This window comes from Tyto alba, unplaced genomic scaffold (assembly GCF_018691265.1).
Source record: "Tyto alba isolate M040663 unplaced genomic scaffold, T.alba_DEE_v4.0 Super-Scaffold_41, whole genome shotgun sequence".
Taxonomy (NCBI): domain Eukaryota; kingdom Metazoa; phylum Chordata; class Aves; order Strigiformes; family Tytonidae; genus Tyto; species Tyto alba.
Window position 1 is genome coordinate 8530674 of NW_024881317.1, and position 288358 is coordinate 8819031.

The 288358-nt window shown below is 47.3% G+C and overlaps 1 protein-coding gene across 4 annotated transcripts; it reads right to left on the reverse strand.

Moving 5' to 3' along the window:
* Positions 1-9865: 9865 nt before the first annotated feature.
* Positions 9866-240773, reverse strand: NTRK3 (neurotrophic receptor tyrosine kinase 3). Of its 4 annotated transcripts, XM_032994217.2 has the most exons (18): positions 239693-240773; positions 206061-206135; positions 204622-204693; positions 185493-185561; positions 177927-178084; positions 175503-175645; positions 174763-174904; positions 172235-172531; positions 168665-168688; positions 167737-167807; positions 165804-165906; positions 121678-121866; positions 65957-66087; positions 61742-61914; positions 55945-56188; positions 44132-44206; positions 27129-27287; positions 9866-24237 (listed from the first exon to the last, which is right to left on the reverse strand). In XM_032994217.2, the coding sequence occupies exons 1-18, from the start codon at positions 239938-239940 to the stop codon at positions 24052-24054; spliced, it is 2559 nt and encodes an 852-aa protein (XP_032850108.2). In that variant the 5' UTR covers positions 239941-240773; the 3' UTR covers positions 9866-24051. The 4 variants fall into 4 exon arrangements, with proteins under 4 accessions (XP_032850108.2, XP_032850109.2, XP_042659923.1 ...); XM_032994218.2 differs by lacking the exon at positions 44132-44206; XM_042803989.1 differs by lacking the exons at positions 9866-24237; positions 44132-44206; positions 55945-56188 and having other exon boundaries at positions 27133-27287.
* Positions 240774-288358: the final 47585 nt, after the last annotated feature.

Sequence of the window (288358 nt, forward strand, 5' to 3'; positions counted from 1 at the left end):
TTCAAATTAATTAAAAGCGAAGATGAGATTCCCAAACTCATTTAACTTCCTAAGCTTTGTTCTCCAGGGATTGATAGTGGAAAAACAGCTGGGGACCCAACGTGTCCTTTAGAAGGGAATGAAATGCAGTTAATCCAGGTTATATCAAAAGGAGCGGAAATTAAAAGTAAATTCCCATTTGAAAAGAGTTTTTTTTTTCCCTTGTGCATTTTCCACACTCTGTTTTTCCAGACAAGAACTTTCTTGTCCAGGAAGGCTGGAAGATATTTGTAGCCCTGACTTTAAATATTAATCTGTGCTTTAAGAGTCATTTGTGTGTGTGAAAGAGAGAGACAAGTGTAATGGAAATCTTACAAATGTACTTTCTGTCCACTGGATAGAGCTGTTTCAGAATGTGCAGTGATGTTAGTCAAAGGCAGAGATGTTATATGCTTTGACAGGAGTAGTCTATTACAGGTTTCAGAAGTACTAACCTGCAGCAGCCCCACAATATTAAACAGGGTGTGTAGGACATGAGTTTGCCTAAAATCCATTCATTACTGTTCCTAACCTGGAAAAATTCCCTTCCAAGCTGAAAGTCTTTGCAGAAGTGATATCTGTGTTACATAAGGGATGGTGTTTCATCTGTAAAGAGAGGAAGCAGAGGTCAGGCTGAGAGGGTGGGCTCCCGAGGTGCTGGCTCTGAAGAAAGAGGTGTAGGCACACTTTACTCTGCAAGGGAAATGTCTGAGTTGAGAGTTATGTAAATCTAGCGTAAAACTCTGCTCTTTCCCTCTCCAAATAACACTCCACATAGCTGGTTATTATTTTGAAGCAATTTTGCTCTCTGATGATTCAGTGAGGGAAGCTGCTGAAACAAAACAGAAGCGAATTACAGAATAGTTAATATCGCAGAACAGCATAGGAGGCACACATCATCTTTAGTTTTTGGGTCTCAGTCCTTGCTCAAGGCAGTTAACCCTCATCCAGCCAGGGATGAGTTGCAGTATCTGTGAGCTAGCTGTTCACTTATGCTTTGGCGCTGAATATGGAGGACAGGTATTAAACTATTTTCAGACAAGCTCCAGTTCAAGAAGGTAAAAATTCATAAACAGGATGGTGAAAACATTTGAATAATGAATAGGTAGGAGAGAGGTGACAATTTATGTCAGCGAGGAACAGGCAAATTTTTTCACTACACTTTTCATCTTCCATTAATTGGCATTTTCCACTAAGGTAGAATGTGAGGCTGGAGAACCAAAAACCATGGAATTGAGATTTGAGATGTCCCAGTAGCAGTGGTTTGGGGGGCAGGCAGTTGAACTAAATCCAGCAGAGCAAGAGGGTGTTGTGCTGGCAACATTGGTCTGGTGCCGTAGGATGCGATGGAGCTGCATTAAAGTGCTGTATGAGGAAGTTTTCATAGCACCTGCCCACGGTCTGCTTGGCTGCATCCCACAGAAATCTCAGGCTTTCACACATAGCTTTTGCAGGTCTGCAGTTCTTCTAAGTAGACATGAATGATGGAGGGAATGAGCATTTCCTCAGAGAGCAGCGAGTTAATTAATGGCTCCAAAGCACATTACTATAGCAATGAGCTGATGTATTAGAAATCACTTCCAACCAGTGACTGAAGGTCATATTCATGTGCCATGGACCTTGCATGTGTGCAGACAGTTTTTCCCATCTTCAGTGGACACTGTATGTACTTAGGTGAAATTGGAATTCAGGCCTTTAAAACAAGTGGGCATGGAAACGGCACTCCTGAAGTGTTTGAAATAAACCCTGCAGCTACTGCATGTCTGAGCTCTGCATCTAAATAGGTTTTGGTGAGGCCTCTAGGGCTTTGGAGAAGCCTTTCCAAATGGATATGAGTCATATACCACTTAATCATTTAGATACTGATGCAGATTGTTTGTTTGTGAATTCTACTCCTTTTCTGTAAATTGAGTTGGCTTTTTTGGGAAAGGCAAGTGTTGGCTTTGCTATGAGATGTAACTGGTCTGCAGCTGCTTGTCAAAACCAAGCTGTTCTTCCTTGTATCTGTATCCCTGAGAATCACCAGTAAGCATTGCTTCCTGCAATGGAAGTGCCTTCCATTTAAGACAAGAAGTCGTGAGGTGTAGGGAGACTACAAGGAGAGAAGAAAGGGAAAAGTAGAGAGGAAGAGTGTCCTGATTTTGGATGGTAAATGGTTTTATGCATCTGTTTGAATGAGAGAGAGCATAAATTTGCTGATCAGACTCACTATTTCACTAGTTTAACTGCATTATCCTCCTGCTCAGCTGTTGTGTGTTGGGGAGTTTCACAGGCATTACATCTCCTTTCAATATTTGTGTTTCATTCTGCCCCATTTACGATATTTTCATTGGAAATAAAGTTATTTCCACCATGGAGGCTTTTGATTTTGCTTTCTCTGTTTAATAAACATTCATTTTATACTCTTTTTGAATCCTGTGGAGAATGGCAGTCCACCTAAAATCTGAGGTGGCTTCAAAATTGCGTTAATGAGCAGTTGCCTGCCTTTTATCTATGCATCTAGAACTTCCAGACAATTTATTGAGACCAAATACATCACGGTGCATGATTCTACTTAATCCAAATAAAAGTAGACTCCTTTTGCAAAGCTAAAGGGGGTTTGGAAGTATTCCTGAAATATAAGAAGGGATAGTTCAAACTAAAATCTGGATTTCTGAATGGAGTAAACAATTTATGAAATACTGAAGGGGAGGGCAAAGAAACAGTGCCAAAAGGCAGTGAGGTCAGCTCCAAAACTGGAAGCTGGTCTCCTTCCAAAGCCTTCTCCAGAAGGCAGGACTTCAGGAGAATAAGAAATGCAGTAATCACACTTCAATTAGAAGGAACCCTGCAAACCTGCTCAAGGCTCTAATGGACGATGTATATCACGTGTCTTAGCTTTCATCTCTTGTGTTTGAGGTTTGCCATATTTAGGTTTTCATGGGATGAAGCAGTCTGCACTTTTAGACCTTCAGGACCTTCTGTACCTTTTATCTTTGATTTGATTCTATCTCATCTTTCTAACAGCCTTTGATTTCCCAAGTGAATTAAAGTTCCAAATGTCATATATCTGAGGATTGGCATAAAAGGAGGTTTAAAAGGACTTATTTTGGAGCAGTAGGAACCACACGCATCCAGCATTGAACAGCTCCCAGATGTTGCAGCTTCATTTAATTGCTGAAATCAGAGATGTTGGGAATGGATTTCATCTGAAAGTCTGATCTACTAAACCAAAAGGCATAGGACAACATTTTCTCATCCCCTGGAGATGCTGCCAGAAGTCTGTGTCTGATTAGCAATGTTAATGGAGTATTAACATAAGCCACGCCAGCAAGGGAAACTGTAGAACACATTATCATCAGGAGAGCCAGCTGTGTAAAGGCGTGTAAAGATGATGATAAATGTAAGTTGTGGCTTGGGGAGCCGGCTGCTAAACTGCTCCATCCCCTAATCTGGAAGGAGTGGAGCAGGGGTGGACATGCCAGCCTGCTGTTCTCCATGCCATCGTACCAAAGAGGGATGGAGCAGGGAAAGAGTAGAACAGATGTTACCTTCATAGGAACAGGGAGATGAAGGGGACTTCCCAGCTGAGTCAAGACTTTTGTTGTCACAGGCTGAATACTTCTGGCTCAGCTCCATCTTTCAGCTGCTTGGGATCTTGCCTTTTGCAACCTCTGTGGAAGATTGATCCGGGGTCTAAATATCATGATGGTTCTGATTTCCACTCTAAACATCTCCAGAGATACTTTGTACTATTTGTTCTTGGTTTGTAGGGTTTTTTTTTTTCCCTTGACTCAGAGTCTGTGAATAGTCTGAGAGTGAGGCTCAGAAATATTGTAAAGCTACTCATTTCCTTTATTGTCTTGGATCCTCCACAGTTAAATATTGTCCATACAAGTCCTACAAATCCTCACACACTTGCCCCACCACATCCCTCATGGTATCAATATTGCTTGCTGAAAGAACTTTGTTTCTATGTGTTTGTGCTTGAAATCCAGGACCTTCAAGTGGGAAAACTCTGTACATCAGCTCCTTCATCTATAAATTGTGGTTCTTTCTGCTTTGCCATGTGAAGAGAGCAGAGAGCTCTAGATCAGTAATACACAGAGCTCTCGAGTAAAATGCTTGTGCTTTAATGTGACAGGACCAACAGGCACTTTGCAAGACAGTGCTAAATCCTACTGACACAAGCTTGTTTGCATAGTTCCCTGATGGAGCTACACATTTCACCCATTGACCTTTTTGACATTTTCCTGGTTTCCCTCCTGCAGGAGCACTTCAGCAGTAAAGTGCCATACACTGCTGAACAAACTTGGCATCTTATCAAACTGACTTATTTGGTATGTATTTACACTTGTAGACTTTAGTACTCTCCTGGCAATTGAGCTTCCTTCCTGCCTACATAAATATGATTTCATTATTAGCTTTGTTTAGTTGTTGTTCTGCATCTGCGTGCCTTCCTTTCCAAAGCTGCCAGAGAGAATTGCAGGTGTTGATCTTGATTTGTGCCCAAAGCATCCTGAACTCTCTACCCCACCTGCCAACTCTAATGATGAGCAGCACTCTTGACCTCCTACCTAAAACAAACCATAAAAAACTCACCTCAATAATTTTTTACATTGAGGAGCCTCTAACTTCTGTTAGAGGTATGGCCTGTGTTTTTGTTTGTTTATACTTAGAAAAAAGTCTTCAGTTTCTCTCAAAGGTACTTTTCTGCCTTTCCATCTTGTATTTAGACCTGTAATGTTTACTTAATACACAATCTAAGCCAGAGAAGTTGCCTTTGCACAAAGGGTCCCAAAGTACATGGGCTTCATCTTGTTTAAGTTCTTGTGAAGTGTAGGGGAAGGTTCTATATGCATGGTCTGGACAGGAAATAAAGATACTATTCCCACTATAAATGCTGTCTATTTGAGCAGGTGAGATGAAAGATCTCATACAATTGCTCATTACATTGTATTAGCCCTCCAAGGGTGTCAGCAGTCTCAGCTCTCACTGATAGTAGTGGGTGCCCATGTTGATCAGGCTTTGTGGGTGCAGGTGATGGCTTCCAAAATGCCTCCTAGGAAGACAGGATAACTTCCACTTAGAGGAAAATTAAGAGGCAATGGTTGAATCTCCACTTTCTTTTGCACTCTAGGCAGTTTGGCTGTTTCTGGGTCAGGCACTGCCAGGGTCTGACAGCAACTGGTTTTCGTGCTTCAATAAAGAGGCAGATGAACTGAAAGCACACAACTTTCCACAATTCTGGGTTAAACCAGCTGCTGTGCCTTTAGAAAGGAAGGAGGCAGTTTCTGCATAAATTCTGGACAATTCCTGTTTACTGGAAACTAACCATAAGGCTCCTCTAAACCTCTACAGCATGTTTTCATTCATGAAACCTTTTCTGGTTGGAAAAAGATGTGTTTATATGTACTGGACTGAGGATGCACTGAAGACATGCTAATGCTAGTGGTCTGTACATGCATTGTCTTCTGTGCAATCTCACAGCCCATGTACCTGTACTTCTCTCAAGGGAATCTAAGAGTCAAAGGACAGTTGTAGGATGGGTGGCATTCACTGTGCGTTCAGCCTTTCATGGGCAAAAAAAACAGCATGGGACTGACACTTTGAATGACTATTCTAGATCTCCTTGCAAGCTTTTGCAATTTTCCTACAGAGGAAAAATCTTCCTGCACATTTATTGGCATTAATTTCTACTCTGAGTCCCAGAACTAAGTTTGAATCAAAGCATTTCTTCTAGAAAAAAACATAAATCTCACTTAATAAGGCTGGGACCTGGCTCTGTAGTGGATGGAGAAGCTGCTGGAATAAGGGTAGATTTGTTTTTCTCCTGGGTGGGGGCCAACAGGAAAGATTTCATGAGATGGAGGAGAGCTGAAGAAAGTGAAACCAAGCAGGCAATTTGCTAGCTGCAATCTCTGATCTGTGGCAGTCTGCAAACAGAATCACAGCTCTGTGATTAGATGTACATGCTCATTATGTGTTGTACTCTCCAAGCAGGCATTGTACATACAGTACAATGTATTCCACTTCCTTCTGCCCAAATATCTTTTTTCATCTATATTGCATTAAGACCTTGAGGCCTATCATCGGGGAGAGAAAAAATACAATTTTCTTATTGTACAATGCATTTCATTCCCAGCTGCTGTATTAAATTTATTCCTATTTGAAGTGGTGTCTGAGAGTATAAATCATTTAAGTTTATATGTTTTTGTTGCTGTGGCAACTGTTTGACTAATTGAATTCCAAAGTGTCTCTCTCTATTTCAAAGCTATGATAAAGGGCACACATATTCTTAGCAGCAGGAGTCTGAAATGAGAAGGGGGGACAGGCAGCCCTGTCAAAATGACATGTCTTCCATCTCCTGTGCACAGGCTTAGCAGCAGCACCTTTGGCAATTGGTAGGGAGGAGGGCAAGGGCGATGGAGGAGCCACAGCTACCTGTAAGTTCTCCCTGTAAGTACCATACTCAGAAATGTTGTTCATGCCCTTAGTAGGATGGAGGCAGCATGGAAAGCCTGTGACTGAGGCATTGGGAAGGTCATGTTTTACCTCTGTCTCTGTTTCCCCATCATTCATCAGTTCTCAATGGACCTGAGTGCTGGAGTACTTCATGGTTATAAACAAACCCAAGTTATAATAAGCCCATAGCCTCATTTGTAGAGTCCAAAATCTACTTTATCATGTCTCATCTTCTTTCAATGGGGACTTCTTTTGTCCCCCCCCCATCTTCTTTCCATGGGGACTTTGTATGAGCTCCTGAGGCTTGTCTACTAGCTGGGATCATGCATGTATTCCTAAGGGATTTCTTTCCCTGTCGGCTTTTAGCTGGAAAAGGCTCCTCAGAGCTATGGCAGAGGACTAGGGAATACTGAGGTGTCCAGAATCTCCCCCAGGGAACATGCTATTTCTACCCTGCTCTGTAAAATTTTTTTCCAGCTGCAGAGTAGACATAGGTGTCCTCCTAGACTGAGCCACGAGGGCAGAAACATTAAAACTTAGCTCTTTGCAAGGAAATTTGTCCCAGGAGGATAGAAGGAACAATTCCTTTGCAGGCAGAAATTTCCAGGCAGGAACTGGCCTGCCTGTGCTATTCCCAACTTGTTCTGGCCACTTCTGTTAGCCCGTAGAGGGCTCCTTTTTTGTGCTAATTATGTAGGTGTTTATTACAACCACAAAATGTTAATAGACAACCTAATGGAAATCATGCTGGCTAATGAGAAGCTCCTGAATACCTTCTGCTTTTCTCTGGGAATAACAGCAGTCACAATTCAACAGGAAATAATTTCGCCCTCTCCTGCTCCATACTTTCACCTTGTGATTACATCACACCCTTAACCTTTAGTCTGGCTCTCTCTGCAACTTGGGGGAGGGCCAGGACCTCTCCCTTCCCTCCATCTACAGGGTATGCAGGAGTCTGCTTGCCTTTCCTGCTTTTTAAAAGGTAATCTGTGAAGGGTTCTGTGGAACTTGAAAAGGTTGCTCTGTGCTCCTGAGCCGATTCAAGGTGGCTGTGGCAGGAATGAATTACAGAGAGCCTTGAGTGGACCCGGTTGCTCTTTCACCCACCCTCCCACAAGGAATGCTCTCCAGTCTAGGACATGTGCCTGTAGACTGATAGCCCAGTTGTTAGCAGCATCAGCTGCTGTTTATTTTGGTGTGTTTTTATTCCCAGCCCATTAGGTGCTCCACCAGCCGCTGCATGCTCATGTAATCACTTCATCTTGGATAGGCAAAGACAAATTGCAACAGGTACCGAGAAGAGGCAGAACCAAGTGACTCCTAGGGAATTTGGTCAAATTGTGAAGGTGTTGGTTGGTTGGTTGGTTGGTTGGTTTGTTTTTCTGTATTGTATTTTTGATGAATTTCCAAAGGTCTCTATCACATAAATGCCTTAAATCAGTAATGAAAGGGAAACCTGTCCATCAGGCTGCCTGGCCAGAGCTAATGTGGCTAAAATGCAAATTTTCAACTTCTGGTTTATTATTCTGATGTAGAGAATGGAAAGGGAGGAGTGTTTGATGAGGGATGAGAGTGTAGCCTGGTTTGGGGGCTCAGAAAGCAGCAGGAACTAATAGCTAGTGCTGCATTTATGGTGAGAAAAGCAGGCTCCTGTTGAACAAGAGGAGTAGGTGGAAGAGTGGTGGGTTTGAGTAGTGGGGTATAGATGTGTGCACTGGGTTGGGAGATGTGTCATACTGGGAGGCTGTTGGTGAGGAGGTGGGTGTATGCTGGATTGGGGATGGGATGTGTAGAATTCTGGGGAAAGGGTGGGTTTAACTCTGACCAAGGTATGCTTGTATGTGCACTTAACTGGAGGAGAACACACACCTCTTTTCCAGAGGGAAGCAAAGGTCTCCCTTAGAAAAAAGAAACTCAACACAAAACAACCAACCAAAAAAAAAAAAAAATAAAACAAAAAAACAAAACAAAACAAAACCAAAACAAAAAAAAAATCCAAATTCAGGAGGCAAAATCTATTGAAGATACTGGTAATCCACATAGTTGAAGCTGTGAATGAAATAAGAGACTCTGTTCACCGGGCAATATGGAAACTCCCAGCTGGGACCAAGTTTCACAATTTTTTCACCTGTGGGCAGAAATTTTATGCTTCTGTCTTTGCCTGCCAAAAATAATAATTAAAAAAAAAAAAAAAGTGGTCTTACTGCTGCATAAAGAGCCAAACATTTCAGTAAGACAGCCCACCAGGGAACAGTTGTGAAAACACCAGATTTCATTGTAAAGGTGGGATTTCTCAACGGTGAGGAGCTGCAAATGAAGCATGTTGTAGGGTCCATATGGAGTTGCTTGTAGGAGCTCAACACCAGGCTCTTGGAAGTATTTCAGAAGAGGCTTTCAGGAAACAGCAGAAAAACAGTTCTAAAGGTTGGCTCTCAGTAATACATAACGCTGTAAAAATAGCATCTGAGTATCTCCTGTTACCTGGGCACTGGTACCCAGATCCTGTCAAATGATTTCTCTGGCATCCGTTCTCCCTGCTTGGACTTTAATGGGTTGTGCAGATTATTTTATGATCAATAAATATCCAGGCAGACACTGTGAAATTCCAATCAGAAAAATTTACAACATTAAGGCAGATATTGTATAGCAGGATATAAATAAATAGAAATTGTCAGTCAAATTCGTGGCAGCTAGAGTCTGGTGTCAGTTGCAGTAAATTAAGTGTTACTTCACAAATCACCTTTATGGTTTTGCCCAGTAAGTGTATCTGTGCAGAGGCTTTTTTCAACTGGCAGTGGTAAATACCCTCTGGTCGCTGTGATTTCAGCATGAAGCCAGTGTCAGGATTCTAGAGGAAGCGATTGACAGCAGTGAATTTTGTCATAACCCTGAGTCTTATTCCTAGCCTCAAGATTTACTAGGGGGAGTTAAGTTTAGGTGCTGAGCAATCCAGGCAACAACAAACCAACAACATGATGGGGAAGGGACTGGATTCTTTTAAGTCCAGGAGAGCTTTCTGCACTGTGGGAGGGTTGCTTGATGTAATGATGTGGAGACCCACTGACAGAGGGGAGGAGCAGCATGAACTCCTGTCATCTCTACTAGGATGAAGTGAACTATGGTTGGTGTAGGGTTGTACCTAGGGCTAAGTGGGAAGAATGAATCAGGTCGATAGTGAGACCTCCATTTACTGTAGTTGGAACAACACTTCACCTACAGATTATTACATTTCATTAAGAACAGCTATACTTGCTGGATTGACTAACAATACACGAGTCCTAAAGCATCATCTGGATGTTCCTGCACTGTTGGCATAGCTGGAAACTGCACTGATTTTCAGCATAGACTATTATGAATTAAAGCTGAATGTTTAGCATGGAACAAAAAGGAAAGGAAGACGTGCTAGTGGTAGTTTTGTACTTTATTTGAGAAGAGAGCGCTACATAAACTATGTCAGGAGGGTACAGGTCTACACACAGTTTCATCAATCAATAAATGGAGTTGTTAAAGTAACACTGAGGATATGATACTTTGAAGAAGACATAGACACATGACCAAGGAATATTTACAGCTCTAACATACAATATATTTATATTTGAGAGAGAGAGATTCGTGTGCCTCTGTGCACACAGATACCACTGTGTACACGTGGTGCACGCACACGTAAATAGGTATAAAAGGCTTTAAAAAAAAAACGTACATAATTCAAGAAATGAGTCTGCCTTTCATTTGCAGCAACTGACTATTTTCAAGGTGGAAATGATTCCAGTTTGTGGTGGTCTGGAGTGGAGGTTTCGATTTGAAATCTCTGTTCTCCAACGGTTGTCGACTGAACCTGAAGCAGGTTTCTGGTGTGTGGTACGCTGTGGTGGGGTGGTGATGGGGAGATGTGTGAAGTGAATGAAGGAGAGGGCAGTAGAGTTATGGGGAAGAGGGGATGCACAGCCTCTGGGGCTGGGGCAGTAACACGGAGATGAAAAAAATGACCTTTGGTGATGCCATTAAATCATCCTTTATACTAAACATAAATTATCGACACAGTTTTAAAAAAATAATTTTCTGTTTCATTTCAAGGCTGGGGAGAGAGGAAGGGACAAAGCAGGGCAGGAAGGAAGGGAAGGTCTGGGGACAGTAAATACCTCAGCACTTTAAAAGGTCCCTTGACCTCACTGCAAATCCTTAATTTAAAAAGTCTTCTTGTAAGTCTTACTAACACTGTATCAGTCATCCCCTTCCAGGGTAGCAGTGTGCTCAGTGCACATGATGTGGCAGGTAGGGGAGAAGTGGGACCCTACCTTGACCAATACTCAGATCAGGGTTCCTTATCCTCTGAGCGGGAGCCAGTGGAATTGGGATGGGCAGGCAGAGATCACAAACACCTTGCTCTCACCAGGTTCTCCCTTGAGGGGTAACCTGGGTTGTTCCCAGCAGGGGAAAATGGTGAGTTTTGATTTAGAGAAGGGGAGACTTCAGGATGGAAAAAGTTGAGAACCGACAATTCAGTTGCAAAGTGGCAAATATGATTCAAATGATGAAAAAGAAGCCTCAAACTAAGCAAACATGGATTGATGTATGGGGTAAAAAAAGTCTGCCAAAAAAAATCAATTCAGCAAACATCACCAGAGGATTTGTTTTCTGCTCATGCAGACTTTCAGCGACATTAACTGAGATTAAAATAAGCTGGTTTAAATAAAAGTAACAACAAAAATGCCATCAAAATGTCTTTCCTCTGAGATGTAGCCCCATCCTTCTCTCAGTATCTGCTCACCTGCCAGAGTGAGCTGTGAAGCAGCATCTTATGGGGCCAAACCTGTCCGTGTTGTTGAAGGGCTGTTCAGCTGGGAGTAGGAGTAGTTTCCTGGAAGTCTACCCTTGCATTTTTCTTGAGGCTGGGTGTTTCTCCTTGTGGCAGGAGTGCCAGCACAGAAAACCACAGTGATTTCTCTGCCTAGGCCATCACACTGCCACGCAAGCCACTGATGGACAATAATGCTTCAAAACAGATGTCTTGCAGTAATTACTAGAGGCCAGTGCACAATGCAGCCCCTAAACACCATCTCAAACAGCCTGACAGACCCAAGAAAGCCTTCACCCAAGAAGGTTGTGTATCCTCAACCTTTACCTGGGGAAACCTTGCCTCCTTGCCTGACCCAGAAGAGGCAGAGGGAGCTGTAACCCTCACGGAAAGCTAAATCAGTGCCAATCATTTGTCTGCACAAAAATCCTTTATTTCTGTTGAAATAACTTATGTAAAATAGCACTTTATTAAGACAAGGTGGGGGAGGGGGGAGTAATTTAGTGTATTTATTTATTTATTTTTATTCTGCTTTAAGCCTATGTATAAGAAGCTCTCATGCAAAAAAATGCCTCCCAATTTAGCTGAAAATTTAAAAGACACTTCTGAAAAAAAGAAAAAAAAAAAAAAAAGAAAAAAATAGGCAATTCTCCTTCACACAGAGAATTGGCTGGGTATGGGGCTGAGCAGGGGGAGTGAAGGGAACTAAAACAATCTAGCCTGCTTGTACTAAAACCAGAGCCATCAGAGAGCAGAATAAATGCAGTGAAAATTATGGTATTTTTAAATGTTTGAAGCAAAGAAGGTGGGCCTGGGAGAAGCCCAGCAAGGCTGAAGGTTTGGAGAAACTATCAGTACTCATTTAGATGATCACACATCATTTTGTAGTGACTGTTTCCTCACATCCATAGTTCTTCTCCAACCAGAGCCCTTTTGTGCTTTGCCACAGTTCACATCTGACTTTCACTATCCTAGTCCTTGACTATTTCTTTCCTATCCCTGTGTCCCAGTAGGCTTCCTTGCTCCCTTGCCTTAGCACCATTTGTTCTCTGAACTCCTTATTAAACCATCTTTGCCATCCCCTGCAAGCTCATCCTTTCTGACTTGCAAATGGCCCAAAGCATCAGATGTCTGGCCTCAATTCCTCATTTTTGGTATTGTTACTCACAATTTTGAGGTCTTGTGTCTCAGGCACTTTCCAGTCATCACTGTCTCTGAGTGTCCATCCAGATGTCCCGTTGTAGTAACTGCCAATCACAGCTGGGGAGTATGTGGGAGATGGGACACAGAACAAATGCTTCTAGGAAGCAGCATGTACTGGGCAGGAGGGAATAGTCCAACTTTCTGGACCACCTTTCTGGATTTTCTTCCTCACACAAAACTTTAAAGATGGAGTGCGCTTGCATGTTTCTTCCCAGTAGCTTCTCACCATGATGATGAGGTTCAGGAGATCTTCAACCCTGACTTGAGGGTTTATTTTCCTTAGTGTGATCCAGGAAAGCAAGTGGGTTGAAATCCCAAGTATGCAGGCTGAGCAAGTTGGATACTGAAGTACCTGCCTTTTTTGTATGTGAGATATGACTGCTTCTCCATTTGGAGCCTTTCCTGTTGATGTCTGATCTTCCCTGCATGGCTCTTCATCTTTGGTTGACTCTTCTGACATTTCTCCACTACATAGTAAAGTGGTTTTTTTATGGATTTATGTCCAAATAACTTTCAGGGGCCACAGTGTCATTTATATGCCCCTTTGAATTTTCCAAGAGATTTGTCTGTTTACCCTCTACCAACAGTAAATTTAGTTGATGGCCAAAGCTGAATCACATGATGCTGACAATAAAATAAATACTGTTTCTAAAGGGCTAGTAGTGTAGTATCTCTCCATTTGTCAAACTGTCCCAATAGACAAGAAGATAGGAACCTTTCACAATCCAAATTAGTGTCAGAGCCTTCATAGGTGAAACACCAGTGCAGGAAGAAGTGGGGCAGAGAGTTTAATTCTGAAGGACGAGTGGTTTTCCCCTGGACTGGATTGATTGTTTTGTGCTTTAAACCATCCTGACTCCATCATCTGGAAACAAGATACTGGCTAATGATTTTACACGAAAGAAAAAAAAAGGATGGGAGAAAAGAATAAAGGACGAGACAGTCGTGCCCTGACTGGTGTGGTCATGAGGTCTCCAGTTCCTCCAGAAGGGGAGCTTCCCCTCCAGAAGCGGGGTTCCCCCCGCAGAAGCGGAGCTCCCGCCGGAGGAGGCGGCGCCGCTGTCCGCGGTGCTGATCCGCAGGGACGCGGCTCCCGACTTTGTCGCTGCGATAAAACCTTCACCTTACTGGGAGCTTTTTTATTATTGTTCTTGAGGACTGAACTGGTTTATCCTCATCGTGAACACTATTTGCACCAAACAGGGGTTGTATAAAAAAAAAAAAAAAAAAAGGGGGGGGGGGGGGGGGGGGCACACCAGACACTTGCTACTGAAAAGGTGCTGGACTATGAAGTTGTTATATCATCCAGCAGGGTCTGGCCACTCTCTTCCTCTCCCAAATCTGTCCCTTACCTTAATTTCAGTTTTCAAGAAAGCCATAAGCCAGTATTTGTTCTGTATTAGCAGAAGAAGGAGAAAAAGGAAATTAAAAGTGGGAGGAGGTTTGTAGGATAGAGAGCTGCTCCTGTCCTGATGACAGATGTTCTTGGTTGCCAGGGTGAATATTCTGAGTCTTTTCTCATGTACAGCAGTGGATTTTCTTGTATTATAAAACAACCAATGTCTTCTCTGATATAATGTTTGGGTTTTTTTCTTGTAGCACTTCTCTTCCTCTCTCCTGCTGTTCTGTTCCTAACATCATAGTGATCTTCAGTGCCTCTCAGTATCCACAGCCTTTACTGACTTCAGACAAAGTTGTGGGTGTTCAACCCCTTCAAGGCTTAGCCTGGTGTTGCACAAGAAGGTTTAGTTACACAGGAACAATTCAGGCCCTTGATGATTATTTCTATTGTCTCAATCTAGCTATGTAAGAATGAGGCTGGACTTGAACAGATCACAGCCAGAATCAATCCCAACCATCTCTCCAGCAATCAGAACAACCTGCTGGGAGCTGAGTAACTGCCGAATACTTGGTGAGAGAAATTACAGACATAAAAACAAAATCAAATAGACTCCTTGTGCTCATTCAACATTTCAAGGCATATTTATAGGTACTGCTGCATGGCATCTTAAATATCTGAGTTTTAAAAGAAACAGGATCACTTCTGTCTGAAAAAATATTTTTTCTGTTCTGTCACTTTCACTGTCTTTGCCCCTGATGAAAAAGGGGGAGAAAGACACTGAATTACACATCCATTCAGCCCCTGTCACTTCTTCTTCAGGCTGTTTGGATACCCTTGAGATGGATCTGTGAAGATAAGGAGATCTGAAGGCCATCTGAAGGTCATTCCTCAGAACTAGAGTTGGAACAAGAAAGCTGGGAAGAAAGCTGCTCATGAAAAGCTGGGAGGTTCTTGTGGTATGAAGCTGGAAAGGGCCTAGCAGGTGAACAAGTGACCTTGCAGTCTAGGTCCTAGCTGAGTCCCTTCCTTAGACTGCTCCACTGTATCCCTGCCCCCCTGCTCCCAAGTCTTGCTGTCACTGGAAGGAAAAGCTGAAAAAAAAATCTTAGTACTGATGAAAATCTCTACGTAAGGGAGATAATTCCACTTTATCTTTTCATTTTACTTTCAAGAAGTCAGAAGACTTGGGAAGAGAATTTTTTGGATTTTAAGGGGGAGAATATTCTTCCAAAAGGTTCACAGGAAAATTGAACAATTCATTATAGAGAGATGAGGCAGAAAGCCTACAGCTGCCAAGGCCAGTGCTCCTTAATGGTCTGGGAGAAAAAGCACTGAGCAACTAATAGCATTTTCCTTGGGAACAGTAGTCAGTGAGCCTCGGGTGGGGAACAGAGTAGGAACAAAGCTAAATCAGCAAACTCACCATTGGTCCAAGACCAGAAGCTGAAACTTCTCTACCACATGCCTGAGACTCAAGTGCTGTGTAATCTCTGTGACACAGACATCTAGGAACTATTGTGGATAGCAGATGGCCACTGAATGGTGAAAGAAGATGATGGATTCTGGGCAGTGAAAAATCAGAAGACCTCAAATCCTGATCACAAAAGTCAGTCCTTGAGATTAAATCAAACTAGCCACCTGAGCAGAAGGGAGGCACACAGCGTTGAACAAAGCCAACATACTACCAGGCATGGGAGGGCTCCTGTAAAAAGCTCCAGTTCCCTTCCACGTCCAAACACACATACACACACACTGCCACATACAGCAAAAAATATCATTATGTGTTTCCTGAAATATGGTTGGCTGAATAAATACACTTACAGAGAACTCTTTGTAAAGCAATAGCAGAATGAGTAACAGTGCATCGCTACCATGGGAAATAAAAAGAAAAGTAACCCAACTGCAATTCAGCCAGAATCGTTCCAAACCCCAAAGGTTAGCCTCTTTTTTTTTTCTTTAATGTGTCTGACATTTTATGGCATCAATAATGCAAACAAAGAGGAAATCATATTTGCAGAACACTAATGCACGGATGTCTAAAGCGAAATACAATACTGATTACTTTTTAAATGAAGCCACCAGGTTTTGATGTGCTGTGGTGGTTAAATTGGTCCATCAAATTCCTTCCAAAGCAAATTCCAGTCCAAAGCAACAGCTTGACTTTCTCTATAACCTTGGGTAGCCTTTTCAGCTATATTCTGATTGGGGGTAGTAAATGTTAGTTTGAAGCAATCTTCCTGATGGGCCTGATTGCAGAAATTTTAGGGTCACATAACTCCATCTGAAGATGAAGGGGAAACTACAAGCCTGTTTCCTCTTCATAGGCTATCCAAAGCCTTTGACAAATCGAACAGTACACCTACTATGAAGAGCTGTGGGTGAGAGGATAGGTGGGTTCTGAAAGAGATTTCTAGAAGTACTGTTGAGATTTTGTCCCTAGGGTTAGTGGATAATCTGTTCAGCACCTGATAGCTTGTCTCTTGCCTAGAACCTCCTGCACATGATTGCAGAGCAATGTCTGAGTATGAAAATAAGTGTATAAGAAGGTGTGGCAAAAACACAAAGCCAAAAAAACCTTCCCCTTCCTCTTCCATTTTTTTTTAGATGCTAGTGTCTTTTTCACAAAGAAGTGCATCTCAGAGATGCATCTTGAGAACCACAGACAGGATTGTCTCTACCCACACAAGAGTGAAGAAGCTGTTGTGCTCCTGCCTGGGAAGTCTTGCTGCTCATCCTACTCTTTCAGCAAAAGACAAAAGGGCTTGGGGTCCAGCCTATGCTTTCAAATTAACAGTGGGAGCATTCAGTTCAGGAGTCAAGAGACTTCTTTTGCAATGCCCTCTGACTTGACTGAAGGAACTGTGTGAACTTCTTTAATGCATGCAGTTTTGGTTTAGTAGATAGAGTTAATAGTGTGCCTGTGTGCTGGTGAGTAGGATTGGCTGCCATCATCTCGCATCCTCTGGGAGTTGGTTTGCCATTTAGTCCTGGATCACATCTGATCAGAGCATAGTGTGTGGGGATTGTATGTGTTGGAGTTAATCAGTGCAAACAGCTAATTGCCACTGGTTAACTAGTGCTTTTTAATTAGGACTGTGTTGCTGCATGGATACGTGAAGGGAGCTGTTTGTCACTGGCAAAAAATGTCAGCCTTGTGATGTAAACTTCTTCAGGGAATTAAAAAAAAAAATACAGGCTGGAGCTATTGACACTTTAGAACAGTAGAAAATCAGTTTCAGCAGAACTGGCCTGGATGAGGTTAGAGTCATGCTCTGCTGGGGTCAAAAATGATAGTGGCTGCTCCCCGACCCTTTCTCCTGTGCAGAAGGGTGGGACACTGTGGGCTTCAGCTGGGATTTACAGGAGATACCCCACATGCATTACAATAAGCTTTGCTGTAAAATTCACTGCACAGAGGTTAATCTAGATGTCAACACTGCCTGACAGCAGTGAAATTACTCCGGGGCAGTGCTCCTTCTGAAGTCTTAATATAACAGTCAATTCCATCCTGCCTGCAGGAAATGAAAGTTTTCTGCTTTGTGTGCGGAATCATTCGGCGCCAATTTTCTCACTGTTTGAAGTCCAAACTGTTTGTGGTCTTGGGATTCACCTCACATTAAGACTCTCGCTTCATTTAAAAACTCTGCTAGTCGAGTCCTGAGAACTGCAAGGACAGTAGCCTCACAGGGAGAAAAAGAAGAAGGCAGGGGGAGAAATCTTATCTCACCTACCACATCGAAATCAAACAGCTTCACCAGTTCTCTGTGCTCTAAAAAGTAAGTGAATGCAGAAACTCAGATAAGTATCAAGCAGCAAAGACTGGGAAGGTTGGAAGCCAGCAGAGAGCAAGAGAAAACGTGCAAGAAGACATTCAGATCTCCCAGAGCCATAATTTTCTTTAGAGGTATTTTAGTCCTTCCCTGCTAGGACCTTGTCCTAAGCAGCCAGTAGTTCAGCAGTTAAACACACCCTCAGAACATCTGCTCAAGTTTTCAGCTGTAGAATGAGTCGCTTGTGCTGGGCAGGAGATCAGCTCCTATAAAGGACTCCTGACCGTGTGAGGAAACGGTGGGTAGATTTGTTGTGCCTCCTTTCCCCTTGGAGAGATGCTAAAATTGTGAAATTAGCAGAAAGGAGGAGGAACCAATGATCATTCCTTTAGTCTGAAAGACCTGTCATATTGGGTCTGTGAGAAACTCAAGCCATCAGGATGAAACCAACATAACAGCTCAGCTCCTGAAGAAAGCTGTAAGACTGTGTCCTTCTTATCTCTTTTTGCAGTTCAGTTTTTCAAAGTTGCAAGCAATGGGACTCCTATCAGTTCTCTCAGGGAGCCTTTTCATGGCTCAGTATTGTATAGGAAAGAAATAAGAGTCACGGGAGAGACAGAATGCTCCTGCATTCCTCTTGGAGCAGTGACGTCTCTGCCTGCATCATTTATGACACTGCCAGCCAGAACGGATGTTTTGAAAACACCTGATTTCTCCAGACTTAAAACTCAATATCCCTGTTTGCAAGGAGAATGGCAAAGGGAAAAGGTTTTTAAAGACTTGGCAGCTACTTAAAGAAACATTAAATACATACTGATGTAAGAGACACCTTGGGGCATGAGTGGGAAGGCACCTTAGAGTTAAGCAAGTTTGTCCATTCCTGGAAAGCAGTGCTGAGAGGGGAAATTTCTCCTTTTCTATTTTTGGTACTCATTTGGAGACAGCACTGTTGTGCCAAGGCTCCATGACCCTACCATCCTTCTGAAAGTCACTACATCTAAATGGAGAACAAACCTTTTGGGTTGTACCAAAGCATGCCTGTGCCTGCTGCGTCTCATAGCAGAGAAGCCCTGTTGATATCCATAGCTTTCCAGCTATCAGAGGAGTCACTACAGCATGGTATTGCACCCAGGATCCCATTTATTCAGTTTGCTTATCCTCACCATTGCCTTATGACCAGAGAACACATCTACAGCTGTTACAAAAGCATTGAGTACAAGCCATGGCTGTAGTGGTTCAGTTGATTCCTGACCAGATCAGGAAACAAAGATGGACATATGATGCACCAAAATTCAGCTACTTGCATTGACTTTTCATTAACCACTGGAAGTCATAGTTGGGCAAAGGATGTAAATACTCCCTGACGGGTGGGGAAATGAGAAAGATTTTTAAAACCTTCTTAAGATGGCACGCTGAACAAAGTACTGTCTCCATGCCAAATGACACATAAATGCCTGCTGATCAAGTGCTCCGAGCTACTTCTGGTTTCACGGGCTTGCAGTGACCCAGGTCTGCATCCTTCAACCCATATCCTGAGCTCAAAGAAAATCATACATTTGAGTTCTGGGAAATAAGAGCCTTTAACATGAAAGGAAACAGCTCAAGTAGTGTTATACTTCTGTCTATGACCCTTAAAAACCATAACTTTTTCAGGCCTTCTTTTAGTTGTATTTTCTTATAGGAAAAAAAGAAAAAAAAAATCACAAGAAAGCACAAACCCTAGTGATTTTGTTTTCTGCCTGCATAAGTGGTCCCTTGATTTTATTGGTTTCTGTCTCCTTTTAAAACCAGTATTTGCCCAGCATTATAGCTAAGTTTTCCTGGAGCTTCAGTATTTTGTTTTTGCTTGTATCCACTGTGATACTTAAAATTCTATGCCACACTCCCCAAACCAGTCTCAATTTCCCAACCCAACTTACCTTCTAAAACCAGCCTTTCCCTTTCCTTGGCTTTTTTATTTCCCCACATATTTTCTCACCTTGTTCCACCTACTCCTGGGGACAAGCAGACAGCTCAAAGCTAACAATGTCTGTCAAGAAAACAGCCTCTCTAAAGGCATTCCAGATTTTTCACATTTGTCTGTGCAGCACATGTTCCCAGAGTCACCTGTCTCCAACACCCTGTGGACCCAAGGATAGACCTGAAATGAGGCAGCCCAGGCTCTTTTTCACCCCCAACATATATGCACTGAGGGACACTTTAAAAGATCAGATGGGCAATCTTTGTGGGAGACAGGATGGACTTTCAGTCTGGCAAATCATTGTGTGTCTTCCCTTTGCTACATTTCAGCTTTCATCTTGCAGCCTGACAGGCTGGGGTGGAAGGAAAAGTAACATCTGAAAAAGACAAGACAGGCCACTGGTGAGACCCTGAGGCTGGAGCCACATTTACTGCCCACAGTTTGCAGCCCTGGTATACAGTTGCCATCTGTACCATGCACCAAAAGAGTACCTTCCCCCCCAAGAAAGCACCATTTCAATGACACCTTCGGGTGACTGAGTTTGTGCTAACAATTTTAGTTTTTAGGGAGCAGGATGCAGCTGAGACAGGGAAGACCCCATGGTCCCTTCTCAGCAGTGCTCAACCCAGCGTTCCTCCCAGTTCCCTTTCACAAGCCCCTTGAGAAAACTGCAGATGGAAGAGGCTGGGTGGTGGGAACGTCTGCCTGGACATGCTGGGAATTAGGCCTGGCTTGCCCCAGAGCTGGGTGAGACCTGTCAGTGTTCCAAGGCAGCAGGGATAGCTCTGCTCTTAGTAGAGGTAGGGAAATGGGAAGCATCTCTCCTGGAAATTGAGAAGGAGCATGAACTCATTTCTCTTTGCCTCCAAACAGTCCCCACACCCAGAGTTATGGCACCCTGTGAGAGTTTCCCTCCAAATCTGCTCTTCTTCCTCCCCTCACACACAGCGGGGCCACTCCAGAGCCCATCTTCCTACAGAGAAGAGCCCTATGGCCTGTGCTGATGGGCAGCTCCGCTTCTGGTTCAGGGAAGGTGCTTCTTGAAATGAGGTCTTAGAGGGTGCTCACCAGGAACTCAGCACAGCTGCTTTCCCTCTTCCCCTCCAAAACTGTCATGCCAAAAAGGGATGCAGCAGTTTCCATCATGTCTTTGAACACAAAACAACCTCCTCCTCCCCCCCAACAAACCTCCATCCAGTACCAGCAGGCCAAGGGGCATAAAGCAGCAGCAGCAGCCAGGGAGACATCACACTGCAGCTTATCCTGCTCTTCTGAGCAATTGTTCACAATTAACTTTGACAAAAGGACCTTTTTCCAAGGCAGTCACTTCACTTGGTGAGGGTGAGAGTAAAGCAGTCAGGTAGCCTGAACCTTGGTCTCAGCCACTTCACATCTTCTGGGCACCCATCTCCTTGCCTCTCAGACTACTTATTCCTAACCATGCAGCACTAAGGCTTGTAGCATGCTTGGCTCCTGAGCTCACTGTCATGACCGTACAAAGAGGTGGCAAAAGGGACAGAGTGGTGGTGCCAGGGAGGAGAGGAAGGAGGAAAGAGGAAGGAAGGAAAGGAGGCTGTAGCTGCTGTGCTGAATGGTGACAAGAGAATCTCATCGACTATGGGAACACAGTGTCTGTAGGTGATTTGATAGTGTAAAGGCCCATGACATTGGCCAAAAATAGAAATGAGAACATGAGAGCGAGAGAGGGGTGTGGACAAAGTGGTGGCCTTGCACAATCTGGCACAGTACCTGGGAGTCACAAGAGCAAGAAGCCATTTGGGGTAAGGGACAGGCAGCCCCAGGGAAGAGTTTTCTTTTGGAGTCACTAAGCAATTAACAGCCATTGCTTGTTCTCCCATTGTACAGAATCACCAGTCAAAGCAGCCAGGCCAGGGCTAGCAACCCTTCAACAATCTTTTTCAAAGGTGGACCTAAGTAGGCAGATGAGGAAAACTGGATGTCCTCTCCCAAAGGAGCAAGATCCTGCTCTTGAGGGGTGGCATGGTATGCTGTTCCTGTGTGCAGACTCCCAGCGCCGGTCCACACTCTTGTCCCTGACCATGCCATCTTTAGTGTCCATGCTGTGAGCTGCTGGTGGCTGTTCAGTGGCAGTTTGTCCAGCCTCCCTTCATTGGCTCGAGTCTGTCCCACCAGCCCAGCTCTCTCTAACATGCAGAGGAAGGTTACATCCTTACTCCCACATGGTTACTGCCACACATTATCTCTCATCTCAGGCTTGCACTGCTCTTTACACAAGCACAGAATAAATCCACAGCCACTGCTGCCATCACAAACCTTGGTGCAGTGTTCCCTGCCTCTCTCTGAAGCCATAGGCCAAGTCATGCCAGAGCTGTGGGTGAGAGGTAGAGACTGGTGAGAGACGAGGGGCATGAGGAGAGGATGCAAAATCTTCCTTTTTAGTAGCCAGCCATAATCAGAGTCACCTAGCTCCCCTTGCATCCTGGCCATGAACACTACCCTGGCCATGGGGGATGAGCCAAGATCCCTTTTCCACCTCCTCTTCCTCCATCTGCATTCCCTTCCAGACAAACATCACATCCAAGCAGGCAATTTTTGTGCCAGCAGTTGTTGCCTTCTCAAAATTGCCTTGCCAATGCCTGTGCTGCCCGCTCCCTGCCTCCTGAGAGCAGCTGCCAAGCTGAAGTTCCCCCCCCTTCCTCCATTAGCCACATGAAAAAAAGACCCAGAAAGGCTTTGTATTTTCAGCCCAGTCTGGATGGATGGGATTCAGTGTCTGACTCAGCCTTTCCCCAAGTCAGGATTATTTCCTGCTTGAGGGAGATGAGCTATAGGGAGGATGATTCTGTCTCTCCCTCGCTGTCCCCACCACCCTGTCGCTGCCTGTCAGGCCTTTTTCCTCATTGAGATGCAAGGCTGGCCGCTGCGGCCATCCGCTGAGCCGTCTGCTCCTGAAGGCACCTTCCCCTCCTTCCCCCCCTCCTCCGGGGGCTGCCTGTGGAGCTATTCTTCAGCCTCTGCATTTCACAACAGCTCTAAGGCAGATGCATCAATCCTTTCGGGGGATGGGGACGTGAGGAGAATGCCAAGGGGGCTGAGGGCAGGTGTTGGTAGGTTCCCAGACATCTCACAAGCCTTGTCGCCCTCCCTGTCCCCCGCTGTCTTATGCCTGCGGCTTGGAATGAAGCATGGGGCAGGGATGGGGAAGGGAAGAGAATGGGGAGGAAGAGCGCTGGGATATGCTGACCCCACAGGCCTGCCCAGACAAGATGTAGGCATGCTTTCAGCTGTCTGCACACTGCAGCCTTTCCCCCATGAGGGGAGAAGGGATCCAACCCTGTCTGCTGAAGGTTACACCAATTTGGCCCTGGTGTAGACAGCTGACAGAGGGGGAACAACCCCATGACCACTAGCAAATGTGAAGGGTGGGGAGAAAAAGGAGGGGCAGGAATGGGGGCTGGGGGGGTTGCTCCTCCCAAGGTTGCTGCCTGCACTGGGCGCCCTGGACGAATGGCACTCCTATCTCACACACTGAAAGGGGTTGGGGATGATTCGGGAATGGGTCTCCAGGACCCTCCCCTCGACTCCCTCGCGCAGCCGCTTTGGTCCCGCTGCTCTCCCAGCCTTGGCAGCAGCCGGCATGGGGCAGGAGGGGGGTCTGGGTCAGACCGGCTCGCAGTCTGCGGGAAGGCGGCTGGTTCCCGGTGTGTGTTTTACCCGTAGGTACCACAATCCTTTGACTGTGTGGTCGAAAGCCTTGAGTCTATACATTTAAGAATCAGCAAATTAGAAAAATTGTCCTGAAATGTTGGAAGGAGTAAAAAGGCAGGAAGGCAGAGAGGGGGTGGGGAAGGACTGAGAGGGAGGAAGAGAGGGAAGAGGTTGGTAAAAGAGAGTTCATCCAGGGGCACTGCCCTGGCTTTGTGCCCATCACCTGCGGGCTGGGAAGGAGGGAAGAAGGCAAGGACGAAAAGGGAGGACTGATTTCACACATTCAGTGCATATCATACAACCAGGGCAAGGCTTTCCTCCCGGGGCTCCTACCCGGGCCGGCATCACTGCCATAACCAGTCTAGAGCCCTGCCTAGCAGCCCGAACCATACTCACAGCAGGGTTACAATTCACTGCTTCATTGCTCGGGTGAAAGATATCTTCTCCTTTCTTTATCTTTTTTTTTTTTTTTTTTAATTATATATATCTTTTTAAGAACTCTTTTCTCCCTTTTTTGTTTCTTTTTTTTTTTTTTTTTTTTTTTTTAAAGTCTTATAATTTTCTGTAACAGCAGCTTCTTTCTGTATTGGTGTAGAAGTTGTATATAGAGAGATATCTATAAATATATATAAGCCAAACTGCCTTACAGGTTGCTGTTTTGTGGATTTTTTGTTGGTTTGCTTTTTGTTTTGTTTTGTTTTCAGTGTTGTATGTGTAGCAGGCACTTGAGTTTATATGAAGATGTTTGCTTGGGAGCTGAGGGGTAAAGGACTTGGGAGGGGGAGAGGGACGGAAGGAAGGAGCAGGGACTTTTGACAAGTGGCCACTGCTAGCCAAGGATGTCCAGGTAGATTGGTGTGGCCTTCCCCAGAGCATGAAGGATCTTGTAGATCTCCTTGATGTTGAGCCGTTGCTGAGGTTCTCTCTGCCAGCAACCCAACATGATGTCGTACACTTCCTTGGGGCAGACTTGAGGTCTTTCCAAAACTCGCCCTTGGGTAATGCACTCAATGACCTGAAGGAAAGAAAGAAAGAAAGAAAGAAAGAAACAAAAGAGACAGTGAACACCAGATGGGCAGTTCCTGGAGGATGTCCTATCCCAGCTACTTCTTGGCTGATGTGGTACCATCTAGTGAATGGGAGCACTGAGAAGCCAAGAGTTCTGCAGATCCTCAGCACTCACTTTTTTGTGTGTTGTTAATGATAATTTTATAGTGAAAAGTTTGTCTCCAGCCCATTTGACACCTACCTACTTCAATGTACTCTCCAAACAGGACATCACAAGAAAAATAAATGAGGTTTTAATTTATGATGTCAATATTTCCTGCTAATTGAACAAGGAAAAGAAAGCCTTGAAGTCACCAAAGTAAAGTAATATTTTGTGCATCTGAAATTATATTTTTCTTCCCTGAAAATCAAGATGCCTTTCCATTGCAAAGCCCAGGAGGGTTCTACAAGGGAGAGTTCAGAGCATCTTTTCCTACTTCCATCTCCAAGGGCAGCTTTGTCTGATTTTGACATAGAAAAGCAGCTGAAATAATGAAATTTCATCTCAAATCACATCTGTGATGGAGAAAAAAAAAAAAACAACGTATTGGTAACACTCTATTCTGGGTCAGTTTGGTGCTGCTAATGAGAGAAATGTGAGCTTTTGGATAGCATTAAGGTCTCTTCAGAGGATTGCCATTGGAAAGAACTCCCCTAAATGTCTGTATTTTGTTCACTGGGGGAATGGATGCAAAGGGAAAGGAGGTATGATTTGTCAGAAAGCTGCTATTATCTCCTGGCCTCCGTGGTTGGAGTTGAGGAGTCCCAGCACTGCAGTGTGAGAGTGACCTGCCACACTCTGCAGATAAACACAGATCCCTAGCAGTATGTTGAGGGAAGCCACCCAGCAAGGGGTGTTTAGAATTTATCATTTATGAATAGTAATGGTCCTGCCACACAGCTCAATGGATACTTATCGGTTTGCTGTTTGCATATAAATACAGAGGCGAGAGATTAGAACCTGCTGAAAGCAGGGAGGGGAGGAAGATGCAGCGTGCGGAGAGGCTTGTGTTGCCATAAAGCTGCTGGCAGCAGTGGCTGGTGGGAAGAGGTGAGTTATGGTTTCTGAGAGGACATCCTGGACATGCAGAGGAACCCTGTGGTGGGCCCTTTCTCTCCAGGGCAAAGGAAGGGTATAGACAGAAGTTAATAGACTGGCTGAGGCTTTCAGACATGGTGGTGCCCTGCCTCATTCCTCTGCTCAGGCAGGGTCTCTTCCAGCCTTGACAAAACCTCTTAAAAATGCTCTGGGGATATGAGGCCATGCGGTTGCCACAGGATTGCCCAGCAGCAGCAGTGCTCGACCAGCCTGGTGATTGTTCACGGTCCAGCCTTGGGAGCCTGGAGTTGACACAGACTCTGTTAACCGGCCTCTCCGTGGGGCTCTGTAGCTGCGGCCAGGCTGCCTCTGAGATGTGCCTCTGATGCCCTGCCATCCAGGAGCTGGTGGAGGTCAGTCCTCTGCAAGTACCCAGGTTCTGCCCACCGCTCCACAAATTGTGAAAAATGAGCCAGATGAGAGCTAACGTGGCTCCCTCCCACCGAGACAGTGTGGTCTGGGGTGGGAGTTCTCAGCTGTCAGAAAAAAAGTGGGTACAGCAATAGAAAAGGGAAGGACAAGATTTTTTTTTCCAGGGATGGTAACAAAACCAATACAGCTGCAGCTGCGCAGATTTTAACCAGCCCTTGTCCCCCAAGGTTAAGGGTGACTATTCTCAGTCCTACTGCCCTGCAATGGAAACTGAGGCAGAAAACATGGAGGAAGCTGAGCTGTCATATTCCAGCATGCCTATCACCCGCGTAAAAGCTACATGTGCTCATTTCTGTGTGTTTGTATTTACCCTCCCAGGGAAATGCAAGAGCAGCTCATTAAATAGCGTGACAAATAACTTCTGTCGCTGTCAATTCCATTGTTTGTGTCTAAAATGTTTGCGTGTGCTACTTTGGGATATACAGTCAGGCCCCATTGAGCACACGAATGGGCCAGTATTAGAGCTGTAAAACAGCACCTTGGATTTGCCATCTCTGCAACTCACTTAATTAAGGGATCTGTATCCAGAAAGCAGAAAATGCACATTTCTCATTACAAAAGGTGAAATTTCTGAAATCCATTAGATACACAGTAGGATAAAAATGTGCAAGGTTCCCACACACTGCTATGTCAATGCATCTTGTTCCTCTTTTATAATACCCCCTGCTATTCCAAGCAAAAAAAAATCTTCCAATGCATTTCTGCTGATGCGCCTCAAACCTCAGCTCTGACACCCTGCTAATCCCAGCCAGCCTTCCCCCAACATTTTTACAGTTCAGCCTTATACTGATGGACTGCAATTTTTGCTATTCAAATAGATAATAAGGATAAACCAGCTCCTTGGGTTCCACCCTCAATGAACTGGGGTGAACCATATAATAGATATCCCTATGGCAAAAAGCCCCACAGAAATGTGCCACATGCTATGTAACAGACTTCAAACACTTTCTCAAAAACTGGAGACTGAATTAAGAGCCTCAGCTATAAAGGAGAAAGAGAGCAGAGGAAATTTAGGGCATGACAGTAACTTGGATTCCAGCAGTAATTTGGGTATCCCCAGTTCTGATAGCACCTTGAGAGTTTATCACATGGCTGTTATGGAGGTGTGTCAGGAACTTAGAAGGGAAAGAAGGAGGCTGAGCCCTTTGATTCCTTCATGCCTCAGTTTCCCCAGCTCTTAAACAGAGATAATGACACTTCTTCCATGGCTAAGCCATGGGAGTGCCAAGGAGGGGACCACCTATGTGTGAACTGCTTTGCAAGCAATCTGGAAAAGAGAGAGATAGCAAAAAGTAGTTTTCAGCGGAGGTGTCTCAGCACTGTTGTACCTCTGTGTTTGAGAGCTGAAACCAGGGCTGCTTCCCATACGTGAAGATCTCCCAGAGGATCACCCCGAAGCTCCAGACGTCACTCTCCGTTGTGAACTTCCTGTACATGATGCTCTCCGGAGGCATCCAGCGGATAGGCAGCATGGTGTGTCCTCCAACCTGAGTGAGGGCAAAGGCACAAGGAAATCTTAGTGATGAGAGCCCTGAGGAAGGAGTCAGCCCTGACATAATGTGGACAAACTCAGGGCCTCCCTGTGAGCTACATCAACAAGGACATGTTCAAAAAAAGCTGGGATGGCTACTGCGTCCCCGACCGCCCATGGGCTTACCCGCCAATCCCACCTGGTTAATATGATGGATAGAGAGTGAAATGTAGCAAGATAAATGATGCCGTCTCCTCCCAAAATGGGCTTGTAAAGAAATCAGATGACAAAGTGCCAAGAGCATATGCCAACCCTACAGTCTGATGAACCAGGTGGCAAGGCAAGAAACTGTGTTCAGCAAAGTATTGTGCTGAGTTTTGCAGGGCCTCAGTGCTCTGAGGCACCCACCAGAAATACAGAGTGGGGTTTGTTCCTCTTTGGTAAGTTTTTCTAAAAGCCATGCACAGGCATCTGCACATCACCTAATTGCATGAAAGATTTTTGTGCTCATAAAACTGTACTATAGGCCTTTTTAAAGAGTGCTTTGAATATGTAAATGACTGCAGGACCGCACTGCAAAAAGGCGGTCTGTTTGTAAAGAACAAGCTATTACAGGCAGGGATATGCCCAGCATTTACTGGTGGCAGGAAAGCCAGCCCCTTTGGAGAGTCTGGAAAAGGAGGCACCCATGGGTGAAGTCCTATTGGGGTGTGCCAAACCAGAGAAAGGCACTTTTTCAGCCAGGGTCTACCCTTCTCCAGGGGACATAAATCCAGCAGGTATACAGCAGGTTTGCAGAATACACGCAAACAGTTTGAAACCAGATGGATTTACCTTTGGATTCACTAGAGATTTCTAAACAAGTGTCTCTGAGCATGACAAGTTTTTCTCTGTTCTGTCCTTCTACATAAGAAGCACCATCTGTGGGGAAATAGCTAATTGATAAGACCAGCCGGTGCTGGAAGCAGTACGGTTGTAAGTCTCCGGCACTCATTTCTGCTGAGGGTGAAGTGTCTGAGGTTTTAGTGGTGATGAGAAAGAGCACTTTTGTGGCACTGCTTGTCTCATTACGGACGCCAAAAAAGCAAGTGTTACTAACTTTGTAGCACTGCAACTGAATCAAACAGACAGAAATCTCTCTGGTCCTATGAAGGATCAGGTGAGAAGGTAGCTGGTGTCTAGGTTTCCAGCATATGTGTGGCTATTCAAAATAATGAGATTGTTGCACTCGCTTGGATGAAAACGTTTCTTGTACAAACAAAAGCTTTCCTCTGAGCTGCCAGTTTTCCCAAGCTGCCACAGGTTTCTCTGCCTGATTAAAGCAGAACTAGTGTGGGGAAGGGTCAGTACAGAGACACACTGAAGTGCTTGGAAACAAGAGGGATAGTGCTGGGGAGGTGTGTTGGTATAGGGTGTGAAACGAGTATGATGCTTAGCAGGCTTTCTGCATGGAGGATGCGAGTCAGACTTCTCTGGGGTTTGACAGAATTTGGACTCAGGCTTGCAGTGTTGTACTCAAAGGTCTGCAGACCAGTCCTTCCTCAAACTCTGGAATAGACCTTCCCTCAAAAAAAAGAGTTTTTAAAGTGTCAGGAATATCTCTCTTTCCTAAGTGCAGAGGTGCTCAGAACTGCGATGCATGGAGATAAAAAGCTTGTTGCAGTTCTACACCTCCTATTTAGAGATAGCTTGGCTGGTGTGGAGCAGCTTGCTGCTCCAAACTCCCAAAAATATTCTCCCATAGTGGAAATGGAAATATGTTTTTCTTTCTTTGTTCCTTTGAAACCCTGGCTGCAATTTTTAGCTCTTTCCTGCATTCCCAGATATTACAAGTTGCTTTCCCTTCTTGTGAAGGGCTCTGAGGAAATGTTATCATCAAAACAGAACATACATCAAACTTGATTGTTGCAAAAACTGTTTTGTGCTAATGCTTATTTTATTCTCCTTTAAGTAGCACTAACTCTTCAGTTTTCCAGCAATCTCAAAAAGATTACTTATTGCAAAGCTCTCCACATTTGCAATATTCTGAGTCTTGCAGCATCATTTGAGATTATGGGTAGTACAATGTATTGAGCACAGTTAACTCCCTTTTGAACAGGTTTTACAGCAGTTCATAATCTATGAACCAGGTCATCATCTTACACAAACAGTTTTACAGCAGCATTGCTTGAAAGGGAGGCCCCTGATTTACACCACTTGAGGATCCGGCCCTGAAAGCAGAGCAGAGAAGCCAGTAGTCCCATCTCAGTTCTAATAAGCTAAAATAAAGTTGAGGTCTTTGGTCTACTCTAGACACATCCTGGTGAAGAACTGCCAGTAAAGTGACATACACAGCCAACAGTTGTCCCAAGGATGTAACAACACAGTTTTGGCTTAGCCCATATGGTGGAGTCCAGGGACTGCCAAAGCAGTCCTCACAGCCCTGTATGTCCTGTGAGATAGATCTTTTACTAAAAATTAATCCAGTAATAATTACAATCAAATTAATTTGGAGGGAAGAAACCTCTGAGCATTGCCCAGAAATGTATGGATCCCAAAATATGGCTCAGCTATGCTCATAGATAAGGTATTCTTTGAAGAGATATTATTTGCGTCTCAAACAGGGTGCCACATTTTTGAAAGCAAATGTTAAGTAAGGCTTGCATTTACTACCTGGCTATAAGCAGAACAGGCATCAACTAAACTGTACCATAAAAACCACTCCAATGTCTATCCTAGAACACCATTACATTTTAAAGCATCGCCTTTGACTATCCCTTACTGCTTCCTTCGCAAATTGATTAGGATTAAAATTCCCATTTCACAGATGAGAAAACAGATGCAAGAAGGCGAGGAGAGGCCCTGCTCTGAAGCTGTATGGTAAGTGAACGCTAAGTCAAATCTTCCTGGTCTGCAGTCAGATGTACTTTGTTATTTGCTGAGGTAGCAAAATGATTTAGAGCTGAGCACACAGGGATTGTGCTACTGATGCCATAGGAAGCAGAGTGTGTCCAAGGTGACAGAAATCCTTCGCATAACATGTAGTGGCTGTGAATTGTGTTGTGCCACTGTAGACTTGCACGTGAGTCCCACAGCTACATACTTCTTTTACTGGACCAGGCATTGCCAGAAGCATAAAAGTAAAATGATACCATTAAATCAGGCTAAAAAAAAAGGATGCTGTTGTTTTTATTTTATAAATCCAGTTTACACGGCACGTCCTTGGCTTTGGAAAGAATTGTTGTTGTGTCTTTGGTGAAAAGCTGAAGGTTTGTTTCAGTCAAGCCTCTGTTTGCTCTGGGCCTGGCAGGTTTCAGAAATAAGTGACCATCTAGGACTGATGCTTGTCAGAAGTGTGTTACTTCTGAGACTTTTCTAAACCAGTTATATCACCCTCCCACTCCATCTTTCTCCACTTCCCGTGGGAGCCAGTGATGGAGGAGCCCAGCCATCATGCAGGTTCATCTTCTAGAGGCCCTTAAGGGTGGAATGTTCTCAAGCAGTGGCATTGCAACATCTCCCCTGGAGACACTCTACAACCTGAAAGAGGGATTTGCTTTCAAGTAAATAAGGCAAGCAAATCCTCTTCTGTTCTTCTCTTTAAATCCCATGATGCTGCCAAGTTCGCCCTTTCTCCTTGTTATTTTAATGCTTCATAGACCTGCAGACTGGCCTCTTTATCCCATTGCCATGGCTGTCTAGCTTTGCTTGACATTTTTAGCTCTCTAACTTTTTCTTCCTAGATCAACTCCCTGTGCCCACATTGACATATTATTCCCACTGCTTTGCTTTTTCCGTTTGCAGTACTGTCCTGATAATAAATAGAACAACCAGTGCATATCCTCTGAGCAGCCAAAGTTTCCTTCTTCTGTCTCCATTTCAAGATCGCAGTATCACCTACTCATTTCCATCCCTTTCTAATGGATACTCCCAAGTGCATGACCTGGTCTACAGCCACACGTTTCTGATACTCCAGGGCACCTGGCCTCTGCTCTGAAGCCTCATTACACATCCAAGCCCGTAGACTTGCAAGATAACCAGCCACTCCCTTTGAGAAGCTTATTACTGTATTAGATATGGACCTCGGGGAGCTGGGAGAGGTTCATGAAAGGCCAGTGTTAATGGCCATTAGGGAAAGAGATAATTACTTAATGCTAGTACAGCACTTTGACAATGTAAAGCTATATAAGTGTTATGTACAAGTAGTATTAAAAGGCTTGAGGTTTGTCTGCTACCAAGGAAAGCTGGAGTCTGGGGAAAAAAATCTCCTTGTCCCAGATTTCTGAATGACATCCAGCTGATTAGGAAGGGAAAAGATGACATGTTATCCCCCGTGAGCTTGACAGTACAGCAGCAGGTAGTGGAGTAGCAGTGTTCAGCAAAGACTGTGCAAGATATCCACAGTTTGGGCCACTAACAGAGATACCATGGAAATCAAAACCAGAGGAGGGCTGAAAAACCCACATGAGAACTTTGGGCTGGTGGGAATCCAAATACTAACATGTTAAAGGCAGCTCTTTGTGGGCAGCCCTGTTTTCCCCCTCCCAGCTCACATACTAGCTCCAGGGCTGTAGCCCAAAGCAACATTCAGCAGGGAGATACTGGGCTATCCCCTCCATGCTCACAGCTGAAGGTTGCTTCAGGGATCTCAACTAAGAAAGGAATTTGGTCTCTGGCATAATCGAAGGCTGTGGTTTATTTTCCTTCTTGTGCAGTTTCCTTCCCAACTTTGAAATAAAACAGAAAATAAATCAGTGCTTTTGTTTTCCTTGGTCATTTGACGTTTGCTTTCCAAGGTCATCTGACAGCTTTCTTCCTGTTCCTGGCATACTTCAGGGAGGCTCTGCTGCTCCTCCCTTGGGAAAGTCACAAGAACCACTGTAGGTGTCTTCATATGGTGCAGCATTATTTGAACTTCCCTTTTTATGTGCAGAAAGCTGAGACATTTGAGCTTGTACAGAATCACGTAGCCGTAGTGAAGACCTTGGCACCACTTCTCTCCAGGAAAATCCACTCAACACTCAATACACTCGACCTAGTGATAAGACACACATTCTCTGATTGCTGTCTCTGTCCCTGCTGCTGTAGGTAGGGATGACCTGGGATCTTTAATTGCAGACCTGGCTGTCATCCCAGGCTGGGTTGCACCAGAACATATGTCCTTTAGACCTCAGCTCTAGGAGCTGGGTGATCCCTGGAAGATACTTAGCTCTGAACCTTCCCTCAGCAACCAGATGTATGTCCCCATCAGGACACATTGATTCCTGCTGTGGTCAGGATGTGTTATTCAGCAGTTCTGGACAGCCTTGTATGAATAAAAGCCACAGGTGGCTGGGTCACCCAAGAGGACGCAAGGGGAAAAAAAAAAAAAAAATGCAATGCAAGCAAGAAGCAGGAAAAGCTTCTCTGGCTAAATTGAGCTCTTGGAGAAAAACAAACAACAAACAAAACTGCTGTAGATCACGCCTTTGTGAGTCGACGTTTGTCAGATCAGGTTAGGGCATGAGAAGGTGGCTCCTCAGGGGCCAGGTAAAGGGCTGTAAGTGCTCTGCTCAGGGCTTGGGCATCCAGGAGCAGACACTCCCCCCCTGCCTTCAGTGCTGGATCCAGCAGCACTGAGACATTTCCCTATCTGATGTGCCTGTCTTTTGCCTATGTGAGTCCTGAGAGATTCCTGGGCACCCTTTGCAAAGCACGGGGATTAACTCTGGCATGTCAGACAGAGCTGAGCTTTACTGAACATTAGCTGTCCCACACTTCATAGTTTTAACTGCCACCTTAATAGGTTCTTAAGTACTCAAGCAGTTTACATCAGAGGTAGCTTAATTTAACTGCAAGTTGTGACTGGATGTGATTTCCAAGTACTTTACCTGTAATTTCTTTTCAGCTTATCCAGAAAGAAAGGTGCTAGCTATATCTGTGACTGCACCATTGCCAGAATTACTCTGGCCTCAAAAAATCCTCAAGGTGCTCTCCTGACTGAAAGGCATCATGTGTTATGGCCATACCAGCCTCCAGGCTGAGCCTCTTCTAAAGCATTTCCAAAGCCATCACTGCAAACTCTCAGCATAGCCCTGTCCTCACCTTCAGGTTTTGTGCCTTTGCTGTCGCCTCCACCCCTGCTAGTGCTGAACATGAGCTTAAAAACAGTGAGCAAACAACAAAAAGCTTCCACCCAACATTTCAACTTATTTGACTTACTGTGTCCTCGCCATGTAGCACTCTGCACGTGTATGCTCCACTTTCTGGGAACAGCAGGTCTGATCCTCTCCTAATCCTCACTTTCTACACCAACCGTCTCCTCCATTGCAGGCTCAGGCTTGCTGTCTGCTCCCCTGCATGCCAGCGACAGCAATTTGCAAGGGATCACAAGAGGGTTTTTGAGAAATTTACAGAATGCACAAAGCGATCTGTACCTGTTTCTCCTACTTGCATGCAGCTGTGCTGGGTGTCCCAGCCTTCCCCAAAGCAGGGGAGATGCAGGTCACCTGCTATCACAGGGGAGAGGTTGGATTTACCCAAAGAGAGCATGGGGAAAGGAACCAAATTTCCCTGTCGTGAGGTGATGTAAGGATCCAGACGGACTTGCTCAGCAGCAGGAAAGACTGACCAGGCAGGGTTAATGTGAAACTGAGAAGGGGGTGAAACCTTCTTGCTGTCAGTAGGACTGTTTGGCAAGGGACTGTTTGTTCACCCCAGATGCACATACTGTGTTTAAACATGAGTCTAAAAATAAAGCCAGCCATTGACATTGTTTTTCCTTACTTCATTTAACAATCTAGTTGCTTTATGACCTGCAATTCTGAATCACGTTGAATCAAGCGGTGTAATTTGCAAGCAGGGACAGTGGCCTTTCTCCCCCTTCCCCTCATCTCTGCTCCACCAAGTGTATTGTAATCCCACGGTTTTCAGCATTCCTAATGAGCCATTAACAAGCTGCCAATTACTTATGCAAATGAGGGGGGGCAGACATAGAGGGGTGGCTGTAGCTAGAGGTAAATTCTGCTACCTCAAAACGGCCTGAGATAAATCACTGCTGCTCTAAGAGCTGCCTGTACCCAAGAGTCCTCTCAGTTATATTATCTGCCATCTAAAAATGCCAGAGGTAATGCAGAGGATGGTTAAGAAAAGGGAAACAGAGGAGTAATCGCACATATATTTTTAATTATGTTTGCCAATAATCTATTTGGTGTGCTCTTTACCACAGTTCACCCCTCCCCTTTTCTTCCCAGACTCAAAGCAGCAGCACCCACTGCTAGGAAAGGGCTGCACTACCAGCCTAAAGAGGAACAAAGGCCAGTTCTCACTTTCATATAAGTAAATGCTCCAAAAGCCATGATCTCCAACAGCAGGACATAAACTGTGAGAAACCCCAGCCATGTCTCATTCAGCTGGGGAGACATGGGATCAGAGCAGCTGTAGTTTGCAAAGCAGCTACTAAAGAGGTCAGGTCTTAGCAGGTCCTAAACTCCTGTCCTAACAGTTGCTGCTAGAGCCTTCCCAGGTGAAGGAGAGGTGACCAGCCTCCTGATCCCCTGGGCCACCTACTGAAAGCTTCTTGTGGCCCAGAACAACAAGACCCCCCACTATGATCTGAGAGCAGAAGAAAGTGGTAGTACTGGGGAAGGATTCACTGGTGGGAGACCCAGTGGCTTCTCAGGAGTCCCACTGCTTGACTGTGGGTTGGCACTGGGCAGCTGTGCAGAGGGGTGTGTGCAGATGATGGCCTCTGAGGTCTTCTGCACCACAGCCACAACATGGGCACCACATCTGGGCTGTTCAAAAGCTACCAACTAAGCCATTTTTCTTCTGGTCACTGCCCAGATAACAGCAGTGGCTAGGAAGGCCACTAAATCTATTCAAACTACAGCCATCAGATAGTTTGTCAGGCACCGTATGGATTTACCAAATTGTCTCCACCAGGCTGGAGACCCTTGCACCACACCACAATTTTTTAGGACAGGCCTGCTCAGAGACATGCAATACCCATGAAACAGCACAGCTGTCGGCTGGTTCCAGCTTCAGAGGGGATCTATAGCCTGCAAAAACTGCATGTGCCAACAGAAATTGTCCATGACTGATCAGCATTATCATTTTGCTGTGAGCTGGTAATACTACAAGAAGTGTTTAACAGCTCAAAAGCTAATTAGACAGAGGCTATGTTAAACCATCATGATGCAAGAAATGCATCCATCAGGATTCTGCTCCTCTGGAGATGCTGAGAATGAAAATCAGCCCATTTCTGGCTTCAGAAGGTAGGAAGATTTGCCGTATAAATCTTAACCTGGCAATACTAAAACAAGGTCTCAAAATGGCCTGAGAAATGTAGCTTAGGAAACAGGACCAATAAAGCACTTGCATGTATGATCACTCTATGCTAAAACACTTTCAGATTGGTATCTCGTAATCTTCCCTTCCATTGTCCCTCTGTCCTGACAGTGACTCCTCTCTGGGTAACCACTAATGCTCCATCTTTGTCTCCAGGCAGAGCTATTCCTGACTGACAACTATACATGATTTAGATAAGGCTCCATTACTTAACTTCTGGATGCTGGATAATCAGTTCAACTGCCTTGGCATTAATCATAATAATATTCAAAATTCATTAGGCTAGATTGTTTGGAAATCTATTGCTTGTTAATGTCAGAATCACTGGGCATAGGCCTTGCAGCATACAGACAGAAATTTAATACGATGCAGGGTATGGGAACTCCCTATAGAACCAGTCTCTCTTTACGTGCAGCTGGACGGTGATCTGGCAGCTCCTGCCTGGTTCATCATTTGTGAATCTTGTTAAGTAGCAGTGAAGCACTGTGAGCACGGCTGCATGTTGGTTGATCAAGGGGCATCTATAGAAATATATAGCTGAGTATGGAGTTTTTAAGGAGGAAGATTAGATGCTCAGATCTGTGCCCACAAATCTTAATAGTATCTTCTGTATCTAAAAACTGGGCAGGCAACACAGAGACTTTCATGTGCAATCATGGTATGGAGGTACAAAAATCGTAAGGCTTTTTTACATAGAAATCTGCTCCTTGCTTTCCTGTATACTTCCAGTACTTTAGATCAGAGGATGGGGCCTTAGTGCATTAGCAAGATGAAAAACTTTCAGCAATAAAATAGCTGGATTGTTCCTTCTAGCCAGTTTCCTGTTGGCCAATTGAGGATGGTTCCCAATGGCTTCCTAATGGTTTATTTGGCCTGTTTAAGCATTTTAGGTGATGGTGCTTTCTTTCAGATGTGAATTCTCACCCTGTAGTTGAACAGTGGTTTCTCAGCAGGGAAACAACACAGAAATACAGAACAACTTCAGAAGATGCATACGCTGTCTCTCCTAATGCAGGCAGTGCAGGCACAGATGGCATCTCAGGCAAACACATTGCAAGCCGTGTTAAAATAAAGAGCTCATCATCAGAGGCTGCAGTGTCACACCTACTAATGATGTGATTAAATTCATCAGTGCTGGTGGGAAAGCTGTGCCAGATCATGGCCCTGCTGAATGGAGAGCTGCATTTCACGGCAGAGGCGATCTCCACCCCACTGACACCCAGGAGTTAGGTCACTATAGAGACATGTTGAATATATGATGCTAATGGCTAAACTTCCTGAGAGCTAAAACAGGGGAGGTTGCCCAGGACATGCCCTTCCATGGGAAAAGAGCATCCATCTGACCACAGCTGCGATGGGGGAGCAGCAGGAGCAGCACTGGAAAGAGGCAGAACTAAAACCAGCGATAGCCAAACTGGTGGCATGTGCAGAAGGTTAGGCTGGGGTTTGGCTGCAGGATTCTACTGGAAAACAAGCTAAATTTGAAAATTTGAAGGAATTAAACATGACATCTTCTTCTGCTCTATTTTTCCACATGAGACTTTCTGTGCATTGAAGTTTCCTCCGTTCTTTATCAAGTTTTCCAGATGCCCTTGAGTAGGACAGAGTTGCTGGAGTCCCATGCATTTTAACCACTGTGTTAAAATTCTTCCTCCTTACTTTATTTACCCAGGAGCATAAATAAATAAGCAAACCTACAAACACATGAACCTGATTCCCAGATGCCATTAGAGCCCTTGAACTCTAAATGGCCATCGCAGATATCACTAGTTGCCTTCTGCTTCCCTTCCTGCAGCCAGCCAGATGCTTCACCCCAGTGCTGGGACTGTTTCACAAACCCAGCACCCGGTAGGACACATCTGACTGGTTTTGCCATAATATAGGACTGCTTCTAGATGGTCAGCTCTCCAAACTGGGTGAGTTTTCCTAGAGGAGTCTCTAGCCACCAGCTCTCCATTAGGGTTAGCCACAGGAGGAAGGATGGAAGGAGAAAATGAGTCTAAAGAAACCGCTAATGTTCTGCAATGTCTGATAGGATGAATGACCCCTGCAGACATATGCTGAGCAGACAGGACAGTCCACAATTATGTCATTGCTGGAGCATTTACTTCAAGGAGAAACGTGACTACAGATGCTGGGCTTAAAGCCTTGGCTGGTTTCACTGCCTCTGGGTAAACCGCTCTAGTCCAAGAGTGTTAGGTATGTGTATGCAGCATGCACAGGCAGTGACACACATGTCTGTGTAGAAAACAGCTTTACAGCCCAAAGAGAAGAGCTGAAAAAAAAACCCTATTAAATTTCATTCTACCCTCTTTCCTTCATGAGAGAAGGCCCTGAAGGATTTGCTAAGGTATTGATGGGTGCCAATCCATACATCCCAATGGGGAGCCCACAGTCTCTCTCAGGAAATCACAAACAAATCTTGCCTACAAGATAGAAATTTCCTGCTTGCCACACTGATTTTCCCCAGCTTCATCCTCACTGCATTATCCCTGTGCTAACTTCCATATACTTCTCTCAATGTTTTCCAACCTTCAAGCTCACAACTTTGCAAATATTTGCATTCAGGTAGCACATCTCCCCTCTCTGGTCATTCTTTAAACAAACTATTTACATACAGCTCTTTCTATCCTCAGCAATCAATTGTTACACTCTGTCTTTGTTTCTGCTGCACCTCTCCAGAAGCTGTCGACCTTATGGATACTCTTTGTGGGGCTGAGTCAGGGGCATGTGGCTATGTAATAAAAGAGTATTTAAAATAATGATTGCTATAGAGACACACGCTTTGCTTTTTGACTTGTGTTCTTTACATGGATGGCTTCAGAAGATCATTTGTTTCACTAGCACACTGAAAGCTGCAAGCTTGCTGGGGAGCTGCCACCCCACAAGGGTCTGTGCTTGGTTCAAAGAGGACAGGGTTTATAAAGACAAAATACAACGTGGCCTGGGCTGGGCAGAATCTCACTTTACAGCAATGCCTGCTGTATATTGATCAGAACCGGCTCGGTGCTTTATTAGCCACCAGAGAGGTGCAATGAGCTGCTACCGGAATTTGTGCTTGATAATCAAAGGCATTTGTCATTCTTCGAAATGCTCCATGAGTAGGTGTTTGATCTGGGTACATGTGAAAAACAGAGGACAGCAATGCAGAGCAAGAGGCAAGGAGAAAGCAGCCACGGGTAGTTTCCTGCTGTCAACCCCCTGTCCTGGCCCACGGGGCATCCTGACTGTGGCATCCCACCCAGCCCGTGGACACCAGCCCACGGGGCAGGACCCAGCAGCCGTGCAGCTCCGTGGCTTGGCAGAGTCTTCCACCACTGGCAAAACCCACCCTGATGAAGCTTGAAGAGCAGTAACCATTGCTGCCGTTCAGCCCCCAGCAGCCTGGCAGACATAGCTCCCTCAAAGACCTCCTTGCTGTTTTGGCTTTCTCGCATTTCCTAGACAAACTGCTCTGTTTTTTTTTTTTCCCCTCCCTCTCACTGACAGGTACAGGTGGCCTTGCTGCCCTCTCCTTGCACCTTCCCCAGCTTGAATTTTAAACTATTTAACAGCTTTAAATGTACCTAATGAGGTTTCAGTCTGCACTTTGCTGCCATCCCTCTGCTTCTTTGACACCAGGAAGAAGAGTGGTTTGGAAACCTATCGCGGACTTCACTGTGTTGGAGGTCTAATTACATGGTTACTGGTGACCTTGTAAGTACAGGGTAATCTCTGTAATACCAGGGTAAATTATCCCAGTACTTCTGTCTTCTCCATTGCAGCCTTCTGCAGAGATGGAACTGCAGCCGGTTAAACAGTAATTAATCTTTGAACAATTTGACACTTGCCCAAGCTGGTGAGGAATAACCAGCAGAAGTTCACTGGCTCTGCATGGGGCAAGGGACTGGCTCAGGAGCCACTGCTCTGGGAATGTCTGGTGTCACCTGGCCAAAAGCAGGGGCTACTTTGTCACCCAGCCTCTCCAGGGGCTGCTTTCTCAGAGCTAGATGCTGGATCCAAAGCAGCCAGGCATAGCCCCAGGCATTCACCCTACAAAACTTCAGGCAAACCAGCCAAGAGATCAGCTTTCTCCGTCCCAAGATAACAGCCTGTTGCCCCAGGGCTGGGGGCTGCCTGGCTGACCCCTGGTATCTTTATGGCAACAAAATACATTTGCACACATTTTAGACCTGCTGACATCATTTTCTCTGGAGAGCTTCAGGTTTTTATAGTAACCACGGTAATGATTTTCAGATTATAGACTAATAAAATATTTTAATTTGTTAGGAACATTAAGGTAGGCACTGTACAATTCTTATGACATTTAAACAGTGCATGTAAAAAAAAAAAAAAAAAAAAAAAAGGAGGGGGGAGTTTCTGAATGCATTTCTTTTCCAAACAGGAGCCCTGAAATAGAAAGTCAAAATCCCACATGCTGATACCGAGATCAGCTCTGACACCTCCCCTCTGTGCCTCTTTCACTTGAATACCTGACAAGTTAAATAAGCAAACATGGGATTGCAGCGTCCTAGTTGCAAACCTGTTTTTGGCAAATTAGCCCTCCTCCTTAGTCACCCTGAAGCAGTGACCCAATCTAAGCATGTACAACTCCATGTGCCATTGCCCTCTGTGGGCTGGGTCACGACTAACAGGTAACACAGGGGTTTTGCACCTCAGCCTAAACTCATCTATTCCTCCACCCTGCCCATTCTTTGTGCACTCTGATTAACTAACCAGACAAGATTGTAAAGCAAGTCATGGGTCTAGATCATCCCATCATTTCCAAGCACGCAACATACACCTGTGCCGCAAGGCAGATGGCTGCACCAGCCCCTTTCCACTGGCTGGGTAGCAATTGCATCATTTGGAGTGAGTAAGACTGCACTGAATAAAGCAGGGGCATTTTGGAGGAGGAAAGTTGCCCTCACAGGTCTATGGGTTGATACGGCTGATAGCTCAGTGCTTCGTTTCTTAACCTGTAAAATGGGGCAATGCAACTCACTGACTTCTCAGAGATGCTGTGCGGGTAATAGCTTGCACAGTAAAGCAATAAATGGCATGGAAAAGCCTGCCAAGAAAGGGAAAGATAGTCAAATGTTTAGCTCAGCGTTAGTTATACCTGGCAAAAGAGACAAAGGGTTACGCAATTTATATTGTGGAGAATAGCAAAGAAGTTCCTTTGTTCTGTGAGTATTTTTGCCTTGTACCTCAAATGGATCATACAAGATTAACGGCAGGCGATTATGTGAAGTCTGTACTACAAGGCAGAGGCAAGTGTGAGCTCGGGCCTTCCTATTATCATTACCTGACCTTGCACATTCCCTTTTGCAACCTCAGCATTTTTTTTTTTTTTTGTGGATAGGATTTCTGGGTGGTTATTTTAAGAAAACTGTGTTAAATTTCTTGCTTCTATGCCAGGTACCCACTGTTTAACAAATAGACCATGACTAAGCATAGACTGGAAATTAGAAGAATGTACGAGTTAAAGCAATGAGATTCTGGGACTGTCTTCCCTTAGGAGCACATTTAATAGTGCTGCTTGATTATGAAAAGGATAAATCTGATGTGATTGATGCAACAGGGGATTGGATTTGATGATCCAGGGAATCCCTTCCAGCCCTCTCTACTCCTAATGAATTTATTTTTTAAGGGCGGGAGGAGGGGATACAGGGCTCTACTGATGGCAAACAATGGCAAAGCGTGTAGATACCTGCTGATGGTTAGTGTGTCGCTATCCCCAGATTTAACCAATTCCCATCATCAAGAATGTGGAGCAGGTCTCTCTCCTAGTTCTGCCCATCCTGAACATACCAAACAGATCTGGGCGCAAGGATTGTACCTATTCTTCTCATTTTCCAACTACTGAGGGCTTCCAAAACTCACTCTCCTCGAACCAATACCACAAATGCCTCATCTTATAGGTTCCCTATGTATATATAAGGTACTTACCTGTCTCCCAATGCCATAATGACTGTGTCCCTCGCAATGTTTTTTTCATGTGAATATCCTCAGTGAAGATGAACAAGGATCATCTTTTAGCAATGGGAAACTGAGGCACGGAACAAACTGAATTTCCTATGGTGGCAGAGGACAATGGTAGCATGGAAGGGACCTGCAGCCCAGACCAAGGCTGGAATCTCACTGCTAGACTTTTCTTCTCCAGTCATCTAACAAGGCTTTCCCTTTCATAACAGGAAGAGCAGACCAGAAAGTATTTTCCAGCCCTAGTCTGATATTTTCACTAGTCTGGGATTCCCATCCTCTGTCAACCCAAGGGGCCTGAGCTTGGGGTTTCTGAAGGCACGGTGCAAGGTTGTTTCAGAAGAGATGCATAGGAAAAGTGGTTATGTTCCTTTCCCCCCCTGAGTACTTTTAATTCTTTAATTCCTACTTGCTAATAAGATAAAATGCTGCAATTTCTGCAGGATCAAATGGTGCAGGATAAGCTAAGGGAGTTTATTAATTAGCATGCTTCCAGTGCTGGGAAAAAAAAATAATAAAAAGAAGCAACAGGGTTGTAGGTGATAGCTATAAATATGACCCAAACATTACCACCTGCCATGACATTTTAGCCAAGAGGAGGCTGTCATGTTAGTTCTGGGCATGGCACTCTGATAGTGAATAAAAATCATAAATAAGAGGGCAAGTGTTTTTCTTTCCACAATGTGGCATTTCACAGACATGTACTATATTTCTCCAGGGCCTGATCCTGCAAATAATACCAGGTGTAGCACTTCTGTGTGTGAGTGCTCCTCTGGCTTCCCTGGGATTGCTTGGAGCAGTGAGTGCTAAGCCCAGTGGTAAGTGGTTGCAGGATCAGATTCATAGTGTGCCAAGAATTTTGGATGAAAAGAGCTATAAAGAAGTCACATATTATTATGTCACATTGCAAAGGTCAACCCCAGTATTTGTTCTGTCACAAGGACATATTGAAAGGGAAAAAAATAGTGTCAGGGCACAGGGGAAAATAATTTTTTAAAAACTGCCTTCAGGGCTGAGGATACAAAATTACATCAGTGTTTAGAACTAAATTCCCATCCACACCCCGCAATTCAATTTTGGCTCAGAAAGGCATAAACGTAACAAAATCACCTTTCAGTGGCACATCTTCTTATCCGCTGACATATCCCCTGTAAAATCAGCGATATCTAAACTCACACTCCCGTGTCATTCTGGCAACAGTCAGGCACTGCCAGAGCCCTGCTCCATCACAGATCCCAGGAGGGCTTTGTGAGATCCACTCAGCTGCTTAACACCACGTAGGCATTCTCTTAACCACGGTCACTGCCAGGGCAGGAGTGTTGGTGATGCTGGGAAGAGGCTGGACAGTGGAACAGCTAGTCTTTCATCACCTGGCCAGGAGCACACACCTCCCCTAGCAATGTCATGGGGAGGTTTGGGTAATTGGACACCAGTAATTTGTCCCATTCATAGCCACTTTGCAAATATTTATGCCTGTCTCTCAGGGCTTGCTGGCAGAGGGAAGCTATTGAGAAATAAAGTGTGGAAGCCATCACTCTGCTGTCTTAATTTATGAGGGGTCATAACTGCTCTGCAGACAGTGTCTTGGGGTGGATTAGCTCCATCCCCTTCCAAAACAGACTCAAGCAAAGGCTCCCCAACTTTCTGGATCAACAGAGTAATTCCTTGTGTGCCAGCAGCAAAACTGCACAGGAAAATCAAGTTCAGTGTTTGCCCCTCTCACAGGCTTCTGCCTCTCACCTCCAGCAGCCTTTCAGCTCGCTGGTGGTGGCTTTTGGGATGCTGTGGCAGCTGGGGATCCACTGGGCTGAGCATTGAGCACAATGGGATGATGGATCGCCTCCGTGGGAGGGAGGGCAGGGTGAACAGAAGTGTTACCAGCCCTCACTTGGCTCACAGGGCTCCCATCAGCCACCACCCTGGCAAACCCAAACTCCTTTGCACTCTCAGAGCATCAAATTCATACCAATCCCTCACTGCCGCTCCTCCGGGCAAGGGACGGGAGCAGCAGTGGGGCAGTGATGGTGGACATCCACTCAACCGCAGCTGCAAGCACCCAACCGGTCAGGCACCGTGGCTGTGTCTAGACTAGCAAACAAAAGGCATCAGAGCTGGCATGTGACAATTCAACTGCTCAGATGGTCTCATTTTAGTCCACACCAAATTGACAGCGTCCAAACAACTGTTGAGAGGGCAGCGCAAACCAGGGTGGCAGTCCCCGGTGAGCAGTGCAAATGCCACCCTGCTTAGAAGTGCGGAGTGGTTTTGCTGCACAGAGACAAACCATGCTGTGCTCGCTGCCATCAAAGCCAGAGGACAGCCCACGTTGTCCACTAGTGCAGACACAGCCTGAACACCCACAGACAAAGACTGCACTGAGGACTTTTTCATTCATCCCATATTATCTCACCACACAGACAAGCCCCAGAGAGTTGCTATAGCATGTGCAGTTCCCATCACACACGAGACCCGCTTCGCTGCCAAACGCACTAGACCCGACCTAGTCCCCGCTCAACCCCACGTGTCATTTCATGCTCAAGCGGCACCAGTCCCCCGTTTCAGCTGCCCCAGGGGTTGAGATCCACTCACTGTTGCAGCTGCCGGCGGTGCCAGTCTCTGTCGCTGCCACGCTGCGCTGAACTGGCCCTTCGGACGCGGCCCTTCCTGACAGTGAATGGGTGAAAACAAGGGAAGGAGACAAACAAAAGAGAAGGGAAGGGTGAGAGAGGGAGGGAGGGATGGGGGGGAGTGAAGCAAGGGGACAAGAAGGGAAAGGGTGTGTCTTTAACCGAACTGTATGTCTTTCACTGGCTGCAACATCCCAACACTGCACAACCCTTGCTGTGAGGGTATGGGGCAGGTGAGACCCTCTGGCCCTGGTCACCACCACCTTGCACCCCACACCATCACCTGTACCAGTGCAGAGGGAGGGCGAGCTGGGCGACAGTCAAGGGGGTCTTGGCCTCCTGAAACTTCTCCTTGGACTGTGAAGCCACATCCCCTGGGGGACCCAGAGTCTCTCTCCAGACAGAAGTTTTAGGAAGATTGAGCAGTTCCTCTATATCTGGAACTCAAGCATCCTGCTCCTTGACCATCGCCAGCCCTCCTGGGCACAGTGCAGGGACCCATCTGCCTCTGCCAGCAGAACAAGACCCAGGCCTGACGTTTTTACTCAAGCAAGCTTGGGTTAGCCAGAGTTAAGGGCATCACTGGCTAAATGTCCCAGTGAAGCAACTGGTACATCTCCCTGTGCTTCCCCAAACGTCTTTGTCCCCTCTTGCAGGTTGGGGGAGGAATTAAAAACCTCATTCAACAGCTTCTGATCACCCACAAACCTGCCAGCACTTACAAAATTGAACCTTAGGAGGGGACAAGGGAAGCGAAATGATGGAGCAAAAAACACAGCGCTACATTTTCCTGTGTATCGAAGTAGGAAAGATTTGGGGAATGGGAGGGAGGAGAAGGGGTAGAGATCTCAGTGTGCAAATTAAGAGTGAATGACAAGCATAAGGTCCACTGACTTTCTACTAAGGTGTTTGTGTTCCAACTGGGACAAAAAGGAGACAAAATCCCAAGATGAAAGGGCAGTTGGTGAGCGTGGTGGTTTGGGGGGAGGCTTCTGGCCATGCTACTAAAGAGCTCAGGCTGACAGCTGCCCCAGGAATACAAAAAATACAGCCTCAGGGTGTGTCCAGCTAGTCATCACCCTGGGTGCCTTCCTACCCCACACCAGAGGTGAAAATTGAGCTGCTAAATGTAGCTGACAGCTCATTCTGCTTGGGGAATTGCCCCGTGAATGACTGACTCACCTCCCTTCCCAAAAAGTTGAGGTAGGAAATGGGTGGCGGAAAGGCTTAGAAAATTGTTCCATGATGGTAGTTTAAATTGTCTCTGCATTACAGTGTTACAGTTAGGGAAAAAGAAAAAAAAAGAGATCTATCACATAAAGCTGCATCATAAAGCCAGCTGTGGCAGAGGTATGGACATTGGAAAGAAGCAGAGAAAATGAAGTCATCCAGCAGTGGAAAAAAAAAAAAACCAACATCAATATAATATAGTGCAGAACAAAGCAAAGTCTACCTCAAACACAGAGCTAAAAGAGAAACATCTTCCTCTGTCAGATCTATTACCATGCCTTTATTCCAATAACAAATAACTAACACAGAAAGTAACCCAAGCCTGATTTATTCCTCTAAGTAAATATGAAGAGGCAGATGAATCTGACTGGAAAAAAAAAAAAAAAATAAATAAAACAACCTGATCTCATATGTTTTCCTTGTATGTAGTTGAAAAAATGGGAGTGGAGTTTCTGCCTTGCTGCCAGGGGATGCTGGCAAAGCATTGAGCTATAGATATTGTATCTTGTCACTAATGACTGCAGGGAACTAAAAGGGATTTGGATTTTTTAATGCTTCACATTAATTGATAATTTGGTCTCAGAATCCACAGTGGAACACAGGATTTGCTATATTGGATCAGTCTAGTGGACCATAAAATCTGGCGTCTTGCCTCAGTGATGCTCAGAAAAATTATCATTCAGTGTCTTTGCTTATAAGGTTACTGGCCATTTCTGTAAGGCCATACAACTGAAAGAGATGAAAGGTCTTTCTGGCCTGCACAGCAAGTCTCTTTAAAACCCTGAAGTATGGTTTTGGCAGGACTGTATTAATTTTTGTTTTGTTTTTTGTTTTTTCCTCTGATGCAAGGAAGAAACTCTGTAACTCCAAACATATTCAGCAGACAGGCTGCTGTTTTTCCTCTTGGTCACCACAGCCCAAATACTGAGAAGGTGAACTTGTGTTTTCAGAGGGCAAAGGAGAACATGACTGAGTCCAGAGCGGGGAAGATGTCTTGTACTGAGCAGAACAATATTGATTAGGCAGTGTAAAGATTTCCCTTGCTAATTCCTTTATCAATCTTATCATGTGTTGCCCACATAATTGGATGGGGAAGAGAGAGGTGGAATCACTTAAGCGTTCAAAGCTCAACACACACGGAGAAAAGATTCCTATTTTGTGTGTGTGTGCAATTTTGTGCATCGCTGCCCCTTGATTGTACATTGAACATGCTCTCTTTGACAGCCTAGCCCTAAACAGCCTGCTTATTAAAGACAGCTGCTTGCAAATAGGGGCTTTCTCCATCCAGCTGGCGTGGGGAAGGAGTTCGCTGTGGCTGTGAGAGAGGCAGGACTACGAAACAGGAGGGGATCAGGGGGGGAAAGCCTGTGAAAACTCTGACCATGCAGGAATCAGGAGGAAAAAAGAAAGGCAGCGGTTTCTTTCCATGCAAACATCTTAATTAAGGAGGATGATGAAGATATTTGCATCTTAATTTTTCTAGGAGGGTCTTCAGTTTTTCTTGAAGCAAGGCATAATTTATCCATGCTCCCACTAAACTGGCTTAAAATTTCTCTGCCTCCAGTTCTTTTGTTGATCATACTGAGGTTTAGGGATGCTTTTCTGACTGATGTGTGATCTCATGGCTGTCTCCATGGTAAAGGAGAGCTGAGATCATGGTCCTGCAGGTGGGAAGGCAGGAAGAGGCCACTGGCCAGCTGGGGTGCAGTGGGGAAATGGGTCCAACAACATAGATAAGGTGAGAGGGGAGAGTTTTACACATCTAAGCCTCCCTCATTTGTAAGTGGCAGTGCTCCTTCCAAAGTATGAACGATTTGTTTCCATATGCTCAGGAGCACACACACTGTTTCTTAGTCCACGTGGGGCTAGAATAATGAATCTCACTGGCATATGGTTCTCCACCTTCTGCTCTAGCTCCAGTTTAAATCAGGCCACCTTGTTAAAACCCTGGGACCATCAGCTTCTCTGGCCTGCCCTGTACAAAATCGTTCCTTGTTCCTGGTGACACCACAGAGGAACATATTTTGGATGGATCTCTACCATGGGAGAGTCTCTCTGGCTCAAAACTTGGCACTCTACTCTTTTTCAAGCATCTTGCAGCTTTCAGGCTAATGGGATGTTCAGGGTGGGGACAGCAGGATGGGAGCACATTGCATGCAGACAGCCTCAAGCAGGTGGATGGGAATCACACTTGGATGATACAAATTAGAACAGGGGGAAAAAAACAATTTCACAGTCAAGTCAGGGAAAAACTACTCAAGGATGGGTGGGAAACACAAGAATCTTCTCTTGCCTCTCTGGCTCTGTTGACTGCACCCAGGGAACACTGAAAATGTAAAAAAGTCCTGCCCTCCCTAGTTAAGTTTTATGGGAAGGGAATTTCTTTAAAGGAAAGGGCTCCTGAAACCCATTCAGGAAACGTGCTGTCTCGAGTTTTCACAGCAGAGGTGAACAGGCTTGGGTAGTTTGGCTACACTGAGGAAGAATCCCAGTTTTCTGAACTGAACTGAATTTGTGACTTCCTGAGGTTGGTGTCACTACCCCTCATCTGGGTCCAACATTTGACTGATTAATCCCAGTCCCCAGCTCCCAGGAAAGCAGAGGTCAGCCTGGACAGCTTTTAAGAGCAGCCAAAGTCCAGTCTGCTGGGATCCTGACCTCAGTCAGAGATGCATAAAGGGGAGTACAGAAACAGAAGAGCCCACAGCATATATCCCACAGTATCTTCCAGTCCTCAATAATCAGTGGCACAGAGATTTTCTGAAACAGGGCATTTTGTGTCTGATAGCCCCTAATAGATTACTTTGCTTTACAATTCTGTTCAATCACTTTTTCAACCCATCTCAGCTGTTGGCTCCTGCCATCTCCTGAGACAAGAAATACCAAAAAACAAATTCCTCCCTGTTTGGCTACATCTATGACCTCTGCAAACAGAAGGTCTGGAGTTAAAAACTATCCAGAAGCCAAACTGAAAGGCTTTGAAATCCAGCTCTCTGGAGCTCAGTCCAATGGTTGGGAGAAAACAAAAGCCTCAATTCAAATGCCTGGGAATGGGGCTGGGCTGTCACTGAAAGATTGTAAGTTTGGTTAGTTGTCAGTAGGTGTATGAGGGTTTGGGTGGTTTGGGAGGAACATGGACAGGTTAAGTGTGGAGCTCGGTGTCTGTGTGAATATTGAGACTATATTAAACAAAAAATCTGAGCCAAATGACTTGCAATGCAGCAGCAACATATCCTGAGCAGGAGAAGAGGTGAGCATGGAGGTCAAGTACCATAGCAGGGAGGTTTTTATTTCCCAAAACTGAACTGCTCTTTTGTGCCTGTGCTTCAAAGAAGATGTCACCAGATTGTGAGAGCTCTTCACCTGCCACATCCCTCTCATTACTGAAATTAAATAAATGGCAACAGCATGAAAACAGCAACTCAAGCAGGAGAAAGACAGGTAGACAGTGAGGAAAAGGGGAGGGGGGAAACAGGGTGCGGGTGGAGGTCTTGGCAGGGTGGAGGATTAGGGCAATTACCATTTCTGAGAAAATGCCAGAAATACAACACAACCTAATTTCCTCAATTAATTCTTCTGCACTTGAGCTGCTTTGTGTGAAGGGCTCTTAATGTTTCAAATAGGAGGAAGGGGGAAAAAAAAAAAAAAAAGACTCAACATTTGTTTTTCCCTCAGTGTAGAAATGGGGAAGTGTTGAGAAAAAATGTCTGGCTAAAACACAAGATGATGCTGTTACATCTTCCTTTCAGGAGATAAGGAACTGTGCTGCGAATTCAATTTGCAGAGGTTTTTATAGGAGCCACAGAGATATCAAAGACCAGCACGTTCAATATCACACTGACTTTTCCTGCACGCAGAACACACCAGGACAGGCACAGAGACACTTAACCCACACACCCACACTGAGCCGTTCCCTCACCTCCCCTGTTTCCAGCCCTACTGCAAGTTAGGGGTAACTGGTTCTTTTACCCCAAACCCACCAGTCAGGGAAGCTGTGAAGCATCATGGCATGAGCTGTCCATGCCTCATGGGGCATGCAGGTGTCATCTAGGGCAAACGACGGCAACGAAAACAAGGAAAGAAATAACAAATCAGGGGTTGAGGTGATAGGACATGTGGGGTAAACAGTTGCTGAGAAGGGTAATACTTTCAACAGCAGACACAGGCTCTTGCACATACCAAGACTATTGCTCTGCCTGGCTGGCCCATCTATATCAGTACTAGGGGTCTCCAGGTCACATCTCCAGGTCACACGAGACTTTTTTGCCCTTACATATGTAGGTATGACAAAACAAGACATGTTTTCTGGGATCCCACTTAGTACAGGAGAAAATTAATATACTTTTCACTTCTAAGTCCTTTCCTTAGTGGAACATATATTTGCAGATATGAAACCTTCCCAACACCCAAACAGAAAGGATGGAGAAAGAGTGGCAAATTATATTTTTCACCTCAGAGAAGTGGGAGAAGAGACAAAAGGTGATGCTCAACTGCTTAACATCTATACAGCACTTAGGTGCTGAAAATGGTAGTGATGTTGGAAGCTGAACAGGGCACACAGATTGTACCATCTACTCAAGATCTCTTGCAACAGGGATCCACAGGGCCAGGGACCCCTCTTACTTTCCCCCACCCATCGGCACTGAAGCGGAGCCTGAGCACACCGTCTGGGTGCACGGAGCCTGGTTTGCTCTCCGTCCAGAGCTGACTACTCCTGCCAGCGTACATTTGGTCTACTGTAAAGCCTTAGAGTGGCAGCTTTTCTCTCCCCCAGAGTGAGTCAGTACCATATCCCAGATGGGAATTCAAGGGGAGTTTTCCTCCCCTCTGCCAGTTGGCATTCCCCTTTGTAGGTGATGGTGCAGAGCCCTAGCACACTCGTTGCAGGGCTCCTTCCTGCTGCTAACAGGGTTGGGCAGCAGCGTCCCACTGCTAGGATCAATCACCCATGCTTGTAAACACACTGCATGAGATGGACAGCAAAGCAACAAAGAGAGCATCAGGAGACATGAAAGTGGGTGTTGTACAGCTGAAGGATATACATGGACATTAAGGGGCCCTGTCAAGGATGCACAAAAAATGCTTGTGGGACCGTACAGCTAAACCTCTTCAGAGGGTTCAAAGCTAGTGGGAACAGAGCACCATTCAACGACAGTGTGATTGTTTAAGGGCCCTCTATCTAGAAGAGTGTGGGTCAGACTAAATCTACTTTCAATGTAAGGTTTGTCAATTAGTCTTATCTACCATGTTGAATGAGCCTCTGAAGGAGCACAACCCAGGCCGCTGCTAAGCCTCAGTGATCTATTACTTGTATTACTTGCATGGAAACTTCACTGGAAAAATAACTGACTGTACCCATGAGAAAAACAAAACAAAACAAAACAAAAGTTTTGAACTCCAGAGGAGAACCAAACTATGGTCTATTTGGGAGATGGTCATCAGAAAGCAACCTCACAATGGGTCCTGAAAATTATCAAGAATATAGGGGTTTTGCTAGCCATGTTAAAGAAAGAGAAGAAAAAAAATGTTTACACAGTAAACCTTCATGGTTCAGAGGAGGAGGCATCTGCCAGAGGGATCCTAGACTTTTTAAAGAACACTGACCTAAGGCCAAAGTCATAGTAGAAATGTTGTTTTGGTTCTGATGGTCTAAGGATGTGAGAGCCAAGGTTCACAGGAAGAGATATTAATCTTTTATTAAACCAAGTGATACTACTGGGAAACAAAAAAAAAAAAAAAAAAAAAAAAAAGAGCTCAGAGAGGGCTTGTGTGTCTAAAATTCATTCTTTTTTCCCCTTCCAACAATATCATATGTTCTATTAAAAGATATTACTTCTTCCTGCAAGCCTTGTCTCTCCCAAATCCAAACAATGCTCCAGAGTTGTGAGGACACAGAAACAGGGAGCATTTTTTGTTATTATGTTTAGCTCCATGTTGCTAGAAATAGAAGCATATTTTCAGAGCCCTTTGAAAATCCTGCATGTGTCTTTTTTTTTGACAAGCAGATGTCCTCCGAGTGATGAACTGTGACCAGGAGAACACTCAGGACAGACCTCTGGGAAAGCATGGAGCTAAATCCCCAAGAGGTTTCAAGCCCAGCCCAGTACTTGGGGCAGGATGCCAGAAGGGTAGGACATAGAAGATCTGGACAGAGAGATGTCTTAATGAGGTTTAATGCCTACATAAATCTTTCCTCTACTTGACATGTGTCTTCACTGCTGCTGTCCCACCTATATCAGGACATTACCTTGGAAGTTATTAAGGAATGTTGACTACAATTTAAGACACTGTTCAGTTCTAAAGATGATGAAATACCACCTTTTCCCTGGGCAGCTACCACATGATTTTGTTTTGGAATTGAATTATGCATTTTGGGGGATGAAAGGAAAATGATCTGGATTTTACTGGAGCACAGGTGAGCTCAGAGCCACAGAAGGGCTCTGGGAGCAACCAAACCCCAGTCTGTTGGGTGAGAGAGCAGCTGGGGCTCCTAAGCCCAGCCCCAGTGATGCCTCCAGCTCTAGACAACCCCCCCCAGACACCGTGACAGCCTCCAGCTCCCCAGGCAGCCCTGGGCAGTCACCATGTGCCTGACTTGCTGCAGTTTCCATGCCACACTCAGCTTGCCTTGAGGCACAATGTCTCTGACCTGCAGCGTCCCACCACCTGCTGTCACAGTCCTGAGTCATACCTAAAAAAATCACCTACTCACACTTTTTTTAAAAGAAAACAACAAGGAAAATGAAATCCGCCCAAATCTTTTCTCTCCAATATGGATATATTCCATCCTGCCTTCCCACAGAGACCCACATGAAAGATTGTACAGCACATTACACAACACATCACAGAAATGCTTCTTCAGCATCCCCGCCTTTACTCTTCACACAGAAGCTGGGATACTTCTCCCTGTCTCCCCAGTCCCTCCACTTTCCTCCGCTCTCTAATCAGATGCTGTTTCACCTCTCCCCACCACCTACACCTCCACAACCATCTTCTCTCCATCCTGTCTTGTTGAAAGAAGGTTTAAAGGCAACAGCTGACGGGATCCCTCTGTGATGCACAAGGAAAAGGACGCATCTGTCTTCAGGCAGAACATGGAGAGCTTTGCGGAGAGGGGAAACAAGCCTCTCTGCTGCTTTTGTTACACAAATATTTGCTTTCTGTATCCAAATGTGTAACAGGAAGTTAAGCAGTTCACCTTTGTTAAAGCACTTTTTCATCCCACAAATGCAGGAGACAGATGGTGTTCCTTCTTTGTTTTAAAAGATTAAAAATGGGAAATAAAGGAAATGGCTAGGAGCTAATCCTCAGCCTGAAACACACTCACATATCCATATGCCCTGTTATCCTTGCTCGTGGGGCCTGGGCAGGAGCAAACACAGGGACCCAGCGGACCAAAGTGAGTCTGTTTGCAGAGAGCTCCAGACCTGTCACTTTGCGTCAGCTGTGAGGTGGAATTCTTCACTGTGTTCCCAGAAAATTACAAATTACAGTATTCTCCCTGGGCTGCAGCTTGGACATACCAAGTAATATTTTCTAGAAACCACCTGAAGCAGAACTTTGTTCCAAGTCCCACTGGCAGAAATGGAAGGCTGTCGACAGCAGAGAGCTGCTGTGCACAAACACTGAGAATCAGACTTGGGAATTTCACCAGACAGGTTGTAGATGTGACCAGGGAATCACCAAAGAGTTTCAAAGTTCAACTTTCCAGCCACATCTCCACCTCCTATAGATGAGACTCAGGAGCAGTTTGGTTGTCACACTTGAGCTCATTTGCTCTCTCTCTGTTTCCATTCAAAAACCCTCACTTGGGGTGCCGTGGTGAATTTTATGATAGGACTGTGCACTCAAAAGGATTGTCTCAGGCGCCTTGAAGAGCCAGTTTTCATGCAAGGGATATCAGGAAATAGAGTTGTGAGGAAGACAGAGCACAAATGCACAACTGTCGTGAAGCCATATTGGTTTTCTCACCTACATTTTCAGGAGAAAGTTAATGCTTTTTCTTACCAGAGTTAAATTCAAGTCTGATACAGTCAGTTCACACAAGCCCCATGTGGCTTCATTAGTGTTACAAGCAGGTTTCTGTTCAAAGGGTTGACTACTCTTATTCATAGGGAACTTAGAAGTGCAGGTTGCCACATAGAAACCGAATAGATTTCCCAGTCCAGAGACAGCAAGGCTCACATCAGTTCTGGCAGAGAATGAATGCAGCGGTGCTGTGCAAAGGCAGAGGGAGAGGAGAGCACAGGTACACGAGATAGTGGTGGATGGGGAAGGACAGAGGCTCACATAACTGTGAGTGCACCAGAAGGGTGAATAATGAGATCAGCTCCATGTGCTCTCCTGGTAAACATGTCCCACAGGGTAGTGATTAGAGAATGAGACTGAGAGATGAACCTATCTGGGTTCTTCTCATATGCTGGGAGGAGTGTGGTTGGGCTGTAGCTGGAGGAGAGATGAAGGACACTTGGACTCTGGATTTCTGCTCTTTGCTGGGGGCAATATATGGCCTGGATGTGCTTCCTACCTCTGCCACCAAATCCTGCTTTGGCCTTGGGCAAGTCATGTAGACCCTCTTCCCCTCACACCACCAGTGTAAATACAGGCAATCAGAAACTTATTTTGCTAGGGCTCTTTTTTGCACTGTAACAGAGAAAACATCTCCATGCATATAGAGCATGGACTTACTGATCAAGAGTTTTAAAAATACCAAAAGTCAGTGAAAACAGAGAAAGGAAAATCAACTAAGAACAAAAGGCTGGTCTGAAGTTTAGTTCTTGCTCTGGTAAACAGGTGATAACTAGTTACTACTTTTATAATGCATGGCAATTCATGTTGGCAGATAAAAGTCCACTAAAAAGCCTTACAACACTGCACAAGATAGCATGGAGCAATCCTCAGCAAAGCATTTTGCACAGACAGGATGAGGTCTACAGGACACCAGCACAGAGAAGACAAAAAATCCCACAACAACAAAATGGCCTGTGGAGATCATCTCAATTCTCACTTTCTGGGGGTCCTCCCAGACTTCACATGTCAATAGCAGCAAATTCTCCCATTGCATAGAGAGCTCTCGGTGCTGCAGGAACACAAGCTCAGTTGGAATTGTCTCAAGTGGTGTAACGCTGACTGCAGTTGAGGTAGGTCTAATGTGGCTGAAGGACAGGAGCTAGGCAAGAACATGGATAATTGCAAGGGCTGCTTCTCATCCTCCCCTGGGCTCTTCTCTTCCCTACTTGCTCCTTCCTGAAGTTTCAGCAGTGATGGGACCATGGCCACCTCTCTTCCCTCATCACTGACCAGTAACTGCACTGAGACATTTTCCCAGCATGGGGTTTTGTGCTGCACAGTGAAGATTGGTTCCCTCACTGGTAATTAAACTTAGCGATAAACCAATATCCTGGGCCGGTAGAGGTGATATGTCTCAGCAGAAATCTGATCACGTTTTTCCTCCTTCCCAACACAGTACCTCCACTTGGCAACTGCCTATCACATAAAAAAACCATTCTGAATCAGATCAAGACTATAGGTCAACCCCTTCTCGGGTAGCTGATAGGAATCATCCTCAGAGCCAAACATCCATGTTGTAACCAGAAATAAACCAACCTTAGTTCAAACATCAGACTAGAAACAACTGCTCCTTAGCCTGAAAATCCCTCCCCTGCTGGTGGATGGCCCAGCGATAAATGCATACTCCAGCGTGCTTCAAACACTTGGCACATCACAGCTTCTCCTGTAGCTGAGGAGGGGTAAGAAACATGTTGTCCCCCCAGGGAGGCTGCCATCCCGGGCAGATAGGGCAGTGCAGACAGGTACAAAGGGAGTGAGCAAGACAAGGGGACAGTGCGAGCACAAATCACAGAAGAAAAGGCTGGAAAGACATTCCTGATTCATTGAGTCCGTCCCTGGAGACAAGTGCAGGATTAGCCTCTGCACTAAACCCAGGCATTTTTATCTAGTTTCTTTCTGAATTTATTTAATGACAGGCCCTCAGAAGCCTACCTCTGGCAAATTATTCTAGTCTCTAAATTATGACCCTGATGGAAAAAAGTGTTTTGAGGTCAAACCTAAATTGTCTATTATTTCCTCTTTCATATTTTATGCACTTATCAGTCAGTCTTTCAGTTGCCTTTTCTCTAGGTCCCTGTATTAAGTTTCCTTAATCTAACACCAGAGGTCACAGCCTGTGGTCTTTGTCATCTCTTTGGATTACCCTTAATTTATCAATGTCTTCAAAAAAAGAGAAAAAGTAGGAAGAAAGTAAGAATAGGATGACTTCAGAGCCATCCCAAAGCATGCGACTGTGTGCCGGGGTATCACAGATAGCTCTGTGTGTAGGCATCTGCATGGATGTCTGAACTACAAGCATGCTCAGGACTGAAAAGGAGTAAGTACAGTGATTCAGGGATGCCTGCTCAATGTCTGTGTGCATGTTTTGATGAGGGAATAACCGAGTGAGCCCAAGAGCTCCAAAAACTGATTTACTGTAACATTTCCTAGTCTCCCTTTGCTCTGATCATCAGACTGCTGCTGAAGCTGCCTTACCCTGTAGTAATCAGTGCTGTAGACATCTCTTGACATCCCAAAGTCTCCAATCTTCACCAGCAGGTTGGCTCCGACCAAGCAGTTCCTGGTGGCCAGGTCTCTATGGACAAAGTGCTGGGAGGCAAGGTACACCATTCCAGAGGCGATCTGGCTAGCGATGTGGAGCATCTGGGATAGCCCTAGCTCCCCTTTGGCTTGTCGAGGCTGCCCATCCACGAGGATCATAGCATCTGGGCCATGTGCCCTATAGGGAGGAAGAAGCAAAAAGCATAGAGTTGGGTCTCAAAAGTGACCAGGAGATAGGAATCCCACACGGTCGCTGTTCCTGCTGGGGTGAAAACTAGCCCCCAACTCTGCACTGTGAGGATGTACACACAGCTCCAGTGGAAGGAAAAAAAAAAAGAAAAGCTTAAAAGAACAGAAGGCTGGGGGAACATCTGGTGAGTGAGTAGGTGCTGTACATCCTTGTCCTATCCTTACTCTACTGTGAGGAACCTCTTATGGCCACAGATGGAGACAGACTGCCAGGACAGAGGTACCATTGGCTGGATGCAACATAGACATTCTTCTCTGGCAAGACCTATGCAAAACTAATGAGCCTCCAGATATTTGCATGTTTGTTCCAGTTAATGCTTACTCATTGGAAACTTTCCCAGAGGTAGAGATATCACCCCCTTTCTTCCACAGCTGTCATATTCTTGCTTTCTAGTCTCTTTATTAATCCCAAACACCATATCACCAACAACCACCCCCGATCGATATCAATACAGCCAGAGATCACAGAAAAGGTTTCAGAGCAACACCAGCAGCTTCATCCCTGGAAAATACCTTTTATACCCTAAGCTATCCCAGAGGTAACACAGGTACTGTGAACTGTGAAGGCACAAGCACAGGTGCAAAGGTTAGACCTGGATATCAGCAGATGCAGAGAGCATCCTGGGCAACAAAAGGAAATATTTTTCTGAACCAAGTGCATTGTAAATGCAGGACTTAAGGTCAGTCTCATTCCTGTCCTGTCCCCTTTTTAGTCCCCTTCCTCGCTGTGTACCAAGCCTGACTGTGCCATGCTCCCACTGTGATGTCTCTCCCTCCGGTAAAGCTCATCTTGTGGCAGCCTGTGTGAAGGTGGTATAACAAAAGCCCTCATATTTAGGGAAAAGCAAGAGATTTTGCTGTGACCTCAGAGGAAATGCTGTACATTTCACACTGCTCTTGAAATGATTCCTGGCATTTCACCCCTGTCATCAGCAGTAACCCCACAGAGAGACAGCAAGTTGAATTTACATATACAGAGCTTTTCCTCCTTCTTCACATGGGACTGAACAACCCACAACAAGATCCAAACTGTTTCTCTCCTTTGTCTCTGCTCCCTAACTACTCTCTTGGGCTTGAGGGTGCACCAAAGGGAGTAGCATCCAGGCATTTGGGGTTCAACCAATAGTTTTTCAAACACCCTCCTCTTCACCTACCTCCTGCTGCCCTACCACTGGCTCTGAAGGTCCCTTCATGGTAGAAAGGACAGCTGGAAGAGGAGAGGAGCTCAGAAACAAGTGCTCAGGAGCCAGGAGCGTTTTTTGAGAGCCACGAGTGGGTGATGCTGCAGCAAATGTGGGATGAGCTGGCTGGGAGCAGCACCGCGGGCAGCAGGGCTGGGGCTGCCAAAGGCATCTCAGAGGCTCATGGGCATGGAAGAACTTCTATGGGCAAGGGGGAGCTGCAGGAGGGTGTATGCAGAAATGACTGCTTGATGTCTTATTTAAACAGCCCACAGACAGGTTTACCCCAGGAAATTACCTGGTGGTGACAACAGATGTCAGCAGCATGTGAAGCTGAGCCAGGACTGAGAAGGTTAGTTAAAAACAGCAAAGCAGGACAAACAATAGCTTCTAAAACTGTGCTGGACAGTTTGTACCAGTCATGCCTTGCAGTTACACCATATTTAGCTGCAGCTGATACCTGTTGTCATCAAAGGTAAACATTCCTAGGTGAGAAGTGAAGGATATATCACTATCTCATTACTGCCACCTGTTTCAAATATAATAATGGCCCCCCAAATAGATGTTTGTGTTGGAAGGGAACAGGCGACATTTAAAAAATGGTCAGCCAACGCCTTTATTTCACTGGCTCTTTGTACATCCTATTATATAGGACACATCTCCGTATGTCCTATATACCACATACACTTCCCTCCCTCCATCCCACATGGCTATATTCCAGAAGAAAGAAATATCAACACACTTATGAGATTTACAAGAAGGATAGTAATACATTTAGTTGTGTCAGGAAGCCTACAGGGAACACGAGAAGGGTCTGCCCATCTTTTCCTGGGGAAAGGGGCTTAATTCAGCTTTAGAGAAAGGCCGTAAAATTGGGTGGATCCCCTGTTAAAAAACTCTTAGGAATTTTTTCCACTGTGGAGTGATGGAGGCTTTTGTCAACATGGGGAAGAAAATCACCCACTAACTTCCTCTGCTGAAATTTTTCTTTCTGTCCCAAGACAGTCCAACTGTTGGGCTTCTACATGGGAAGGGCTGACACAAAAACCTCAGAAGTTTGCAACTTTTCTAACAAAATCTACTGCCTGTGTGAGTTAACAGTAAATGGAAACAACTTACTATAGACTGCAAAGAAGGTCTGTAATGGTAATGTGCAAATATCCCTACTTCAGATTTGCTGCAGAAAACAAAAGCTGGAAAACGAGTGACAGGGAAAGAGAGGAAGCTACAGAGGTATTCGGTGAGCAGAGAGGGAGGGCAGCTGCTGCAGACCCCCGAGCAGCGGGTCTGCGTGCCAGGGAGCGCCCAGCCTTGCCACGCACACAGCCCGCGGCCAGTCTCCAGCCCCTCCGCACACCAGCTCTAGGGATGCCGTGCTGCCTGGAGAGCAATGCCTGTACTTCACAGCAGGATCTTTTCACTATCCCTCTCCTAATTAGCCAGGACACCATGATTACAGTCTCCCCCGGCGAGGGCAGCAGGGTAAGTTGTTGCACCACCAGCAATGCTCTTACACACAGGGGTCCTGGGAGGCGTGAAGAGCCATCCCAACACATGCCATCTCTGACCCAGCTGGTAGGTGTTGATCCTAGTTCTTCCCCTTGCCACACCAGATAATTTTACAGACCAGTAAAATTCTCTCTTTTCTGGGAAGCACACAGATGTCTAACAACACTTAGGGGAATTTATTTATTGTGCTTTTCTCTAGGAAACTGGGTCTAAAGTGAGCCTCTTCCATTTTACCGCTTTTCCAATTTCTGCAGTTAAGCTGGGAAACGTCCATCTGAGTGTCTCTTACAGACTGCCAGCACCCCTGTCCTCCAACGCCTGGGAGCAACCGTCTCCTGCTGTGGGTTGGGTCAATTATGCCACAATAAAAACTGCTGCTTGCTGAGGTATGTCCCGCACTCCTGCACCACCAACCCTCCCTGAGCCCCTTGCAGCCCCTGTCCCCTAGGGTTTCCCACCAGCACATAGCTGACCTGGCAAACAAATCCCAAGACTCTTTTTCCATACACCCCCTTAAGCATTTTAAGTTCCCGTTTGTGGGGTATAAGTTCCCTTGTCCCAAAAGCCATCTTCCTTTGGGACACAAGAGAATTTCACTGCCTATCACGCACCAACATGCAGAGAAGGGAGCTCGTAGCTGCTTGCTCCGTAGCTTCATGAGAATGAGAAGCTGGCAGCTAAATGCAGCTGGAAGATGAGAGGCTGCAATCCCACAAACCACACATCTGGAAAATTTATTTTCCTTTATAGAGGCCAAAGATAATACAACAATCTTCCTTCTCCAGTGACACCAGGACAGGCCCTGGCCTCCCAGGGCATGAGTGTTTCTCAGACTTGTCCCAAAGTAGGGTTGGGACATGCGGGTGACAGAGTCCATGGCTCCAGCATGGTATCAGCCTTAAGAGCACACTGTTGTGTGAAGCAATTCCACAAGGCATTGGCAATGGGCACAAGACATCGATCTGAGACAGCGAGAGAGCCTGTTTTGGACTATACTGTTTGGGAGGTCAGTTAGAGCAGCGAAGGAGGCTATGCCTCAGCTGCAGTGTCTGCCTCCTCTAAGGAGAACAAGGTTGCTGGTTCTGCCAGGAAAAAAATATGGGTCAATTTTCTGCTCTTCCTTGTGAAGCATTTCAAGAATGCAGTCTCTCATGCTCTTTTTTAGACTGCCTTCCTCCAGTCATGAGGCCAAGGCACTGTTCTTATCACTGCATCTCCAATCTGCGCTAAAACACCATGTCAGCCCAATGCATGGTTTCATGCCAGCAGGCAGAGTTCAAACTGCTGGGAGGTTGCTGAGCCCCTGAAAGACAGGGTACCACAAGAGGGTCCTACGGTAACCAAGCCCGCTCCCCCTTGAATGTGGGTCTGAGGAGCTCTGCAGAGTTAGTGTAACATCAGCCTTCACTCGTCCTACCTTGCCAAGGATGTCATCTATCCAGAGCCTGAGACAGAAACCAAGTTATAAAATCACATTCAATCTACCCACAACTATGCCAAAATGAGGAGGGACACCAATTCAGGGATGTTCTCAGCTCAACCGCTGCCATGTGAACACCCCAAGGGAACTGCAGACAGGTTGGCATTGCTTGGTAGAGGAAAGAAGAAACTTCTGGGGTCCTTCCCCACAGGCCTTCTGGTGTAGGTGATAGTTTAGAAATTAAAACCTCAGGGAAGGACCTGTGCTTCCCCGTCAGAAACTGACTGTGATGGTGGAAAAAATAATCACTGAGGGTATCCCAACCCCAGATCTAGACCTGCTGTGATCAAGCTTCTTGTTCTTGCTGCAATCACGTTCACATTTAGCAGTCAAAACAGGAAAATATCAAGGGTCCAATTTTCTAAATACTGGAAAATAAAACTACTAATTATTTCAAGAGGTAAGTACCACTCCACTTGCACGCAGGTTTCAGAGCATAATTTCTGTATCGTGGGAGAACAGCACCACAAACATCCTCCCAAAGTTGCTCCCTGCCCCTCACCACTGGTGGATTCAGGGCACACAAACGATCTGTCTCACACTGATGAGATGGTTGAATGATGATTGGGGGAGGTGGGGCTCCAGCAGTTTGCATCTCTCTAGAGGTGGGGAAGGCAATTACCACACTTCGTCATGCCTTGCCTAGCTTCTTGAGTAGTGTGGTGTCACAGCTGAGGATATTTTGTATCTCAGTCAGGATCTCTGTCTGATGAGGCTTAGGGGACAAGGACCAGGGATGGACCTCACAGGCAACACCTGAGGCCCCTCCAACATTTCTCATGTCTTGTTTGAATATATGAATGAGAACTGGAGATCAGCCAATGCCCAGGATACCAATCAGACAGGACTCAGCAAGTTTCTCAAAGGAATATTTTGGTTCTTGTGTTATTGAACTAGGAGCTAGGTGACATAGGGAGTGATGACTAGTGGCCTTCCTGCTTTGCTGGGTGTATGGGAGTGGAGGCTGCTGACAGCCACGGCTTCATGTCCTACCACCATGGGACCCAGAGGAATTGTAGTCATGCTTCCTGCAGCTTCAAACTTGCTGGGGTGGGAGAACAGAAGTCTGGTTTCCATAGCTCCATCGCTGGGACTGCCTAAGAGGAAATGTTGGGGTAGGGCTAATAAAGCACCAAATCTGGCGAGGACCATCTTCTCTTACAAGCTGTCCTTGGAACAGCCAGCCCTCATTACTCATCCCACTTGCATCCCTGCAGTAATGGTGTCACTGGTGCACCACAGACCTCTAACAAGCCACACTGAGGCTGTGGAGCAGCTGTACAGCATCTCCCATGCCCTCCTTCACACATACCTCAGGAATTTGTTCAGGTCACCATGCTTCATGTACTCAAAGACCATGATGAGCGGGTCGCCATCACCACACACGCCATAAAACTTGACGATGTGCTCGTGCTGTAGGTTGGTGAGCAGCTCTGCCTCCCTCTGGAAATCCTTGCGGGCTGCCAAGGTGGGGTCTTTCAGTGCCTGAAAGAAGGGACACAGAGACACACAGGGTGGGCTCAGGTGGGGGCAAATCCAGAACAAATGGGTGGCAGCACAGCAGAGAAGCTGATAAAGAAGGGAGGGAAGAGGAACTGCCACCAGCCCAGCTGCACTGGGAGGGCTGGTGGTAGGTGCTGGTGGCACCACCTCGGCATTTTGTTCATGTAGTTACCGGCCCAGCAGTGTCCCCAACTCATTTCCCAGGCAGCAACAAACATGCCTCAGAGGGTAACAGCTTCCAATTATTCCCAGCTTGGGCAGGGTTTGTACTGGTGACCTAGGGGTGAATGGCTTCATATCTCATTATTATTAAATTCCTGAGCCAGCCAGTCCTTGCTATCTGTCTTTTATTTTGAAATAGCTGACTACACTGCCTTTATTCAGAAGATGGATTTGCCTGGCTGTGCAGTTATTGTGCGGATTTTTCAAGCTGCCTCTGAAGAAGGACACTGTCAAGTCTTTTCTCATAATTTTTAAAATCATGTTTTTATTCCCTACTGTTTATAACAGCTTCCCTGGCAGATGGATGCTGAAATCAGTATCCTTATTGGGAATATCTCATCTTCCACGTTGCCATTAGAGGGTAGCTTGCAGGCTCCAGGCTGTGTGGACCAGCCCAACATCACAGGGTTGCTATGAAGCTGTTGCTTTGGGTGCAGCCGGTGACCAAGAAGGGTTCCCCAGGGTTGGAGTCTGGCTTGTCCATGCATTATTGTGCAGTTGCATTGGAGAGCTAGTTTGAAAGCAGCATGTTGTCATCCCAGGGTATCAAGGGAGGGCACTTGGTAAAAAAAGTTGAAGTCCAGAACATTTGACAAGACGGAATGGTCATGAGAATCAGCACAGACTTTGCAAACATTTAAGGAAATGAAGAGGCAATTCTGGTTTTGCATTGCTGAGTCTCATTTATATTTTCCCTTTCCTCTACATGCCAGGACTGTTTAGTACCAGTTCTGGCTGTAACCATGCAGCCTAACAGGAGTCAAAGAGGATTCAAGGCAACTTGTTCCAGCTGTCCCCAGAACCAATCTAGTGTACACTGATTCCCCATCGGTGGTGGGGAATACTAGGAAGATCTACCCTTACCTACACACAAATATACCTGCCCCCCTTTTCCTCATGCCTTGAATCTCCCCATGCGGACAAGAGATGTGGCATCATCAGGTTCAGGCTCCAATTTCTGTGCAAAAAGGGATATTAAGCTTCAGAAAGCTGTGCTTAGAGGAAGGGGCCGAGCACACTGCTGATGCACCTCTGGCTGGTGCATGGCACTGCTGGGTGCAATGCCACACACAGCAAAGTAGTCAGTCCCCCAGAGTAGGTGCTTTTCCTCTGGGAGCAGATTTGCTGCAAGGTTTTTACCCGTCTTAGGACACTGCCTCATCTCCTTCTTCTGCCCCAAAACTGCTAGTCACATGGCATAATCTTATTTTAATTCTGTGTCCTCTGGGATAGCTTGACTAGAGATATTTAGATGGATGCTAGTTACATGGTGCAGATGGCAAAGCATCCATCCTTATCTCAGGCACCCAATTACTTTTAGTCATTTAATATCTTCATAATGTTGATGCTACCCTATTTTTCCCCATGAAAACATTCCCCTCCCCCATCACTGTTTTCTCCCCCTTTTTCCTGTGGTTGCATGTAATATTTCAAGCTGCAGTGCATTTAGCTTTCCTCTCCTTCACACACAATCATTTCTACAAGGTGATAGGGCTATAAGTTTGTAAATATCACACACACACACACAAAAAAATAATAGAAAACCCACATTACTAAGATTGCACAGCCAAGTATTTAGAAAAGATGGAAAGAGGAGCTGGAAGTAGTAGAACAGGGAAAGAAGACCAGGACCAGAGGAAGAGAAGGGATGTCTCAGCAAAACCACTGAAATGCTTCTCCTAGGAAGGTTTGGGGTGGATTGTATTTGTGCCTCCATCACATGATTTCGGCATGACATCTGGCAAGTCACTCATCATCTGCAGGTTGCAGCCATTGTCATGAAGTGTCAGTTGTTCCAATAGTACCTGGGAAATCCCCTCTCACACGGCATCAGGGCCAGGTCTGCACAAGCACCGTGTGTTTATTGCTGCAGCAGGACTCAATGTGAGCTTGGTACCTGCTGCTCACGGGACTGGAAAGGCAGGTCAGTAAGTCCATTCTCTGCCTAAGTGGATACTTTCAGCTCAGTTTCCCTGCTTCTCTATCTGCCCTCTGCAAAATGGGGATGATACAAGGCTGTGAAAATGAGTGCACTCACATCGAGGGAGCTCTTGGACAGAGGAGTGATCATCACAATGGAGCAGTCCATAGAAAAATTAAAAACACATGTTCGGAGGACATACCCTGAATACCAGCCCCTCCAGCATTTCTAGTACCTGACTTTGTGGCCTCAACAGTCTTTGCTGAATACAAGTTTTGTGCTTTTCTTCGGAAGCTTTTAGAAGCAAGCTGACTAAAACAGGAAGTTTGTCCATGCCATCTCATCAAAACTCAGCTTATCTGTGGGGCTGCAACCTTTAGATCTGCTGAATTTAACTGAGTAACACAGCCACTTTCTTCAGCCCTGGGAGGGAGTCCCTGAGAGCAGAGCAGAAGCAGAGTCTGGGCTGTGGACTCAGCTGCCCTAACCATCATGTCCTGTTGCTGCCCTGAGCTGCAGTGACTGGGGAGGTAGTTCTCAGCCTCCCTCAGGAGCAAAAGATCTTGAGCAAATTCAGCCGAATTTCAACTTAATATGTAAAGCTTTTTTTCTTCTCCCTTTTTCTTTTTTTTCCCCCTTAAGACTTTTAATGTGACCCAAATTAGAGGGATTTTCTCCCTGTCCCCCTACCCAAGATCTGGCAAGAAGCCATATTTCAAGGCCATGTTCTGAAGCTGGATCTGTATGATCTCTCAGGATGAAAGGCATTCTGGAGTTGTAAGCTCATAGTAGCAATTAACAGAAATGAATTCAGTTGCTGTTTCTGCCTACATGCAAATAAAACTCAGAAGAGACTTGAGAGACATGATCACATAAGTGATGGCTGAAACCGACAGGAGGGTACCAGCCATATAATCAGGCTATTAATCATATGGGTAGGTGTGCTACCTCAGCTTTAACCAGTCTCAGAGGTGAAAGGTACAATCTTGCAGTTCAGGCCAGAGCATAAGAGGACAAATGAGCTAAAAAAAAGGCTTGAACTGCCAATGATTAAAACAATTCTCAAGTAACTGGATGCCTCCATCATCCTGGAGAGAGTGCTGGAACCTTTCTCCCCACAGAGCATCAGTTCAAATGCAGATCTTCTTCCAAGAAGTTAGAAGGCATCAATTAACTCCTGGGCATTAGACTATGTGTGTCTGCCACTTGAGAGGCAAGCCCATTTCTGCACTGAGTGGTCTCCTCTGCCCAGAGCCACACTGATGAGACACAGCTCATGTAAAGACCCTCACAAGGATACAAATACCACAGCACAAGCCAAGCTGAACTTGTGTTGGCTCAAAATCACCAGAACAGGCGCAATCTGTGGCTACGCAAGCAAGAGCTGAGTGGATCCAAGCTGAGTTGCTTTGCCCATCTTGCAGCAAATTGATCCCAGCAAATTGGTTAGTCGTGCTTAGGTTTTAAATTCTCATATTTTTGCTGAGGCCCTTTTTTGTTTCAGCTTCTGCGTGTTCCACAGAGAGATAAAATCTGGAAAGAGAAGGGCCCTGCTCCCTCGTGGAGGGGAGGTGGACTCCACTCTGCGCTGCTTCAGCTGCACGGGAGCTTACAGCTTCCAGACCAACTTCTCCTCCCCGTCTGTCTCCTGACCACGTCGGCAGGAAGAGAGGTTTTGGCATTGGTGAGAATGGACGACCTTGAAGTGAAACACTGAAACTTTGTGTGACTAAATGGATTTACCGCAATCTCCGGCATCAGATAAATCTCTGCCCCTGGCCCCCAGCCCTCCCCTGCTTCCCTTTCCCACGCAGGCTCAACCGGCCTCACTTCGCCGCCCAGCTCCTGCCCTACTCTCTGCCCTTTGCCCTTGGGATTTACCTTCACTGCCACCAGCATTTTGTCGTTGGTGGGGCTGAGGTTGTAACACTCGGCCAAGAACACCTTCCCAAAGGCACCTTCTCCCAGCTCCCTCTTCAAAACGATGTCTCTCCTCTTAATATGCTGGACATCTGTTGGAGGGAGGGGAGGAAGAGGGAGAGGGTTGAAGGAAGAATGAATCAGGGTTAATTCAGGGAATGGAAAACAACTAATTCAATTTTCTAGCAAGCTGCAAAGGATCTGAAATTGCTTTGCAAAATTATCTACAGGGATCTTTTTACCCACCCACAGAACACAGCCATCTCTGGGATGGAGCTAGTCTCATGCAAAACATCTACAAGGAAAGTAATTGAGGTTTATCACATTCTTACTACAACCTTGCAGCAAGCATGTCCTCAGGTAGAGGAACCTTTGGGGCAAAATCTCTTACAAAGACCTGAATCTCTTTGGAATGATCCTGGAAATAATTCATCTCCTATGAGGCATAGCAAAGGTCACATACTTCCAAAGCCAGGCCAGACGAGATTAGGTCCTGTTGAGTTTTACATTTTGATTGGGATCAGTTTAAACTTAAACTCAGGCTGGTTTTTGAGGTCAAACCTTGGCAAGTCAAAGTGTTCCCAAGGGGAGGAGGACCACCAACCCCAGTGCAACTTAGGGCACGAGCAGGAGCTGGTTGGAAGTGCCAAGCACTGCCCTGCCACAAGACCGTGACCCCACACCCACCTCCTATGCAACTGTTCCCTCAGATACAAGGTCATCCCAGGATAAAGTCACTGGCACAACAGACAAACTGAACCCATTAGTTTTAATGATCCTTCCTACTGATATTTAGGACAGCAAGAACTGACAGAGAATAGCAACCAAGGTTTCAGAAAGAATCAAAAGAGCAATATCTATTAATTTAACAAAGGTACAGAGGTCTATGAAGATTGGTCTGCTCAGCTAACAGTTGTTCATAATCTATCCCCACACTAGGCACCTACAAAGGTAGCTAAGAGACTAGCAGGTTATCAACAAATGCATCATGATTAAATGCCACTGGTTTCTGGGAGAGCTTGGGGGTCTCCATACTCTTTGGGGGACAACACTACAGCACAGCTACTTGCTGTCAAACCTTTAAGCACATTTCTGGCATCATAGCACCCAAATAGCTCCTCTAGCAATACAAAGAGGCTTTTTTTTTTTTAATGCCTGGTATGAACCGTGGAAGCAGCTAAAGATGCGCAGCCACCATAGCATTTTCTGGAGGCACCATATCCAAAACTTCATCTCTCTAAACTGCCCTTCACTGGAGCTTACCGCCTCCCTTGAGAATTGGGGTAGCACAGACCACCCCCAGCTTCAGCCTGATGATCAGGGCAGTGAAAGCTCCACACTCTTCTCCAGTTCTTGGTGAGCAGAAGCTGATGCATTAGAGGTCTCTAAGTGCCCTCTTTCCACTCCTACCCTAGGGCGCTCATAACTTGGCCCTGTATCTGTTTGCTCACAAACTGGACTGCTTTTGAGTCTTTTCCATCTCTTCCATGTGCCACAGGAGCTGTACAGGTACGCAGCCATTAGCTCAGATGCATTTCCCTCGGGGCACTGCAGATGCAGGAGGTGGAGGTGACTAACACCATATTTCAAACTGGTTGCAGGGAAGCACCACCACCAACGATCACAATCTGACACCAGCTCCTACCACCCAGGCGCCTGAGTAGGCACCCGCAACGACCTGAGGGAGAATACACCCCACAACAACATAGCTACCATTTAATGCACCAAAAAGCCAATGGATTGGAAGACTAATATCCTAGTGGCTTTCATACAATTAAGCTTTTTAATTAGGAGCTCACAGGCAGGTTTAAGGAGCTGCCGTTTCTGGCCCTTCTGCTTATTTGGGAAGATGGATGCTGCAAGATGGTATAAGCAATGGGCCTTGTAATGAACGATGCGTCTATAGAGAATTCCCGTTGACCTTTTCATTAATTGTTCAATAGACTGAAAAACTGTTAGCTACCAATATTAATAATATCGGTAACATTAAGGCACAGGATGGTAGGCACATCCAAAATTACTTTGTTTTCAAATGTGAAGTGACAGCCAGGGGTAACAAATCACATGTGGACTTTGCCTTCTCCACCTGGTTTAGTTGAGTGTTTAAGCAGTACCTTGAGAAATCTGAAATATTATGTGTTGAAATGTTAAGTGATGCACTTGGGTGAGGAAAGTCCTAATCTAAGAAAAGCTCAGATGACACCAATTTACTTAATAGAGTAGAGGAAAAGGGTTTTTTCCTCTTTGTCTTGGCAGGCATTTCTAGAGCACTCATCACTACAGTACCTGGGATTTACTGCAATGACAAACCATGTATTTGCATTCTTGGTCTCCTGAATAGCAGCAGTCAAGAAAGCTATGGGGAAATGATCTTGTATTAAAAGGAGCCCAAAAACACTTTAAAGACCTCAGAATTACAACAGAAATGTAGCAAATGCAATCCAGTTGCCCCACTTGGTGTGAGATATAGTTAAAAAGGAAACTGTCTCAGAATAACCAACAACGCTATTTGAGATTATTTACACTTCTGATGAGTAAGTGGTAACACCATGAGAACTGAAGCAAACCTCTCTTTCTGAACTCCCCAGGGTCTTGCCCAAAATTTGCAGCTCCTGATTTTAACTCCCAGTAACATCTTAATAAATGATCAGATGTTTCTGAGAACCAGCATCCAGATTGTGTAATTATGTCTACATTATTTAAATAATATACCATCTGTCTTCAAGACCAGATTTTGCAGCAAGTTGTTAGGGTCACCTGAGAAGCTTCAGGGAAAATTTATATGAAGAATTAAAGGAACTATTGTGGCACACAAAGTTGAACTGGGGAAGGAGAAATCCTTTTGAGGTAGTGGACTCACGTAGCATTGCTGGATTTAAAATAAACTTAGATGGTTATAAAAAAAGGGTTCATGAAGTTAAGCAGTTTGACAGCAACTAGACAATCTTAATGTAGAGTCAGAAAAGCACTTTTGCTGATCACAAATTCTCTCAACCTTGAATGGCCATAAATTTTGTTTCATAGTATTTTAGGCACAAATGGAATAATAAGTGTGTTATAATAAATTGCTTTTTCACATGCTATAGGCCTAAAATACTGAAGTTTACATCAAATTCTTCCATTCACAGTGAGATCAGCAGTATGATTAATTCTACATTACTATTAAATATGGGCTTTAAACATAAAGCAAAGACAAACTGCCCTGGCACTGTGCAAATGGCTGTGTTATTGTGCTAACCTTGCATCTCTTTTCTTGTCTGTCCTGGCTGTAACTCATAAGGAAGGCCGAGTAGCCATGAAAGATGCTGTGCTGCAAGGGCACCTGGGAGGTTCATCTACATAAATCTGTTTACCTCCTCCTGGAGAACGCTGAGCCCTGTCTGATAAACAGCTGGTGTTTATTTGTTTTAGGCAGGCAGTGGTATGCTAATCTGTCTCGGCTGTGTTGCAGTCAGCTCTGCCGACAAGGTGTATGCAAACTGTCTTTCCATAAGTACCACTCTCTTTGTTTTTTTCTCCCCCCTGTACCATTAACTTATAAAAACAAGCCAACAAGACAATTCAAAAGAAGAACCTATGCAGGAGCCACAGCAAGACCTGACAGGAAAATAAGCAGACTTGACAGCATGATGGGAACTCATTCAAGGCTGTGCTGTATCTACAGGAAGGATGTGAGCACACAACACTGAAGTAATTCCAGTTTTAAATGAAACCTCTTGCAGCCCTTGTTTTGGGATTACTACATTGCTGCATGACACAGAAGGAGAGTTGGGCAGATCACTCACTTACTTTTTTGTCCATCAAGATTTAACACACAGAGAACCTGTTTCAAGCTCTTGCCTTCACTGTTGCTCTGAATAACACATGAACCACAGCAGAAAACACGCAATCTACAGCTGGTTGGAAATGCCCCATGACTTCAGCTCGGTGATGGTCACAACAGTGGGTAAACTAGAAGATTAACAAGAGGGTAAGTATGGGACACTGCACTCACCTTTACAAACTGCCTCCAAGAGCAGAAAGCTTTCCTTTTCTCTGCCAGAACCAAGGCAGAAGGGTTGCAGCTTTGGATCCTCAATGGGATCTTACCTAACCTCCTCTGAACCTTTTGCAGGATTGCTGACTTGTTCTGTGCTTAAAGTGCACTCAATCAGAAAAGTGGCTGTCCAAAACCAGCAACTTCTTCCTCCCCGTATTCACTCCCATGTGTCCCTTAGTCATGTCTGCTCCCCTCCTCGACACAAACATATTCTAGTTTGCTAACCCTGCAAACCCAGTACAGCCATGGGATATAGGGGAAGAAAAAGAGGGAACAAGATTAATTCTGCTTTTCTCATACATCAATCTACCGTGTCCTGATGGGTCACTTCTGCACTGGCCCCTGGGATAGCGCCTGGAAAAGCCAGAATTTTTTTGCTTAAATCACTGGTTTAATGACTCTTCACCCAACTTTTAAACTCATATTGCAGAATCTCTCCTGCTGTGACAAGGTCAAGGCAAAAAGACCCTGACTCAACCTCCAAATCCCAGGTAGAGCATATAGAGCTGGTAGACTCTGTGCAACAAAAACACCCTTTTTCTAATAACCACCACATTTCAATCACATGAGCAGAAATCAGGAAATTGCATGGTACATTTCATTGAATCTAATTTTCCAATTATTGTCTCATTTCCAAATCAGTCCTGGGGGTCAGATGAAGAAGAGATGGATTTGGTGACACTGCAAATTCTGCATTTCAGATTCCCATCACAGTCAGTACCCTTAAAACCATGGTTTGATAATACTCTTGAAACCTGGATGCACATGATTGTATTTGGTCACAGATGACTACAGTGGGAGGTAAATGGACAAATCAAACTCCAAGCATAGTAAACCACGAGCAGTACGAGTATTTAAGTTACAGAAAAATGCAAAACTACTTCTTATGCTGGATCATTTACACCAGGTCTGAAATGAATTCCTCACATCTCCTTCTTTCAAACTCCTGAACAGTGGTCTGTCTGGTTGCTGTATTTCTGGTGGGTTTCCTGTCCTTTGACTCTTAATTCATGAACATGTAGCTCACTGGGGAAACAGAGTGAAATTATAGAAATTTCTCTTCTTACTTTTGCCACCCTTTTTATCAACAGCTTTCTCTTCTAGCCTAGAAAAGACCAATTTGAATTTTCTATCTGTTTCTTCTCCTCCACATGTGGCTCTGTTTTCCCCAGAGGTAGGTCCTTTTCTGCACCTTTCCATCACCACCTCCTCCCTCCCTTAGATTTTTCATGTCATGGCATTTCTTCTCTTTTTTTCTTCTTATTTCTCGCCATTCAATCCCTGGTTTAAAACTGACTTTTTTTAGCTGTGTTTCTAGGTTATCCTGATTTGAGTCTGATCCTGGGCTCTTTGTGGTAATGGCCTTGATTTTCATAAGCTTCTAAAGCCTCATTTGCATCAACAGCACTTTATAAATGATAACAACGACATTTTTCAGTAGTGGCTGAGTCATTTGCTGTAACAACTAATTTATGCCAAAGAATTGTCTCTTTTTTCTTTATACATAAGTTGTCCACAAAAAGGTAGCAAAGTTCTCAGTTAGTCAATATGATTCATTCAGTTCTTTCTTGACTCACTGCTAAAATAATTCTTGTTAATAAACCCTACATAGCTTCCCTGATCATGACAATTAAAATCGCATAAACAAAGCTTACAATTTACACTGGAAATCTTGTCGTTAAGACATGTAACTACCAAACAGAGTGCCTTTCATGTCAGGCAGTCAGCTGCAACCTGGATGTCAACCAAACCTGTTGATGAGTTACCCGATGTACCTGATCAGAGCAAAGTGTGCAGATCAGGTAGGACCAGATCAAAAAGCCTTGCTGCTGGAGGGCTGATAAGTCATTCTCTCACAGACTTGTCTCATCGTGAGAGAAGATAATGCATAGGCTAGCTGCACAGAGTCTGAGTCTCCCTCCTGGCCTGGTGCAAATCCATCAAAGCCAATGAAGGATATTGATTTCAATCATGGACTGCTGTGAAGTACACGTAAACAAAGGGAAAATCAGTTCCACATCATTTAAAAAAATGGAGCCATAAACAGGCTCTTTCTTATCTCTGTATGGACTCTGAGTAGGTAGCCCTCCACTTCTGGTGGCTTCTGTCCCAGCTCTGACATGAGCCATCTATGGGAAAAGGCCCAGATACACGCTTCAGCAGTTTGGTGCTGTGCCCAGATGCTGGTTCTTTGCCAAGCTCCTCTGTTAAGGTACCCTTCAAGGACTCAGATTCAAAGAAGTCATGATTATAAGCACCAAGCAGTTCCAACAGTCCCTTCAAAAAGACCCCAAATCATGGAGGTTTATGTAAAGCATATCTGAGTCTCTGCGAACTTGATGGAGCAGGCACAGTCCTTGACTGAGCCGCCTGGGCTCCAACACATGCATGCACGAAGGTCCTTCCCACCCCCTTCTTTGCAGGCCCTGTGGACAAGACCACCTCACTCACATCTTTCTCTTCACTTTGGAGACAGTATTTCAATTGTACTAATTCTGAATAACAGCTTTCAAAGCCATTTCTGTGTGTCCTAACAGCAAAAAAATAGATTTTCTCACATCTTGCATCTGTCTTTCCTTTGGCCTTGATGGAAACAACTTGAAATGCAAAGGATGCTCTCCCTTTTACTGCGCTACCCCTTTCTTTGCATCCCTTCTCAGGCTTTCCAATCTCCAGCAAACTAATATATGTAATTGGCTTCACAGCCTCTCTTCAGGCTGTTTCTCATGTCTTGTATCTTACCAAGATGCTGGCAACTTGTTTTCAGGCAGCTGCTGGTGCTGACTATATATTATGTTATTAAACAGTCCTGATCATACTCCTTCATAAAGACCTTAAAAGACAACTACTTTATGTTTCTGCAGTTCTTTGCATTTTCTTACCATCCCCTTCATTCCTTGGGAGCAGCTGCAAGGCACAAGTGCAGATCCCAGATGTGAAAGAGGCATTATTGCCCAACTGACCCAGCAGACCCCAAGCTAACGCACTACATGATGCTAAATGAACCTTGATAAAAAATAGCGGGCCTTGACACATTAAGCTGGACAATCTGGGCTAAAAAAGAATTATCCAGGAATACCAATTTGCACCAGGAGCTGACGTTCAGTGTAATCAAGCTCAAGCAAACAGAACAGAAGAGCAACCTCTGCAAGCCAGATCTCTGATGCTTTCAAAATACTTTACATCCATCACTTCCAAGCACACCTCTAGCAATCAGGACATCATCAGCTCCTCTGGCTTTTGCAGTTGCAATAGCAGGTGGAGAGGAAGCCCTGACCCAAAGGGCTGCCTTTCAGTCGTCAGCTAACTCCAGCCAGCCTCAATTTGAGGGAGAGCTGTGTTTCTGTAAAACGACCCTCAAGCTCCACAGAGCGATTTGATTAGTGGCACGGAGTGACTGGATTAGCACCCACTGAGCTGCCGTAACTTGAGCTGCTGCCTCTCCACTGCAGCACCAGCTCCAGCTACCAACAATGACAGTCTACATGTAGAGCGCTCTCAGAGCTAAAGGTAAGTGTAAAGGGAGCGTGTGTGTGTGTGCATGTGTGTAAAGGAGCTGACAGGCTAAACACAGGCACATCTCAAACCAACAACTCATCAGAAGCAAGCACAGATCCTGTTCAGATTCTCTCACCATGTCATACTGAAAACTATTTGGAAGGAGGTGACATGGCCTGGTGTGACAAACCTACAAAGCTTAAACCCAAACCAAAGCAAACTCTCATTTTCTTCATTAAAAAATTCTGAAAAATAATAACGTTAGAACATGCCTGGCACCACCTCACAAACACTTTTTAATCAAAAACTTCTGTCCCACCTTAAACCACCTGACACTCCTATAAAAAGAAAACGTAATTTCAAGCTCTTCTCATCCATTTCAGTCCCATAAATCTGAGTGCTAATCACTTAGTTATTATTTTATGAAGAGAGCAATATAAAGTGTCCCATGGTTACTGGGTGCTGAGCAGTCTCAGCTGGGATGCACAACACCACGTGGTCCTGCAGCAGCACAGCCATGCTGGGGAGATCCCCAGGCAAAATTGCTACAGCAAGAGGAAGGCTCCTGTGCATCACCCCCAGAAAATGGGGGTGACTACAGCAACAAAGAAAGGAAGCCTCCAGCACATCTGGGCCTTGCACAGCAGCAGACTCTTGCCTTTAAGACAGCATCTACCTCCTCCTCTTTCTGCAAATTTAGACTTACTGAAATTACTCAAGAAAGAGCTCATCATATCAACAGAACCTTTCCTTGATCCAACAAGGTAAATCCCTTCACCTATCCTGTTGGCAGTGGTTAAATTGTCCTTTAGTATGGAGGCCTGGAAGACTTCGCAAAAGGAATCTAATGCTCACAAGGCTCCTGGCAGCTGCTGGGGTCGGGGCTAGGGAGCAGGCACACAGCTGTAAGCGAGTTCCCAGTTGTGTCCCAACCCAGTCTCTGCCTCTGACCAACCTGCCTGTCCCCCAGGCACGTGACAGACACCCTGGTCCCCCTTGCTGCTGTCACCTCTACAAAGCCTGGGTGCAGGTTCATCCTGTGCCTGTCCATGCCTCAGTATGCATGAACTCCTCCTCAGCCAGCTCCCAGGGGAACATGAAACACTGCTGATGGGACCAAAACCTTACTAACATTCCAGACAAAAGACTTAAAAACTGACCAATAATTCCCATCACCTCCTGCACCTTCTCAAATAATTTCTGGCTGACATTAGGCTGCAAAGCCAAACTGCCTCTCCAGATTTAGCAGTTTGTCTCCTTAGACATCCAGCACCAACTTCACATCCCAAGTAGACACTCAGGCTCTGACTTTTGTATATGAGGCTTAACTAGACAACTGGGATCTTCTGAGAAGGAAGATTAAGCCCAGCAAGAGTCAGGTAGAGGAGGGACTGGAGTGGGCTGCAGAGGCTTTGCAATGGGTGAAATGCTCAAGATCCCCATGGCAACATATCATAAAAGGGACCTTACACAAAACATCATCCTCACTGACTCGCTGGTACAATCCAGCAGCTCTTGGAAATAGGCATTGGAATTCTTGGCAGGGTGGAAGGAAAAGGGAGTCTTTCTAGTGAACGTGTTTTCTTTCCACCAGCCAGGCCCCTAGGTCCCTTGCTGCCAAAGCACTCAGAATAAAACATTAATTCAATACCACACATTTAATTACACATTATTTGAAAGTGAATTTATTTAACGGAGGAAAATAGTCTTCAGAGAGCATCTGCCTCCCTCAGACTCATGCGTCTGCAGGGAGGGGGCTTGGAGAGGAGATAGGAGGAATAATGGTTTGTTTTACACCAGCAGCTATTGCTGTTCAGTTCATCCCTTCAAAAGGAGAGGTTTTAAAGAGATAGAGTTGTGTTTTGCAGGAACTTACCGGCTGATTTGATTTTCCAGCTAGTTTTCACTTGATTGGAAAGCGCTGCTGCAGACAGATATCACTTGTCTTTCTTCTTTATTATTTTTCCAAGGGAAGGGAGGGATTACTGGTGGAGGGATGGAGGAGGATTGGCTGCCCCTTGAGGGACCACGCAGTAGTCAGATTTCAGGTTTAAGGCTTTAACAACGCAGTAATCAGACACTTAACAGCATCCTATTGCCGAGATGGATAATCACAAGAAAGCTGGAAGCGACTGGGTCTCACCAGCAGCCTCGCAGCTTTGAGACAGTCTCCCAGCAGGAATGCAGAGGCTTACCTTCTACCCCAGAGGTCTCAGGCTCTTGGCTGTCAGGTCCCCCAGCCTGCAAGTTTGCTGCCATGGCTCTGCCTGCTGCAGTGGGGCCAGAAGCCCGGCAGTGCCTGCTTTCAGGCAGCGTTGAGCCTCGTATTTCCCCAGTCAAAGCTCCGCCGCAAAGAGATGGGGACTGACTCCAGTACCTGGCACAAGGCAGCAGCCCCCTCCTTGGCTGTGTGTGAATCACACTGAGCTGCTGCAAGGCCAGAAAAATGCTGCCAGGTCCTTTGTAGGAAGGAGTTTGCTCTGGGTAAACTCAGCCTGAGCTTTTGTCTTTGCTGGGTTTTGACATCCCTGCAACATCCCAGCAGGAGGATGTCACTCAGGGATGGTTAACTGGCTTATGCCATGACATGAACCTTTCTCCCAACCCTCATCCCTACGCTGGGTCTTTCTCACACTCCCTAGTTTGGGAGCAGCACCAAAAAACTCTCGTGTCTTTGCAAGAGTCTTGACTAGGCTGCAGTCCCCACCTGGAGTGACAGGCAGACATAAAAGTGTGCTATGCATCACCACTGCTAGCACCCAGTGCTCCCTCCAATGGGTAACAGGAGAGCTCAGCCCAGCTAGCACTTACCCTCATAGCAGGGTGTGTCTCTGACCAACAGACATCCCATGACCCTTTTTGCCCTCACCAGCCAGGTCCTGCTGGTGCCATCCCGGTCCCAGCAGTCAGTCTCAGAGCCATGCTGCAGTTTGTTTACACACCCTGGTAGATACTGCAGCACCAGGTTCAGGTCACAATGTTAAGCTTTTCCTTGTAAATTTGAGGATTTAGGGGGTTATGATACCACTGTTTCAATGTTGTTAAAGTTTCTGGTTTGAGGGATCTAGCATAGATGTATGCTGCTTCCGCATAGTCAGACTCTGCTGTCATTGTCTTTCTAACAGCTTCTGATCTTAATGTGCCACCACTATAAATGCTAAAAAAATTCTAGATATATTGAATATATTCTGGGGACTATGTGACTGTTAGAAGGGTGGCATTAAAGAAAGAGGTATGATTTGGAAGTGGTTTGAACAACAGTCCACAGCTGTGGTCCCTGGTGCAGAATCCACTCTGAACAGAGTAAGAACTGGCTCCAAAATTGGGTGCAAACTGAAAAAGTATTTTTAGAAGAAACACAGTTCCTTCCAGATGTGAAAGTGTTGAAAGGCTTTCAGAAAAATCTGTTGTGACAGAATTTCTGGACAATCTCAAAGCAGGAAATTTGGTGAGAGGGCCTGGTCTTCTGCATTTTCCAGCTAAAGCTCCAGGCAGGTTGGAAACGCTTCTGATTGTTGCCAGCCTCACCATCATCACAAAAGGAAAAGGACAATTTTGGACAAAATATAGAATCTTATATTTTATTTTCTTTTTTTTTCTTCTCTTTTTCTTTTCCTTTTTCTTTCATTTCTTTTTTCTTTTCCTTTCCTTTTCCTTTTCTTTTGCTTCTGGGATCTCTAGGTACCTATGCCTTTTCTTACCCCATGCCTGATCATTCTCCCACTAGCTTCCTTCGGTGGTCATTACATGAGTGGCTAATGAAGCCAAACTCATGGAACAAGAAAATTCCAGAAGTGAAGCCATATGGAGTGAAAACATGAGGTGTTGAAAGACAGATCTCAGGCTCGTGTTATGATTTCATTAGAAAGCTTTTCTCCAGTTTGCCCAATTTCCATCTCTTCCCTTCCTTCCCACCTCCTCCAACTCCCTTTCTTGCAGGGCTGACACAGGAGGTGCATTTACATCTATGGCTTGATGAGGTGTTCCCTCAGACACGTTTTCCTAAGGCCCCAAATGGACACTGCTCCGTCTTTGTTTCTGCCTGAGGTTTCCTCAGCTTTCTCCCTACTTCTTCTGTCTGCCCAACTTCATCCCTTCTTACATCTCGCCAACTTCTCCTGCAGAAGGAAACCCCTGAAGAAGGAGTAATGTGAGAAAGCTCTGCCTGCTGGGCTCTAAAATTACCGTGGTTTGGGTGATTTCAACAATTGTTATGAGGCAGAAAATTATGTGGAGAGGAATAAAGGGAAGAATGGATCATACAGAGGAATTATCTAATCTGATGGGGATGGCAGCTGGTCCTCATTTAGCTCTCCAGGTCTGTGCATACATGGGGCTTCCTGTACTCCTTTGGTCTATGCCTGAGTCACAAGTAGGATACAATGAATATTGAACTGGTGTTCCTGTGATGCTTCACACACAGAGAAATCCCCCTTTTCTCTCAGGTCCCCCTCACTGCTGAAAAATGATCAGGGTAATGGCAGGGTGCCTCTAGACGAGAGAAAGGAACCCACTAGTACCCTGAGTCCACCCTGCAGAAGAGGATCTCTGAAATGCAGCGGCTCAGCCATGCGTCAACTCCAGAGCTGCTCCATGGTGGCACCTGACTCATTTCACAGACACTGCCTGAATGGAAGCACTGTCATGCCAACACCACCTTCCTCTCCTTGTCAGAAACAGAGCACTTTGAGGAGTGAGAAGTGAACCAAAAAAAGTTCTCCTTGGACAAGGCTTTGGAAATCCCTTATCACTAGGTGTTCAGGACTGTTTAAGGAACCACATGTTCTTGTTAGGACACTGCCTTTCCTTTCCTGATGGTATTGCTTTATCATATCCCCACTGTGTCTTGCCCTTATTATGAATATAAATGAGAATCCATCTTGGTTTTTTGTCTCTGACACTCCCAGCATGGGGAGAACATGGGGTAATAAAATACTGCACATTTGTCCATTTGTCTGTCTGTCATCTTTCAGTGATGTCTCACGCTGTTATGAGCCAGATGGTTGGGGTGAATTTTCACAGCAAACCATCGCTAACTTCACTGCATGCAAGAAGGGAAGAAAAAAAATCCTAGACTTTTCTCCTGTGGCAAAACATCAGTGACTGCACCAGGGGAAAAATACCCAGTTAATTCTTCTTAAGGGCCCTGGTGAGACTTGAGAAAACATTCTGCAGTGCTGGTAGCCTCAGAAGACATGATTAATTGCAGATAGTGAAAAGGTGCATGTTCAGCTTTAACCGAACTATGTGTGAGGACTGGATGATTGCTAAGTTGATATTCAAGACGCATGGGGAAGGCAACCTACTAGGATCTTCAGCTACAAAAACAAGATTATATATATATACTTTTATATATATCATATATGGTTTAACAGCTTAAATTTAAATGTGTATACTGAAGTTTTACAGCAAGAACATACTGCTGGTGGAAAGGACGAAAATAAGCAAGATTGCTGAGAAAGGAGGGAAAGGGCAATAATGTTTTGCAGTTAGCTGAGAATGCAGAGGCATAAAAAGGACTTCCCAATGATGGCAATAGCAATTTGTAGATGAATATATGTGGGTGATGCTGCAGAGCACAGAGTGGGGTATAATGATGGAAAAATCTCCTCCAATATGCCATTAGCTGTTTTTCCTCACTAGCCTGGGACAGGTCTCACTTGATCAGAAAATGCCTTGAACAAGAATATATATGTTGCTTTCCCAAACTGTCTTAATTGGAGGGCTAGCATCAGATATTGGGATGGTAACATGGAAGAATCAGAGGCCAATTTCCACTAATCTAATCCATCAGTCTGCCAGCAAATCCTGTTTCATTATTGCAATCTGAGCTTGGAAAGTGACCCCAAATTCAGCTTGTATTATAAAGGTCACCTTGATGTCTTTTCTTTATCAATCAGAGTTTAAATCAAGTCCCTTAACCTTTTCCCAGGGCAGAGATTTTTCAAGCAGGTAATGGGCAAACCTATCCAGATCAATATCTGAGTGCAGATGAGCACCCTAAGTTCAAAACTTCACCCAGACTTCTTGCATTTATGCAGCCAGTCTGCAATTCTCCGTCAAACAGAGCTCACATCAAGTCATCCAAGGTCTCCAGACTAGAAACAGGACTTGTCAAGAAAGCAGACAAAATTAAAAAAAAATAATGAAGGAAAAAATAATTACCAAGCTGTTCAAAATCACATCTTCATGTCTGGAAGGAATTCAATGAAGGAAAATATTCTTATGCTGTCCAGCTTGCTGCATTTATTCTTTCTTCACAGATAGCATTGTGTTGCCATCGCATAAATTGCAGTCTCCCCACTTCATGTCTCCTCCAGTGTGGGTATATTCCAGTGCTGCTCACAGTAATGCAGGAGGGTTGAAGAGGTCCTCTTTCTCTCTCTGGTTCTCTTCTCCCACTTGGGATTCCTCTCTCAAATACCTCCCAAGTCAGAAGAAACACTGGGCACATTTGGGACCTCGGCCATAGTCAGCGCTGGTGAAAAATCACTCACGTCAGTGGTGTTACAGCAGGGACAACTCTGGCTCCTGCTCCCAGTGTTTCCTTGCAGATCATTAGCAGACATTATGAAAAACACAGATGATTAAGACTGACTGAGGACACATCACTTTCAACCTCTTTCCACTTGGAAACACTTTTAGCAATAGCTCCTTTCTGTCTCATGCTTTTAGGGCAGATTTCCACACAGGCTCTTATTTTAAATCCTACACCAGTGTTTCTACTCCCAGTCATTAATCTCTGATGCTGGTCCTTGTCAAATACTTGCTGAAAATCTCAGTGTACTATATCCACTGAATTTCACTTATATATAGTGGCAGTTAGATCCTCAAGGAACACCAGCAGATTAGTTGAGTGTGACCTCCCACTACTTCAAGACACATAAGTTTGGCCTTCACAGAGTGTTGCTTTTCCAGGTGTTCTCCCACAGCATCCCTTAAAGTTTAAGAAGATTTCCAAGAATTTCCCCGAGCAAACATTAAATTTACTGGTCTGTCTTTTGTCCCCGTTATGTCCACTGCCTTCCAACTCTCATCCATATGCCCCATTTTAGACAGGCAGTTTAAAATATCAGTGAATAGCTTGTCGAGTCATATGCATGCCCACAGATGTGTACATTATGGGATGTACTTTCTGTCTGTAGAGGATGCTCACTTTGTCCCATGTCCTTGAACAGCTGGTCACTGATATGGGAAGATCTTTCTCTTCATCCTCTATAAAGTTGGATGCAATTTTAGCACATGAAAAATATTTAATAATCTTTCTCTCCTCTTATCACTGAATTAAGCTGGCTTTTGTTCTCTGTCATCAGTCTAAGTTCTCTATATAACAGTCTCAAGATAAGCACTTTCTCTTCCACATCCCCCATACCAGCTCACTGTTCTCAAAACTCCAAGCCCCTCCCTGCTGTGACACCAGTTTCGATGTCTCTCAGAGATACTTCTGTGCAAAAGAACCTCACAGTCTGAAATACACCCTCAGCATCCCATACGGCTGCTGCTTTCTGTCCCTTTGTTTTCTCCTGTTTTCTTCTTTCTCCCCTCTCCTTTCACTGTGATACTTCAGCAGTGCCCCATCATGGTCTCTATCTCTTGCTTAGACAGCCTGGTGTACATCAGTCCTTTCATCCCATCTTTATTTTTACTAGACAGAATGTTTAGGGCAGCCTTCCCAACTGTATCTCAAAGACCTGCAGTAAAGCCCAGCCAGCTTTCTTCAACTCATTTTGCATTCCCTGTAAGCCTACTCGCCGCGAAGCCTGTGGTTTTGTACAGCTGCCCTTTCTGCAGAACCTCCTCAGCACTTCAGCTCTGCAGGGAATATAATCACTGAATCCTAGATGCTCTTCAATTTCAAGTGTATTTATTACAGCTTCTCAATTTCCTTTAATCTGTCATTTCTCCTACTCCTCCCCCCATGATTGCCTTCTTTTCACTGAACTACAAGTGCATTGAAGGAGGCTTTTACCTCTGACCCTTGCTGCCCACTCCAACCCCATCCCTACACCGACTGACGCTGGGTGCCCTGTGCACTGATTATCGCTCATTACCCGTGTGGTTTAACGAATGTGCTGGGCCCTTACAAACAAGTGCAAATGTTGCAGACAACACGCTCCCACTTGTGACCCCTCGGGACTAACTGAGGGAGAGAAGACAACACTTTCATGCACAAATTGCCTGTATCATCAGCACTGAGATGGAAATAAAGACCAAGAAACTCTCCTAGGTCTGTCTGAGAAAAGGAAACCTGAACAACAGAGAGTGCCCATGTCTGCCAGAGTCTTGTAAAACAACGTACTCCTGGACGGGTAGAACCATGTTTTTATGTAGGGGTTACATGTCCCTTTGGTGACAAGGTTAGACATAAAACCACGAGTATCCCTTCAGAGCTGGAGCTGAAACAGCCAAACAAGCCCCGGTTGATATGAAAGACATCAGCATGCCTTCCTGTATGTTAAGCTGTGTGAGCACACACACACCCTGAGGTTTAATTGGTGTATTAATGTATTAAAGCACTGACACAAACAAACAGGGACTGCTTTCATAAGCTACAAAATCCTTGAGTACATTGCAATTAGCTGGGCTTGTTAAACCATTTAATAAGCAATAGCATAGGTCTGATGCCCCTGCGCCTTGGCTCAGTGGGAAAGACAGGAAAGTGCTTAAATATGAAGTGAGTTCAGTTTTTAAGTGAACCCTTAAGAAATATCATTTCATTCCCTGACATAGGGAACTTCTGACCAAGGCAGACATAGTGAGACCAACGCCAGGGTCACAGGTTTCTCTGGTCACAGTCCCAATTCTTCCCCTGGGGTCCAGTTCCCTGTCTGGCCATGCACACCCATGTGCTTCTGTATGAACTGCAATAGCCTGGGGAAGGCAACACACTTGCCTCAGTTTCTCTTCCTGAAAATGGTCCCCAAACTATACCCTCAACAAGTCTTACTAACTATTGATTGCAAAAGTGCTCTAAAAACCTTCAAATAGGACAGATACAGAAAAAGGGAAGCAACACAACAGGAAAAAACACCTCATGGACAGCATTTCCCAGTAGGTCCCAAAGCTTTACAAACTAACCGTAGATTCATAGGAATCCTTTCTCCTTTGTAATCCTGTCCTTTCAGCTCACTACACAACAATTTCACAGGAGCAATCTCATGCTTCAGCCTTGACTGGAAGGGGTTGGTGTGAAATGCATTTCCCAGCGCTTACTTAGACCCTTTATCTGGGGACCAAACCTGGAACTTGTTGGATTAGAAGCTGTATGAAGCCCCCTGAGGATATGGCTGATCTGGTTAGAGAAGAGGAAATAGCTGCCATGTGCTCACTCCATGACCAGACAGCTCCCAGGGTGCGCCTGGTGGTTTCCAAGGAAAGGTGGGAAGAGCTGGCACTGCGAGAATGGGGGAGAAAGCATCGTGTTGGTCACAGGCAGGGGTGTTATCTTTTAAAATGTTGGGCTTCTTTTCTTGTGATATCTCACCTTTTGGGCATTCTCTGGAGGAAATACCTGGTTTCTGAACCAGATAACTAAGGAGTGTGAAGCATATGGCTATATCTTAGCATCCAGTATGCTGATTTGGATGGGGGAAGGAGAAGGGATTATATTCACATAACTCTGTACAACACAGTGGCACTACCATGACTTTCACAAAGTGGACCGAAGTAGCAAAAGCCAGGAAACCATCCAAAACACAGCCCAAAAGCTTTCTGTCCTGTGAGTCACTACCTGGACTCATGCTGTGATCAACCCTTTTCCCAGTCCCTGAAGGGTCCCAGGAAAGGGGACAACTCAGCACGAACACAACCAGAGCAGGCAAGACATCTCTAAGGTTACTCAACATCCCTGAATGCAGAACAGGCAGGCAGCGCCTTAATTTTATCCCAAGTTCCAGCTTACACCCACGACGATACCACCAAACCACGCGCTCCTGCACAGTCCAGCTGAATAACCAGCACCTGACTTAACTCTCCCCCAGCACAGCACCACGCACAACAGCAGCTTTCAGAGAGCGGGCAGAGAAGCTCCCTTAAACACCGCCTCCACACAAGTCCACCATGGGCACTTGCAGCTCTGCTTTTCATCTTTGCTCTGCCTCCTATTCTAGTGCTGAACCCCAGGCCTGCTGCCTTGGAGCTTCCTCCAAACGCTGCACTCATCCATTTTTAAAGGTGACCTTCCAACTTTAAAGGAAGTTAGCAAGCCTCACTGTCTTCATTTGCCCTCTCTTTCTTTTCAACCTGCTCTTTATTATGAATTAAAAAAGAGGCCTGAAAGGTTACTCTATTAAAAAATAAAAACTTTAGAAGGAGTACACGTTTCCAAATCATTTCTCTCCCAGCTTTTGCAGCAGTCTTTTTGACTGTCATGGCACTTGCTTGCTGCAAACTATCAGCTGCCAGCTCTGATGGTGAAACCTGCTTGGGTGTTTGGCTTCCTCCCATCCCCATGGATGCCTGCCATCCCCACACCACCACTGGCTTCCCCCTCCCTCATGCTGTTGCTGCTGTTTGGCAAAGCAGTGCTCTGAAATAATCTGGGTGAAAAATAACTTTTGAGGGAGCAGGGGTGGAAGTGGGGTTATTTTTAACTTGGATCATACTAGACACCTGGGTTACACTGTGGCCTCATAAGCTCTTCTGCTGGCACAAATGAAGAGCAGCAAATAAATGAAGTTCTCTTTATCTCACCTTACTGACAAAGCTGCCTCTTACGAGCCCTGAGGCCATACAGCGATGGAAAGGGAAGTTGTCTCCAGCCCTTAGCAATAATAATATTACCCTTGCCAATGAATTGGTCACAGTAATTAAAAAGGCAGTAACAAAGCAATGTGATAGTTTCCTGCTGTTGTGGTACAACATTTTGCTATTTAATCAGGACAGGAAGGACCTGAATTTTTACTGCAATAAAACTGAAATTATGAACTGATTTTATAAAATAAAAGCTCAGCTTCCAGCCCTTCTCTTAGATTACAGAATCAAACACAAATTAAAAACAGCCAACCAATCAACTCTCTTACACAAAAGTTTTCACTTGTTTGACTATGAGTTCTGGTGTTATCTGGTTATGTTGAATATTTCTTTTTGTCAAGAGTTCAGGACACCACAAACCAGTGCCATGCAGCCACACTCTCGATTTAGTCATCAACATCAGCCTTCATCCCAGAAACCATAGACATTTTCTGTCTTATGGACATCTGGATGCCAGAGACAAGGCTGACACCCACAAATTAATTTCTTTCTGACCACCAAGTGACCACTAATGAGCAGAAGCCCTTATTCACAGCTGGCTTGTGCCACACCGAGCCTGGAAGTGCCTGGTTCAGTCAGAAAGCAGCCACCCATCTCTTTCCAAAACATTCAATTACATTTTCCCCTGCCTTTGTTTGCCAGACCAAGTGTTAACTCTTCAACCCTGCTTGATCCCAGAGCATATCTAGGACTCTTTCATTGTCTATCCAAGCCAACATGTCCATGCTTTTCCTGGCAGCCCTGCTGTGCTCACACATCTTCACCAGGACGTACACATTACTCCTTTTTAAAGGCCAGCCATCCAACTGCACAAGGGAAGCAGCTGATTAGGTTCTTGCTACAATTATCTACTGAAAGTGGGAGAGTACTTAAGATTTTTTAGGAGAAAAGAGGACTTGACAAAGAAAAGGCAAGATTGCAAGGAGAAGGTGCTACCAAGCCAAGATTTAGTACAATAAATAATGGGAAGTTTCTCGCCTCACACCCTCAGCCTTTCCTTAGCTCTGATGCTCAGTTTCATCTTTGGGCTATGAATGATTCATGGAGCCTTAAAATATATATAATCTATATCTCCTAGAACAAAGAATATTTATTCAGGGGGTTGTGAGGGACCATAGAGCAGCATGTGCGATGCCTGCACTTGGGCTGGGATGTCCCTTGGGAAAGGACCCTTGTGGCTCCCCACTTCTTTCCAAACCCAGAAGTCATTATGAGCTTGAAGCTGAGTTCTGTGGGAGACCCCAGCTCAGTCTCTATGACACAAGGACGTGCTTTCTGCTGAGGGTCTAAAGAACTGCTTTCCTGTATCGTGCCCAGGACCAGCTCAGAGTCAGGCTCTTCTCATCCATCCCTGGCAGCCATAGTGTACAGATACCACCAGTGCACCATAGGGGACTTAAATCATTTATGCAGGATTACAGATGGGGAAGCTGAAGCAAAAACTTACCTTCGTGTCACAGCCTCATCCACTGAACATTTCACCATCCTGGCTTGCAGTTCTCTGCCTCGGGCAGTAGATCACATTTAATGATTGTGTCTGTTCCCTTTCAAATCCAACACCAGTCTCCACCATGAATATTTGACTCCCACTATGCATACAAACATAAATTTATACGTACCCCTGCACCATGATCAGCAAATATCTACTTACTTCTCCAGACAAGAACATCACTTCAGGCAATTCCAAGGGTGTTATGTCAAAGTAACCTCCTTTCCAACCGAAGAGATGGCCATCCTCTGATTTCTTATTGGGGAACCTAAGCATGGACCTGGGTAAAACCTGTGAAAGTTCCAATTCCATGAGGATCCATCCTTACTCAAAAGGGAGCACAGGCAAAAGCACAAGCAAGAGATGGAAAAGTCTCAGACAGGGCAGACTTGGCAGGAAAGTCCTCCATGGCTCATGTCCAGCAACGTATGGGATGCTTCCCTCCCTGTGCTGGCAGGCCAACAGCCCAGGATGAGCTTCAGAATGCTATAAATTAATGGCACAGACATGCCCCAAAAGGATGAACCATCCCTTCAAGGGATCACCCAAATATATTCCTGTGCAGCCCATTTGTCTTTGGTGGTCATTTCAGGATCAGAGAGCTAGATTTCAGTGTATGCTGTACCTACAGCTCGTGATCACCACATTTCCTTGCTCTTTGAAGTCTTAGAGATCTTCTTCTTTAGAAGGCACATTGTTGAACCTGACCCTTTTGGTGTACCTGATGATATCTTTTATGGTCAGGAGTCTTCTTTATTTCCTAAGGGTGACTGGTTTTTTGACAGAAGATGTTCTTCTTCCCTTGTAAGACTGCTATTGATATCAATCTGCCCATTTTCTTTGAGGCTTGGGCCAGTACCACTGAATCCAGGGAAGGAAATTTGGCACAAGATTAGATGCTTCACACATTACAGTCATGCAGAGGAGCTTAAGGACCTACACAGAATAGTACCCAGCTCCCAGGAGTCCCCTTTGAGGTTAAGAGGATTAAAATGAAATTTCAGTCTAGTCACAGGACAGTATTTTCATCCAGGATGCACTGCCAGGGACATTCCTGCCTTCAGAAGCTGTGACTATACAACTCTTCTGCTGGAATCGAATGGCAAGCATTTCATGCGGTTGCAAAAGAGGCGATCCGTCTGTAATGCACACTCTGCTGGCACCAGGCAGAAGGGTTAAGGCACACCAGAGCCTTTTTTGCTTATTGTCGATGAAAATGAGAGACTGGCGCTATCATCAAGTAGCCACCCTTACAGTTCTGTGCTCCTGAGCTTTCTTAAGGAGTGAACAGCCATGCTGAACACCTCCCGCAGCTTGGCCATACCTGCTGGCACCCTGGCTGCATTCTCCAGCTGCCAGTCCTGACCTGGGCAGACAAACAGGAGCAACAGTGGGCATTAACCCCAGTCTCCAACAGTGCTTGGCTCGTCTGTTTTTCTGCTCACACAGAGTGCCAGATCTGCAGCATTTCCAGTCAGAAAAGACCCTGCTAGTTCCTGAGAAGGGACTGTCAGTTTCTCACTGATACTGTCTAATGCAGTCAGTTATCCTTTATGCATTTAGAGCAGATCCATCAAAATAATTCCTGCTAGAGGTCTGAATTCAGCATATTACATATAATAGCTCCCTGTAAGGAAAAAAATGACACTTACCTGTCTCTAAGCAAGTCCCTTCTCAGTTGCCTGCAACATCTGTGCACTGTGAGATGTGATGGCTGTGGGGGACATGTACCTCGAGTTGTTCTAGCAGCACTGAGCGCATGACTGGAGCTTAAACACTCTTAAACTTGCAGCCCCCTCTGGCACCATTTGATGAACAAACGTGTCTCAGGAAACACAAAGCAAACCTGCAGCCACCTTCAGCAGTCTACAGGGGACTGGACCAGGCACTACCAAGGAAGAAGTAACCGTGAACAGCTGCTCCTATCATCCCCAAATATTGCCTGGCATTGATGCAGCAAAAACAAGATGCTCTGTTGATCCAGAATATCTCTAAAATTACCAGGCAACAAGGCCTCATGAGGAAATCTGGGCAGAGGTACAACTCTTTAGCTTGGCAAGACAAGCTCACATTGGCGGTGTTTGAAGTGTGCATGCTACATTATCATGATGCCACCTTACATCCCTGTTATTGGCACCAGGGACCAAATCCCAGCAAGACCAGGCCCTGGACACATACAGAATATCTGCTTGCAAGACCACGAGCTCCTTCTCTGTTGTATCAGATGTTGCAATACACTCCACTGCTTCACCAGTGTAGTCTAAAGACTGCAAACATCCCTCTTTCCCTCTCCCAATTACCTTAATAAACAGCCTGGACACATCTCTGACTCACTTAAGATAATGATGACCTGGCCATGATTAGTTTATTCAGATGTCCTGGCGGTTTACTGAGCCTAATGCGACTCCAGTCTGGCTCTTTCTGAAATGAGCCTCTTTCTCATGAAAGAGGCTGACCTCCAGCAGTGGCTGCACTGCAATCAGCAGATGGAGACCCACATAAAGATAAGACACAGGCTGCTCCCAAAATTCACACTGGAGCCATGAAGGCTACTTGATTTGAAAACAAGCTCTTAAGTACTCCAAAGGCCTGGGGAACAGAAGTTTTTCTTGCCTGCAGGCAGACCTGGTGGGGTGGTACCAGTCGCAAGATATGAAATAGAAACTTTGGGTTAAGGACAACCCCAAATACCAGATTACCAAAGAGCATCTCTTCATATTACATTTCTGGCTGCCTGTCTGAAACATTCACTCACCCAACCTGAGAGCAAAAGCAGCAGCAGTCATCCAGTCACACAACATGAATATCTGAAGCAAACCCTCAGAGAAAAAGGGCCAAATAGTCTGAAATCACAGGCAAATCCTTACAAAAAGCCAACTCATCTGCAGGAATTTGGCACAGGTCACAAATGACTCACTAATAGCAGAGCAAATCATTTAACCAGCGCTTGGAACTAATCTCTCTGCTTTGTAGAGAACAACCCAAATTTATTCCTGCTGATTAGTCACCAGTTACACTCAGAAGTTCAAAATTAATATTAAAGTTCAAATGTAGTTGTCTTGTACATGCACTCTGCTTTACTGCTGGAGAGACCATCATCTTCTCTTAGCAAGGGAATCATCCCTCATTTATTTACCAGGGCTAGGAGTGTGGGTTGAGATTTATTCTAGCTCTTAACTTGACAGGCTTAAAGTCTGAACTTCACCTCAAAGTGCTGTCTGGCAAAAACTCAGTTAACACTCTTGAATTTCTGTACTGATTTCAGTAAAAACAGGCACTTACCACTTCTCTGGAAACCAATTATCAAATCCTAATAAGGAAGACGGACAAACAACCCCCAAAACTTCAATGCTGTATCCAAGGAGGTGATATTCAGAACTGAAGAACAACATCAGGAACTGACACAACCAAACAAAGCTCCCAGCAGAAGCAGAAAGGCATGTCTGCACCCCTGAGCTCTCTGTGTCTTCCACACGTCAGTTTACAAGAAACAGAAATGAAGCCACAATGGGCAAATTAACTTATCTGTATCATTCCTATGTTGTTTTTTAGGGATCAAGAAAGGCACTATCTGTGCAATCCCCTCATGGTGTGGACGCAGGGTAGGATGTCCTACAGCCTGCAGTGCACCCCTGTGGCACAAGCTCAGGCCACCAGAGATGTGGGGCTGGTGGCTGGTGCTCTGTGGCATCAGAGCACATGCTGGTATCACCAAGGAGCCTGCCTGTCATGAGGAAAGTTAGAGGTGGTGGACATCTGAGAAACCACAAAAGGTGCAGGCAAAGCAAAATGCACCACAACAGCAGAGAAAGATACATCATCACTTCCCCGGGTAAAGAACCTTTTCCAGCCATGGGTGTGCACCAGTCTCCTGTCATATTCTTTCCCCTTCAAAGCAGCTGTATGCATTTTACCGGAGCTTGTTAAACTTTTCTGCCAACTGATCAGGGTCTGCAGACACCGGTAAATACACAGTCAGTAAGGACTCTTTGAGTCATTGCATGAACTGCACCACAAACACTTCAAAACGTTAAGCAAAAATTAAGTCACCCAGCATTGATTTCTTGTATGTTCTCTTTCTGCTGCTCCTCCAAACCTGCGGGTTTTATCTTTACTATTGTGATTTTATCTTCTGCTAATCTCCAAGGATCTGCAGCTTGTTCTGGGTACAAATCAGAATGGAGTGGTGACACACTGTTGTAGTTTGCTGAAACAGCAAAAGCACCTTCTTCTGACTGTTCACAGTTCCTGGAACTTCTGCCCCTGCCTCCCTGGACAGCAGGGCAGAGACACATGCTCAAAAGGCCAAAGACCTGGTGGTAAAGAAAACTACCACCTTCAAAAGAAACTCCAGACTCTTAGGAAAGAAGATCTGACTCCTTAAAAACATTTCTAAGTAAACAAAAGAGAAGCAAAGAACATCAAGACTCAGCTGGTGCAACTTGGATACACGGCTGTAAAGATTCAATATACCACAATCTTGGCCTACAGCATCACACACATCAAACACTTGCCTGCAGCAAGTTGAAGCCCAAGGTCCCACTGGGCCATGTGTTGCTTCCATCATGAAGAGAGGTATTGTGCCAGAATCATACCGTGCCCATCACACTCACTCCAGGTATGAACTGAAAGAAATGTGACTCTATCTTTTTAGAGTCAAAACACAAGGAGAAGAACTTTGTTTCTTTGCTTATTCACATGCAAGCTCCATACTCAACAAGAACTGAGAAGACAGGGTTCAGATTTTCAGGAGGAGCTGATACCACTGCTTGCACTCTTCTAAACCAGTACCCCAAGCTCCTTCAGTAATAATCTCTGTAAACAGCTCAAGAGTCATTTGAAGCCAGAGTGGGGAGGGAGAGCAGGACAGCAATATCAACTCATGGTCCAGTGGTCTTGAAGAACACAGAGCCTTCATATTGGTATATCAGGCAACAGAGGCGATCAAGAAGCAAACACAAGGAGAAACAAGTACCCAACCCCTTTACAATGCATGTCAGAGCCTGCAGGCAGAGTTAAGCTAGGTCATTGGGAACTGGCAGCATCAAAAACATTATGAGAACTCCTATGTAAGAACCAGTTGCACTGAAATAGAAAACAAATTGAACTAAGGCTGACCATACCAGCAGCCTAAGTAATTGGATGATCAGCCCTCTGTTTGCGATGCTTCTGGGCTCTGAAACCTGATAACAGACCCTACAGTAGCGGGGAGGAAAAGGCAGAGCTTCCAACACCCAAGTTTGTTTCCCACACCTCAGAAAGGAAAGGGAAATAGGGATAAAATCCCATGCAACTCAGCTACCCATCCCATACGTAAGGCTATATGACAACCACTTGTCTCAGGCATCTCAGTCACCCCTGGAAAGATAAAGATCTCAGCCATCACCTAAACCCGTGAACCACAGCACTCAATCACTTCTAGAGGCATACTTGCTAGAAGGGAATAGCATGTAGAAATTCACTCATATCATCATTTTGAGATATTTACTTCAAAGTCATGCCAGGAAGTTATAGGAACAGAAGGATGCTGGAAAACATGTTTCTATTTTGCTCATCAGAACTCTCACCAGGTTTTCTAAGAGGGTTCCAGCACCATCCACCAATATCAGCTCAAACACACCCCCAGCCTCATGCCCACAGTCACCTGAAGGCTGGCACAGTAGCTTTAAGTCACATAAATGAGACCGTCCAGTAACAATACCAAGTCACAGCCACTAAAACACATCCTCATCCAAGCTCCACATGCTGCAGTGGTTCCTGTCTCTTCCTGGAGCAACCAACCATCCTTACATGAACTCCTGATGAGGAATCCAAGTGCAACACTAGCCTGTACCCCACTGCCTCTACATCAAACACAACCTTGCTAGCTTAATAGAAGGTTAATTGTCCCCAGTGAAGGGACAACAGTCCAACACTGAACAGGAGAGCAATTTGCACAGTCAAGCAGGAAGACCTGCAGCAACACCATGTCCTGAAACAGAAGCACTGCTGTCAGAACAACCTTTTTAGTGTCAAGCTCACTGAGAGGTAAGGCTTCTAATAAAACTCCTTCCACTAAGTATAGAACCTTGTCTTAGTAAATCCTGACACCATCTCCTGGCAGTACTGCCTTGTCCCTGAGAATATGACCATTTTGAGCTACAAAAAAACAACAGGTTGTCAACTGAGATCATCAGCAGTTAAGCTCTCAGGCAAGAAAACATCTTTGTGCCTTATGAGAGTGACAGAAGCAAGAGCTATACCTCAGCAATGTTCCATCACAACTGTAAATCCCACCCTCCGCACCCCCCAAAGAAGCAAACAAACCAGACTCCCCACACATGGATCATCTCATGAAGAAGTAGACTATAGGACGTGTCATTCTGAATGTTTATTTATTTTGTCTTCAAAGAAGAGGCCTGATGCAGCTGTTTCGTTAGAAAATAAAGTGTTTATTAAGAAACTAGACATTGAACACCCCTATAGTCTCTGTGAAAAGGGACCGTCCCATTTCCCATTAGCACAGGATGATAGTTATGGCAAGATAAGAATGCTCAAAGATGGAGGAGTCTCATTGACAGAAAATGAGGTAATGATTTACAATAATTAAAAATAAAATAAAATTAAAAAAAAAAAAAAAACAAGAAAAAAAAAAAAAAAACATCCTTAGACTTACTACTTAAAGCCACCAATTGCAAACGGCCATGACTGGCTTTCGTTTTAAGCAGTGAGGAACCAGAGACTTTAATTGCTGTTAAACAAATTGAGACATTGATCACAGTGGGGAGAACTGCTTTAAATTATGATGTACGGTCCAGAGGATTTCTTCTAAGCAGAGATGGACCTGAGCTGCAAAATTCAATCCTTCCTCTGCTAGGGTGTTTGGGTATAGGCTTCTGGTCCAGGCCCACAGATGTATCTCTACGACAGATACACACAGTTGAGAGCAGAGTCCCTTGAACAGTGCTAGGGAGAGGAGACAGTTCAGACGGACAAGACATCCCCAGGTCAGGTGAGTGACTTCCAGGAGATGGGGAAATTCAGTTCAGACAAGCACCCAGTGATTCACATGCTTGGTGAAGCTCCTCCTCACTCTGTGAATCTGTAGAATTGAGGTGTCAATAACACATGGCCGCAGGTCCTCTCTGGCGGTGCACCTCTTGCATTTCCAGCTCCGATGCGGGCAGGAAACATCGTTGGGAGTTTTGGTCATGGTTTCTGAAGCCATCCAACCTGAGACAGGCCTCCTCATCCTAATGTAGATGCTCCCCTATGCATGTCCATTAACTTAAAGCAATCTGCTACCATTTCTCCTGTACTCTTCTATTGCACTTTACCTTTTTATGCAAATGAACTGGGAGAAGAAGCAAGAGAATGGAATATTCCAGGGACACCCCTATGGAAAGCTGATAACAAAACCCCCTGGCAATCTCTAAGGTGGTTTATGCAGGTCACCTGTAAAGGCAGGATGAAGCAGAACATCCCATTCTGAGGTTTCTGCCCAGTTCTGGTGGAGGGGGACCGTGACTCACTCCAGTGGCAGTGACCCTTCAGGGCTGGTGATTTAGAGATGTCCCTGATGTGATAAGGTCATTTTGGGCCACCAAGAAGGCAAGCAAAGCTGAGTGGCTGGTGAGAAAGCTCCTGGTTGAATACTCCTCTCAGAAAAGTATCTGGCCACACCTGAAGCTTTTGGAAGGTTCTTTTTCCTCTAGAGAAAATCTGCCTCATTTATAGGTTAACACTGATATGTGTAAGCAAATCTATACTTCCCATACACGTGATGTCCAGAGAGTCCAAGGAAAGCCCTGCAAGTTGCCATGAGGGCAGCTGGCTTCTCTTGAGGACAGGATCAATAGGTTTACTTTTCCATCTGAGAGGCTTTGGATGAAGTAAGACAAATGTGGGATGGGAAAGGGAGAGAGAATATGAATATTGGCCAGAAAACAGGATTGATATTCCTGTTTATGCCAGAGAAGAAGCAACAGAATATTTATTTTTCCTCTCCCTCACTCAGTCAGCCTTGAGCTGATGGTTCTGGATGCATGACTGGGTTACAATCAATCTCTAGTTGGGTGGGAATATAGGGGAGAGCTAAAGGGGGCTGGAAAACACTCAGCAACTGAGACCTGCGTGCATCTGATATACTTTTCCACTTTGCTTACTGCCCTAGTCCTGACAAGGACATACACCCTCCTGTGCTATGGATTCTCCATCCATGCAGGAAGTCCAGGCAACTCCTCAGATAAAGCTCATCATTCAAGCAGCAGGGAGAGACCAGAGTATGACAACAATATAGTCAGATCCAACGAGCCGCTCTAACACAGACAGACAGACAGACAAACAAAAAAAGCCTCCTAGAATATGTGCACTTCAAAGATAACCACATTCTCTTCCTGTCAGAGAAGTAAGATTTTTTTTTAGTTTCCATCCTTATTCCTTCCAAAATTATTTTCTGTGCAAGACCTGGGAGCGGGGCTGCCTTTGTTCTTACCAAAAGTCTTCATTCTGCTTTAGTTTCTTCCAGGCTCCCCGCCTTGGCTTGCTCTGGGAGACCTCCCATGGCGGTGCCACATAAGAGGTGATGGCAGCATTCACTGGGTGTTGCGAAGACACAAGCTTACAAGGAAAACTCCAAGCAGGGAGGACATGACTAAAGATGTCAGTTTGGTTGGCTTGGTTGGTTTTGTTTTGTGTTTTATTTTAAAGCAAAAGTACAATTATTTACTGTGTTATTAGGATGACTCCTTTCAACTGGGTTTTAATTCTCTTTATTTGCTCTCATTGCTGCTGTTGTGCCTTGCAGGTATATTTAACGAACACAGCGACCATTGAAGGAAAAGAACAACCCTGTTATCTGGTGACAGAAAACCACAGTTTCAGTTGGCTTTAACGTGTGTACAGGCAGGGCTGTAGAGTCCTATTAGGAGGAGACCTCAATCCATACAGACCACGCTTACTGCTTCCCACCATTTTGAGGGCACAGCCTATAAACTTGACATCAGAACAGGGACTTTTAAGGAGTTTTTAAAAGCCATGACGTCCTTTGCTGAAATAAACACTGACATCCTCAACATAAATGCCTTGGTTAAGAGGTTTGGAATGTCCAGGGAGGCTTATTGGATTCAACATAATTTCTCTGAAACCTAAAGGGGAAAAAAAAACAGAAAAAAGAAAAAAGCAAAATAAAGTAAACGAAAAACAAAAAAGAGCAAAACTAGAAAAAAAGAGAGAGATATCGACACACATGTAATTATTAAAAAAGAACCAAATGAATAACCAGCAAACGGCTGCCATTAAATTAAAGGCAAAATGCCCTCTCCAGGAGAGCTACCTCACTCCGTCTTTCCATTAAGAGCAGGCAATTATTTCATGTGGTGCGTGCAGGCACAAGTGCTCTGAGGACAAGGGGCATGCAAGCAGTCTGGACAGAGAACCAGGAACAACTCTTTTTCTAGTGGTTCCCACTAACCAGGGGTGGAAAAGTCCTAATTCCTACCTGGTCCACCCCCTAAGTAGGGACTGAGGAAAACAGAGAATCTTTCCTATATCTACTTTTCTCTCATGATTTATTTAGTCTGGCTTAACATTTCTGAAGCCAAAGAGTACCATTACAAGGCTGAGGAAACCTGACTCTCATAACCCCATAGACTTCCTTAGCCCCAACTGTCCCATCTACACCAAAACCTGCACACTGGAGGCATCTCCTTACACAACCCCACATCTTTAAAAGTAATTTGAAGGTTTAGGATTTTCCAGAAATACTGGCCAGATGAGAAGGAAAAATAAGTGGATCATAGAACACAGGCATGTTCCTTCCTTCAGTTCCAACAAAGTTACTGGGAAAATATAACATTTTCAAGGGCTATATTAACCTTCTCTTCATAATGCTCCTGCCTTGGGATGCCCCAGCCAAGGAAAATCACTGCTAGCATTTTTCTAACATAGAAATGATTAGACGTTAATTATTATTAGAGATTAACATTATTCTCTGAAGTGACATGCATGTAAATATGCAGGACTTGCCAGAGAATAGTTCTCTGGACCAGAGGGAGCAAACCTGTTGTGGAGCACTGGATGTGAGCACCAGGAGGGAATCCTTCTGCTGAGACATCCAGTCTTACAGCCCTCTCCTCAAGGTCTGACTGAAGGAGGGCATGTTCTGGTTCAGGGCACATCCTGATGATAAGCCTACATTTCCCTTCTTCCTGACTTGAATCCCTGTTTTCTATCATCTTTTGTGCTAAATCTTGCAAGTTATTGCAGAAAGGACCCATGCATTTGTCTTCAGGTATCAGCTCATAATTTTTTACATTATTTTCTCAGATACCTGTTTGTAACTATTTCTACAACTGAGGCCATCCCAGTGGACTGGAAAGAGACATGGCAGGAATAGGCATAGGTCACTGAAGGTAACTGTTAAGACTGCAGTGAAGTTGCTCTAATTTCAGATCAAGTATGTGGACATAAGAGGTTTCTACGCCAGCTTACCAAAATCCCCAGTACAGATCCACTGAGTTGCCATGACCAAGACATGCATGGCAGGACCCTGGGGATTGCCTTAATCTGTCCCAACTTCTCATGGGCCCAAAGGGTTTTTTCAAGAAAATTACTGGGATGTCTTGGCTACACAACTGCTCTAAGGTCTGGAAAATGTTCCTGCTCCTCATACGGTCACAGGATCCTCAAGAAATCAGGTAAGTTAGCCCAAGTCTGGCATCACTAGAGCAGCATGGAGCAGCTTGGATGCCCTTGTGAATTGTCTCATCACAAAAGGTGATTTCCACTAGGCTAGGAAGAGAAAGTTTCTCACACCATATCTACACCATCCAGAAGATTAGTGTTTTTTTCCTATTTCTTCTTTCTACTTTTTCTTCTATAACTATTGATATTTCTTCCTTGCACTATCTTATTCCTTCTGCTTATCAAATGCATGCCTCTTTTGATTAACCTGAGGATGTAGAGAAAGGCTGTTTGTTTGGTTTGGAACTGTTTAAACTTGTTTGGGGAAAACTATCTGTTATTCTCAGTGGCCCTGAAGGGCTGGTCCACATGGGAGAGAGTAAACCAGGCTCAGCTTCGGTTCATGTGTCATAAACAAAATTCACAGGCCTATTCCAAGTGTTGAAATATCATTAGTAGTGAGAAGGAGCCTCACTCAACTCTTAGAGCCAAAGCAGAGTTTAAAGAGCTGGTGCTTGTAAGTATCTATGTATATTAAGTCCATTTCTTATCAGTGTCACTGGGAGACAAATAAACATGGCAGCCTTGAATGTCACTATTTATCATGGGTTTTTTTTCATAATATAGATATATTTTATGGCCACCAAAGGATAGCTGGGAAAGTCTATACTCAACAATACCAAGTATCTCCAAGGAACACTCCTGTCTGCTTTATTTTCTTTGCATTTCTTAGCTCTGCTAAATTAAGGCAATTCCACTTCTGCCGGACAACATCCAACAGACCTAAAAACCCACTGGGGACACACAGCCTCAGAAAAGGGACATGTGAAAGATCAGCAAGACTTAAGGCTGGGGATGACAAGGGCTTTGCTCTTTGTCATCAGCACTAAGCTGTGGATCCCAGCTGCAGGGATCTCCAGCAACAGTGGGGTCTTTGCAGAATAGGACTGCAGTAGGGGTTACCCCATAACTGACATGAAGTTGTAACTGAGGGATGATGAGGAACGTCTAGGACAGCCCACGTTTCTGAAGCTTAGGGGCTGAACACACATACCGCTCACTTGGGAAAGCAATGCAGCATCAGTCATTTTGGCATCCTCTCCTTCTGATTTATTAAAGTTCTCAAAGAATCTGAAAAAAAACATGCTTCTCTCCTGACTGTTTTTCTCCCTTTCCTCACTGCTGTCTCCCATATTGTACTTCTACCTTCAACCCCATTCTCTTGTATGGAGCAGAAACCAACAAGGGTCTTGCTAGGTTTATGTCTGCGCTGTCAGATGTGAGATGGATGATGTTCACTGAGATGTCCAGGGTTAAAATGGGTGAATCTCAACAGGTTCAGAGTTTGGATGCTGCTATGACAAATGTCATTTTTCTACCATCAAAGATATTAGCTCCTGAAAAACTAGCTTGGAAATGTCTTAAAGAATGTGGGTGGTTTTATTTTTTTTTTCCCAAGAAAAAAAAAAAAAAAAAAAAAAAAAAAAGATAAATAAAAGTGTTCACCTTCTTAGAACAAGTTGGGGAAAATTTAAAACCAGTTCTTTTTGTGGAGTTTCGCATTTGTTAGTGCTAGCCAAAAAATGGGAGGAAAAATACTATCTTTGACATTGTTTATAGATTTGGAGGGAAACTCCAATGTACAAGCCTGAAAATAGTAAGAAGGTAAAAAACCCCACCCTGTAGATTCAGATCAAAAGCATCTCCAAAGACTTACAAAATTGGGTGAGGTCTGACAGTTTAAATTTTGTGCTTCTCTCTTCTAGTGAGACCACTTTAATTCAAAAATGTGATAATGTCTCTACTAATAGCCATGATATGGTAGTGGAATAAATGTATGGAGTGTGTTGGAGAATAAGGAAGGAGGAATGAGGTCAGATTGGCTGTGCAGTCTAACAGCTTGAGATGGAGGGGGCAGATAGGACGTTTCTCTAAGCAGGCTGGGAGGATGTGGCAATAAAAGGACAAGAAAATTGAAAGCAACCAAACCATGCAATCAGTTTTTGTCCTCAACCTTGGCCATCCACTTAGTCCTCCAGAGCTCTCTCGAGTTTCCCAACACCCTGGCTAATGGATCTCAGTCACTCTGCCCCATGCACATTCCCAATCCAGCCTACAGACATTGCCCTGCAAGAAACACCCGTCCTCCACTGAGAGCAAGACTAAGGAGACAAACCAGATAATTTTGCCTCCCCTTCACTGTTAGCCTTCTGGTAGAATTGCAACCATTCAAATATATCATGCTTCTAGTGCTTTTGAGATCTGAGGCTTCTCCATGTCACCTGAGAAGATCAGCAGGGAACATGACACAGGAAAACAAGGGAACAACGCAGAAAATGATGCACAGCTCCTCACGGCAGCCCCATCCACCACAGCAGGAGTGGTGTAGCCCAGTTTTGAAACCCAAAGATGGAAACTGTGTCTGAAACAGCAGCATAAATTGCTGTGGGAATGGATAAGAAAAGCAACGTGATGCAATGTAATGACTGACAAAAAAATGGGTTAAACAAAAATAGCAAATTAGGGGCAACAAGCTGGCCAAACATAACACTGCTATCCACACAGCCCACATTAGGCAACGAAGCTTTGATCTCTCTTCTGTGTTACAGCAGAATTTATGATATAAAGGAAAAGCAATAGGAGACTCCAATAACAGTGTACATTTTATCTTTCCCTATGTACAGATATGAAGTATGAAAAACATCAAAGAAGGCATGAAAACCATCAAGCTTGGTCTGCATCCAGAGTGAAGGAAACAGCCATCCGTCTAGTCAAAGCCAGGATTGATATGTCTATATCTGAGGGGAAAGCAACACAGCAATCCAGGTTTCCTGTCATGGATGGGTTCATTTGCAGGGCTATGATATAAAACCCTCTTTTTTTTCTCTCCCCACAACATATAGCAGGGTGAGATTCAAACCAGCCTTAGACCTCACTTGCCACAACAAAGCAGGCCATGGAAGCTCAGAAGCACACCATGAGGTTTTCCCTGACGTTCTCTACTGCAGATAAGCACATCATCTCCTCTACTGTCCAGGGTAAAGTCAAAGAACCTAGATCTCCTCTCATTTACATCAGCCCAAGACTGTTAACCACAATGGAAAAACCACAAGAAAATTCAGCCCACAGATGAATTTTACACTGATACACAGACCTGAAGCAGATCTTCAAGTAGATAACAGCTCTTTTAAGATTCACAAAAAGGCTTTGAGAGCTACAGAAATGCTTATGATCATTTTCATGGAAACAGGGTCCTTATTCCCTTCCACAGCAGCTCACCTTGTATCTTTGTTCATTTTCCATGGTTAAACCTCAGGCATAAGAGTCTCCCACTTTAGTCAATGAGACTTGACGTCACTGGAAACCTCTTGGGGATGTGCTAGATGGAGTTCTAGCTACAGTTTGTGGCATCTTCATCTTCTCCACAACCCAAAATCACGAGCAGGGGATCGCAGCACTGCATGTGTTTTTGAGGGCAGGAAAGGGAAGAGACAGACTGAGAGCAAGAGAAACAGCAGAAGTAAATGGGTCCAAAAGATCCCATTTCTACACAAATTTTTCTCATGCTTAACTAGAGCAGAGGAAGGGGTAGGACAATACCGCAGGCACTCAACAGCTGAACAATATTCTTTGAGAAAAGAGCAGCGTTCACAGCTTTCCATGCAGTGAACTCTTTAAGACTATGTAAGATTCATTAAAACTTTGGTCATAGGAATTCCAGTATCCATTGCATTTCTACTGTTGCCATTGTTATTGTGGGCCATGTCCATATTAGCCGGGATCACAAGTTTGTTTTCTCTGGAACTCTTTCATGGATGGAGTAGTTCCAAGATACTAAATGATGTAGCCTGATAGCTCAGGAGGCAGAGCTCCAAGATTCCCCACCGATCCCCCCTTAGGAAAAGCCCCAAAGTAGGAAAGCACTTACCAGGGTATACAATTAAAAATAAGAAGGGGGGAAAAAAAAAAAAAAAAAAAAAAAAAAGGGGAAAAAAAAAAAAAAAACAAAAAAACAACAAACAACTATTTAAGACCAAAGACAAAATAAAAAGGCCATTTTCAGGTCTGAGATGCCCTGTGATTTAAGTCAAGGCTACTCTCCCTGTCCAGAGGCACAGACAATGCTTTTCTCCAGACTGCACAGAGGTGCAACTATTTAAAGCCTCTCGGAGGCCCACTGCATGATGGAAAGCAGCCAGATCAGTTGGGCCTCATTGGTTTTGTTTTCATTAGATTGAAGCCAGAGTATGTGAAATTACTTGTAAGAGGACCAGGGAAGGGGGAAGGACTGGGCACCCAGCAGTTTCACCCGCAACATGCAGAGCTTAGACTCTGCCTTACTTAAACAGTACTGGGTCAGAGAGAAGGTACCTGAGCAAAGAGGATGGTTGTTTTGTCCCTCATGACACTCATGACCTTGCAAATGTGTGTGGCAAAACTTGGGGTTTATAGGCCAGCCATGAGAATGAGCTGCAGGAAGGTGTTTGCAAAATGCCTGAAGAATATGGTGGTAGCTGACATCCTGGGCATTATCAAGCTGTTACCCTGCCTCTGTCCCTCTGTGCGTTTGCACCTCTATGTCCAGGATCCTTCTCCTCTGCAATTCTCACTGCCTTGAGCAACAACTGTGGCTCCCTGCCTCTGCAAGTCTCTGTTTCTCACCACTGTGCACTTTCTCTGCCTCTGCATTCTACAAAGCCCTTGGGACCTGGCATAAAAGATCTTACCCCAACAAGTAATACATCATTTTCATATATATTCTTTTGTCAATTTTTAATTTTTTTTTTTCTCAAGTCAGCCCCCAGAGTGCTGCCAATTTAAGCACTGTGCACAATGTTACAAGAGCTTCTCATTTCCACTTTGCCTGACAGGTATCTACATCCCTCTGACACCGCCTCTGTTCCCCAGCTGCTTCAGATAGCAATAGTTACCCTAAGCGCTCTACACAGAGTTACTGAAACCACTGACTAATCTGCCCAGAAATTAATATCCACTGGGAAAGAAGCTGTTTGGGCTCGTGTTCCATAATTGCTGATTAATTTCAATTATGGTACAGCTGATCCACCAGTACCACAGATTGCCACATCAAAGAGCCAACCAGCAAAGGAAGCCTCTGAGTTAGAACAGCAACAGCCCTGCTGCAAACTTCCTTTTCAACTGGAGTGCGCTTCATAAACATTAATTTGTTAGGCCTCATTCATTCCCTGGGGAGTCAGGAGCTGTTATATTCACTACACAGATGGCAAAATGCTGGCATGGAGTGGGACCATGGTTTCTCCAAGGTCCCTGCAGGAACTGATGACAGTTGTGGGCACTTCTCCAGGAACTCTGGGGTCTATAAGGGGACAGAAGTACTTGGTAAAGCCAGATGGTTGGGATACGAGAGTAAACACCGAAAGGAAACACACACAGTGGATAGGAAAGCACACAACTGCTTCAGTTTGCATCTGGGACCTTCCTTGCCCAGGTAGCGCCAGTGATGTTCTCCTGCTTTTCAGAGGACAGGAGAAGGCTGGTGAAGGAGCCCCCAGGATAAATCCTTGTTTGCTCAAGTCTCTTTGCTCTGCTATCTGCTCCAGAAATAGCTTAAGTTGTCTAGAAAAGCCAGAGCTGCCCTCCAGGAAACGCAGGAGTCGTACAAGCCCAAGAGCCCAAAGTGTTGGGAGGAGCATCCTGTGGGGAAATGTGATTCCGTGGAGTTTAGAAGCTGAGGATGGAAACTGAGGAGTGAGGGAGATCTCAGTAGGCAAGGATGCATCGAGCACTAGAAGAGTTGTAAATGAGAACAGGAAGAGCTGAGGGCAAAAACACAGTGAGAGCAGCAGGGAGCCTTGAGGAACAAGGTTTTGTTGATTTTTTATCAACATTTTGATGTTTGGATGTTGTGTTGTCCTTTGTGCCTCTCCAGCGCTCCTACTCTGCTGATTGTTTTGGAAATGAAGGCTGCCAGAACAGCTCTTCTTTTGATAATTGCCCCACTAGATGGTTCTCGAAATAAATTGCCTTCTGCACCAAAATATATCAGAGGAGTGTCATTAATATTCCCAGAGGAGAGGTCCCAACTCCAGATTTTGTTTCAAGGCCATGTTTTGGTACCTGCCACTGTGTGGCAAGTTATAAAACACACACCCCAGGGCAGGCAGTGCTTTCCCCAAGGGAAGAGGAGACAGTAAATGGAGAAGCTTAAGTTTGAGCTGGGATCACGCTGCTCCCCAGGAACAATTTGGATAGTTTCAACCAAATGTGTATCAGGCATCTGTGGTGGCCTTCATTCTGCAGGAGAGGAGAAAGAGCTTTGCTCCCACAAAACCCACATGAAACATAGTATGTTTTTTGCAAGAGAAGGTATGAAATGCCTGCAAAGATCCTTGCAGCCAGAAAAGCAGAGATGAGGTGAGTGGCAAGCCCCCTCAGGCAGTGTACCAGGGGGAGATCCTCACTCCACCCTGCTTTGGAGAGCAGGGAAGCTCTGGCATGTAACAGCAGGGCAGCAAATGAAGACTTAAGCCCAAAATGTGTGGCTGCTGTGAATTAGGAGTTTTCTTTCAAAGGAGGGAGGAAGGACCAGGGTTTCTTTCCTACAAGGTTTTTCCAGCAGGTGGTCCAGCTGTGAATTTTTGCTGTGGCAGTCAGCTCCAAGCTTAACAAACTACATGACTGCCAGACCCTTCTCTGACTCAGTTTCATTCTGGTTCTGAAAAGAAGTCTCCCTCTCTCTTTTCTCACTCTCACATCAAGTCACTTAAATGCACAAGGCATTTAAAGCACTTCAGCCCAATCTTATTTCACACCATATAATTCTATACAAGCCTTTGTTTCTGCCCTGCTTGTGTCATTGGCATGTGCTGATCAAATATCAACAGAGATGAGGGACAGGGAAGGGGCCGAGCTCCCAGGCCTCCAAATGGAGAGGCACTACAACATAGAAACTCCCAGGAATGCAACTATCCAAAATCCATCGGATTTCATGCTTGAGAAAAAGGGAAACAGCTTTACTTAAAAAATAAGTTCTTTCTTATTCTCCATTATCTATCATCAGAAGTCCTTCCTGCCACCACAGCCAGGACATGTCTTCCTTGACACTGTTCCACATAACATCCTTGTCTCTAAATTGGAGACACATGGATTTGATAGATCGACCACTTGGTGGATAAGGAATTGTCTGGATGGTCACACTCTAAGGATCAATGTCCAAGTAGAGAGCAATGACGAGTGGCATTCCTCAGTGGTTGGTGTTGGGACTGGTGCTGTTTAACATCTTTGTTGGAGACACAGACAGTGATATTGAGTGCACCCTCAGCAAGTTCGCCGATAGCACCAAGCTGTGTAGTGCAGTTGACATGCTGGAGGGGCATGAACAAGCTTGAGAGTTGGGCCCGTGCAAACCTCATGAAGTTCAACAAAGCCAAGTGCAAGGTCCTGCACACAGGTCAAGACAATCTCAAGCACAAATCCAGGCTGGGCAAAGAGTGGATTGAGTGCAGACCTGCAGAGAAGAACTTGGGGGTATCAGTGGATGGAAAACTTACTGTGAGCCAGAAATGTGCGCGCTCAGCCCAGAAAGCCAACCATGTCCTGGGCTGCATCAAGAGAAGTGTGGCCAGCAGGTCAAGGGAGGGGATTCTCTGCCTCTACGCTGCTCTCGTGAGACCCCCCCTGAAGTGCTGTGTCCAGCTCTGGGGCCCACAACATAAGAACATGGACCTGCTCAAGCAGGTCCAGAGGATGCCACAAAGATGATCAGGGGCTGAGGCACCTCCCTCATGAGGACAGGCTTAGAGAGGTGGGGTTGTTCGGCCTGAAGAAAAGAAGGCTCTAAGGAGACCTCAGAGCTTCCTTCCAGTGCTTAAAGGGGGCTACAGGAAAGGTGGGGAGGGACTCTTTATCAGGGGTGTGGGCATAGGACAAGAGGTAATGGTTTTAAACTGAAAGAGGGTAGGTTTAGATTAGATATAAGGAAGAAATTCTTTCCTGTGAGGGTGGTGAGACACTGACACAGGGTGCCCAGAGCAGCTGTGGCTGCCCCCTCCCTGGAAGGGTTCAAGGCCAGGTTGGACGGGGCTGGGAGCCCCCTGGGCTGGGGGAAGGGGGCCCTGCCCAGGGCCAGGGGGTTGGGACTAGATGATCTTTTAAGGTCTCTTCCAACCCAAACCATTCTATGATTCATCTATGTACACCGATACTTGAAGCAAGAGCTGCCCACACCAGGACAAAAGCATGCAAAAACATAAACTTCTAATGGCACTTTTGTATTTGCACATGCAACTAAATCTAAGAAATCACAGTCCACAACTCTGGATTCAACCTCAGTGTCAAAACCAGCCCATGCACAGAGGAAACCAAGCTGAGCAATACCAGAAGTGCCAGCAGAAATCAGGGAGATTATGCACACAACCTGCTGCATGTGGGACACGTGGGATGGCCAGTGAGGAAGCATGTGAGAGGAAAGCAGAGAGTGATGTTGCATCACAGAGCACGTGGCAGGGAGCAGAGGAGTACTGGAAAGGGGCTGGAGAGAGCACAAGCACACATGTGTGGGGCTGAGAGCATAACGCTGCTGAACATTTACTCTCACTTTACATTACGGATTTAATGGCTTTTAACAGAAGACTTTGTAAGTGATCAGGAATTGGAACAAAAGGAGCTGGGGGAATAATTATTCTAACCAGGGGAGCTAAAGAACATGGCAAAATCGCGTGCTGAGCAATCATGCTAATTAAAGGCACCCAGAAGAATCAGGATAGAAACACCAAATGGTTTTCACTCCGCTGCCCTAATCCACTAACTGCCTCGTCACTTTGACTCCCACCAGCTGTGGGAAGGACAGCTCTAGGTGAGTTGGTTTGTAGCAATAAAGGATGGAGCTAAACAAGTGACACAGAGGGGTTGGTCCCCTCTGCAGCAGGTTGGAGTGATGGTTGGCTTGCCAGCCTGAAGAGCAGCTGCTTTGCACCAGCAGCCTTGCAGGGGGTTGGGGGGCAAATGCCCCCACAAACTTTGGCTGAGCAGCAAGGATCCAAACACACTTCCCAGAAAGCAGAATGGCTGCTGGCAACTACCAGCACAGGGCTAAACACAACCCAAAGACACAGCCCTAGTCCTTTTGGCCCGGTCAGCCCTGCTGTGTGACTGTATCTCTGCAATTAGCTGTGTTATGTGGCTCAGTATGGTGGTCTGTCCTGGGCTGTATCCAGGGAACATGTTTCCAGTGCCACATCAGAGCTCTGGCAGCACTGAGCATGCTGTTTCCCTGTCTCCACAGCTTTGGTCATCACTGGGTTGGGAACCCTCAGTTTGATGCAGGGCCTTCCCAACAAGTAAGGACATCTTCTAAAAATGGGTATCATCCTGATCTTCTAGTGCTTAAAATGCCAGCTAGGGTTCATGCCATTCTAGCATCTGAAAAGCAAGAACTAACACTACAACATGGGCAATTTTACACCCAGAAAAAGTGGGGACTAGGAAAATGTCCATATTGTAGGGAAAGGAAATTAACACAATATTGCTCCAACAGACTAGAGGCTTTACAGACCCAAATAAAAACTCCTATGCACTCAGTCTGGAGTAAAATCCAAGACAGACTCCTCAAGAAGCTGTTGGGGATGTCAGGGGGGATCTTCCTCAGACACTGATGGAGTCTAACAGGGTAGCACATGCCAAGGCAGATGGGTCCAGAAAACACAATTAACAGAACAAGACACACAGTGGTGAAATCACATGCCAAGTACCAAGAAGTCTCTCTCTGTCTTTTCCAAACTTCAGGAGAAGGTCCACCTCTGATAACTGGAAGAGATGCAAGTGCTTTTGCAACAGTCACCTGCATTGGCACCGAGAGAGAGCTGTATGTAGGGGAGGTGGAGCACCAGAAAAGTGAATGCTAACAATTTCCATCAAGTAAGAGCTTTCTATTTAAAAAGCAATGGTTTGTTTGTTAATCAACAGGTCCATTAACACAGAGAAAATGCCTCTCTAATGGACACCCACAGGATCACAGGCTGAACTATCTGTGTGTGGCATTTTTTGATTGATTCACCCTAAAGATCATCAAGTAAATGAGAGAGGATGTAATATTTCTGCAGGAAACATTCCACAGCGGATGCATTGATTGCGACACTCAGCCAGCTGCTGTGTGCCAGTCTCTTCTTAAATAGACTTCATATTTGATTCTCTGATTAAATATTTTGAAACCAAGAACAAATCAGAGACATTGGCTCAACTGTGCCAGGTGCTTGGCCCATGGAGACCTGGTATCCTGCCAAGGAGGATCACATGAGTGGCCAATGTCCAACCTGCTCCCTTTCTTCCTGCCCTCAAGGCTCACAATCCCATTCCCCTGGTCCTTGCTTAGCCACCCAGATCACTGCCATTCCAGTGTCAGGCCTTTTCCTGACACAGTTAAATCCTTCATCCAAGCCAAGGAAGCCTGCTTGGTGACACACCAGGAACACAGATCTGTTGACTCATTTATTCAACTCCTACCTGCAGATAAAGCTGCAAAATCATGGTCTGTTTTGCCTGCCAACAACTCTCTGATTCCTGCTGTGTCACCACAACAAGTCCATTTTTAATCAAACGCCCAATGAACACCCAATGGGACAGGAGGAGGCAAAGCTGAGAATGAGGAATACCCTAAAAACAAATTAAGAAAGTCCAGGGCCCATCAGGAAAATAACAATGAAACCATCAGCTGAATAACTTGCCACACTAGCAATCCCAGCTGGCAGAGATGGCCCACAAGGCAGAGCTAAGCACTTGCTGCAATCTTCAATTTGCAAAAGCAGGTTCTTTTTCCCCACAAACCAAACACTGGGCTGACACTTCCTTTTATGAGCTGCTGAAAAAACACCGTCTTCTTTACAAGCTCTACAAGAACACAGTGACACTTCCAGCTTATGAGCAAGCCCTGTCACCACTCACCAAGCCACAGCCTTGGAGCTGTTGAAGCTGCCCCGAATGAGACCAGCAGGGTCAAGAGACCTGGGCTGCTGCCACCACTTCTGAAATGACATGCTTATTTCACATGTAAATAAGCCACACAAATAGAGAACAAACCCTTATTTTCCCCTCTGAGCTACTCAAATAATAGAGGCATAAGGGAGGTTAAGGGTCTTTGAGGCAGGTGAAACACAGAGGTACCAAGGATTGAGCATCTAATTGGAGACAAAAGCAGAAAACTAAACACCCAGGTCCCACCGGGAGACCCAGTTAACCCTCCCCTCCAGAGATAAGCTCTATCAAGGGGGCATCCAGCCTGTTGGAATGACACCTTGAGGCAAATCAAAGATGCCAGAAGCTACAAATGAGGGTCTTTCTCTGCTGTGGCTTCCATCCTTTCTCTCCTTCAGTACCAGCAGGAAAAAGAAAAAAAATAAAAAGAGCCTGCAGGTCCCATTCAGGCTGAACTATGTGTGTCATCACAGCCTCACAAACAGGCAACAAGGTAAGAGCTACAGGTATGAGCTTGGCCATGGACGCTGGGCTTCTGCCCCCACTTCCTTTCTTTTCAAATAAAATAAAATCAAGTTTGTATTGACTACTGAGAAAATGAGACAACATTATACAGGACACGACCCTCTGCAATCAAATTAGGTCATTACAACACTATAACCAGCATGGAATATGTAGCCCTGATAGCGTATAGGATCATGGAGAATGATTTTAGGCAGCAAACGCTGAAAGACAAAAATGAATCATAGCAGGACATCAAGTGAAACCAGAGCGTAGGATAAGTTTGGAGCGTCAGGAGCGAGCAGCACTCTTGTCTCAGGGCTTCCCTCACAAGTCCTTCCTATGTCCCTATTCCAACTGGCCTGCCACTTCTCAAGAGCTAGTCATTAAAAACATAGAAAGTGATGGGAAATATCTTTGCCACTTCCTGCACAGCTTACTTGCTTCCCCTCCCTGGAGCTCTGGTGGTTTCCAAAAGAGTAAAGCCACTATTCACAGAGCAGGTTTCCAGCCATGGCCCTCATTGTGTCAGCAAAATGCCCAACATCAACACAATCAAGATGTTGATTTCAGGAGTGCTGAGATCTGTTTAGATAGGGGACTTAACGCCCTAATTTTACTTTGCACACAGATCAACAGAATATAAAAAACAATTTCATAGTCCAGCTGTGCGGACTTTTGTCATCATGGATTAGCACACAGGTCTCCTCCCATCTCTGTCCCCCAGATCACATCTCTCAAACATCTCCTGTCCCCTTCCTCAGTGTACCCCTACACAGATCACCCTCCATCCCAGCTCCCTCATACCCTGAGCTGCTGAGCAATTTCCACCAGAGACAATTCCATAGAGTTACCTCAACCCAAACATCCCTCTGAGGAGAGGGAAGTCTCCAGTAGTCCAGGTGCACATTTTGGTAGGTATTTATGGTGATGTGAAGGCCACCACGTCTCTGGAAAGATGAAGGTGGGTTAGCACTAGGCATAGCAGCAGTGCTCTTCATCACTATACCAGGACTGTGAGGATCTAGATGTGGAGCCTGGGCTCTGTGTGATCGGGGAGGTGAGTCTTCCCACCCCAGGCAGGTCAAAACTCAGCTCAGCACAAGTCCCCCAGTGCCTGTTTCACCCCATCAGGCAGAGGAATATGCACCCAATATATTCATCCTACTACACACAGGAAGGAGGACACAAACCTTCCTAAAACCTATGATTTACATAGCAGTCTGTGGCTGTGTATTCCCAACTGCATAATGAGTACATTAACTTTAGCTAAGCTGATTCTCCAGAGATGAAGAGATGGAAAAGAATAATCGAAGCAAACTGTGATAGAGTTTTTGATTAAGCAGCTGATGATCAATAAAAGTTATATGCAGGGCACAGAGTGTTAATGAGGTACCATTCCTGTAGCAAAGAAACACCTGAGCCCATGCTCCCCACTCAACACAGTCCACAGAGGTCAGCAAGACCTGTTCCTCCTGGACTGACAACCTGAGAACACAGGCTACAGAGTCCACAGGTCTCCCCTGCCCTCATTCCTATTAGAAAGGAAGAAGGGTGGAAGAAGAAAAAGAAATAACATTAAAGAGGAACATGGCTAACAACCTGATTCAAGGCTTGAGATGCTATGTTTGGGGGGGAGGGAAAAATAAATTGAAAAAGCATTCATAACCTTCTTGGACAGCTCCATTAATTTAAAGAGGCCTTAGAGCTCTGCAGCTATAACATCAGCATCTAGCACACCTACAGCAGGGAGCCAGAAGGACCAGCCAGTCAGGCTACCAGCTCTCTGCAACCAGCAATGCAAGGCACAAAATGACCCACAGCACAACCTGCAATTACTATCCCATTATCCCTCCCCCCCACAATGATGTCACTGCAAAGAAGTATTAGGTGTTAAATTTTAATACTTATTAATATCTAAAATTCATCCCCAAAAGATTCTAAGATGTTGAAGAGTGGACTTTGCAGAGAGTTTCTCATAATAATGTAGCCACCCGTTTAATAGCACACAGCAGCAAGGCTGCACAAGGGTTTCAGAAAACAAGTGGAAAGGAGAGTTTCATATGAAAGCTACAGAGACGATACAAGGCTCAGATCAGCAGAGACATAGAATATCATTACATCTGACTGAATTTAGCTATCTCACTGTAACTAATCATTTTACTCTTCCAGAGATGTCCAGAGAACTGTCAGTGACCACAGGGAGCTGCTAGGATCTTTGTATTACATTTCCTCCCAAAGTTGCCTCCTCTGACAGCCCAGCCCAGCCTGCCTACAAAAGGGATTTGTTTTCCCAAAACTCACTTAGCCTTCCCATCCTTGGAGGGCCTAAGGAAAGCTGAGAAAAAATCAGCAGACAGGATACTCTTTCTGGAGTGTCCCAAAGGGAACAGAGGGGAAGAACAGCACATTAGGATTTCTCCCCCAATTTCTCAAATTCTCACGGAACTGGGGTTTGCAATTGCCCTCTGTAGAGACCATGTCAAGACAGATCATTAATACTACTTGACGCTGAGGATCTCTTGTATTAAAGAAGCACTGCAATTACTTAGTTCAAATCTCTATATTATTCATAAGATCCATATCTATCATGGATATAGTATTTACACTGCTATGGGGAAATGTAATAAATAAGGCAATAAGCGCTTCCTCCATCCAGGTCAAGATGAAAGTCTGCATCTTGGAGAGCAGCACTTTCCTTGGGCAGCACGGCTCCTATCCCAGGCTCCCCACTTAATTCCTTCAGCCAGAAACTAAAGCCAAGGCAAAAAACAACTGTTCTTCCTCTGAGCCCAGCACTCAGGCTCCAACCAACTCCAACCAAGAGGGCCAGGAGATAATGCTTAGTTGGAATGAGGTCGGCAGAGCTCCTGGGAGATCATCGAGGAAAGGTCTCTTCAGAATTAGTTCAGAGCGTGAAGCAGAAACGTGTTAGACTGTAGCATGACCCCCATGAAAGTGAAAAGGGAGAATTTGATCTACCTGGAAATGAACAGGAAAAGCTTAAATTGCTGTTTTGTGGGACCATAATCTACATCTGACAGCTCCAAAAACTTGTTTGTCCATCTAAACTCCTGATTTCAAAAGACTGGCTGTAGAAGGACTTCAGGTGGCAACTCATAAACACACAACGTGGTCCAGTGGTCTGAACATGGGCCAGACTGATAGCTGTCAGCAATGTGGTGTGACCTTGAGCAAATTGATGTATTTCCAGCTGCCTCCCCTCATCCATAAAGTGGAGATGAAGATGTTTAGCCCCTTGATGGGCTGGAAGGAGAAATGCCTCTTTCCAGGAAATAGTGGAGGTACAAGATGACAGGTTACTTCTCCTCATTAAGAAGAGAATAAAATATAAACCACCCCTCAAATACTCAGCTGCCTGCTATGCTCTCAGTAAGGTTCCCCTGACATTTGGGCTCTGCTGGGATCTGCCATGAGAACAAGACAGTCCCACCCCACTCCATCTATGGAATTTGCCCTGAATTTATTTTTAACACAGTTGTCACTGTGAACATTTGTGGTGGGACTTGTATGGCTTCAGTGCTGATCACTGACTCTGAGATAGCCTCACCCTGTTTGTGCCGATAGCCAGGACCGTCAAGAGAACAGATGGCACAATCTCTCCCATCCTGAACAAGGTGTCTAACAGGGGGCAGACCCAAAGCATCCTATCTCCTTCCATGTGTAGGAAGGAAGCTTTGGACTACCACCTCAGATGGAGCTTCTCCTGCTGTCTGGGGTTAACTAACTTGTCCTAGAACATAAGACACATCAAACAGGCCCCTAAACTGAGCTTAAAATGATCTTTCAAAACTGGAGCCCTTTACCAAGCTCTTTATTTCTTTTTGGTTTTGGACTGTGAGCAATGGGATAGAGCAGAAACTGTGGTTCATCTGAGAGAAGACATGAAGATTGGACTGCAACTTTCTGGTATATCAAGACCTCACGTATGTCTTGAAGCATGAGGTCCTTTTCTTTGGCATACATCTGATGGCCACCATCTCCCCTTGATCAATGCTCCACATCAATTACTGTGCAGAGATGTAAAATGACTGATAATTTTAATACAAAGGGCCTGTCGTTTATTTATTAGCTGGTGACAGGCCCTGCAGTCCGGGATGGATGCATTATAAATCAACTGCATTTCTAACCATTAAAAATTAATTCAATTCATAATGTAGGATGCCCGTAATTTCCTTATTAGTGTTGAATGTGAAGGATTTTTCTTTCTCTTCCCTTGATTTTACTTTGTTTCTTTGATTTCCCAAAGATCTTGCTCATCTGAGGATTAGCTTAACTTAATCATGCAAGAGGAAGGTGAAGGGGTTGGAAGGGGTGGGGGGAGACAAGAGATGAAGTCACTTTGTTCCAGTGTTTTCTTCTAATTACAAATTTGCCATATATACTTAGGAGACCTAGCTTCATTGTCTCCTAGTCACACCAGAGAAACTGCTTATCCTGAATCCAAAAGATGCTTGTAGGGGAAAAAAAAATAGATCCCTTTTCCCTCATAAAGAGAAAAAAAGGAGGTACGGTGGTGGCACAGGGAAGGATGATGTAAAACTTGTTAAAATGTATTAGCAAGACAAGAAGGGGTGTCCAAACATCATAAACCAGTAACATTTCAAATAGATCAAACATATATGTATGATATATATATATAAATAGGTAGGTATAGTAAACTTCAGACTCAGTACTCCAGTTCATTGATGAAAAATAGGTTAGTAGGGCTGAAAGAAAGGCGTGACATTTTTGCAGACCCACAACCATGACAGAGAACCACAGGTACTGCTGCAACATCAGCAGCAAATAGGAACTTAGAACTAACATCATGAAAAGCTGAGTCTACATGAACCTGTAAGTCATTGCCTAGTTTGAGTATTGCATTCTGTAGTGACCACACTTAGATGCAGACAACAGGACAGCCTGATCGTTGATGTGGTACATACAGAAATTTTCATGCTTTCACTGAGTCTCAGTTCATTCCCATCTCTTAAAAGGATCTATCCAGGCAGAGGCAGGGAGAGAGAACTCGAAAAACAGATTCAAGCAGGGTTCAGCATTAGGTAACTTGCAGTCTGTTTAGGAATGAGCGTGCAGGAATCTAAAAATGGATTATGCAATAAACCCTGCCTTAATGGGAGACAAGTCTGGGCATCAAGAGCAATCCTTACATGCTGTGAATTCAATGTACTTTTCACCTTAAGACACTTGCATACAAATCTTACATCAGTTACACGTGGAAATGAGTTTGCTGAATTCTCAGCCAGGTCTGTTCACTTCAGTAAATCACACTGAGTTCAACAAGGCTAGTGCTTTACACTTAAACACGGTGCAAGACAGCTGCCTCAGGTCAGGGCTTCAGGAGCACACCAGCAGAAGTGGTGCCTCCATTAGCAGCACCATTTTCCTCCATCCCATCGACCCCACCGACAGTGAACCCACTCCCTGTCCGCACCCACAACTGACAAGAGCAAGACAGCCAGAGGATGCTGAGGCGGACAGGAAACATTCAGCAATCAAGAATGAGAATTTCTGCATTTTTGTTATATTATACATGAAACAATCAAATTCCACTCTACAGAAAGCCCTGGGAAGAATGAGCCATCTCTGCCTGTGGACACCATCTCCCCAGAGCCAAGCCACCACGCTAGACTAGGAAACAAAAGCTCCCTTTGACATGAGAATCTCTTTAGGCAGAACTTTTTACATGGGTCTTTCCGCAGCTTTCAGGACTGAATGGGGTATCTTGGTCTGTCTAGCCCAAAAGAAGCACTCAAGGCAGGTTTTTATTTTTTAACCTCTACTGACGTACAACTTCTCTGCTAGATCCTGGGCTGTACTTCTTGTCCCACAGGGCAACGCTACTAATAATGTTCCTGCTGTGTGTGCGGTCATGCAAAACTGTTCCAACTCCTAAACAACAGTAGTTATTTTTAATTAGGAATTGTAATTTAACCAGACAATGAACAAACAATGAGAGCCTGCAATCTTCTAACCAGAGAGACAGCTCCTGTCTGGCCACAATGAGTCCCCACGCACTTCTAAGAACTGGATTTTAGACCTGGAAACCAGCCTGGTTAGACTAAAAAGTCACAACACAATGTCCTTCCAAACTCTGGGAGCTCCCAGTGCCTTCAGGGGTACACCATGGCCAGGTACCATGGGCACATCCCCCTTGTCCCAGGAACACAGGGGCACCCTAGTCTCCAGATACTTTCCCAACAGCCAAGCATTATAAACCACAATAAACTCATTAAAAAGCAAGACAAATATTTAACTGATGGCTAAGAGAAATCAGTATCATAACTCTACCCCCACACACATACATACATCAGCTATTTTTAAAGTGACCCACAGCAAAATTCACATAACCAATGAGCCACTAGGAGAATACTCTTGAACCCCCTCCAATACCCCCGACAGCAGGGCTGCCTGAATTTGCAATAACCTCAAATCATTCACTGTGTTGCTACCTCTTCTCTTGCAAGGATGAAGCCACAGACATGAGGAGCATTGGCTGATGAACGGAGCCAGCTCTCCTTCCTCTGGCATAGACACCACTTTCACATTTAAGAGCACCATGGGGTAAAGAACACTACAAGCACAACTGTATAAGGAGAAGCACCAATACCTGGGAACAAAGCCAATGATGTAGGGAATCAAAACTTGTTTTATCCCCATTTCATCTTACTCCTCTCACCCTGTTACAATGAGTCTTGACTCGTGCCAGACCACAGGTGAAAAACACGCCTGTGCTGTCAAGCTCTGAACACCCACTAGAAATTGGAGATGTAACCATCTTTGATGGCTTCAGGCAATCCCTGGTAGGGGATCTGCCTGGTCAGGAGCATCACGGTGTCCCTGGCTTTGCCAAGGAAAAGCAGAGCTGTGAGGGGGCTCAGCAGAAATTCACGTGTGCAGCATCAGTCGTAAGGCGGGGGTGACTGGTGCATAGGTGTCGCTGTGCAGGAAGCTGAGCTATGGGCAATGAAGAAGAGCTGATTCAGCAAGTGCTTGATACCATGTCCATCCCACGGTGCATGGGTGAGCCAGTGGGGAACACATGCACTCAGACTCAGTGACTGATGTGTGAATGGGGGCCAGGCAATGCTGCAAGAGCAGTGAGAGGGTATGTGAGGCCCTTTATGAGATGAGCAGAGGGCTGGATGCAAGACGGAGTATCAAGAGTGCACGTACACATCCTCCATGAGATGGTGCATGTCTTGGGCAGTGCAGTTCAATCCAACTGATTCAGGGGCAGGGTTGCCAGGCAGTGAGAGCAGCATGCTGTGTGAGGGCCACTCCAAATCCAGGAGGAAATCAGCTCAGGGCTTCCCCTCATCTGGTTTGTTAAGTGCTTGACAGTTAACACATCATGAGCTCCCTTTCCAAAATCACCCCAGGTGAGCCAACCATGGATTAAATGGTCCAGAGGAGATACCTTTAGGCCAGAGCAGCAGGCAGTTTTGTATGAGAAATCACTTCACTTTCTGCTCCTTGATGTCTGTATCCAAGAGTATTTCCATCACCAGGGTAAGCCCTCTGGAGACAAGTTAACATTAACAGCCCAAAGCCATATTCTGCTTGATTTAAGAGTTCCTCTTCCTACCGGATTCCCATCACCAGGATCATTCCTGCCCAATGCGTCGACATCCACTGCAGCTGTGCTGCCAGCGCCACTTCCCCATGTTGGCTGGAGACTGCTTGACCCTCTTCAGTCTCAGGTGTTGCTACAAATATCTTCAGAAAACACAAGTTAAAGTAACAGAGATAGGATCTAAATAGCAGCAGCTGCAGGAGGTAATCGGCTTGTGTGCAAACCAAGTCGGGTGCACATCATATTTGGAGCAAGGCAGGGCTGCACTGCTGACTACAGCAGCTCCTAAGGCAGGCAGGGGCCAGGCTGAGCCTCTGCAAACACAGGTTGGGCTTCAGAGTTCTGGAAAATGTGGAGATTTCTTTCACTTGCTCTCTCAGAGCTGGATGAAACGACACAAAGCATAAAATAACCACAGGTAAGAAAAAAACATGAGAAGTCTGGTAAAAGCTGAGCAGGTTAGATCAAGTCCCAGTTGCCATGGGATGTCTCCTGTTAGTCAGATGTTGCAGCCTGGGCAAGAGGATGAGAAAGCGATGCTGGGCACAAAGGAAGTTCAGTTCTGCTCCAGAGGGGAACAGAAGCAGTAAATTTGATTGCTCTCACTGTTCCTTGGATACCTGAAACATCTGCTCTGACAGCAACCAGACAGACCCTGAGGGGTTTCTTCAACATGCAAATCTTTTGCAGGACATTCATGTCAGCATTTGGAGCTCAGAGCAGTTTCTATGAGAGGAAACTGCAAACCAGGAGGAGGGAAATTTGAAGGCAGAAGGTCATTGCAGAGACCTCCAATGCTTTCCACCTACTAGCAGCTGAGCATTGATGTCAAGGTTTTTCCACAGACCCAAGCCACAAGCTTGGACTTCGCTAAGACAAATGTGCAGATGCAGAATAGAGTAGCAAAACACACGTAAATTAGTATACAGCTACTCACAGGTCCTCATTAAATCCCCTAAAAGTGTCTCATACAGGTTGACTGAGAAAGACCAGACCGTTAAGACAGTGAGGAGCCGCAGTGCAGAAGAGTCTCGACCCACAAGCAACTATTTCAGAGAAGTAATAAGCATTGGATTCTTCTGGAGAAAAGCCTGGGGCTTTCATGTTAGAGGAGAGAAGAGGAAAAGAGAAGTTTGGAGAATCAGCAGATACCTGTGAGAGAGACTGAGACCTGTACAGCCTGGCCCCAGGCTAGGCACTGGGCAGCAGAATGCTGCTGTCACTTCACACTGGGCTCCATATTTATACTGCATGAAAATAATATTTGACAAATACTCTTATAGCCAGTGGAGGTGGGAAAAAGGAAAAGTTTCTCTTTTTCACTACCAACAGTTTCAGTTTTCTTTTCTAGCCAAATAAAACTGCAAATATTTATGGCTTTATTTGTATGTTGTTGTTGGTTTGGGCAAAAATGGGAACATGAACTGACCAAAAATAGAAATGCTGCATACTTTATAGCTTCCCATGCCCAGGATGAGCAAAACACAGTAGCCAAACAAAAAGAATTTACAGTGGTAAGGGTAAATATCATTCCTGCTTCTGTTTTCAAGACCTATTAGAAGCAGAGGTAAGGAAATCTATTTGTTTTAAAAATATGATTTTTGAAATGACCACAATGTTCCTTTTAAACTGCACTGAAATACAAGATAAAGACAGGGTATTGAGTGAAAGAGTGCTGATGGCGCTTTTATTGTGTGATTTGCCTTGTTTTTTTCTGAAGTACTTCTTTTTAGCCGATTACCATGTATTTACAGTTAGTGTAATTATATCTAATTACTTAATTAGCATGAATACGTGTAATTACTAACTTCAAATATGTAATTATGTCAGGGCAGCCTGTAATAAATGAGGTTGGAAAAAACCCTCATTAGGACTCTATGGAAGGACGGCTGCTCCACCCATGTGGAGAATGCATCCCAGTCCCCAGACTGCGCCAGTCCTGGAAGAGAAAAACACAGCCAGCTCTGGTTTTGTCTGGCAACAGCCTCCACCAAAATCAAGCCACTTGCCCCAAAAGTCTAGCTTCACAGCATGGTTGGGAACCAAGCATCCACTCATGGGAGACAGACAAGGATCAGCAAAGGATTTTCCCCCAGATTAATTTTCTCTGTTAAGGTTTTCATTTTTTTTCTCTGATTTCTGTCATTCTCAAGAAGACCCCTTTGGTCTGACAAGAAATATCAGAGAATAGAATAATTGCAAAACTCTGCTCTGGCTTTTGAGGAAAGCTTAAGAGATCAGATCCAAGAAGTAATCTCCATCTGATGGATCATGCTATTAATTACTGTTCTTAAAGTAAAACAATCTTCCAAAATGTTTATTCTGAAACATTACCAGTCTTTCACTGCAAAAATCTTCAGTTACTCATAATTACGCATTTTGCAAATTCAAATCCTGAACGTCAGGAGATGAAGCTAAGGTTAAAAGTTGCTGTTACTGCCAAGAAGCATATGTATAAAAATGGTGTCCTTACCAACAGCCTCATAAGCTTATTCTGAGCCGATGCTGACATTTTTTCCAGTCACCAGGAGCTATCCACTGTAATGAGCTGTCTTTTCCTGCCCAGAAGGACAGATAGCCATTTTCTGAACACAGACGAGGGTAGATTGGATCATGTTTTGCATTACCAGAATCCCTGACCATAGGATTGAGTCATGTGGTCCTACACCATATCTCCTCTTCACATATTCTGTCCACAGTGCTTGCTCCACAACAAGTCCCATTCTTCTCTCATCTAATTCCAAATATAGAGAGGTGCAAACTCATCACAACGTGTTGCTCCTCCTGCTGATATCTGCCAAAATGATATGCCACTTGGTTTCTCTTCCATGTGTAAAAGGTCAGGAGAAAAAGATTATTTCAGTTTATTCTTCTGAAATTGATTTTTGGTTGGACTGTTCCCATTGCTAAGCTCTTTGGTTAACCCTCCAGGTAGGGCCAAGGATGGTTGAAACAAGGGTTGGTTGCAAGGGTAGTGCTGCCCAGAATGGCATGGAGTTACAGCGTAACGATGGGGGGAGCATCTTCTCAGACTCAGTGCTCCATCACAAGAAAGGAGAGTGGTGCAGTTTCTTCCACACCCCTGAGAAACTTTCAGCCAGGAAGGGAAAGAGGACCCTGAGCCAAGTTTGTCCTTCCTGCTCCTCTAAATCAGGCAGTAGCAGAAAGGAGGCGAGACAACTGCAGGAATCCCAGAAAGTCAGAAGTGAGAGCTGGCTCCTGTGCCCTTCATCCCATCAATGCAAGGACAGCACATCCCCAGTGAGGAACATGCCTCTTTCTCCTTGAGGGCATGTTAACAAGAGCAGCCCAGAGGACAGCATTGCACAACAGGAGCGAGAGGGGCTGCAGCTCCACGGGCAGGGAGCTGCTCTCCATATTTCAGCTGCAATTCCATTATGCAGAGCTAAGTGGCTGGGAATAAACATCCGTCATCCCTGCGTGATAAGCGATGTTTGCTAGTATAGAGGGTGACAGAAATCTATATCACATCAATGTACTATTAATACTGCATTAAGCATATAGAGTTTGCTCTCCTCATTGCATCACGGCAATGGGTATTGGCATGTCCTCAACCCAGGCAATATCCAAGAACACAGGGATGCTTGCAGGAGGAAGGAAGGAGGAAAGCTTCATGATGAAGAGGGAAACTGCTTGGTGAAGGTGTTGCTCCAGCAAAACCTCAGTGCAAAGGAGAGATGCTGGGTGCCATGGAGCACCTTTGCTCACAGCTGGACAGCAGCTCTGTGGGAGGTGGGTGGCAGGAGAGAGATGACAGCTTGCATCAGTACAAGCTCAGCTGGGCATTGAGGCACTCCCAGCCCAGAGGAGTTCTCCTCTCTACAAGTGACAGCAAATGAAAAACTCTTTGTGTCCAAGCTCTGCACAGGGGGAAAGAAAAACCCTCTGGCGTGAAAACCACAGGGAGAACAGGAGCAACAAATATTCTCCAGCTCAGGTTTTAAGTTGAGCAGAGCACATCAGATCAAACAAACTCCTTACAGTGAAAGTTCCCCAAAGCATGGTTAATTTAAAAGGTGAATTATGAAACTTTCCAGCCTCAAGCAAAGCCACCAGTGAAGTCAGAAGTTTCGTCCAAGTGAAGTCTTGGGGACTAAAATACAGAACAGTCACAAAATTCAACCCTGCCTGAGGTCTCAAAGCCTGTTTTGCCCCATGAATGGCAAACAAATCTAAAAAAAAAAAAAAATATAAGAGCTTTCAGCCTGCCAGCATCTAGCTGTAGCTTGCCTCTTGTTAGCACCCAAAGAGGGTACCTGGTTTCAGCCCCACTGCCTCACAGCCCAGCCCTGGGAGACCTGGATCTCAAAGGTAGCAATTTGATGTGGATTTCCAAGTATGCACAGTTGTCATTAGTGCTGTATTTCACCCCTATGGCACCATCCACAGGAGAAGCAGCTCCAGATGCCACCCCCAAGCATCCCTGTGAACTCTTCAGATCCTAATCAAATAGCCCCGTGAAACTCTGAGGCCAAACCCTGCCGCAAGCAGCTTCCCCTGCAACCCGCCCAGCTCTGACAAAGCCACACGGGGCAAACGCTCAGAGCACAACTTAATCCTTTGAGCTCTGCGACTGCACAGCTGCAGCGGCACCCACGTCTTGCAGTGGTCGGCGCACAGATTAAAGAGATTCAAGAGAGCACAAGAGGGGAAGGTAAAAATAAAGCGGGGGAGCCCCACCTCACAAACCAACAGAGTTTGTAAATCATTTTGAGATGAGGTGCTATAAGAAATGTAAAATATATAATTAACGGCACAGAAGAAACACGCTACATTCAGCTTCTCCGTTCCTGCCTAATCACCACCCTCCTCCTCCCCTCTCTACAAACAGACCAAATTTAGTACATTAAGATGAAAATCAAAGGGTATGCCGTGCGCATTCATTGGGTACACCCCATCGCTCTGGCAAGCAAAGCACAGTGATAACAGCTTGGGCAGTGGCTCACAGCACCCGGGAGGGGCTGCCCCAGGGACACCTCCACAGGAGCAGCAGCTGCAGCTCCCCATCCTCTGACAGGAGGAGTGGTGGCCAGAGAGCTGTGCACTCCTGCCAAGTGCTTAATGCTGAATGAGTTTCCGCAGGTTGGGAGATCGGCCTCCTCCCTGTTTCCAGGGGCTGAGTTATGCCTCCTGCTCTGATGAGTCAGCAGCAGCCAAGGGGAAAGCAGAGGTGACTTCAATGCAACACTCCCTGCTTCTGGCTGGGCCACAGAGATAGCACAAGTTGGGGCGTTTTTCCCCTTTATTTTTTTCAAGCTTTTTATTTTTCCAGTTCTACCTGGAACAAAGACACACCAAAAGGATGAGCAATAACAGGAGAGGAACATTATCCGAACCTCCTGCATTGCTTGGCTTGCATCTCAGAGCTGGTAAGAGGCCTGGGAGAACTCAACTACCATCTCCAAGCTGCGTGCCAGGGAGGCTGCATCTCGCCGCTCGCGTGGGAAGCTCTGTGCGACTCCCAGAAAAGCATCCTTTTACCCAGAGCTTTTCTTTTATGCTCAGAATCTAGGAACACGAAATGGAGAGTACCACTTGATCACCACCTGCTAGTCTAACGAGCTCAGTTCACAACCCAGATTTATACAGGGAAGATGCAAAAGCTTTACAGAAGCCCATGAAAACAAGACATCCACCATCAAAGCCTCCTGCTCCTTATCTCCATGCATCTGCCCCATCTATAGCCACGTGTCCTGAGTTCCTCCCTGGCCCAGTGGGGAGCCAAAGGGGAAGCCCCATGACTGGGAAACTGCTGGAGGAAGGGGAAGCAGGTCCTTTCCCTGGCCAGGCAGGGGTCACGTACATCCCCGTGCTCCCACATGGCTCTTGCTCACACCTGGGACCTCACACTCAGAGCCAACGAGGCAGACCCCAGCTTCAAATGGCACTTTCAAGCAAAGGGGGGAAGGTGACTGGTGGGTGGCGGAGGGAGGGTGAAAGGAGGTGAAGGTGAGGGTGGAAAGTCTTCTCTGGAAGCACCTACATGTATGTTGTGAATTCTGAAACCTGAGATTCACTTTGGTTTCTGGACCATACCAAGACCCACTCTCCTCAAAAACCTCCTTCTCTTCTTCCTCATCCTCTTAACGTCTTCCTCCTCGCCCCTCCTTTCCCCATCCCCCCAACCCATCCCCTGGTCCTTGCAGGGGGCTCCGGCCGGATCGGGCACTCACACGTGTCTGGCTTGTGACAGTTGTGTCCTTGTCGGAAGTACTGGGGGTTCTCGATGACAGGAATGCGGGTCATGCCAATCACCACTGTGTCCGGGCCAGCATCGAGGGATGAGGGCGTCGTGATGCCATGGTTGATGTGGTGAAGGGGACTGGCTGAATCCTCCTCTCCGCTGATCACTGCCACAGGACCTGAAAACACCACACACATCTGTCAGGCACAACAGGGGAAAGGGGACCCATGAGCCCTGCTGACCTTGCAGGTATGGATCACTGTGGGCCAGCAGTGGATCACCAGCAGCCCCTGGACAGGATGTTTGTCCTAGTACAAGTATCCCAATGCAGTTGGCCCATCCCCACACAGCTCACAGGACAGGAAAGACATCTCAAGTTTTCTTTCCTGGTTTTGAAGTACCAGGCTGACAATCCTGCAGGTGACACTACAGCAGAAGTGAGTGCTGCACAAAGTCCTCTCCCAGGGCTGTCACAAGATAGAACAGTCACTGTGGTGCCTGTATACCCTGTCATCATGAGCTTGGCCAAATACATAGCTGAGCTTAGACTGGAGAAACATCACCCCCTAAGAAGATCTATTTCACCACAAGCCCATATTCACTCCATGACTCTTGCCCAATTTGTCACCCATTGTGTGTCCCCTCCTCCAGTTTCACTCAGGCACACACATGGAGACCTTCAGTGAGGCTGATACCTGCAGGGACCCATGATGTACTGGAGCAGATCCTGCTTAGCTCATGCTGTGTACCACCATGACCACAAATGACATGTCCCCCTTATCCTCCTGACCCTGAAAAGCTCACAACACCATCAGACAGGCAAGGAAATTAGACAAAGTAATCAACCCCACAAAATGAAAGTAGTGGGAGTCTTCATGGCTTTTCTAGTGTTCATTGCTCTCACTGGAGCAAGGATACAGAGGGAGTTTCCCATGAGAGGAGTGCTGTTCCACGCTGGCACCTCTTGGAGGCCACAGACACCCAAAGATGGTAGAGAGCAGAGGCCCCAGTAAAATATGGAGAAGTCAACACCACGAATTTTAGAGTGAGCCGCAGCAAATCCAGAAGACTCTCTCCTCCTTGTCTCCTCTAATTCATCTGCCACCATCTCAAATTCTTTTTAACTCCCAATTCCCCATTTGCAGCTTGCTCACAGGACCTGTTATCGATCCCTGCCAGGCTGAGGGGGAGCTGATAGACAGTTCATGGTGGTCCCTCTGCATTGACCTGCAAGCTGCTGCTCCATGAGCAGGGAGTCCTCAGCACCCAACACCTTGGTCAATACACACAAGAGACCTTCCTACTCCCCAAGTGTCTCAGCACCCACCAGCACCGCAGCCAAACGCTGCCCTTCTGGCTGGTCCACATGCCTCCCCCAACTCCCATGACACTCGTGCATCCTTGTCTACCTCTATGGAGCAGGTCCCCAAAATACCAGCATGCCCCAATGCACCCACATTGATCTCTCTCCTACAGAAGACCAGTCAGCAATTGTGCTCCAGCTCCTTCAGCCTCCTGCCCCATCCATGACTCCTTACACCCAAATGCCTACACCCAAGAGCATCACTGCTCTAATCTTGCCCTAATCAACGGCCGTGCTTCTTCCTATAGGTAAAATAAACTGATGAAGTAAAGAACATCCATACTTGAGCGCAAAGACCTGCTTCCCAAATAGAGCTATTTCACAATATTCAGCGGTACCCCAATTTTTGGCTTACGCTTTATTTTCTTTTTAGACCTCCTAACTTCAGCCTTTGCTATCAGCTGTCAAGGCTGGAAACCTTAGGGGACATCAGGCCTTAATACATCATCCCCATCTCCATCTATTCTCACCCATCCTGGGGCCCAACCTGCCAGACAACTTCACAAACACCTCCAACACAAGGTGAAACACTTTAATCCATGCTGCAGCCATTCATGCTGTATAAACACAGGATGCTGAGGACTTGGGTAATTTGGGGACCACATTGCAACCTTCCATGAGGACTGCCCTTATCTACTTACATGGGGGAAAAAAAAAAAAAGCACACTTAACTACAGATGCTCCTTTTCTTCTGTCTAGATGCTACCAGGGGCTACCAGAAGCTCAAGCAAAAACAGAGAAGCTGCATTGAGGCTACAAACCTATTCAGAGAAGCCTGTATTTTACCTACATTGAGTAGAAAATGCCTCTCTCTCCCATCAGTAATCTGCTTCTAATTGCATAATTACTTTATTATGTAGCACTACCAACAAAGAGGGGAGTCTTCAAGCCATTTTACTTTCGGAAGCTTCTGGGAAGACAGAGCAAACACAGGCTCCATGCAGTCATTCTGCCTGCATTTATCTAGTCTAAAGGCTGCTCATTTTTAGAGCTTGAAGTATTGTTTGTTCTTCCAAGTGGGATATAATAAAGTTATTGTGTAATTAGTAGAGTCCTGGCAGCCGTGACAGGTGTTTTAGTCACAAGGCAAAAAAGTCTCTGCCTTTATTGTGAATTCCTTCTGGCAGGTTCTGGCTTTTTTTTTACGTTACTCCCTGGGCCCGCATGACTTCCAGCTTTTGAGACACAAAGGCAAAATTCAGCTCTTGCTGCAAGATGCCTCTGTTGGGACTACACACACTGTATTTCTCCAAATACAAAAAGCAAACAGGCAATTTCAATTTGAATTACTTTTGTTCTTTCACAACGTCAATTCTTTGCATGCAAACCAGGAGAACTGGGGTTTGCATGTTGCGCATGTTTCTTCAGCTGTACCCCGCACTGCTGGTGAGCCCAGCTATGGTGGGGAGACCTCTGCATTTCAAGGTGCTGTTCATAAAACAAGTCATAAAAATATCAGCTGGTATAGACTGGTGTAAATAATTTGAGGACAGACCATAAAGATCTCACTTGAAGCAGAGTGATGGGAGAGGCTATTGAGGGCTTATTGTTTTCCCTAAGCAGCTAAGGTGTTGTTTCAAAGGAAGGTAACTAATCCAGCAGTGGGATGTGAAACACATCTCTAGTGAATGATATGAAGGAAGTATTTGTTGTCCTCTGCTTTCAGAGCAGAAATCACACCTGACACAAGGAGCAAAGAGGATATCTCCTACAGCATTAGTACCAGAGGGATATGGTTGGTTTCATAACCAACCATGGGACACATGCCAGGCTGGCACAGATCCTGCTGGGGACATAGTTTTCAGGGGCTCAGAAAGCCCTGCCAGCACTTAACTCTTGCTGTCTTTGCTTGCACGGGACCTCCTCATTTTTAAGGAACACAGATCATGGCAGTATCTCTCTGTCACAAGCAGGTTAGAAGGTCATGACTACATCTAAAAGAGTAGGGCATGATCAAGGAGGACAGGTACTTGTGAAACTAAGCACAGTCAGCATGTATTAACCAATGTTCTGATGGCAATTTCCTTGCCAATAAACAGATCCTTCTTTAAACTCTGCAGGTTTTTTCTGCAGCTCACTTCCTAGGTCTTTCTACATGTGTTATCCCTAGTCTCATACCCCAAACCTGTCCAAGATCTATGGGATAAGAGGTAACCATGTCTCAGCTGATCCACAGTTGCATTCCCATTCCCCAGCAAACACTGGATCCTGTCAACGGACTCATCCTCTTAGTCATCCAACTCAAGTCAATGCTGTCAAGCTTAGACATCTAAAAGGTTTACAAACCCTCAAAAATCTCAGAGCCAAACTCTAATGCTCCATGACCACCTCAACCCCTTCCCATTTCTGCAGAAGTGGGAAACCCCAAGAACTGCCAAGGCAGTTGTAGTCCTGAGACCACAGGTATAGTACACCACAAAGTATATTCTACCTTTGCAATAATCCCGGGAGTTTACTGCCTCTGACTGTATTACCAGGTCTTGAAAAAAAAAAAAAAAAAAAAAAATCACATTCTTAAGAGTCCTAAGGAACACACCTGGCAGATGCAATGCACTAGATTTCAAGCTTTCAAAAATGTTTCTGATGATAGTAGGCACTGAGCTGGCATGGACATATCATTCAGACGATTCATCCTAATATCCTCCACAGAACGTAATTAGATTAAAGACCTAATTTACAGTTGAGGACTTCTCAAGTTTCTCCTGTTAACTTTTCTTTTTGGAGGGGAGGTGTAGAAATCTGGACAACATTAAGTCCTACAACAGAGTCATGGCTCTTTATCACTTTCATTCTTTCATTCCCACCTCTTCTGGCTGGTCACAGCTGAGATGCAGTTCCCCGTAAGTACATGGCCACTCTGCTGCTCCTCAGACTCAGGCAAGGCTGGAGTCACCACACAAGTGTGAGAAAAACTTTAAAAACATCACTGATATCAAGCAGTCACTGATTACTTTTATAGGTTTGACTAGAGCTCTGACACTCAAAATAGATACTGCCATTAGTAACTCCTGGAAATAAAGCAGCTACCTAGACTTCAACTTTCTTAATCTGTCTTGGCAACAGCATATATTTTTTTGCTGTTAAGTAGGTAAAGAGGTTGAGTTTCTGATGTATAATCTTGATGAATGGCCTTATTTGGAAGAATTCTTACCAGCTTCAACAGTGTATTTTCCAGGTAAGGTTAAAGGAAAAAACGGAGTAAACAGAAAAAGAAACTACAGATTTTAAGATTTAGGTTTACCTTCCACTTGATAGAGAAATGGGCAGAGGGATATAGAAAAGTAGCTAGTTTTGCATTGTAAAATTGCAGAGTAATAGTCAAGGGCAGCCTGGGGTAACCTTTGATATACCATCCTATGATCTTCAAACACAATATAAAGTATTTTGGAGCTCCTCTGAAACTTCAAGTCTAAACAGTGATGCAGTAGCTGTTACTGTGAATAACTCAGCCTGTGTTATGGACAGACATACTGTGGATATTAACTATAATAAGAGTCCATTCATTAATACTTTAAGAAGCCTTTGTACATTCTGAGCATCAAATGTGTCAGGTCTATACTCTGAAAGGCTTTCGATGGCTCTCCTTCCATACAAGAAGGAGTCTCACCAGCCAACAGCACCCACCCTGCCTGCAAGGACAGAGTTTAGCTGTTCTCCATGCTAAGCCTGTGCAGTTTTCCTGCCAGGGAAGCAACGTCAACAGCAGTGATGGAGCCACAGGGCTGCAGGAAAAGGCTGGGGTGATATTAAGGATGCCCCAGGACTACCCCTGGGTGAAGAGGCAGTCAGCCCCTGCACCAGCCCAGCAGTACAGCCACTTCCAACCTGCCCCTTTGCAATGCCAGCAGGAGAGTCAACCATGACAACCAGAAAATTAGGATCAAAATGAATCCGATGTTAACCAAAGAGCAGCAAGGCAGCTTGGAAACGTTGCTTTTGGAAACATCACAAAGAGCTGTGTTGTTCTCCCTTCCCTCCCACATCTCCTCTACAGCCAATTCCACTTTCCCACAAAAGACATCTCATTCAGACATCACCATTCCCAGCCTCATCTCCACCCTCTTTTCTCCCCTCAACCTCCTGGTCAGGCTATGCTCCATTCATCCCAGCAATGTGCCAGCTCTTCTTGCTTTGCATCCATCCTGCTATTATCATCTCTGAAAATACTGAATAAATACTCCTCCAGATTGCCCCAAAATCTCTGCTTTTCAGAAAATCTCCTATTGTTCTCTATTCAGCACTCTTCCCTGTGGCTAAACTGGAGTTTGGCTTGGTGTTTTCCCTCATCTTCTTTATCTGGAAGCTCTACGAAATAGGATATACCTTTTAGTCCATGTCTGTGAATCATCTGGTTCATTCACAGTGTTATATGGACAACTTGTTACTTTAGAAAAATAAAGCAAATAATAATAAATAGCTTAGGGACCCCTTGTTTGCATGATCATATCATAATGTTAAATTATTTATCAAGGCTAAGAGCTATACTTTCTGATAAAACATAGGCTCAGGAATATAGGGTACTTTATAAATAACCACAGATTAGAGAACATAATGGTCACTTCATACACATCCGTAACATAATGAATGCTCCAAGGCAGACAGGTGAAGAAACAACAAAAACTCCAGCTTGCTATCACAGTAACCTCTCCAAAGCAACAAAAATGATTGAAGGCGTAGAAAACACGACCTCCAAGGGAAAACCAAAAGAATTATGCTTTGTGGTGAGAGGAGAAGACTGAAGGGACACGTGGTAACAGCCTTCAAATATGTAAAAGGTTGCAGCAAAGAGAAATATAATAGCTGTTCTCCTTGTCCACTGGGGATAAAACAAGAAATAATAGGTTTAAATTGCACTGAGGGAGATTAGGGTTTGAATGTTTTCCCTAATGCCTAACAGTATGGATGGTTGAGCACTGGAAGAGATAACCCAGGGACGCTGCTGGGGCTCACCCACTGCTGGGCTGGGAAAGGAAAGGTTAAAGAAACTTCTCTCAAGGACTTTTTATCTACAGGGTCTGACACTGCTCAGAGCCCTCCCAGGCTGCAGCACTTTTTACCAGCAACCAAACAGCCCTTAGTAAGGAGTGCTCATCTCCTTTTGGTGCTTCCAAAGAAGCTCCAAGCAAGGACCTTGCTGGTGCTGCAGGCCAGGTTTGGGCAGCATCTGAGGCACCGTGGTTGCAGCACTGGACTGAGATGGGGCCAGGATCTCTCCATGGGGTTTCAGAGAGGACAACTCCATCCACATGCCAGGCCATGTGCTCAGCACAGAAACTGAGTTTGCTGAAGCAGAAAGCGAGCTGGCGAGTGTTCAGAGCTGCAGGGCCATCCCCATCTCATCACCCTTGCCTCCAGGAGCTGTTGCTTAGAACATGTTTTTTTGATCAAAAATGATCACTGCAAAAGCTAATTGTGCCATTCACATCTGCCTGTGTAATATAAAGGAGCCATATAATTAACCTACTTAATTAAGAACTGTATATGACCCATAACTAGAAAAAAAATCGCTCTCCTAGTAAAGTGGGTCACCACACATTGTATAGCAAGCACTGAAGCAGACCTCATTAAACTCCAATATATATTACATATAAAATCCTCTTCTCCTCTGACTTCAAACCTCTGTTGGCACTTCCATATTTCCCTGATCTTAATCTTAAACGCTGTTCTTCAAAAGGCCATATCACTGACTAGCAAGTAGATAATTCCAAGGCAGGATCTCTCAGCCTACCTTTACAACTCTGAGCTATACATATGCACGTACACATTTATTTTTATCACAGATAGAAAACTAACCCCAAACTTCATCTTAGCAGGAAAACAAATTTAAAAAATGTTTAAAAAAATTCCAACCTTTTGCTGAAATCAAACCATCCCCCAGGGCTGATCTCTGCACTAACAAAGAAGGGAACTGAAACTCATAAAACAATAAGCGAAAGCACAACAAATACAATTAAAAATCTAGCCATGCTCAGAGCAAGATTGCATTTACTGTCTCATAAAAAGAGCCTCATCCTGTCAGGCAAACAAAAGAAAATCAATTTCTTAATTTTTATTGGCAGCTGTGGGCATGGGGCCAAGTCAGCACTTGGTGCCTACGCAGGACCTGCTTGGAGCCAGACTGCCATGGGCTCCAGCCCATCCCCTGCGCTCCTGCAATGGGAAGCAGCTGCTTCTCCCCATCCATGGGGTCACCGATCCCAATGACAGGATGGTCCATCATGTGGTGCCTTTTCCCGAGACACATCAGACCCCTCGCTTGTACAAAACACTGGACTTTAACTGGAGAGGCTCCTAATTCCAGTTCTCTGTGCACTTGCTTTGTCACCTCCACCTCATCCAGGTCTAAGCAGCTTTTCCCATGCCCGTACAGCTCAGTTCTGTCTCCCTGCCCCAGATTCACCTCAGGTTATCCCTGCATGCTTGCACAACCCCTGCGACCTGCCATGGGAGCTGGAGAGCATCGCTGCAGAAGCTGGTCCATGCAGCAGAACTCTTGCTTGAACCACACCGTGGCCAGCTGCAGAGCCTGAAAAAGTGCCAACCCCTACTCTGCCATGGCCCATGGTGCCCAGACTCTCACATCAGCTTTCAGAGGAAACAGCATATCTAAGGAGTCTTATCCTTGAGCTTTGCAGGCAGATGAAGACTCTGGGAACATAAATTTGAGCTCTCAAAGGGGTCTACGCCAAATCCTCGGCTTCCAGCTCCTCTGGCAGTAAAGGCAGGAGAAAATAGCCAAGCAGCAATCCATTTTCCCCTCTTCTAAATGAGGTGATGGTTTCAAGGCCCTGACCATCTCGGGGAGGTGAAGATCCCACTGAACTTCAGGGTGAAAGGGAGTGAGGGACAGGTCCAGGGGCCCTGCACCCACCACCACTCGGGTTGGACACATGGCTCTTTCCCCACCCTACTGCCACCTTCCGCCCTCTTCTAAATTGCAGATGCATTATCATATAAAAAGGGGCTGTCAGATCTGTTGTCAGTGGGTAATCCCTACATAGGCAATCCTCAAAGCACTTTCTTTCCTGATGAAGCAGTCTGTCAAAGTACTGCTGTTCACAGAAACCCCTTTCCTTCTTTACATATTGACGTTTCCTTCTTACTGTGATTTTTCCAGGTGTTTGAAGGAGGAGTTGATGGCTCTCACTACAAAAGGGGGTGCATCAGGGTAGAGATGCCACGGCAGACCTGTGCATCCTCCCTTTGCCCATTCCAGCTCCAGCCACCCAGGCAGTGCCGGTATGGAGCATCACCCCAACCCCATCGAGGGTAGAGAATCCCCAAACTTCTCCCACTCCTCCCATGTCCTTTTCTTCCCCACCTTTCTCAACTTTATTTATTGAGCTTAGACATGAATCCTATAAGTACTCACACTCAAGAATGGTGACATTAACATCAAATTGTATAAAATATAAAGTCAATGCATATGATGGCACAAATGCATAAATCCAGCAGAACAAGCAACAGAAAATGCTTACAGTTAAAACGACGAGACAATCTGATAATTAAAAAGGGAGGGATCTGACAAGCCAGGGCCATGCGTGACAGCAAAGCCAGCCAGCACCCGCAGGAAAGCAAAGCAGGAATTTTTACATCTAGTCTTAAAGCTCCGAGCTCAGTAGCACCAAACCTCTTCAACTCAGAAAGTGTATAACCAGGAAGGGGACTGAAAACAGGGAATGGGGATAACCAGGAGAGTATTTTAGATCATACAACAGAAGTATCTGATGACTCTAAGTATCAAAAAGCCAACACCTTCTCCCATGTAATAGGGAATGGATACTGGGAAGCCGCTTCGTTTGCCAACAGGAAAAACTTTTCCCTGTTGATGTCAGATGAAACAACTAGCTAATAGTGCAGACAACAGGAGAGGAAGAAAAGTTTGTTTTATTTGACTGTCGCTGTAGGGAGAAAGATGGTATTTGGTCTGTGATGCCAGTGCTGGCATTCAGACTGTCCCCAGTTACCTTTCACCATTTCCCCCATCTGACTTTCCCCATTTGCTGGTCATATGCCAATTTTTCCCATTACTGGGTGTGCATGCTCCCCATGGGATGTAAGGAGTCAGCCAGGGTCCAACACATCCACCCTTGCAGAGAAACTTTCTGAGCTGGCATCTTGGCATGGCAGAGACAGCACCAATAGCTCCCAGGGCAGAGAATGACACACCTGGATGTGGCATTGCAGTGAACAGGAGCACTCACAGATACAGCATCTATGTGCAACTTAACTCCCTGCCTGGTTCTGCTGCATCCCTCCTGCCCCAGCCCCAAGGTCAAGGCTCAGAGAGGGCTGGTGGGGCAGAAGGAGTGGCCGTTGGGCACTGGATGTACAATGAGACAACAAAACGAGGCCCCTGTTGCCTTATCTCCCATGTACAAGACCATCATTTCCATCCCTCTTTATGGGATCATTTCCATTTGAAGCCAAAATATCATTTTCTTCCCCCAGGTCTCCATCATCCCACTGCACCCAGATCTCAGCTCCAGAGCTGAGCACCATCCTGTCTGCTCCAAATCCTCCGCTTATTTCCATTTACTTTTTTTCCCCCATGTTCTTCCTCTTGACTAAAGGTTTGCCTCTTGTTTTTTTCCAGTCACCAAGCTGTCACCTCAGGGCACCTTGAACTTCAGAGCAGCACAGACTTTATGAGGCGAGAGCCGGGCAGTGGCCAGGTAGAGGCCTCAGCAGCGCCTATTAATCTCTTAGCTCACTCATCCCTATCACAGACACACCGTAAAAATGATATAAGCGTTTCATTCAAACGGCACTGCAGTGGGAGTGGGGAAGAGCACGGGGCCGATTGATTTCCAGTATGTCTGCTCTTTACCTCCAGGTATAAATACAACAGCAAAATCAATCGGAATAACATCATATCAGCTTTCTAATCTCTTCTGTTTGCAAGACGTGCTTTATATACTGCGGTGCTTCCTACAGCTTGTCTACAGGATGGCCCTGCACCTCTGCACCCCCGTAACCTGCCCTTGCGCAGCTGATTCCTCACTTTCAGCCCCTCCGGTGAAAAACTTCAAGATCTGCAGATCCAAACTACAGCTCTTCCCCTGCTCCGTGCGGGAGATGCCGAGAGGTTTCCCAAAGCAACGCACCTCATCTGCATAAAAGCAGCACTAACACACGCTTGCTGAGACCTGGATCACGTTAGCACTTATTAAAAGGAGACGCTCGCCCACTCGCACCCTTTCCCAAGTGGATGGTGGCTTGCTCAGAGTTGATGGGCACCCAGGTGTGCTCAGATCTGCTGCCAAGCACACCGAGTGGGACAGCCCCACCAACACAGGGACACAGGCAAGGCAGCAGTAGCATCAGCTTTCCCCACACCCTCAGGACCCCATGGCTGTATTCATCCACGGGCTCACATGTGGACCTGATGACATTTTCCATCCTCTTGAGCATCCAGCACCCAGAGGCCAAGCGACCCCACAAAAAGACCCAAGTCTGGAGCAGGCTTGCCTGCACAGCACTGAGCAGACACATTTCCTTTCTGCATTTCCCATTTATCATCAGTCCAAGGCTTTTATCATCTCTCCTGCCCCCCCCAGCCACTGTAGAGTGAAACTGTGACAAAGTGATAAACATTCTCCCCGAGCCCTTCCTCAGGTGAGCATGTAAATGCAGTGTGAGGCTGGGGAAAGGCCTGCGTGGCGAGGCATCAACGGGCCATCTTCTGCAAATTCCAGTTCAGCACTGAGGCGATGGTCTCCCCCACCTCAAACCAGACCTTGCCTGAACAGCTACAAGATGGAGAGGAGAGCAGAAGTGGTTTAAGCTACACCTCAGTCTTTATCCTGCAAATCAGCCAGCAAAGAACATGCACGTGGTGTGCATCAGGGCTGCAGCAACTGCATCACCTTCAACACTGTGGCCAGATTTGGGTGAAAGAATTGGGACATGGCCTCTAACCTGCTCAGCACGGAGCTCCCTTAGCACTAGCAGGCCACCAGTCGTGTCTCAGTGATGTCTCCACCAGCAGCACATCCAGCCCATGGCTGGATCACTGACCTGAGCCAAGAGCAAAGTGCTTCAGGAACCTATATCTGTGCCAGGAAATACTTAAAACAGGGAGGACCACTGAAGGTCTTAGAAGCAAAAGCTGGGACCGCTACTGCCCTCCCACCTCAGGTTTTGCTGAGGGCAAGTGTTGAGCATGTTTCTCATTAGCTCCTTGCCTGAGTCCACAAGCTGCCTCCACCCCTCTTCCACCACTCCCCTTCCCATGCCTTGGCCACTGCAAGATCAGTCTTGGGTCATCTTGATCTACTTGGAAAGCTTAGCCACCATTAAAGAAAACCACTTGTCCTCTGGCTCCAATCTCTTACTGAAATTAGTGCCAATGGAAATGTCACTATCAATTTCATAATGTTATTGGATAGATGTAAAACCGGGCCAAGTCCCATATTCCTGATGGGCCATCAAAGGGGTGGGGATTATGGGTAAGGAGACAGGCAGCCCTAGCAGGAAAGGCAAAGGCTCCAGATCAATTAGCCTGACGAGGCTATCTTCCAGCCACATCACTTCACGCTGACACCAGCGCCTTCTCCCCAGAGCCCAGCTGCCCCTGTGCTGTGAAAGTTTATTTTCTCCAGCAGTAATCGGAGCCCTTGGAGCCTGGGGAGCTGTGCGTCCCCTCTCCAAATATCCAATTTATGAGACTCCCAAGACACCGAGGGATTTTGCTGTCATTACAGGACATTAATTTTCAGGCCTCCTTATTTTGGCTTAATATTCTGTCAAGATAAAAAATCACACGCTAAAAAAAATAAATAAATGCCCCACTCTGCATTGCTCAGAGGTTTCAAATGGAAGGAGTGCTCAAAATGTAAAGTACTTGGCACAACACATGGTTTGTCTTTGCACTGTGTTTTTCTTCTTGGTTTTCTTTCAAGATCCTGCTTGGACCATGAAATTAAACTGGTCAGTACCACCATCTGGTTCTCGTGCAGTAATTAATAGTGCTTGTAATTTTTCAAACAAAAAGTTTTCAGTTGTTGCTTTTTTGGTCAACCTTTGACCTTTTAATTTTTAAATAGAATTTTTATAAAAACATCAAGAAGTCACTGAGGCTGCACATATCAGTGGACTGGGTCCACTTCCAGCAGACACCCTGCATGCCCAGTCCTTTCCAGCAAGCAAGTGACTGTATTTGCTCAGGGTGTGAATTTGTAGACCCAAACTTAAATTCAGACCCAGGATGTTTACATTCAACCCAAAAGATGAATCCTTATATGGTCAAAAAATAATAAAAAAATCCTTGCAACCATAGTTTGGTTTTGTTCATGCATGAGGGCAATGAAAATTTAAAACTTCTTCTTCTCAGAAAGTCAATTCATTTTTTTATTTTTTTATTTTTTTTTCCCTCCACAGCCCTCCTTGAGATGATCTCTGGCAGTGATACCAGTCTCAGATTTATTTTATCCCAAGATAAATAGTGTGTTGCTTACAGAATCAAAACGTATTTAACTTGTATAATGGTTTAAATCTTGAATCTGCTCCCACAATATTATGAGACTTTTCCGGAATATGAAGTCAATGTCAGAAATGCCCACAAACAAACAAACAAATAAATCCTTTTTCCTTCATGCTGAGCAATTGGGAGAGGAAGCGAGGCTGGGGTCTGGGCAGCCCTGGTGCTCCCCAGCCCATGATGCTCACATCAATAACAACACGAGGTGTTGAGCTTTGCTACAAGTCCTGGGGTCAACATTTGGTAAAGTGAAAATCACTTAAAGAAATGAGGTTTTGTGGGTTCTCAAGAAACCTTTGTAGACTTACAGGGTAGGGTGGAAGCCCTTGACATTCTCCAGGCAGAACTGATTTGAAAGGGACCGATGGTTTTTGGCTTGACTAATACCAACTGCAGCATCAGTACTCTAGTGTTTTCCAGGATGTCATGCCTTACTCCAAATTTTATAGTCTTTGGTCATAAAGGTGATGGTTTTGTTTATAAGTCACAGAAGTGACCCCTAGAGAAAGGCTCCAAAATTACAGCTTTCTGGGAGCTGATAGCTAATTTGCAAAGAGTATTGCTGGTTTGGGGTTTCCACCTGCCTTGCTGGGACCCTCATCTACTTTGAGAGGGGTCCTGTGAACAGGGAAACAAAACAATCAGGGGATAAAAGGTTGGGAGATGCAGAGGGGGACAGAAAACAACTCCTCACCTGGAGAACTTACTGCATTGCTTATCCACAAGTCCTAACAACCCCTTTAATAAATTAGAGAGCTATTCGTTGAAATGGCTTCCTCTGTCCTCTCGCTGCCAGTTAATCTGTAATTCAGATAGATCAGTCAAAAGGCAAGAGTCCAGCATATAAAGTGATTAATTCCTCCAAGGCCTAGGGAAATTTCCCTTTCTAAACAGTGTAGCAGGCTCCCCTCCTTACCAGCAAGCTACAGGCATGGACTTGGCTCCCATCAGAGGTCAGCAAGGAATTCCATTTGCATTTCAATAGAGGCACTAGCAAATGCATCGCCTGTCACTGTGTCGCTGGGTTGGCAGTCACAGGGTGGGGGCTCTGCCATAGCCCTTGCAAGGAGCTTGCCTCACAGCTCCCAACACCTTCCCTCTCTGAAAGTCCTCCAGTGCCCAGCTAGAAATGCCCGGCCTCTTGCCACCCTGTGGGCCTGACACCAACACTTTTCAAGACAAGAGTTTTTATGCACCAAAATTGTAAATCATCAATTAAAGCAAGCAAGCTGGTCTGTAGAAATGCAGCGTCTACTGATACCAGTTAAGAAAAAATCAGATGGTGCCCAAAACAAGTGTGGATGTTGGGACAGAGCACATCTCATCTGCCAATTTCCTCTCAGTTCCTGACATTGTAGAAGACAAACTGGGATGCTGGGCTCTGACTGGAAGACACCAGTGAAGCAGAGCAGTTTCAGAAAAGAAATGAAGGGTAGGAGTTAACCAGATGGACATGCTGCAGCAGGTGGTTGGGGAATGGGGGACAAGTCATACAAGGTGCCATGTGAGACGAGAGATACCTGAACATGGTGCCAGCCCAGGAGGCAGCAGAATCAAAACAAACAACTTCCCATAGCCAGGAGAGAGATATGAAGGAGAAAAACCTACTAAAATGAACTCTTGGAAGGATGCAAGAGATTGGGCTTCGCAAGAGTCACCCTGGGCATGGTTGGCATGAGCAATGGCTTGACAACGTTAAGGGACATTAAGACAGGATTTTCAGACTCTCTTTTGATTCTGATAGTTCTTGCAACCTCAGTTGCCAGCTTTTAAATTATGAGAGTGTAAGAAACATTCACCATCCAAATCCCTGTCTCTACACATATTCTACATCCTACCAAGCCACTTCATCAACATCCTGAAAGCAGGTGGGAGGGAAGCTGCCTTGCATTAGCCTGCAAGCCACGCCGGCAGAGAAAGATGGGGTGTTCGTCATTTATCTCAGTGACTAAACGCTGCCTCCCTGCTCCACACCCCATGTCCCTAAAACACATCCCTTACTTGACAGCTTTGTAGCTTACAAGAGACTTGACAACACAGCCATGCTGGGAAGCCAGACCTGAAGACATGTAGAGGTCAAGTGACTTCTCCATCTGCACCATTCAGGGAGCAGGAAGGAATGAGTGCAATAAACAGCACCCTCACCCACAGTATGGTGATGAGGAGAACAAAAAAAAAAAAAAAAAATGTGGAGCTTGCACAAGGCTGCTGGCTTTCTAGCTGGGAGTAGCATGTGCCTGCTGAGGATCAGGCCAAGTGTCCCTTGCACCAAATCCACTTCAGGCTGCCAGAGCATGTTGCAGCAGACCCTACCAAACTCCCTCCCAAATTCACCTCCCTGGAGGCACCCACTGGGCTGGCAACACCCTACGGACTACAGCTCGAGTGTGCAGGCAGCACAAGCACACAACAACAAAGCAGCAGGAGGCAGGAAGAGCTGAAGAGCTGCGGTGGTGGAGACACCTGGACCACAACCAAGCCCCTTTCTAGAAGCAGCTATCAAGTCTCTGCAGAAGTAGTGGAATGGAGCCACTTTTCATCCTACCTCTCAAGGAAATCATCACTGCTGTTACTCAGACACAATTATGTCTTCAGAGTCTTTTAACTGCAGCTCTTAAGGGCTGAGTGGGTTGATAGAAATCTATTCAAAGGGCTGACATTGCTTGGATGGGTAGGGACACTGCCACTGAGTCAGTGGCTGGGGAAGGATCAGAAAATGAGACTGGTGATGGGGGAAGTCCTAGACAACATCAAGGCAGTATCTCCTGGGGGACCCGCCTCTACTCCTTTGACAGTATACCACAAAGGCCAGGCCAATTTCTCATCTTACTCTTCTAGAACTTCCTTTTAAAGAAAAACAAAATAATAATATATGGGGGCTGCCTGCTTTCTTTTGGTTTTGCACTCCCCCTCTAGAGGGGACCACCACTCAGAGATGGATGGCTGCACGTGCATGTGAGCCACAGCAGGGCAACGCAGAGCAACATAAGGCTGTCTCGTCTCCAACACCCCCACTCTCCAGGTAGCCCTAAGCAATGCCAGGATCCGAGGACTGGGCCAATGAGAGCACAGGAACACGGCTTGGCCATCAGCCTCTCCAACACCTTGCCAAATCCATGTCCAGAGCAGAGAGATGCAGGAAGCTCTTACTGTGGGACCCTTGAACTGCATTGCAGAGACCTCTCTGAGCTTGGCAGAGCCAGCCGGGGGCTGCTTTGTCATATCTGCCATCTGCTTGTTTGCTTTGCCATCCTCTGCTCCTCCTGGATATGCTCAAAGACTCCTACCTGCTCTCTGAAAGCTTTGCTGGGTCTCAGTAAACAAACCACAGGCACGGATGAGAATGGGGAGGGGAAAGGGAGGAGAGGGAGGAAGATGGGAGAGAATCAAAATTTAATTAAAGACACTTTTGCTCCAGGGCCTCTGAAAATTACAAATTCATAAATCTCTTAGTAAATGCCCTGAGTAGTTGCTATCCAGGCTGCCTACCAGTCCCACCAGGAGGGCCATAAAGCACAAGCACACAGCTCGCTGGCTCCCTCCGTCCCTCCACCTTCACCCTGGAACATCAGGCAACCTTGAGCAGCCTGTCAAGCCCCTGACAAGTGTTTCTGCAATGAGGAACTATCAATCTGCAGCCCCATTAGTGGTGCAGTGCAGGGAGCTACTCATTTAGTTTGCAGCCGTGGCACAACGAGAGGTGGGAGAAAGGAGGAGTGCAGGGAGAGAAAAAGTCATGGCAAGATGGGACCAGAAGACCCCCAGGACTTTTTGCTGGAAGCACCAAGTTCTTCAAAAGCATATTTTCTGATGAGAATGGCCAAAGAACTGGTATGTACCAAGAGGTGGATCCAGAGGGACTTCTGCTGGCCAGTGCCCATCTGAGGGCACTATAGAGAAGACCCATCTTCTGATAACTCCCCATTGAATCAGTCCAGTATTTTCTTCCATGGCTGAGATGAGTCTTCACCAGGGGATGCATGAGCGCTGTCCAGCCCAAATGTATTTCTCACAAGTGCGACACAAAGATAGCGAGCATCTTCCACCTAACAGCAGCAATAACAAGCTGTTTCACCATGTTTGCCATTCAGCACGCAGTGAGGAACAGACTGAACGTCCAGCACACGGGGGTGTTGCACAGCTCTGCTATATTTAACAGAGTTTTCAGTACAGTCTCTGGTAGTGCTACAAAGCAACACATCTTTGCCAGTAGCCTGTCATAGGAAGGTTTGGTGAGGGGGAGCCTGGGGTATTTTTCACCCCTTGCTCACAACCAGTCACAACTTTGAAGGTGGGAGTAGAGTCTGTTCATGGTAGCATGGTCAAGTCTTGGACCTTCTCTGCTAACAAGCAGGTGGTTGGTAAAGTGGTAACGAAATCTGGTGTTTCATAACAAAATGCCTTTCCTTTAAAGTGGGCAGAAGGGGGTAAAAATGGAAATTTTCTTGCACAAGAAGAGACTGATACATAATAAAATCACTTGCTGAGTCATATCCTTGACTAAATTGCAACCAGAAAAATAATAAAGATGTAAAGAGAATCTTTCAGAATCACTCAACCCATCATGGGCTACACTTTGAACCATATCAGCTATTGGCCCATCTAGTAACACTTATTTTTCAAGAGACTGAGTCAAGTGGGATAGACCAGTGTCAGTTATACCAGGAAGCCAGGGCAGATAAAGAGTTACCTGACTGAAAGAAAACAACTGCTATGAAGAAGCATCACCCATACCAACTTTTACCATTTCTAGAACCAAGCTGAGTGCTCGAGACTTTCTAGGAAACCACAAAATTCTCACATCCCTCCATTTAAGCAACTACTGCGCTTCTGTTTCAGGTCATGAGTAGAAGCATAAGAGCTGAAAACTGAAACAGGAGTATCTGTAACAGGAAAACTTTGGGAGCCAGCCAGTTCTCCAGACATTCCCAGTCAAATTCTCCAAAGCATGACTTGAAACACCCAGGACAAATATAGACTATTTGAATCAAATTCTGAACAGCCTACAAAGGAAGAATGTCAACAGTCCACTCTGAGACTGTTTTGCATTTCTAGACCATCTGCTAAAGGATGAAATCCTGCTAGGCAGAGGAGGCAGCACAACAGATGCCACAATTTCCAGTGGGTACCCAAGTACTGGAGGGGCTCAGGCATCCACTGAGGCTGGCTTCCCCACAGCTCACCTCCCCTCATCCTGCTGGATCAGGAACCCACACGAGCAGAACCAGAGGCAGGTCTGAGTCATGCTGTTTTCATAAATGGATTTTCCTGGCTTTATTAAGTGCTCTCTTCCAAGGCTGCTCTCCAAATTGGAGATGCAATACTTGGAAAGCTACAGAGTATGAAGACTAGAAAACAAGCCTTCCCAAGTCAAAGCAGCAGCTCACCATGAAAATGACTGCTCTGGCAGGAGTGAAGGAGACACTGTTCAGAGCAGGATCAGGGCAATTTAACTAGTGAGCGTCTCCTATTCTACAAAAGCATCCTGATGCCATCCATGTCTATAGACCAGTTGTGCACCTATCTGTCTACATAATTATTTACAATATCTAAGTATTTATCCACAGCACTTTTTAACCTAAGCAGTGTCTCCTTATCCTATTTATCTTTCTACAAGGCTATATTTGTCTCTATTTTAAGACAATAGTGCTTTCTTTTTTCCCTTAAATTCCCAAAGTAGGGCAGTTCCCAGGGGACGTGGCTCCTTTCTCCTGTGTGCTTACTGCTGTTCAGGAAGGATCCCATGGAGGTGGTTGGGTGGTATGGAGATAGGACAATTGCCCACAGGGCAGCAGAGCTGTGGGAAGGCGGGTGGGCAGGCAGGAGGACATGTCCCTGCATGCGTGGGAGTGCACATGACAGCAGACATGCAGGCGAGGTCCAAGCTTAGAAATGTGGAATATGCTGCCATGAGGTATTTCTTTTTTGGTGTAAACCAGGATGGCAGGTGACCCAGCTTTCTCCTTCTACCTGCCTAGTCGCATCTCACTCTTTCCATGGCACTCTACACGCAGAAACGCACAAACCTGACAGTGCTCTGTTCTCGTTCACTCTCGGATAACATTGCTGGGGATGACCATGCCTGGTACGTCTCAATGTTGAGGCCCTGTTTTTTCCTACAAGCATGCTCGCAGCTCATATCCTCGCTCCTTGAGTGGGCAGCAAGGGCAGACCCTTATGGAGTCGGCAGCAGAGACCAGTCCCCCACCAGCATGAGAAATGAGCACCCTCAAATCCCACAGACAAGAGAGGTGATGCTCAGCTCTGCATCCCCCACTATCCTTTACTTATGGTACTGCCTTCTACTTTATCCTTCACCTTTTTCTCCTTGAAGAGTGAAAAAGGCAAACAAAGAGCTTATAAATTATCAATTCTTGATTGATTTTGCTGAGAAAAGCACATAAAACAATCGCACAGAGAAGAATAATTTAGCATTTCAAGTGAGGAACAGTGATGCTGCTGAGACAGCTCTATGCAGGAAGAGCACTCCTGAGCCACCCAGCAGGATCTCCCCACTCCAGCCTCTTCCTCCTGTGCTTCAAAAAAGAGACAGTCAAAACCATAACCTTTTTTATCAGCTGCCTTAAGACACAGAACCCCATACTTCCATTAGCAGGACAGTCCCCTTCCAACCCAGTTATCTTTTGGTGCACACACATGAACGCAGCTCCATGCACACAGGCTTCCACCAAGAAGATCCCATGGCTTGATGGTCCAGGACTGACCCACAGCCTGGGACTTACCTGCAGCACAGCAAGACTTGGGCATAAAAGACTATAATTGCCACCCCAAAAGCTGCATTGCAAGTTAGGCAAGGCTGTTAAGATCAGTTAAATCAGTCTGCACCAACAACTTGCTGCTGCGGATGGTTCATGCAACTGCAGTTTTCCTGTTCACACGTAGCTGCATACTAGCGTACAGTTTAGAGATCTTCTCCATCTGTGGACTCTTGGAAAAAAAGAATAAAAAAGAGTTCTGCCAAGCGTTCACAGCTCTAGAATTTCTCCAGCATCACATGGAAACTTTCTTTTCTGAGTCTATATGGGAAATGACAGTTTTTCCCCCCAAATTAATGATAGCAGCATCCCACTGTCTGCTAAAAAGCTGAACGTGTCATGGTTCAACTGTTTCATAGAGACTACAAATGACATCATGCAATATTGTTTAGCCATACATGCAGCTTTTAGTTTCTGTTTATGGATTTAGTATGATATTGTAGCTAAAATGCTTTCCAAGGTAGCTGATAAAAACACCCAGGGATTACATGCAATGTCAGAGGCAGGAAAAGGCAAAACAAACCACCTCACATCCCTCAAAGAGCTGATATCTGGGGACCGAGACATCCATAGCTCTGCAAACCACCGGCTCAACCCAGATGCTAAATGTACCATGGAGAAAGCAAAGTTATTACCTGTGTCTTAAGTCAGCCAGCTGCCACACACTGTTACAGCAGCAACAGTGTTGTTTTTTTTAATATGTTTTGAGGTTCTTTTGATACATTCACTTCTTCCCATCCCTTCTGTTCTGTAGCCTTTGGCCATGAGAGCTCACTGTTCGAAACGGATATACAAGTCCGGTAGCTGGATCCTGGATGTAGGGGAATATTATCTGGTTGACAGCAAAGACGTCTGTCCATGTGTCTATCTCAGCATTGGATTTCAAACCATCTGGGGTCTTTACTTGGGCTTAATTCTGAAAAGAGCGTTTTCCATACTGTCTAAACCTGGCTTACTTCTCCTCCTGTCTTTGTTACAGAGTGGTTTCATTTTTGATCACATAGCAAAAACCCTCAAATATATATATGTATTATTTAGAAATAAATAAAGAAGATGATGAAAGAGGTGGTGGCTTGTGGATGGGAAAGTATATTCCTTCACTGCTGCCATAATGATCTGATCAGAATCCAGTCCTACCACATCCTTTATGCGCTAAGTCATCTCTACAGAGTTGAAGCTGCTTGAGGGCGAGGAATGGAGAGCGCGGGATGTGGGAGGCTCTGGTACAGTGCAGTACTAAAAGGATTGTGCATTCACCCTCTGGTCACCTTACAAAATGAGAAATTTCCTTGGGCACTGAAGCAACTTTTCTGGGGATTTTGACAGCAATGTCTTTTTAAAACTACAGTTTCATCCCTCCAAAATAATTTATGTGCATATTTGGATGCTCTGCAAGAGCTAGAAAGCTCATCCATCCTTTTTGGTCTGTTATTTCCCCCCTCCCTCCCAGACTTACCACCTTCTTTGCAAATGTGCCTTTCATTTCTCTCTCTTGCTCCGGTTTCTAAGCTGCGTAGGAAACCAAAAAAGTATGCCAGCACTGCTCCACCAAGCCCTATTCCAGGTGCTTCTGACTAGATTTTCAGGATTTAGTCAGAATAACCAAGTTTTTCCTTTTTCCCCTTTTCAGAAGTTAATTTCCTCTGATCCAGACAACACTCTCAGCCCAGACAAATTCCTGGGAAACTTCCCACCGTTAGCTGCCCTCCTCCAGGTTTCGCACTTGCCATGATTTAGGACAGGCTCCCTCTAAAGCAGCCTGAAACCCAGCTAAGCTCCTCACGCAATAACACCCACACATGTGTGCCAAGCCTGGAACGAGCCACAGGACAAGGTCCAAAGGTGCGACCTCAGAGCTACTCCATCACCCTCCAGGAATGACCAATGAAGAGAGCATCAGTTCCCTGCCAGCCTGAGGGAACCAGCCCTGTCCTGGGAGGTTCTCACCATGATCAAGGTGCTGCACCGTCAAAGGGCTCAGCAACCCGCTCTAGACCCAGGATGTGACCCATCACATCTGCTGGGGTGATACCAGGGTGACAAATGGGTTCGGAAGAGGCTCCCCATGTTTTCAACAGTAACACGTCCGCAGGCACAACCTGCAATCCTATATTGACCTGTACCCATACAGCTGCCCCACAGATATCTCCCCACACAGTCCAACACACAGCAGACACCACGGGCATTGGGAGAAAACAGTCCCCACTCCTCATGCAAACAGGAACATTTCTCATCCACAGACATGGTGAGCGACTTTTTGATACAACAATGTTATTGCTGGCATGCATGCTTCCTTCCACACTACAAAAATAAATCCTTTTTTTGTTTCCCCTGCCCTCTTACTTTTATATTGACTTTTTTGTGGCCAAGGAAATATAGTCCTAAAAATGATGCAAGAATGCGGTAGGTAGAACATAAGAGATCAAAGATTCTAATTTAGTCTACCCCATTCCTTGTAGGAATTGGAGATCAGTCAGCAGTAAGGCTTTAATAGTAGAAATTAAAAGGCAAATAAAGGGATTTTTTTTTTTCTTAATGAAAGATGTGATTAACCTACGGAAGTGACACATGCGGGACCCTTCCCTGCTGACACCCAAAAGGAGGTTTTTGCAGGTCTCAGAACAAAACACTGCCCATGTCATGGTAGAAGCTCCAGTGTCCAGAAACCAGGGGGCTTTGCAGGGGCTGTAAGTGCCCTTTGCTGCCACTATAAATAGGTGACAAGAGGGACAGGAAGGCTTGAAGCCTGGGTCAGCTGCAGAGCCAGAGGCACAGCCCAGGTCCCCTAATCCCCAAACATCTGCATTTGCTTGGACACAAGACTTCCCTGGCCAGAAGCCTTAGCCATGCACAGCTCTGGTGCTGCTGACTCCCATGGATGTGGGCTACCAGGAGGACTCCATCCCTTCCTCACTTCATGCCAGCAGGGCAGGAATATCAACACACAAGTTCAGAAATAGCCAAAACGGACAATTAAACTGTCCAGGGACAGATACTGGGCCAAAGGATACTCCAGACTGGTTTGTGGACTTAGGTGTGTCCAAGCTAATGTGGCAGAGCACAGCTGCAATTTGTCATACGCCACCTAGAACAGAGCTCGCAGAGCTGAAATTAGTATTTTTTAGAGGCAGTGACATAGAAGAAAACAAGCTTTGGCCCAAGTGACTTCATGGCCAAAGATTACCGGCTGCAGCCTGCCGCAGTCCGTGCGCTGTGCCTTGGTAATCTTGGAGGGTTGCACTTAATGCCTTGTATACGAGAACAGCATATTCTCTCTGTGCAGCTAAATCTCCTTTATCAGAGTCATTTGGTTCCAAAGAATGATTCAAAGACCATCACCACGGTATTACACTGGGGGAGCACAGGGAAGGGCTGCACAAGGCTATCACAGCAAAGGCTCCAGGCTGGGAACAGAATCAGCTCAAAAAAAAACCTCCAAGTGTTGCTTGCGTTGTCCATCAACACAGAAATAAATTATTGCTTGTGCCTTGATCCACACACCATCTTTCTCATTTTCTTCCACTTGGTAGTTCAAACTCAGCCAAATTCATTAGTTTAGGTCACGTTTATGGATGACACATGCTGTACAGCCACAAAACAAAAAGCAAGCTTGGCTCTTGGGTGCAAAATATTCTCACTGTGTCTATTGCAGCCGAGGTCACGAGAAAAACAAATTCACTAGAACTTAGCTGGTGCATACTACAGCTTTGTTTCCAACCACAAAACATTCCTGAAAAACAGTGGCCAAGAAAGTGCTGTTGCTCTTTAAATAAGCATTGGGTTATTGACTGCAGGGAAGATAGGGGGAAAGGTTTTGCTCCTGTTAGGGCATTCATTTGGCTGCATTTCTTCTCTCATCATAAGTTATATTTTTACTTATATTTTATTAAAGAATCTAGAGGACTTGGGGAATGGATGCCCAGGATTTAAAAATAAAATAATTAAAAAAAAAAAAAAAAACAAAACAAAACAAAAAAAAAAAACCAAAAAAAAAAAAAAAAAAAAAACCAAAAAAAACAGAAGGATCAGGATTGCTGCCTTCTGCCTATGGATTTTGTCTAGACTCAAGATAAGGCTCATCTTGATCACCCTGCTCACACTGACTCCATCACCTTCACCTACGCTGCCAGCCATCTGCAAATTGGTGTCCCCCCTCATGTGTTGCCCCTCTCCTCCGAGCTGGTGGCTCCTGCCATCCCCAGGCCTCTCAGACCTGCCCCACTGCATCGGTCTGAGCAGTGAGGCAGCACAAGCCCTGACACATGGCTCAACCCGCCATTCCAGCTGTATCTTGCACTCTTGCATAGATCAAAAGCTTCTTTATGATTTCAGACACTCCCTTTAACGAAGTGATGAGAAAAAACCCCTCATCTCACACTGCTGAACACAGCTGAACACAGCTCCCTCCTCCTTCCCCCTTTGCAAATCACAGGGATATTGTCACTAATTATCAGGCTCAACAAGTGAAATTGCACAATTTGCTACAGACACTCTGGAGAACCAATGTGAAATGTGGGGCTGGGCGCAAGGAGGAGAGGGGAGCATGCAGGAGCCCCTGGGGCAGGGTGCCATGGGGCAGCCCCACAGGTGCCAGGTCTTGCTGCAGGAGGGGGTCCCACCAGCGGTGGTGTTGTGTTTACATTTCAGAGTGTTTGTCTTTTTTTTTTGCCTGATGTTTACTTCAAGCATCGCACTCTGAGGGCTTATAAAGAGGATTAAGTGGTGAGGAGGTCTCACAGAGTTAGGAGGAATTAATCAAGCGGTAATCAGAAAGGAAATTAATCTGAAGAGTTAATTAATCAGCCAAGGCAGGGAGACTGCAGCCAGTCATTCCTATCACGCCTTCCAGGTTGCTATTTCATGCACCAGCACAGCAGCAGGAAAGGGGAAAGGTAGTCCAGGGTTGGGGGGTATGCCCAGCCACCCCCTCTGCACTTTCTAAGGAGAAATCAGAAGCCCAGCAAGGCCAGGAGATTTCCCTACTGCCATCTCACCACACAGGGACCTCGGTGAGGACATCTCCACCCACGCGCCACGGGGTGAGCACTCATCATCTGCCCTTGTCAGCCCAGCTCAAAAGATTCCAAGGGCTGAAGCATCCCTTTCAGAGACTCTTACCCCTTTCCTTTGGAAAATAGATCTAGATATGCAGCCCCCCCACAGGCTTTTGATTGCTTAATTGATTCTTTACACCCCATGTTCTCCTTCCAGCATCCTAAATAGTCTTTTTACTTCTCCATTGTTCAAGTCTTCTAAATATGCACCACTGGGGATCACTTTCCCTTCACTCTGGTCTAGCTACATTTTATGTATTTAGCGCTTTTTTTCTTAATCTTTTCTTACAATACATTCCCTGCAGAACCTTAATCATTTTAGGTGCTCTTCTCTGAATTCCCTCCAAAAGGCATCAGCAGAATGTTTTGCAAATTCGTTCTCGTCCCTTCCAGCCTGAGGTGTGACTAAATGCCTGTTTCCCTTGGGATGAGACATATCCTGCACAGGCCGCTTGATCAAGGATTCTCAACCTTCATTACAGCCTGAAGCACTTGGGGGAAGAAAATTCCCCAGTTCACAGGGGCTGCAACATGACGCATCTTTGAACTTACAAAACCTAGTCCAGTTTGCAAAGACATCTGAAATCTAATTAACTTCACTATTATTATTATTATTAGACTCTTTTTATGCACAGAGTAGACATTTTAATTGCCTGGATGCAGAGAGCAGCTTCTATTGTCTGCTTTTTAGACCGCAAGCAAAGATTCATCTCTACACGCTGCCTACAACCTGCCTCCAGGGAGGTGCAGCTGGTTCAGAGCTGAGACCAGGGTGCAAGGGGTTATCCAGGAGCCCCAAAGCAAAAAAAAAAAAAAAAAAAAAAAAAAAATCCCTTTCTTCAGAGGACAGCAGGGCCCATCGCTCCACATGGCCACCCCATGATCATTGCAGGATGCTAACTGGGGCTGCTGCCTTCTGCAAGATGATAGCTCAAACCCAAGCCAGCTCAGCTCACGCAGGTTCTGTTATCTCACAAAACACAGCATCATCCCCCAGCATCAGCAGCCCAGGCACATGCTACAGTGATTAGTTAAAAAGCAGACAGACCAAGCTTCATATCACAGAACCAGGGCCACCTGTGGTTGAGGGGCAGGAAGAAATATCTGCCACAACTGGCCAGCACAGGAAAAACGACCTGCGTGGTGCAGGTGGCACCGTTGCCAGAGGATTTGGGACATGAAGGAAGCACACACTGCAACAGACCATCAGCATTAAACATCATATTAGATACACAACCTTCTCCCATCCAAAATGTGTCTAACTAAAAGGAAAAAAGCTGCATTTCACAAGAAAGGACCTGTGGAGCTGAAAGCTGCCTTGGGGGGGGGGGGTGTTGTGGTATGCAGAGGTGACAAAAGACTGGTGAGAAACCAGATGCAGTGAGGATGCCGGGTGGGGGGAGCTGGCCACTCTCTAGCAATGTTCTCCATCAGCAGAAGGCCCCATATAGTAGCTACAGCAGCCTCAAAGGAAACCACATCCATTCCACAGCTTCAATAGCCACGTAAGCCCTTAAAGTATTCATTGTCATTGTCATCCCATTCCCTTCACACCAGTTTTATTTCCAAGGAAGACTGGGCAGAGCTGTCTTCTCTTCTTAAGCAAATGTAACCCTCACACAAAAAGTTCCCACATCACCCAAGGCTGTCCCTCCCCCTGAACCATAAACTTTTCTCTTTTTCCTTTTGATACATAAAGGCTATTTTCACACATCCTCTAGAAAAAGAGTGACCTCAAAAAAAAAAAAAGGGGAAAAGGCAAAAATCTACTGCTGTTGCCTAAAACAACACTAAGCTCTGCATAGTCCAGAAGGGACTGGTGAGCTCCCCCTGGCACACACACATTTCTGGTTATCCTGACCCAGAGAAGCAGCTCCCTATGGATGCTTTTGTACAGGGAAAACACCACTCTCCTCCCATCCCCACCCCCCCATAATGCCTGTCTGTAAACTGCTGAATCCATTTAATTATAACTCACTTCTACTGTGACTGCCGATTATAAAAAATTGATTTTAATAATTTATAACTTGCCCAGCACCACAGCACTCTGACCACTGACAGGTATCCAAAATGCTGGTTCTGATCTGAAAACCTCACCATTCAGAGCCAGGATCTTGGATACCTCAGCAACTGATGCGTCTCGGTGTGGTACCCCAAGAGCTGAGATAAAAGAGATGCTGCTGCTCTTCACACTAATAATGCCACAAAGAGGGCACATTAGCAGAGAGCAGCTCCTTCCTTTGAAATTTCCCACCCCTCCTGGCTCCAACAGAGACTAAGGAGTAAAGATTTAGTCCCTGGGGGGTTTGCCACTGTGTTCTGACTTTTGGGGGTGCAGTGCTTTTGATTCAGGCTTTTCAGGTGGCAGTTCAAAGGAGAAGGCATTAACCCCTTGCACGGCATCTAAACGCACTGCAGGAGGATCCCACAGCATCATCTGCAACATATCCCCGAGTCACACAGAACTGGAGATGAGTAGATAAACCACACCAGGATAAACTGGAAGAATAAACACTGTGCACATACACACAAATATGTGTGCTTGGATATAAATACGTGCAGATAAACGCACACCCTCTCAGATGATGCTATCAAATGCATTACTCCCCAAATCCCTGCAGAGCAGACGACCATCTCCAAGGTCATATTAGCATGAAAGTAATGTAATCACATTACCCAGACTCCTTCTCACTCTCTTAGTTTCTATGTTGATGTTTGGTCTCTTAATTTTAAACAGCAGTTGTGTATCTTGTGGCTCAGACTGGGACCGCTTTGCTCAAATGGTAGTAAACACACGGCAGCTTAATTCAGTCATTCTTCAAGAAACTAACTAAATAAATAATGGTTTTCCTGCATGAAATACATGCGTCCACCAGCGCGATGATCTATGCAGGGTGTGCTGAAAGCTGCCGTAACTAGCTCGGGCTCAGGAAACAACCAGAGCACACAGGGCGGTAAGCAGAAAATCTGTACATGCTGCTCTTGTCGGGAGAAAAATATCCAAGTGGCACATAACTCAGCTGCCAACAACTCACCCTGTGAGCCTCCTCAGTGCCAGGGATGCAGCTCAGTGTTTATGCTAAAGGGTATTTGCTAATTCCCCAGGCCAGAGACAAGGTCATCAAGATGAAAGCTGGACCAAGTGGTTAACACAGGGGGAAGGAGGAAGGGAGGGTGAAGTAGGCAGCAAGGCAAGCTCCCGAGAGAGAGGATGGAGGGTAGTGCAGAAAGGGGCCACCATGGTCACTTCACCCCATGGCTAGCAGTATTGGTCCACACAAGCCCTCTGCCATCTTCTCCAAGAAGTCTGTCTGTTGGAGCAGGGAAATGTTTCAAGAACTGGGCCCTCAGGGTATACAAAACCTCTGTGTCCAGCAGATTTCCAAGATCTCCTCTACTCTCCCAAATCTTTCCTGACCCATCTATAAATTTTCCCGAAGTTTAAGCCATTGTCCTTCATCTATTCACCTTCTGAAAATATCTCTAATCTTCCTTATTTTCCTTTTGCTCCCTGAAGAAGGCTGTGATAATGTAACCTCATTCACACCTCATCTCTTCTACCTGACATGTTAACAACAAAGTTTAATAATAACAATCTCCAACAAAGAGCACAGTGAAAGAGCACGGGAAGCACTCCTCATCAGCAGATACCAGAGGGATCTGCCGGGAACATGCATCTCAACAGACCCTGAGCATACTGTTAGGCTTCTCCCAAAACCCACACATGCCATTTTGTGGCAAGCCCATGCTGAACAAAGGCCACAGGGGTGATCTACACCCACTGCCGCTCTTCAAGGAAGATGCTCAGGACATGATTTCAGAATGCTTTTACCCTAAGCATGCTTTCATCTTTGGGTCTCCTAGCCTTTAAGCAAGTCTGATGGATGTCCCTGAGGCTCACCCTGCAGTCAGTGATGAGACACAGCTCCAAATGCTTCTGCATCTGCCTAATGAGGAATCCACCCTTCCCGGACCGCTGTGGAGGGAATCTGCAGTGATTAGTCTCATTAAGCCTCTGCAAAAGCTACTCCAACATCAAACTGATAAACTATCCAAGGCAGTCTTGTTAACAGAGTATAAATGAAAATCCAGCCTTGGTATTTTAACAGTCTACAAGGTGCCATTTCTGCCTGGATGGCCCTTAACCCTTGCATACTGGATGACTCTTTCAGCTGTCAGTCACAGCAGGGAACTCATCTCAGTCCCCAAGCCTATCTCTGTCCTGGTCTTCTCATCACAACCATACAAACTTACCCACTCTGAGTTACTGTGACTAAAGCCTTTTTCTCTAGTTAATGAAACATTTTATTAAGTACCATCCCCTGCTCCCATCATACATACCTTAGCACTCGTTAGACATTAAACCCAGGATTGGCGAAGGATGTTAGAGGAATTTCAGTAGGATTTGTATATTAATTCCCTTTGCTACTTTTTAAACTCCTATGCTTAGAAAAATGTTGGCACACGTCCTTCTCAACAGGTAGCCGCTAAGGAAATTATCGACCAGCTGCTTTTTCAGTGAAGCTCAGCTGAGCTGGTAAGAGGAGTCTCCCATCCTCCCCCCAAAAAAAGTACCACTGAGGTGGTGAGGCTTAGAGCTGCTGTCACAGCTGGCGGAGGCTTGAGCAGAGGTGCATCACTGGGTCCTCACTCCTTCAGAAATGCACACACAGCATCTCCCCACCTCCCAGCCCACATTTTCCATGTGCAGCAGAAGGAAAGGCACAAGCACAGTGAAAGCCTAATTTATGCATTTGTGATACGTCCCAGGAAAAGGGATAAACTACCTCAAACAGATGAGGGCTGCTCATTTCTTTATCCTCTAGGAGCCAATATTTACTAGAACCATTTCCCTTAGCCTACGACTTCTAGGAGATTATGTCTTGACATCCTGAAGACTTTGGTACCACAATGCGTTTGTCCCCCTGTGCTTCAACAGCTGCAGCACAAGGCATGAATAAAGACTCACTCAGAACACACGTAGGAGCATCCACATCTATTTCCAGGCTCTGTACTGATGAGTTCAAATTCAAATCTTCACTCCCATAGTAATTCAGGAAGGTGCTGAGATCATTTTGTTGAACCTGATCTGAGCACGACGGAGACATGAGGTTAATAGCTACAGGCTGTCACGCGGTTCCCCTTACTCTGCACTAGCGTAGGACAGCCTTTGGCTCCGGAGAGATGGTTTTGTGTATTTTGCTTTGGTTGTATTGTTACCTGATCAGGACAGTTGTATGTACCTTCTCAATAATTTAAACTGACAGATCTGTGCTGGGTTCTGTATCAACCAAGCATCTCTATCAAGATGATATCCTTCAGTAGAAAGTCTCAAGGACTGTAATGTGCTCAGTGGAGCCACATCCATGGGTCACACATCTCCCATAGTTACTGTGCTTACTAGACTAATAAAAGAAATCAAGATTCATCCACCAACTTTCTATCTCCCACACCACTAACCAAAATGGGAAATGCTTGCTTTCTCCCCCCTCCCGCCTTCCTCGTTCACACCCCAAAAAAAGACACAAGCACTGCCTTCCCTCCTTCTCCACCGCTCAAGACGTGCCAGCACACTTAGGAAATCATTAGCGCAAATTCCAGACAAAATTATTTATCCTTAAAGAGCCTGCCTGACAGAAAATCTCCCTCCAGCCGCTCCCGGGCTCTGCAGCTCAGTGCAGATAAATAGGCACTTACCGCCAGCTACTAACAACTTCATAAAGCATCTCCCTACCTTTATTCCCCTGTGATGCCTGCGTGTACACATGTGCACACACACACTTGTGCTCTGCCTGCACAAAGCACTCAGAGAGAGGAGCTTCCTCCTTCCCTACCTGCTTTGGTAAGGGTGACATGAAGCATTAGGCTGTCAGATAAGTGCCTGGGTTGTTGTATAGCCTCTCTCTCATCCTTCCACATCCTCATTTCTTCTCATCTTTCAACCGTAAACTTCATAACACCTTTGCATGTCATAAAGCATCATGCTGTCCCAAACACGTTGTAGATAGTGATGGTGCAGGGGCCATAAAGCTTTCAGAAGTCACGCATGCCATAGAAGAGAGCTCAGACATCCTGAAGCATGTGGGGCTTTGTATGTATGTGCCAGCTTTGCACTGACATCTGAAAGTAAATACTTGGAAATGGCTTCTGGGAAAAGCTCTCAAGTGCTGGGTTCAGAACTGAAGGTCCTCTGCTAAGAATGGAGGATATTAAAGGTCCTGTAAGTTATCACAAATTTGCACAAAAGCCTGATGGCTTTGAGAGCCACATATGGGTAAAAAAAAATCTAAAGGTAAACCCTGATATAGGGAAAACCTACATATTTTTGCCACTGGTTAGAAATCAGGATTTCTCCTCCAGGCACAGTTGCAGGCAGCATGCTGCTGCCCTGACTGCATCCAGGAGGGTTTCAAAAGGCCAGTATCAAAGCGGGTTGCTGCACCACAGGTGAGCAGAGCAACTAGGAATTTGGACTAAGGTACCTTTTGCAAAAAGAGAGTTTACACAGCTTGCTGCAGACTGTAGAAATAAATAAATGCCAGGTTTTGTATCATCCAAATAATAAAATAAGATATATTAAAAAAAAAAAAAGAAAAAAAAAAAAAAAGGACCAGCATCTGGCAGGCATTCAAAGGTCCAGTAGCATGTGATAGTAAAGGATTGAATTAACAAAATTTAATAGCAACTCTCCTCTTTTAACAAAAAAGCAGAACCTCATTCCTTTTTGGCAGATTAACAAAAACCCTGCCCACATGACTGGTCCCAAAACCACCAGCTGAAATCCCGGCAAAGCGCTGGCAGGAGTGAACCCAAGTGAGACGCCCTGTGCTGAAGCATCCCTAAACCCAATACAGATTTTAGCCTCTCTGTCAGGATGCACTTAAGAGGAAGTGACCTGATCACAGCGAGTTCAGCAGAACCTAAATCAATGCCTTTACTTATACATATCAAGAGGTAGGAAGGTGCCCTGCTTCATCCTTACAACTTCAGTTTTAATATGCCAGGGTAGAGTATATGTGCTTTACTGATGAGGCGTTTTGGCACATGTTGACATCCCATTAACTCTGATATCATGTTAATAGACAGTAGCAGCCAAGAAGCATTACTTGAAATCTTTAAGTAGAGAGAATAAGTCCAAATCACTCCTAAATACACCAGGAGCATAATAAACTTAGATAGAAGAGAAACATAGTGAAGACCATATGTTTTGTTGTTAAGAACTAAATAACAATACAAAAAAGGGGGAAAAAAATCTAAAATACAGCTGCCCAACAGCAGCAGAGTGGAAGGGGATTTCTGCAGACACCCAGAAGTGAAATCAGGCTGTATCTAATTTCAATTTCTATCATGACACTTTGGATCAAGGGAGATTGAGAACAAACAGGAGATAGAAAAATTAATACTCTTTAAATAAATTCATACAAAGCAACAAAAAAGAATAGGAAGAAAGAAAATTAAATAGCTAAGTCTTACTGGAAAATTCAGCAATATTTCCTCTCTTGGTCCCACATTTCAGGGGGACAAACCTGCAGCAGCCTCTACCAGGATAATCAGCAAAAGCACTCAGCAGCCCAAAAGGCATGACGCCTTATTACCAGATGTTGCTACCAATTTAATTCCAGACTGAGAAACTTGTCAAGAAGGCAGACACACTGTAAATCTGTAAAGGCATTTCCCTTTATATATACATATATGCACACAACTGGTATTTGTTCTCCTGGCTGATGTGCAGAAGAAATTCATAAGCCTAACTTTAAATTTATAGTAAAAAAAAAAAATCAAAGGAAATGTTAAGAAAAAAAATTATTTAAGAGCCTAAACGATAGTAGAATTGAGAGGATGAAGCAGTTGGTCTATAAAAACAAATCACGCTGAACTACCTTCAATGTCTTATTTTCCCCTGATTGAATTACAAAATTAGTCAATGAATACTGTAGTACATTGAGGCCTAGTAAAATATTTGATAGTGTCTCAGAAAAAAACTTCCTTGAAAAATTAATTCAAACTGGCTTGAATACGAGCACTGTCATACAACAGTATTAATAATAACAGTAAATTTGATTTACGTGGCTCTTCCCTGCTAGTGCCCATCTGGGTGGCACAAACATGGCAAAGCTTTAAGCCAGAGAGGCTCACCACAGGGACTGTTGTTAACACTGGGTTTATTTAACATCTTTATTAATTATTTGGAAATGAAAGAAACCCACTGAATTAGCTAAGCTGTTGATATGTGTCTGTTTAGGGGGCAGGGTGAGAACATAATAATTTTGAAAGCCACTACTGATATGGTGGCTCAACGACTGAGCAGGGCTGGTTCCTTCTCACCAGCTCCACGATCTTACCATAAGTCAAGCATCACTGAAGGCACAAGGTCAAAGGGGAGGCCAGGAGCCTCCCCCCTGCATGCTGAGAAAACTCAGCAAAGGGCAACAACAATAAAAAAACATGACGATGACGCTGGAAAGACTGAACTGGGATGAAGAGGGTTTGCATCCGTGCCCTTGCTTACCATTCTGGGGAAAGCCAGCTGCAACGACCCTGAGGACAACCAGTGATGCTGAAGCCCGGGGGATGGGATGTAAAAGAGTGTAAAAAATTAACTTGAATAAACAGATCTGTGGCGGCAAACTGCCTTGCCCCTGGGTCTGGCCCCAGAGCACCTTTGGTGACCAGCACAGAGCAGCATGGGGACTCTGCACACCACACATCCTCTTTGCAGCTCTCAGCTGCAGGTTTCCCAGTGTTACACCCCACCAGTGGAAAGAGTGCCGGTGCTGCCCCACTGCTCCAGAGCCCCTCACCAGCTACTCAGCCCTGCTACAGTGTCCCACTGCTGTGTGCACAGGGATGAGCATGTGGATTTACCCAAACCCAAATTAAAAGAGTCAGAGAAACTGATTAAGAACGCAAGAAGAATAAATACTGATCCTAGATGATTGTTTTCACAAAATTATGGGGGTTTTCTTTCCTTTTTATAATATCAGACATCTCTCCTTCATAAAAAATATATCATAGTTTAATAGGCAAGACCATGCTAATTATTACACCCAACACCAATTGGAAAAAAAAAAAAATCACATCATTGCTACAAGCACTTGGGGTGAAGACATGCCTGACTTATTCACACGGACTGTACACCTGCTGAATGTGGGAGACTCTGGCTCTGTTTTCCTCTTCACAGAGCAAGACCGAAGCTGGAGCCCAGTGGAAGCACCGCAGCCCCTGGGCCAGACCGGGATGCCACGAGAGGGTGCTGAGGGGCTCCTGAGCAAGAAGCAAGCAGACCCAGCCAGCAGCTCCCACAGACCCCCAACAGCCTGGGAGGAGAAGAGGCAGCAATCAGCCCATCAAGACAAGGATTCACAGCTCCAAACCACATCTCTACACTGTGTGGCAAGAAACGTGTCTCAGCCCAAGGGCAGCAGCAGCTTTACCTGCCTCCCCAAGTGCCGGCTCCACTTAGCGTAATGATTATTCAGCCCTGTCAGCAGATATGAAACCAATGGACACAGTTCCACAGGCAAGTGCTTTGAAAGCCGCCAAAACGCCCCTGCTCACAGGTTTTTGTTATCCATCTGGAAAATTGCAGATGTCACAAGAGCTTTTAGAGCATCAAGATGAAATCATCTTGTCAGCACCAAAAGGGCCAGTTCTCCCCTGCCCCAATGGCAGCAGCTGTCTCGGCACTGCAGGCTTCTGCATGAATGGCCGGCGTTGCATCAGGACACCAATGCCACCGGCGCGGGGGAGCCTCGCCGGCACGCTGCCCGCCCTGGAGCGATCACAAAACTGGCATCTCAGCCCATGCCACTTGAATCTTACTATAAAGGAAAACAATGTTTTTCCTCTCACACTAATTCACAGCCTCTTGTCTGACTCAACTGCGTTAGGCTGGGAAGAACTTGCTGTTTGTTGGAGAAGAAACATGCCCTGGGACAGAGAGAAGGAATTACAGGTTTGCTGTCACCAGCTTCTCCTGTAGTTGGTTCAGGTGAAATAAGCAAGCCAAAGAGTTTTTAATCCAAAATCCAAGCAGACTCATCCATTACCTCTGCCATAATTGTATGGTTTTTCACCCTCTGGTTTTTGAAGCTGATGCACCACTTTGGCTCAGGTGCCATCAAATGCAGATGTGGCAAAACCACATTTCCAAAGGCCATGCGTCTCAATGGGGCTCTGATCAAAAAAGGTTTTTTCCTTTTCTGTGGGGAAAATCCCTCTCTGGTCACAAAGTGAGGTCCTTCAGCAAGATTGGGGGCAGCCAGCAGAACCACAAAACCACCCCAACACCAGTGTGTGTAGGATGCTGGGCTGCAGCATAAAGGTCCTGATGTGAAACAGTCCTTTCCAGAAGAGGCTGGTAACTCCTGCAGATGCTGGGCTGAGGTGAAATAAAACAATGAAGAAAATATTTTTTGCAGCTAGCAGGTTCCAACAGATACAGGGAGCAAAGAGGCTGTGAGACACAGAAGATGGCCATGAGCACCAGCCCACACCGCAAGCCTGAGAGCGGAGGGGAGATCCTGCAGATCGGCCGAGTGTGGAGCAGACCACATTGAAGGCTGATGACTGGGCTGGGGTGAGTTTTTGTGGGTGAACTGGTCATCATTCCCAGCATGGTGACCCTCAGTGCACCCTGACGGTAGCAGTGCCTCATACACAGAGCCCAAAGGGAGACCTGTGGCCAGTTTATGTGGGCACAGGCAATCAGAACTCCCGGGGGTCCCTTTCCTGAACCACAAGCCAGGTTCAGGGCATCCCATACTCTTATCCTCCTTCATTATCCAGGGCCATGGCACCAACTGAAGACCACTCTCCCAAATAAAAACTGGATTATAACCCTGCCCCTCAGACACAAAATATGAGACTCCAAATGTGATTTATTCCTCCTATGCACAAAATACTACCCAGCTGCCTTTGTGTACAGACATTATCTTCTGGTCCATTGATTTTTAATAGCATAGTTGTAGATTGAAATGAGATGCCTGAGCATCACACAGGGTTCTGCACCACTCCCACCTTCATCAACAGACACTAAACACTGGTGCTGATGACAGAGTTTCTTGGGCCTGTCCAGGACACAGGCAGGCTCATTATTGCACCACAAGAAATATAAGTTGGAGATGGAACAAACCTATTAGATCATCAGATGCTCCAGTGATCTCTACAGTTTGCTTCCTCAATGCTTTCACCAGTTGAAGTTTGAACAGCCTAAGTGACAGCTCCTCTCCATTCCCTTATTCTGCTGCATCCAAATTTCTAGGCATTCCTTCAAGCACATTCAGCCTAGGCTCAAAACCAAGCAGCACCATTCTCTTTCTTCTCTCCATTTGCCTTCACAGCTCCCAAATGCTTCCCTTGCCAGTCCTGCCATTTACATCATGGTCATCTGTCCCTTCACCAAGAGTGAAGCTCTCCTGATCCAGGGTTTAAGGACAGAGTGTCAGATCTCAGCATCCCTGGCTAAACATCATACAAATGAACAAAAATCCTACAGCAAGTCATAAGGAGGAAGAGGAGATGAACTCACCAGGAACATCCTCTCAGAGGACCATTTATCAGCACTAACAGCAGCAAAATCTTTTTCAAAGAATAATTGGCCAACTGCAGTAGAGGCAAACTACAATTAAAATATCAAAGCCCTTTGCTTCTTCTCACACCATCCTGCACCTTATTAAAGCCACATCAAAGTTGACATTTAGTTGTCTGATTGTTGGCTGCCTTCAGAGAGGTACAGGAGAGCTCACAGGACGCAAGGCTGCGAAGATGACATCTCTTCATCAGACTAGTTATATTGGTTAAATAAATAGCCTATCCTGCTGCTTTATGTGGTGCCTGTTATGGAGATAAACAGAATTATTCTGGCTTGGTGCTGTCATTCCAGCATCTTTCACTAAAGCAAAACCACATGAAGACAAACAGAGAGACACCATGAGACCAAGCACCAAACACAGGTTGGGGCCACGGAGGCAAGGAGCATCATTACCACAGAGTGGAGCTTCTGAGGATTAGCACTTTCTGCATGGTCTTTGGGGGAGGCTGCTCTGGTGACTGAGCCTGGGCAATTCCACAGCTGTGGAAAAGATGTATGAAAGCATCTGGATGAAGAATTGGGGTAACTCACTTTACAACCCTGCTGTGAGAGGGAAGCAGCCATAGCTCATTCTCACCCTCTCTCTCCTCAAGGTTGTGCCCACCACATACACAAAAGCGGAATCAAGCACAGTGCTGCAAGCAGAAAGGTTCTCAGCACTGCCACTTGTTAATGCTTTGCTGGTGGAAATGCTAACACTCTAAGTCTGGAACGGGGACAGCTTCAAAAAAATTATTAAAAACAAAAATTAAATTTCAACATCTTTCTACCATCTGGGTTGGCAGTACATATCATGCATGAATTACAGGTAAGATGAGGGTCACTCGTGCAGCTTTTGACACCACAATGTGAGAACCACTTGTGAAAGTCAGCAGTGAGTTACCTGCTAATGCAGAACTGCCCCAGGCAAATGCCAACCATGCCATGGGGCTCCTTCGGGGCGAGTGGTGCACCCCCCAGGATCCAGCACCTGGCTGGTATCCGGAGCAAAAACATGCACCCTTGAGAAAAGGAGGTCACACACAGGGAAAAAGAGCCTGCAGGAACACGGCGTGAAGGAGGCTTGGGGTTTCTTGGGTCACCTGAAAACTACTGATTTGGCCTTTTTTTTTTTTTTTTTTTTTTTTAAACTGCTTTTAGTAGTTGCCTAAAATAGACACATTGGTTTTATAAAAGCAACTGAAATAGATAATGGCTGGTCAGAACGCTTTACATTTCCTTTATAAACAAACTACTAATGCTTCTGGGAGTAGGGAAGAGTTTTATTTCTATATCTAAATAAATCCTGATCTTCTGCTAGCCATTTCTCCTGCAGGGTCATATTTGATGCCTCTCTCCAGCCAAGGGTGGCTCCTTGGCCCTTCAGGCAGCAACAAGCAACAGCACCACCCCACCTCTCAAAGCCCTCACCAGACTAACACCACCTGGGACCGAAGCACAAGGGGTGTGGAGCATTAACTGCCGGCATGGGAGCAGATCTGCCTTCTCAGAGAGGAGAAGCAGAAGCATGTACCTTGTCACAGCACCTCAGGGGAGAGGTGGGATCTCCTGAAGGTCTCCCAAGGAGCCCAGGGCTGAATAGCAGCTTTCCCTTCCTGCCACCATACCCGGTTACAGTCTGCACAGATTAGCAGAGAGTGAAGCACTTACCAGTTCGAAGAGCTTTATGCTTTATCACCTTGAAGGCACTAAATAAATAAATAAATAGCACAGCTTGCACTTCAACAGAGTATAAACAGACATTTATAGAAAGAAACCCCAGTGAAACCACATGCCCTTTCAATCCACTTCCCAGGCAAACAAAACTGAGTAATATCGCGCGCAAGTATATCAAGGGGCACTTCAAACAAACAGAAGGATACCAACAAGGAAAAGCTCTGACCTCAAAAGCCTCACAGTCACTCTGCTCACCTGTTTCAGGGGGGTCAGCCCCTCAGCACCACTGGACTCTGCACATCACACACCTGGGCTCAAACAAAGCAACAGCCAATTGGTTCCCATTTCCAGTTTGTTAGTATGGCTCACCATACATCCCTGAGCCCCTGTGGTTAGCTGTGGTTTTTAATGTATGGCTGTTTCTCTCCTGTAGCCATGCCAGGCTGGCTGATATTACTTTGCTCTCTCTTTCTTCCTGCTCCCACTACATGGCAGGCTCCCAGAAGGATGAAAGGAAAGGGCCCTGATCACAGATTTCTCCTGAGCGACTAACCAAGGTGCAGGCTCTCCAAGATGCAGAGTGTTTGTTCATGCCTATACAGCTGCAACAAATAATCAGGGATAAACAACCAGTGCATGATTATAGTCAGACTTTGCCAAGGCAACGTGGGTCAGAATTAAGACTCATATGAAAGGTAGGTCATGACTCTTGTATATTATTTTTCCCCCCTTTATAGCTGCAACAATAATTGCATGACGAAGGAGGAAAAAAATAAAAAAAAAAAAAAAACAAAAAAAAAATCAACAAAATCAAAAAGCCAGCTACCCGAGATATCTTTGCAGGAGCTGGTCCTCTTGAATCAGAACCCTGGAATTGTTCTGCAATCGACTCAGTGGACAGTTACCATCTGTTTATGGAAAAAAATGTTAATAACCCCCAATCATAATCAAATAGGCAACCACTTTACTTTAAGCACCTATTAACTAATGCTAAATTACAATGGAACAGCTCTGCAAGTACTTCTGACATCCACATGCACATCAGCAGTGCCAGCACTTTGATCAGGGCTATTAGAACAAATACCAAAAGAACTGATAGTGATGCGATTCCTCAAACATTACAGAAAGTGTGGGCAGTATTTATTTACTGTTCTGTCATTTCTCCTCCACCTCTTTGTTGTTTCTGACTATTCAGAAAGAAAATAGGTATATGCACGTGTACAGATGTACGCACCACCCACCACAGCCCACCCTGTGAAAGCCTGGTCCCCTGTGTTTTGTTTTGCTGTCCAAGGCTGAGCTTCCATATGGATTTTCTGATGTCCAGGAAGTCTTGAGGCATTTCCATCAGTGGGGCATCACCTGAGTTGTCATCTTCTCTTTAGCCCCCTTATTTCCATGATGCCTGTAAAGGCATCTCTAAGTCCTTCCCTCCCCTCCTCTGGGCTGAACCAGCCAGCAGATCCAAAAGCTGCAGCAGAGGAAGGGAAAAACCAGGCAGGCAGAGCTGTACATACACACTTGCATCTGCGCAGAAAGGCAGTGCGATCACACACCTTATTTCTTTAAGAAATCAGATTAAAAAGCAATTGACTCTTTGCCAACTATAACCAAGTCTGAACCATTAGCTGGCACTGTCTCCACCCAGGGAAGAAAACCTCATTTGGAGAATGCAAGCAGTTTTTAATCTCAGAGCCTGGAAAATAGTTCATCTCAGCAAAACAAGTGCTCTTGTCTCAGGATTTTCTCTAGCATCTTTCTCCCTGTATCTCAGCAAACTCAATTTGTTTTTTTTTTTTTTTTAAAGTTGTACAGCACAAAGAATACATCACACAAATGCACGAGCACACGTTCTTTATCCCTAGGCACTTGCAAATGCAACAGAAAACAAGCAAAAGGAATTTATATTTCAGTCCATCAAGCTAAGCATTTACATGGCCTCCATCACCGTGTCATCCAAATACCTTGTCAGTCCCAGGAATTTTCTGTGCCATTATTACTGTTTTCTGAAATTTCATTTTTGTCAGTCCTGGGACTTGCACGTGGATTTTTTACTACATTATGAAATTTCATTTCCTGTCATCTGCTGTGATTAAACTTTGATCAGAAGACACAGGCTTGCGGCGACAAGCCTGACCCCAGAAGGTGAGGTGTAAACCCCTCCACCTCTGGCGGGCTGTCAGGGAACATGGGACACCAAGCCCAGAGCTGGAGTAAGCGACAATTGGGCAGGGGATGCTGGGTCCCTTACTCCCATGTGGTCTATCCCACCTGTAAAAAACTCACTTTGCTGTGAAACAGCAGTAAACTGAAGGGTCCTGACTCAAGTTCTTGATCTATAAGATCCCTTTTATCTTTTTTCCCCACACTGTTACAAGGCTTTAAAAACCATCTTAGCTCCCCCTCTGGATACACCCTTCAGCAAGTGGTTGCAGCCCATGTCTGCAACTTCCACACGTCTCAGTTTTTACATTCACTTTTCCCAGCGGTTTCCCCTCCACTGCCTCTGTGTTGCCCATGTAACACCACATTTCACAAAAAGGCGCTTTTGTTTGCCATTTTCCTGCCACATCCGCCACCCCAGCTCCCGTGATCTGCCCAAGCCCTTCCCCCAGCCCCCCAGCTATGGTAGCCAATGTCGACAGGCAGCCAGAAAGGGGATCTGACCTCCGCCATCCCATGTTAATGAATGCCCTCTCTGGAGGGAGCAGGGAAAGGCAAGGGGGATGGCACAGGGCCAGCCTCTGTGAGCTCAGCCAAGGGACGCCAAGGAGCCGGGAGCACAACTCGTCAGAGTCCCTTTCACAAGGAGCTTTTGTTGATGCCACCCCTCCATCCCGTTGATGGCACGCTTTGACAGTGCAGGCTTTTCCACCCCTTGGCTGTTGGCTGTATCAGTAGCCAGGTCATAACCAGAGTGGTGGCTCTGCCAAGACTCATGCAGTGCTCCAAGGGTGTGCTACCAGACAGAAGAGGACAAATACAGACACACCATCCTCTCGTAGTCCTCCCCCAGTACATGTGCCCCATCACACAGTGACTTTCTTTTCAGAAAAGGCAGTGGGGATGTTGGGCACTTAGAATCCCATTAGTCCACTTTTAAGGCTGGCGGGCAACCCAGCAGGCTGGCCCAAGTTCCTTTCCAGCCCAATGTGACATCCAACCTTGTCAGTCCAAGTTCACCTCTTTCTCTCTCTAGGAGATAAACCATCTGCTTAATGCTAGGGTCCGCAGAAGGGAAAAAAATGTGCTTAGAGAGACTCACGAGGTGCTTTGGGTAACGTGTCCAGCATGAGCACACAGTGTTCTGCATCCATGACAAAAACAACAGGAAAAACCTGCTCCTGCAGGCCTGCCAAGCTGGGATTTCAACAACAAGTGGCAACATATCAGCTGGCGACAAACAGCTCCTGATTCAGGGAATGATGCACTTTCCCAAAAAGACTCAGGGTTTGGTTTTTTTTTCCTTAGTAATTGATAACATGCTGGGTGCCATACAAGATGGCTCCTGCCAAAGAATTAACTGATAATGAGGGACCAAGAGGAAAGTGCCAGACAAAGGAGATTTGGAAGTGGTTGCCAGCTGCACTGTCCCATAGAGAGTATCAGAATGAGGTAAAACCTGTACATTAGCCCCTGGAAAAGCAGTTCAGGACCACTCAGTAAAGTGATTTGATGATTTGGACAAGGGTGTCACTCCATGAACAGGAAGCCTCCAGAGAGAAGGAAAAGAACAGCAGCCCATTAGTGGACTGAAAGAGGAGACACCAGGAGAAGAAACACTCAGCACATACAGGACAAACACAAGCTTCAAGGTACAATTGCCAGATTAGGACCATCTGCAACAGCTCAGCTGAAACCCCAAAGCAACCTAAGGAGAAAGCAAGGCTCGGGCCTCGTGGACCTGCTGAACAATGAGGAAGGAGATCTTAGCAACTCCATTTTGGAAAAAGTAGAGTGGACTGTGACATTTCTTGTGGGGGTGAGAAATAAATCAGCTACAGCTACCAGGATAGACCATAGCCAGGGCACCAGCAGACATCCCAGCCACTGCAGGCGAATGGAAGAGTTGCATTTGTGTTGTGGATGAAAAAGTGGTGAGGTTTGGTAGCAAGCCTGATGCAAAGTAGGGAGATAAAGGCTAAAGATGCAAAGCCAAACATAGCAGTACACAATGGTGTGCTATGGCTATACAAAAAAAAGGGTAGGCAGAATAGGCACTGGGGCACAGCAGAAGGCTCAAAGCAGGTAAGACACCGTGGCTAGGGAGACTTCCCACAGGGCAAGAGGATTTGCATCCCCCAATGGGGAGCAGAGCTTAGGCAGTGTGAGTCAGCTGCTCATGGTGGTGCCTATGACACTTGTGACTCATTAAAGAGCTATGTCCCTGGTTTTAAAGATTTATTTAATTTTTGTCAACTCCATCTCTCCAAGCAATGTCATCAATAAAACTTCTGGAAACTTTGTGAGGTTGTGGTTTCATATCAGAATTGGGAGAAATATAGCATGACGAGGAGAAAAGCAGGTTTTTCTGGCTAAAAATTTTTTGCCTCCCAAAAACTGCACATACAAGTGCCCATCACAGCATCCCTCTGATTTCTGGGAATGTAGAATATCAACTACGACACTTATCCAAACACCTCTGAACACATATACACATCCTTGCACCAAGACTGGTTACTCACGTAAGGTTCATTTCTCTTTGATTCTTCCGCTATGTTCAGAAATTACTTTCCTTTTTTATATTTGTATCTTTAAGCCTCATCAGTGGCAAAAGCCCAAGCACTTCCAAAGCATTCTGACAAATCCCTCCAGAAGGCATGTAACATCATCCCAGTTTTACAGATGGGGAAATTAACCTCTGTCTCTGCTTTAAGACAGCTAATTGCCTACGGACACTAAGTGAGTCAGTAGAAGAGCTGGGAATTGGTCCCAGGAACCGTGTCTTCCATTCCTTTACTCCACCCACCAGTCAGTACACCCTACCAGATGGTTCTTATCATTGGACATATGGACTAAATATTGCTAAGTTGGTGTAGAAGGTTGGCTATTTAATTAAATGTCCTGTCTTCTATCTCCATAGGATGCATAGGGGAAGCTCCAGCCAGAATCCCATCTGGACCCACTCAGGAAATATCTCCGCAGAGCAAACAAATCCCCAGGCAAGCACAAGAAATGTTCCTAAACCTATCAACCTGCCCTGTAATGCAGACCCCAGCAAGGCCAGGAAATAGGCTGTGACTCTGGAGCCTCAGAAGAAGCCCATGCTTGTCAAAGCCTGGTTTCAAACAGTGTATGCATGAGCCACCAATTAGGCTGGGAATTACTTTATCATGTGAAGGCTCTTCCTCCAGCCTTCACTGGGCACCACCAACGCTGCCCAAGGAGATACTAGCAGTCACAAAAAGCAGATGGGACAGCATCATCTACTTTCTTCTGGCATTATTTCTATCACATGACAGCACTGGTGTTGGTAGAACAGAGGGACCAGTTCTGCCTGGCAAATATCAGATGCTTTCTCACTTTACAATCGCTACCAAGGACACTTGAAATAGCCCCTAACGTAGTTATTCATGATGCAAAGGAGGAAACCTTCCAGCAGAAAAGAAGCAGAAAGAGATCTTCCACATCGCGGAAACACAGGGTCAGCAATTGCTTTCCCACTACGGAACTTACAAATTTACAACATCTTGGTCCCCATTCAGACAGGCACAGAATGGGTGCACCTGACTTTCCAACAGAACCCAAACCAATTTCACATCCTTCTGTTCCACCTTCACACCCCATACTCTGCACCCAGTGAGATGCAAGGGGAAACCCATGCATCATCAAGTCCGCAAAAAAGATTTCAACCAAGAACATGCTCTCCTCAATAGAATTCCCTCAATGCGTGGCTGGAGGGAGCAGGCTCAAAGCTCTTCTGGGCAACCCATAGATGCAGTCATGTACTGATAAGGAAAACACATGCATATTTCTGCCCAGTAGAAGCACATTCAGGTGAGAACCACTAGCCTGTATAGCTTTGTTAATCTCTTAACAAGCAGAAGAGTACCGGACAACATTCTCTTCCGAAGGCTTTGCACCAATACTGACAATGTAGGGAATAAAAGGACAACACCTTTCCATGTGTGCTATAAGAGCCGGGCAATCCTGGAAGGTGCCTCCTGCTAGAGGAAAGCAACTGCACGTACCTTTCATCCCAAACTTGGACCGCCGGCCATACTTGTTGATCATAATAAAGAGGACGACCAAGAGGACACAAGCAAAAGCTGCCAGCCCAACTGCTATGGAAACCTGAAAGGAAAAAGCCTTAGAGTCAAGACAGAGGAATTTAGGAGTCTAGATCGGAAAATACAGCACCTCCTTGGCCAGTTAACCTTTCTGCAGGCTTATACCATCTGCTGCAGCCTTGTGGATATCAGCTATGGATGAAAATACGAGCTAAAGCAGAGGACTCTGGCACAGCTTGGAAGCGTCACCAGCTGTTTGCAGGACTGGGATCTCCCCATCAGAGATGCTGTTCTGGCACCAGTTCTTCCCAGCCTCTCCCTCCATATATCTGCAGAGAAGGAGAATCTCTGCTCCAATGCCTGAGCTCCCCCTTCACTGCACCACATCATGAGCCTCCATTTCTGACATCACCACTGTTCCATGACATCACAACACTAAAGCTATATTAACCTGAGCCGGGAACACCCAGGAGCAGCAGAAAATTCTTTAGAAAGAGCAATTCTGCCTCCATCCAAACATGCCTCAGGACAAAGAATGAGGGAAAATAACACAGCATAAAAAGAAAACAAAAGAAATTAAGAACAACTGTGGTTTTGGTTTTATGTTTTGGTTTGGTTTTGGTTTTTGTTTTTGTTTTGTTTTTTTAATCTTCCCAAAAAAAAAACATTTGGTTTTCCTAAATCCTCTAATGGTTTCCTATTTATTGAAATTTTTAGTAATAAACATTTATACTACAACAATGTCCAAAGTCCTTCACTGGAATTGTAGTTCCACTGTGTCAGTGTACAAGCAAAGAAAAGAAAACCTCTTTGCCCTAAAGGGTTTACAATCCCAGGCTTATTTTAATATTTATGAATATTTATTCTTTCAAGTCTTTGCTTGAGATACTTTTATTGCATTGATGTAAACAACAATTTCTTTGGCATTTGTCCAATTGTTCTCCTGTACTGGGTTTTGCAATGCACTTAGACTTTGCTTCCTTTTACAAAACTGTATTCTGCTATAATAGAAAATACCTCATTTAACCAAGAAAAAGTAATTTCATTTTGCAACCCTTTTCCCTGACCTTGATACATTAGCTACAATATTTTAAAATTTTTTATTTTACCACGCTCTATTTTCATCCCCCAGCTTGTTTTCTGTGCTTTATATTTAATAAACAGTGAAGATTATTACTCCAGACTCACTGTTCAAAGCTTTCACTTCAGTTACAGGAAATTCTCAGTTGGATGAGAGCTGAAACCAAGGTGGATTGAGTTTTGTTCATTCTGTTAACACCTGGTGGGTTTCAAGATCTTAAATCTTCTACAGAATTAGAGCAATTGTGTAATATGCTAATTTTTTTTCCCAATACTTATACACAATTTTTTTTTTTTCTTTTTTCTACCTGGGTTCTGCAGAAAAAAGACAATGTTGAGATCTGATAAGCTGTAGGCTTTCTATCCTTTTTCATTTTTGGCATGCCCTGCAGAGCAGGAGAGAGGGCAAACTGGCATTGACAAAATTGAACCAAGCTAAATCTGAGTCCCTCACAGGGGTAAACTTAACAGCTCAATAATAGTATGAAACACACAATTGTCTGTTTGTTTGTTCTCTGGGTGCTACTTTTTTAGAATGAGAATTTCTGACTCTGCCAGGAGCAACTTCATAGGATGCCTTATTTTCAAAGGGCTCCCTGGTTCCACACTGCAGACCCAAGAGGATCAGATGGTTCATGTCAGTATTTTACTTGCCTGATACAAGCCACAAAATCCTTTTGATTGTTGTCTTGAGTCATAAAGGAAAAGATTTTCCTTGCAAACTTCTCAAAACAGCACAGGAATGCAAATATTGCGTCATCAATAACAAGAAATGCATGCAAAATATTTCTGTAGAGAAAAGGACAGGACTCACCCCAAAAGTGTCCTCCTCTGGTTTGTGGGTCACAGTGATGGGTGGGGTGGGACTCACTTCATAATCTCCAACTGAAACCAAAACACCAAGGACAGAAGACTCAGAGTGGCTCCCATGGGACTCCCAAGGCACCAGCACATCCCCAAAGGCAGTGCCTGACCTAACGAGGTCCAGTTAACCCCTAACAGAGGTTGCAATTTTTTATTTCAGAAGGCACCAAAATCAACCATCAGTGTCCTGTGCACATCAGCAGAGAAAACACAGGCCAGGACAATGTTGATGTCACTCCAACCTTACAAATGAGAAACATTTGGGTGCCTGATGGCTTAGGGTGGGTGGCCTCCACTGCTGAGCCATCTCCTAGAGGTTTCAGAAATCTACTGGGCTAAATAGGGTAAAAACAAAAGTCTTATTCCAGCAGAACTTGATCCAAAGAAACAGTTACATGGATGTTTATTAGAGGGAAAAACACCCCAAACAAACAAACCAAAACAACTACCAAAAAAAAAGATAAAGAATCTGTTGAGGAAACACTGCAGAAATTGAGTCCTACTTCTCATCCCAGTCCACACTAAAGAGCATGCTATAAATGGGCCATAACACACAACAGCTTTAGGGATTGGCCAGCCCGCATCTAGTTAAGACCCCTTCCACTACACCACAACCAACTATCATTTCCACTATGGGAGCTTCTTCAGGATGTCACTACAGGGAAATGAGCATCGCCTGAGCTCTAGAGATTACCCAGCTGATCAAGAGCTCCTCAGACATCTTTCTCATGCATGTGGAAGCCAGGACTTTGTGCAACCTCTGCCAACTTCCTTTTGGCTTCCTGATTTTCCCTCGAGGAGCATGTAATTCACAGAAGGGTAGGGCGAACAACAAAAACAGAACACCCACACTATGCAAAGGGCAAGGAGACACTTACTTGAGACAAAGTTGTCTGTACTTTCTGTGGAAAGGACAAAGAGAGAAGCAACACAGTTAGCAGCATAGCAAAGGGAGAGTGGTCTCATTCCCAACCCACCTCAGACACACCCCACCACCCTAAAGTGCACAGGAAACCAACTTCTTTTTTTTTTTTTTTTTCCTGTTGGGCAATTGTAACTGGAAATTGCAGCACAAGTACCAGCAGGACATGCTGGACGTCAGGATGGATAGCACAGGGTTAACTGTGCAGGGCCTTGGGCTGAAACAGGAGGGGAAGGATGCTACTGCAAGGCCAAAATTGAGAACAACTAGCAGCATGCTACCCAAACTTCTGATCAGTTGTTAAATTACACTGTTTTCAAGCAGGAGAGCAGAGCTCAACATACACATGGGGCTCAGCAGGATGGAGGTGGAGGAGAGAGAAGCAGTCTTTGCCTTACATGGCAGTGTTCACCCAAGGACAAAGTCCTACAAAGATGAGTACCAGCTCCTAAGGAGGAGATCCTAGCATGGGGCAGGGTGTTAGAGGAGACCTCCTCTGACCTTCTTTTCATGAGCCACTCATAAAAGCTAATAACATCCGAACTGGACATGGAGGCTGTGGCCACCCTAGAGCTGCCTCTTGCTCAAGACAGCCACGCCGGTCCCTGCGGTCAGCACCTCTTGACAGCACCAGTCTATTCAGTAAAGCTCCTTCAGCTCCAAAGGCAGACAAGGTCCCAGACGATGAGGTCTAAAGCTCTCAGTGACACTCAGTTTACATAGCATGAGAATAACGTCAGCTTTCAATTCACTCGCCCATGTAAGAAATTGAGCCCGATATTAACTGGAGTTTACACAGCTTTGCTGGCAGAGGACTGGAAGGACGCTGAAACATTCACACTGAAGTATGGGTGAGGTTTGGAAGGGAAGCGTAAAACAACCCCCGGGTGACAAACACAGCTCTCCAAACCAGGGGTAAAAAACCTGAAAAAATATTTTTGTTTCAAGTCAAGCAGAAGAGTAAATTTCCTTGGCTTTTTCTAGCAAGGGGTGTGGGGGAGAAATGAGGAAGAAATATTTCATTTGGAGACTTTTTTTTTTCCAATTGAAACAGACAGAATCTGGTCGTAAAACTCTTGCTGTTTCTACATTTTCCCCTTTCTATTTTTCTCTGCTGGACTAAGCAGATTCAACAGAAATCCACAAAAACTTTTTCCCACTAAACTTTATTTTTCAAAGTATAAGACATAGCCAAGAAATTTTAGCCAGCTTGGGTTCTGTGAGGCATTCCCAAAAAAATTCACTTATCGTGAGGGAGGTAGGTACATTAACCTTTGTGGATTAAATAAGGAGATGGTAGCCTACGGTAGAGATGTCAATGACAACCTGCAATGAGGTTTTTATCAGGACATGACATAAATCTGTCCTGGGAGCTACTGCCCTGGCTGCTAGAGCCACAACATCACAGAGAAGCAGGATATGGCATAGGACATATCTCCCAGCTCTCACCCAGCTTCTGACAGCACCTTTCTCCTCTCAACCTGGGAAGCACAACTTGTCACAGTACCAATGAGAGGCTGCAGACCAGAGGTTTCTAAAAAAAAAAAACCACAGTCACAGGTCCTTTTCTATGCTGACGGGAAATCTTCCAGGTACTACGCTTTCATTAATTAATTAAAACTAATAGTCTCATCCTGGGTAGTGACTGCAAAACCCTTGCACGTGCAAAATGTTATAGGCAATAAGCTTCTTGAGTGAACCACACTGGGGAACCTTCAATTTGTGGCATTTTCTCGAGGAATCTATCTTCAAATGGGAAATTATAAAAGTCAGCTGCATTGAGTGTTAATGTCAGCTGTGGCAGTGGACGGAATACTGAACTTCACAGAAGGTAAATTACATCCTGCATTGGGTTGACAGGGTCTGCTAGGGTGAGGAATGGCTTGGGAATTTATATCAGAAGAAATAAAAGAAATGGGTCAGTTTCTGCTGAGAGATGGTTCAGGGTCAGTAAGTACTCCACACCAACAACACACAAGAGGTGTGGGTGAAGATGCACTCGCAAGGGCAATATTTTACATATATTTCACATAGTCCCATTCTCCCAGAGCCTCTGACACCAGAGGCTGTTCAAACATCAACATGCCTTCCCACATCACAGCACAGCTCAGATCCATTTCCAAAATCATCTCTCCAGAACAGCAGATCTTCCCCCTTTTCTGGAGGTCCACCACCTACTTAAGAGCTGTCCCTATTTCACAGATGGGGAAACTGAGTCACAAAGGTGGGACCTGACAGAGCTGAGAATGCAAACCTGTGCGCCTCTCCTCACCCACCTACATTTGATAAGCTGCTCTTCTGCCCTGACAGAAGGAAACATAAATAGGTCAGATAATCAAACAGGGCATCATCCTTGAAGCCAGAATACAAATTTTCCACTCCCATCCATATCAGCTCATTTGTTCAATTGTCAGATCTTCAAGGCAGAGATTTGGGTTTGCATTTACAGTATTTGACCTGCGGCAAAACTCTATGTACATATATGGTGTGATATAAATAATAAATGAGAGTACCGTTGGTATTTTTCTATATTTAGCAAACGCCCTATTTTGCTGGATTTTCTTGGGCTGCAGGGGCCAATTTAGAGCTGCCACTTTCTCATGGCATCATTCCTGAAGGCAGAAGCATGAACAGATCTTAACCCCATGATGACCAGCACAGTGTTGCAATGCCAGAGAACCGATCAAGACCCTCCACACTCCTATAGAACAGGCAGGTCACCACAACCACTATTGCACTTTCCAGAGCTGGATCTTCATGTCCTCAAATGGTTTTTTTTTTTCCAGTTAAGCCCTGAATCTCTAGGAAGTAGCATGGGGAATTCCAAACAGTCAGTTAAGAAATTCCAGCAAGCTGATGCAAAGCAACTAATTGAACTGTTGCATCTTTTGTAGACCTGTCATTCCAGAACTGCACAGGTATTATTCAAAAAGAAAATAATCCTGACACTGCTGCATCCAGCCTTAATCATTTCACAAATGCAAGCTAGAAGAAAAAAAAAAAAAAAAAAAAAAAGCTGCATCACTTCGAAGGGCTTTCCTTTCTTTATCTTATAACCAGCAATCACATAGAAGAATGCTTTCTCTCAAAAAAACCTGGGCAACCTCTTTGGGGCACCCCATAGAAAATCCAAAATAATTGATGAAACTTACACCATATTCTCACCAAAAATCCCTAAAGATCTTAAAAAACAAGCAAACAAAAACAAAACAAAAAAAACTAACAACAACAAAAAAACCAAACAAACAAAACAAACACAATGCTGTAGAATATGTTACACAACATAAATATCTAAACCAGCTAGTGTGTGTCTCTGCATAGAAGTGTTGTTATGACACCAAAGCACTCTTGAGTAGGAAAATCATGTTGGTCATGAGAGGCCTCCAGAGGTCACTTCTAACCTGCTGCTCAGAGAAAGGCCAACTTCAGTTGTCAAGGCCTTGTCTAGGTGCAAGGACTACTAGTGGGACCATAGTAAGACCTCTGGAATGCAAGAAACCCTAATGAGAGAAACTGAATACCCTACCTGGAAAGGGCTTTTCAAGGAAGTGTCCTTTGATGGTCTGGTTGGCTGAGCCCAGATGGTTGGTGGCCACAATCGTGTAGTTGCCATTGTTGTAATGAGTGGGTTTGTTGAAGAGCAGGCAACCCTCAGACACTTCCCCTTGTTGGTAAAACTCCATGTGGATGATCTCTGTCTCCCGAAGGACCTGGCCATTGTGCAGCCAATGAAGGGTGGGAGCTGGGTTCCCATGCACTGCAAATGCAATGCAGTGCTCCAGATGTAGCACTGGCTCCTCCAGAGTTAAGATGCGAGGGGGATCTAAAAGAGAAGCATGGCAGGCTCACAGCACACCTCGACCCACATCACATCTCTGTGCACAATGGAAATTAAGATTATTGAAAATGCAACCTCCAAAATCCTTTGTTCCTTCTACTCTTCCCATGGATGTCTGCAAAGAAGCAGTGGTAAGTCACAAGAACCACCCCATGCTCCCCAGAAGACAGGATCTGAACCATAGCCAGCTCTCCTGGGCTTCTGAACAGGGAGACAAATTAACAACAGGAATGAACCTTTCAGCAGCCCAAAAACAATAAATCTTGGAATTGCCCCGTCCACACACCTATTGTTGCTCTCCTTCCCTCAAGGGATCACAGCGAGGCCGTCTGTTCCCGTTAAGGAGGACACCATGACGTAGCACTGTTAAATTACACATGTGCAAGGTGCCCATGGGAGCTCTCCAGTCGCACTGAACAATTCTGGATTGCACAGCTGTGGAAGCAAAGATCCCTCAGCAACTGCCTGTCCTTGGGGGTTCTGACTGCCTGAATGTCCCAAAGGAGTTTCTCACCCGCCGAACACCCTCCAGGGGTGTTTTAATTAAAGGGAGTTGAGTGGGAGAAGGAAAAGAAAAGCAGAGACTCTGCCTGCAATTTATTGCATATGCATTGTCTTCCCCCCATCTCCTGGGACATCCCAAGAATTCAAATGTTGCTCTGCCATCGCTTCTGAAACCCCATTTACAACACCTACATGTAAGGTCCAAAACCCCAAGGCTGGCAAGTTCTGAACTAGAAGAACAGAGGTTTGTGCAAAAACAAAGGACACAAAAAGATGTAAATCTTCCCTAAAACTCTCCTTTTCCTGGTAGCACCCAGCTTCAAAAACAATCCACGAGGCATTCACAAGGAACAAAAACAATGCACTAACTTTGACCCACCTTTTGGAAAAGAGACAGTGGATTTTTCAGGCAGTGATGGTGGTAGAAGAGAAAAAGGTGCAGAGTTGGTTGGAGCTGAGCAAAATTCTCCCACCAGCACCCAGCTACCCCGAACCACACAGCCGTGTCCCAGCCACCTCCTTTCACTTACAAGCCTAAATCTGCACGTGGATTGTTCACATCTTCCTGGCAAGGAGGATTCAAAACAGGCAGCCACCTACACGCACAAACCCAGATCTTTTCAGTGTGAAATTAGAGCCTGAATGATGAGTCTGGGCAACAAGAGCAGGGGTAACAGAAATTGTCAGCAGCTGAGAGGATTACATGGGTGAAAACAGGCATTGGCATGGTTCTTTTTAAGGTGTGGAGGAAAAGATTCTAAAACACAGTGCAAAAAACACCTGCCTGCTAACCAATCACCTCTGAGCTGATCTGAACTTTAATTACCTCCATTCTTCAATCCATCGGTTGTATTTATTGGGAGGATGATAAAAGCAGTAAAGCATCTACTTTCCTTTTTTCCTATCCCTCATGACTACCTTGTCTACAGGACTCCATGGCTCCAGCACTGCCCTGGACACACAATATGTGTGGGTTCACCAAGACTATCCAGAACGCCACATGGTTCTACACTCTACCTGGCAATGTTGGGGGTAGGGGACAGATTTTTCAAACTACAGAGTAAGGGCAAATATTACAGGCACAGCAACTTATAGTAAATCTCAACTTCTTGAGATCACAAAGCTGTGTAAACTTCCTCTTAAGGTCAGGTTTGTGTTAAGCTATATTAGAAAGCACAAAGAAAGTTTAGATACTCGCTAAAAAAAAGTGAACAGTTGAAATTTGACATGTGTGCGTTTACACAGCGTTTGCAGTTTAACTTTGTGGGAACAGATCTGAGAGGAAGCACTAACATCCCTGAAATCAGAGGCAAGATTTACACTGGCTTTAGCAAGGGTGACATTTAACCTCCCACATAGCATCAGGGCGAGCAACTCTGTGTTTGTAAACAGAGTTTTTGTCCCTCTACAGCTTTTCTTTCTCTGTTGGATCTTCCAAAGAGATGGGTGGAGAGATGTCCACCACCAGTGTGACACTGCTGCATCTCCCCTGCCCTAGTACTCATTTCTGCATTAATGGAAACTGCAGGAAAGTAAAAACACTGACACTTAAGAGAGCTGTGCAAAGATCCACCTCCTCCTTACCATGTTCAGCTCCTAATTCTCATCCACAAAACCAGTATATCACAGGTAGCAAGTGGCCACGCATTGAAATGGTTCCCAGGGCAGCCCTCTAGCTTCTATATGTTTAAGGTCTCTCCACTGCTACTTACAGTAGACGGTGAGCAGCACACTGGCATTGCTCATCCCCACCACATTCTCAGCAATGCAGGTAAGCAGGAACCCGTTGTCCTCACTGGTGACATTCACCAAGGTCAGATTGATGGCATGAACATTGGTCCAGTTGAGATTGGTCTAAAAATCCCAGAGAGAAATACAGACAGAAATCAGTATCTGGTGGCTCCTCTCCTCCCCCACTACTGCCTCCAGAAGATGAAGATCACAGTTTCCACATAAGATGTGAGAAGGTCTCCAAAATCCAAGGATAACTAGGATCTGGGTGAAGGGAGGTGTTTCCTCACCTAATTAAATACAGCACATCTCATAAGAGGAAACGCTGGAAGGGGGAGAGCCACAGCACTGTAGCACTCATAAACATGGCTTGCCTCTAGAAAAGCTTGCTTAGCTGCCTATTTCAACTACAGCTATTGCAGACGCTTCTGTAAACAGGTAGTTTCATTAGAGGAGGCATAAGTTAAATTCAATTAGGGAACACTGAGATATGGAGCTATCTCATCTTCACTTTCCAACCATATTGAGGGAAGGTTTTGTTGCCTTCAGGTAGTTCCCAGGTTCTCATGTGGGTAGGGTATGACCCTTTCGCATTTCTCATAGCAGTCTCCACCATCTACCTGACCCTCTGCCCAGCATGCACAGACCTGGGGAACCCACGGCAGCTGCCTCACCCCTGCCACATCGGGCGCAGGCAGCACAGAGGTCCTGAGACCCTTACCTGGTGCGTGTTGATGGAGTGGAGATCAGCCACCGTCCAGTCAACGTCGGGCAGCGGTGAGCCTGAGCCATTGCAGGTGATGACAGCATTCTCCCCTTCCCGCACCGTCAGGTTCACATGGCTCACACTGATTTCAGGGAGGTCTACAAGATCCAGACACCAAGGCACTTAGGTGTAGAGCAGTGTTTTCTACAGCCAGCCACAGGACACATGTGAACCCAGATCCCACCAAGCTGTTTCCCAAATCAGCCTCCAGCACCCCAAGGTAAGTAGCAGAAGGCAACAGCATGGCCTTGCCCTACACCAAGGGAAGGAGGGGTCTTGGAGATAGGGGAAAACACAGACACCGGAGATGTGCCAGCTGAACAGACTCTCCCATCATATTGGAATCCAAAAGTTGATGTCCAGTTCTGGCTGCCTTTCCCTTCACACAATCCCCATCCCCATCTCTTCTACTCCCACAGAAGCTGCTCTCGAGGGCAGTCACCTGGGTTGGGAAAGCTGCACATGCTGGGAGAATCTCTCATGTCCCCACCTCCAGGGAGAAAACAGAGTACCCAGCACTCCAGGTGAGGAAAGTGTCCCTCTAATTTATAAGAATCAAGAGAAGGTAATCAAGGATGTGTCCTCATATTAACTGCAGCTCTCCTAATAAAAGGTGCCCTTGTAGTTCCTCAGATGGCAGAGAGATTCACAGATTTATGGTGGCTCTGATTTACACCATCTCCTCACTTGCCACCACAGGTGCCAAATACCCTCACAATATGAAACAAGACAGCGCTGGTTGCAAGAAGGGTGGCAAACACCCTTCTTGCATAGGGGAGGCTTTCTGAGCTGTTCATAGAGGCAAATTGGGTAGAGAGAACAGGGGGGACCTGATCAGTAGTCCCCTCCTGTCATGGGGCAGCAGCATCCATCACACCAACCCAAAGACATGGATGGGGATACACATCCTTTCATTGCCATGAGGGAGTGACACCCGGAGGGAAGCCACATTGTACTGTTTTGGGGGGATGTCAGAAAAAAGGAGGCAGCGATCAAGGCCTGGCAGAGCTGCATAGGTGGTAGGAATCGGTGGAGAGGGAGATGGGAGTGACATGTATGGTCTCTGTAGGTTGAGCTGGTATCAAGCATGGGCACATCAAGCCATGCCAGCCCCCAGCACCAAAGGACAAAGACAAATGGGTTGTTGTTACAACATCCCTTGAGTCGTCTTAATGCTAGAACAGTCTGACTCTCCTCTGGAGGAAAGCAGATTAGTGTGGCTCCCTGCCCTTCCAGGAGACTGCAAGATCAGAGAAGGTGTTCTCCCTGCACACCAGCACATTCATGTTCCCAAATCAGCACCCTGCCATCTCCTAGAGTCTAATATCACCATTGATAGAGTCACCTCTCCTCCTGTCCCTGATCCCTAAGGATTATTTTTTTTTCTCTAATCCTTGCCGATTATTCTTCCCATGTGGGGAGGAAATTACAGCACACCCGAATCTTTTTAGTTCATCCACATGCAGGCATACTTTGGCCAATTTCCAGAGCTTAGTAAAGGGACACTGTGAACTTGAAGGGAAAAAAATAAAAAAAAAAAGTCATGCAAATTCAAATGTGCATGCTGTTTGTCTACTACTGCTACAAGAAACAAACCCAAATTCCTAGACCAGAGGACAATCATCACCAAAAGAAAACCTCTGGTTTTCTTCCTTTTTTTCAGCTTGTGAATTTGACAGATGCTTGCATATAGACAGCTTAATTGTTCTGCTGAAGGTACACCTCCTTCCCCTTACTCTGCAAAGGATGCTTTCCAGTAATGGCAATAGCAGAGCAAAAACTGACTCTGAACAAGCAGCTGATGTGCAAACAAGGTGAAGGAAAAAAGGATAAGTATTAAACATGCCTCACATTGCTCCTGGGGGCACGGGACTCTTTGAGCAGGAAACAAAGAGATATAAAGTCACTCCTACCTCTTCCCTACAGATATGGGCTTTCAATTGAAAAAGATAAAACAAAAGAAAATGAAGACGTGTATTTCCTAAGAGTAATTATGAAAGATACAGTGACAGTGTCTTTTAACAATATGCTGTTTCTATGATTTGTTAGACAGAGAAAGGGGGAACATATCCCTTTTCAAGACATCAAGTAGACTCATCACACTTTGTCAAGCAACAGCATTACAATAAGGGAAATGCCCCAAATCACCCCATGCCTTCAAACGCATACACAGAAACAGCAGCCCCACATTTACCCACACGCTCTATCTTTAATCCACAAACTACCCCAATCAGCTTCAATCATCTTATTCTTGACTACACGGTGGGATTATGCTACATGAGGTTCCTCACGCAAATGGTTGAACCAGAGGTGTCAGATTGGACAGGACTCCCTCCCAGCTCCCTGGTCTCCCTCGTGCCCGGCTCCAGGAGCCCTTACCACACTGGGTGATGTTCATCTCCTGCAAAGGGATGATGGCTGCGTCCATGTTCATGCAGTAAAGCTCCTGGTACTGCAGGTTTGCCTCCCCTTTCTCCTGCCAGAGCTGGATCCAACGGATGTCACAGCTGCAGTTGAAAAGGTTCCTCTCAAGTCTCCTATGGGCAGAGAGAGCATGAGAAAGGATGGTGGAGTGGGGAACGACGAGCATAGCTACCGCCTGGCTCTGGGCTCCCTGAGGACAAGTCACAATGGAGGTACAGGGGCCCCTTCTGAGCTAAGGGAAAATCTCCTCCATGTTATTTGCCTGCAGTCTTCTGGTGCTCGTTATTCATGTCTCTTCCGCCTCCAGAGAAACAGAGGTTACACATCCATGCATTCACGCAGTCTCCTTCACACACACACACAAGGTTTTACATCTCCCAGGGTACCACATGGATACACACAACATTTTTCACTACAAGATCTGCACATCTGCACCTCGGTCTCACAGACATCCAGACACCCAAAACATTCATCCCTCAGCAAAGGAGCAGGCATCTCCCCACTGCCCTAAAATTTTGATTCACATCTTCAAATCCCACTTCGGTGGAGGTCCAAGACCCTGCTGGGCAAAACACACCTCCAGCCCCCCCACAAGTGCTCAGTGAAGCTGGCAGCTCTTCTCTGGAGTACCTTGTACAAACACAGCCTCCTGGTGACCCAGGACACGAGCTAATGTGCAGTGTGTCATGCATTTTAATCAAATCAAACAGCACTGCACTGAGACCCTGCTGACCTGGCCAGGAGAAATAGAAAAAAGCACTGCCTTTAATGTACTTCATTTAAAACACACTTACACATAGTTTATGTACCAGGAATGTTTATTATAATTGATTTTTCAACCTATTAACCATTTCATTTACATTTTTAAAGACCTGCAGTTCTCTTTGGAGATACAAGGAGGGCAGGTCCCAGCAGGGAGGAGAGCCTGGTTCTCAGTCAAGACAGACTGAGTTACCAATGTGCGTTGCAGTGATAACTTGAGCAAAACTGGAGATACAGCTTGAACAAACAAAATATCTCCCCACAAAAGAAAGTAGGGAACAGAGAAGCCAGCACTGAAAAAGGTGAGCTCAGTCACACCAAAGCAGAAGGGCATCTCCAAAGGTCAAACCATTGCTTCACACGATATCTAGATTCCCCTGTTATACAGGGTGAAGCTCTTTTTCTGGTCTGTTCCATGTGTTACTGCAAAATTCATGCTTGCTTTTACAAAATTAATTCCACCAACTAGCAGGATTTGGAAACAACCTTTCAAACATGTGCAGCTGCTATTTTGTCAATACAGTACTGCAAAAGGAGGAGAAGGGATCTTCTGGTAGCACCCAGGGGTGTTAATCCTGAACCCTAATGATGCCACTTTGAATCCTCTCATAGAACGAAGTGCCAGGTGACTTTTTTTTTTTTTTTTTTAAACAAACACTGAGTTAAACTTCACTCTGTGGCTTTTCATTAGTTCATTCCTTTCTTGTCAAAAGCACGTAAACCTTTGAAACACAGGTACAAGGCTCAGGCAAGTGACTCAAATGCCAAAGCACTAGATTTAACAGACCAGAGCAGATTAGCATGGTGATTTGGTGGGATTTGAATGACAAGGCATACCCTGCATGCTACAAGAGGTACTGCCAGTGCCTCACACAGGTTTTGTATCCTCTTCAGGATGGGCAAAAATCCACATTCTCCTTGGGATTCTCCCAAGGTCATTGCTACCAGCAGGACATGGGATGGCACATGGGTAAGAACCATGGATTCAGCTAACTGCAGATCAAGTAACCAGAGTTGTAACCTAGAACATGGCAGGGAGTCGGGGGAGCTCAGAGGCAACACGGAGAAATTTTGCTCTGCTGCAAATATCCTCATGATATGAGTCTGCTGGGGAGAGCTGCTGTCCTAGCACTTAAGGGCAGCTCTGTAAGTAATAGACAGCATCCTTCCCGGCCAATTGCTAATTCATGACAGCCCATGAATAATACAGGAGCAGTGGGTTTCAGGGCAGAACTTACCCATGACCTGCCCCAACATCAGTGATGTAACTCGCTCTAATCGAGACCCCCACAGGGGCTTTTGCACAAATTAACTCCCATCACCAGCTGGATGTGCTGAGTGCCACCAGCAGCTGGCATGACACTGCAGGTAGAAGGGGCACAGATGTGTACACCTGTTTTCCCTAACACAGATTGCAAAAGCACTCTTGACATGTGGGAGATGCCCTCCCTCCTTGCTTGGTGCCTGCTCTGCCCTCCCATGCCAGACACTCTCCAGAGAGGTGTGTAGGGATTTCCATGCTCATGCTGTCCTGAACCTGCCCCAAAACCTGGACCTCCATTTCTCTCCTCAGATCCCATCCCTTGCAGGGATCATTAAGAGCTGCAGCTCCTTCTAAATCTTCCTCCCACAACTTCTGTAACACATCTGCACTGCCTATGACCCCCTGCTTGCTGAGATAAATGCACCTTCCCTTCTCTGTAAAGAGGAGAAGCACCTCAGGGACTACAAAACTCACTATGGCCAAAACTCACCATCGGGCCAGAAGACATCACCATGTGCTGTGGAGATGTCTCCCATCACAGCAGGAAGGACAAGACTGGTGCCAAAATGCATGGCAGGGCAGCTGCACTCCTTATTGCTGTTACATGCTTAATGGGTGCAGCAGCACCACAGAGAGAATTAAGGCAAGGGGTTCCTTCTCGTGGCACTTATCCAGCACAGCTTACTCACGGAGAGGACAAGTAAACTCAAAGGGCATTTTTCTCGTGTAGTCTTAGCCTGAAAACATTGCCAAAGCATTGCTTGGTTACAGGCGTCCAGGAGCTGTGCACACTCCCACACCTTCGGAAGGCCTTGTTAAAACTGAAAATGCTTGTGAGAAATAGCAAGTATCACAGCAGCAAGTGAGCTGGGCTCTCTCTGCACAGAGGAGTTGACCCAAAAAGGGACCAAACCTGCACATGAGCCAAAGCCAACCTCAGGCAAAGCACAGGCTTGCAGCAGGGTGTGCTCCAGGCACAGCCCCTTCACAAAGCAGGTTCACTGCAGGGCCTGTGCGTGGGACAGAGGAAAACTGGGACAGTCATGCCCTGCACTGTCATTCAAGGGGATGATGACAGAGCTGAAGCCCTAGAGCCATGTGGGACCAAGTCAGCTCTTCAGAGATAGTGATGCAACAGCCCAGTTTTGCTCCCCACAGAAAGCTGTACCCGCTGCCTCCCAAAACTGCCTGGAGACCTTACACCAGGGTGGACCAGTGCAGGGAAGGGATGCCATCAGCATCCCAGTATGTACTGGGACAGTCAGAACTTCATACACAGAGCAGGTTGGGCTTTTTTTCAGGCTAGGCAGCTAAATGAGACACATGCCCCGTCCCATGCCTCACCATTCCTTAGCTAAAACAAAGCTGTCTGCAGCTGAAGCCTCTCAGAGGGCAACGGAGACCCATGCCACACTTCTGTCTGTTTTGATTCACATAAAACTTCTGCCAAGGTTTCATACACTTGTAATTAAAACACTCTCCTACCTCAGGACTGAGACCATGTCCTTAAGCTTGAAAACCAAAGAGCACCCAGAAGAGAGAGGAAAAAAAATAAAAACCTATTCTTGTTTTAATTTTCTATTTATTTCCCAGAACCAGGGTTTTTCTTGGTGGTCCAACCAGAACTGTTATTTCCAAACCCCTGCTGGAAAGGGATGGGATAGAAAGGGAGGAACTCAGACAGGGAGTGACGCGTGGAGTCTGGATTAGCTAATGTAGAGAGCAGGCAAGTACCCACTGTCTAGCTACGACTCTATTACTGTGACTGTTGGCGGCAATAAGTTTTTAAGCTAGTAGCTCAGACAACCTTAAGTTGGACTCATAACATTAACAGAGATTCTGCTGGGCTCCATCCCCACCAAAGCCTCTTGCTGTAGCACTGCAGAAATCTACTGCAGGGCAAGCTGGCAGGGACAGCTGGTATTAGAAATGCTGATGGGCTAGGCAGAGCAGCAAGATGTTCAGGACTACAAGGTTTTATACAACCCAAGATGTAATTGGATCCAGGGTCTTAGGTCTTTCCGGGAAGAAATTTCTTGAAATGTCAGTCCTAAGCTCTCTGAGGACATGACAAAGGAAGCCAAGGACATGACAGAGGAAACCAGCTGTGACTTCTGGATAAGAAAGCCTCCAAGTCCAATGTTTATGAGCTGTTGCATGTGTCAGATACTTCCCTGTGCAAACTCAGCTTCAGACTTAGGAGCACTGTGCACACATTAGCTTGAGTCCTGCTGGTCAAGGTCAGCCCATGCTGTGGGAGTTAGGGCTGGAGTTACTGGAAACCATTCTAAGCCTTGCTTCTGGCCAGGAGGAGAAAGAGATAATATTCTTTGGAAGTATGCCTCATTTTTGCCATCCTCTCTTCAGTGAGTCAGCAGGGGAAAAGCTAAGCTCTGTTGAACAAGAAAAGAAACTCTGCTTTAAAGCAATATCATCTCCCTGAGCTTGAGATGCCTTGAATGCAGCCAGGCAGCTGTTTCAAGATGCAAGTTCCCATCCACCTGCCTGCTCTCATAACATGGCATGATCTTCACATTAGTCTTCTGCTCTTTCCTCCTCCATGTTAACTGTGAGTGGCTTTGTCAGGTCTCATGTTCCCTGGCAATCTCCATGTCACATCAGTTGTAGTTCTGCTCCTCCTAACACTCTCCTGGAGACAATCATCCCATCACTTCCCTTCCTTCATGCTCTGCTGCTCCGAGCTGCCTCAGTCAACACTGTAGTTCTGCCTTCGATGACTATCTCCCTTGGGATACACAGTTGCCTGGTAGCACCGGGGCACTGGTACTCAGCAGCATGCCTTTGGTGAACCACTGTAGACCTGTGCCTGCATGTCCCACCAACCCTCCCCACAAACCAAACGCTCTCAAGAAGAGCAGACCCTTGCCACCATCTATCTGTCCCTTGGGACTTCTAGCCTCTCCACAGCCGTGCACAAGTGTTGCTGCTCAGTGTGCCTTCCTCAGGCTTTCTGCTTCTGCTTTGATCTCTGCTGCTCATCGCCTTTTTCCTTTCCAGAGAGTTTTGGCTCAACTTCAAGTCCTTGGCTAATGTCAGTCTGTAACTCCCTTTCTAGCTTTCACCAGTGCTTCACACTCACTTTATGTGGGCCATGTATTCCGTCTTCCTCCCAGATTCTGGAAGCCTCCTTGGAGCTCAGTGTGCCAAAAAACTGTCTTCTACTCACCCATCCTCTGCATTTCTAAAAAAAATACAATATTTCCCACTTTTGCTCATCCATTACTAATTTATCCCCATCTCAAGGATTTGCTTTCCCTCATCAACAGGTTCCATCCTTCTAGTACTCGGGATCATGACCACCCCACAGTAGATAACATATGTCTTTATTTCCCAACATCTTTATGTGAACAACTATTCAGAGTCCATAGATTAGGCTACACCTGCTGGCTAACTTCTCTAAAATAAATCCAAAGTTCAACAGAACAGTTTCATGGTCCCAAGGAGGACACTGCGGGCACATCCCTCTGACCCCATCAACACTGACATCCCAGTGGGTATCAGGTAAAATATCCCTCTCCTGTCACGCTTCAGGGAACACCACCATCATGTTATTCTGGTGCTGACCATCCAACCTGTGCTCACATGGATGGAGGGTCCTTAGTGACCAGTAGCCCCAAGGGCAGCATTTGCCAGGAAGCATCAGTGACAAAGCTATTCTTCAGAAAAATTAAACTTGACCAGGCTCTTACTCCAGCCCAGCCAACAGCAAGCCAGATCCTGCAGGCACAGGCATTTGTAAATCTAAGTTGATCACTAGAGTTGGTGCCAGGGGGTGGTTTGCCAAGACCCCTTGAGAAGCATGGTGGCAGGAGAGGTCTGATCGAGGCTCCAGCCCCACGTGGTGCCAAGCCTCCCCAGCAAGACACCGTGGACACCATGCATCACATCAGAGGTGCTTTCCCACCCCATCACCTCTTCCTACCTACCAGCCCTGCAATCTCCCACATTTCTATCTGCATTACTTCCTTCATCAATTGGGGCTTGTTATCTCCAAGAAAACTGCTCTGAGTACAGCTCCAACTAGAGACAAGTAATTAATCTCTTTCTCATTTTCCAGGCTGCAGAGAGCTGGCCACAAGTGACTCTGCTGACACCAACCAAAGCCACCCCAAGCACACCAGCTTCCCTGTCAGGATCACCATAGCAGGACAGCACAGATGTATTCTTCATCAGGTGGGGACAAGTACACTTTGCTGCCCAAACAGCAGCATCTCAATTCCCTTTGTGCTTGGTATTGGTCTTTAGAGCCTGACTTGGGCTGGCAGACCTGGGACATGCCTGAAGAAACAAAATATGACCAAAAGAAGCAAAGCCACATAAAAATGAGTCCCGTTGGAAATATTCCCATTAATCTGCAGGCTCACCGTTACCCCAGGCCCTGCCAGTGCCTCTAGCTCATGACTGCAGACCCATTTGCTCCTCCACTCTTGGGTCTCTCTTGGGTAACAACCATCAATCTGAGTTTTGCCAGACGGTGGAATGACAATAAGTAAAGGTCTAAGAATACAAATGACTCATGCTATTAAACTTGAAACCTGAGCCAGGCTTGAAAAATATTTAGAGCTGTAATCAGTGAGGAGACAAATTCCAAATTCAGCATTTTAACTCTGCAAGCCAGATTCCCCATCAGAAGGGCGTTTCGCTATTTTCTAATATCACTATTAGTATTTTTCATTTAACAATTTGACAGAAATAAAATACACTGCAGTAACACCGGTGATAACACACTTACTCCCACTTGAAAGACTGTCTTTATTCTTTCATAAGTCACTTCTAGCTTACAGCTCTATTGATCATCAGTGAGGATGAATGGAGCTTCCCAGGATCCTCTGGGACAAATCCTACATATATATATTTTTTTATACCCACCAAACAACTATTTCTAAAATTCAACAAAACAGGTCATCAGGGCAATGCTCAATTGATTTCGTGTCCACTTATTCTTCAAGCACAGTGCTGAATGCTCTATCAATAATTCAGCAGGCTGAAGGCCACCAGTGCCCCAGGAGAGACACTATCTCATCTCCCACATAGGAGCTGGGAGGTGCCTTGATTGCTAGAGAGTAAGGGAGTCATTCACCTAAAAAGCAGGGGTGTCTTATAAAGCATGTCCATCAGCTAAAGAAAAACAGATAGCCCTACCCTGCAACAGATGAGGACTGAGTATTTGAGAAGACTCCCTCAGAATCTGGCCTAGTAAGTATTGCTAATATGTTCCTAGAGTTAGTCAACCGTTTACTACCCCAAGCATGACTTGTTCATCATTCCGACGTTAATTAGCCAGCTGCTGTGAAGTTAAAAGAGAAGCAGTTCTGCTCTGGTGCTCCTGTACCCGAGAAACCCTCCCAAGGATGGTGCTGCCCACTGGAGTTTTAGGTAATTATTCACAGACTTCAAAATAGCTCTATTTGAAAACTGTTCCTCCTCTCAGCCTCCCCTCTTCTCCCAGGAGATAACTCCAGGGTGGGACTTACAGTTCAAAGAGTCGCAGGGTCTGAAAGAGTTGCCATGACAGAGTGGTGAGCCGGTTCCCAGAGAGGTCTCTGAAAATTAACAAGAAAAAAAAAAAAAAAAAAAGAAGTCACGGTAAATAATTCCTCCTGCACGTGGCCCTACCGCCTCCACAGAGCTCATTGACGGGGAGGCTGTCAAGCAGTTTAGGACCCAAGTTTAGATTTCATAATGAGAAATTTTAATGAGGACAAACCCAAATGGAAGTTTCTCTCTTTACACTTTTTTTTTTTTTTTTTCTCTAAAGGGGGAAAATGGTTTATATCCTGCTGCAATGTTAAGAAAAAAACTCCAAACACAGCAAGATATGTCTGATTCTTATCCATGAGTCTGGAGCTCGACCAACCATAAGCAGAAAGAACAAGCTCAATTTTATAACTTGAACAAAAAATTAAGAACAAACCTCATGTTTAAAATAGTAGCAACCAGGTTCAAATGACACCACGATGATTACCCAAGGTGTTATCATATGATCTGCAGTAGCTGTGCGCTTAAAGTGTCCCGGTACGGCTGTGTGTTGCTTGCACCCAGGGGTACCACTGCTACAGCAGCCAACAGCTCCCCATCCCTCTCTCCATCTGCCCAAGCTTGCAAAAACATAAATCTCATCTACCTGGGAGAGCTTTGCAACCCAGCAGACATCGCCTCTTCAGCTGAAAGCCAGAGAGGATGAAAGAGTGTAAAAGCAACCAAAGTATTAAAACAAGAGGAAGAAATGTGTTTGGGGCAGAGTGAGTGGAAAAAGGAAAGCCCTGAGTTTCTAACTGTGTGAGAAGGTAGTAATTAAATGTTCTCTGTAGTGGGCAGCCTTCTTGGGGATGCCTGGCCAGCCCAAGAGCCACCAACCAGCCCATGGTGTGAGCAGAGGGATGCTCTGGCAGAAGCCCCAACCCTCCCATAACTATGCTGGCATCCAGAAAACACAGGAGGTGCTGCCTCCCATCCTTTGGTGAATCTGTCCCCATCCCTGCCAGCTCCCTCCTGTTGCAAGCTGCCTGGGCAGGCTGTGGGCAGGCAGGGCAGCTCGGTGCGGGGTTGCAGATGCCCTCCTGCCTCAGCCCTGCTCACTGGAAAGAGCAATGAAGGGCCAGAGGCATGAACCACCTGAAGATTCATTAAACACTCAGCTAGCCAGAGAGGAGGTACGGGACAAGGTGGCCCAGAGGTGCCAGGGGGCAGCCCGGACATGCTGGGCTCAGCCCACAATCACAGTTTGATTTGCAGAAATGTGCTAAAACCAAGAAAGCAAATCCTGGAATGATGCCTGCTGGTGCAGGTCTGATGCACAAGGATTTGGGATGAGAGATTCATTTGTCACCTTACACAGGGTTGCAGCAAGGGCAGACACGTGTTGGACAAATGCAGAGAGGGCACAGCCCAGGGACTGACAAGGAACAGCAACTCTCATCCTGTCCCACCTGCTACCAAGCAATGCTGTGAAGCCCAAAACTCTGCAATTAGGAATAGGGGAGCCACTGCAGCTCACACAGCAAACCATCATCCCAAATGCTCTCCATGAGCCTGGCAGAAGAATGAGCCCAAACACCATGATAGCACAGTGCTGCATCATTAAATTCTGGCTCTGCTTCACATCACACTATCCCACTACAGAAACCATGGCAAACCACAGGTACTTCATTTCACATGACTAAGATCCCACAATTCCTATGACTGTAGACAAACTGCTTCCAGACTCTGATAAAGTTTAGAAAGGTGGCAAAAATAGCAGGTGAAGCTAAGCAGGGTGGGGGGGTGGGGTGGGGGTGGGGGAGGGCGGGAAATTGCAAAACTCCCTCTTTTATCCACCCCGGAGCACTGAGCACCTGGAAACTTTGCAAAGACAGATGAAAAGTAGGAGGGGAAGGAGCAGCTCACTGCTACTGAAAAGCGAGACAGTAAACTCCCTCCCCCAACCCAGGGAGAAGAAGGAAGCGTAAAGGGGGATGCATGAGAGACAGCAAGATGTGGGAGAGAGGCAGAGATGCAGAGGAGGGAGTGAATCTTGCTGGAATGTCCTTTCTCAAAGGTCATGTTTTGCTACATTAGGCAGAAATGTCAAGAGAAAATTGGATTCTGAAAGAGAAGAGAAAAAACAACAGGCTTTCCACGCAAATAAGGGAATCAAAAATAGCATGATCGTGTTATTACAATTTAGGACACAGAGAGATGGAGAAAGGAAACATCCTTGCTAATGCAAGGGGCTTTGTCAGGCAGATGTACTCCGTTTCTTGTCTCTTGCAGTCCCTGGAAACCAACTCCTACCACCTCCTCCCTCCCCCAGACAACAAACCACAGCAAGTATTAGGCAAAGAGGAGATGGGTCTTCACTTGCACACATCTGGCAGGAGACTGGTCTCAAAGGACAAAGCCGGTTTCTGATCTGACCTGACCATCAACTTCTGTAGTGCTGGTTGTGGGGGGGACACACCAATGGCTCCGGTTCAGATCAGCCAGGACACATACAGGGAGGAACATGTTAATCATTGGAAACAGACAGCTTGGACACTTTAAAATGTCATCAAGGTCCCTGATCCCAACACAGAGACAGAAAGGGGCTACACACAAACACGCATTAGAAATACACCATTTTGGTCACAACAGCTCCAAAGGTCAGAGATGCCAGGATTGGGTTTCCACGTGCAAAGGGTACACGGTACATCTGCTGATTTCTGTCACAAAAAGATAGAGAGCTCCTATGGAGAAACCTCACTGCACTGCACTGATTTCTCCCTAGGATAGATCCATCCTGCACACCAGATGGGGCAGGTTTCCTGGGGAAGATAGCGTGTGATTGTGTAATTAGAGACGGTATCGCAGTACATGCACACGAGGAGATTCAATTACAGCTCCACGGGTGAAGATCTGAGCTCTGGCGCTTTGTAACTCTTGTTCGGTGCTCACAAGTTTCCCCCTGTGCTTGAACCTCATCTGCATGCATCAAGTTTCCCAGAATTTGTAGAGCATAAATGGGGAGGACCGGGGAAAATCAAGGCCCTCCCAGCCAACACTAGTCCTCTCCCAGCTCCAGCTGCCCGTTCTGCCTTTCTGCCACTGTTTCTAAGGCTGAAAGTCTGTTGTCACCTCCAAATCTCTGTTGCTTGCACTGACTAGAACCCACATCTTCCTGTGCCCATGGCTGGGCAGTGCCAGGTCTCTTGTTCCCAACCTGTCTCCTTTCCCCCAACCTGGCCACTTCTCCCTAGAAGGCTGAATCACACTACCCATTGCCCTCCAGCCACTCCCAAATACTTCTCAGCCCCAGTTTCCTTATCCATGCCCAAATTTCTTACAATCTTCCCCACCTTTACATCCTCCCATCTCAACCCCAGAGTCCCAACAAGAGCTGCCACTCCTCGTCTCCCCTATCTGCTCCCAAACATTCTTTGCAAAATTTCTCCCCTCCAACCGGACCAAGACCCATTCTGCCTACCTAAGGAGACGTCCCAGAGCAAAATCAAGTCTTTCAGGCAAAATCTGCCCTTTGACAAAGTTTCTTCCCCTCCACAACAGGAGGGTGCAGGTGCTCTGTAACAGGAGCATCACCAGTATTTTTCTAGCTTGAGTAAAACAGACTGTTTCCCCATCTCTCTTCCACTGACTCAAACATTTGAGCAGGTTTTTATTTGAAACTAGAAAGAAATAATCCAAAAAAAAAACCAAAATGAATTCAGCCAGGAGCAGACACCCAACACAAAACTTCAGCCTGAGCAATTAAAATCTGGCAGAGTTATAGGAAAGTGAAAGCAGTCCTGTAGTGGAGTGTGCCAGACAACCTTTATAACAGCCTATGCATCAGCTCCACCTGTAATAAAATACGGCACATCACACATCGAGGAAACACAGGGGGAGGGAAGCAAAATGCCTTCCCTGTGTGTTTCTCAGCAGTGAACAGGAACCTGTCTGTCTCAGGACAGACCTGCCACCAGCGCTCCTGGAACATATTCAAACTGCTTCTTTGCCATGGGACATTTTCTCAGTGACTCATAAGATGCTATTTTCCATAGAGACAGTCTTTAGAAATAGCTGCCAGTGTCCTTTTTGCCTCTGTAGCAATTTTCAAATGAGTTGGGTAGGGAGAGGGGGTTGGATGGAGCTCACCTGGACCAGGTCCAGGGCAGCAGACACCCAACCCACTCGCGACTCAAGCTCAACACCACTCCGCTCTCCTCCTGACACAGAAGCCGTGCTCCTAAGCCTCCTGCTTTGCAGGTGGCTCATCACGCCATATCCCCACCAGCCTTCTCCACCAGCAACCCCACGTATACCTCAAAGGCGGGATGTTACCACTGAGTGACAGTAAAGTCCTAGTTCTTGCTCTCTCCCTCTATCCATCCTCCTCCTTCATTTCAGGAGGGGACACGCTGTGCCCTGCATGCTCTCTCACACTGCCCACAGGCACTGTGGGGACATTGCTGGTGACCAGCAGAGGAAAGGAGGTGACCATTGTCATTTTGTCCCAGCACATGAGTGACAGATGGGGCCATGGAGGTACATCTGCTGAACAAGCTCCTGTGTTTAAAAAGGGTTGGGTGGGTGTGGGACAAAAATAGGAGTCTGAATCCATGTGGCCCAGAACAAGTGGACTTCACTGCAAGAGGAGATGGCATGTTTTCTTTCCCCTCAATTACCCAGCAGCCAAAAGTGTTTCCACTATTGAAGCCATTTATATTCAGCTAAATTAAGCCAGTTACCTCATTAATGACACCAAGAAGCAGGAGCCCCTGTAATTAAACTGTAAGCTATATTATGCAGTTCAGCCCAATGCAATGGCAGAAACGCTGATGCTGGGGAGGGACCCTCCCCGTCTGTCCCTCCTCCACGCATCTCCATCCTCCGCTCGCCCTTGTTTCCAACCTGACACATTTACTTCTGCATGGGAGAAGTTTTTCACACATTTTAATAACACGGTGCCACTCTGAAAATCCTGATCAGGAGGGGATTAACTGCACAGAGCAGCTGGGGCTTGAGGGAGCACGAGTGACTGCCTGGCAGAAATGAGAGTTGAGATGCACATCCTCAGCTGCCAATGCCAGCAGCACTACGTGGTACTCCCTTGATATCCCCTGTCCTCTGGGCACAACGGGTGCTTCCCATCATTTCACAGCTCACTGCAGCCTTGGCCAGGTGCTGGTGGCCACAGGAGACGAAAATGTCAACAGTCTCATATGCTGCTGTTGGTGTACCTCTATACAGGCTTTATTTCTTCAGCAAGTAAGCTGCTAAAGCTTTGGGCTTGAACCAGAGAAACGCTGGAAAGTCACTCTGTGGCTTGCTCATCCCTGCCAGACAATTTCAGTGACCTCTAAAAGCAATGTTACACTCCCCATCGCCCGCCCTGCCCTCCCCTTCCCCTTCTCTCCTTTTTCTGTTTAGTAAGCAGCTTTGCTCATTAAGGGAAAAAATGTACTGTCCTCCCTTAATGAATGTGCTAAAATTACCCCAGCAAGTCCCAGAAGCTGTGGCAGTACAGGCCTCCCCACAAATCAGGCTCTGCAAATATTAGACTCAATTGAAATCTCCAATAGCTCAGCACAAAGCCCCAGCAGGATGCGCTTGAGATAGAGCCTGCAGAAGCACCAGGCAATGCCAAGCGTGTGCAAGCCCCACACGCCCGCAAAGCAGAGTTAGCAAAACAGGACAGTGTCAAATTGGTCAGCCTGAGATTTCATAGCTGCCAGCAGCTCTCTCGTTTGTGATCCCTGTCCTGGACAATACACCAGGACATATGTATTGGTGTTATGGAGAAGTAAGACAGTTTACAGAGGTCCTCCAGCCATGGTCTGGCATTATCTACAATCCAGTTCTGCTCCTCAACCAACCATTTAACAACACCCAGGTGTTTATTGACCTCAAACACAGAGGTTCAATCTGCATTTGTGAGTTTGGACAGTGTTAACTAACTCCTTTCTCCCATCCACTGGTACTGGCCTGTGCCTTGTAAGGCCTGTGTCACACAACATGTCTCATCACATTATCATCTCATTCCCCAAAATTATTTCTTGTTCTAGGGCTAGAACCAGAATTTGCAATAATTTCCCAAACTTAAAACATCCTGCATCAGAGGAGAGAAAGGTACCATCATCGGTGACACACAAGAAGTGATCCTGCCACTCCACGTGAACACCCGTTAGCCCTGGAGGTGCGATGCCGGAGAGGGAACCACCAACCGCTCTATTTCCCAGTTGCACGACCTTAATTTGTAAAATCTCAACAGTCACTGAAACAGGGCTGAAGGAGGAGGAAAGGTCTTGTCTCTTGCATTGTTCTTTAAACAATAGCATTAAAAAACAGAAGTTGCAGAGCAAGTGGGAAGGCATAAAGCACCACACCTCCCCCACAGGGCTCCCAGGGCCAGTGCCAGCAGCACATCTGCCCCACGCCTCTCCTCCCACTGCCTTTGCCAACATAGCAAGCCATCTCCTGCTGCTGCCTCCATCCCAGCCCATCCCAAAACACTTTAAAGGCCATTTTAAAGGCCATCTCCAACGCCATGATGCTTCCACACCCTCCAAGTCATCTCTTCTGAGGCATCTCCCAGCTGCATAAAGCTTTATTTGGAGACAAATCACCCCTCAGAGCTTATTGTTGCTCACAGTTTTGGTTCAGCACATGGTACAGATGGGAAGTCATGACCAGATGTGGGTGATATTGTCCCCTATGCTTTGAGGCAGATTAGATGCAGGGATCTGGCCCTCTCAACTACACTCATCTGCCTTGTTGTGTGTAGTTTCCATTGCTCTTCTCCAAAGACATCTGGACTCTCAGAGGACTGGAAGAAAGGTTAAAAGCTGGGTCAGCCCTGCAGTTGCTTTCCTTTTGCCTGCCAGCTTCCCTGCAGGGAAGAGTCCAACAGCATCCATGGAACATGCCAGTCTTTCACTCAAGAAAAAGCAACCTGCAACAGTCAAGAGCCCTTCCCCACGTCTGCCTTCCTGCAGCTGAGATGTCCTCAGGGTTGCAGTGTCCCCACCCCATCTCTTCTCTCCCAAACTGCAGTAATTTTAGATCCATTAGGCCCAAAATATAACTCTACGTTGGGCTTTTCTCCTGCTTCAGCACACTGAAATAATACTAGAGATGTGTGCCGACTGAGAACAAGGGTTGCCGGCTGACAGCTCCAGCGAGGGGTTGGGCTTATCCTGCACTTTTCCTTTAAATTTCATGTTTCTTTGAGCTAGGAATAGCGAATGACTGGGGAATTCCTCCTACTCACAGGTTTCCAGTGGACCCAGAGCAAACCTGATCGCTCTGTGTGAGAGAAGAGAGCTCTGTGCTGCAGTGAGGCACAGCTCAAGAAGACAGCATGGGAAGGAGAGCTGTGCCCACCGGGCATTTCCCAACATCTTGAGTACATGGTGACACCAGACCTCAAACATGTGCCCTCCCAGGCTCCTGTGTGTTTCCCACCACCTCCCCCTTGAGTACACTGAAGTAGAAAGGACTGGTGTTCAAGAGGTACCAACCCAGCTGGGAGCTCGCCCTGAATGAACAAGCAAGCAGAGAGAGATGGACAAATTGCACACAAGAGCCTCAACTTCAACACATCGAGCACAGATGTGCTGGGAAAGGATCTGGTCCTCCCTCTCTCTCCTGAACTAGGGCTGTGCTTTCAGCTGTTAGAGGGCTCATGCATCAGATTTACAGTAAAGAAAAAAATAAATCCCACCTACTTGGATGCCCAGGAATCAGTGATCCCTGAATAATCTCAAACACTACACTTGCAGGAGGTTAGTAAAGAAAAAAGTAACAGCTAGGTCTGAGCCCAGGTTTGCCAGCCTTGGGGTGGGGTTCCAGAGGCTGCAATGGCTGGGATGGTACTGAGCACTCTGCAGATCCTCTGAAAAAAGGAAGGGGTACAAATACAAATATATATACACACACATACATATATATATATATATATATCTCCAAGCAATAGCAAAACAACAGGGCATAAGGCAGGCTAAGCTCTCGGCAGACACTGCTAAATGGTTTCCAATTAATTAACTGATTACATGATAGAACAGAAGGGGATTCAAGTGAGTGCTGTTGACCTTTAAGAATAATTAATATCATCAGGATTGCAAAGCTCATCCAAGAAAAATAATTAGGAAGATTCTAATATTGCCTCCAAAGCCACATCGAAGGGGGAGAGGAAGGTTCTGGTTAATTCAGAGGCATATTCCCAAGTATTTGCTAGCAAACCCATTTCTCCCTTACTTCCCCCTTGCAGAGCTCCCACACACACATGCTTCTTCCCTACCCCAGTCAACCCTCCCTCTCCTCTTCAGATCCATTTTCCCCATCACCTTTTCTACACCCCATCCTCCTTCTACTCCATTTCAACCTCCTTCCCTCATGAGTCTTTGATCCAATCCTTTCCTGCAACCCTTTCTTTCTCCAGGCTGGTCCCTGTCCCTCCCACAAGGCACATCCCACCCCCTGTTCATCTTTGTCCAGCCCCAAGCTCTGCATTCTGCCTTCCTGCACCTCAGGAAGGAGCCTTGGTCCTTCCATATGACATGGATCCACTTTTGATCTCCAGTCACCACTGTCAGCTTCATAGGCTGACAGAAGGCAAGCACTACATATAATCCCAAAAAATCCCTTCCCTGCTTTTTCTCAGCAGTCAAATCCACCACACAGGATGGTCTGGGAAGCAGATGTAAGTGATGCACAGCAACAGGAGAAAGTGAAAAATGGGGAACTCGTGACTCCCTTTTCTTCCCTAACACCTCACCAAGCACATGAATACTCCCACCTCACTATATTTTCCTTGCTTCTCCTTTCCCAGTTTACTTGGCCCACAGGTCCTGCGTGGGAGAGGGGCTGGAAAGCCGTTGAACCAAGCAGGAACTGCAGTGATGAGCTTTGCCAGAAAGGTCGCTTGAACACACTGGAAGGGAAGCTGCATGAGCAGCCAACATTTCTTGTGAAGGAAGCTTAAAAAAAAATCCTCCCCACAGCCCTGGAATGAAACCCACCTTTGCAGTGAATAAATACATTTCCTCTGCTGCTTATTATCGTTAAAACTTCTGTGGCTTGACACTTCACTAAATTATAGATAAAAGGAAAAATGGTCTTCCTGGGCTCAGAAAAGCAGGCTGCTGCCAAAGAGCTGTGTTTACACCGTCAAATTAAAAGAAAGCCTGCCATTAGCCTACAGCACTCACCCCACCTCGGCGGGGAGCAGAGCTACCTGCACACACATCACGGGGGGCCTGGGAGCCGGGGCTGGACACCACGAGGGACCACAGCTGGGGAGCATGCAGGGGCAGTGAGCTGGCACGGGGAGCTGCACATGTGGACAATGGGGGACAAAAGGGACCATGCCGTCAGCCAGCAGAGATGGCAGCTGCCACCCCCCACGCTGCGCGGAGGCTCCTGGCCGCAGCGGGAGGTGAGGCTGACGTGCTCCAGCTACACCTCATCAAACAGCAAGAAAAACACTCAGCCTAGGAGACAGACAGCAGCAAGCAGGGATCTGCCTCGCACCAGGCTGCTGCTTCCCTCCAGGGGCCCGTGGGGTGGGGATGGGGAGCAGGGAAGCAGCAGATGCCTGGAGCACACCTGAGCACTGGCATAGCCTTTTGGGCAGAAATGATCCTGTTTGCAGCAGCTGAGCACACAGCAAGGAGTAATACTCTGAGTAGAGACCTGCCTGCAGCTACACCTGAGAGGTGGTACAATGCACCTCATCACAGCCCCAGCCACATTTGGCTGAGGGGGACAAGGAACTTTTGGTGACTTAATACCATCAGAATCCAGCAAAGCCTGCTTGCTACACTCTTCACTTATAACCACCCCAACAGCAGAAACATGTTTTGTCTTTGACAATTAGCTCTGTCAAAAAACACAAGAATGCCTGAACACGGCAGCTATGTTTTTCCTGTTTTTCTCAATAGATGATGTACTTAAAAAGGAGAAGTATCTTTCAGCCACCTTTTATCTTCAAACATTGGTCAATGTAAGCAGTATTTTCAAATGAAAAGACTAATCACCGTGAAGCACTGAGTGCTTCAGACTGCAGCAGGCATTCTTTCATTATTCTGAGACAGCAAATTACCCACAATTATCAACACTTACAACTGGATACAACAAACATTTAGCCAAAGCCCCCATGGGTTGCGGTTGCAAGTCAGGTTGAATGGCAGACCTCCTAGAGAACTACTCATGTGAGAAAACCACAGACAGCAGGCGGGTAGCAGTGCTGCAAGACAACTCTGTTCACGCTGCAGAACAAAACCAGTGCCAGGAGCCACTGCAGTTCAGAAAGTCTGTATTGCATCTGCCAAAGAGGCATCTCATCAGAGCCGCTTCATAACAGCAGAGATGGAAAAATAAAGGCACCACTGGCAGCGAAACCAGGATGGCCACCCCTCAAGGTAGGGTCACACCTGATGGCTTGATCCAGTTTGCACCTGTAGCCAGGTGTGCACAGCCACTGGTCCACTGGGTGTTTGTCTGGGTTTGGAAGGGGAATGAGTTGCTCCAAGAGAAGGGCAAAGGAGGCAAGGGCTGCAGGCAGGGAGGCCAAGCTGCAGGTTGGGTTTGAGCAAGAGGTAAGGAATCTGGGAAGCTTCAGTGCAGGCAAGGAGGCTGGGAGGAGAGAGGCAGGAAGGGCCAAAAGGACTGGATGAGGCTAGAGGCCAAAGCCCATGCTGCAGGCAGGGGGGCCTGGGGCTGCAGGTAGAGAGGTCAGAGCTGATTTGGCAGCAGGGAAGCCCAGCTGCAGGCAAAGGCAACAGGAGACCGGACAACTGGGTTGGAGGCAGGGGCACCTGGAAATTCAGAGGGTGGGAGGCAGAGAGAGTCCGTCACAGGCAGGAAGGCCAGGTCTGGGTTGGAGGCAGGGAAGGGGGGAAGCTCAGCTGCAGGCAGGAAGATCGGCATCTGGGTGGGAAGCGAGGAGGGCAGGGGTGCAGGCTGGAGGGATGAGGGGGGCCAGGGGGGCGGGAAGGGGGTGCGGTCCCTGTCCGTGGTGCTGAAGCGCGGCCCCGCGGGGCGCAAGGGGCCAGGCACCGCCCCACCCCACGGGACACCCGTGGGCACCAGCAGAACTGCCTGAGGACCAGTCCTAGGAAAGACCACGCATGACCTCACGGCATGCCGGAGGACAGCGGTCATGAACCATACTCATCCTCAGTCACTAGCAAGTCTACAGCCACGGTTACCCACAGCTCCTGAGGTGACAAACTTCTGGCTCTTCCTAGCAGCCTTGCAAATATCCCACGGTCTCTTGCATCTGGCATAATTCACAGTTCATCCCTTCCCAAATACAAATGAGGGGAGGGGGTTGGTGGGAAACTCCACCCCCTCACCCAGTTTTCTAATAAAATTTTATAATTCCAATAAAACACACGACTGCCTAACTTATGACATTAAAATTCTTGCCTAGTCGCACACCATCATGAATTAATGTCCCATCATTCATGCCCGCTCGTATCTTATTGCTCAAATAACATATGATTTTAATGTTTCTATTTTTCTGCCCTGGTGCTTATTGCCTGTACATCAAAAAGGGAAAATCAGCTCTGCAATCATACTGTTATCAAACCAGTATCATGGAAACAAAAATCCCAGGTGAGATAACTTGTGCGGCCACTTAACTTTCACTCATCCTGCCATGATTGTTCACTCTCTCCCCCATCAGCTTTCAGGCAGGTTTCCATATCCTCAGGTCCCTCCTGTGGAGGGTCCTCTTCCCTGTGCAGCACCTCTCACACTGTCGTAGGCAGGTAAGACGTGCCTTGCACCACACCTAATCAATCGAGTCACAGGGTTTTGGGAGCAAGCAAAAGGGACAGCCAGAGTCTGTTTCCAGAGTACCTCCATGTTGCAGCGACCTCAAAAGCCTAGGAACAAGATCCAGTCTTTGTCATGCTCAAATCTCCAGAAATCAGATCATTCTGTGCTGCTGCTGATCTCAGAGATGTGGTGAGGTTTAACCAAGACACAACTACACATTATCTTCAGGATCACAGCTGAGAGGAGTGTTTGGCCTCTCTTTGAAGTGAAGCTCACAACAAGACATCCATCAGGCTGTTGTTGCACAGCAAGGACTATGTCACAGAGGATGAGCCCCCCCTAAAACCCTGACTTCTCCAAAGTTAACGTTTTACCCAAAACCTGAAGAAAGGCTTGTATGTAGAAATGCATACAAACACACACTCCCATGTAGGAACAGCCTCATTCAAAACCTCATACAGCCTCACACAAATCCCAGCATTGTTCACAGCCTCTTTTAAAGAGGGGATGGGAAAACCCAGGACCTTTGCAAAATCAGTTTCCCGTTTCACATGTCTGCCAAAAGACAATGTATCAAATTTCAGAAAGGGAAATAAGTCTTATAGGCACACAATGCAGCTGGAAAGAACATCTCAACATTTCAAAAGAAGGAAGGAGAGACAAAGCCACGGCAAAATCCTGAGAGCCCAGGTACCAGAGTGATAGGCATAGCATAAGAACCCGAGCAGGCAACAAATATTTGTGATAGCATTATTATACCTCATCTTACATTGCAACAGCATCCCACAATTCAAGTCTAGGTTTCAATAGAAGCCATACAATGTGTTGTGCTGCAAATAGATCAAATAAAAGCAGAGAAAACAAATATTATTCCAAGTTTTCAGACAGGGAACCAAGGCAGGACAAGTCTTGCCACAAGGTGCACAGTGCTTGAATTGGAAACTTTCTTTTTCTGTCCCACTAGAGTATAGCAGTCACAAACTCACCACTCTGCCTCCTATTACAATACAATAAAACCTCTCCACAGCTAAGCGAAGCAGCCTGCAGCCAAGAATTAGTTACCCAGCCCTCTGAATGCAGGTCAAATGATTTCAACCCAGCCTGAAGGAAAGCCACAGTCCTGCAGGGAACTGGTGTCTTCTCTGGCCTTATACACAATGGCTGGTAGAACACCGGACCTACCTCTGCCACTGCAGAAAAAGCAATAGCTGCAGATAACTGCTTATCCATCACCCATGGTAACAACTGGGAATAAACATGCCATCAAACCACTGCTGCTGACTAACATATCAGCAAGGTCCTGCACTACACTGGCATCCAGGGGACAGTGTAGATGGGGAGCAGAAAAGGAAAGTTTATGGAAGCAGAGGAGATGTTACTGCTGTTTATTTTAGTGACTGCGCTATAAGCATGCCCAGCATTTTATAGAAGAAATAGAGATACATGGGGGGAAACACCTTCCTGAGTAAATCACAGCACAGAGCTGTGCTCCTAGAAGGGGCTGGAACAGGAACATCTTAAAGTACAAAAGGGAATCAAAGGGTACCCAAGCTGCCTGCCTGATTAGGGACAGTAAAGGAACATTCGCCTGACAGAAAATAAAGGCTGCTTAGATCTTTCTCATACTTCTTATTTTGCCTACGTTCATGGAGAAATTCAGTTCCTATTTAGTCCTTCACAAATGCAAAATAAAACACATTAAACGATGAAGGGGGTGGTTTACATAAATTTATTACTTTACCCTCCCAGTGAGCTAACAGCTCCCATATAGCCATTTACTGCGCCCTGCCTGATACACACAGACTTGTTAGGCTGCACTGATCGAAAGTATGGATGGGAAATCAAGAGCAATTAACAGATGACAGCTTGGGTTAGGAGGAGACTGCCTGAATAGGTGTGGCAGCAATGCAGTGGTGAAAGGACAAAATCATCAGGAAGGAGGAGGAAGGGTCATAGGACATCCAGAATCAAGCAGAGAGTTGCAGGCAGTCACAGGGCCTGGAGCTGGTTACAGTAAGAGAGCAAAACAGAGAGTTTAACTCTGCTTCATATATAAAAATGGCTCTTTCAGAGCAAGGCAATAGATCATTAACTACAAAGCAGGGGGAAATGACCCTCAAGCCATGACCAAGAGGGAACAGTGCTATATTTGCAGTAATTCAGTGTCTGGTATTTTGTTTATTTCTTTATTTGGTGTAAGATCTCTATCAAGCTCCCAAACACACAGAGCAAAGCAGCTGAACCTTGCCAGCCTTGCAAAACAGTTGCCTGCAGCCCTTCAAAAGTGCTCAGTTGTTGGAGGGCTTCAAGTGCTGTCCTGAAATGGCACTGAAAAGGGCAGAGAGTCACTCACCAACCTTGTGCTGCCTCAGCCACCTCACTTTTTAGAGAATGCAGCCCAGTTTCTTCCCTATTAAAGCCTAAAAACACAAACACATCTCAGAGAATTCCCATGTCAAACTACATCTAATACTAAGGTACTAGTTCATACAACACTGCACAACTGCCGTGAACCCAACCAGGACACCAAAGCTAACCCCATCCTCAGAAAACAACACAACCTACAGAGGAAGTTCTGGGAGGCTCCAGACTAATCATAGCTCAGGTTTGTTTGCCTATGAAAACAAGCCCATAGATCAGTCAGCTCAGTCTTTCACCAGGCAAAGCACATCCCTGCACATTCCTGACAGCACCTTCCAGGCCTTCCCCAATCCTCATCTGTGGGAGAAAAAGACTGACAGGATCACACAGCTAAAAATGCCTGTGGAGCAGGCGATCTGACCACACCATACTCAAAACCCTGTTACACTCAGCACAAAGCACTCCAGAGTCTCCCTCCGTCTTTAAGACCCTTGAGTAAAAACTGGAAGAGAAAGCTTGATCCTCAGCCCCATCCTTACTCTGGCAGGCAGTACTGAGAGCGAGCTCTTTGACAGGAGATGTGTCTTGGCCAGTCCACAAACCAATTTAGAGCATGTATAAACCTCCAAAAGATAGTTTAAGAAGAGCCTCTGAATGCAGACAGAAATGGCAATTATTAATTTTCTAAATAGAAATCTGACTACTTAAACCTTATTTAAAAGTGTGCCTGTCTCTATAATTACACAGCCTTAATTTGTTTTCTTTACTACACAATAAATAAGGTGTGCACAATTACCCTCCGCAAATACAAGGCAGTGCTTCCTGACTGGCTGGCTGAGTATGCAGCCTCCCAGGAAAATATTTAGAGGGAACCACAGTCCCTTAAGTACCTGCTTCCCAATAAAGGGGGACTTGGGCACTGCAAATGTCAGCTTGTCTACCTCTAGACACAACCTGCTGGGAGCCTACTCTCTTACATGCACAGCTCTCCTGTCCCACAGCCAGCGAAGGCTGGACACTTTGGCCAGCAGCACAGAGGTCCTGTGCACTGATTCCTGGTGCACTGTGAAGCTGAGGTCTCCTGTGGACTTCCCAGTGCCTAATGGGGAATGTGATAATGTTGTATTCTTCCCCACAGGACTTTGAAACAACCTCTCTCTATTATTCCTCTGCCTGTTTTCATGATACATGTAGGAACCCGAAATCCTCATGACTTGTAAGCCTCTATCAAGTTCAAATAAATTGGCCAAACCATTGCAATGTTATTAGGAGACAGACAGAGTGAGTGAAAGCATGAAAGACTTTTTTCCTCAATAAGCTGTGCTATACACAGGAACATAATAAATACGTATTCAGATGGTTTGTATGTCTTATATTTAAGAACTGTATCATCCTAAAGTTTTCTTGTACAACTTTAAGCCAAAGACAGAGGTTTTCTGTCAACACAGAAAACATCTCCCACATTCACCTGCATCACCTGCTAACACTAACTTCCACTAATCTTAGCTGAAAAGGCTCAGTTTTTCACAGCCTAAATCTGCTGGTCCTCACAACCATGATATTCAAGACCATCCCCATATTAGCCAAAGGCTGTCAAAGCTGCACAGAAATGGGACCAGGAACCCATCAGTGCAACTTTACCAAGTGACATGACTTCCAGTGAGGGCACAAAATGGCACTGGATGATATCCAGTTTAGATCAGACCCACATCCATCCCCATTCAACATCCAGCCATCACTTGTTCTGGAAGGAGTCAACTATCTCAACCCAGTTGCCAGCAGAAGAGGTAGATCTACGTTGCAAAACACACTGTTATATTTTGGATTAATTGCCTCTGTAGCAGTGATAGGCTTCATAGCACCAGCAATCAGACAAGCCATGAAGCCCTGTCCTCATTCAAGGAGAGGAATCCAAAGCTATTTCCAGATCCATACCTCTGTCTCCCTGTTACCCACTGCTCCTCCACTGATTAAGTTGGCCTCAAGCCCCTTACACTCATACAGCTAATTTCAAACCTTAAAGGACAGGCACGACCCTACCAGGCTGCACTTTGGAGCACTTTGAGGTCTACAACTTGGGCAGTTGAATGCTGAAAATCCTCTTCATGTGTTTCTTGCCTTTCCTCCCTGACTCTGTGATGAGGAAGAGGGGAAAAAAACAAGCCAAACCTCATCCAGAACCATTATCTTAAACAAACCCCCACAAACCTGAGCTCCTGCAATTAGAGCTGGGATAAGTGATCTGCTTGTGATTGCACAGCTGGGTTCTGAAGACAAGCGTGTGCACAGAGGAAGGGCCAGAAATAGAAGTTGCTGGGAGAAGGCAGAGCTATCTGGCCCATCTGAGAGGAGGAAACCTTTATGAAAGGCACTGGAAAAAATTCACTTCAGCAGGAGGCTGGGATTTAACCCAGGATGGGGAGGGAGAAGGAAAAAGAAACAGCTTTTGGGTCCTCAAAATTTGTACATGAACTTCATGTGGAAAAATGCCTGGTGCTGCTCAGACGTAGCTTGTAGCACCCTGCAAAGGTCCAGCACAGGGTTCCCACCATCCTGTGCTTCCCTGGGTCCACCAGCCCTCCCTGGCAGTAAAACCTCTGTCATTTATTAGACACGTTTGCCACCTTATTGACTTAACTCTACCTGCAACCATCCAAATAGCCAGCAAAGGATAAGAAAAAACAGAGAGTGACAGCAATAATGTGTAGCAGTAACTCAACAAGCCTTAAGCACACCATCCCACAGTCCCCAGCCCCGCACCCATCCAGCTGCAGCCAGCCCTGCCGCAAGAGTATTGAGACAGAATCCCTTGCTCCTGTCAGCTACTGTACCTGGTTACGGCAGCCCAAGACTTACAGCAGAGTGACATTTCCATTAATCCTTTTATCCCTGACTCCTACGTGCAGTGGCTGCAGAAAATGTCAGGCCTTCGGCGAGCCAAGCTCCCCAGGAGGCAGTGGCTGTGGAGCAGCAGAGGAGGCACCCCGATGCGCTTGCACAGTACCAGGGCCAGGGAGGGGACCCCGGGTGGCATCAGGTGCCTGCTAGGCTCTGCAAAGCCTCAGGAGCCACTGCGCTCCCCCCATCAGGGAGAGAGAACCCCAGAAAAAACAATCTGGCTGCAAGGGAGCAGTGGCACTGTGGCACAAGAGCCTCTGGGGAGCAGGAGGGAGCCACCATTCCTGCAAGCACCAGGTCTCCATCCCTGGATGCCTGGTGTCTGCCGTGGGGGACATCCACCCTGCAAACATCCACATTCCTAGGAACAGCATCAAAACCCACTGGCAAACACTAACCAAATAATATACTTACTTGCCTCAAGCTTCAAAAGGCAAGAAAAGAAAGATGTTAAGAACATGATCAATCTTACATGGACCAAGCAGTAAACAAACACATATTTCATCACCACATACCAACCTTAACTCTTGACACAAGATGGATGTGAGGTTTTTTCCAATCTCAAAAGACAAAAACAAACACTTTTGGAAAAAGCAGCAACAATTGCATGTATACACATTAACAGCACACAGCCTCAAAACAAGCACATGTAGCCCTCTAAACTGCTATGACATCCAAACTAATTTCAACTGGAATCAAATATTATTCATTTTATCTGTTAGGTACATCAACAGCAACTGCAAAATTGACAAATACACAGACACACACACCCCCAAAAAAATCAACTGGGAGAGGTATTCAGAGAGAACTCTTCCAGGTAACAACCAACCACAGAAAACACAAAACAAATGCTACAAATCAAAATAACAAAGTGCAGAAATCAGGAAGATCCGGTGGTCAGCATTAAGGACAGTTTATTATGACAAAATACACACTTTAAACTCAAGAAGTCTCTGTTTGTTCACAAGCTCTTAACTATTCATGCCCTTTGGTACTGCAGATCTCCTATTTAGCAAGTACTTTACCGTCACTTAGCAACTGTAACTGGTTTTCCAAAAAGGAAGCTTTTGGGGTTTTTCAGTTCACATCATCTCTAAGCAGACATCAAAAGACAAATCTATCCTGCTCTGCAGGTTTCACCTATCTCCCTCCACCAGGTACATGTCCATATCGATGGCCGCCTGCATCCTCAGGCTCAAATAGAAGCACACTACGGCCATTTTTCATAGAAGCCACCACTAGCATTGGCTTACAAAAAGCAGGGATACAAACACACTCCATCCATCCCATCAGCTCGTACCCAAGGTTGGGGCTTCTTACCAACCCCTTTTCACCTTTTATATCTATACAGGAGCTGAGAGGGGTTTGATCTCAGACACAGTCACTTTGATGAGATATTTCAAGCATCTTACACACTGGCCTGAAATTCTGGCTTTCCTTTATTGCCTTGGAAAAAAATAAATACATATCCAGAAAAGAAATCAGTGCCCTTGGCCTCGAGGATGTGGGAATTTCCCAGGAGACCGTACCTGGTGGCTAACAATGCCCCAGCAGCTGAACACTCATGCAATATCCCATGATAACAGGTCTCCAGTCTCTCTTGCACAAAACATCCGTACCCCAGGCCTGCTGCAGACGCCAGTTTAAGTAGTCAATAATTAGGAGCAGAGCTGGCAGCCCTGTGCCCCAGCCTCTCTGTACTGGAAAAGTGCCCTTTGGTTAAAAGTTAATGAACAGGGCAGTCTCCAGCTGTGTGCTGGGGCATGTGCCCCCTCCTCCCCAAACTCTGCAGAAAGGGAAATGCACACTGGCCACCGCAAGGCTGCTAATGACCCAAGTGCTCATTAGAGCAGCAAAGCCAGGCCAGTTATTAGACACCAAAACCCACCAGCTGACCAGCAGGTGCTCACCCCATCCTGCATCAGGGCCCACTGCACTTCCCTGTGCCTTCACTTTTTCTTCTCCCCCTCCTTTACCATCTCTCCCTCCATTTCCTCATCACCCTCCCATCCCATTGCTTTCCCCAACAGGCACTTTGGGGACCTTTGGGGATCATCCTTCCACAGGAAGCAGAGGGAAAAGGGGGCAGGAGCTGCCAGCACTCACATGTAGCGCAAGTGAGGGTTCTTGGCAAAGGCGCGTGGCTGGATGTTTCGTAGTCCTGAGTTCCTGATTGTCCTGCAAAGAGATGAAGAAGGGCAGTGATGGAGTCAAGGGTGACGACTGCTCTAAAACCCTGCACTCAGCATCCAGAAATGCACTGGGAGCCCTGCAGTGCCCCCCCCCACCCCAGAGGCACATCTCTCCCCAGACAGCCTCTATGAGTTACAAACAAAGAGGAAATTGGGCTTTTCAGCTTCATCTGATATAGTGAGTGCACAGGCTCAGTGCAGAGCAGCTGCTGGGCAAGACAAGACTCTCTCCCCGCATCCACCAAGGCTTGCTGAGATGGCCCAGCACATCTCCTGCTCCTCTCTTCTCCCTCCATCTTCATGAGCAACACTGCCTGGCCCCACAGCAAACCTAACACCCCAGCACCACCATCTCCCCTCCCTCAAACCTGAGAGAACATCCTTCTGATTGCAGCTCAGATAAGGAGGAATGAGTTTTTTGTATAGGGAGTTATTGAAACTGAAGAGGGAATCCTCTTTCCACCCTGTTTTGGAGAAGCTGTACCAGCCCTATGACCAAGGCTTATTAACTACTCCTAGAGACAAAAGTACACCCAACTCCATTGCTGCTTTCTTAGGTGAGATGAGAACAGTACCCAGACTGCTTACAAGGTGGGGAGGTGTATGTTAAAAGTACAACTTGCTGGGGTTTGGTTATCAAGTGCTCAGAAGCATACACCTCTCCTCCAGCGGACAAGCTGTACCCAACAAAGTTCCTAGTGAAACACATTAGCAGAGTCTCCAGTTAACCCTGAGCAACACTGTGCATCTCACACAAGCAGCACCCAGGGCACTCCCATCCCCAGGAGGACACAGGAGGTGGAATTAAGAGGTTGGGTGGTATCCTCACTTGTCCAGGCTTCCCAAGCACCTGGCAAGTCCCTTCAATCTCATGGACCTCAGTTTCCCCTCCATGACACACACGGTTGACCTCTCCTGGTGCTGAGGGTTGTGCAGGGAGATGCAATCATGCAGCACTGCCATGGTGGCGACTGCACTAAATGAGGACCAACAGCCCAGCAATGAAGGATCAGTGGAGACAGCTGGAATTTTGCATTGTGGGGCTGAAATGAGTCAGAACAATGCACAAGCCCAGAACCGGAACAGCGAGGGAGAAGAGAGGTCAGGGCCGATGTGTGTTGACAGAACTGTCAGGAGCTAGCAATATTCCTTCTCGCAGACCCAGCAAGGTCCAAACAGCACTTCATCTCCATTTTGCAGAGTCTCATAGAAAAATACGGCAGAGCCAGTAGCTTAAACAGGCTCTGAACACTGCGGCGTGGAGACTGCGAATGGGGGGACGCCATAGCTCTTTGCTGGAAGGAAGGGGCTGCCCAGTGCTGTTCTCCTCCCCGACATGCAGGACATACTCACAGCCTCTGGAGTCCCGTGTACAGCTCCATGTCAACAGCATTCAGCGTCTGCAAGTTCTTCCAGTTCTCTATGTGTCTGTGGAAAAGAAGGAAAGACTCAGCTGTGGTACCACCACATGGTCACTGCCTGGGCAGGGGACAGCACACTGAGGGAGAGTGACATGCCCTAACACCCAACACCATTCTGCTTTCCCAGCATTTTGGAAAAGCCAGATAACATGGTTTTACATGTGGAATGTGCAACTAAGACATTGAACATCCTTGCCCTAGTCATTGCCCCTCTCTGCACCCCACTGTGCATAACAGTGAAATAAAGACACAATTGAGAAGGCTCACGCAAAAGGAGTGAAAGCAAATAAAAACCTCTCAACAAAAACTTGGGACCTAAATGGAAAAAAGTAGTCGTCATATATTTACCCAGTCTCTCACTGGGGTGGACAAACAGGGTCCTAGTCTTTGCTGGCTGGAAATGCTGCGGGCAGGAAAGCACCAAACTTAGTTTGGAAATCGTGCCTTTATTATAAATTCCTCAGTCGCCTGGGGCACTCTGGCAGGTATGTTACAGAGAACAAAACCAGAAATAGATCTGTCACTGCAGGAGCATTATTCAGTAAATATTAGAGCCAGAGGAAGGTGACAGATCAACAGCCCCAGAGAATAGGGTCTCCTGTTATTGGCAGCACAGGAGCGATGCTGACAGCAGCGTGGCCAGCTGGCTGTGGACACAGGCCTCTGCTAACAAGCTGTAACATTGCATGGTGGGGAAGGAGCTCGATCCTCATCCCCCAGGCAGCCCTTGGCCAGTTCAGGCTTTCTCCCAGATTAAACTTGGACATCCTCCCACCAGAAAGCACAAACATTTTCAAGAGGGTCTTTGCCGGGGAGAAGGTGGAGGTGGCGCTCTCAAAGCAAACCAAGAGGGGGAAAAAACATCTGGCTGGTCCCCTTAGACAACACGTGAAAGAAACACAACTTCGAAGTTTATGAACACGTGCACCCAAACTCACATCTGCCTTGATGCAATAGTTGGCTTTGGACTTGGCCCTGGAGAGGGGAAACACTTCCAAGTGATGCAGGGTTGGGGTGATAAGCCAACACTGAGAACTGTCCCATGATTCTTTTATTCTAGGCAAGAAGGTTGCAGGACCCCACGTGGTGGTCCAGAGGCTGAGTAAGAAGAAGAGGGACCTCTGACCACTTCTAGAGCAGTCACAGGGGCCACACGTTCCTCCTCCAGCACTCAACATGCCTTGTGCTTGCACAAGACCAGACAAATTAGCGTGACAGAAGTATACGGACCTATTTGAACCACATCCCAAATAGCGTCCAGCTCAAGGAAGAAAAATACAAAGCCTGGACTAAATCTAAACATATTTCTCTTTTCTCACCATGCAGATCCAAGAAAAGCAGAGACCCACAAGAGTCACCTCTGCTTTCCACATGTTCCATAATTGTCTGCATACCCAGAGGGGTTAGCATAAGGACACAGCATAAGCTCCCAACCGGCTGCTGCATGGCAGCATAAGTTACGGTTCATCCTCAACGACCTGCTCATCAGCTTGGATCATCCGTGTCCCAGACAGAATGAGAAACAGGACGTTTTTACAGCCATTTTGTACTCCTTGCCAACGTCTAAGGCCCCTGTGAACACTTGCAGAACAAAACACAGAGTGGGAGGATTCAGTCAAGAGATCCAGCGGCTCACTGAAACTTTTCTGAGACAGGGCAGGACTGCGAGTTCAGGTCCTGGGCCACAAGATTGCAGGACTGAGCAAGGCTAGAAACACAAGTTGAAGATATTTCCCATCTGCAACTCCTCCATACCAAAAGAGAGGGTTCTCCAAGAGAAAGAACGAACATGGGGAGAAGCATGAGTAGAATGATGTGGGTTTACCACCAGGGCATACTGAAGCTAGCGCATCCAAGCAATGACCCTTGGGAAGGGATGAAGCAGCCCTGAGCCAGAAGCTATGGAGCAACCACAGCTGGGAAGGAGCCGGCGGCCAGATTGGCTCTTGTTTTATTGATTGTATTTGCTAAAAAAAAGTCAAAGTTATTTTTGACCTGACACTCAGAGCCACGTGGGCAGCATTCTAGAAGAGGCAGAAAAAGACCCGAGCTTGTTCCCAGCAACATTCACAGGCATAAGTTTCTGATGACTTAGCACTAGAGTATAGGGGTCTTGGGGCCCCCCCATGGCCAAGCCTCCCCAGAAGTGGCATTAAGCTAGACTGTAAATACAACTCCACAACCTGTGTTCCAGCCTCCCAAACGAAGCCTATGAGCTTCCTGAGCCAGATATGCTTTGGTATGTTATTTAACATAGACACACAACACCCATAAAGTGAGAGATAAAAGAAGAAACAGTGGAAATAAATACATACACACACACTTATGTACAGGATAATCCCCTAACCCAGCAGCTGCTTTACACAGAGTACAATACAGGGAAATAGAGTCATCTTGAATTAGGTGCACAGGTCAGCAAGGGGCTTTGAGGCCTTTAAGCTACACAGACACTTCCCTTCTCAAGGACTCCCAGAAATAGCTTTTCCCCTTTTTTTCCTCTGATTTTTCAACTTAGCAGGAGTTACACCCTTGCTCCTAGAAGTAGCAAACCAGTCTTGGTTCACAGGCACCTCAAAGATACACTAGAAAAACCATTTTCTTTGGTTCCCTATTGTTTTGGAAAGAATAGTATAACTTTGCACTGGCTGGGTTCGCCTGAATCCTCTTTAAAAACAAAACAGAGATGATGCATCCTATTATGAAAGCTCAAGAAGTCAAGCTGTGATAGTAAAATTGGCAACAGTTGCACAGGAAAGCAAAACAACGAAGCAAAGAAACTCCACCCCTAAAACTTAAGTCCCTCTTCATGTCCTTCATTATCTCAAATATCTCCCCCTCTTTTCCTTCCAGGGTTTTGCCTGCCCTAGAAATCTTACATACTCCCAATTGCTGCTGAAGAATGAGACCTTCCCCTCTCCTCTGCCTCGGTTCATTAACCTGGCAGGAACACGAATGCTGGGTTCACTCCAAATACAGATGTGACAACTCCCAGCCTTGCCCTGGTCTCTGCAGTCAGGCATTGAGGTATGAATTACAGTCAGTGGGTTACTCCCTCCTCCCTGTAAATGTCTCTAAATATATATTCCTGTGGCATTCCTCAGTTATTACTAAGGTAAGCTGTTCTTCTACAAGACACAATAGCTTCAAGACCAATACCATAGTTCACAAATCCTGAAGTGCTCACCATATACACATCCACCTAGACTCATTTCCAACTTCTAATCGAGACCATATGAGACGCATCACTAACACAGAGGAGCTTGTTCACTTTTTTCGCAGTGGGGGTCGGGGCGGGGGGGGTGGTGGTGGAGGAAGAATGGAGTAGTTGTTTAAATACTCACTTTTCTGATACTACTTGTCTATCTGAGGGTCCTGCTGGTCCAGGTCTCATTGCACTGCAGAGCTACCTTTATACCATGCCTTTTACAGACCGATCAAAGTCCACCTTAGGAGCTGGGGCTTTGCCCTCCTGACTTATACTAAAACGCTGCACTAGAACTCCTCTGCTCTTCTCATTTCTTACCCACAAGCATTTTACATACAATTTCTCTTGTGTCAAAACTGTCTTTACTTAAGTAGCTCTTTTTCTTTCCCAGCATTTCATCCTCCTTCCTTTAGAAGCAAGAGCCAGACCCACCCAGCTATCATTTATAAGTTACACAAGGCCAGCTCTTCTAAGGCAGCGCGTCTGTACCAAGCAGTGAAGTGCAAGGCAAATTGTCTCAAGTGCCTTGAAGAGATACTAACTCAAGTCCCAGAAGTGATGCAGATATATTGCTCAGGCAGAGTCCTGCTGGCAAGGTTATTTTGCTTCTGGTTTCAAACCCTGCACAACTGGAGCTAACACTTGAGGACCTATGCAAGAAGGATCACTGTGATAGACACTGTAATAGAAAACAGCTATTTTCTTCATCAGCCTGTTTAAGTGCCTTTTTTTTTTGAAGAAGAGTGACCAAAAACACAGAGCTGTCTCCAGGAGGTCTCACTTGTATAACAGTACAAGCAATCCCCCAGTGACACTGGAAACACCATGGCTTGCAGCCTGAGACCACACCAGCCTTTCTCACAGTCCCATCAGCCTGGTGGCTTGTTTTCACCCCATAATTGAGCATTGCACCAAGCACTTCTATCCATCAGGTTGCTTCCAACTGCCGTAATTTCCAAGCTGGCAGCAAAAACACCATTACACCCATATTTACATTCATCCCCTTTTGCATTATAGACTCTCTTGGGTTTGCTACTGCAGCTTTTCTCCTTGGCTATCCTCACCCCACTTTGTGTTCCCACAGCCCCAGCACTGTGCCAGCAGCATGCTCCTGCCTTTTGTGCCAGTGTCCTCAACAAAAGTAGGAGCTAACATCATCTCCAAGGAACTTCAGCAGTTATCTGCTCTTTCAACACCTCCCACCACCACTTCTCCATTATCCAGCTCTTCACATACAACAGCTGGGCTATACTGTGTCTTCTCCAGAAAAACACTGTAATGCAGCATCATATTAGCCTCTCACTGTGAAGTCCTCTCTTTGCTGAGGAAATTAGTTACCTTTCCAAAGAAAGATATGGGGTTAGCCTGACAAAAGCTAATTTTAGGAGGCCAACCCTGCATCATACCTCAACCTCCACGTACCTACAGCCATGCCTTTACAACCTGTTGAAAGCCTTGTAGACCACTGAAGTCAGACCAATGGTCTAACCATAGTTTGCGTGCTGTGTCCCAATAATAGCAAACTTGAAGTGTGAAGCCCTGTTTGTCAGCTCTGCAGCTCATGGGCATGACATCACTCACAGATCCCAGGGCATCATGTGAAGCCAGTAAGGCAGCAGATGTCTTTGTTCCCACAACCCACAGAGAGATATCAGCAATCTTCTTGACCGTATGGTCACCAAGTCACAGGGTTTAGGTTTCAGTTGGTCTCCAGAAGTGCCAGGACCTCTCCCCACTTCCTGAAAGGGGACCAGTAGCCCCTGACCCTGTGGGAACAGCGGTTCCTTTCATTCCCAGAAGGACACCATTCAAGGAGGTGTTTGACAACACATACTGGAGTCACCTTCTTGAGACCGGACCGCAAGCCTGCACAGCTCCATGTGCTCCCTTTCCAGCCCAGGGCCAGTGCAACAAGGGAGACTAGAATATCTACTGGGATTTAAACACAGACAGACTTATTTTGTCCCACATGCATGAGGCAGAGGTGAAAAACAGCCTCTTATGCCAATTTACCAAGTGATTAGCTTGAGGCTACTTGATGTGTCTGGCCTTCCTTCACCCCCCTTATACAAGAAGGATAATATTTATCTAATCTCTCTCGGCTTTTCAAATGCTACGGTCAATAGCTGAAAAAGGCACTCAATAACCACCAAGTATTATATAGCATGTGCACGCACATGCTACCCAAATCTATATCTAGCCCAGACCAGAGGGAAGCGACTTTTCATCAGGATGTCATCAGCTCCGTTCACTGTCAGAGCAGGTGACACGTCCCTGGTTAGAGCCATGCTGTGCAAGTGCCACCGCTTATGTCTGAATGTTGGGCAGTGAATGAATCACATGCCAGCAAACAGGCAGCACCCCAACACACACACATTTATATATATTTATGCATACATATAAATATATACATATAGGAAAGGCAAGCAGAGCGTTTAACTTCTCTCTCATAGAGCAACAGGAAAATTGATTCGTCATCCAGGCACATTATACTTCACGATCCAGACAGAAGCATTGGCTTTCAATTACCTGATATGTTTAGAATTATAAACAAACCTCCTGGGCATGCCAGCTCCAGACCATGCAAATATGAATTTGATTGTAGGGGGGGAATAAAGGGAAGATGCCTCTTAAAACCCTTGACCAGTAGGACCCGCCTCCTCCAAGCAGCGGTGCTGCAGATGTTGATGGGAATCCCTGGAAGCTGGGAAACCTGTGGCACTGGTGCAGGTCCCGTACCCCAGGGCAAAGCACAGCCACCGCAGGGGCTGCTGGCTCCTTTTATCCATCCCTCACACCCCACACAGGGCTGAGGAAGCCATAAAGGAATCAGCTATATTTCACAGTATTATAAGGCACTTATCACATACATTTAGTAACCAGAGGCACGAAGGACTTGATTCCCTCAATATGGAAGATATAAAAGTGAATTGGTAACTGAGCATTAAAGGGAAGTGCAGCTGAATAAAGACTTATGAGGGTAATATTTTCCCCATTTAAAGCGTGGGCTTCCCCTTCCCAAAAATACATGGAAAAGTCACCCAGCAGTAGATAGCTTTGCATCATTAAGGATAATTGGAGGTCAGTGGGGAAAAGGGAGGGGAGGGGGTGGAGAAAGCAAATCCAGCTTTGTAGAAACAATTATGAGCATAACTCCACAGTGTAATTGTGATTCGTCAAGGTAACAATCATAAAACACATCACTGTGACACAGCTCCCTCTGCACTAGCAGATCTGTTCCTCTTGCCAAGGCCATGTAGGAGTACATGGGTGTTGCAGCGAATGTGAGGGGGATGCACCCAGTCCCCATCCCATGGGCCCAGCCACACCCAACCCAACAATCCAAACCAGGTCCTTCCAGAAAGGTTGGGCAAAGGAAAAAACCCCCAATCTACCCAGCTGGGGAGTGCGTAGGAGTGATACAGCCATGCACGAGCCACTGCAGTTTGGTGTCTCAATAGTCTGCCTGAAGAAACCCAAGTGCTACACACAAGCAACTCACAAGTCACAAGGCATTCAGAGGAGAGGACTCCCCTGCAGGACACCTTTCAGGTGAGCCCAGATGAGCTTCACACTCGCTCCAACAACATCTGCCTGGTCCCAGGCTGGCTAAGAGCAACCACTAAGTGCAGAAGACTTGCTACAGCTGCACTATCTAACAAGATTGCCATATAAAAACATCCTACTGTGGAAGATATCCTGAGAAACAGCTTTAAGCTCTGCTGAAACACATGTTTTTACCAGGCATTGCAATTAAGCAATGCTGCTTGGCACCCATAAGGATGTACAGGAGCTGTACCTAAAGAAGAGGGAAAGTGCATGTGTTTAAAAAACAGACAGCAGTACCAACATGACCAGGACCTCACCCTTTGCTTTTGTCCCCAGGGACACGAGACCCTCTCAGGCAGAGAGTGCAGTGCCTTGTGTTTTTACATTTACCCATTTTCCTTCTACATTCTCCACGTGCCTCCAGCTCACCCCAGGACAGCCTTCACACCCTGCACCAGCTCTGGCTGGTGACTTACAGAGCAGAGAGCATCCCTTCTGAGGACAATGTGTCAGTATTACTAGAGGACAGCAGGCTCCCTGGACCCAGCATGGACAGATTGCTGCAGCACACGGGAAGCAGTATGTTCCCATTATTGCACACTACATCCAAGGTTTTTCAGTGCAGGAAGAGTTATGCCCAGTCACTCGCTTTCAGAATGGAAGAAGTAAGTGCAAGTGGGACAGCAGAGCTGAAGAAGTGCTGTGGACAGCAGTGCAACTGCCATCACGACAAATACCCTCCTTAATATTCCATCACTATTACTGGGAGAAAGCAGCCCTGGGGTCCCAAACAAGAACTGAGGTGTTGAAAATCATTCCAGTGCCGAAGAAACTTAATTTATCAGAGATGAGCAACAGTGTAAAAGCTTCCAGAGGAAGCTTCCCCAAGGGCTGCAGCATCTCCTGCATGGGGAGCAGGGTTGGGGGGACAGTGCCCCTGAACCCCTCTGTGTAAGGGCTGGGTCCCTGGCTTAGCCCCAACTTCCTGCCCACCGCCTTGGCAACCTCCCAGTTGCTACAAGATCTTCCCCCAGCTCTTTCTTATTTGTTGCCTATCACTGTCTGACCCCTACACAGGCACCACCTGAAGTGAGAGAGCACAAGGTGGGACGAGCAGCTTAGTCCTGTAAACATGGACATAAGTACACAAATGCAACCACCCTGGGGTGAAGCATCAGCAAGAGCTCACCCTCCACCTGCAGCATCAGCCATGCCTTGCTTCTTTTTTCCTCTGGATGGCAGACTCAAACATGATGTTATTTCCCCAAAAGGGCATTTCTTTCCTTACTCTCTGGCAGTATTCTGTGCCCAGATAGGTGCTTCCCACCATTAGATGTGGATCTGGAGTACGTAGAGCAGAGGCTCCTGCTCAGGACCCCGCTAATGTCAACCTGCGCATGTCTAATCACATCACAACTCCAAAACAGCCGTGCAGCCTGCTGGGACAAGAGGACAATCCAAGGGGAAAAAAAAAAAAAAAAAAAAACAAACAACCACACACACAAAAAAAAAGGCAATTCCCCTGGGAGTTGTACACACCAAGCAGAAACCTGAAGCCTCAGCAGCACCCTTTGCTTTATGGGACAGAGGAGACCAAAAGAGCTCCCATTTTTAGGCAACTCCCCAGGTACCTGCCATGCCAAAAGAAAGGATGCTTTTATCCATAGGATTTCATACACAGTGAGAGCCAGAAGTGTGCAGCATTTTGCGGTCTTTAAAGATCAAACAGCATTTTATAGAGGAAGCAGCACGCTGGTCAAAATCACCTTCAGTAATCATATTCTGCCTTATTAAACCCTCCCTGCAACTTCAAACCAGAGGTCAGATTCCCTCACACTCCCATCTCTGAACAGGTCTGGTGCTTTTCAGAAATTAAAATATGTATATATGTAGCTATCTAATTTAATATAGACAGACAGAGCTGCCAAGCTCTGCTCCAAAGGCAGCTGTGTTTCTCTTCTGGAGAGCACAGTGCCTACACACATTAGCAAGACAAGGAGATGTACCTAACGTACAGGATCGCTAGAGTTCATCTTGGCAGGAATAATTCTTGGTACAGAGTAGTGCCAAAGAGTGTGTGGTGGAAAGGAGCACCCCAAAAAAAGGCACGGGGCTTTGGTGAGCATCTGGACAATGGCCTGATAGACCGTATTAACTCAGCAAGGACCCGAAGGGGAGCACTGCCAGCCACATGCATGCACTGCACTTCATGCTGTGCTTGAAGACAGGAAAATGGATGGAGGAGGAAAAGGAGAAAATAAAATCTCCCAAGAACTGGCTGTTACTGTGATATACAGCGCTGGGAATGAGGAGGCAGAAGCAAGAGTCCAGCAAGGGCCGATGTGAGAGCCGGGGATGGGGCTGCACAAGCGCTGTGGTGGGAGGGAGCTGAGGTCCTTAGCCTGGACCCACTGCCTTTCCTGGCCCTGCCCGCTGCCACCCACCCACACAAACCCACAAGCACACTTTCTAAAACCACAGCCACCACGTGAGTCCACATTCAGGAGCTTTTTTACATCCACATCAGCTTCATCTCAAATCCTGTTTCAGTGTAGCTGCACATTCTGGGGCAGATCCTTCCCACTGCTCCTGTGTGGGGACCCCAAAAGTGTCACGGAAACCAGAGCTTGGAGCTGCAAACCACAGGTGCCAAAGGGTCCCTCTGCTTCTGCACAGTTATGGCTATTTAGCGGCTGAATCCAGCATCCCCCCCTCAGTCCACCAGCCCACTTTATCCTCCTCTGCTCCCCCACAGCTCCACCGCCCTCGTAGCATGGCTCATCCCATTTCCAGCTTTCCCACACACCCTGAACACCAGGAAAGCCGCTGCCCAAGTGAGGGGAGGGGAGAGCCAATCTTTCTTGGACTCGGATCCCGCTCCCACGAAACGTTTGTTTTCCCAAATAGCTCCCAAGGAGCCTGAACTTTGATCCTCCAGCATTTTGGCTCCTCAGATGTTTGTGAAGCTTGAACAAGCGGGCAGCAATGCCCAGCTGGGCTGGCCACAGGCCAGGCTCCCAGCCGCTCTGCTCAGGATGGCCACGGGCAGAGCAGCTCCAACCTTTGAGGAAACTTGCCAGGGTCCCTGTTACCTCCAGGACACGGCAGAGCTGCACAAAGTTTATTTTGAGCCAACTGCCATGACCCCCCAAAGGCTTGTATCTGAATTGCAATTAAATCAGACAGCTCTGCCCACCCTCCCCAACAGCAATGGAGAGGCTCCTCCTCCACCCACAAAAAGGGCCCAGGCCCCTTATCTCCAGCCAGGAAAAAAAAGAGAATTCCTGTTTTCTTTCCCCTCTCCAAGCTTTTTCTACAAGGGGACACACACTGGCTTGCTCTTGTTGCAGAGGTGTAAAAGCAGAAGCATCACACAGTAGCAGGGTGATGTACACATTGAGACATGGGGACTCGGAGCTTTAGGCTTCTTGGGATAGCAGGTATTTTGTGGGAAGTCAGCTGGCTCTGAAAAGGAAAAGGTAACCAGCACACCTATGAACATGACACAGGCAGGAGCAGACAGTGAAAGGAAGAAAGGAGAGCAGAGAAGGAACAGACACTTTAAAAGCTCATCTCCCAGAGTTCTACTTTGTTCATATAAATGTGAAGAAAAAAAAGCACCTTACAAAAATGTTACAGGAGAAGACACTGACAGCCAGCGATGCTGCTAACCAGGCTGTTTGTTTGAGCTGAACCAGCTACGCAAACAACAAACATGGGGATGGTTTCTATCTTGTATCTCAGCTCAGCCTGCCATTTCTCTAGATAAAGTCATAACTGAATTATGGAGAAGACCCTGCTCACCCAGCACCTCAACAAAGAGCAGCACTCACAGCCAGCACTTCAACCAAGCGCCTGCCCTTTGCTCACCATGGGCATCTCCTTCACCAGAGCCAAAGGTGGGATGAAACCCTTGAACTCACACTATCCAAACACACTGCTATTGAGCTGCACTGACTGTTAAGCAAATACATTTTGCTTTACACCAGGAGCAAGGCAGGAACACACAACCTGAGTTACTGCAGCTTGGCCAATACGTGGCAGCTCATTAACCCAGCACTGACATCCCCACCCTTTGCTAGCAGGCTCTCCTCACACCTTTTGAAGATGTTCTTCATCACCAGGGCTGGGGGTTTGCACAGAGGTTTAAGGCCACAACAGAGAAAAGCAATGATATCCAGCCCCAGCCGGGCCGTGGCAGCCCACGTGTGCTCCTCTCCATAGCCCAAGCCCACGTCCCCTCATGCAAAGGTGAGCACAGACGTGATAAGCCTGATAACTTGGTGCTCCTGAAAACAAGCCTCCTATTTCTGAAGCATTCCCAGGAGGCTGTCATTAAACTGACAGGTATAAAATCTCACAGGAGCACTTGAGAAATCCTGAGGTCCCACTCAGTTGTAACTGCAGAGCGGCAGCAAGCAAAGGAGCCAGGCTGCACCTCCTGACGATGCCTGTCCTTTCACCACTTGGGCTGAAGATGTACTTAACAGGACACATGTCTTTTTGGCACTGTTTAGGGTCACGGAGCAATTTCAAAGCCAGAAAGCAGATCATCGGACAAAGTTCTTCCAGGGAGATTTTGTTGTTGTATTTTTTTTTTTTTTTTTGTAAAGAATCACTCAAACTTCATTTATGCTCCTGGGCAGCTGGAGAGCCAGGAGGGTCCCAGCACCAGCCCAACCTCAGAGCAAACTATACAAGCACAGAGGGTTATCAGCTTAGGGAAGCTCATTCTGCACAAAGAATACAGACATTGTCTGCTGCTGGCCCTGGGCAGCCCTCCGGGGAGCAGGCTGGCTCGCTCACAGCCTGCAGCAGCTGGGGCCCAAGAGCCCACACCATAAGCCAGGCTGGGGCTTACCGAGGACTGCAGCTGGTGGGGGACAGCCCTCCTGCACCCTGGCTCCTTCTCCCTCTGTGGATATTGCAATGGGACAGAGAAGGGCTGCCTTTGTCCTCCCTCCTCCTCTGTAGAAAGAGGGCTGAGACCAGGTGTCACCAACCTACACGGTTGGTATTAAGCCTTGCACCAAGCTTATGGCATGCCTGCTAGCCCCCAAGCCACCTTCAAGCTCAGCAGGCAGTCAGCAGACCTGTCCAAAGCCCCACTGGTGGCTCCCAAACCCAAGCCACCATCAAACCACAGATAAGTTCCAACAGCACTGGGCCAAGCTGCTCTCTAATCTCTCCTGCTGCAATGCCAAGACTTGGATTCAGCCTCTGGGACAGGACACGCAGTGTCACTGTGCCAGGCTTGTGCCCATCACCACATTTTCAAAGCTTTCGGCCCCAAAAGCATCATTTACAGCCCTTCTAGCTGTTTCTCTGGCTCCCGGTGAGAACAGGAAGCAGAGAGGAAGGAAGCAGGATGAAGACAGAGGGGAGGGTAGAGCTCAAAGCCAAAGTAGCACCGGGATGCTTCAAGACCAGGAGCTGTCCCCTTCCCTTCTCCAGGGCTCTGGGCCCTGTGGGGAAGCAGGGGCACATGAAAGGCATCCCTGAATCCCACCTGAGCTGTCACAGCCCCCAAGGCAGCTGGAATTGCCTCACCAGCAATGAGCACAGCAATACCACCAGCTTGGGAAATCACCCTGTGCATCAGCAGCTGCAGCTGGGTTGTTTTTGGTTTTTCACATCTTTCCCCTATCTCCCCTTTGAAAAATCCTGTAGTTGCTATGGAAATAGTCTCATCAGTATGGGTGGAGCATAGCAATACCAACCAAAACTCCCTGTGGCTCCCAGTTGACACCAGTGCCCAGAAACTGGCAGTGCTGGAGGTTACACCAAGCTGCACAGGGGATACTCTGAGCTTAAAGCAATGCTTTGCACTGATGGGTGATCAAGACCCATCTGGCAGTCAAGGTCAGGGACCTGAAATTCACCCAGGGATAAATCAGGGAAAAAAAAAATAATAATAAAGACATCCTCACACGGAGTAAGGGATGAGAGGGTTATAAATAGCAAAAAGCAGCAATCTGCCCCAGCGATACCCTCACCATGAGCAGGAGGTGGCCACAGACAAGGGTGGCAGGAGCAGATCTGAGCTTTGTCAGTGGCCCTGCCACCAGTTCAGTGCACCCCTCCAGGGAGGTTTCTGCCACCTTCTTTGTACTCCCCTCTCTGATAAGAAGCTAATAAGCAAGCAGGGTGCGAATGGCAACTATCAAGTGCTGTGAAGAGGATTGGAGAGCTTTGCAAGAATCTTTCCCATGTGGCAGAGACCAGCGTGTTGGGCAATTGCTACGTGCCCCAATGGACCCACTTCACCCACTGAGTCACCCCCTCCCAGCCAAGAGCTGTAGCTTCAGACCATTCAGATTTTACACCTTGAGCTGATTCCTTGATGAACACTGACAGGCTATTTGTAGGCAAAGGATCATCCTTTAGCACTAGAACTTGGAGCAAGGTCTCCAGGCACCGAAGACCAGATGAATGGGGAATGCATCTTCTCCGTGGGAGTGGACAGCAGGCCAGCAGTGCTCAGTGCACATGGAGGTGCTACTGCCATGCTGGCAGAGGTAATGCATCTGTCATCAACCCTGGATTTAGGATAAGTGCTAGGAACCCCCCATCACTCCACCTGTCTGGGAGAGAGGGAGGATGTGACATCCCTGCCAACAGCATGGACACCTCCTGCCTCCGGCTATGCTGATTCAGCCTGCTGGTGTCCATCTCCTTGTCACCTGCTGCAGCTCGTGACAAATGGCAGCTCCCCCAGCAATGACAGCAGGAGATTCTCCCAGCTGCAGGATGCAAATGCAGGTCTCTGCTACTACCGAGGGCTGTCCCCAGCCATCCCCAACCTCAGATCACTTCACAAGTGTCAGTTTAACCCTGATGCAACCTGGTGCCACAGCAATGAGTTTGAGGAGTGTGATGGACAGTCACATCACCAAACCCCTGTCAGCACTCATCATGGACCACCATGCGTGAAAATCCTTTCACAACATCATTGCATGCTTGGCAATGAGCAGGCTACAGATGTTTCCCCAGGCATTTGTCTCCCGGAGCAGGGATTTTCCTACGTTCAGTGCTGACACCACCATGAAGATCTCATCAAGATTCACCCTCCTCCTGCACCAGCCCCACATGAAGCCGCTGTGGCTGTCACACAGGACATCCCACCCTCTGCTCTCAGTCCAGTCTGCAAAGGGGGAGGCATATGGGCAACATCACCGGGGCACCATGAGGCACTATGACACATTACTGGTGCCAGGGTGGATCTGAGCACAGCACCGAGCGTTGCTGGATTCTGCCAGTCCTTACAGGTGCACAACCCTAATTAAAGATCTAAATAACAATTCGCATCATCAGACTGCAAGGGGCACATCTATCTCAGGAGCCATCCACACCTTCAGCCTTGCCAGATCCTGAATGCTTTCCCAAAAGGATGGACTTGAGAGACAAGGATGGGCTTAAGCTGTTACTGAGTCATCCAGGCTTGGTCAGAGATGCTCCAAACAGGAGCCTACACTCCAACAACTGTCCTTTCCTATCTGGATTTAACAAGTTCAAGACTTAAAGCATTAAATAGCAAATAAAATGCTTCCCACCCCACCGTTTTGTCCTATGCCTGGGGAACACATAGTCTCTCTTGCTCCCTGCTGGCAGAAATCTCATTGCACCAGCCCAAAATGTTTTGCTCTGGTTTTGGGGAACTGTTATTGGAATAAATTGCATGCAAAGCTGCCTGCAAAGCAAAGAGGATCTCTAAAAAAGCAGCATAGAGGCCCAAGTCAGTCCTGTTTGGACCAGGGACAGCAGATCCAGGCTCGAGCCAGGGGACCAGCCAGCCACCCGTGACACTGCCACCTCCACCTCACTACACTTTGCCAATGCACATCACCATCCCTCATGTAACATCTCCAGAGGCCTGGGTGACAGGCTGTGCAGCTCAAGCTCCCACAGTCCCTTTATCCTCTGTGACCAAAAGATGACCTCAAAGATAGAGCAGGAACCATCCCACACCACAGAAAACTAAAGCACAGACCAAAAAAACCCAACTTATCTTTCATCATACAGCAAACCTCTCAGGACACTTTAAGATGCAAATCTCCCAATATCCACCTTTTCACCATCTGTACCCCAACTCAGGGGTCTCCATCAAAACCTCAGCATCAGAGATGCTTTGTTGAATCTGGGTCAGCCCTGGGGATGATGCACTTCCATGAAGATGCTGCTTCCAGGCAGCAGAGCAGAGTTTTGGGGTTGGCTCCTGGGGAGGGCACCCAGGTGACTGCCTGGATGGACCCCAGCTGCACCCCACAGCACCCCATGACACCTGGTGGAGAGCCACTGGCTGCACCCATTGCCTGCATAGCAGCACAGCACCTCAAATAAAAACTCCCCACAGCCAATATAGCGAATAAGATTACAACAAATATAAACTAATGATACAGCTGTCAAGACAGATTAGGCTGCACAGTGTAAAAAATTGCAGGGCTGTTTAGTCACAACAATATAAGATTAATTTATCAATACAGCTTATGTGGCACTGGAGAGATAGCAAATTGAATAAGTGAATCTTTTCTACACCTTGCACAAGGAGGGAGTCTCAGACCCTATGGGCGCACAGGTATGGATGCTGTTGAGGATCTGCAGGCCAGGATCAACCCAACAGGGCTAGTTTGATACAGCCCAGAGGGGTCTTCACCCCCAACCCAGTCTTAGGGAATGGGCACACGTGCCACCCATATGCTCCAAAAGGTGTCCACCCTTCTTCAGTACCATGCTGGAGAGGGATGTTGCTAAATCAAGACATCCAGAAGCTGCTGCTGCAGGCAGGAACTTCCCAGACCCCTTTCCGCAAGCTCCTCAAAGTCCAGCATTACAGAACCCGAGCCAATCATGTCACCTCACCTCTAAACTCTGTCCCAGTTACAGCATGTGCATGTTTTTGTGCACACAGCAATCAGAGGCAGTGATCCACCATGCTAATGCACGCAAAAATATGCACAGCGACCTCCACCCTTTGGGGGCTAAGCCCTGGCAGACACAGGGAAGCTTCCTGATCTGAGAACATCTCTCAAAGGGTACCCAAAAAGCAAGAATCCAACACGCAGGTCCTTAGGAGATGCTTCCCTATTCATCCTGCAGCTCCTGCCCAAAGACTACATCGTCTCCGGCAGGCCTGTATCATTTCAGATCTCTCATATGTTTCCATCTATGGGTTAAAAATGTGCAAGTAAATAAATAGCTGCAGCGATAATGAGCCAAGGTTTCGATCTGTGAAGGTGAGAGCACAGCAGCAGCCGCCGATACGAAGGAAGCGTCCGTTTCTATAAATATTGAAATCCGGTAATTATCATCATTAGAACTAGTTGTGATTTAGCCGTAGCTCAATCCCAACAAGTAAGAATGGCATTTATTTGCCACAATTAGAACAGCTAAAAATACCTCCTAAACCTTGCCTGGTTCAGCCCCATCCCACCAACCCCCCAGCAGGCTCAGCCTTGGGCAGGGAGCAATGCAAAGGGGGGTACAACTTGAAGGACCGCGGTGAGGAGGGGTGTGAAGAAACCCTGTGCTCCCCCCCCAGGGAGACCAGGACACTGACACAAGGTCACTCCATCTTCTAGGAGCCCTTCCCATCTGCACTCCATGGCTTTTTCTCCCTAACTCTGGCTCAGCCCACCTAACTCCTGCCTCACCGGTGCAAGGTAGCTGCTCCCTGCACAAAGCAATGTTGCCATTAGCCAACTGCCTTTCCCATACTAGAAGTTTCTTTGCATTTGTAACAAAAGGCACAGATTTGCCTTAAAAGTCAAAGGGAAAGGCCCAGTTCACCCAACCTATCCCTCTGGCAGTGGTAGGCAACAGCCCTGTCAGCACCCAACTGATCCAAAAGAGACATTGCTGATAGACACACATTTCTTCGCCTTCTGGTAACATTACAGTTATGCCACAGGCCTTCACACACCCAGTAACTCTTCCAGACCACAAACAAGTGCTGAAGGACTCCAAGAGCTCAGCATGCCAGACAGACAGACACCTTTGTGGATGAACATGCTGGAAAACCTCATTCTTCCTGACTTCTACAGACAGGGCTCAATCCCTTGTATAAAATCCTGCGAGGGGCATCAAGCTATCCTGTCCTATCTCTGCAAGGTGACCAGGATGCCACCACCTCTCCACAAGCCTTTAAACATGAACGAACTCAGCCATCTGCCCTTGGGGACTTGGCCATCCTCCCCTGGGGACACATCTACATTCCAGCTCCCACCAGCAGTTTCCCAGCCTTTTCCCTGACAATAAATAAATGCCTGTGGGGTGCAGATATTGCAGGAGGCGGCACCTCAAGGCAGCTACAACCACCTCTCAGCTTCCCACTCAAGCCTACAACCCAGGAAAATCCCCATCTACTGACCCAAACCACCCAGAGGCGTCTCCTCGTACTTGCTCCAAGACTCAAGATTTCCCCAAGAAAACGTGCCCAGCTCCCCCTGTCAGGGATGTTCTTTCTGACAGTCACGGTGAATATTTTTCCCTGCTTATTCGATAATATCTGGAAAGGGCCATGAAATGGACAGCTTAGCGATTCTCCGCTGTGCGGGGGCGAAGGCACTGAGGTGCTCGCTGCCAGGTCCCAACAACAGCCCAAATATTCCTCCTGGCCCCGTGGGCCACCACCTGCTCCTCCCCAAAATGCCTCCATGCCTGGGACTTTCTCAGCCCCCAGCCTCCCTACAAGGGTAATTTGACCCCTCTGATGGCTTTTTTTCCCCTTACTTGCCTCTGAACTGCCTCCAGTTTGTCAATATTCCTGTAATAAGGTGCTTCAAACTAAGGCCACATTCCTGGGGGTTTTTATTATTTTGGGGGGTTTTTGTCAGGGTTTGGTTTTTTTTTTTAATAAGAAAAGACAGTTTTTAGCTCTGCTCCCACAGCTCCCCCTCCCCAAACACAGCCCATCGCTATTTGTTTAGGGCCCTAAGCCAGTTTTCAGTCCATTTGGCAGTATCATATCCAAGGCAAACTGAACTAATTTTAAGAGTAAGATTTGGCGAGACACTATATCAAATGCTTTTCTAAATCCAAATATATTAGGATTTCCACGTTCTGTTCAGCCACTAATTTTGCGATTCCATCAAAAAGAAAAAGCAATCAGGTTTGTCTGGCAAGATTTATTCTTTCTAAATCCCTGCTGTTATTGCTCATGCTTTCCTTATCCTCTAGTGCTTCACTTTCTTAATACTGCAGGACTGGAAGCGTTTGCTGGGAATTTATTTTTGCTATTTATATGGATTTTGAAAATCTGCCTCTGCTCTCCTCTGCTGCCCCCTGCCCTCCCCGCTGCTGTTAGCATCCCTGAGCTGCCACTGTACACATCTCCCCCTTCATCCTCCTCCCAAAGCCAGAGAAAAACAGTATCATAAGCCCAATGTTAATATAAAACTGGCCTCAGACACAAGATACAGGAGAAAAACTAGTATAAGGGGGAAGAAAAACAAAACAAAAGTATTTTAGCAGCAGGAGAAAGGTCTAAAGGAAACAACCAGCTGGGTCAAGCCCAGGTCCATTGCAGAGCACCACCAGCAGTGTGAGCAGTTAATATTAATGTCTGAAATAGCCATCCTGGAGCATCACCTTGTTTTTCTTGCAGGTTTTCTGGCAACCAACCCCTGGGGGATCAGGCAGAGTTGAGCCGTGAATGACACCAATCGGTGCCTTTCCAGAGGACACGCATGGTCCATGGTGGGTCAGGGCCAGCGAGTCTATAAACCAAACCCTGAACCTCTCGGGCAGTTGAGGAGCTCCTCCAGGCTTTGGCCTTGCAGAGAGAGGTCAGGAAGGGCTGTGTTCCCCTGCCCTAGTCTGGCACCGCAGCTTCCCACTCACACCCAGGGGATCTGGGGCACCTGGACAGTCACATCACAAGGCATTCAGATCTCCTGCAGCATTTTCCTCCACTGGGAGCCAAACAGAAGTCTCTAAACCCTGTGTGCACACAGCAGCTTTGCAGGCAGCACCATCCCAAAACACGCTGGTGACCCCATCCAGCTCTAACTATGCATCCTCTGCCGTGTGCTCCACTGACATCCATGGGAGTGAGGCAGAGCTGCTCATGCATTTCAGGGTAATGCTCACCCCTGCTCATTAGAAGGAAAAAAGCAGCTGTGTTGAAGCATAATCGGTTTCTGCTCACTAGTCCTTGGACACAGAAAGGCTCGGTATTTTGCACACGAGATAACACCCTGTCTCTGTGCCAGGCACGTGTGCACCCTCAGGACACCCCATCCAGCCACAACAAAGCAGCAGCACTACCAGCCCGAATCGAGGCTGAGCTACCCACACGGGCCAAGCCATCAGCTCTAGCCACAGCTTTTCTCATGAAGACACAAACACCTCCTCTTGCACACCCTGGCATAGCCCAGCAAGACCAGGCTGAGCAGTAAGGCCAGGGCTGCAAACAAGACAGCTCATGGCACTGAGCTGATGCCCCATGCTTGGCTTCCTAGACCTCCCTTCTTGGGTCAGGTCTCTGCCAAACCCCTTGCCTCAGCTCCTACATGCTGTCCCAGCATCATCGTAAGGGGGACAAGCCACAGCATGGTTATCCCAGCAAGAGGGCACCAGCATCCAGCAGAAGCTCAGGTGATGACACTCCATCACAAGGGACATCTGCTGCGTGCAGCTTCTTCAGTGCTCGATGAAGGGAGCTCAGATAGAGGCACAGCAAAGTTAAGCTACAGCATGACCTCAGGCACTCAAGGGATAAATAGAGATGTCCTCTTTGGCTATTTTTACATCTCAGAAACGTGTCCTGGGAGAGAAGCCCTCTCCAGGAGCCCTTCCTAAGGGCTGGGATACCTGCAGTCAGGCACAGACCCCACCAACACCCTCTGGTTTCCTCACAGTTGTCTACAGCCCAGGGGCTGAAGATGACACAGCCCAGCCCTGTCCTGCGTCTAGCATGAGAATGACCTTTCTTGCAGGCAGCCAGGCAGAACATCCTCCACCAGCTCCTGCTGGCGAGGGAGTCCTGGGGGAGATGTGAGAAGGGATTTACCCATCCCAGGGCAGCTCTTCTCCATCACCCCATCACTGCACTCTCCCTCCTTCAATCCCTCCCTCAGCCTCACCAGGGCTCAGGATTTACAGCACAGCCAGAGCAGGGGGGTTGGCAGCAGCAAACTGATGGGAACGGAGGATTTACAGGGAAGGCCCCTTTCAGGGGAAGTAGAGCAAAGCAAAGGGTGATTTACAGGGTCAGCAGCAATTTACACAGCAGGTAGCACCAAGGAGGCAAGGATTTACAGGGACAGGGGAGAAGTACTTTTTATGGGTGTTTATTAGGAAATGAGTGTCTCCTTCCCTTGACCGCTGTGACCCAGGGAGGGGCACGGGAGCAGATGGATTTGCAGCGAGCCTCCCCCTTGCTCTGAAGGTCACAGACAGGCCAGCATCTGCAACTCTCCCCATCCCAGTGTAGCTGCATGCTGTCTTCTGCTTGGCCACGGCACTCTCAGGGTCATTTCAGCATGTCCCTGTCCTGCCACTGCCCCGAGGCAGCACTCCGAGGCCAGGCTCCATGGTCAGTCCCCTCCAGGGAGGCTACAAATAGCAAACCCTCAGACATCTCCTGGAGCTGGAGGCCCTTCCTCCTGGCAAGCCTCACAGTCCCTCCCTGCCAGGGTCTGATCCAGTCCATCTGCTGGCAATGAAGCAGCTTCTTCCCACTGCCAAGGATCCTCACCGCTGCCAGGACGGGGCTGCCAGGCTGGCAGGGGTCATGGTCTGCCATCCCCGGGTCCACCAGCACAGATGCACACAAGTCATCTCACCCAGTCTCCAGACCCATTTTCCAGATGCTTCTGGCACCCAGCAGGAGTCTGGGGTCAGCCCCACATGTGCAACCCTGAGCACATCGGTTTGGGCAAGCAGGTCCTTTCCCTCTCCCACATCTTCCTCCCACTCCTGAACTGCAGCAGGGCTGGCGGCGGATGCATACCTCGAGCACATGGTGCAAACATGAGGGGTAGCATCATGTTTGGGGTCTCCAGCTGTCACACATCTCCCAGCCCAGGCTCGTACTAGCAGCACTCCTGAGCTGGCAGGCTCCAGGCTGGGCATGGAGACACAGGAGTTACGCCTGGCCTGCTCACGCTGCCAGGAGTTAACCTCAAGGGTTGCACATGGAGTAAGAAATGTAAAGAAATATATAGGAAAAATTTTCCCAGCACCAAGACTCCTGTTGTCACTCCGCCTCGCTGCAACATCATCCCATCAGAGCACATCACGCTGCACGGGGCACTCAGGAAAGTGTGACAGGCACCACACTGGCCTCTGCTACCCCAGCAGGTGCCAGGACCAGCCACCCCCAGCCCTCTCCTGCCACTGCTCCCCATTGGTGGTACAAGCCAAAGGCTGCCCATGCAGAAGTGATGTTTGTAACACATCACGGCAAGGGGACCAAAAATTCAGCTGTGCCAGCAGGATGGTACCCCTAGATGACACTCCAACTTATATATTGCACGCTCCTATATTTACTCCCCAAAAAGACACCAGGTCTGGTTTACAACACAAAAGGTAGAGAGGTTGGTCCTAGAAAAAAAACAAGAAAGAGGAAATTCACTCAAACTTTTCATCTCAGTCTTGTTCTCCAAACACTCCCCAAATACCCTATTTTGTACCAGATACCAGGAGACCTCATGATTAACAAGTGCAATCCCTCCAGAGGACACCCGATTTCTCTCAGTGTTGGGTTGCTCAGCACAGGGGTGCAATAGGACCAGGTGCCACTAGCAGAGGGAGAAGGGGAGGGGAAGGGTTCCAAGCATTGACTGCAGACACCCATGAAAACATCAAGCACTGCCCAGCCCCAGCATGGCATAAATTAGATGAAAATAAAGTTGTGAGCAGTCTGCACAAAGCAAGAGGAGCTTCCCTTAGCCTAGAGAGACGGCAGGCTCACAGAGCAGACGGGTTACGAGTCACACTGGGCAATATCCCAACATGTAAGAGCCTAGATAACATCCCGTCCCTCACAGGCAAGGGCCCACTCCCAGCACAGCCCAGCTGATCCTGCAGCTCCTCAGGGGCATCTCCCCAGCAGAGAAACACGAGCAGAACCGAGGCAGCATCCCAACCAACCTGGTTCTCTTCTCTGTGTAAAACTTCCAGAGAGGCAAGATAGCAGCACCCAACCCTCGCAACATCCCTGAGCAAAAACCTGTACATCGCCCAAACCACAGGCAGCAGCAACACCACTGCCCCCATGCCGCTACCCCAAAGTTTGACTAAAGCTCAGGAGTATCTTTGCTTTTATAAATCTCTGCCTTTTAATGATGGCTTCAAGGCTCAGAGAAAAAAAGGCCCATTAAACTCACTGAATAAGTTAATGGGGCAGAGAGAATCCATTTCAAAGCCACCTCAGGCTATTTTCCTCTGGAGCTAAAGCCTGAATAAGCAAAAAGGAAAAATTAAAACTGTACAGTGCTTTGCCAATAAATAACCCCCAGTGTAATCTGCTACCAGGCAGGCCTCCATTTGCAGAGATAACAGGATGCAGATCAGTTGCAAACCACCTCCCCTTGCAGGGACCACCACCTTCTGATTGCAATTAGCTGTGCCATGGCAGGAACCTCCATCTCCTGCCTGTCCCCTTCCACCTGCCTGGGCAGGAAGGGGATGGCACATCCTGCAGAGAATTACCTGAATCCAGCACTGAGCTCTGCAGTTCCCCAACACCCATGCTCTGAGCACACATCTCTGCTGTTCTGCCTCCTTCTTCCCAGCCACACTGTCTGTTCATACCTCTTCACTCCTGTCTTCTCCCTCTCCTTCGCCAATAGCACTGTAGGTCAGTTCCTCACCCATCAACCAGAGCCCACACACAGCTGCTCCTCCCCAAATGCTTAAAACACAAGTGCATGTCCCAGAGAGTGGAAAAAAAAAAAAAAAAATCCCTGTTTGTAAATGTTGATCCCGCTAGACGCAGTTTGTTTACTATTTAATATTTAAAGATGCTAATTACGTCTCTGAATAAATAAATCTATGTTACCCGTGTCTTTTGGAAGACAGGGATCCTTCCCCTGGGGCCAGGGCAGCCCAGAGCACACCAGGTGCTGGGCAGCCTGCCCAGGGCTGGGGACAAGCCTGGAGCAAAGCCTGAGGATGCCACCACCACCCCTCCTGGAAGGGAAATCTTATCTGCAACACGAAGCAACACCAGGCACAGCTTATTGGGACATCGGGGACTTCGTCCATTAAAGACCCAGAGGAGAATGCAGACAGGGCAAGGCACAGAGAGGAGGATTTCAACGCAGGGTTGCCCAAAGCCTCTTGGCCCCAAGATGGGATCTCAGCTGCTGCCAAGGGCTTGTGTTGCCAAGGGCCAGAGGATCAACCCACAAAGTGCTGGGGAGACACAAAAACGAGCACAAACACACATCACCGCAGCCCACCACCGAGCAGTGGCAGCCAGGGCTGCTCCGGGGTCCAGCCACAGGCCCCCACCTCCCTCCCAGCTGCCCCCCTGCCCAGAGCCAGGGCAGACAACCCACACAGCTTCATACCTGAGAGCACCCCAGCTTCAGCTCCTCTTCGCAAAACCACTGCTGCAGCATCTTGCACAGAGCACGGCAATTTCCTGCCTTCCTCACCCACAAACCTGAACATCCCACACCTCAGCTCTCCCACCTGATACCTCTTCAGCCTCATTAGGCCCTGCCTCTCCCAAATTACTTCAGCTGTACCATGCACCTTGCTGTTAACCCCCCAGGTGCCAGGCCCCACAGAGCTCCCTCCCTGCCCAGCCAGCATCCTGGCACCATATCTGAGCCCTGCAACGCACTCCCTGAGCTCAGGTTTTGCTCCACTGCTGGACACCCTCCAGCGTCTGTGCCAACCTGAAACGAGGGGCACAGCACTTGTCAAGGGAGCACCAGGCTGCTGCCCTAACGCTGATCTGGATCTGTGTTTCTCTGTCCTCCCCACCACAGATCCTGGGACAGCCCATGAGACTGCTGGCAGTACAGATATATCCAGAGCCCATGTGAGGCTCAAACTGGGAAACAGTCCCCAGTAGCACTCAGCTTCTCTGAACTGGCATAAGGAGAGCCCCAGGAGGACAATGATGCTCTCCACAGGCTGGGGAACTGGGAATACACAGCACCGTTGACCCCATGTCCCACTGAACTTTGCTTGATCCGCAGGCTGCTCCACAGCAGCCACCAAGTGACTCAATGGTTTTCAGCTCACTTCTTCTGCAATATATTTCGGCTGAGAAAGCACAGGCAAGACAGGAGACAGACAAAACCAGGACCCATATCATTACCCCATGAACAACCAGCCACATCCTGGAGACAAGAGTTTTGGGGGACAAGAAAGATCTCTCCAGCCATCACAGTGACAGAGCTCCCCAGAGGCAATCCCATCTGTACTGGGATGGACACAAGGGATGCCCAAGCTGGTCTTGCCTGCCTGGGTTAGAAACAGTCAGGAGAAGGGCTATGGTCCAGGACAAGGGCAGACAGCCCAAGGGAGCATTTGCACAGCTGGCTCACAGAGCAGAGTGCCAGGATTCCTGATTCCCAGCCCAGGACACTGCACAGCATCTCCATGAAGAGCATGGGATGGGTGATGAGGTCAGAACTGCTCCAGGAGCAGAAGGAAGGTCAGCAGCTGGAGGAACCAGGCTCTTCCCCATGTGGCTTCACGTCCCAGCAGGGTCAGGAGTTAGAGCCTGGCATCACTGCAGCTAAACTGAGCACTCATGTTCCTAATTTATCCTGGCAAAGTCCTGAGCATGGAGGGTCCTCAGCAGCACTCAGATTCCCAGCATCTGTTTGAGCATTTCCACATTAACATTTCCTAGTGGAAACCACCTGGGGAGAGCTAGTTAAAGGATGGCCTTGCACAACCCAGGCAGATGAGGACTTCACCACACTCACATCTGTTCCTACCCACTTCTCAGTCCCCCAAGGACAGTGCAGGTCAGCCAGCAAAGGCACCAGTGCCTTGTGCCCTCCCCAGCACGGAACTGTAGGAGGGCTGCAGGGAAGGGACTGCACGGGGGCTAAAGCCTGGGCTCAGCATCTCCCTGCATCCTTCCCTGGAGCCCTGGGATGCCAGAGCCACTTAGTGGTCACTGCAACAAGCACCAGGGTCAAGGAGAAGCACCCCAAGTTACCCATCTGTGCTATCACACTCCCTTGGGAATCCTTCCTGACTTCTCTGCTCCACTGCTGGGACTTTTGTTTTTAATTTAAAAAGCAGTTTTCCTTTCCATTTAGGCAGACCAAAGCTGGGATAAAGGGAAGGTGATGGTAATGGCACATGCTGGAGGGGGGCACAGAATGAGGATGATCACTAACAGGCTCTATTATCTCTTACACCTGAGTGTTGGGTGGCAGCTAGAGGAAAGCTGGCTGTGCACCTGGTTCTGGCTTCTCCTTCGGCTCCCCAAAAGCTACATCACATGAAAACAAGCTAAAAATACAGCACATATTTTCAGCAGGAGCCAGGTCCCACACAGAGGGGGACAGGGCAAGACCCCCAGCCCCATGTGGTCTGGAAACACAGTGGTACATAGAGGATGGAGGTGCATGCAGCAGGTCTGGTGGAGGAGCCCTGCTAGCTGAGCACTACTGACTCCAGTGCAGCCTTCCAAGGGGAGCCCAAAGAGATTTTAATCTGTTTCTTCAGATGAAGTGAAACCCAGGCCCTGAGCAGTATCATGGCTCTAATCCGTGTCCTTTTACCCACAGCCCAACACACATCCACCCAAACATTACCCCTCCATGATGCTGGGGACCCATTTGCTGTTGCGTTGTGGGACCACTTGGTGTCACAGCCCTTCCACCACGCTGACAGCCCATGGCAATAGCCAGTAGGGAAATAGCCAGCCCTTCTCTGGCCCAGATGCCAGGGAAGATGCTACAGGATCAAGGCCAGCTTTCTACCACCACTCGCCTTCGCCCCATCTCACACCAGGCTCTTCTAAGCCTTAATGCCTCAGGAAAGTCCATGTGATCCTTCAGTCTCCACCTAAGCCCTGCAGCAGAGGTGTTAATTAAAGGAGCAAAGAGTATTGCACCTGCCCTGGAGGCCTCCAGAGACAGATCTCAGCCTGTGCCCTTTTACCTCTACCTCCAGGATTTCTCAGGGCGCATCTCTCATGGCTGCTGGATACAACAGGACTGATATGACAGCCTCATTTATCCGCCACACTATGCTTGGTCTCTCCTTAAATCCTGGTTGTTGCTGAGCTGAAGAGTCTCCATCCTCACTCCGCTGTTCACAGGCCAGTGGCACCACTGCTACATGCCTCAGTTTCCCCATCAGTAAAATGGGCAGAGCTGTTAGGGGCTGTCTTGCAGATCACACACAGCCAGAAGCCAGTCTCGGATAGCAGCACACCACTCCAGTCAGGCACCTCTTGCCCGGGCACCTCAAACAGCCCAGAAACACCTTCCCCACAGCACCTGCTCTGGTTGGGTCAGCATCTTCCAAAAAGCTGCACATCACCTCAATTCACAGATGGACTGGGGCCGCTTGCAGCACCGGTGGAAGAGCTATTGGTACCTGGGGGTGCACTGACCGCATCCTCCCGCAGCAGCACGGAGGAGAAAGCCGTGACCCAGCAACCCAGCCAGAACCCCCCCCACACCTGACACGACTGGGTGCTCACCCAGCTACTGGGATGCTGAGCTGGGGAGCAGGTGGGAGCCCGGGGAGGGGGGGGGCGGGTACAGCAGCACGGGCACCCCAGAGCAAAAGCTCTGCTCCCACGCAGCATCCATCAGCGTGACAGCGAACAAGCGGCGACACGACCCCCCCAGTCCCCCCAGCCCCTGGTCCCGGCGGTGCCAGCGCAGCCGGAGCCGCGCTGTCTGCCGCTGCCGCTTGCCCTCTAGCGGCACAGCCACCCTCAAACCGGGGAACTGAGGAGAGGATGAGCCGGGGATGAGCCGCTCAGAGGGTGCCTGGGGCTGTGCCGTGCCTGGGCTGAGCCAGGGGGGCACAGGGCAGAGGTTCGGTTGGGGCTGTGGCACATCCACGGAGCTGCTCCCGAGCAAATAGCCTGCGTCCGGAGCAGCCTCGCAACGCTGGGAGATAAACTAGGGGAACAGCCCAGACCAGTCGTGGTCCTGGTGCTGTGTGTGTGGCTCTCCAGGACCCCCAGCATTGCCTCATCTCTTCGTGTGGGGCACAAAGCGCCTGTGACATCCAACCACCACACACCAACCGCAGCCTCTGGATGAGAAACGCGCCCCGCAGCACTGCCTCAGTGGGGGTTTTGCTGTGCACCCCTTGGTGCAGAGGGGAGAGCGAGAGAATTTGGGGGAGACCAGAGCCCGTATGCTGCTGTCAGACACACCTGCTTAGAAAGCACCTACACAACCTGCTGAAACTCCCACTGCGGGGAACCCAAAGCTCAAAATCACTGCTATTGCACAGTGCCCAGTAAATAATACATCAAGTTACGAGCATTATTAACACTCACTTTTGGAAGCCTAACAGGCTCAGGGGTTGGTTCACTCCCTGCTTGACTGCAGTCCCCCTTGAATAGGACGCAGCAAATCTGACCATAAACTCATGGGCAATACCCAGCACGGGCCCTGCATTGAGCAGGACAAGCCAGTGGGCCAGGGTAGCACTGGGCAGCATTGCTGGGTGGAACCTACCAGCAAGGCACCCCCAGGGTGATCCCATGGGACATCCCATGGCCTGTTTGGGGGGTTCTCACTGAAAGAGTCCACCATTGCTGGGTGCATGGATTGTCATGGGCCTTTGGGAGACCGCAAGCAGGATCGTGCCAAAGCATATGAAGGTGTCACCCCACTGGGGTGAGCTGATGGAGTAGAGCAAATCCAGAGAATTTTCCCTAGCCTGGCTCCACAAAAGCCCCTAGCTAGAGGCAACACATCTCCGAGGCTCCAAGGGCTGCAAGGCAGGTCCTTCCTCAGTCTCTTCCCCTCCATTTCTGCTTCTTCCCCCAATGAAACATTTGTCCTAGACCTGGATCATTCCCATGTCACCTATCCAAGCCCAGGAAGGCAAGCCAGCAGGTAGAGATGACTTAGACCTCCCCAAACCATGCAGGAGATGAGGGCTGGGGAGGTGTCACATGCACCCTGAAACGATACGGGTCACCAGCTCCTCTTGTCTGGGCAGCAGCTCAGACCCCGTGTTCAGCTCAGAAAAAGCCTGGGAAGCCCTGGCAGGCACCAAAATTGTCTCCTCCCTGGAGAAATATCTGGTGTGGGCCATCAGCATAGCCAAGAAATTAAAACATGGCTGGGGAGCACTCTGTGACCCCAGTGGGATCAGGCATGAGGAGGGCAGAGACACCAGCAGACTCTGGCATGAAAAGGCAGGTGACTCAACCCAGCAGGAATCCCACGTCCAAAACAAAGCAGGGCTGTAACCCCCGTGTGCCTGATGTCTTCTGCTCAGTGTCAGCTCAGCCACTGCTTGGAAAGCTGAGCTGAGACCTGGCCTTGACAGCCAACACCTCCAAAAACCACCTCTTACTGCCCATCTACCCCAGATCCTTCTGCTCTGCTCCTGTACATAGCCTGGAGGGCTGAAAAAGTACTGAAGGTCCCAACACCACCCGTGCCAGGAGAGTGCCTCCTTCGAGGACTGGTCAACAGGGAGAAGGGCCATAAGAGCAGGGCAAGAAGCCAGCAGCCAGCCCAGGGGATGGACCCAGCCATGGGTGCCCCTGGTGCAAGTTTAGCTACTTTGGTGCACAGGGTAGCACCTGCCATGGACTCGATCCCCCAATGTAAGGGGGATGATATGGGGACAGTCAGGACCAGTGCTCCCATCTTGAAGCAGCTCTAGAGCATCAAAACCATATCTCAGCCCATCTCCTTGCCCCAAACATCTCTTTACCCTCTTCTATCCTCACAGCTTCGTGCTGAACCCACCTCCTCCATCCTAACATCCTTCGGGACAGCCTTTCTGCATAAACAAGAGCCCTGCAAAACAAAGCTGGATTGAATTAAGGACCTTTTGAATGGTCTCTGCAGCAGCCAAAGCCTCCAGGACCAGGAGGAACGATGGGATGGAAGACTTTGGGAATGCAGAGCCCTTCGTCTCTGGAGAGCAGCAGCACACGAGGCACACTGGGCACGCTGTGGATGATTCACAGAGAGGGGAAAAGTTTGTGCCCTGTTGTCTGAAGCAGAGAAATCATCATCTTGAGCATCACAGGAGCACCCTTTCCCAACTGCTTGGGTCACCAAAACAAGTCCTTCTCCCCCCCATCCCTTCCAGGAAGATGTCTGCCCTTTCTTTATTCCCTCCTTCCCTGATGCAGGTGCACGTGGGCATCACAGGTGCCTCGTCTCTCTCCCGGCGCCAGCAGCGAAGGGGTGCTGCCGCTCCGAGCACCCCCTCGCTCTCCCCCACGCCACATGCTCCCAGCTCCCGCGCAGCGAGTGGGGGCTGCACTGCTGCTCACCCCCCCCCCCCACGGCACCCGGCTCTGACGTGGCTCTCCCACCCCCAGCCAAGCCCACGGGATGGAGCGGATGTTGCCGTGGGCTGGTGGGACAGCCCAGTAGGAAAGGATGGGGCTGCTCTGCTCATCCATGGAGGGGGTAAGATGCTTCTCCTTGGCCCTACAAGGGAGATCCCAAAATCCTGCACCCCACAATGTTCTGCGATGACCCACCTCCTCTTGGGTTGCTCTGAATCCATCTCATCTTTTTGAAGGCGGCTACAAGCTGCACAGATAAACCCTGCAAATCCATCCATCAAGGGTATTTTACCATAAGAAACCTCATTCTCCCCTGATCAGGCTGGGTAAAGGAGCAATGCTTTATATACTGGGGACATCTCCCTTCCTCGAGGAGCCCAGGGGTGACACACACAGGCCATCACCGCCTGCCTGGCAGCATCTCTGCAGTGCCATAGCAACAGCTGAGAAGTAGGGATGCCCAGATGGCAAACTCCTCCGTCCATCCTTCCCCACGCGCCGTGCCGGCACACGCAGGCGCTGCCCACGCTGCCAGAAGGGTAACTCCCCAGCCCGCCCCGGCACATGGCACCCACCGTCACCCTGACACGCGGCAGCACAGGTGAGCCCAGCCACCCCATGTGCCAGCCAGACCTCCACGGTGCCACGGATGGGGACGCAGAGTGGCAAACGCCCTGGCTGCTCAGTACACAAGGGCAAAAGGGGTTTTGTGCAGCAGGACCCCCAGAACCAAAGTTCCCCCTGTGTATCTTGTCTTGTAACGGATGGAGCCCCACACCACAGGAGTGAGACGGGGTCAGGGGAAGCTTGAGCCTTTCCCCAAGTCACACCTGGCTAGGGACACAGCAAAGGCCACCCAGCTGCACAAGGAAAAGCGATGGCATGAACATATCCCCCAAGCCCCATGGCCACCCTCTCCCTGAATTAGGAGGGGGAAGTCCAGCAGCATGACTCCAAACTGGAGGCATCTCAGTTGGGGTCCAAGCTGGCCGCACAGCTAGACAGGACCCTTGGCAGCTCTCTCAAAGGATCTCTGTGTGCAGGGCCACATCCCCAGGGATGCCATCTGAAATTGGATACAATTCTGGGCAGGCTGGGAAAGGGCAGAGGGACATCAGTCAACTCAACCTTCTCCTCCATCTCAAGGCAGGAGGAGGAGCCCTTCCTCTGCTTCACCGTTAACCTGGTACTGCCTGGATTTGCATGAAGGTTGTGGGCCACCGTCATCCCCAGCCCAGCCAGGGCAGGAGCCACCCAGACCTGGCTGCGGCTGCTCCTTTCTCACCAAAAGGAGGATGAGTGGGAAACCAGAAGCAACAGCAACCAGAGAAAAGAGCAGTCATTTGAGGGGTGCAATGGGAGGCTCAGTGATGGGGTACCACACTGCAGGCACCCACAGGTCTGTGCTACAGGCTGGGTGGTTCTTGTCCTCCTCCTGTCACCTTTGCTTCAGGGGTCTCATCCGCCTCTGAAATGTGAAATAACCCAAAGCTCCTGATGGTTTGGCCCCAGTGCTGGGGGGATCTGACTGGGTGGGGTGGGCTGGCATGGAGGGGCCTCTGCCCTGACTCAGGGTGGGTGAGATGGACGGGCCCTCTAAGCCAGTTCACGCTGCTTGCTTTCTCCACCCCTCTGAATGGGCCCTGGCAGGCTTTCGTCAGCACCACCCAAGCTCTGATTGCAAAGCTGAGCTCATCTTTCAGACAGGAATAAGGCCCTGCTTGGCCCCTGGGTAGTTTCCCCACCCCACGTCCCAACTGCTTTTTCACCAGCAGCAGGATGGAGCAGAGACCACCACCTTCCCCAGGGCCTGTGGGGAGGACCCGGCTGGCGCATCCCATCCCCCAACCCCAGGGACAGAGCTAAGCCTCCCTTATTCACCCACAACCCAGTGGGAAAAGATGCTTTTGCCCACTCGCTGCCCAGGCAAGGCAAGCTGCCTAACGAAGCCAAGCCCCAGGTGAGTGTGGCAAGCAGAGGGAAGCGCCGTTCGGTGCCCAGCTGAATCAGACCTGCATGCGGGAGTGATTCAGCGACGACCAGACTGGGCTTCGATTGCACCCCTCGCCCCAGCAGCCATGATGCAGGGGCTGGCAAGGAAAGGCCTGACATCAACCTGGAAGGATGCAGGACCTGATGCCTCCCACTCAAGAGCACGAACATGGCTTCAACCCTGGTTGCCCCCAGTGACTCCCTTTGCCGGGAAGTGCCCCCACCACCCAAACCATCCCTCTGCTCCCATAAGCATGCCCTCCGAATCACTGCTATCTCCCCAGTAAGCACAGACGCCTGGGGAAAGTTTTCACTCATGCTCAGTCTCAGCCCTTTATGGCATTTTGGGGTTCACCCCAGTCCTGTGCTTCGGGTCCCCCCATACCCGAGGAGGGAGGCGTGAGGCCAGCAGCGATGCATGGGGTGAGGGAATGTGCTCTGCTCAGTGTGGAGCAGAGATGCATACAAATTCCAGCAAAAACTGGCACCTTCTCCTCCTTCCCCAACTTAAGAGAAGCTCCTCTCCAAAAAAAAAAAAAAAATACCCAACATCTCTGTTTCTGGAGTTGTCCGTTTTCCTTTTTTTTTTTTTTTTTTTTTTTGCCCCTCTCCTTTTTACAGGCTGCTTATCTGCATTTTTCAATTTCAAAGCAGTAAAGACATTTTCTAGGCACAAAGGACTCACGTAATACTACCTCTCACAGCAGCTCAGATGTATGTGTGCATCTGACAACACACACTCACTCACGCTGGTGGCTCCCAAGCCCTTCGCAGCCTTTCCTGCTGCTCCCCTCTCCCCAAAGGGTTAAAACCAAACGACAACAAACAGCAAGCACAGGAAAAAAACACGAGTTTCTCTGACTTCCCCAGCATCACCCACGTCCCCCGGCATCACAGAGAAAACACTCCAGCACCACGACACAGGATAAATATGGGGCAATTGGAAGGGGAGCATTGCATTAGTTTCCCCATTTACTTTCCCTATTCCTGCTGGATTTGCAGAGGTTTGCTGGCAAGGTGAAGGCAGGGCTGGGGGTTCAGGGTCAGTGGTGCCTGCTGAAAACCTGCTTGGGCATCACATGAACCCATAAGCAAGCAGGGAAAGCGGTTCCCATCATCTTCACCCAGCAAAGGTGACAAGCAGAGCTGCGAAAGAGGCACTGCAATTACTCCATGGCTCTGCTGCAATTGCACTGTGACCAAATAAAACAGGCTCAGGAAGGAACCCAGCACAGCCCGCTCCCTCCATGCAACTGTGCGATCGAGGTGAAAAAAATAAATAAATAACCCTCCATTACTCATTTCAAACCTTGCTGCATTTAACTACCAGAATAAAGGATTCCACCTCTTCTCTGCTCAACTCCCACTGCCAACTTGCTCTGGGGGCTACATTTCCCTAAATGCTCACATTTCAATTAGCATTAGAATAATGAAATGGCTCAGAGTTCATCACACCCAAAAATGTACTGGAAAATAAATAGCAGAGATTGGAAGAGATGAGGATTTATTATATTTTTTTTTCCGCACACACACAGCATGATGGACTCAGGAGAAGGAAATATGTTCCTTTCTCGACTCCACACTGATGAGATTAACATGGGCTTTGCTAACTGCCTCTCCAAACAAGGATAATGCAACTTCAAGTTGATTTTCCAGATAAACAAGCATGCAAACAAACGCAAAGTGCTCAACTAAAAATATCTCCCTGCTCCGATGCTTCTCCCCACTGCCACCACCCCGAGACGAAAACACACAAATCCTATCGCAGCACCACGGCGAGTTGCAAAATTATAACAATGTGAGTTAAATAAGCTACTTCAGGGACATCTCACTGTCCCATTTTTTTTTTTTTCCTCCCCTTAAAAAGGCAAAACCGCAGATCCCCCAGATACACTCAGCCAGGGCAGGGAGCATTTTCTGTTGCAGAGATGAAAAAAAAATATGACATTCTAAAAGGATTCAAAGTCTTGAAAAAGAACAAGCAGCTCAGAACTTGCTTTTCTTGCCCAATTTGGGTAAATATGTGACTGTGGCGTCCCCCCCTCCCCTTGCAGAAGCAAACAGTTAAAGGAAGCAGCAGCTTTAGCATCTTTGCCTGCTGCTCCCTCTCTCTCTCTCTCTCCTGCTAAGGAATCAGATCTCATTTACTTTATTCCTCTTAAGCCTTGGCCAAACTGTTGCTGGGCGATTTTTTTTTTTTTTTTCTTTCTTCGGAAGGGAGGGGAGCATGGGGTAAGGGGGACAGCCGGATCTGCGTCCTCTGCACGGGAAGCCGGGCTGAGCTGTGCCAGGCAGCGCAGCAATGCCGAGGGCACCTGAGCCCCGCGCAGGCAGCCCAGCCCGCACCCCGCTGCCGGGAGAGCCCGGGGGGACCCCCACTTACATGGAAGTGATGTTCCTTGAGATGTCCGTGATATTGATGCTCGTGTTGCCATTGCTGCTGCCTGAATCCTGCCCTTCCAAGAGAGGGAAGAGGTTCCCATCATCCGGCTTCTTACAATTGATGTCTGTCTTGCTGCAAAGACAATTAGCAGGGCAAGCCAGCACCGAAAGCAGATAGTCTCCCCAAATGCTCCAGAGCAAAAATACCCTCCAGAAAGTGCACTTGGTAGGGCAAAGAGAGACATCCATCTCCGATTGCTGCTTCTAAAAAAGAGGAGGAGGAGGAAAGGGGGGAAGGGGGGGAAAGGGGGAAGGAAACAAAGACAGAGGGAGGAAAAAAAAAAAAAAAAAAAAAACACCAAAAAAAAAAAACCCACAACAAAACCTCAAGCGATCAGATGCAAAAATCCTCCAGCAGATGAAATCATGCTGGCAGCTGGCTCGGAGAGGCTGTAATTCCCGCTACGGCAGCGGCAGCGGGCGGGGATGCATGCTGGCCCGGCAGCCCTGCGCCCGCCGCCCGCCGCTCCCCGCCAGCCGCTCCGGAGGATTGCAACGGGAGGCTGGGGAGGCAGCCGGGGAAATAAATAAATAACAAAAACGGTGCGAAAGTCACCAAGTCCCACCTACTGGGCAGAATTAAAATTGACACACCTGCAAAAAAAACACACACAGAGGGAGAGGAGGGGGCGACCTCCCCTTCCCATCGCTTCCCTCCCCCGGCCTGGCCAGCCCTGCTGCGGCGGGCACAAAAAGCAGGGGAGGGGGAGGAGGAGGAGGAGGAGGAGAAGGAGGAGGAAGAAGGCTTGCAAAGCGAGCCGGGCTCTGCAATAAAAAGGATTCCCCACCCCCCCTCCCTCTCCGCTAAAATCAATCTAGGGGAGGGGTGGGCGAGAGGGGACAAACCCACCCCAGCACCGCTGGAGCCCCAGCTCAGCCCCGCCAGCAAAGGAAAAGTTGCAGCGGGGGTTAAATTTATGCTGGGGGGAGAGCAGAGGGGCTCTGGCTCGGCTCCTGCTTTTTCAGGCTCTTTCGTCTTCTGGAGAAGAACGATGCTGCCTTTCGTTTGGTTGTCGGGTGGGTTCCCCCCTCCTCGTAATCCGGACACAAGGGTGGAGAGTAAAGAAAGATTAAACTGAACTGGAAGAGAATAAAAACCAACGTGGATTACAGCAATTTTTTTTTTTTTTTTTTTTTTAGAGGATCCTAGCGAGAAGCAGCTCTGACGACTGGGTGGGGAAAAAAAAAAAAAAAAAAAAAAGCGACTGGAGAGCACCCAGGAAGGACTTTCTAGAAAAGACATACACGCACACACACACCCCCCCTCCGAAATGCAACGGGGACTCAGCCGGCTGCCGGGAAGCGCAGGCAGGAGCGCCCAGGGTCGGGGCTCCCGTCCTCCCTCCCCTGGCTTCCCCCTTCCCTCCTGCAGCAGATTCTGCAATCAGACATGCAAAAAAAATTTAAAAATAAAAAAATTGTAAAAATCCCGAAAGAGGAAGACTGAAGTGTTGAAAAGGCTGAGCTCAGAGCACCGAAATGGCATCAGGAGAGCAGTGAGTGCGAGCTGAACAGCAGAGCGAATTAAGATGCATGGTGCATTTTTGGCAAGCACAAACCCAAGCAGATCAGAGCTCTGCTTAATTTGCTCTGCTTTTCTACAGTGCTTTTCTGCATGCCTTTTTTTTTTTTTTTTTCCCCAATAGTTTCATGTCTCTGCTCCTCCGCACAGAGACACAGTGATAAAGGGACAGTGCTGCAGGCAGGAGCACGGGTGACGGGAGGAATTACAGGTGTAAGACTCCAAATATTTCAAGGGTCTACTTCTGCCAGGCACCGGGCTTTGCACAGGGAGGAGAGACAGAGGGATCGGCTGAACCAAAACCTCCAGGCTCTTCTATATACCCCAAATCATCCTAGTTCAGCAGGGGCAACAGGATTTGGGATTAAAAAAAGAAAGAATAAAAAAAAAAAAAAAAAAAAAGCACAGCTGCAGGGAGGATTTGCAACCATGAATCATGCACCCATACCCTTCGTTGAGGAGCAGACTGCCCACAGCCACACTCGTGGGGAGCCTGTCCCAGCGGGGCACGAGCTGGGCTCGCACTTGGATAACCCCTCACCCATGGCTGCACAGCCACGTCGCAGGCCCTGGGAACAGCAGCAATGTGCGAAGGGCCGCACATACCAGGGCATCAGTCCTGCTCCCAGGAGGGGCTTCTGGGGTGCTGGGCAGCTTCACTGGGGCTCCTCCTGCCCAGGCTCTCTGAGGGAAGCAGGAGCACTCATCCAGTGATTAAATACTAAGGTGGGAGGGCTGGTTTCTCCCTGAGCCCCACCTGCTTGCAAATTACTGAAGTTAAACACCTCGATCTAAGAGGTCACTGAAGTGCCTGGCACTGCAAGGAAGAGGAGCATGGGGGGGTCCCCACCCCCATGAGATGCAGCTCCCATCCTCAGGCACCTGGATGGAGACTGTGGCTGGGAAGGCATCAGAGATGAAAACACCCAGGCATATTTTTTACTCCCTGCCTCAGTTTCCCCACCCATGTCAAAGAGATGCCGTTCTTGTGGCTCAACACTGTGATCAGAGTGGACAAGACACTGATAGAGGACACCACGTCATATGCCTTTGCCCTTGGGGAACACTGGGGCACCCCACAACGCCCAGCCAGCATGTGGGTTCATCCCTTGGCAGCACACGGAACAGGGATGTCACACCACTCACATAACCAGTGCCTGGGGTGAGACCAGGACTTCTGTTATACTGGAGCTGATGCAAAGTCACAGCTTCCTTGTGGCACTTGACATCAATCACACCATTGCTTGTGAAACCAGTGTGAGGCCATCGACCTACCCTGGCACGTCACCACAGGGCCAGTCACAGGGTGGGGACATGTTCAGGGGGTACACACCTGCCTTGGGGACCCACTGTAGTCTCGTGGCACAGCAAGGCTCTCCTCAGGGCAGATCAGCGCCAGGACCCTGGGGAAGCCACTGTCACCTGGAGGTGCCAGGGTGGCACTGCCTGGAGTGGGGCTGCGTGCACCAGCACCCTGCACCCTCCTCACCCACCGAGGTGGCAGCCTGCCTTGTGTCCCTCTGTCCCTCAGGACATGGGGTCAACCCCTGGCCCGGAGCAGCGCACAACTGCTAAAGAAGCAGAAACCCACCCAGAAAGGCTTTAGGGTTCTCCTCTGCAATCCAAGGCAGTGACATGTTTTGCACTCTCCTTACAAAGGAGGATTTAACCCACAGAAAGTTGGGGAGGACTCAGGTCGGCTGTCCTGGGTGGGAGGGATGCGGGAGCCCACCCGCCTCCATGACACGCACACCCCACTCTGCCAACCAGTGCCAGGAGGGTCCTGCTTCAGCAGCTGATTGAGGAGGTTTTGTGCCAAGCCACTGCTTCCTCTGCCGTTAATAGATAAAGCCGCCGCTCAGAGGAAACGTGGCCAGGCAAAGTGGAGGGAATGGGAGGAGCAGGAGCATCCAGCTGGGTGCCTGAGGGCAGGCAGAAGGTAGGCAGGAAAAGAAAGAAACCCAGGGTGGGGGGTGGTGGGGGGGTGGGGGGTGGTTCATCCTACTCATTGCAGGCTGCCAGGCGAGTTCCTTGGCAGAAGAGACTGCAGCGACAGCAAAGTCCCTGCTGCAGCGAGCAGGTGGGCCACCAATCCTCACCCAGCACCAGAGCTGGGTGGCCCCTGGTGCTGCTTCCCCTGCTTGAACCTACCGCCCTCACCGGTTCACAGACGGACAGAAGATGATGTTCAGCAAGGGCAGCACTACCTCTTGCACACCCAGACCCAAAAGGGAGGGGAGTATTTATGAGCTGCCGGTGGTGGGAACACGCCATCCCTGCCTCCATCCCTCACTCCTGTCCCCGTGGAAGAGGGAGGCAGGAGCAGGGCATGAGTGATGGGGCTGTCAGAGTGCAGAGATGGTATCTCAAGCAGAGGCCTTGCTGTTATTGCTCTGAGGGATGCTGGCAAATTGCTCTTTCAAGAAGCATCTCCATGAAGGATGAAATCAGTGCCACAGGGGCTCGGGAGCTGGGTTCCCTCAGCCCTTTGAGAGCCTCCAGAAATTCCATGGGATGCATTTGGCTGAGACTAAACATCAGTTCCTCTGCAGAGATGTCCCTATCGCCTCCATCCCAGCTGCCCTCTGCATGGGGACACAAGCTGCTACCGAAACACCCAGCCCAGAAGAAGGAGCGGTGCCGGGAGGTGCCCGGGGTGCTCCTGGCCACAGACGGAGGTGAAGGCAGCAGTTTTGTTTGCACTTCTGCTCTTCCTACCTACACAGCTGTCGTTAGCATCGTGCTCTCGGGCTGGCCATCCCCCAGGGACAATCATTCCTCTTGCCACCCCACTTCCCAGGTAAAGGCTCCCCAGTGCACCGCTTGCCTCCCAGGGCCAGCAAACACCAGAGCCCTTTGGGACATAACCAGAAAGAGATCCATGGTCCAATATTTGCTCAGTCATCATAAGCTCCAACGTCCACTCCTGCCTCTGATCTCCGTATCGATCCAGCAGGCCCGTGCTGAGGCATGCACCGCCCCGCTCCCTATTACCAGAACAGCACTCGCTGCTCACTGAAAATGATGAGCTGACATTTTTCTAGCCCCCGTTTCATCCAGAAGGATCTGCAGATCTGCCTACAGCAGGACCACTTTGCAGACCTCTGAAACACAGCCAGCCCTGGGGCGGGCAGAGCTGCTGTTCAGCAGTGTGCAGCGATGCCGGGCAGCGGGACAGGGTGTGTGCTCTGATGGGAGAGGCAGGGAGAAGGGTTTCATCCTCTGCGTTGGGAATTTGGCTGCAGGTTCACACTCCCCTTTGCAGAGAGACTGCAAGAAATGTAATTTTGGAGAGGGTCCAGGTTGCAGGGTAAATGCCCAGGAGCTGCCACCAGCTTTTGGGGAGGGGGCCAGGGCTGATTTGGGGGCACAGCATTCCCCACAGCATCACTGGCAGAAAATATCAGCCCCCATGGAGCCAAGAGGCATTTGCCTCTCGCCTGAGTTGTGCAGGCACACGAGCATCAAAAGTGTTGCTCCCTGAAGCAGAGCTCCTTCCTACCACCCTGGGAAGAGCTTGGAAGCAGCTTTTGATCTGATGTCCATATCACTTCTCACGTGCTTGGCAGGAGGAGCCCTCGTGCAGCAGGGAAGGTCGCATCCTGCACACAGGTCAGCCTGGCTCCAGGAACCTGCAGGGAGAGGGGCGGGGGGAGGCACGTGGGGCAGTCGCATTTGGGCAGTGACAGCCATGTGATGAAAGGTGAAGGTCTCAGCTGGGGAAAGTGGCTGGAGAGCAGCTGGTGGTAGGAGACTCCATGCTGTGGGCATGTGGGGACGAGGGCAGGATGAAGGTATGCTGGCAGATGTCCTGTTCATAAGCTCACTGAGGATGTTAAGAAAGTGTACAGAAAAACATCTAACCAGAAACCATTTGCTCAAATAAACAGAAACAAAAAATTCAGGAAAAGACATATTCAAGTAAGGTCTAAAGAAACAACCCTGTCATGAAGATAACAAATAATGCTGTGCTTGCATTCATCGCTAGGACCTGAACCAGTCTCTCACCTAGGCAGCTGCTGAATTAATGTGTCTAGCCAGGGAAAAGGTCTGGTCATGGCTGTAATGTCCAAGAGATGGTCCAGGGAGGATGTCTGCAATGGTAAAAAAAAACCCAAACAAACAAAAAACAAACAAACAAACAAACAAACAAAAAACAAAACAAAACAAAACAAAACAAAACAAACCCAAACAAAACCGAAATGAAGGTCTTGGAAAGATCAAGGAATAAGAAGAGGAATAATGTGGAGCAGATTATAGACGCTGTCAAGAAATCAAGGCAGTGCTTCGATCTGTTGGAGATGCTCTGAGCAGAGCTGGTCCATCTCGCACCAAAAGAAGAACAATTTTGAGACCTGGGTGGGAAACCTCTGACAATGCCAAGGCTGCAAATCCTGAGGGCAGCTGCTGGGAGAGGAGCTGGGAAGGGGGCTGCAAAGGATTCCCAGAGGGCACTCGAGATGGCCATGCTGCAGGCAGATAACGGGAATTATAGTCCCGGCATTGTTCCTCTGACACCCTGCCATCTGCACGTCTCTCCAGGCGTTTTACATGCTCAGAGCCGCTCTGTTGTGAGCATAAGTCAGGGAATTCCCGATAGTGAGCAGTCAGGCCATGCAGTCACAGACACAACCCTTGCCAGGACAAAGGAACAGAAGTCTCCGTTGTGTTCTCCCATAATTTTGCCAAACCAAGGGGAAATTGTGCTTTCAAAAATCCCACGTTCCTAATTCAGTCTCTGAAGGTGCAAGCGGAGCATGAGGAACTGCAGGGGTGGGTCAGAGAGAGCATAGAATATTCCACAAAACACGACCTTGGTGTAAGAAAAACTGCTTTAGATTTTAAATAAAATCAAAATTAACTAAAAAAAAAAAAAAACACAACAAAAAATAAACAACCAACCAACCAAACAAACAAACAAACAAAAAAAACAAAACATGAAACAAACCAAAACCTCCAGTTTATTTTCAAGAATGCTTTTTAGAACAAAAGGAAGAGCTATATCTGTGCCAATCCCTGTTTTCTTGCATTGCAGGTGCACCATCTGAGTGTCCCTGTTCTCTGGCCGGGCACCCTCACCCATGGCAGCATCCCACCCACACCGCTGCGTGGTTTGCAAAAACTCAGGCTGCCTCTGAGATGCTGGAGAGGAAACCGTGTGAAAGGAATTGTAGCCATGACACACGCCTCATCAGAGAGGTAACAACGCTCATCTTGGGCCCCTACCAAGCCTTCAGGTTCAATCACAACTCAATGGAGAATCAATTCCTCCTCGCCCTGAGCTCTTCCCTGCCCATGCGCACAGAAACCTGTTCTGTGGACCTCGACCACCCTTTTGAGGAAATTAAATTGGCTTAAAAAAAAGCTCCCCAGCCTGCATAGGCTTCCAAAACTTTCACTGATCTTCCTTCCTGGGGGGGCTCTGCTGATTTTGGGGAAAGGTGTTGGAGCAGGGTTAAGCAGAGAAGAAACTAATATAACCAACTTTCCATAAAATTACTTCCCAAAACCTTTTGGTAGGGTTCCGCTCTACCAAGTAAGTCTGGTGAAGTTGCTGTTATCTACAGCAGGGTAGGGAAGACAGATTTTACCTGGGTGTCAGGGCTCTGATGTAGAAAGGACGTATAGCCCCACCTCAGTGTCACATGCATCTAATGTGCTTCACAAGTACCAGGGGGACGAGGGACTTGCAGCCCACACAGCTGACTGAGGAGATGGCTGCCGTCCAAAAGGGGCATCATTTCAAAAATCTCAGCTACTTCTCCCATCCCAAGGATGTGTTGAGTCAACAGCTGCTTGAAATTTTTTCCTGATCTATCAGGAGAATCATGAAATTCTGAATTACTTAAGACATCTCCCCATCCTATAATGGGTGCAAGTGAGACGGCTGGTCCCACTCTCAACCCACCACACAGGGAGAAGTGACCATGCCAAACCCAAATGGACCACAACCTGCAGAGTCTGGGTTAGCCAGGAGTCCTGGGCTGAGCAAGCAGGACCCCAAAATGCTCTGTCCCAGCCACTTTACCCCACTCCGGAGAAAATCAAGAGAATGCAGGATGCTCCTCCTCGGCAGCTGGTGACAACTGTGTTTTCCTACTTTGACACCTCTCCAGCATCACCTGAAAGCTGGAGCTCATGGAGCACAGGGTGACAGGCTGACAGCAGCCCCAGTAGCAGGACGGTGCCTCTGAGCTCTCCTCTCCGGACTCTGCCACGCTTGTTTCTCAACATGGGTTTTGCAGAGTCGTTAACAATCCTGCTAATGCACAGCATCTAATCTCTCCCTGCCTGGGGATGACAGCAGCTGGGGCTCAATGGCATAATTGTGTTTTGATCCCTCATGCCAGACTTCCTAGACACACACTGGGAGCTGATACCACCTTACAGGAGGGGGCCTTGCTGTGGAAAACAGCTACTACGAGTTCTGCTCATCTAGGGAGAAAGCAGGGCTTGGAGTGGAGCTCTGGTTTTGGCTCTGCAGGAAAGCCCTTCACCATTTCTAGAGCTGTGCTAACAGGGGTTAACCTGGGAGACCCTGGGGTGCACGGGTGTGCTGGTGGGGATAGAGGGATGTTGCCCTCAAGCTAGGGCATATGGTCCCCAGGTCACCCCTCTAACACTGCCCTCAGTCCCCGTGAGCTGCAAGGGCAACCGAAGGCAGGAGCTTAGTGTGTGAGCAATGGCAAATGCCCTGCCAAAGTGTCTGCAATAAACAAATCAATAATTAAGGGAGGATGTACATTAGCCTTTGAACACACTCCAAGTAGAGCTTATTTTAGCCCTTCCAAGGAAAACGTGTGGGGTAGACAAAGGTGGGGGGCGTGCTGCAAAGGGTCAAGGGGCTGCAGAAGGATGATTTTAGGGATGAAGATGGAGGATCAGGAGAAGGAGGGTGAGATTTATGAGGCAGGCAAGTTGCAGGATGAGGGATGTGTGTGGGAAGCAGCCAGATGGGGGAACCATTGCGGGGTTAACAAGAGGGATGCAGGCATTTGTAGGGGATGGAGATGATGTGCATGAGCATGTTTGCAGGTATCATGGATACAAAGTCGACATGCTGGAGCTGACAAGCGGGGATGTGCCATGAGAAACCATCACGGAGGAGCTGTGCGGTGAGAGTACACAACCAACACCCCAGTCCGCCACAGCTTTCCATGCCTGGTGGGAGAAATCCCACCACAAGGTCTTCTGCTCCTCCAAGAACTATGGTTTTCAGGGTTTTCACCAGCTTCTGGTGATTTTTTTAGGGGCCAGTGGCTAGGGGCTGGGCGTTGGGTGGAAGAAGTGCTCATTTCACCCCCAGGCCTTACACACGGACTCAGGATCACGAAAGCAAGATTGTACATCATATGGCTCCATTCAACTGTGGCTATTGATGATCCACAGATCTGCCCCGTCAGGTGAACAAAGGGTCTAGATGCCTGCACATAAAACAGATGTGAGGTTTTATTCTCCTTGAACATGCAGCAGTCTTGCTTGCCTACCTACTCCCTCCTGGCTCCTTCTACAGCCATGTCCCTTGCTAAAGATCACTGACTTCCCAAAAGCAGCCCTACCAACCTCACTCTCACCTGTCCAAAGCTCAAGATAACAAATAACTTGCCAACCTCCTGTCCAGCCAACTCCAGATCCACAGTCCTAGAGAGCATCCTACAGTGGGAAATGACCTCTGAGATTATTTTGGTTGCTGACAGGCACCAACAGGTCAATCTCCAAGGTCCCCAAGCTCATCTGGGACACACTGACAGGGTAGGAAGGCAGAGTAGGACACCGGCAAGCCCTGAATATGTCTGGGCAGCAGTGCCACATTGTTCTCCACATTGGCACCCGTATCATCTCCACCCTGCCACTGTTAATACCAATGGGGAAAAGCCAAAGCCCAAGATATCACAGTGCAGATAGATCTTTGTTCTACTAAAATGGGTAAGCGCCCCTCCAGAAGTATTAAAAGACGAGTTGGACGGGGCTTTGAGCAACCTGGTCTAGTGGAAGGTGTCTCCATTCATGACAGGGGGGTTGGGACTAGATGATGCTTAAGATCCCTTCCAATACAAATCATTCTGTGATCTTTTATCCCATTGCTGAACAATTCTCAGCACTGAGCAATTCCCCGTATCACCCCACCAGTCTAAAAAGAAGCTCTCCCCATGCTTATAGACAAAGATCTGGCTGATGTGATTTATGTCTACTACATATCCGAGCTGGCTTGCCACAAGCCTCTGCATTTGGGCTAGTGCTGGAAACCACACAGGAGCATCAGCTAATGTGAAACAGAACCCACCTTCTCAGCAGAATGGGGTCCCCAGAGCCCATCTTCCCATTCCCGGCTCCCCTGGCTCAGCACCTGCTCCCCCTGCCAGGCAAGGCTGTGGTTTGTGATAGCCAAATGCATCAACAGCTGACGGTGCAGCAGCATTAACCAGAGACATTCCATCCCTGCTCCTCCTAGTGAAATGGGGGGGGGACCCTGGGAGAGCCCTGGGGAGGGATGGAGACAGACCTTTGCCAGCCAGAGGTGCTCATCCACCTGCTGCAGAGCATCCAGGGGAGCCTGAGTTGGTCCAAAATCTCAAACATTGGAGAGTTTTCCTCCAGCCAAGAGCTTCCACTATGAAGAGCTATCAGTGAAACACTTGTGATGCAGTTCAGCTGAGTAAAATAAATAAAAATGACTAATGACTGATTAAATATTAAAGGATCACTTTATTTTTGCAAATACACAGACATTGCACACAGCTGAAATGGCCAAGGATAGATAAGATGTCACCAGGTTCTTCCTTGTGCTGGAACATCTGGATAGAGACTTCTGCTTCCTACCAAGACAGAGGTGGGTCCAGCAACCATCTCCGTCAGCTGCTCATATGCAGATTATTCCAACAGAGCTCCTACAACCAAGACAGATAAACTGAGCCTCCAGGCCACACTGTGACAGTCTGACCTGTCTGTGTGTACAGACATTGCTGTGCCAAGCAAGCAGATTCACTAGCAATTGCTTCGTCACGCTGTGGGACTCCCCTCACTCCCTCACCTCCCTCAGAGATATGCCAGAGCCATCTAATGAAGTTAAGATAAATATTTCCTCCTACTGCCTATTAACACTGGCTAGAGGGGAGCTCCTTCTCTCACTGGTCCTGCCACAAGCCCAGATCGTTTCACTGGCTCCAGTAGCCCATCCCCATTCTCTTGGGAAACTTCTCCCCATGTCCTCCTGGAGATCCCCCAGGTGCTCCTGGTGCTATTTGTCTCCCCACCTGCAACACAAAGGGTTACAGTGGTGGGTAAGAGCTATTGGAGAGGATGAAGCAGGCTGTTCTGGGGGTCTCGCAGCTCTGGGTGCTCTGGACCCATATCTACCACTCCGAACCCATGGGGAAAACAGATGAAACACATCACCACGTACCAACCAGAGCAGCCTTGCTGCAGGATGCAGCGTTGAGCTAGAGGAAAACAAGGGATTGTATGGACCAATGTCCAAGTCCCATGGCTGAGACATGGGAGCCCCAGGCTGAGCAGCCAGCACACCTCCAGACAGGGGATACATGTGAAGAGTGTGTGGCCACTTCACAGACAGTTTGCACTGGGAAGAAAAGACACATTTAGTTGTGAAATAATTCTCTTGGCACCATCTGGTTTTTGCTCCATCCCCAAAAGCACGCCGGAGGGCCATCCTGATCCTAAACACAACTTCCCTCAGAGTTATTGCAACTGAGCAAGAACATTTGTCTCCGTGCTAATTTTATTTTTTGGTGAGGAGTCCAGGAGGCACCGCAGCATCACATGTGCACCAGTCCCATCTCTGGAGGACCCCAAGAGAACTACTGTGCTGTGCCCAACCCTTCCACTGCCTTCTCCAGCTGGCTACAGCCACTGCCCATCTATGAAGAGGGATGTTGCTCAGTTAAAATCCTGGTTATTAGGAACTTAAAGGGAAAGGAAAGAACAAGTGCCAAATGGAGAAGGATAAAATCAATATGGGGAGAGCTGTTATTTAAGCTTCTGAGCTCCGGGGTATTACAAACGTTGGAGAGCAATGAAATAAAAATGATACATAAAGTGACAACATCATCTTGTCTGTATAACTGACGCCCTTAGCAGCTGTTTGGTCTGAACAACAGAAGTAAATCCAAATCTGTGCCTGCTGCCCAGGGCTGTCTGGCACTCCTAAGGGGGCAGTTTGTGATCAGAGAGAGAGGAAATTACAGGATATTTTTGCCAACTGGATCATTTTTAACCTCCTTTGGTCACCGTGCCCTGGAAACCCGAAGGATCGCATAGTCAGCAACCCAGTCCAGGGACTGGCACACCAGCTCTTTTAGAAGATGTTGGATCTTTGCTGCAGGTGAAGACCCTGTGGGGCATCCCAGCAGCGTTAGGGGTACAGGGTGGCAGTGGGGCTCCCTGCGCACAGGAGCCAGCCTGCTGCCATGGCCAGGACCTGCCCTCACAGGACACCAGTCCCTTGGCCAGCTGTGAGCCAAATTGCACTGCACGGGTGACACTGGGGAGAGATCTTGCAAAACAGGAGTGGAAACACTAGGCTGGTGTGAAAAGTGTCCTTTTCTTACCTCTGAGGCTTTCTGACACCCTCTTATCACCCTTTAAAGCTTCTCCACACCAACACAAAACAGAAACGTTTTTATTTCTATCTATTGGTGGAAAATCGAGATAATATTTTTTTTTTTCAAACTTTCTCTGCCTCTCCATCATCTCTCCTCCTGTTGACTAGACCTTGGAAGCTTGTCAGCCCTCCCAGCTCTGCCTGCAAGATGCTCCTTGATGCCAGCCCCCCAGCACATCCTCCTGCCCGGGCCTGCGTGGGTACCACTGTGGCCTCTGGCAGTGGTCGATGGTCCCCCCACAGCCGCTTAGGGCTGGGCTGGGCTGCCAGACAGCAGAGATGGGGAGCGAGCCACAAAATACAGTGCTGGGTGCTTTGGGAGGCAGAGGGACACCTTGGAGGATGCAGAGTTTAAATACTGGGTTGCGGGAGGATGCTGCAGCAAGGGGATTCGTACTGCCACCTTAGGGAAAGAAAAAGAAATGCTTAACCTGAGAGCGGGAAGCAATGTCGCTCTCGTCTTGGGTTGAAGACCATCTCCTTCAAGGCCAAGGCAGGAGTTTAACCTTCCCGGCAGTGCGGGGAGCTGGGGGAGACCAAGTGTGTTAACCCTACTTATAGCAGCGCTTTGCAGCTGCTGCTGCATTAACCCAGCTCTGGGAAATCGCCTGGCCCCGCTCCAGCACAGGCAAGCAGAGGCTTTTAGCACAGCCCAGCCATTACAGCACCATGCGTTATGGGTTTGCTGGAGGGAGAGGAGCCGCCTCTGGCTCCCAGAGCACGGTTTAACCTCCCGGAGATGCTCGGGGATGTGCTGGCGGAACGTGCTGGCAGAGAGCAAACCGGCGCCAGAGCTGAACAAGGCAGTGTAGCCACGTCCACCGGTACTGGGGCAGTGGGGATGAACCCAGCGGTGGGCTGGGGCTGGGGTGGCCAAGCTGGATGGAGACAGGGAGGGGACAAATGCTCTTTTTTCCTTGCTCACCTTGGCATGCCGCTCCTAAACGTGGGGAAATCTGCCGTGGCCTCCAGCCCTTTTCTGCCCAAATTGCCTTCCCTGGGCTTCTGCTCTGGGCATTTCCCACCTTCTCCCACCCCTGCAGCCCCAGCATGAGCTCACATCTGCTCATATCTGCCTCATGGGGCTATGATTTTCTTCTACTCTCCTGCCTGCACCCAGCTCCCAAGCAGCAGAAGAAATGGGGAAGGAAAAGGGGATTTTTTGGACCGTGAGGTTTCTGAAGGAGATCTGGGATCAGTGCTGCTTTGAAAGAGGGGATGGAACATCAGGGAGAAAACAGGGGGACAGGGATGCAGAATAGGGGATGCTGATAGTGTCACATGGGATGGGATGGGTTCAGGTGCTGCAGGGCAGGAGAGAGGGCTGCACTCTGTCTGGAGAGATATGGCATCTGGGAAAGGTCAAGGCTGCAACTGTGGCTTGACAGGGCAAGGAGCTGCTGACAGACACATTCATAAAGTAAAGGTGGACCAGTGGAAGAGAAAGTGTCTAGAGAAACCTGAAATCATTGCCTGCTCTCTTCTGTCCCTGATGTTTGTGGTCTTTCCTGCTTTAGGGGAGAGGTAGAAGGTTCTGGCTGCAGCCACAGACACTGCCTAGCCCACAGGTTTCTCCCAGCCTGTCCAACATTCCTGAATTTTGATGCTTTCCACCTCCTCCCAAGCCCTCATCCACGCCTCTCCCAGCGGTGCTCAGCTCCTGCACACAACCTATTCAAAGATGAGGCATCTTCATGGGTGGTTACACTGCACTTCACCTAATGGAAATATTTGGAGTAGGGAAGAAGAAATGAAAAAGAAATAGAAACAGAAAAACACCTTCCAGACTCTGCCCCTATTTTTGTGAAACTGCAAATAAGTGGCAACAAAAGTGGGGAAATCAGGGCTTTTCCCACTCTGCTTTACACAGGCTCAATTCCCAAAGTGGGGGGAGCATGAGAAACTGGGAGTGCAAGAACAAGGCAGGTACATCTCCCCTTATAGACCTCCCAAAATCTTAACCTGAGAGCGTCGAGGAAAGCCGAGAGAAACTTGCAGAACGGAAGCCTCCCTGTAAGCAGCAGGTTAAGACAGGTTTCCTTGGATACAAGGAGCACTCCAGCTGTTTAGCAAATGGCCAAGATAAAACTCCAGCCTTGCTTTACAAAACAGGCAGGGATTGATGCCACCCTCTTCTGGCTGCCGGGGAGCTGGGAAGAGGATGCTCCAGTGTCGGTGGAGGAGCTGGGCGCTGATCCCAGGCCGAGGGGACACCAGCTGTGGGGAAGGTGCTGATGTCCGCTGGGCTGGGATGTAGGCAACGTGCAGTTGGGCTCTTGTCCTTCATTGACTTTCAGGCTGGTCCTTTGCAAAGTGCTAATCTCTAGTGAGTGGATGAGGAAGGTCCAGCTTTAGTCCAGTGGATAATCCATCTACCTGATGAACGAGGTTCCTTATGGATAATTTAGTGCCAAGGAGGGTGTGCCTGAAGGTTCTGAGGGATGCTCTTGTGTCTACATTTGCATCCCAGGCTGTGTCCCACAATCTCGCAGTCTTCCAAGTTGCCTGGCCAGGAGCTGTGGTGGGCAGCTGCATGCAAAGGAGACTCTCTAGAAGTATCCCTGGCCAGAGAGGTAGAAGGATCTTTCCAAGAAATTAAGAAAGCAACAGGGGCTAGGAAAAGCCTTGTGAGGAGACATGACATGCAGTTTTGTTCATCAATGAAAATATGGTTGTAAACAGCTCCCACAGGAAACATAAGATGGAAGAACGAAACTCATGCATAAAAGAAGGGAGCAGATCTTCTGTCCCTCAAACTCACTCTACAAGCCTGGCCTCCAAATTCCGAAGATTTCAAGATACACAAGCCCAACAAGGAGGTGTTGAGACAGTGGTGACAATTCTGGGAAAGGTCCCTCAATGCCTGTGTGTCCATGGCAGCACAGCAGACCAAAGAGAGCTGGCTAGAAAAAGGATGAAGGGCAGGGAGTGTCCTGTTTATTTGATATAGCACTTTCTTCTGGTTTAAGATGATTATTGTTTGGAGGGGGCTAAGCTGAGGCAAGGACAATCTGCATGGGAGATGAGAATGCCACTAGGACAACTGTCCTAGAATTCATCGGAGTGAAATTTGGCTGGTCTTCAAAAAAAAACCAATGTGGCTACTTTAATATGGGAGTGGGGGGGAAGACATACTACTGGGTATGTCGCTGATAGATGCTCAGTTAACACAGTCCAGCAATTCCCAGGATGATAACAGAGAGCCCTGGTTGGGCTCCTCCAGCCATTTTTCAATTCTGCTGCATTTTTCCCTTCACTTCGTCAAGTCATCGTTAGGGAAATGCTCGAAGATGACACCAGCAGCAACACAAGGGAAAGAAAAGCTTCCACGTCAATGCACATGACTTGACAATGCAAATAGCTTGGGATACACAGTGCATAAGTATATATTATTAAGCAGCAATAAATGAACAAATTTCCCGTACTCGCCTGGTGGGTAGGGGAGGGAGGATTCAGGAAAGACCCAGAGAACCAACAGCCTGAATCGCTCCCTTCTCAGCTTGTCTGTATCGAGTGGCTCATTTGCCATGGGTGTTTGCAATTGATTAGATTAAGATTCTTTGTGCATTCAGGTATAATAAAATAGCAACAATTAAACCTAATAAAACTCAGGTAGTTGTGTCCTACCCTTCTTATGCCTCCTTGTTCCTCTTATAGCATCCCATGAGAGCCCAGGGCACACCTGATAAATTCAAATGAGGCAGGGTGAGGGGACAGCCATCACAGCCCTGCTCTGGATAGTCCCAGATGTCCAAAGACCCACAGAGTAGAAGACAGACAGCAAACTCCCATTCCTGCATTGGCCCAGAGATCAGCCCAGTTGCAGAGGTGGCCTGGGATGGATGGGTTGGGACTTAGCTGAAGGACTAATAATAGGAAGCATGGGGAAAATATTAAATATGGGTCTCCCCAGTTACAGATAGGCCCCAGTTGAACAGATGAAGCTAGATGGAAAGTAAGAGCTCACCATGCTTCTGAGGACCAGATGACACAGAGAAATCCCATAATGTCCTCTTGAAGATTGGCCCTGATGTGAGTTGGCAATTAGGTGCTCCCAGTACTGTCCCTAAAGAAGTGGGAGACGCAAATGTACTCAACAGGCAACACCGTAGAGAGACCCCATCAAGGTGTGGGTCCAGTTCTATGGGTGCACATGCAGGCTTCTAACAGCTGTAGTGGTGGGAGGAAGGAACAGACCTTTGGATGACCTTCTTGCAAGGTCCAGCCACCACCTTGGAGCATCTGTCACCAACAGGGCGACACTCTTATGCACACAGCAAAGGGACCAAGGCCACATCATGTCGAAGGCAGGGCTTAGGACCTGAGGAGTTAGATGGGGAGCACTGCATTTCTTCCCCAGAACTGGATGAAGAGTGTGTGGTTATGAGCATGGCCATCAATGAACCACAAAGCCTTTTAGCATCCATTATTTGCAACTGCTGCTGAGCAAACAAATGCGACCACATCAGTCACTGGGCCCATCCCCAGATGAAAGCTGCTCACATCAGCCAATGCCTCACCCCCAGGAAAGAATAGCTGACCCTGAGGGACCGTGGTACAAACCCATCCCCCTTTCCCTTCTGTAGGCTTGTCAGGAAGAGAAAGAATGGGGTATTTCACCTCTCCCTTCTTCTATCATGCCACCTTCAAGGGGGTCACCATGGTCCTTGAATGATCAGTGTGGGCCACATCTTGCTGCCCATGTCAGCTGAGTAAGTCCCACTCATGGGCAGGTTTGGGAGGTGTGTGCACATCCCCACCAAACCCCTGTTTGCAGCCAAAAGCATGGAACAATGGAGGCCCCCAGTGTGGGCACAAACACTTAGAGGCCAGATCCACGTAAGGACCTTCCTTCAGCCCCACACCACCTGCGTGCACGTAGAGGAGGTCCAAGGCTGGGTGTCAGCTCAACAGAGGTCAAAAAGATGAGGCTTTCCCAAGCATCCAGGGGGATTTGGCTGGCATCCTAAGGGCTGGTTTCACTGAGCAGATACTGGGCTCCCTTGGCAAAGCAGACAGCAAAGAGCCCTGCACATGCCTCTTCCCAACCACAGACCTGCCATGGCTTCAGAGCAAAGGCTCATGCTTTGCCAGCACACTTGGGCCCCTGCATCCCTCCGCCTGCTTGACTGTTTATCCTTAGGTTGCCAGCTTAACAGGATGGTTTATTTATTTATTTATTTTATTGGTCTGTCTTTCTTTTATCCCCCTTCTATCCTTCTCTCTTCCCTTTTGTCTTTTTTTTTTTTTTATGAGTTGTGCTGCACTTCTTGGTAAAGCACTTTAATCCATTTTAATGCCCCAGTTCTGCTCCTCAGTGACAGCCTGGTGGTTAGTCTAATGCGTCCCGCTCACCTCGGGGTTACTAATGAGGTCACGGCGAAGGCAATCTCCAAACTGAATAATTCACTAATCAGATGCTGCAGACTCCAGTGGTAAAATTTATTTCTGACACCTAAACAGCAAATGGGTTTGTGGACACAAACGCACGCACACGTGCCTGCACGTACACTCCTCTTTTTCTTTCTTCAGAGCTATTTCTGGTGAATTGGTGCTATGCCATGCATTTAACGACAGGTCTCACCAAAAGGAAGGCTGGCTCGTCCCGAGCTCAGGGCAAGGAAGGATTAGTGTGATGGGTGGGTTCATTGGGCAGCTCCATGGGATGGCAGATTGAGTGTGATGAAAAAAAGATTTGGGGATGTAGGCACTCTCGTGCCATGTACAGAGACTATCTGCTGCCAGTTTTCTCCTAGTCTTAACATGGGGGGAACTGCCTGGACAACCACCTGGAGGGACTCACCATGGATTCAGACACGGGGATCTAAGGGACTAAGGAATAGCTTTAGTCTTTTTTATCTTTATACCTAGAAAATAGCAAAAACATGCATTGAATTGAAGCATCTATCCTGTGGAAGAGTTGGTGCTGGCATTGCTAATATCATACTCTATCCCCTCTGTGATAAGTCTCCTAGATCTCTGCTCACCTCTGCCACTTTGTATTATCCAAATTACATTGCGGGAGTTCTCTCTTGTCCTTTTTCTGTATTTAAAGCAATGTCCGTTACTTCTACAAGCCACCCCCAAGCATCTCCAAGAGAGAAAATAATAATAATCCAATTAATTAGTATTGTTAATAATAAAAGTCACAGGGAGTCATTAGTAATAATTAACACTCCATATTCCTGGAGGAGGCAGCAGTCCAAGAAACTTTGCTTTTCTGTTGCTAAGCCAGAAAACAGGTGGCTGTTGTTGTTACATGCCTGGTGGGTCCTCAGCATGGGGTGTATGTTGGCAAAACTTCCCCCTTGCCTTGGATCTGAACCAATACTGCCTCAGCAGAGAGCCAGAGCTGGAAAGCCCTGGGAAGCTCCATCAGTGCCACCCATATCTGTCCTCTGCCATAGAGGGGCTGTGTTTGTCCTCAGAAATTGCTGGTCCTCCTCCTGATGGTTCTTATTCAAGAGAGGGAAAGAAGGTCTGGAGCTGTTCGGGTGGCAAACAGCTCTGTGGATAGGAAATACAAGGGTTGCAGGTGACTAAAATCTGTTTGAGGAGGATCTTATCAGGCACAGGAGGGCTGAGACACCTATTCCAGCTGTATTTGGGCTGTGCTGGGGGGGAGAGGACACAGAGCTCTTTCAGAGAAGATCATCTCCCCATTGAAAGTATAAGCTGAAGCTGCTCTGAAAAGGAGTGGTGAGGACACAGCAACAGAGCTGGACACATGGAGGGGCCCATCCAGGAGTCTGGCTGAAGGAGGAATAACTGCTAGACCTGGCTGAAACATTGCTGCAAGCTCTGTCCCAGCCAAAATGTTTCTTGGAAACAAGCTGGTTTCCACAGCCAGGAAAGGTGAGAGGACACGAGGGACCAGGTCTGCAGATGGAGCATTAGGGATGTGGGATGCTGAAGTGTCCATGAGGGAAAATAATTCTAACAGAGAGAGGATTTAAATCTGTGCTCACCAGCCCAGCCCTCATCTCTCAGCACCCAAAGGTTTGGTTTTCCCCAGAAAAGAAACAAACAACAAAATCTGAGAGTGGTGGCAACTTTGGCTTTCTCATCCAGTGGCCAGCTCTAATAATTACACAGCTAAGTGCTCATCTGTGACAGGGCCTGTACAAATTAACTATATGGTTTGGCACATCACCCCTTTCCTGGAGATCCAGAAGATGATGCTAATCGCAAATCCCTTGCACGCTGGCTAGAGAGGCCAGGTACAGGAGAGGTGGCTCAGTGGGCATCCAGGTCCCACAGCCTGGCACTGAAATTCCACGTGCAAACCTTTTTGATAACTCATCTCTGGTGTGAGACACTGCCAGGGTGGACTGAATGGTTCTGAGTGCCATGCTAGCAGCACAAGGGATTCATGGGTCTAAAGAGCAGCACAGGTCTCCCTCCGGTTTACAGGTGCAAGAGGAGGAAGAGCGGATTGCGGTGGAGCCGGAGCAGCTGCGGCCAGTGGGGTTCCCTGCCCCAGACACTCACAGTCCCGGCCGGGGAAGAGCTGCTGGGTGGTCACGGATGTCCCACCCCCCTGCCTCGCATAAAGGGTCGAGCAGGGGCGAATGAGCTCATCCCCACCAGAAATCACCCTTTGATGTCCCCCCGTTCCCCTGGGGTGCGGATCACATATGGCCCAAACACAGAGCAAACCCTAAGATGCAACATGAGGAGGGAGTGAAATTCCCTTTGCTGCTTCCTTTTGGTAACGCTTTCATGCTGACCCTTTTTGCAGTGGCGTTTCAGCAATGCCTCGTTTTATGGCTGGGGATGAGGAAGCAGTAAATTCAGGTTCCAGGCGAATGGCTAACACAGTATGGAGCCAAAATGGCGTGGTGATGAAATGTCTCAGCACAAGCTACGACCTGACAAGATGCCATCTTTTCTGAAAAAGGGTCCACAGCAAAGTAGCATAAGCTCTGGGGAGGGGGGAAGCATGCAAGGAACAACATCGAGAATAAAATGAGGCAGGCACCACAAGCACAACAAGGTGGTGAAAGGGAAACCTCAAGCCCTGGAGAATCCAGAAGAAAAAACCCTCACCAACTGGAGCAGGGTACCAGGGGCCAAGAGAGCCTCCTCTGAGTGCCAGGCACTGCCAGGCTCCCCACCCAACTGCTGAGCAAGATTATGTGATAAATGATTGCATTAGTCCGGACAGCTTCTCATTTTCCTCCAATCTGGCCTGTCTGCCCTCTTAGCACGGGGCTCCTGATATCATTTCTCCCTTCACTGACTTCATTTTTCCTGTTAGGTTGTCAAGCTGTCAGGGGGAAGAAAGGAGAAGCATGGACAAGGCTGTTACTGTCTGTGCTCTGAGAATGTCCCGTGCCTCTGCTCTCCCTGCTCTCCCTGGCCCATCCTGGGCACGTGCCTTCTCACCCTCTGCTCATCTTCCTTGGAGACTTCCCTGGGCACCACGCATATCCTCACTTCAGCTCAGGAGAGAGTGGCTGCCTCTGCCTCCGACCATGACAAGGATGCAGTGGGATATTGTAGAAATTAAGGTTAGAAGGGGTTTTGCAGACACTCTCTGGCTGAAGAGTTATGCATCGATGACAGTTTTGGAGAAAAAGGCTTATGGCTGCTGTGTTGGGGTGCACAGACGATGCCTATGAGCTCTTCTGAGTGAAGCAGATGCTCCTGTCCTGGTTGATTGTTGATGGAGGGAACCAAACTGACGGTGGGAACCAAGCCAAGCTTGTTCTAGTACAGCTTTCTTCTTTTCTGTACAGCCTGCTTGACATTTCTGCTGTGAAGACAAAATGGGGAGGTTGGGGGAAAATTAGTTTTCATCAGTCTGCTGTGTAGTGTTCTTCTTGGCATCCAGGCAGACATCCCTCCTGGCACCAAGTAGCACTGTGGAATGAAGGTGGTGACTCCATCAAGTCTGTAGCTCCAGGGTCCTCTGATCCAGACCAGGGAGACTGTTGGGGTGAAAGAGCCCTGTCACCTGGCATGTCCCCAGCTCCTCCTGAGGCTTAGGGGGATACTGGAGGAGGAGGTGGGTGAGCTTGAGGCTTTGCCTGATCTGGAGAAGAGACACACAGCCAGAGTTGAGCATTTGGATCTCTCCTGGGTCCTTCAGGCTAAAAAGGTAATGGTCCAGACAACATTTTCGCTACCCTGTTCCCCCACATGGAGGTTTTTGGAAAACCCAACTCTTGAATTTGATCTCCAGAGATAACATTGTGCCTCTACAGCAGCACTGTCAGTCAATATGTTCTTCCTAAACACCAATGTCTTCAAGTTCAACTATCCCCTAGGTGGAGATCACAACTGCATGTGGAATTGGACTCTTCCCTCCTAATCCCAACTCTGTGAGGGATGTTCAACAGCTCCCCTGTGTTCTGCATCCCTGTTTCTCCATTTGCTAAAATGGCATGATAATAATATTTGCACCTTCTGTGCATGCCCAACACAGGTAACATGCTGTGAAATCCTTGGGTGGAAGATGTCCCATAGCTGCCATCTTCTCACTTGAGCAAAAGCAGCATTGGGAGCGATGGTTCTGGTGTCTGCAGTATTTCTAGGATGTTTCCCTTCTTCAAAGTGCCTTGCAAACATAAAATAACTCTCCTAACCCCCTGTGAGGGAGCTGGGGAAGCCTAATTATTCCTAGTAACAGACTACTCCTCATTTTCGTTTAGCACAGAGTGAAGAGGCACTTTCACGTCTCGCTACCCCACCCCACCCCTAGATAGCATTCCTTCATATTGATATGAGGGTTAACAGCCATTTGTAATCGCATTAAAGAGGTGGTTTAATTCCAAGGAGGCCCATTCCCTGGCCCCACTCATTCCCCCTCCACTGCAGCTCAATGAGCAGATCAAACAGCACCAGTTCCGACTTGGAGATTGATTCAGGACAAGGGGAACAGATCTGTGGGCTGGGGCATGGTGGAGACCTTGTCCAGCATCCTGCTCCACCAGTAGAAATCTTTGAAAACATCTTTGAGGAAGGTCTGAATGAGAATTTTGGGTACCAGGAAGCGGGGGGGTGGCTGCAGGCAGGGCCGGGCAACCATGTGATGGGGGAGTCCGGTGACCTGGGCCATTATCACTGTGCTGCTGCTCTGTGGAAAGTGCTGAGCTGAGGAAATGTGGGGGATTTTGGCTTTTCAATACGAAGAAAAAAGCTACCTTCCCCACATGGGGTGGGAGCAGCTGCTGGGAAGGACTGAGGCAGGATAACAATCCGCACACCCATATTTCAGTATTATTTAGGGTCTAGGCAAGAGGCCAGCAGGCAGAAATTGCTAAAAAATGCTTCTTTCCTCTTCAAATACCTTCCCTGCACCCCCGCATTAGACAGCTTCTTTAGCTGTTTACCTGCTAGATGGGTCTTTTTATTGAACTTGTCAATATTTGCATTTGCACCCTTTGAAGCAGGTAAAGCTTGAATAAAATGGCAGAAATCAGGTGGATCTGAAAAATTTCCACACACATCAACTCTCCAGATTCGACAGATGAAATGTAATTCAGGAGGAGAAAAATCTTCGCTGGAGCAAGGGGTCAGCTCAGAAGGAAGATACAGAGACATGGAAGATGTCTGGGAGATTAATTGCTAGATGTGGAGATGTGGGTTTCCCGAGGAGCCGATGCTTCAGCAAGGCACTGGCAGGACATGGAGAGGTAGTTGTGGGATACCACACTCCTGCCACAAATGGGTGGCACCCCCAAGATGGAGGTGATAAACCCTGATTGCACCACAAGAAGGTGCAGCCCCAGAGGCTGCAAAGCCTCCCAGCTCCTCTAAACCAAATTTCTGCCCCTTAGCTCTCCTAGCTGTCGCCACCGCCTTGCCCCAACCACACTGTTACCTGTGCTGCCCCTTTGGGGACTGTTTTCAGTGTTTGACTGTGTTTCCTACCTGCACAAGGCACTGGGCTGGTGTTTGGGGAGGTTGGAGCAACACGAAGGGGTCCCCCAATTGCCTGCCAAGGGGTCCCCACTCAAGCATGCTGGAAGGGGAGAGGACTCCTCTGCAAAGACAAGATCTCATAGTTCCTGGTGTATTTTCAGATATTTAATCTCTCAGAAGGAGACATCAGTCACTGCAGGCACTGACGTGGTGTCAGGCTGCTGTTTGCTGACAGTAATTGCTTTTTCTCTCCCCCTTGCTGGAGGGAAACTGAGGCTCCCCTGTTGCTGACCCAAACAGTCTCTTCTGTCTCACTGGGGCCAGCGTGGCAGGTCCAGGGCCGGGCCTGGGGAAGGAGATACTCTCCATCCTCCTTTGCTACCTTCTGGTGAAGCTGGGCTGCCTTTCCATGGTACACGTTCCCTCTCCTTGCTGCAGTTCTGGGACATGCCCTGCCCAGCCCCTACAGAGACACGGCCCTGGAAGGGACCTTGTGGGTTGCAAAAAACAGCTCTGCTAATGAGGAACTGTGTCAGCCCCTAATCCTTACCAGCCTCCTCTCTTAATTCTTTCAGGCACAAAGCTCTGGTGTTTTTCCCAGTTTTGTCTCCTCTTCTGGCTGAAGAGAGGCAGGGACAAGGTGGGGGACAGATCCCAGGATTGAAGTCCTCCATGGTCTGCAGGATCCATGCTAGGCCAGAGAAACCAGCAGATTTATTAAGGGTACAACTAGGTCTCTGACGCAATAATTTCTTCTCCTGAGCTTGCCAGCTCAAAGGCTGGTGATTCCCCTTGTTCATCCATGCTGTCTCCATCCTTCCTCCAATGCTTTCTCTCCCCTGGAGACCTGCAGGACTCAACACCACTGAGGCTCACAGCCCCCCTAGGCACATCTGAGCTCCTCAGTGGCCTGTGAGTCCACCTCAAAGGCTTTCAAACAGGTCACATCCCAACCAGACACTCAAGGAACTCACTTTGTTTCCCACCACATGCCCCTAGAGTCTCTCTGGGATACCATGGAGTCTGAGTTTAAGGAGACAGAAGCTATCATTAACGAAAAAATATTCCCATCTGTTTTCTTTCAATCCTCTGGAAGGAGGATTCAGCTGTCCCATGGGGAATGGCTGATCTGCATTTTGACAGGGACACAGGGCCCAGTGGACCATGTAAGTATCAATTTTCCAGAGTGGGCAGATCATGTGTAATTATAGACCATGCCAGGGTTTACGGCTGTGGAGAATCTCTCTGACTGACACTAAAATGTTTATGAAGTTGTTTTGAACTTTTTCCAGGAGTAAGGGATCCAGCGTCAGCCATCCTGTCCCTCTTTCTTTCACACCAAATACAAGATCACCCCATGCTTAGGGTTAAGCCTTGAGGGAAGAGTAGCCAAGCAGTAAAGGGCTATAAATGCCAGAAAAGCAGCGTAGGACCTTGCCTCCCTTCTCCAAAACAATGTGCAAAAAGCAAGAGATTGGGCTGAAGCCCCTGACAGCTCTAAGAGGAGACTATAGCTGAGAGGTTGCTTAGGGCTTGGCCATACCTATCAAGCCCTGAATATAAGCAGATTACAAAACAATTCCAGGATACTGGAATGGATGAAGATGGACCCCAGGATCTCCTCTGTTATTTCTTCTGTCTCCCCAGCACCAATATTTTGCCAGGACCAACTCCAATAGCAACTAAGCAAGTGCAAGTACAGTCTTGCTTCATGAGCTGGAGAAGATGCAGGTCCTCCCACTGGTTGCTACTGGGAGACTTGACCTCGTGTGCCCTGGCACAGAGTCAATCTCCACTGAGCCTGGTGCAAGCAGCATGGAGAAGGTCAGAGCTATCTTCAGGAACTCAAAGCCAGTCCAATACTTTGGCAACAAGCCTGGCTAAATGGTCCTCCCTTCAAGCACAGCTCCCTCCTCACAGAAGTCCTCATCTATCATAAATTCTCTGTGAATTACGAGGAACAAGCCACGTGAGACACAAGGCAGTCTCCTGAGAAACGTTCAGACTAAATCTAGGCTCTCCAGTGAGTCAGTAGCAAAATAGGTGAGAAAAAAAAAAGCTTTTAGAAAAAAAGTGAGACATTCTGAGAGAAGGAAAAAAGCCCTTAGAGCAGACATTTAATAGCACGGTCATAAAACAGTAGAATAAAACAAGGACATGAAGTAACAGGATTGGTGCAATCTTTTCTAATTTCTGAATCACTGCCTCTTCTGGGGCCCATAAGCGTGCACTGGGGGAGTCCACCCGAGCCCACCTCACCTGGGTAACCAGTCAGATACATCCACACTGCTATCTCCTTCCCCAGCCCTCCTCCAAACACCCCCCAGAGCATCACACCCACAAACAGTGGGACTTCTCCAAGCCCAGGATGTCTCAATAAGGGGACGCTGGTCGGTGGAGCAGCAATGGTTTCAGACGGCCCACTTGTGCCATTCCCAAACAGCTACCTTCATGTAGACACTCTTTGTAGGAGAAGAGAGATTTCCCTTCCAGAATAATTACTCTGCTTGGAAGCACACTAATTAGCCTGGAACAAAGTAGCTCGAGTGTCCGCATGGGGAGCTATTGTGGAATAGCTTATTCTGTCAGAACTATTCTGGGCAATTTCCTCTCACAAACAGGCCATGAGATTTAATTTTCCTTCTTTCTACAAAGAGATGAAAGGTCTGTGCTTACCAACCCCAAATCTTCCCAGTCTTCCCTGCCAGGAGCAAGCAATGGGTGCAAGTCGTCCTGAATTCTCCTCTCTTTGGTACTCCCTAAATTCCCTTTTTTTTAGGGGTGAGACATAAATCAGGAAGATTTACACCACCAGGACTCTGGATCCTTTCTAAAGGGTGAGGTCTAACCCAGCATAAATTAACCCAAACAATGGCAAGTGAGGACAATGTTCTGAGCATCCCATGAACATGCAGAGGACTTACACAATACTTGTTTACCAGACAAAGGACAGAGAGGAAAAAGACAACGCCAAGTGGCTCTGTAAACAGAAGTACCCTCTTTTAACTCAGATTTCAAGAAATGCATTGTGCGTTTCATTAGCCTGTAATTAAATTCATCCTTCCCCAGCATGCGAGATGGCAGTGAAGAAGGGAAGATACTGGATATTAGGCAGAAGAGAAGAAAAACCCATGGTGTTCATGGGGTTGGAAAGTGGGAGGACACTGGGGACTGTTTGGTGGAGCCTTTAACACCCAGGTTGCCCCAGTGATGGGCAAACTGGTGAATATCAAGATAGACCCACCTCTAGTATAACTGTAGCCTTCTCTCCTGGCTCTTCTGACATCTTCTTGGCCTGATTAATTTTCTTCATCTCCCTCCACACACAGCAGGCCTCACAGATACTGAGAGGGAGAGCAGACTAGAAACACAGGAGTCACTTCACAGCAAAGTAGGAGGCATGGGAAGGACCAAGACCAGCTGCTCCAGGAAGCAAAGCAGAGAGTGGCTTCAGCTGTGGGTCCAAAAAGGCTCAGAGAGAGCGCTGCCAGCCTGGGATGACTGGGAACACCTGGGACATGGTACATCACTGCAGGGACAGGAGGGGACAGCCAGGGAGCCAGAGGGCTTTGGAGAGCAGAGGAGAAACCATCCACTTTCTGCTTGGTAAAAGTACCACCGCTTTGGTTTCACTTGTACCTGATCTTCTCAACACCTGTTCCACTTTATGACAGCTCCCTTATTTAAAAATAAATCCTTACAAAAAAAAAAAAAAAAAAGAAGAAGAAGAAGAAAAAAAAAAAAAAACAACTCTGCAATTTGTTCCTCCAAGCTGGGCTGCCTTTCTGGCCCTGATTTTATCAGAGTGGAGACAGGCTGTCCTTGCAGAATGATTTTACCATCTTGAAAATGATTACAGAGCTGCACAATGCCTTCAGCTCACCATGTAACGATATTTTTATATGCTGTCTCGTTAGATCGCTGCCTGGGTTGAGGATGTTTTCAAACATTGTCTCTTCATGGTCGGCGTACCACAGTACCAGGAATAGGGTGACGAATTGGAGGGAGTTCAGAGGGCAGCGGCAATAATCAGAAATCTGATTTACAAGGAAATGTTAAGAAAGCTGAATCCATTTTGCTTAGCTAGAGTGGAGAACTGAGCATCCACCCACAAAGCTCTGGAAGGGCAAGAGGCAGGTGCTGGGAAGGTGGTACCTGGTGTAGAGGTAGAGGAAAAACTAGTAAACAAAAAAGCACTTTGGTGCTTATCCAAAATGATTTGTTTTCAGCAGATCTGGTATGGATCCATGGAAGGATTGCTGCTGGAGGGACAGGAAAACTCAGCTGGAAACATTAGGGAAAAATTACTCCCTGGAGAATAGTTCTGCTTAGGTCAGAGATGTATATTACAAGACTTACTTGGTCTCATTCTCGTCCAACCTCTCTACTTCCTAAACCACCATTGACCAGCAGCGACAGCCAGCCATTAGTGACCCGAGCTGCCACCAAACCTGTGCTCAGAAGGTGGTGGGATCCAGAGCTCACTGTCACCCCTCGGAGTCACCTGAGACCCCTGTCCCCCAGCCCTGGGTAGGTCACAACACATGCCTGAATGAACTGGAATTATCCCTGCAAATAGAGTTCATGGCATGTTGCACACTTGTTTTTTCCCCCCCCCCCCTTTATAAATACATGTGCTATGGCACGGCTGTGCTCCATGAACCAAGGGTGTGAGCAGCCTGTGATTAGAGGAGAACGGAATGCTGATTATGGGTTAATTAGCTAGGCTAATAAACTGCCTGCAGCTTCGTTTAGAAGAGAAACTGTATTTCATCGCACAGAAAACAGTGACGAACATGGAGGGAAAGACTGTTTTTCTTAGAAATGTTGAAATTTGGCCCCTGGGAAGGAGGGTGTGAGGAAAAGAGATGCCCTGCGCAGATGTAGGACACCGGTGGATGACACCAGGTGAAGGGTCTGAGTTCATCCCTGCTCCTGCCTTATGGCTGGGCTGGAGGAGCAAATTGGGGCTGCTGGAGGGACTGGGGGAGTCACGGGGGGAGGAAAGCTAAAATTACGTTGATGAGAAACATTATCTCTAAACATGGCCTCCAGACATGGCCAAAGGTGGGTTGGGACCCGGCAGGGAGAGCATCTCAATGAGATAGGGCTGGGGGGAGCCCCAGAAGGAGCCAGGATGAGGAGCAGGAGCTGAGGGGCAGAGCACTTGTGGTGGTGGAGAAAGGCAAGCAGTTCGGCCAGACCTAGCCAGGGGAGCAGCATGTGTGTGAGACCACAGGAAAGGGACAATCCTGCCTGCAGGAAGGATTAAATGATCTACAGTACTTACACAAAACAGTTGTTTCTATTGCTCATTTCTCTCTGAATCAGACGTTTAGAGGTTTATCTGAAGTGACTTTTCTTTCTTTCCTTCTTTCTTTCTTTTGGTGGAGGAGATGGAAACCCCAGCACCAGCCCTCACCTTCTCGGTGGCATTTCTGCTCCCAGATGTCCTCATGACAATGAGGTGCCCTGGAAAAATCCAAGCTGGCTTTACCAGGCTCTTTCCATGGACCAACCAGACTGACACCACATCAACCATGGCCCCATGTGGGGCTGGTTATCTCTAATTCAGCATCTTGGTCCATAGCTCAACTGTGGGCAATGCCCCTTTCCCCTTTCCCCCTGTCATGATGGGAGCATATGTGCAAGGCTCTGGCATCAAAATAAATCACATTCCAGTGTATTAATAATGACACTTAATAACTTCTGCTTAATAGTCTCCATATTTGTGTGGGAATCTGTGACAGACGGAGGACTGGACATGCTTTCTCAGCACATGCAGCGTGGTTACCCCATATGTCATGCAGCTTGCAAAAAAAAGAGAGGGACAAACAAATGGCACCCTGGAAAAAAAAAATAATGCAGATTTTAATTGAATTTCATGTTGTTGATAAAAATAGGGCTGACAGCCCTGGAGATCAGAGTCTTCTCATTCTACAGTGGCTATAAGCACCATACGCTCATGGGTATGACCAAATCCTGTCCTAGAGGGTTTGAGAGGACTTCTCTTAGTATGCATTGCATCCTCATCCCTCAGCCACTCTAGGTACCAGGAACAGGCCAAGGATGCATCGCTCCTGAGGGCTGTGCCTTGACCATACCCAAGCCGTACCTGTGGTTTGCTCCATGTACAGACAGCAAATCTAACCCCTGAAGGGTCGGCCTAACATACCATGTGAGTCTAATGAGCCCATTAACAAGCTAGATGGCCACCAGATAACGTCCTGTGTTTAGGATCACACAGAGGGGAGGGAAGTTGGGGACAGCCCCAGAGGGGTTTCTCTCTACAAAGATAGAAGAACTCAATATCTCCCAAGGGGAACACTCATGGGCTGCTGGGAGGGGATGTCTCTGCCAGGTACCCAAGCCGGGTGAGTAAGGGGTCTCCTGCAAGGATCTCAATTAGAGACGGTGCGGGGGAAAGCTGCTGGAAAGGTCCCCACTACATCGGAGGCATGGGTTTCACCTCACTGAGCTCTCACCCATTTGCAGCCTTGTTCCTCTCAGCTGGATTTCCAGCATGGGTTATATTTCTGGGTCTGCTCACCTAATTAAAAACACTCATTTAAAAAATTGCAAAAACAAACAAACTAGAAATCAGTCAAACCTCATCAGTCAAGATGGCTCTGAAGCAACGAGGAGCTACAACCACGGAAAGGCTTTGATTCCCAGACCATCACCCTAGATTTGGTGTGAGGGAAAATTATCTTTCCCACATAGAGGAGGTTGCTATTACAATTTTTTGCAGTCAAAAATCCCTCCCGGGCAGAGCTGCATAAATCCCAGAGCACCTTTCCTTGTTGCAAGGAAGGAGACAGAACCCAAGGTGACTCCTAGGGTCTCAAGGAACGCCACCTCTCAAAACCACACTGATGTTGTCCACCCAACTGTAATGATCCCGGGGAGAATTTTGCCACCTAAACTCCACACATGCGGTTTCAACCACTTAAAACTCCTTCCCTGTGCCTTAAGTAAACAAAGCTAGAAATAATGATGATGAAAATGGTGGTGGTGGGGAGAGAGGTTCGGACATGGTGATTCAAAGGTCTTCCCACAAAATCTTTCTAATTGGGCATTTACCTAAGCTGCATTCCCTGCCACACAAAGCCATTGCTTAAAGAAGTGCACATAGCAAGGCAGTTGCCTTTTTATTTTGCTGGTTATCATTCCTCACTGGAAAAAAAAAAAAAAAAAAAAAGCTATCGCTCTGGATTTTTTATCAGGTTTCAGCCACTCTGCCTGATGTTCAATAAAAGAAAACCTATCTCTGTTAGAGATGAGTAGCCCTTTACAGAACAGTCATTGCCTGCAAAGTAACCTTTAAGCACCTGGCTGTCTCTTAAGTTAATGCAGGTAGAGGATGGAGAGGAAGTTACAGTCACTTCTGTGTTTGAAAAATGCAACTATTTCTCTTAAAATTCAGCAGCCAGCCACACATGCTTTGATTGGTTTCGTTGATGTTGTTGTTTTCAGTTTTCCTGAAATCACTATCTGTCACCTTCCCCCTGCCTGGCTCAGCCACCCGAGTCCCCACGCAGGCAGGAGGAGGGAAGCAGAGTCAGCCCGCGCTTCAGGGACCAGCATCGTATCCCCTTCCCACCACTGATGCTCAGAGCAGGAAACCCCTAAACCTTCCCTTTTAGTAGCTCCATCAGGAGAATGCAGAAAGAGCCAGCAGGTCCCAAGCGAGGGTCAGCAAAGGGGGGCTCTTAGAAGAGCTGGTGTTGCACCCCAAGCCCTTGGTGTGCTGGTCCACACCATCATGGCAGCTCGTGCTGGGACACTCGTGCACCTGATGTGCTCTCTCTGCACATCTTTGGGTGTGACTGTGGCAGCCAGGAGTGGCCTTCGAGTCACAAACCATTCCCTGGTGCAACACACGCCACTAGGCAGGCAATGCCATCCCAACAGGGGACTGGGATCTCTGTGTACCTGCACCTGCAGATGCATCACACACTCTAGGGCTTGCCATGACCATAAGCTCTCCCACTACAACCACCCCAGCAACGTAAGATCACAGCCAGGCTGCTAACATGGGCAGGGTTTGCCTAAGTCTTTATGGCAGGGCCATGTTAGAGCCTTTGGAGGCCTTTGGCATGGCAGCCTAAGATGCCCCCAACCTTGTATGACAAAATCCAACCCTTTTGCAACAGAGGTGGTCCCTGTAGTGCCATCCTCCTTCAGGGACCACCACCAGGCTCAGGAAGGACAACACTCAGGATATGGGGCTGCAGGATGGCCAAACAAGAAGGACACACATGGGTCACCCACTGCCTCCATCCACACACATCCATCCCCATATGCTCCAAGGCACACCAGCAGGGAAGAAACCCCCGTGGCTTTGCTGGTCTGGCACTATGGAGAGGGGTGGCAGAGCCCAGCCAGTGAACACACATGCACCGGAGAAAACCTGAGCCCTCCCCACACAACTCACGCCACCGCTGCATCCTGCGTTAGGAGGGTCAGGATTTAGGGTACCCCTGGCACCTACTACATAAGTGACAAGCAGCTGTCAGCAGCTTAGGGGGGTCTCCGGCTGCCTGCAAATTTCCGCATTAAAGCTGTAAGCTCTCATGTCTCACTTGGGAACAATAAAACAGGATAGGGTAGAGGCTGTCGTGATAAATGGGGCATAAATCACACTTCCCCCCTCCTCCTTCCCCTTCCTTGGGGGGAGGTGGTGCTGCCAGAGCCTTCGTGAGCCCTGCTTCAACATGCTCAGACAGGTCCTCTTCTGCCTGTGCAGTCAATTAGAACTTCATCAGAAATCAATTTGCGAGGCCCAGCTGAGATGTACCTATAGATCAGGCAATGCCAAGTGATTATTACACTAATGGAATATTCCATTGATTAATTGAATATTTAAGTCCTGAAACGTAAGCCCCACTGTCTTATCTGCAGCTTGTTACGAAGCTGAGCAGCAGAGACATTGCACCAGCATGAGAAGCTAACCTTGAGTCTTGCTCTTTTGGGGTGAAAGGCAAATGGTCTGGTCCTGGTCACACAGAAAACATTTTTACCTGTTTGGTAGGCTCCTCAGCCACCCTGAGACACTCCTCTTTCCTGTGGCAGCAAAAATTCCTGCCTTTTCTAATAGGATGGTCCTGGATACTTGTCCCAACTTGGATGTTATGCAGAAAAGGGTGATAAAGCCTTCCAAAACAACAAATGCACCTACAAAAATCACCTACAAAAGCTAATGAAATAGAGAAGATGATGTTGGGTCCATAGCCTGGACTCCTTCCCAGGGCTGTCCAGCTGCCCTCCACAGCTGGGCAGCACCCATCACGCCCACCTCTTTCTCCCATGCACAGCTCTGTAAAGCTCTGCCTTCCTCTGCTTGTGGTGCAGAACTAGATTCGATGGTCCAGCCCCGTCCCGAGGACAGCACTGCTCCTGTTCCCCAAGCCCAGGGAGGAAATCCTTGGTGATTTATTTTCTTTTTTACACACACACATATGCTGGGACTGCAGATAATAGCCAGCGGGTCAGGAGGGCCATCTGAGGGTTTTCTGAGCTCCTCTACCCACAACCCAAGAGCTCCTCCATGCTGCAAAAGCCCCAGGTGTCCAGAGGACAAAGGTGGCCAGATGCCTCCTGCATCGGGCTTCTGGATTCGCCGCATGGAGAGGGCCAGGTTACTTGTTCAGTGAAACACCTGGTTAAGTGCTTTGTTGGACGAAGGCCATAATGACCAAGAAAGATAGAAACAAGACAGAGATGGAAGAGAAGGGAGGGACAGGAGCAGCAAGTGGAAGAGAGGTGGGCTGTAGCTGGAGGAATCATCATCTAAGGGCCCAGTGGTGGGTTAAGGAATATTATCCCCGAATGTTATTACGTGATTAACTCAGTGGAGAGCCATTAACTAGATGAGCAAGAGCCAGGACTCCAGTCTTCTGCACAGAGCTCTTGCTCCCATGCCAGGTGGTGAGGTCTCCTTCCCTGACTTGAAGAGCGCTGGTTCCCTGTGGGTTGGCTGCTGAAAGAAGGAGTCATCCAACCCAGAAAGGTGACCACCATGACAGATGTCCAAAGAACCAGAGAGCCATTTTCTTTCCTCCCAGCAGGGCTACAAGCATCATTGAAGGCTTCTTCCAAGGAGATGGTAGAGGCTACAACAGTGATCATGGTTTTCAGAGAAATTATTACAAGGGTGAAACTGGATCCTTGTTTCCATCCTCTGCCTATCTCTGAGGCCTAAAATGATGTCTGTCATATAACTATAGATGGCAAGATGCACATAGGATCCCTGTTGTTCCCACCTTACCTTCTCCCTGTGCATAGCATCTGCCCTTTTTCCTGCCCTAGGTAGTGGGAAGGACCCTGGAACCAGCCAGACTGAAGGAAGCACATGGAGAACGAACACCATGCCTCGCTTCTGGCTGGAAAAGATCAGGTGCCACCTCTGTGCCTCAACTTCACACCCATCTTTGCACTGCCTTGGTCATCACTGGGGACTCCTGGTCTCCACTGTTTCCCCCAAGGTGTACTGGGGTCTTTGGCCTGACCTCTGGCAGTAGAAGCTACTTAGCTGCTGTCATGGGAAGCAGCATTTCTTTCCCCTCTTTACATATGTTTTTCTGAACAAGAAGGTAAAAGTAAATGGAGAGGAAAAACAAGTATTGATGGAACAGCTTTTTGTCTCACTGAGAGACCTGACCTTTCAGTGGTAGCTTCAAGAAACCTCAAGCAAATGTGCTTTGCTGGCATTTGCTTCAGGTGAATCACTGGGAGTTTTCACCCCCCCTCTCAAGAGATAATGTCTAGATGCTTATTAACTTGCAGGCTTTGGGTGTCTTGGAGACCTGAGGATTCCAGAAATGCCCAGCTGGTGAGATCAGGCTCTGAAAAGACTCCTGCGGTCATGGCACTCGATCTTTCCTTAAGCAGCAGATCCCTACAAAACACAACATTTCTCCTGCTCAGCAGACCCTCTTGCTCTCATGCATGGACCTGCTAACAAGGCTGCAGTGGGACGTGGTTCTGCAATGGCCTCATGCACTACTCGTGGTCTTCAAACCACTCGTTAGTCGCAAAACACAATAGACTCATAAAAGCAGCACGGAAAGATGGGCCAGAAATGAAACACATTCCACTGGGTTTGGGTTTGCATTTGCAGAAGAGAAGACAAAAGTTCATCTGTGCTGGCGTAAAACCCTACAGCCCCTCCTCTCCCACAGCAATAAGGAGCAAAGTGTCCAGCCTGCCTTCCTCGTAGGAGAGAGCTGGTAGTCCCAGGCATACTCCTGATGCCGGGAACAGAGGGGGGAGATCAGGCAGCAGACAGGCTTGTGCTGTTGATCAGAGACAAATGAGACACAGAATGATGGAGAACCCATCTTACCCATCTGGCTGGGAGTTCCCTTAGCCTCTCCTCAGCCAGAGGGATGCGGGAGGCCCACGGCAAAGGTATTACAGCAACAGCGTCCGGACACATGCTGGGGGAGGCATGCAGTCTGTCCAGACACAGGCCTCCATCTCCCGCTGTGCATGGAGCAAGAATCTTTTTGTCAAGCCCTGAAGCATGGCCCCTGGGGCAGAGGGCAGCAGAAGCAGCCTGGGAGTCAGCAGCGCAGCAGGCTGGCTGGTGCAGGGTACCACAGCTGGTTCAAACGGGGGTTGCTGCTGATATGGGGATAAGAGATAACATCGTTTGAGGCTGAGTCGATGCCCCCCAGGCAGTGCACAGAGGTCAAATGCTGTCCCCGTGGCCCCTGCCTCCCCTGCAGCCTCCTGCCACGGGGCTGCTACAGCCACCCAGTGCCCATAAAAATGCACACCATCTTTCCTTCACTCTGCAAAGAGCACAAACATCATTGATTTTAGAAGAAGAATCCACAGGCCTTTCTGCAGAGGTGCTTTGCACAAAGGCAGAAATCCTGGGGCGGTTTTTCCATCCCAGTAGCCCTTCAAGCAGAGCAGCAGGCAGCTCTCCCTTCTCTGTACTCCCCCGGTTGCTCAGCTTCCCCAAGAACTGATCCTCAAGCCATAGGGAGCTGATCCCCCTGGGGTCATGCCAACCTCCCTCCATCCCAGCCTTGCTGGATGAGACAAGGCAGAGGGAGAAGAGGCAGAGACACAGTCCTGCCCACTGCAGCCCCGCAACAGAGACCCAAAGACCACCCCTCTGCCTGGGGAACCTCAGCTTCAAACCTAAAAGACAGGGAATAAAAATGGAGGTATCAAAACCATGGCATGAATTGCAGGGAGATTTCAGACTGATAAATATTTCAGACTGACAACTATTCCTGTCCTTGAAAGTTCATTCATCAAACTCTCAGCAAGGCCTCCACATCTCAGGACCATAAATACTAAGACCTATTTTAACAACTGCTTTCAGTGCGGCCAATACCAAAAGTATAGAAAGCTGTTACAGATCAACCTATATCCTTGCATATGGCGGTGTAATTTATTGCACCTATAAAGGCTATATTCAAATATACTTCTGTTGTAATTACAGTCCCTGACTGTGCGGGATCCATTTGTGAGCTGATTGTACCTTGTTTAGATATGACTCCACACAATGACAACAATTTAGAAACAACGGCAGGCATTAGTACTGCAGCAATATATGCAGCCTCGGTCTTATGCACAGGGAGAGTTTTACTGTCTGACTGTGGAGGGAAAATTTCATCCAAAATCAGAAAAACCTGCTTGCTGTCAGGTGAATAGAAATGCTGGAAGCTTGGAGCTGTGATACTCTCCCCTCCTCAGAGCTGATGCAGTTTCTGAGTGATGCTACACCAGTTCATCCCTTACCCCTGCAATGGGTATCACAAACTCCAGCAAGCAGGAGCAACTCCTGCTCCTCTTTCTCTACAAGCCTCAGACCTCTGAAGGACTTGAGGGATTCAGTTTTGTAGGGTATTTGATAGTTTTCTCCTAAATTAGCCCTGAATTTTTGGGTTGCCCAGATGCTCCCTTCGTGATGGAGCAGTATCAAGATCTTCTTGCTAAATGCCACATCAGAAGGGAAGCACAGAGCCCTTCACTGCACCACATCCTAGTTAGCAATGGACTACAACGATAAAAGGGAAATTTTCTCTGCTCCTTTCTGTCTCACGAAGAAATTTCATCCCCAGATCCTTACACCAGCTCCAGACTGTGACATCCCAGTGCTGAACAGCCTCTGGGCTTTTCATCTCCTACCTCCAAGCACCATATTGGCTACAAGCTCTGTAATCAGAGCCTTTGCCTACTAGGCACTCTTAAGCACATTTCATTCATGAATTAAGTCCCTGACAGCCCATATCTCTATGATCAATATGTTTGTTTATTAGCAGCAGCTGCTGTGTTTTAGCAAAACTGGTGGGCTCCAGCAGAAGCAGCGTGCTCTAACCGCAGAGCAGGGCTTGGGACGGGGAGGAGAAGGACCTCCTGCTGGCAAATGGGAGCTGGGCTGGATAAGATTTCATGCTAATGACCCTTTAATTGAAATCACTGCTTGGGACAGATTGCTCAGCTTGGGGATATCTGCGTTGATGGCTCCCGGTTTGACCACTCCTGAGATGAGTCCATTAACTCAGCAGCAGTGAACAAAAGCGAGAGGGACAGCGAGGGGTCGACCATCCCCAGCAGAGCTGATCTGCACATCCAAGGAAGCCCAAGTCAGCAGCTGGTGTAAATGGAGAACTGCACAAAGGGAGGTGGGGCTGTGCACCTTGGTGGACTTTATGCTCTTGCTTCGCTACATCTGCTGACCCAGGCTGGATGTGTCCTTTACTGTCTACTTCTCTGGGCAGGGTTGTCCCCATATGCTGGGCTTGTGTGCCCACAAAGGGGAACCAGGACACTTGAGCCTCATCCCCAGCTCATGGTGTGACCTTAGCCTTTGCTTTGCATTTGCTCCACCTTCATGTCTCTCAGTCTCACTGCATGAATGTTGCAAGGCAGTAATATCTGTCTACCCTAACACATACTAGGCAGGAAGATGGACGCAGCAGAGAAGAACAGGAGCTGAAGAGAAGGGAAAATCCTGGTCTTCTGTTTCCTTGTGCAAGTGGCAAAGCAAACCGCCTCCCTGAGATCACTTTTCACTTTGCCCTCCCCTGTCACAGCAGTAAGGGCAGCATCGCACAGGAGCACGAGCACAGGCAGGGCTGGTCCTGGCTGGACTGGCAGCACGAGCCAGCAGCTCTGGATGAGTGTGAGCTGTACCCACGTTCACCCCACCCATCAGAGCAGGGTATGTGTGTGGGTCTATGCCCTGTAAAACTGGAGACCCTTCCCCACCGGGCAGGCTGCAGGTGAAGGGCAGGATACAGCTTTCCTCCCTGCGGAGTCTGGGGAGATGTGATATGAAACTCAGGACTGGCACAAAGTCCTCGACAGCCACATAGATGCTCCAAGGTACAGTTCCTGCTCCATGCATCCGCCTGATTCCCAGCCAAGAGGGAACCTCCTCGTCCCCAGGGACCCTTTGTACCACAAGGTTTATTATGGGACAGAGAGTGCTAATGAAACCCGGGCTCGTTAGACGTAGGCATCTCTTTTGGGCCTGTTTTGTAAATGGAAATGTTGATGTGTGTCTCTTGCAATGCAAAGAGATGTCTGAGTGCACAGAAAGGAGGGTTACAAACCTGCTTTGAATGTATTTATTATTCCCATTAATTACTATGCCTGCTAAAGAGGACCAGCTGTTCCAGGAGGCTGTGGTACCAATTTATCAGAAGATTCCAACAGAAGTCACAGAGAGTTTTCCTCTGAACTTGGGAGGATGGAAGATGGAGGTTTTTTAATTAGAACTTGTTATTAATGGGAACGTAGCAAATTAAAAATAGTCTCCCTCCCCCCCTCCCTATTATATGAAGCTCTGATCTCAATTAGAAAGATCAGGGACTAACCATTGAATGGGAATTACTGAGATGAAAACTGATTGAAAGACAAAAAAAAAAACAAAGACAGAGGCATCACAGTGAGAGAATGGAGACAGGGAGCGGCAGGACCAGGAAACAATGAGCAGAGGCTGGCGGAGGCTGCCTGCAGCTGCTGGGCATCAGAGGCACAGCCGAGAGCTGGTGGCTTTCTGCTTTCCCCTGCGGCGAGAACACCCTCTGAGGGCTGCTGCTAGCAGGGACTGTCCCATCTAGGGCCATGGCAGCTCATCTCTGTCCAGGCTGGGGCTTGAGGCATGTTGCTGGGCATCGTTTGTACCCCAGTTTTGCAGGCTGAGCAGAGTGGGACCATAGGGTCTGGCCTATATGGGCATTTCTATAGGAAGGGCAGGTCCTTGTTCTCAGGTTCAGAGCCATCTGAGTGTTTCTGTGCAAGCCCACTGGTGGGTACAGGCTCCTGCCTGCTTGTCATTGCACCTGCAAAACTGTCCCATCTCATCTCACCTCCTTTCCTCAACCTTCCTCCTATCTTACCCCCCCATTGCTGTATGGCCCCAGCCCAAGGGTCCTCGCCCCAGGCTCTGCACTCGTGTAGGCTATGAACAAGGCTACATCACACCCCCAGCTCTCCGATCTTGTCCTGTTAGTTCCTCAAATCCAGCAGCATTGAGGATGCCCTGAAGCTGCTGAGTTCTCAGCAAGAAACTATCAAACTGGTCCCCAGGCTCTCCACCCTGGGAGCTGGAGCCCCACCACCCAAACGTGCAGCAAAGGCTGGCTGCAGGATCAGTCCCTGCTGCATCTGAGTGAGCTAGGAGGGTGTAAAACAACCCGGTGTGTGTTGTGGCAGGGCTTTGTGTTATATTTGTTTTTTGCCAATCTGAGTCATGCCAGGTTGGGGAATGGGCAGTCAAGAGTCAAACCTGGGGTGATGCAAAGGGATGGCTGGGTCCATTCAAACCCATCTCCTGCATCCCACCGTTCAAATACTTGCTTAATGACTCCTTAACGAGAATCTCATCTACTCCTTTCTCTGGTCATCTATGGATCAGAGCCCCTGTCTTCCTTCCAGCAGATAATCCATGCCATATTCTAGGGCAGGCAGGGACCTTAGGCTGAAATTACAGCCTTGCTTACTAATTGCTGCATGTTCTCTCTCCGTAGGTATATCATTGCCAGCAATTAGCGCAAAATCCTTTCCCACTCTTGTTAAGTTCCTGTGCTGCAGTTAAATACTCCCAGATCCCATTTAAATGATTTCAAATGCAATTCATTCTGGCTCGTTAAATAATTCCACAGCAGTGTTTGTCGTCTTCTCTCTCTGTTTTCCAACAGCCACTTTCTCCCAGAAAGAATACGATGACTGAAGAACAGAGAAGAAGGGGGAAGGGGAAGTGATATGAAAACATGCCCATGGCATGCTGCACCGTGTAATCAACCTTGCAGAGCTGCCTTGTGCTACCTGCTGTGTTTTCCTGAGTCCAGGGCTGTGGATGGGCAGTGTTGAGGATCAGTGAGACAGCAAGCAGCTGCTCAGGTCCAACTCAGGTTGCCTTGGGGACAACCTGCCTGTTCCACATGTGTTTCTTGCCCTTCCAAGCTTTATCCTTCCTTCCCCCATCTTCTCCTCTTTTCCTTCCTGCACCAGCCAGCTTCTGTCCCCACATCCCCATGCTGCTGGTCCAGTGCCCCACAGCATTGTCCACCTCTCCTAGAAAACATGATCACACCTTGACTCACACATTCAGTGCAGTGGGGGGGGGGGGGGGGGGGGGGGAGGCCAGGATGTGCTGATCTTGATGCCCGCCTGTTATCACCACCTACGTGGCATTTGTCTGTCACAAGTCACAAGACGTGGTCACAGTCACAGAGTCCTGCCCTTTGACCGGGGTCGCATACACCCCCCAAATAGTCCTCACGTTGTCCTTCCCGATGCGGCCGTATTACATCATCTTTTGGTTTCATCTCCTGGTGGCGCTGCCAAGTCTCACACATACGCTGCACACTTCCCAATACCGGCTATTTCCCTTAAAGCCCCAGTTCCTGGAGACAAGTGATTCAATGAGACTCTCAGCTTTCGATTTATACTGAGGAAAAAAAAATAAAATAAAAAAAAATAAAAAAGGAAAAGTTCTAGTTCTTGTGGCTGGGGGTGGGGGGGAATAAATAAAAGCTGTGAGTGTTATTTGAGTGCAACCTACTGGTTCCAGAACCAGAAGGCAAGCGAAAAAAAAAAAAAAAAAACAGCATTTAATATCTTCGTTTGAATTTGGAGACCAGACTGACGAGTTCTGAATGTCTGGGGTCAGCAGTACAGCATCTGTTGTGCCTCTGTACTGGAGAGGAGGCGAAGGAGCCAGACTTGTCTCCTTAGGCAGATCTTTGTGGCTCCACAGCCAGGGCTCTGCTCACCACGCAGAGGGACATTGCAGCAGGGAAGAGCTCCCTGTCTCCATCAGGAATATCCAAACTCCCACTGCGATTTCAGTAGCGTTTTATTCCCTCCTGTATCCACATGAAATGCTGCCACTTGCTAAGTTTGAAGACTAACCTGTTCCCACCCAGAGACGTTACCCAAAGTGATCTCCATATGCAGCTTGATAAGTCTGTGGCTTTCAATCTGCAGTCCTTGAGGCCTGGGGGTCCAGCAACTACTTGCAGGGAGTCGTGAAAAGGTTGCAAAGAAAAGCAATTTCCTTTCTGCCATTCAACAATCCACGGCTATGTTGCTGTCGGAAAATTTGTAGTGGTCCTTGAGTTGATGAAACTGAAAGCCACTGTGCTAAATGCATCACAGATCCTGTGGGATGAGAGGTGGGAGAACAAGAGAGAGCGCTGTCAACAGGAGGGCAGCTGCCCGGCTGCCTGTCGGGGAAGGAGAAGGACACGTGGGTGGAAGGATTCACAGGGTTCAAAAAACAACTTTGTGTTTATTGCTGCGTGTGTTTGTTTATGCCGGAGTGAGTTTCAAGTGAGGTGCTTAGATGAACTCCTCAAGCCACTTTGTTTCCAGAGTGGTGGGAGCGGGCGACATCAAGTGCTCACAACTAGTGGTCCTCCTGAAAGGAGAAATGTGAGCTTGATCAGAAGGGAATTAGGACTGAAGGGTGAAAGCAAACCAGAAATGTCACAGTAGAGTTCACACAGTGAAGTTTGCTACTGAAAATCAACTTGGCTAGCCACAAACCTCAGACTGGGATGTCATCTTATTCCCTGGCAGCCATGGCATTGCAAGGATGATCCTGAAAAACACCCTCTAAACTAAATGGGGCAATGTAAGGGAAATCTCTGCTTGAAAAATGTGTGTCTCCATCTGTTAAACAATATTCAGGTGCTCCTGCATTTACGCTTCCTCCAGATTTATGCAGCAATGGCTTTCGAAGGCAGATTGTCTATGAGAAGAACAGATGGATGGAACAATCCTCCCATCCAAGCTTTGCACCAGAACTGAAGAAGTTTGTAATCTGGTTCTTGTTTACGGAGCCAAGGCTTCAAATTAAGCCCCCTCTGGTCTGACTTGCTGATTAGCTCAGGAACCCATGGTGGAGTTGAGATACTCCCAGTTTTACCTATGCTTTTCTGCTGGTTTCCCATTGAGGGCTATTCTGTGAATGTAACAATGCTGGCAGGGATGATTTCTGCATGGGCATTAACTCGGGTCAAGAACATGGGCCAAAGATAACAGGGCAGCCAAGGCAAATGTCCTTCTTCCCCATCAATACGGGAGAGAATTTTTTCAGGAGTCTGAGCCAGCTTTCCAAGCTTCATGACCAACTGATGAGCAAAGTCTCTCCACTACCCTGAACCTTTCATCAGCACAAAATTTGCTGTAAAATGGAAAAAGTAATTTTGTGGAAGCAAAATAATACTCAGTCATATCGGCATCTTAGCTCCCAATTTCTCTGTTTTCTGTATCTCCGTCAATGTTCAAAGGAAAACAGTGTGATTGTTAATTACAAACTGTTTTGAATGCATGAAAGAAACCGTTTCAGAGCCAGAGCCAGCCGGAGGCAGGAAAGCTGAGAATACGACGTGTGTCGAACTGCTTTAAAAGGGCAGAAAGTCCCATTGTAATTAAGGCTGATGCAATCGTTGTAACAGATACAAGGTGGAAACGTTACCTTGCTTAGCTTCCCACTTATCTCTTCTCTGCCTATTGGGTTTTACATTGGACTAGGTGGAAAATGCTGAAATATCAAGGGAGTGCTTTGCATTTCAAAGAAGTTAATGCATAAGTGATGGTGTGATTCATTAGTCGTCTATCGATGCATTGGTGTTCCCGGGTCCATGGATAAATCAGCAGCCCTTATTGAAGGCCACTGCTCCCCTATGCTCATCTTCTGCTGGCAAGTCGGAGGTGCTCAAAAAGGAAGAGACCAGCTGAAGTCTGGCAACTCAACCTCGGTGGGAAATATAACAGAGTTGGAGCTTGGTGCTACAGTTAATGCTCAAAGCACAGTTTCTTTCCCCTGCTCTGGGTGATCTTTTTAACCCCTTCATGATCCAGCTCACTGTGGGGAAAGCAGTCACAACAACCTGATGATGTATAGGATGAAAGACAACCACACAGCTGTAAACAGAGGAGTCTGGATGCAGTACATGCACAAGGTAAAACACATATAGGCATGGAGTCTGTGTCTGTGAATACGGGGCAAGGTGGGAACAGGATCAGATGCAGACACAGACATGCACCACACACATATGGAGACAAGTTCCCAGAGGAGGGCCACGCATGTGGCGCATGGGCAGCTCTGAAGCAACAGGTCACAGGGGAAGGATGCTCAGAAGGTCCCAGGACCAGCCCCGGGCACGGCGAGTTCCTGGGTTGTACATTGATAGCTCACTTCCTAGCAGAAGATCCCACCTGAGCAGGACTACCATTCTCCAAGCCTACCTGGGGCTGGAGAAGATGTGAAGGATAGCAGTTCACAGCCAGAACATCTGTGAGGCAGGAGAGGCAGAGGCAGGACAGTGGCTGGAGTACATGTAGGAGAGCAGGGAGGAGAAAAAAAAAGAATGTAAAAGGCTGGATTAGACACCCAAACTCAAGAAGGCCTTTGGACAGAGCCACCTTGAGGGGCTGTGGGAAGGTCCCAGGATCCCCAGGTTGGCTTGCAGCACCAGTTTATGGTCACCTGCTCATCACCAGAGAGGGACTATAGAGCCTAGCATGCTTGTACCTGCCCAGCCAAGGACAGCCATGCCACAGCCACTGCCACCTCTGACTCCCCTGGCCTCTTCTCTGCCAGAACATTTACCAGGAGCCACCAGCACCCCCTGGCTCAAGCTTTACACCTCCTGGCTTGCACTTCCACCCACCCTGAAAATAAGGCAGCTGCCTGTTTGCAGTTCAAAGGCAGCCTGCCTTCGCTTGCCAGCTGGGCCGAGGCTAATTTGTAGAGAAGGAGACAGTCCAAGGAAGAGCTTGTGGTTACTCTCCCCTCCGATCTGCTGCCCACATGCTCCACGGGACTTGGAAGCTGCAGGGCAAAGGGGCTGGCAGGCCGGGCTGCTCTCCCAGCTGAGCGGTTGTGCCACACTTCTTGGCCAAGACTGCTGCTGTTGGGACCTCTCTTTGGGACAGCTGGTCAGGCTGTCTTCTCATTGTCACCTCTTGGAAACTACTCAAAGGGGAATGTCTCTTTGCTCAGGCCTGCTCTGTTCCCCATAGAGCCCTCCAAAATGCTCTCAGCCCCTTCATGATTGCCTCTCTCTGCCTCCCTTCCTGGTTTCTTGCCCACATTGGTAAAACAAACCACCTGGGGTGCTTTGCTCTCCCCTCTCCATCCACCTGCCCTCATACTCCTTCACACCCAGCTCCTCCTTCCCAAAAAGGGATGCTCCATCACAGGGAAATGCTCCCGTGGCTCTGCCCCTTTCTTGACCTAATCCCATCCACGTGCCCCCCACATCAGCAGCTCCATGCACAGCCCAGCCCCGTCCCTCCCAAGGGGCTGCAATGCTCCCAGGGTAGTTTTTCCCCTCTGTAGGAGTTGTGCCAGCATCCATGCCGTGTAACAGACTGCTCACAGCCCCCCAGCCAGGAGGCTGCCTGACCCCAACCCAGCCATACAATTATTTTGTCGTCCCCAGCTCCAACCGCAAGGAGCAGGACGGTCAGCGGTGACACCATTGCCTGACCGGTGGCTGTCCCCAAGGCTATGATCTCGCTCCACATCGTGGCTCCGCTCCTCCTCCTCCTCTGCTCGCAACCTTCCTCCTACAGGAACCGGTGACTAATGCTGATGGCACACGCTCCTCTCCGGCGTGCATCATCCCAGCACGCGTGGGTGTGCGAGGGTGAGAGAGCAAGTGTGCGGAGGAGGGGGGGAGCGTGCTTGCAGGAGTGTGAGACGGGCTGCGGGAGCCTGTGTTTGACAGTGGGAGGGGGGGACAGCCCTGGGACCACGAGGGCAGCCGGGCTCCCTGTCTGGGTGCAGTGAGAGCAGGGAATGCAAAGGGATGTCCAGGTGGAAATTTTTAGCAGGACATTGTTCTCAGGGTCTTGCTCACCCAGTGCCAATGGGGGCATGGACTTGAAGGAGGTGGAAGCACTGGGCACACTGGGAAGATCAGGACTCCTGGGTTTCTTTTCCATGAGAAAGAGAGCAAGAGGCCAGGCAGAATGGCTGAGACTCTTAGGGCAAGCCATTCCCCAGGCCCCTGCCTCAGTTTCTCCCTGAGCAACACTTAATATTGCTACAGCCATTATTTTTAAGTGGTCTCCCAGGCTGCATGCTCACCGGCATGGTGCAGCTCTAGGACTTGATATAACACAGTTCATGATGCACCGGGCCATCAGCAGTGACCATGAAGGTTCATGTGTGGGAATAAGGAGACAACAGGGTGGCCCAGCATTGCCCGGTGTCCCTTTCGTGAGCTGCTCCATTATCCATGGGGTGTCAGACCCTCAAGTAAAGGAGCTGTTCTGGGTCAGACACTTAGGGCACCCCTCAGCAGTCCTACCAGTCTCCATGTAGCCCCATTCCACACACAGGGCACTGGTTGGTGGCTCCTGGGGGACACAGGCTGCTGAGGGATGCAGCCCCAGGAAGCCAGATCCATGCAAACTCTCAACCCAGTCACAGAAAAATGCACTGCATTTAGGTCTCTTCTTACCTGCTGTGTCCTGGCCAGCCTTGAGTTCCCACCTGCAATTTATCTGTGCAGAGGTACAGTCATGGAAGCCTTGGATATTGCTCCCAAAGGCTGCAGGGCTGCAGCCAGGGCTGGCCTTACTCTGTAGGAAGATACAGCCGGTGTTTGTGGCCAGGACGCTGCTGTGATCTCAGCCTTTGGCTGCAGCATAAGTCCCAGCATCTAGACCACCAGGTATGGTAAAACCCCATCTCCAGGGTCCACTGTCTCCTCCGGCCAGTATGTTATATCACTTACAGCAGTCACAAACCAGTCTGGGCGACTCGTGCCACATCCATGCACCTTTGATCGCCCTGCCACGCGTCTGCCACCCCTGCATGGCCGGGACAGCCAGGCACGAGGCTCTTTGTCCTCATCCCCTCTTGTCACCCTGGGTGCACCTCCTCATCAGCCCATCGCAGGGAGGCTGTCCCGTGGGAAGCCAGGCAGTGCTCTTAAACAAGAGGGTTAACCATGCCTCTGTTTTCCAGGCATGCTGGCATGTGTTTTGTTTTGTTTTTTTTTTTTTTCAGTAGCCCACTTAAAAGCAGAGGAAGGGGCAAGCTGCTGGCTGCCGTGCTGCTGTCCCAGCGGGATCTGGCACCCCACGCTGCCAACCACAGCCCAGCAAGCCTGGTGTAATGTCCTAAAGAGCAGCAGAGAAAGCCAGAGCAGCTTGCTAATGCGAGCAGAGCAGACAGCACTGCCCACGGGCTCCTTGCCCCCCTCCTCTTCCTCCTTCTTCCTCCAGAGCTCTGCCCAGGGTGGGGAGCCTGGGGGGTTTTCTCTCTCCCTCAAGGAGACCCCATTCCCTGAGACCCCCAGCGGGGCTGGATGGGGAGACAGGATCAGGCTGAGGACAGTGGAAGCCTCTCCTCCCACCCTAGATCCCCCTGGGGGTTGCTTTGACATGGTTGCCCGCTCCCCTGCCCTTGCCTTGTCAGCTCCACCCAAGCCATGCTGAGGGATACAATGTCCTGGAGCAGCGAGGAGGGTAGCAGGATCAGGCCTCAGCTTGGAGGCTCTGAACCATCTCATTGACTGAGGGTCTTAATTACCTGTGCATGGGATAGAGCCCATGGGGAAAAGAGTGATGGGAGGGCAGCTGGACCAGCAGGTACAAAACAGGGAAGGTCGTCGCTGAAGGTTTGAACGGCAGTAGGAGTGAATGCCACTAAAACTGCATCTAACAGGCACCGTTCTGCACACTGTATGTCCACGGACAGGTATAAGCCATCAGATGGGACCTTCTTGCACCTTTCCTTCTGCAAAGGTCCTCAGACAGACCCTACACAGGGCTGGAAATACCACCTCATCCCAGCAAATATTCTGAGACTTTGAAGACTGGGTGGCAACGCTGGAAGGAGCAGCTCACTGACAGGTAACCTGGGCTGGAGAGGAGAAACCATTTCTGCTTGTTTGGAAGGAAACAGAGTGGCCGCTGTCGGCGGCTGAGGGCAGGTTGGACCAAGTCCATGTTACCAGGCAGGAGGCAGACTCAGTCGTCGCAGACTCAGTGGTTGCAGTCTTTGCCCTCTCATTTATCAGAAGAACATTGTCTTCAGAAGGGATGGAGGTGAATCTAGAACACAGAGGGCAGAGATGAAGATCCCTCACCCAGGTCCTGCCCAGATCTTGCCAGAAACATGCTATGGGACAACAGGGACAGATTTAGGGATGTCGAAGGTGTTCAAGACTCTGTTTGCAAAGTTTCAAGGTGCAACAGTCACCAAATGTCAAGACAGAAGGTCAGTATAAACGCTGACTTAGAGGATTTCTCAAGACCTAAAGAGTCCCCTCAAAAGCCCTCAGACCTCAAACTCCATCATCAACCCCGTGACCACTAGTGGTAGGTTCCACTACCTAACAGTGGTGGTGATTTGTCACAAAAACCTTGTCCATTAGCAGAAGGATGGAGCCCCAACCAGGAAGCTTCGCAGCAGGTCCTGAGCAGTTTTTGACACCTACTGTCTGGATCAGAAACACAGTCATTACAGGCACCTCCAACCATAAAAACGGACAGGAGAAGAAACAAGTACTCCTCTGTCTTTGGCATAAAAACATTCATAAAGGAGGAGGAAGAGCACCTCAGCCTGGGTAGCAAGGACGGAGCATCTGCCAGCCGAACTCCATGTCCCTAGAGTCCTCCAGTGCAGGTCCTCAGGCCCCCAGGCTCACCACAACCTGTCCCCCCAGCATGTCCCATTCTTAGCTGCCCCACAACATCCATCCATCACACTGGGGACATATTTCCCTGTCAGGCCTCATCTGGAAGGACCTCAAGGCTTTTGGCAGCTGCTGTACCACAAAGCATTTTCCCAGCTTCTACATGAACACCTCCGTTCCAGGAGAGCCCATAAACACCCGGCAGCGGTTTCGGTGTCAGGGTAGACACAGGCTGGAAGATGCTGCCTGCCAATTCAGCAAGCAGTGCTGTGTACGAACGCCTCGGAGGGGTCTGTTGCAAGCAGAAAGCTGGCCAAATCCTGCTTATCAGATGAGATCTAGCAATATCCCTGCTCACAGCACTATGACTGCAGGTTTTTTTTGTCAGCCGATGATATGAGGCTGAAATGAAGATAAATGAGAGCAGAAAAAAAAGAGAAATCCCTCATCAAAACACATTTGAACTCAGGATAAAAAGCAACTCAGCGACAAGGGTTTCTTTTTTCCTTCTCCCCAAACTTTGGAAACTCAGATGTGGGTGTGAATATCACTTTAAGGATTTATAAAATGACACATGGCCTCACCTGTCACTATGCCAAAATCTGAATGTCGGTTTTAATTACACCGAATATTTTACTTTCTTATGCAGAGGCATAATCAATTATCTTATTTAAAGGCATTACGATAATGTGTGTGTAAAATGGAGCCATTCCCTGTATTGCATTAGATTCTCTAATTATAGGAGAATGTTTGGAGCTAAAATGTCAGCCTGTCATCTGGCGGGTGTGTAATTCATGATCTGCATTTGCCGGCACGGATGGAGCTGACAAAAATTGCATTCATTCCCTTCCACTGCTTTGGCCTCAAATTTGCCTGGTCTGGAGGTGACAAATCCCACCCCATCTCCCTTCTTGGAGCACAGCAAGTTCATCCTGTCCCATCTCTGGTGAATGATGCTGTGGGGAGCTGAGTTTGACAAAGTGATTTTTGTTGGTGGGCATTTCTTAGTTAAACCTCGACATATCTGGAGATCAAGTGTGGGGTTATATATCAAGCTCTTGGGCAGTACGGAGCTGTTAGGAAGTGATCATGGGCTCAGCAAACGACTTCATCGTGGTCCCACCTGGTGGGAGGAGACCCAGGCGCAAGCAGAGCCAGAGGCAGAAGACAAAACCCACCAGGGACTTTTCAAAACACCCTGATTTGAATTACGAATAATGAAAGCCCTCCAACTCTCAGTTATTAAAGCAGAGGGATTAGATAAAAATAGTGTGCTTGTTTCTCGGGAATTTAGTCCTCTCTCTAAGCATTACCCAAGTGAAAGCAGCCTGGATGGCTTCACTGCCTATATTTTGCAGGACAGTTCATGATCGTACCCACATCATCACTTCTAGGTGGGCAACGATGTAGGGCAGTGGGAGGAGAGAAACCCCTTTGACTTGGGGCAGGGGAAAG

Excerpts from the sequence above, each read along its gene's own strand:
- NTRK3 (XM_032994217.2), bottom strand. The coding sequence starts at position 239,940 with ATGGATGTCTCTCTTTGCCCTACCAAGTGCACTTTCTGGAGGGTATTT. Across the intron at positions 175,646-177,926 it reads GATGAACATCACCCAGTGTG|ACCTCCCTGAAATCAGTGTG; the intron begins GTAAGGGCTCCT and ends TGGATCTTGTAG. Across the intron at positions 167,808-168,664 it reads TACAGACAACTTTGTCTCAA|TTGGAGATTATGAAGTGAGT; the intron begins GTAAGTGTCTCC and ends TTTTGGTTTCAG.